This window comes from Equus asinus, chromosome 6, assembly GCF_041296235.1.
Source record: "Equus asinus isolate D_3611 breed Donkey chromosome 6, EquAss-T2T_v2, whole genome shotgun sequence".
Classification (NCBI taxonomy): domain Eukaryota; kingdom Metazoa; phylum Chordata; class Mammalia; order Perissodactyla; family Equidae; genus Equus; species Equus asinus.
Genome location: NC_091795.1, coordinates 15,464,341 through 15,693,302, shown reverse-complemented (window position 1 = coordinate 15,693,302; position 228,962 = coordinate 15,464,341). Strand labels below are relative to the sequence as shown.

Genomic DNA, 228,962 nt, shown 5'->3' with positions numbered 1-228,962 from the left:
GTTCATAAAATGTTAGCTGTTGTTACTTTCCCACGTCCGTAAATACGGGTCACGTCTTCTCCGCACCGTTGCCTGGTTGTCTGTTGTGTGACTTGTTAAATGTGGTTCCGTGAGTGATGAGTGACTGTTGTAACAGGACTGCATCCTGCACCTTTGCACCTTTTCTAGGCACTTGTACCCAATGATTTCCTTTGGATAAATTCTTGGCAGTAGAAATGTACAATTAAAGGATAATTTAAATGTTTTAAAATTTTTAAACTTTTACTATTACCAAAGTTCCCCCAGAAAGGGCACCGGTAGCATGCGCCTTTTCCCTTCATTCTCGTTGATGCTGGAAATGGCACCTTGTTTCAATTTCTGTTCATTTGATTCCTGTGAAAACTGAACATCTTTTATACTTTTACTGATATTTCTACTTTTGTGACCTCACTGGAATGTTGGTCTTTTCCATATGGATTGATTTTAATAGATAATATAATAACCCCTTTTCATATGTTGCAGGTTTTTTTAAAACCATTTGTCGGTTGTCTTTTTTTTTTATGGCAGGGGGTATAGAGAAGTTTTAAATTTTTATCTAGTTAAATACATTGGTCTTTTTCTTTTTGATGCTTGTTCTGAAATCATGTCCTGGCTTAACCACTGAAGGTGAAACAGCTGGGGCACCCCGTCCTTGCCCATGAAATGGGCCCACGTGGTGCTGTGAACTCGAGGAGGGACAGCACTAGCCTGTGCCAGCCTGGGTAGAACGCCCCCTCCCCATTCTGTGCTAGGATTTGGCAGATAGGTCATAACTTTGTCTTCTTTTTATTAGAGCTGTCACTACGCAGGCTATGACACAGATTGCTGAGGGTGGAGGAGCAGAATATCTACGCTTCAGATTCCCCCTGGGACCCTTCTGGCCTCAGCACTATTTGTAGTGATTCCTGCCTGCGCAAGGCTTGCAGTGGGCCTTTTCAGCCAGGCCAGGCAGTCAGCATTCAAATACAGACCGTTATGGTGCTATCACTCTCTGTTGTACCACTTAACAGACAAAGAAAAGCTGAGACAGGTTAGAGAGGATGGGAAACTTGCTTGTTTCCACAGCTAGGAAGAAGATACCTAGGTTAGAGAGATGGATGTGGAAAGACAGAGCACTTCATTGCTTCCTCCTCCTTGCCATTTGCCTCTCCCTTGGCTTCTGTGGATTCACTCACTGTCCTGGTTGTCCCACCTCGACCATCCCTCCTCACTCTGATTTGCTTGTCGTCCTCCACCCACCACTACATTGTGGTGTGCCGCAGGTTTCCGCCCATAACTTTCTTCTATCTCACTTTGGATGCTCTTCCTGAAAAGTCTTAGCCAGCCATTCCTATGGAATAAATTACCACTTATTTGCTAATGACTCCAAAATTTCTAGGTCCATCTCAGACTCTCTCTAGGTTCAGAACCATCTGCACATCCAACCACATCCTAGTCATTCTACTTGAGTGTCTGAGGGTATCTCAAATGCAGCATGTCAACACCAAACTCATGCAATCCCTCCTCCAAGCTGGCTGAGCCCTCTTCTGATAAGTGACCCTGGGGTCCACCCTGGGCTCATCTTCTCCCTTCCCCTCCATATCCCATCGGCCACTAAGATCTGTACCTCTTCAGAATCTCTTTAACACATCCCATGATTCCATCCACACACTCACAGCCTGGTCTGTGTCTCCTCTGATCTGGACCACCACCCCTCGGCCTTCTCGTTCCTCCTTCAAGGTCCGTCTCAGTCATGCCCTCCTCTATGGAAATTTCTCTCCACAGAGTGAGTTGGCCTTTTTAAAAAAATATTTTCCCACATTCAGTTTGGACTATATGACTGTTATGTGTATCCTGTCTATCATGTTACCTTTTACTCTATCCAGCATGTTGTTACTTTGTGTTCACAGCAGCAACTGTAATGCTTGTCACAAAGGAGCTACTCAGAAAAGTTTATTGAATGAAAAGATGAAGAAATGATTGTTTTTTGGTGTTCATTTGAAATCTTTCCTATTTCAGCACTAGACCTTGTTGCTTTTCTCTATATATAATCCTTTATTCTAAACACATCACAAGGAGCCAAATTCAAGAGGCTCAAGGGAGAAGGCAACTGTAGGAGCAGAGTGTGGCCAACACCAGGACAATGGTTTTCTCTCAGGGGCAAGCAGGAGGGTCTCTGAGGAAAATCAGGCATAGCAGGAGGTTTGTACAATGTTCTGTTGATCTGAATGCTAGTTACAGGATGATTTATAATTGTTTGTTAACATGATACAAACTTCCTATGTACTTTTCTGTACGTCTGCTACATTTAACCATAAAATGTTAACCTATCACTCAATGAACAATTTGAAAAGAAAATTAAGAAAACAATTCCATTTCCAATAGCATAAAAAAGAATAAGATACTTAGGAATAAACCTAACCAAGAAGGCAAAAGTCTTGTACGTTGAAAACTACAGAATGTTCCTGAAAGTAAAGACGAACAATTAACGGAAAGACATCCTGTGTAAATGAGTTGGAAGACTTCACATTATTAAGATACCAGTGTATCCAAAGTGATCTGCCAATTCAATATGTTCCCTATCAAAATCCCAATCGTGTTTTTTTGCATAAATAGAAAAATCCATCCTAAAATTCATATGGACTCTCAAGGGTCCCTGAATAGCCAACACAATCTTGAAAAAGAACAAAGTTGGAGGTCTCACACTTCCTGATTTCAAAACTTAGTACAAAGCTACAGTAATCAAAACAGTGTGGCACTGGCTTAAAGACCAACGCAATAGAATAAAGGGCCCAGAAATACACACCAGCACACATGGTTGAATGATTTTTGACAAGAGTGCCAAGGCCATTCAGTTGAGGAAAGGACAGTCTTTTCAACAAATGATTCTGGGAAAACTGGATATCCACATGCAAAAGAATGAACCTTTATCTTACACCACATACAAAATCCACTCAAACTACATCAAAGACCTAAATGTAAGAACTAAAACTATACAACTCCTAGAAGAAAGCTTAAGGGAAGAGCTGCATCGGCTTGGACAATGATGATCCAAAAGTACAGGTAACACAAGTAAAACAGATAAATTGGACTGCAGCAAAATGTAAAACTGCATCAAGGAACACAATCAACAGAGTGAAAAGAAATGGGAGAAAATATTGGCAAATCTTATTATCTGGTAGGGGCTTAATATCTAGAGTATACAAAGAAATCCTAGAACTCAACAACAAAAGAGCAAACAACCCTATTTAAAAATGGGCAAAGTACTTGAATAGACATTTCTCCAAAGAAGGTGTACAAATGGCCAGCAAATGCATGAAATGAGGAAATGATGCTCCACATCAGAAGAATGGTGGCTGCCAGGCGGTGGGGGGACAGGGTAACAGCGAGTTGTTTAAGAGAGTTATAGTTTTGTAGACTATCGTTTGTAGACTGTAGTTTGTTTAATAGAGCTATAGTTTTATAGAGTTCAGTTTTGCAAGATGGAGAGAGTTCTGGAGACCGGTTGCATAACAAGGTACTTAACACTACTGAACTATATACTTAAAAATGGTTAAGACAGTAAATTTTACATTATATTTTACAACTAAAAATTTTAAATATATAGTTACTAATAAAGGTATCAAGTTATTTTTTTAAATGGATCATAGACATACATGTAAGCTAACACTATAAAATTCTTACATGAAAACATAGGAATAAATTTCCAGAAGCTTGGATTAGGCAATGGTTTTCTTAGGTACATCAAAACAAAGAAAGAATAGATAAACTGGAATTCATCAAAATTAAAAATTGTGCTTCAAAAGGCAGCATCAAGAAAGTGAAGACGGGCTGGTCCCGTGGCTGAGTGGTTAAGTTCCCGTGCTCCGCTTCGGCGGCCCAAGGTTTCACCAGTTCGGATCCTGGGCGTGGACATGGCACCGCTCATCAGGCCACACTAAGGTGGCGTCCCACATGCCACAACTAGAAGGACCCACAACTGAAATATACAACTATGTACTGGGGGGGAATTTGGGGGGAAAAAAAGCAGAAAAACAAAAAATAAAGAACTAAACAGGACAGACTGAATAAAAGAAAGTTTTATTCTAAACTTTCCCAATAGACATTTTCTCCCCAGGCTCCAGGTTATTGATTTTAACAGTCCCATCAGTGGCCTTCATAATATTCACAAAGGATGTACAAACTGTGTCATTTGGTTGAGGAGTCAAGTTTGAAAATAACCATCTTTCCATTCTTTGTGCTTTACAACAATTCTTAAAACACATTATGCTCCTAGCTCATAAGTGTTCAATTAAGAATTTTTTCTAAAAATAACTTAGAGCAAGAAAATCACTTACTTTATACATATTCAAAAACAGAACCCATCGTTTTCTCCGGTGTTCCAGGGAGGGAAAAACTGGTCCAACCTAACAGATGTAGCAAAAAGTATGTTTCCTATTTTTGGCTTCTCTGTTTAAATGAAGAGAAAATCCTTTGTTGATTTCATCTTGGTTTGAACATAATAGCATCAATATCCTTTTCTTCCTCTGAATCTTGATCTGGCATCCAACTAAAAATAAATGAAGAATTGAATCAGATTTTGTTAACATAATTAAATAAACACAACTTTGGTAAGGGGTGTCACTACATGAGAGAAATAAAACAGTTTCCAGCACAATCAAAAAGTCAATTGTCAGAGCCAGCCCTGACGGCCTAGTGGTTAAAGTTCAGCACTCTCACTGCTTCAGAAGCCCAGGTTCACATTCCGGTCAGAGAACCACACTGCCTGTCTGTCAGCTGCCATGCTGTGGCAGTGGCTCACACAGAACTAGAATGACTTATAACTAGGATATACATGTACTGGGGCTTTAGGGAGACCAAAAAAAGGAGCTAACAGATGTCAGCTCAGGGTGAATCTTTCCCTGCAAAAAAAAAAAAAATCTAAAGCTCCTTGCCATTTGCCTTCAAGGGAGCTAGTAATTAAAAAAAAAAAGGCAATTGTCACAGCTACCAAAAACACCGAAAATAATAAAGATGGCATTAAAAACAAAAGTTCCATTAAGGTCACAATAAGGATTTTCTTCTCAAGTAGAATCCAACTTACATTTATCTTTTTCTCTGAACTACACTCAATGTACGTTCTTGCAAACAACTTTCTAATTAAGTTTTGTGTGGGTTAACATTTAAATGTATTTGAAATCCTTAAATAGCAACTGAAAAAAGAAGAGAGAGCCCTGAAAAATGTTAAGTGACACATAGCCATTTGGGAATTAAAAGTCCTTAAATTACCTACTTATAGGATGACAGCATGTTCTTTGACTTAAGCCTCACGGTGAGGCCGCCTCCTAAGGGTAGTGCCATAGGGTGGAGGGTCCTAATGTCAGTATATAAGGCAAAACTGCACAGAGTCAATATCACTCCCTAGAAATTCTACAGGAAGGAGATAGATTATTTGGATAGGTTATTAATAATAGATATTATATCTATTTATATATCATTATTAATAATAGAGTATTTTGGAGATAGACGCTATTAATGAGTCTAACACAGCCAGTGTAGGACAGACACCCATTTCTCCGATCACTACACGAAGTAGCTAAAAGTATATTTTCAAAAAATTAATAATCTTTAAACACAGGCATCATAATCAGGATGATGAGATGCTTATACTACGACGACACAGCTGACTCAAACTTCCTAGCTCACCATCATTCTGGGTTATATACTCATTGTTTGAAATATTAAGCAAAATTTCTAGCACGATTTAATTTGTTTTGGGTTTTTGCCAACCACATATAAGTGAAGTTGCGTTAGCTAAGTGTGACATGACTCCACCACCTTGGAGGACTAATTGTGAATCACAGTCTTGGTGAAAGGCTGTAAGAATGTATTACTCTGCTAGAAGGTTCCCTAGACGGCTCTCTCCAGCGTCAAAGTGTAAGTGGAGCTCTGCCTTATACTGATTGTTAGAAATGATCAGAGGCACTTTTATATTTTATTCAAGATTATTATAAATTTCTGCAGAAGGTAGATAAACTGTGAAAAATTTTTAAATGTTCTGATTTCTTATTAAAGTTTTTGGAGATCAAAGACAGCTTTCAGCAGGGAATTCCAGGGAGTTAATTTACAGTCACTGGATATGATTGGATCCATCCAACATGATTAAAACTCATCTCCTACACTATTCTTTATGACTTCTCAGTTATCTAAACATGATTTGAAATTCTTGAAAGATCTAAAGGCTTGCATTTTACATGTGGTATCAAAACTATGTGAGAGAAGACAAGAAAATCCCTCTTTTTTACGATAAATCATAGGAAAATATGGCAGAGAACTGTGTCATTTGAAAAAGGACAAGACAGCATGGCCACATTTAATCTAACTTCACACCTCCCTGGATCTGATGAGACAGCAAACATGCTCAAGTTCTTCGTGTGGCCTCCTGGGTCATGAATGTCCTGTACACTTGGCTTCTCCTGTCAACAAAGGGGAGGGATTTGCAGTGCAATTCCTAAACAAACAAAGCAGGTTTTAAGTTCAGATTATGGCTTTCCTTAAAGGGATGTTCCTTTTCTCATTTCATACTTTCTTTTTACAAAGAGAAGGCTCTCAGTTTCCATTCCAAACATCTCTGTTAGATCTCTGAAATCAAAGAATGTCAGAGCAGAAACTTTAAAATTCGTAATGTCCTCTTAGGCTCTCCTTCCACTATCCATCACTCTACCAATTCAAACACAGATACTAACGTTGTCTCCTAGTCACATCTACACATAAGGCACAGCGCCTACACCTCAGACCACATTATGGGTTTGTGTACAATTGCCAAATGACCTGAATTCACAGTGACCAACACCAACTTCTCCCCATTTAGACTTGCCAAGACTTGATTCTCATACTTTCAGAAATTCATAAAGATCAGCAGCTGCTGTTAGCATAGTGGCAGAATAACAGAACAATGAGCTCTGGTTTTTCATGAATGCTACCTAACCTTAACTCAGTGGAGGAAGAAATAGCATCTACATCCTTTCTTCCAAATGATGTCACTGCAACCTATTTATAATTACCAAGTCATGCACAAATTTAACTCCATACAGCTAATTTTTACCCTAAGCCTTTAAACATCTTAAACCACTTACCATTGACCTTTTACATTCAAAAAATGAGTATTTCAGAGCTTTGCAGTTTCCCTCCTTTAGACACTGCCGAGGGGACTTTCCTTCCTACAACACACAAAACAATATAAATACTTTGGAAATTTTCTCAGTACAAAATAAATGTCCTTCTAAAAATAGCTCTTTTAAAAATAAGTTAAACAAAAGAATAGTAAATTATATAAGAAATAGTTTTAATTCATTTTGACTGTTGGTGCTTACGGAGAAAAGGACAGAATAAAAAACAAGTAAAATAATTTGGGGGCCCTGAAAGGTGATCTTGGGTTCTTGAAAACACTGGTTTCCATGGGATACTTTTCTTTAAAATGTTATATAAAAATCTAGACACTATTATCTTCAGCTCCTTATGGGGAAGAAAGGGAAAGAGTAAAGGTGAAAGTAGTAACGGGGTTTCATCAGTGTTTTTAAAACTTTTACACTCAAGAACTCCTAAAGACAGAGAAGAAAGTAGTGTGTGTTGGAGGAGGAAGTGGGCAGAGCACAGCAGGGAGTAGGGGGGAGAGCCCGACAGCTCTGCAGCTGCTTGTATGAGAGGTCAGGCCGCTGTAGTGGTGATTGGGAGGGTTAGTTCTGGAAGGTAGTGTCAAGTGGCTTTAAAGTCTCCGTTATATCCTTTTAATGCAAGCAATTTAACTCCAGAACATCTCTGCATTTTCCCACCCCCTACCCCCAGAGTCAAGTTCTCTCTTCTGAGAAGCTCAACTGAGTAAGAACTGGAAGAGGAAAGGGAGATACGAAATGAACTTACATGCATTTGTGACAGGAGATCTGCTTGGGCCTGATGTGAAATGAACTCATCTTTGAGCAGTGAAAGCTCAAAAGGAGTTTAAGAAGAAAATTGGATTAAACCATTCCCTTTCTGCCATGAAGGCAGGATGCTGCCACAAGAGTGTTCACAGGAGAAATGCTTATTCTGACTCTTACCAAATAAGATTTCTTAAGAACTGTAACCATTAAAAATCAGGCTTCACAAAGTACAACTGTGAAACGAGGCAAGAGCTAAAATTTAGTCGTATTTTTTTTCAAGGTAAAATGAATGGAATGAAAATGCTAACACTACCTCTTCATTATTTTAAAATATTTTGAATATACTGCCATAAATTTAACTTACCACAACAGCACTTAAAATAACACTAGCCGCCTGGAAGCGCCGACACAGTCTAGTTCACAGTCCAAAGAGGCGAGACTAAAATTGAACTGCAGCGAAATTTGTTTGAACACCCTACTAATCTGTCTAGTAACTAAACCCTTACAAGGACTAATTTATATTAAAAATTCAGAACAGTCCTAGGTCAGTTTGTAGGAGGTTAAAAAATAGCTACTGGATATCCCTGCCTACACTGGGCTTTAACACCAGGGAGGAAAGGGGACGCGTGCAAATAGGAACTGGCAGCGTGAGCTCCTCACAGAGCAGGGGGACGTGCCAGAGGCGTCACAGGGAGAGGTGCTAAGGGGGCTCGGCTTCCGGGAATGTAAATATATAAAACAACATCTGGAAAAGTGGATAGAACTTGGATTTTTTGAATCACCTGAGGCTTAATGACATCAAACTATGATTTGCAATTCATGAGAAAACAAGGTCAAAATCTTACATTATTACTACTATTAAAGAAACTGCTTATAAACATTAGCCTTATGCAGTGCCTGACAATATAAAGGAAGATCATGAAGTCGTTCCACTCAAGGTGAGTTCCAATGTAAAAATCAGTTAAGCAATTCTGAGAATAAAAATGACCCTGTTCAGTGTTAACTTTAAAAGCTCAAACAGCCAGAATTAGGTGCCCTAAAATCAGAAGATTTTTAGTGCTGCTACTAAACACTTTAGATAGATGTTAATGACATAGGCTAGAGTACTACTTAAATAGAAAGATCTGGTGCGTTCATGCACCAGGAAAGATTTAACCCAAATTTCACCTGCTCTTCATCCTCAGGGACCTCCTCTCAAGCAGATTTTGCCACGTCGATCCCACCGCTGCAACTGCCTCCCAAACCTCTATTTTGCAAGTGCCAGTCACCCTCCTAGTTTTTACTGTGGAAGGAGCTGCAAGGTACCACATCTGGGACATTCCTGATCCCCGGGGATCTTGGCCCCTTTCTAGTCTTTATGTCTGCCTTGGTCCTAGATTTCAACTGCCATATGCATCAGTGAATCTCAAAAGTGAATCAGAACAGAGCAGTAAGCTGCCTTGCGCTATTGGGTTCCTCCCCCAAACTCTGGAACGAGGAGCTGCTGATGGGGTGTGTGTTGTGTTGCCCACATGAACAAGAGGAGGAAGATTTTAAAAGACTATAACTATACAAAAGATTATAAACTGATGCTTCCTCAAAATGTATCTAAGATGCCATCTTTTTCACACGCTTTAACCCATACTGCCAACTGCATAGTGGGAAGATCCATCTAGATACACTAAACCTAAGAGACAAATGTTAATTCATCTTCCTCTACCTCCACTCCAAATGGCAGACTGCTACTTGTTGCTTAATATCCACTCTTCCTTTTTAAAAACTGGGGCATGGCGCCGGCCCAGGGGCACAGCAGTTAAGTTCGCATGTTCTGCTTTGGCAGCCCGGGGTTTGCCCATTTGGATCCCAGGTGCGGACCTACACACCACTTGGCAAGCCATGCTGTGGCAGGCGTCCCACATAAAGTAGAGGAAGATGGGCATGGATGTTAGCTCAGGGCCAGTCTTCCTCAGCAAAAAGAGGAGGATTGGCAGCAGATGTTAGCTCAGGGCTAATCTTCCTCCAAAAACAAAAGGGGGGGGGCATATGGCTGGGTTAGACTTTCCAGCCACCCTTGCAGCTGGGTGTGGTCATGTGACTAAGTTCCAGCCAACGGAATATGTGGGGAACCAAAATGTAAAACTTCTGGTTTGGTCCTTAAAGAAAAGTGGCTTGACCCTCTTCCCCACTTTACTCCATCACGTTACTAGGCCCGATGATGTGGAAGCAAGGCAATCTCGGACGACGAGTGTGAGAGTAACATCCTATCTCCCATCACAGTGCCTGAAACCACAACATCCATGGTGTGTGGGTCCATGGAAGACGGAGAGGAGCTCCCCCAGGCCCTACTTATAGGCCCAAGAGCAAAAGAAAGAATTCCCTCTCTTGTTTAAGCCACTGTTACTCTGGGCCTCTGCAACATGTACCTGAACTTATAAGCTAACTAATACTCTCCCAAGCTTATTTGCCTTCTGAGGTCAAGATCAGTGATTCCCAAACACACCTGTGCCCAAGAATCAACCTGGGATACTCTTAAATTATTGGGGCGGGGGTGGGAGGTGGGGGGCAGTGGAGTCTGTACTTCTTAAGCTCTCCGCCCCCATCTCCAGGTGATTCTGATGAAGAGTCAGCAGGTCTGGAAGCTGTGAATAGTCACAAAGGAGATAACTTGTGACTGAGGTTCCCTGGGCAGAGTTTCAAGCTTTTTGACCCCCCAGGAGTTATAAAATCCTAAGAGGTCTGTCCAAGAGATGCCTTTTGAATCTCTTCCTTGCTTCTCCTCTCCAGCTGCACTGGAGTTTAGCCCCTTATCACCATTACCCTGAGTCTCTCTGAGCCCCTACACTTTCTTGACTACCTCCCATCCCAGCAGCTAGAACTAAGTATTCGTTTATGTTGAATTCCTCCCCAGAGTGAGGTCCAGCAGCTTTTGAGCTGAATTAAAAGACTGGCAAGGAGAGACTATAGCATCCACCTGCCAAAAGATCAGATTAACTTCTTTATTCAAGGAGCTAAGGAGTCAAAAATCTTATCAAAAATGAGGTTGTCACACAGAGCAGGCACAGATCTCAGCAGAACTTCCCTTGGTCTTCAGGGACCCTCTGGGGCACCGTGGGCTGTAGCTGCCAGTAACAGCATCTGAGGAGGTAGGATATTGTCCTGAATCTGCAAAACTCAATGTTTTGTCTCAGTACTGCCCTTTTACACTCCAGCTGAAGTCACAATCCAGGACGCACAAACAGTATGCACTTCCATTTAAGGGACTGTTCATAAACATAAGGTTCTGCTAGTGACCAAATTCAGCATCAATAGGGCCACCTACTCAATGAGGGAAAAGCAGAGTTTGTGCCATGTGTCCTGGGAACTCACTCTGCCTACAGCTTTCTGGCTCTTCAGAGAACCAATTTCTACACAGGAACGAATGTGTTCCATTCATCTGTATGTCCTCTAAATTAGGCTTAGCATTCAAATGTTTGCTAAACAAATGAATCAATTATTGCAAGACCAACTTGGTACTCTCCGTGCCACCAGCATCCTCCTCCACTCCCAGAGTTTCTCTCCTCAGTCCTACTCTGTGAACTTTATTCCCTTGATTGCTCACCTCCATGGCCTTCCTGATGCTGAAAGTCAGGATTATATCCAAGCTCCTCACTCTGACAAACAAGAGCCTTCACACATGGCAACCTTCCTCTCGAGCCTTCTGTCAGGTTCCCCTTCCTCCAGGCCCCCATGTCTCCCTCACTCTGCACATGCTCTTTCAGCTTCTCCCAAAACCACCACAGCCCCCACTCCTTTACTCAACCTTTAAGACTCAGATCAAATGTCACCTCCTCTGTAAGAAGTTTCCAAACACTCAAGCAAAATAAGTTGTCTCCACTGGGCTCCCCAGGCATTCTGCTCCTGCATCTACTCATTAAACAAATATTTACTAAATGCTTACACAGCCCTTATCACTCACAGGAATTTAGCCCCTGTTTACATCTATTCTTCCCATCAGACCAAGCTTATGCAGGCAGCGACTGTAACCGATACTTCTTTCTATCACCAGTGCCTGGCATCACGCCTGCCACGTAATAGGCATTAACTAGGAGCTGGCTGAATATGAAGCAGCAGACTGGAAACAGCCCTGGACAGGGCACCTCGGTGTCCGCATCTGTATAAAGAAGTTGGATGAGATAACCTCTTAAATTCATAACAACTCTGAAGTTTTACTAGACTTGGGAGGCCAGTCCGGCTGGCTGCTAATATCAGTGAACCAAACGTAAATCGTGAATTAGTAGAAACAGTGATATAGCCTCATGGTGGATGTCCACTTTGGGGTAGTTGTCTTTTCTTTGAAATAATAGCAACTTCCTGAAATTACATCTCCAAAAGCAAAAATAACTGCACACAATCGATGGCCCTCTCATCAGGCCTTTGCGATTGGAAACTTGTGCTTCAGTTGGGCTCCAGGACAGAACCCAGGGCTCCAGGCAACTCTGCACCTCAGCGCGTGCCTCAGGGCGTTCAGACGCGCTCCTGAGAAGTCCTGTGGCTGCAGTGAGGGAGGAGTGCAGGGGAAGCAAGAAACAAAATGGTGAAAATACGAGCTGCCTCATTTACACCTTACCCAAGAATGTACAGAACTGCAACTCAGAAACAAATTCAAACCAACACAGGGCAGAGTACACGTTTAGCCACAACTGAACAGGGAAAGGAGAAATTACTAGCCAAGAGTGTACCAGGTTTATGTAATTCTCTGGTAATTCACTCTACAGAGTCTCATTTTCTAGGGCGCAAGAAACCCATTATTCTCCTTTACATCTCCAGAACCGAGGAGAGCGGCAGCATTCAATAAACCGAAGTGATTGAGCCGGAGTGGTTTACTCCTTACAGAAAACCCTACGGGGCGGTATCGCTATCTCCAATCTAACACCGGAGGGAACGAAGGCTGCGACTGCAGATCTGCCCAAGTTCCTGAAGTTGGAGCTGTGGCCGACACCTAGGACGGCTAACTGGGTCACGCGTCTCGACGGCCCCCGCGGGCCGACCGCGAGCCCTCCGCCGGGCACCGCCTCCCCGTTTCAGGCCGCGCTACCTTGAGCACACAGTCGGACCGCAGCAGACAGGCGCCCAGATCCTCCTTCACGCCCGCGCACGCGCCGCCCTCGGGCTTGTCCTCGTAATACCGGGGCATGGCTGCGCCCCCCGCCCACGGCGTCCCGACTCGTTCACAGCCACGACAGCTGTGTCCCGAGCGGCTCGCGGCAGAAGGAAGCGGAAGCCGACAGCAACAACTTCCGGCGGCCCCGCGGCTGACTACCCGGCCCAAGAGGCCGCGCGCGCGGCGGAAGTGGGCGCACGGGGCGCGTCACTCCCCCCGCGCCGGCTACGTTGCGGGAAGGGAAGTTGGCCGGGCCGCTGCTGGGCTCGCTTGCTGGGCGGAGGCGGCGGGTTAGGCTGGCCCGGGGTGGGGGCCGCAGCGGGGTTCCAGGTGAGGCCTGACGACGGCTCCGTGTGCGCGCCGCCCTGGCTCGCCCGCTGCCGTTTCCTCCGGCGACTCGCGGTCCCACGTCACTGGGCCCTGGAGTGACCATGTCCGGGGCCTGCTGCTCGGCCTGCCGTAGGGTTGCCAGATGAAATCAAGGATGCCCGGTTACAGTTGAATTTCAGATAAACAACGACTAGTGTGTCAGTGAGAGTATGGCCCATGCAGTGTTTCTGACATGCTCAGACTGAAAGTTACTCTTGTATCTGAGATTCAAACGTAACCGGGCGTCCTTTGTTTTTATTTGCTAAATCTGGCAACCCTCCCCGCGGCCCCGGGCTGGCGGGGAGCAGCTGGGCCCGGCGAGGCGCTTGCTGGCGTCCCGGAGGCCTGGGCAGTGGAACCGGAGGCCGGGCTGGGCCGCCGGGGCAGGGGGGCCGGGCGGTGACCTGCGCTCGCTTGGCTTCCGACTGGTTCGGCGGCACTCCCCCGCTGTCCTTCCCACTGCTGGACTATTCGGGGAGTAAAACGCTGTGGATTTGAAATTTGCTTTGTTTTTAATATCACATTCTAGTAAACGAGTTGCTTGCTGGTCACGCGCTGATGGACCTGTAGCAATAGGCCATTTATTTTACCTCGTCGGTAGCATTGTTTCTAATTGGCTTAAACAGAGGCTTCCCCTTAAAGGCTTGATGGTTCAGAGCACGGAATTTTGAGTCAGGGTGCCTGAGTTTGAGTTTTGACTCCATCACTGTGTGCGCAAGAGGGGCTTTCTTCACCTCCCGGGGCCTCTGTTCCCTTCCTCCCTCTCCAACAGTAGCTACCTGGGAGGGCTGTCTGAGGACTGAGGGAGGTGAAGCGTGAATGTGTGATGATGGCTCAGAAGGGCGTGGGGCTGTCCTTGCCGGAAGTGCAGCTGGCAGTTCTCCAGCCCCCGGAACAAGCCTTAGAAACATCTCCATTCGCGTTTGACCCCTGGCTTTTCTCAAGTATTGGGGCGGAAATGTGAAGTGACCTCCCTCCTAAGTAACTCAGAAGCAGGGTAGTAGCAGCGATCGGTTTCTTCAGACTACTTGTAAGAGAAGTTTTTTCTTCTATCTAGGAAGATGTTACCGAGTACTTCAGTGAATTCCCCAGCGCATGGGAACGGAGCGCTGAGTTCCCGGGATGCAGCAAGACACACAGCTGGGGCGAAGCGCTACAAATACCTGAGAAGGCTTTTTCGCTTTCGGCAGATGGACTTTGAGTTCGCTGCCTGGCAGATGCTCTACCTGTTCACGTCCCCACAGAGGGTTTATAGAAACTTTCATTATCGAAAGCAGACAAAGGATCAGTGGGCCAGAGATGACCCTGCTTTCCTGGTCCTGTTAAGTATCTGGCTCTGTGGTAAGTGTTAGTTTATCTGCGATAGAGTTGAAGAACAAATTGAGTGTTTCAGGTTGGACTTGTTATTAGGAGACTTTCCTGATAAACGTATCATGGGTCAGAATTTGGGGATATTTGAAGCTATGTCTTCTTTTCTGAAGCCTCAGAAATCTTCTGACAGGAAAGAAGATTGTATTGTTTCTGGTTCTAAATATCCTAAGCAGACACCAGAGTAAACTGTTACCTCGGGACTTTGAAAAGCAGAGGACAGAGTTACTCTTTTGTTGTCCTTTTTTTTTATCTGTGGTGAGGAAGATTGGCCCTGAGCTAACATCTCTGCTGGTCTTCCTCTATTTTATGTGGGATGCCACCACAGCATAGCCTGATGAGCGGTGCTAGGTCTGCACCCAGGATCCAAACCTGCAAACCCCAGGCTCCTGAAGCAGGGCGCGTGAACCCAACCACTACACCACCATGCTGGGCCCAATCACTCTGTCTTTTAAGTACTATGATAAATAAATCAATACCCAAATGCAAACCTACTGTGAAAAGGAATATCACGATTGGAAACTGCGTGTCACAATCAGGCAAATCCAGAGTGAGGGTTGTAGAAGTACTGACATGAACTTGAGAAACTACTTGGTTTCTCCACTAGTGTAGTGAAAGGGTCCTAACCACCTTTAAGGTGTTAAAGTGTGTCAGATTTTTTTCATGATTAACTCGACTTAAAAAAATGTTAATGCTTTTTCAGGCTAGTGGTGTTCTGAATGCTGGGGCTGCCCTGGTGACCCACAGAGAGACAGGGGCCTCGTCAGTAAACCTCAGATATCCTGGTGGCCATTTTGTGTTCCAAGGTGGTCTGCATTTTTTTTTTTCTTTTTGGTGGGAAAGATTTGCCCTGAGCTAACATCTGTTGCCAGTCTTCTTTTTTTCCTCTCCAAAGCCCCAGGGCATAGTTGTATATTCTAGTTGTATGTCCTTCTAGTTCTTCTATGTGAGCCTCCACCACAGGATGGCTACTGACAGATGAGAGGTGTGGTTCTGCACCCGGGAACTCAACCCAGGCTGCTGAAGCAGAGCATGCTGAACTTGAACCACCAGGCCATCAGGGCTGGCTCTACGTTTCTTAATCAGTTACACAGAACACATCTTTGGGGTTTGGTTTACATGTCTGTGTCCCCCACTAGACTGTGGGCATCTGGAGGGCAGGGGCTGTGCCCCATATCCCCAGAACCCGGCAAAGTGCCTGAGCGAATCTCATAAATCTTTTTCAGTGTCCACTATAGGATTTGGCTTTGTGCTGGACATGGGCTTCTTTGAAACAATCAAGCTGCTTCTTTGGGTTGTATTCATAGATTGTGTAGGCGTGGGTCTTCTCATATCAACTTTAATGTGGTAAGTACCATAATGTGGTTTTTCAGATGCTGCTTTGAGCCTTCATTTGCTTGCTTCAGAAGTATAGTAGCTGATGGAAAGTGAAACAAGATAAATGAATGAAAACATGGGTTTTGACTGCCAAGATTATTATAACTTGTCCTGCTGTGTTGATGCTTGTATCAGAAAGTACTCTAAAGGATGGTCTGGATTGTCAAAGTGCAGCAAATAAGTAAATTGAAGTAATGACTATATCATAATAATAAAATCCCTGATTTTGCAGAAATATTATGCAGTTAGCCAATTCTGCTTCTGTTGTCTGGATCATGACATACTTTGCTGCTGCGTTTGTCAGTGGGTCACTTTTAGGTATGTAAAATCTAGGGGGTTATTTCGTGGAATCTTTGAATCTTTGGCTTTTAATGAAGTACACTTGAAAAAGGATTTTTTTTTTGTTAAACTTTTGGTGCCTTCCTGCTGAGACACACACACACACGCAGAGGTTTTACTGGAAGAGTTCTCAGCGGGACTTTGTCTGGGTTTGCTTTAACAACAGTGGTGTACTGAATACAAAGCTCATGTTTGTTTTTCAGTTTCTCGCAGGAACAGTGCTCCTGTGTGGTTGGCGTGCTGGGTGAGGGAATGGATGTGGGGAGTGAGCTCAGTCGGGAGCCCGTGCTTGAGTCGTTTTGGTGGTCATTATATATCAGAGAAAACACTATGGAGCATTTTAATCACAGAGAGACCTGGGTTTAGGTGCCAATTCTGTGGAATTCTCAGTCCCAGTCTCCTCCTTTGTAAAATGGAGTTAATTATCTATTTTGTAAGGTTTTTGAGCAGATTGTGCTATGAAAAGCACCTGGCAAATAGTAAGTCCTCAATAAATGGTAGCTATTAATATTTTAAACAAAATTCTGAGACTGTAGCCTCTGATAATACCATTTTATTTTCTTTTATGACTTCTGACTAGTACACTTACAGGTTTTGTATGTGCTAAGTAGTCAATAAATGCTATGCATCATTAATCTAAAATTCTGAAATCTGACCTAAAAATAATACTGCTAACTAATGTCACATATTTGTTATCAAAATATCCATGGAAAACATGGTATATGAAAAAATGTTGATAGATAACGTTTTCAGAGGAATAGTTTAGTTTGTATCAAGCTTTCTGCCATAAACGCTTTGACTGTGGAGAGCCACAGAAACCAAGTCATGCTAGGGTTTAGTAACTTTAGTATGAGTCTGTATCGTAGTTTGACTTAAGTAGAGAAGGACTCAGCGTATTTTTGAGAACGTGCATTGTGTTATGAATTGTGTGAGGACCTAGGAATAGAAATCACGACACACAGTTCTGGTCATCGCAGGGGCACCACAGGAACAACGTGAGGAGGTGTTCAGGGAGATGGGGTGTTTGATTCCTGGCACCAAGGGCGAGGGCACAGAAGTGCAGAACAGCCTGCTAGGTCTGGGAGTGCAGGGTGGCACTGAGTGGCTGGGAAAGAGATGTGGCTAGAGAAATTGGCCTTAAATGCAATTCAGAAAAAAGAATTGGGCTTTATCTCAGGCTGCATTCGTGGGGTGGGGGAGAGTTAGCCAGCTTAGAGGCTTTGAAGTAAGGAAATAGTGTAAAATTCACTTTAGGAAAAGTCTTTTCTATGGCAGTGGAGGAGGAGAAGCTGGAGAAGAGCGGCAAGGCTGGATACCATTGTGGTGGTCTGTGCAAGAGTAGAGAAGGCCCAGGCTGGCGTGGTGATCGTAGGAAGAGAGAGGAGAGAGAGAGATTAGAAGCTGTCTGTGATGACAGGATGTGACGAGGATAGGGACGAGGAGGAGGCCGAGGCCTCCTTTGGGATGGCCTGAAGGTTTTAGCTTAGGAGTAAGTGGCAGGTGCCGATGAAGCACTCAGTGTCAGACATGTTGAGTCCAGGTGGCTTGTTGAATATTTAGGGGCAGTAATGGTTCAGTAGACATTGGGGTAGATGACAGTGAATCTGCAGCAGTCTGGGCCAAGACGACTACATGCCTGGCATCATTACTGTGGAGGTCGGAGGTGAAAACCGCAGTTGTCTCGAACTCCCTCAGAAGAATGTCTCTGTTCTAGAGGCAAGACTCTGACTAAGGACAGAAGCCTGGAAAGTGGCTGTTTAAGCAAAGGGAGCCGCAGGAGGAGGACCACAGAATGAGAACTCTTGGGTAGTGAGCTAGATGCTTACTCCACTTCTGGTTTTTTGGTTAGTTTTTAATTGAAGTATAATTGGCATACAGTATTTCCTATTAGTTTCAGATGTACATCATAGTGATTTGATATTTATATACATTACAAAATGATCACCACAAGTCTAGTTACCATCTGTTACCATACAAAGTTATTATAATGTTATTGACCACGTTCCCTATGCTGTACATTACAGGCATACCTCAGAGATATCATGGGTTTAGTTCCAGACCAACGCAGTAAAGCGAGTATTGCAGTGAAGTAGTCACACGGATTTTTTTGGTTTCCCAGTGCATAAAAAAGTTATGTTTACACTATACTGTAGCCTGTTAAGTGTGCAATAGCATTATGTCTAAAAAGCAATGTAAGTACCTTAATTAAAAAATAATTTATTCCTGAAAAATGCTAACCATCATCTTAGCCTTCAGTGAGTCATAATATTTTTGATGGTGGAAAGTCTTGTAAAAAATGCAATATCTGCAAAGTGCAATAAAGTGAAGTGCAATAAAATGAGGTATGCCTGTATCCCCCAGCCTTATTTTATAACTGGAAATTTGTACTTTCAATCGCCTTCACTTATTTCACCTGCTCTCTAACCCCTCACCACCTTGGTAACCACCAGTTTGTTTCCTGTATTTATGAGTCTGTTTCTGTTTTGTTTAGTTCCTTCATTTGTTTTGTTTTTTAGATTCACATATAAGTGAAATCATCTGATATTTGTTTTTCTCTGACTTACTTCACTTAGCATAATACCCTCCAGGTCCATCCATGTTGTCACAAATGGCAAAATTTCATTCTTTTTTATGACTGAGTAATATTCCATGGTATATACATCTTTTTTATCCATTCATCCATTGATAGATGCTTAGGTTGCCTCCATATCTTGGCTATTGTAAATAATGCTGTGGTGAACATAGCAGGAATATCTCTCTTCGAATTAGAGGGATGGCTTTCAGTTTTTCCCTGTGAGTATGATGTTGGCTGTGGGTTTGTCATATATGGCCTTTATTATATTGAGATACTGTCCTTCTATACCCATTGTAAAGAGAGTTTTTATCATAAATGGAGATTAGATCTTGTCAAATGCTTTCTCTGCATCTATTCAGATGATCATGTGGTTTTTATTCCTCATTTTGTTAATGTGGTGTATCACATTGATTGATTTGCAGATGTTGAACCATCCCTGTGTCCCTGGTGTAAATCCCACTTGATCATGGTGTATGATCCTTTTAATGTATTGTTGTATTAAGTTTGCCAATATTTTGTTGAGGATTTTTGCATCTGTGTTCATCAGCGATATTGGCTTGTAATTTTCCTTCTTTGTGTTGTCCTTCTCTGGCTTTGGGATCAGGGTGATGTTGGCCTCATAAAATGTGTTAGGAAGTGTTCCATCTTCTTCAATTTTTTGGAATAGTTTGAGAAGGATAGGTACTAAATCTTTTTTGAATGTTTGCTAGAATTCTCCTGAGAAGCCATCTGGTCCTGGACTTTTATTTTTTGGGAGATTTTTGATAACTGTTTCAATCTCTTTACGTGTGATTGGTTTAGTGAGATTCTCTATTTCTTCTTGATTCAGTTTTGGGAGGTTGTATGAGTCTAAGAATTTATCCACTTCTTCTAGATTGTCCAATTTGTTGGCATGTAGCTTTTCATACTATTATAATCCTTTGTATTTCTGTGGTATCTGTTGTAATTTCTCCTTTTTCATTTCTAATTTTATGTATTTGAGCCTTCTCTCTTTTTTCTTAGTGAATCTGCCTAAGGGTTTGTCAATTTTATTTATATTCTCAAAGAATCAGCTCTTAGTTACCTCGATCTTTTCTACTGTTTTTTTGGTGTCAATTTCATTTACTTCTGCTCTAATTTTTATTATTCCTCTCCTTCTGCTGACTTTGGGCTTTGTTTGTTCTTCTTTTTCTAGTTCTGTTAGGTGTAGTCTAAGATTGCTTATTTGAGATTTTTCTTTTTTGTTAAGGTGGGCCTGTATTGCTGTGAATTTCCCTCTTAGGGCTGCTTTTGCTTCATCCCATGTGAGTTGGTATGGTTATTTTTCATTTGTCTCCAGATATTTTTTTATTTCTCCTTTAATTTCTTCACTGATCCATTGACTGTTCAGTAGCATGTTTAGTCTCCATGTGTTTGTTGCTTTCCCAGCTTTTTTCTTATAGTTGATTTCTAGTTTCATAATCTTATGGTCAGAAAAGATGCTTGATCTGATTTCAGTCTTCTTAAATTTATTGAGGCTTGTGTTGTTTCCCAGCATATGGTCTATCTTTGAGAATGTTCTAGGTGCACTGGAGAAGAATGTGTATTCTGCTGTTTTTGGATGGAATGTTCTATATATTTCTTTTAAGTCCATCTGGTTTAGTTTTTTGTTTAGTTCCACTATTTCCTTGTGGACTTTTTGTCTGGATGATCTATCCATTGATGTGAGTGGGGTGTTGAAGTCCCCTACTATTATAGTGTTGTTGTTAATTTCTCCTTTTAGGTTTGTTAATAGTTGCTTTATGCACTTTGGTGCTCCTGTGTTAGGTGCATATATATTTATAAGGGTTATGTCCTCTTGGTGGAGTGTCCCTTTTATCATTATAAACTGCCCCTCTTTGTCTCTCATTGCCTTTTTTATCTTGAAGTCTACTTTGTCTGATATAAGTATGGCAACACCTGCTTTCTTTTGTTTGTCATTGGCTTGGAGAATCGTCTTACATCCCTTCACTCTGGGCCTGTGTTTGTCTTTAGAGCTGAGATGTGTTTCCTGGAGGCAGCATATTGTTGGGACTTGTTTTGTAATCCATCCAGCTACTCTGAGTCTTTTGATTGGAGGATTCAATCCATTTACATTTAGAGTAATTAGTGATGTATGAGGGCTTAATGCTGCCATTTTATCACTTGTTTTCCAGTTGTTCTGTATTTCCCTCATTTCTCATCCCCTTTACTTTGGACTGCCAGTTCTGTTTGGTGGTTCTCTATGATGGCTTTTTCAGTTTCCTCTTTATCATTTGTGTCTCTGTTCTGATTTTTTCTTTAGTGGTTACCATGAGGTTTGTATAAAACATCTCATAGATGAGATAGTCCATATTCTGATAGCCTTTTATTTTCTTAGTCTAAGCAGGTTCCGTACCTATCCTCTTCCCCATCTAAGTTATTGTTATCACAACTAGTTCCGTTTTGTATTGTGAGTTTGTGGTTGAAATGAAGTGATTATATTTATTCTTGATGTCTTCCTTTCCTTTATCTTTAATGTTATAATTGTTTGCTAATCTGTTCTCATAGAGGGTTGCAATTTTCTGATTTTGACCACCTACTTATTTCCTTGCTCAAGACTTGTAAACCCTTCCTTTTTTTTTCAGATATGAAGGCCTTCTTGGTCATGTCTTACGGGGGTCGGTGGGGGTGATGGTCTTGTGGCAGTGAACTCCCTTAGCATTTTTCTATCTGGGAAAGTTTTTATTTCTCCATCATAGCTGAAGGATATTTTCGCTGGATAGAGTATTCTTGGCTGAAGGTTTTTGTCTTTCAGAATTTTGAATATATCTCTCCTAGCCTTTAAGGTTTCTGCTGAGAAATCTGCTGAAAGCCTAAATAGGGGTTTCTTTGTAGATTATTTTCTTCTGCCTTGCTGCCCTTAATATTTTTCTTTGCCATACACTTTTGCCAGTTTTACTGATATATGCCTTGTTCTTTGTACATTGATGTAGTTAGGAGTTCTATTAGCTTCTTTTACTTGTAATTCCAGTTCCTTCCCCAGGTTTGGGAAGTTCTCAGCTATTGTTTCTTTGAACAAGCCCTCTGCTCCTTTCTCTCTTCCTTCTCCCTCTGGAATACCTCTAATCCTTATGTTGCATTTCCTAATTGAGTCGGATATTTCTTGGAGAATTTCTTCATTTCTTTTTAGTCTTAGTTCTCTCTTCCTCTATCTGAAGCATTTCTATATTTTTCTCCTCTAAATTGCTAATTCTGTCCTCCAGAATATCAGCTCGTTATTTAAGGACTCCAGATTTTTCTTTTTTCTCATTCATTGTGTTTTTCATCTCCAACATTTCTGATTGGTTGTTTGTAGTTTCAGTCTCTTTTCTGAAGAATTCCCTCTGTTCATTCCTTTTCTCCCTGATTTCATTGAACTGTCTTTCTGAATTCTCTTGTAACTCATTGAGGTTTTTTCTTTTAGAGATTGACAATTGAGCTAAGATCTGTTGCCAATCTTCTTTTTTCCCCTTTCTTCTTTTTCTTCTCCTCAAAGCCCCCCAGTACATAGCTGTATATTCTACTTGTAGGTCCTTCTGGTTGTGCTATGTGAGACACCACATCAGCATGGCTTGATGAGTGGTGCCATGTCCAGTATCCGAACCAGTGAAATCCTGGGCTGCTGAAGTGGAGCAGGCAAACTTAACCACTCAGCCACAGGGCCAGCCCCTCGTTGAGTTTTTTTATGGTAGCTGTTTTGAATTCTCTGTCATTTAGGTTGTACATTTCTGTGCCTTCAGGATTGATTTCTGGGTGTTTGTTTTTTCCTCCTGGTCTGGAGTATTAATATACTTCCTCATAGTGTTTGATGGAGTGGATTTGTGCCTTTCCCTAGTGATAGTATCTGGTTGCAGATTCCACCTGCCACCACTAAGGGGGTGGAGGCAGAAGCTGTGAATTCTGTGCCCACTGTGATCCCAGTCAGCTGTGCCTGTCTGAGCCTGGGCTACTCCTTGGGACTGGAGCAGCCCTGTGGGCTTTCCCACTGAATGGGAGAGAGTCATGGCTGCTGCCACCTGTTCCCACAGTCCTGTCAAGATGCGCTCCTCCCTTTGGGGCTGCAGCAGTACTATGGGCATTCATGGCAGCCAGGAACTCGTTCACCTGGGTGTGCAGATCTGCCACCGTCTCCTCCTAGGTTGCACTGGCCATTGTGCTTGGTGGGCAGGGTCTCCCCATTGAGTCTGAGCATGGGCTGCTCCCCAGGGGCCATGGTGGCACTGCAGGCTCTCCCACCAGACGGGAAACCAATCCCCTGGGGGCTCAGGGCTGCTGTCACCTGTTCCTGCAGTCATGCAGAGGTGTGCTCCCACCCTTGGGGCTGCACCTGTGCTATGGGTGCTTCAGCCAGGAGAGCAATCACACAAGGGCACAGGGCTGCCGGGGGCACTGTAGAGTGCTTACCAATCTCCACCTCCTCCCTGGCAGTAGTCCATCCACCTTCAGATGTATAGCCACATGGGTCTCTCAGGAGTCCTGTTGTGCTGTTTGGGTATCCTCTGTTGATGCATGAATGTCCATTTAGTTGCAGTTCAAAGGGGAAGAGATAAAGGGAACAACCCACTCCGCCATGTTGCTGATGTCACCTCATCTCTTAAATTTAGTATTCTCATTTTCTTCAGATAAATACCCAGAAGTGGAATTGCTAGGTCACATGGTAGTTCTATTTTTAATTTTTTGAGTAATTTCCATACGGTTTTCCATTGTGGCTGCACCAGTTTACATTCCCACCAACAGTGTATGAGGGTTCCCTTTTCTCCACATCCTCTCCAACACTTATTTTTTGTCTTTTTTTTTATTAAGATTGGCACCTGCACTAACATCTGTTGCTGATCTTTCTTTTTTCTCCCTAAACCTCCCCAGTACATAGTTGTATATTCTAGTTGTGAGTGCCTATATCTAGTTGTGAGTTGTATTTTCTAGTTGTGGTTGTGCTGTATATGGAATGCCGCCTCAACATGACCTGATGAGCAGTGCCATGTCTGAGGCCAGGATCCCAACTGGCAAAACCCTGGGCTGCTGAAGTGGAGCGCGAAAACTTAACCACTCAGCCATGGGGCCAACCCCTGTCTTCTTGATAATAGCCATTCTGATAGGTTGGAGGTGGTATCTCATTGTGATTGATTTGCATTTCCCTGATGATTAGTGATATTAAGCATCTTTTAATGTGCCTGTTGCCTATCTGTATGTCTTCTTTAGAAAAATATCTAAGTCCTCTGCCCCTTGTTTAATCAGGTTGTTTGGTTTTTTGATAGGAAGTTGTGTAAGTTTTTTTAAGTATTTTGGAAATTAACCGCTTGTTGAATGTATGATTTGCAAGTATCTTTTCCCATTCAGTAGATTGCCTTTTCATTTTCTTGATAGTTTCCTTTGCTGTGCAAAAGATTTTTAGTTTGATGTACTCCCATTTGTTTATTTTTGCTTTTGTTGCCCTTGCCTGAGGAGACTGGTCCAGAAAAATAATGCTAGGAGTAATATGAAAGAGCTTACTGCCCTGTTTTCTTCTAGGAGTTTTATGGTATCAGATCTTACATTCAAGTCTTTAATACATTTTGAATTTATGTAAGATAGTAGTCCAGTTTCATTTTTTTGCATGTAACTGTCCAGATTTCCCAACACCGTTTGTTGAAGAGATTGTCTTTTCCCCATTGTACGTTCTTGCCTTCTTTGTCATGGATTAATTGACCATATATGCATGGGTTTATTTCTAGGCTCTCTATTCCACTGATCTATGTGTCTGTTTTTGTGCCAGTACCATACTGTTTTCATTACTAAGCTTTGTTGTATAGTTTGAAACCAGGGAGCATGATAACCCCAACTTTGTTCTTCTTTCCTAAGATTGCTTTGGATATTCAGGGTCTGTTGTGGTCCCATACAAATTTTAGGATCTTATGTTCTAGTTCTGTAAAGAATGCCATTGGTATTTTGGTGGGGATTGCCTTGAATCTGTAGGTTGCTTTGGGTGGCATTGACATTTTAACAATATTAATTCTTCCAATCCATGAGCATGATATATCTTCCCATTTATTTGTGTCTTCTTCAGTTTATTTCATCGGTGTCTTATAGTTTTCAGAGTGTGGGTCTTTCACCTCCTTGGTTAAATTTATTCCTAGGTATTTTATTCTTTTTGATGCAATTGTAAATGGGATTTTTTCATAATTTCTCTTTCTGATAGTTTGTTATTAGTGTATAGAACCACTGCCAATTTCTGCATATTAATTTTACAGTTGTATCTTGCAACTTTATTGAATTTGTTTACTAGTTCTAATAGTTTTTTGGTGGAGTCTTTAGAGTTTTCTCTATGTAATGTCATGTCATCTGCAAATAGTGACAGTTTTACTTCTTTCTTTCCAATTTGGATCCTTTTCTTTCTTTTTCTTGTTTAATTGCTCTGGCTAGGACTTCCAATACTATGTTGAATATATATGGCAAGAGTAGACATTTCTCTCTTGTTCCTGATCTTTGAGGAAATGCTTTAAGCTTTTCACCATTGAGTATGACGTTAGCTGTGGGTTTGTTATATATGGCCTTTATTATGTTGAGGTACATTCCTTCTGTACCCACTTTGTTGAGAGTGTTTATCGTAAATGGATGTTGAATTTTTTCAAATGCTTTTCCTGTGTCTATTGAGATGATCATTTGATTTTTATCCTTTTTGTTAATGTGCTGTATCACGTTAATTGATTTGTGGATGTTGAACCATGCTTACATCCCTGGATAAATCCCACTTGATCATGGTGTATCATCCTTTTAATATATTGTTGAATTCAGCTTGCTTATATCTTGTTGAGGATTTTTGCATCTATGTTCATCAGGGATATTGGCCTATAATTTTCTTTTTTTTGTGGTGCATTTGTCTGGTTTGGGTATCAGGGTAATGCTGGCCTTGTAAAATGAGTTTATATGCACTCCGTCCTCTTTAATTTTTTGGAATAAGTTGAGGAGGATAGGTATTAACTCTTCTTTAAATGTTTGGTAGAATTCACCTGTGGAACCTTCTGGTCCTGAACTTCTGTTTCTTGGGAGTTAAGTTTTTGTTTTTTAGCTGAGGAAGATTTTCCCTGAACTAACATCTGTTGCCAGTCTTTCTTTTTTTGTTTGTGAGCTACCGCCACAGCATGCCCACTGAGGAGTGGTATAGGCCCGCACCCAGGAACTCAACCCAGACCACCAAAGCAGAGTGCGTCAAACTTAACCACTTGGCCACCTGAGTTGGCCCTTGTTTTGGAGGAATTTTTAAATTACTGATTCAATTTCGTTCCTTTAATCAGTCTATTCAGAATTTTCATTTCTTCATGATTTAGTCTTGGCATGTTGTTTGTTTCTAGGAATTTATTCATTTCTTCTGGGTTTTCCAATTTGTTGGCGTATAATTGTTCATAGTAGTCTCTTATGGTCTTTTGTATTTTTGTGGTGTCAGTTGTAACTTCTCCTGTTTCATTTCTGGTTTTATTTATTTGGCTGCTCTTTTTTTCTTGATGAATCTGGCTAAAGGTGTATTGATTTTATTTATCTTTTCAAGGAACCAGCTTTTAGTTTCATGATCTTTTCTATTGTTGTCTTAGTCTCTATTTCATTTATTTCCACTCTGATCTTTATTATTTCCTTTTTTCTATTAACTTAGGACTTTGTTATTCTTTTTCCAGTTCCTTTAGGTGTAAAGTTAGATTACTTGGGATTTTTTTCTTGTTTTTGAGGTAAGCCTGTCTTGCTATGGACTTCCCTCTTAGAACTGCTTTTGCTATGTCCCAAAGATTTTGGAATGTTGTGTTTCCATTTGTCTCAAGGTGTTTTTTCATTTCCTCTTTGATCTCTTCATTGACTTGTTTAGTAGCATGTTGTTTGATCTTTGCATGTTTGTGTTTTTTTCCAGTTTTCTTCTTGTAATTGATTTCTAGTTTCATACTGTTGTGGTTGGAAAGATACTTGATATGATTTCAGTCTTCTTAAATTTATTGACTTATTTTGTGGCCTAACGTGGTCTGTCCTTGAGAATGTTCTATGTGCACTTGAAAAGAATGTGTATTCTGCCATTTTGGAATGAAATGTTCTGTATATATCTATTAAGTCCATCTGGTCTAATGCGTCATGTAAGGCCAATGTTTCCTATTGATTTTCTGTCTGAATGATCTATCCGTTGATGTAAGTGAGCTGTTAAGTCCCCTACTATTACTGTATTACTGTCAGTTTCTCCCTTTATGTCTGTTAATATTTGCTTTGTATATTTAGGTGCACCTATGTTGGATGTATAAATACTTATGAATGTTATATCCTCTTCTTTTATTGACCCCTTTATCATTATGTAATGCCCTTCTTTGTCTTTTGTTACAGTCTTTTTAAGTCTATTTTGTGTGACGTGCATATTGCTACCCCATCTTGCTTTTCATTTTTATTTGCATGGAATTTCTTTTTCCATCCCTTCACTTTCAGTCTTTGTGTGTCTTTAGACCTGAAGTGAGTCTCTCGTAGGCAACATATAGATGGGTCTTGTTTTTAAAAATCCATTCAGCCTCTCTGTGTCTTTTGATTGGAGCGTTTAGTCTCTTTATATTTCACGTATTTATTTATAGGTATGTACTAATTGCCATTTTGTTAGTTGTTTTCTGGTTGTTTTTGTAGTTTTCCTCTGTTCTTCTTGTCTTTTGGTCTCTTCCCTTATGGTTTGATGGTCTTCTTTAGCATTATGTTTGGATTCCTTTCTCTTAATTTTTTGTGTGTTTATTATAGATTTTTGGTTTATGGTTACCATGGGTTCATATATATCAACCTACACACATACATACATGTGTATATATATAGCAGTCTGTTTTAAGGAGATAATCACTGAAGTTCGAACTCATTCTAAAATCACTACGTTTACGCCCCTCCCCATGTTTTATGTTTTTGACATATTTTACATTTTTTTATCTTGTGTATCCTTAACTGCTTATTGTAGTTATAGGTAATTTTACTACTTTTGTCTTTTAACCTTCATACTAGCTTTTTAAGTGGTTTATCCACTGCTTTTACTAAATATTTCTTTCTTTAATATGTTTTCTCGTTTCTACTTATGGCTTTTTTTTCCTGCTTAAAGACAACCCTTTAACATTTCTTGTAAGACTTGTTTAGTGGTGATGAATTCTTTTAGTTTTTGCTTGTCTGGGAAGCTCTTTCTCTCTCCTTCAATTCTGAATGATAACCTTGCCAGGTCAAGTATTCTTGGTTGTAAGTTTTTTCCTTTCATCACCTTAAATATATCATGCCACACCCTTCCAGCTTGCAAAGTTTGTGCTAAAAAATCAGCTGACAGTCTTACAATGGTTCCCTGGTATGTGACTTCCTGTTTTTTTCTTGCTGCCTTTAAGATTGTCTCCTTCTCTTTAACTTTTGCCATTTTAATTGTAATATGTCTCGGTGTGGGTCTCTTTGAGTTCATCTTGTTTGGGACTTTCTGTGCTTTCTGGACCTGAACGTCTGTTTCCTTTCCCAGACTGGGGAAGTTTTCAGCCACTATTTCTTCAAGTAAGTTTCCTGCTGCTTTCTCTCGTCTCCTTCTGGAAGACCGATAATGTGGATGTTAGTATGCTTGATGTTGTCCCAGAGGCTCCTTAAACTATTTTCATTTTTCAGAATTCTTTTTTTTTTTTTGCTGTTCTCTTTGGGAGATTTCCATTATTCTGTCTTCTAGATCACTGATCTGTTCTTCTGTATCATCTAATCTGATGTTGATTCCCTTTAGTGTATATTTCATTTCAGTCACTGTATTCTTGAGCTCTGATTGGTTCTTTCTTATAATTTCTAACTCTTTGTTGAAGTTCTCATTGTGCTCCTCCACCACATCCAGGCCATCATGGTGAGAGAGCTGGAGCTGAAGTAGACACAGGCTGGGGGTGTCCTGGGGTGCTTCATGCCGGGGCCACCCTGACGGGATGGCAGGAGCTAGAGTGGGCACAGGCCAGAGGTCCTGGGGTGTGCTGTGCCAGGGCCACCTTGTCGAGACAGCTGGAGCTGGAGTGTGTCTGGGCTTGTGTGTATGGTGGGGGGAGTGTCCCAGGAGGGTGCCACACTGTGGCTACCCTTATTCTATTCATTTTAATGGCACACGTTCTTGGCTAAAATGGAAGATGTTTTGGTAAGTTCCAGTTTGTTCAAGCAAAGCTTTATTATTTTGACATTTTCAGATAACTGAGTACAGGACTGTTTTATTAGTACTATACCATGCTCTTCCTCGTTTATTTTTTCTATTTTTATTTCCACCATAGGCATAGCATTTTCTTAAGTGTATCCTTGAAATCATACATATAAGGGTCCATTGAACTCCCACAGCTGTGTCTATAATATAAATGACCCTTTTTGTTCTTTTCCTTTGAAGATCAATTTTCCTATTACCTGCATATTTTACTTTTCATTCATTCATCGTTAACTCAATGAACAGGCCATGCTGTGTAACAGTGACATGGGCTTGAATAATTGTTCTCATGGTAGATATGTCACTGCCATTCTTTACTGGTTCCTCCTGATTCCCTGACCTCTAATAGGGGCGTGACCCAGGTCTTAGGCCCTGAACATATCCTCTCTCTACGTTCTTTCATCGGGTGATTTCATTCAGGTCCAGGGATTTTGAGTATCATTTACACACTGATGAGTTTATATCTCCAGTTAGTATCTCTCCTTTAAACTGTAGACTTTATATATACTTCTTTCTCTATACAAATAGGCATCTTCAACATAGGTCCAAATCCAAACTCCTGTGCTCTCCGTCCTGCCCCAAAACTACTTTCTGCAGCCATCCCCACCTCAGTTAATGGCACCTCAGTTTTCCATTTGTTTAAGGCACAAATCTCCCAGTCGTCCTTGACTCTTCTTTTTTTCTCATACTCCACATCCAGTACTTAAATGAATCCTGTTGGCTCTGCCTTCCCACATGTCACCACCTCCACTCCTACCATCCTGGGCATCTCTTACTCACAGTAGCCTCCCAGCTTGCCTCTCCACTTCCACTTTTGTCCCTATAGTCTGTTCTCAGATCGGCTGCCAGAGGAACCCTGTCAAACTAGTAAGTCCAACACTTCTGGGAACTCCACGGTGACTTCTTATTTCACCAAGAATAAAAGCCAAAGGTCTTAAAATGGCCACAGGCTCTATAAGACCTAGCTTCCTGTTTGTTTTCTGATTTTGTTTCTTGCTGCTCTTCTCACTTGTTCCAGACACACTGGTCTCCTCACTCATTCCTCAAACATGCCAGGCCTCCTGCCACCTTCTTTGTACTCTACCACACCTCTCTGTCCATACACAGACTGTCCTCTGCCTAGAATGCTCTGCCCCCGGTAATTCCTATCACTGCCCTTTGGCCTTTACACACGTTACTTTCTTATGACCGTCATATTTAACATTGCTTTTCAACTTTGTATCTTTTTTCTTTTTTTGGTGAGGAGGACTGGCCCTGAGCCAACATCTGTGCCAGTCTTCCTCTGTTTTGTATGTGGGATGCCTCCAGAGCATGGCTTAACAAGCAGTGTGTAGGTCTGCACCTGGGATCTAACCCATGAACCCCAGGCCCCCAAAGCGCAGTGCATGAACTTAACCACTACACCACTGGGCTGGCCCCTCAACTTTGTATTCTTTATCCTTTTCTGCTTTATTTTTCTTCATAGTACCATCTGACATATATTTATATTATTGTCAGTCTACTCCCACTAGATTGAAGGCACAGATTTTTGTCTGTTTTGTTTACAGCTATATCTCTGGTATCTAGAATAGCGTTTGGTACCTAGAAGGTAGTCAGTAAATATTTATAGAATTAACTTTATTGTATTATGAAAGAAATTTTAACTTTTCTTCAGGTTTATCTCTAACAAGTATTTAGTGAAACGGCAAAGCAGAGACTACGATGTGGAGTGGGGCTATGCCTTCGATGTGCATCTGAATGCTTTTTATCCTCTCCTAGTCATTCTGCATTTTATCCAGCTTTTTTTCATTAACCGTAAGTAACAGTTACTTCCGAAGAGATTATCAAAAAGTCTTCATTGTACGCACTGAAGAGATTCATTGTATGCATCTCTTTCACAGATGTTATCCTAACAGACACATTTATTGGATATTTAGTTGGAAATACCTTATGGTTGGTTGCAGTTGGCTATTATATCTATGTAACCTTCCTAGGATACAGTGGTAAGTAATTACTTTTTTTGGTCGACTGAAAACGTTAACAGGGAGGTGAAAAGTTGTAGCACAATTGTAAAACAATTAGCTTCCTTTATTGGAGCGCTTTCAGGTACTGTCCCAAGTATTTTATATGAGTTATCTCATTTAATCTTCACAATTTTTTGATATAGGTTTACTTGTCCCCATTTTTCAAATGAGGGGACAGGCCCAGAGAGATTAAGTAATTTGCCAACGGTCACGCAGCTAGAAAGTGGCATGGCTGATATATAACAAATTTTATAATTTCAAGGAACCATGTTAACCCATATTGATCATCTCCAAGTTACTTGCAGGAACTCACCATCAGGTTCCTCTTTTTCTCCCAGGCTCTGGGGTCCTAGGTTACCAGCAGCAGGTTAGAGTGAGGAAAGGGTTGGGCCTCGTGTCTGGCACATAGGTATATGAACTTGAGTATATTTAAAACCCTTGCCTTGTTTTCTGTTTTTATGATCATTGTATGGTTCTGTAGATGATCACAGAAGATCAGGCCAGACTTCTCTTGACCTCAGGATATGTTTGCAAACTTATTGTTAAAACCTGCTCCCAGTTCATTTTTCTTAATACGAATGGGAAACATATTTACATTACTCTCCATTTATGTTGGGAAATGATCTCCATTAAATAGAGCTAAGTTAAATCTAGAGATCTGATGATGATTTGTGAGCGTTGTGTTGGTTTTAGCCCTTCCTTTCTCGTCACTCTGGGTAGCCAGGACCTCACGGTAAATACAGACCACTCGGTCTCAACATAGGACTGGCTCCTCTGGTCAGAGCCCTTGTTCCCACTCCACCTCCTTGCTGCTTTGCCAGGGACCACTGAGCCCCCCTCTCATTATAATACCTCATTTGGGGCATTGGGAGTCCTTTCTCTAGTTCAGGGGAGATGTTTGTGACATGTTATGTTCAGGTTTCTACTGAGTTTTCATGTGTTTTGAGAAAGTTTTAAATTGTGATCAGCACAGCGCACCATTGTGGTTTCTCTGAGTGGACTGTTGATCACCCTCCTGGTAACTCCCTGCAGTTAGAACAGTTTCTTTGCGTACAGCTCACGTTCAGTTTGGGGACTTGCTGGATGAGAAATATTTAGGTTAGAACGCATGAAGTAAGCAGTGAGCCGGAAAGAAACGTGGCTATCTGGGGACAGATTTTATATTTGATAGTTTTAGTGAGAGATCTCACCCCTCAAGGTAGAGGGATAACGCTGGCTACCCTGGGAAATCTCAAATCGCTGAGAGTTGCTTTTTCCTATAATATCCATCTCGGTTGCTACCTGTAGATGGACTCTTAGAGGCTTTTGAAGCAGTCACAGGTTTAAATTCACTGTTTTATTAATATTTGTGATGCTTGTCCCTCGCTCTTAATCTCTTAGTCCTGGATTTGCTTCTCACTCAGCCTTTGTGGTGAAATCATGCCTCTGCTCGGTTTCTTCACAGCTGTGAATGAGGAGGAAGCAACACAGAAGAGTAGCAAGAGTAGGATAGTTCTGGCTGGCTGTTGCATCATCTTACCCAAAATACACATTCCTTTTTGGCCCCACGTGTTGTAGTAAGAGCTGTCTTTCAGAATGTTCGTTTATTAGTCATATTTCCTTCTTTTAAAAATAATTTGGATTTCTTTTCCAGCATTGCCATTTTTGAAAAATACAGTCATTCTTCTCTACCCATTTGCACCTCTCATTCTCCTGTATGGACTGTCACTAGCGCTAGGATGGAACTTCACCCACACGCTGTGCTCCTTCTACAAGTACAGGGTGAAATGAAGAGAAGTGAGAGTATTCCATCGTGACCATGTCTGCAGTATTGGCGATGATGACGTCTTACGAAACTTGTAAATAAACTATCATTGTAGATATCTTAAAGGTGTAAAGTTTGCAAACTGGAGGAAATATATAGGTTAACACTCTTGTTGAGTACATTCCTTAAAACTAATTAAATGTACATTTCTATAATAAATATTTTTTAAACTAAAGGATGTATTTTATTCATTCTAATATTTGCTCACACAAGAATGACATCAAAAGTACTAAGGGCATGAGGAAAATAAAAAGGTAAGACTTTAATGTGAATTGACTGTTTTTGAAAGTGTCCATCTGGAGAACATGAGAATCATCATAAGCACCCCCCTTACTGACAAGGCACACAGCCTGCCCCCATTTCTAATGGGCTGTCGGTTAAACATCGATACAGGCCACACACTGCTAGTTTAACCTTCAAAAGCCTCCTCAGCCTGTAATGTAACTCAAATAGGCATCACTACAGGCCCTAAAATATCAACAGCATTTTCTATGCAAAAAAACCCCCCAACAAACCAACTACATGAGCCTCAAGAGGCCCGAGGTGGCTCCTCTTATCTTGGCAACTAGATAGTGTACGTAATACATGAAGGAGCACCTGTGTGACATTGACAATCACTGTCTACACAAAGGCTTTTATGTACAGACTTTCCAAAACCCACATAGAAGATCCACTCCTGTTTTCTAACTGAAAATAGTTCAAGAAACCATTGTATCAGTGTTAAAGAAAACTAATAAAAAACTTGCTACTCATTACGTTTTACCTCTTTTTATTAGAAGGAATCTTGAATTCAACATGGCTTTTTACACCTTTATTTCAAATACACATGAACGGCTGTGGCACAGAGAAACGGTGATGAAAGGCACAGTGAACGGGACCAGTTAGTAGGTTTCAATTATAGCAGCAAATTTGAAAATAAATAATCTTCCTTTAAAAATCCAACAGGGACCTAAACTATATTACTACGGCTATTACTCATTCAACCAGTGAAGCCATTGTGAGGAAAATATGTACAATACATTTAAGGAGAAAAAACAATCTGGTACAACCTGGAAAAGCAGTTCCTCGGGGAGCTTCTCCAAGGGGTGCTTCCAGAAACATCCCCAAATACAAGACAACCTCTCCAAACAGTGTTGTCGATGAGAAACACTGTAGTTTTTCATTCCATAAAAAAGTGAAACAATTGTTACCTTCCATCAGCTGATTCCTAAATCTTTCTTAGAAGACATTCCTCTCTGGCGAAATGAAAAGTATCAAATCTGCTGGCAGTGCACCTTAGAGTGCTGTCCATACACCTGTAGCAACCGTGTGTCAGGCTCGGAGAGGATGTCTGTGAAAGGCATTTTCCCCTAATTTCAGCAAACAGCACTTCAAATAACAGAATGCTAATCAAACTAAAGAACCAAACCTTTGATTCCAGAGCAGTTTGCTAATTACTAATACCAGGAAACAACTAGGAGCAACTGACACATGAAATAGCCTCCCTAAGGCCCGAGAGTATTAAATAGTCCCCACAACAAACAATCCTTATTTGAGAACAATTTTAGCACCACTGTTCTTGACATTTTTACTGCAAAGTTAACAGTGGGAATGATGCTTGGCACAAAGTGCTTTCCATTAAACACTCAGTTGACTTTCTTGAACAATGACTTCTAACTTTTCAACTCACACACACTCTGGAGTGCCAAGTCTTTCTTGTTGGTGCCTTTGAAAATGATCTAGTTAGTGCCGAAACCGGTGGCGGGAGTGTCTCAGGTAAGGAGAGGAAAGTTTATATAGAGGTATTGGTGATGCCTAACAAATCTTTTTAAAATAATACTGTGGCGGCCGTCTTTACAGCAGTGCATGTTCACATACATTAAAGAAATAAAGCACACCAGTTAGCATGGCATATATGTTAGGATTAATAATTATTAAAAAATTTTACAACTATCAAACAATTTCACACACTATACATACTGCTACATAGCTTGCAAAAGTTTCCTTTTCTATAAAGAAATTGGCTATCTAAGTTCCCTTAGAACACTAAGGTAGGATTATGAATCAAATTTCTGACCTTTTGACAGTGTTAGCCTCATTTTCTTTCCTTCAGCTCTACTTTTCTTACATAAATGCTATGGCAATATAGTAAAAATAAGCACAAAAATTTGGACAAACCAAAATAAAAAGCTTCATGAGCAATTTATGTTTTGGAAGCAGAGAGGTATTTTTGAAAGTCGCAAACTACAAAAATTTGGTTGGCACATAGAGGATCTGATCTGTGCTCAGACAATAAGTTTTGGTTTAGAAAAAATTAAGTCCAATACAGATTATATGATTTCTACATAAAGGCAGACTTCTTTTTTTCTCTTAATATTTCATCTATAAAAAACACTGTTCATTATTCTTAAATAATACACTGACAGGCTCAGAGCAGACTGAATCAGAATAAAGTAATACCTCTTCCAGAAAAAGATCCCATATCCACTGTTGGGATGCTACTCCTACGATCTCATTCTAGCAGTTCCTTTACGAGACACTAATAAGATGCTGCAGGTTTTTGCCAACTGACTTCCAATGAAGACTGTGAGATCTCCGGCAGAGAAATCCCAGATGAGGCCCAGGGATATGATTTGCTAGTGTAACACTTTATTCGTGTGTTTGTTTATCAAGAAATGTCCAACATATGAGAGGGAATCAAGTAGGAAGACTTTTCCTCTTCACCTCTTTTAAATATTGTATTCATTTTCTATTGCTGCATAACAAATCACCACAAATTTAGTAGCTGAAAACACCCCTTTATTATCTCACAACTCTGGGGGCCAGAAGTCCAGACAGGCTTGACGGAGTTCTCTGCTTAGGGTCTCACAAGGCTGGAATCAAGGTGTTGTGGGGGCTGGGCTCTTATCTGCTGGAGAGAGAGAACCCACCTGCAAGCTCATTCAGACTGTTGGCTGAATTCGGTTCCTGTGGCTGTGGGACTGGAGTTCCCTTTCCCTTGACTGTCGGCTGAGGCCTCTCTCCACTCCTTAAAGCCATCTGCACTTCTTCTCACGGGGCCTCCTCCATCTTAAACCGGCAGTGGTGCCTTGAGTCCTTCTGCTTTGAGTTACTGACTTCTGCCACCAGCCTGAGAAAATTCTCCTCTCAGGTCCTCACATGATTAGATTAGCAGCCCCCAGATAATCTCTGTTTGGGTCTATAACATAGTTAGAGGTCATATTCACAGGTTCCACCCACACGAGGATATCATAGAAGGTCACTGTGACTGGGAACCAGGCAAGGCAAGGGATACTGAGAATCTGATCAATAACTAACACGGTCTGTCAAATGTTTTCCAGAGAAGCAGAAAACTAAATGTGCTGTTTTTCAGAGGTTGATGTCCCTGTTTTGTTGATGTTGCCTTCTTACAGTGAAACTTACAAGGTTGTAAGAGCCCTGCAAATTGCTCCCGCTCCAAGTGTCCAAAAGTTACCATGGACACGTTTTGTAAAGCCATGTTCTCTGACTTCGTTATGTAATGGCATGTTGCACTGAACTCGTTATGTAATAGCCTGCACATGCGCCCTGCTTGAGCCCGGTGGTTTATACAGGTGTAACATATCCTCTGCACTCTTGTGTATAAAGTCTACACGGACACTAGGCTGGGCAGTAGGGGTTGCGGGGGCACAGACGGACACTGCTTTGGGAGCTATTCTGAGTGTTCTCCATTGCTTGTGCAAGCAATAAACTTTTTTCTTCACCCACTTCAGCCTTGGCTGTAGTTTTTGGCTCTGCACTCGCCGAGACAAACCCACTGAGTTTGGTTACAGTTTTTGGTGACCCAGATGGGACTTCTCTGAAGCCTGATACCCTTGTCACAGCCTCCACAGGGGAAGCAATGGGCAGCAGCAGCTGGCTCCGGCTAACTCTCTTATGCCACTAATGACTTGGAGAAGGGTGAAAGGAGGGGCTCCTCGGCGCCTGACTTGCTGGCCCTGCACTGCCACCCCCTTGGACAAACTCAGTGGCTGCACTGGACCACTGTGTTTGGGAGTGCTCCTGGAGTGGTGACTGGTGCCAGACCCACGCATCAGCTGTAAGAGTCTTGAACTGGGTGAAGAACGGTTTTGGGTACAAACTGTGCAGATTCTGGTTCCTGGGTTTGGTTTCTGTTCTGGCCAAAGCAGGTAAAAGTCTGGAAGACTGCAAGACATCTCTGTCCTAACTGGCAGGGCTGCAGCAGCTACAGGTCTGGGACATCTCCGTCCTGGCTGAAGGGGAGTTTGCTCAGGGACACCTGACCGAGGAAACCTCTGTAACCTAGGGAGAGATCTCCATGGGCAGCTCCGAGTTCAGGGCAGGGAGGCTCAGCAGTCCGTCCCTGAGCCCCCTGTGTGTGTGTGTGTGTGTGTGTGTATGATATTGCTAGAGAGCTCTGATACTGGTAGGAAAGTCTTTTAGGTACATCTAGGTTAGAAAGACAGGATTTGTGTGTCTACTAACTGTCCCTGAGGAACTAGAAACAAATCTGTAATGCCAGCATGGGCAATACAACAGCCATACCAAAGGAGAGCCCGCTAGGTGCCTCCTCCATCGCTGGCAGTTATTTGGACGTACTCCCATGACTAAACAGAGGAGGATATTCTTTTGTAATACTTGGCTTGGCCCAAATACAATTTAGGAAATCAGGAAAGGCAGCCGGAAAATGGGTCACTGAAATCTAATACCATCTTATAACTGGACTTTTCATGCAAAAGGTAAAAGAAAAGGGAAGAAATTCCCTATGTACAACGCTTCAAGGCTTTACATCAACATGAGGCACTACCGCAAACACACAAATTGACCAAATTTAAGACTAAACCTGCCCCAAAAGGGAATACCTTCCTGGTGCTAGAAAATCCTCCAAACTATGAGGACCTGTTTCCACTCACTAGGACACGGGGCAGGGAAGCAACGCCATCTGCTCCCCTCGCCCAGGCTCCACTGGGGCCCCCTTACCCTCCTAGTCAGAAGTCTGCTCCTAAGGAGACGCCCCATCCACTGCCACTCCTAAACCCTTCTTCCCTCCCTTGCCAACAGCACCGCCAGACACGGGACTTGTTACGATCCAAGGAAAAGTGGAATGTTCCCCCTACGCCAGGCCTCTGCTGGGGATGGGAACCTACAAACGTGTGTGTGCCACTCAGCACCTCGGACCTTTACAACTGGAAGGCACAGTCCCAGGGTCTGCAGGCGGACGCTGGAGAGCTCCTCAATTTAACGAGGGGGATAGTCTCCACTCACGGCCCCACTTGGGCTGATGTACAGACTCTCCTGTCAACCCCCATGAGGGGAAAAGAAAAAGCAGCAGTTTTGGCTGAAGCCAGAAAAGAGGCAGATAAACAACATGCTAATCAGCCCAGTCACCAGATTTGGCAACTGGCTGACCAGTCAGTGCTGACCACAGACCCAGACCAGGATCCCAATAGAGCGGGGGCAAGGCAGCCTTAGAACACTCTAGAAACACACTCTTGAAGAGGATGGAGGCAGCAGGAAAACCCCTGTTAACTGGAATAAATTAAGGGAAATTCAGCAAAGGCCAGATGCCTTTATGCAAAGACTGAGGGAATGCCTTCAAAATACTCCCCTGGAACCCTGACAGTGAAGGCAGCCCAACAGTGCTGGGAACCTCTTTCATGTCTCGGGTGCCCCTGGTATCCGGAGGAAACTCCAAAATTTGGCCATTGGTCCTGAGACCCACCATCCCAGTGGGTGCAGACTGCCTCTAAGGTCTTCAACAACCGGATGTGGCAGAAGAGGAAAAGGAAAGAAAGAAGATGAAGACGCAGGCAACCTTGCTAGAGGTCAAGCCGCAGTCTGCTCCAGCTGACCCGGGAGGAAGGAAGAACTCACCACAGTGAGTGCCCCGGCCCTAATGCGGGACCACAAAGGGGCCTGTAGGGCTGAGGCCTGATGGACATGGCTACTGCAGGCAGGAGGGACCCTGAAAGGGGAATGCCCGCACCCTCCCAGAGAGGGAAGAGGCCGGACAAGCCCAATTCCTTCCAGATACCCCCGACTGGAGAGGAAGACTGCCAAGGCCAAGGGGCTCCCCCTGCAGCTCTCAAACTTTCCTCCGAGGAGCCCCAGGTTACTTTACATACTGCAGGAGAGGACATCGAGTTCCTGCTTGATACGGGAGCCATGCACTCTGTTTTGATCACTAAAAATGGCACTTTATCCAAAAGGGAATGTATATAAAAAGGGTATCAGGAAAAGGAGAAACAAAGCATTTCCGAGAGCCTCTGACGTGTGAAATGGGTTCCAAAGTGTGAAAACCCCCTCTTAGATGTACCCAGAGTTCCAATTCCCCTGTTAGGGAGGGATCTGTTAGCAAAATCGGGGGCCACCAAAAGTCTGCAGCAGGACAAAATAAAAGCTCAGGTTCCCAGAAAAGAGTAGAATTTGTGGCCTTCCGCCATGAGCCAAACAACCTAACTGAGGACATTCCGGGAAATGCTTTAACTCAGGCTGACGCCAATGTTTGGGTGCAAGGGCAGGTGGGACGGGCTGTTAACGCCCAGCCTATTAGGGTAGACTTGACGCAGAGTGACCACCGGCCTCGGGTGAAACAATACCCTCTCAAACCTGAGGCTTCGGCTAGAACTCTGCATGAACTGAACAGGCTTTTGAGGGGAGGATTAATAAGGCCTTGCAGATCCCCCAGCAACACCCCCATCCCGCCTATTAAGAAAGCCGGAATGGGAGAACACCAGTTTGTACAAGACCTCGGAGCTGTGAAGGAGGCAGTCAGGGACATTCACCCAGCAGTCCCGAACCCATTTACCCTCCTGGCAAACTTGCCTGGAGATAGGAAGTACTACACTGTTCTGGACCTAAAGGATGCTTTCTTCTGCTCCCTTTGGACCCTGAGTGCCAGGAATTATTCGCTTTTGACTGGGGGGATCCTGGGACTCATGAAAAACAGCAATATTGTTGGACTGTGTTGCCACAAGGATTTAAAAATTCCCCAACCATTTTTGCAGAAATCCTGGGTAGAAACTTAAGACACTTAAAATTAAGTTGTGGGACTTTCTTGCAAGATGTGGATGACATCCTTATTGCCAGCCCCACAAAGGAGGACTCTGACAGGAACACGGTTGTGGTCCTGAACTTTTTAGCTGAAGGCGGTTATAAGGTCTCTAGAGAAAAGGCACAAGTATCTAAGGAAACTGTGAAATATCTGGGGTTCATAATTTCACAAGGCCAACGCAGCCTTCTCCAAAAAAAGGAAATCAGCCATTTACCAATTGCCCCTCTAACCACCAGGAAACAATTATGAGGGTTTCTGGGAATGACGAGTTTCTGCTGCATTTGGATTCTTAATTTTGGACTAATGGCAAATCCTCTATATGATAAGTTGTTGGGGCAAGAAACCAGTCCCTTTGAGTGGGACAGACAATGCGAACAGGCCCCCAAAGACTAAGGAGCTTCTCATGAGCGCTCCCACCTTGGCTTTACGTGATTTAACTAGATGTTTTGATTTATATGTGCACGAAAAACAAGGAGTGGCCTTCGGAGTATTCACTCAAATACTAAGACCTCTCAAGAGAGTGGTGGCCTATTTTGAAAACAAGTGAACACCATGTCCAGAGGCTGGTAGCTTCACCTGTGGGCTGTGGCAGCCACTCGCCTGTTAATTAAAGAGGCATCAAAACTTACTATGGGGCAGCCCCTAACTGTGTGGACCCCACAGCAGGTTTCAAGTGTTTTGGAAACGAGAGGACACCACTGCCTCAGGAGCGGCAGAACACTGCAGTATCAGGTGACGCTGCTAGACACTCCTCAGCTAGTCTTAAAGCCTCACCAGGTCCTAAATCCAGCCACCTGGCTTCCTGTGTCACAGGAGCCTCTGGTGCACGACTGCTCTGAGCTAGAGGATCAGGCACGTTCAAGCAGGAAAGCCCTCCGAAGTGACCCTTTGCAGAACGCAGAGGACGTGTGGTCTGCAGATGGAAGCAGTTCTGTTGTTACTGGTCCACGCCGAGCAGGCTGTGCCGTGGTTTCCCTCCGCCACCAGAGAAGCAAGGGCGCACTCCCCAGGAACATCAGCATGCAAGGCAGGACTTCCTGCCCTGACAAGAGCCTCAGAACTGGGAAAAGGGAAAACTGTGACCATCTAGACTGATTCCAAATACGCCTTCTCTGTTAGTCATGCTCACGGGGCCATGTGGAAAGAAACAGGTCTGTTGTCAGCCGACGGTAAAGAAATTAAACAAGGAAGGGAGGTTCTCAGGCTAATTCGGCAGTCAGTGAACCATGGAGGCCGCAGCTGTCGACTGCTGAGGACGTCAGAAGCGGGAGTCGGAGGCGGGTCTGGGAAATCACTCGGCTGATGCAGCGGCCACAGGAGCAGCCTTCACACAGCAGGTTCTCCAACCGGCCCTCATTTCCTCTCGACCCCTCTACGAATTCACCCCCAAAAACACCCCAGAAGAAACAGAGAAGCTGAGAGGGCAAGTTTCCAAACCTCTCCTCTCTCAAGGAAGCTGGTGATGGACAGCAAGGGAAAGGTCTGGCTACTCAGAGACACAGCCTGGACCATGAGAAAGGTCGCTCACAATTCCACTCACCATGGGAAAGAAACTGTGTAATTGGCTTCTGGCAGAATAAAAACTCTGGGCTTAAAGGAAATAGACGAGTTAACATAGCAATGGTACACAGCCGACAAAACAATGTACACACCAGGCCACCAATACCACCCCCGGCAAGAGCCGTACAGTCCAGGGGAACCTGGCCGGGGGCAGACAGGCTGGTGGACTTGACGGTTATGCCAACGGCACCCGGAGGGTTTAGGTATCTCTCGGGTTCTGTAGACACCGTTGCTGGATGGGTGGGAGCCTTTCCTTGCAGAACAGAAAAGGCAGGGGAAGTGATGAATGGCCTGATAAAAGAAATCATCCCAAGGTCTGGACTGTCTAGGTCAGTCCAAAGTGACAATGGCCCTGCTTTCATATCAAGAGAAGTTGCCAGAGTTTCTGGAACACTGGGAATACGATGCAAATTGCACACAGCCTGGAGACCTCAATCTTCGGGGAAAACTGAAAGAACCGACCACACCCTGAAGGTCACTTTGGCTGAGCTCTGCCAAGAGGCCCAGGACAACGGGCTGCAGCTCTTGCCCACTGCCCTGACGCATCAGGGCTGCTCCCAAAGGAAGGTTAAGCTAAGACCTTTTGAGGTGCTCTATGGAAGGGCTTTTCCAGGTGATACAGGCTCAATAACGCACCCTGACAAAGAGATCGAACCAGCTGTAAAGCGCATAATTAACCTGGGGCAGGTGATGTCGAACCTTCATAAACACATCCATCTGGACCTCCCTTCCCCTACAGGAATAAAGCTTCATCCCTGTGAGCCAGGGGAGTGGGTGTACCTGAAAACCTCAATGTCTGGGTCCCCCCAGCACCAGCTTAAACCCATTTGGACAGGACCTTATTTGGTCTTACTAACCACTCACTCTTCTCTTAAACTGCAAGGTACGGACCCTTGGATCCATCATACTCCGGTTAAACAAGCTCAAAAGTCAGAAACTGTCACCGTTCCCACCAACTCCTATCCTATGAGCCAACATCAGACCTGAAGTTCCTGTTCAAGAAGGGTGCCAAGGACCCGGAGGTAAGTAATGCCTGAGTCTACGGGTTGTTATTATTATAGCTTATCCTTATCTACCATTATTCACAAAGGGCATTAACACAGACCCTTTTAATTCCCTGGGAAACTAACCCAATAGTGCACCTTTCTAGAATCATAGCAAAGGGTAACGGATTGTCCCTATGCTGGCTATGCCATAGGCACCCCCAAACCAAAAGCTGATGGCCTGTCACTTACCGTATACAATCAGAACCCAGTATTAGGCTCATTGAAAGAACCCCAAAGGCTTTAGCAGACCCCCTTCTATTGTAGTAGATTGGGCTCCTCAGGCATAAACCTAAAATGTTTAAATCTTACCCTAGTAACATAGCTCACTGGCCCTGAGGGGGTGATGTATCTGAACTGCACTTCAATTAATGAAACCTGTCACCGATGTTTACCAGCAAAGGGCAACATAAACCAATCTTCTATGTACCCCATCGCTTTTAATATTACCCAATCCTGCAGCCCAAATGAAACTGACTGGTGCCCTAAAACTGAAAGGTATGTATAACGCCCAAGGGAAACCTTTCTAAACCAGCGCAAATTCTGGACAGGAATCCAAAGGCAAAGGCCACTCAGATCCTGGGATCTCACTTATCTGTCTCCACGGGTAGCTGGAACGGTACCCACAGGCCCCATAAAACACAACTTAACTCATGGGGGACCGTTATCTCTCAGGTGCACAGACAATGCCCCTGGTTGGGGCCTTACATTACTGAACTGGTTTAACAGTACCGTGCCCCGACAGGCCTACGCACCTCCAGGACACGTCTTCCTTTGCGGCTCCCCACAACACCTGGGACAATGTACAATGGGAATGATGGGTCCCACAGGTATAACAACGCACAACCACACCCAACACCATCCCAGAGAGAAAAGGGCTACTGGATTGATCTTGGCAGGAATTGGATTAACAGTGGGACTGGCCACTCCCTGGGGAGGATTCATATACCATGAAATGACCCTAAGGAACCTAACTAAATCTCTTGAAACATTGGCCAGGAATACAGGAAAAACACTGCAAAACTTAGGAGTATCCTTAGATTCACTAGCCAACATGGGGCTGGACAACAGAATGGCCTTGGGTTACCTGCTGACTGAACTAAAACTTCCTGCTGTACATGGGTAAATACCGCAGGGAAAGTTGAGGTGAATATTAAGGAAACATTTGACCAAGCTACGTGGCTACACAGCTTTAATCAGAAAGGTAGTACAGCCACAGAGGTATGGGAGGCTGTGAAAAAGGCCATTCCCTCTGCAACCTGGTTCTTGCCTTTGATCGGCCCCCTTGTACTTCTTCTGTTACTATTAATTTTTGGCCCATGGATCTTTAATGTTAGATTTGCTAGTTCTTGGTTGGAACAATTCAAGTTGCAAACGAAGGTTCTATGACGGTACCGACTATTGCAGAACTCCTCAGACAGCCCTGAAACTGATCTTGGCCTGGCAGTGCGAGAGTTTTACTCCTCTAACTCCCCTGACAACGACCCAGGTCAGCAGGAAGCAGTTATGGAAGACTGAACACCGTCCCGTATCCCTCCAGAATGAAGAGTAAAACATCTCAGGGAGAATTTGTGACTGGGAACCAGGCAAGGAAAGGCTTACTGAGAATCTGATCAATAACTGACATGGTCTGTCAAATACTTTCCAGACAAGGAGAAAACTAAATGTGCTGTTTTTCGGAGGTTGATGTCCCTGTTTTGCAGATGTTGCCTTCTTACAGTGAAACTTACTAAGTTGCAGCAAGACCCTTGCAAATTGCTCCTGCTCCAAGTGTCCAAAAGTTACCATGGACCTGTTATGTAATGCCATGTTCCCTGACCCTGTTATGTAGTGGCATGTTGCACTGAACCTGTTATGTCAGGGTACCCTGACCTCGTTCGTAATGACATGTTACACTGAACTCATTACATAATAGACTGCACATGCGCCCTGATGGAGCCCAGTTGTTATACAGGTGTAAGATATCCTCTGCACGCTTGTGTATGAAGTCTACACCAGCACTAGGCTTGGGGAGGCAGGGCACTGCTTCGGGAGCTGTCTCGGGTGTTCTCCATTGCTTGTGTAAGCAAGAAGCTGTTTTCTTCACCCACTTCAGCCTTGGCTGTGCTTTTCAGCTCCGTACTCACGAAGAGACAAACCCACTGAGTTTGGTTACAATTGGGAGTCATTCATAGAATTCTGGCTACTAAAAATATACACTGCTTTTAATTAGAGCAGTCTCTCCCAACATGCTGTTTCCATATAACCAAGCCTTTTTCTGAGGACAGCATTGCTGGGAGACAACTTTTTTCATCATTATGATGGACTTAAAAGAAGCCTTCAGAATTTTACTGAAGCTTTTTAAAATAACACCACCTTCTAATTATTTACTGGTACAACCACTGATTTGAAAAGCTATACCTTTGTTCAAAGACATTGCCAATGATTGAATTAATATACACATACGTGTCTATAGCCTGTATGCTAATAAGCCATTTGCATTCTCTTTTTCTAAAGCTCTTGAGTCACAGTACCTGCAATTGTTGCTCTTTTTTGACTAGATAGTATGGTACGGTGCATGCTATAAAGAAGGCATGAGACTTCAAGAACTGAGAAATTTTGGATCTTAGAATCCTAGAAATAGGTCCTCAACCTTTTCTTCTCACCCAAAATACTCATCATCATTTGCATTATAATATATTCTGCATGTCTGCTTTTAACCTCATAATCAGAGTTATCCTGGTTTCTAAAACGTTCATATTAGCACTGTTGCCTCAACTCTGTCAAACAGAACTTTCTGCAATGAGAGACGTTCTCTATCTGTGCTGTCTAATCCAGCAGCCACTAGCCACATGTGGCTACCGAGCACTTGAACTGTAGCTAGTGTGGCTGAGAAATGTGTGTGTCAGTGGCTACTGTATAGGACAGCACAGCTCTAGAGTCTAAACAGTTTATGTGAAATGCACACCAGAAGCTAAACCATGCCATATATACGTGTGTGTAAATAAATAATTAGTCCCACCATTTGACACTTTTTCCCACTCGCTCTTGGCAAAAGTGGTTCAGTGTCCTCTCAAGGTCAAGTATTTACTTTCTCTCAGTTCCAGGTACTCTTCACCTCCTCTAATTTGTCCCAATACTTCACTCTCTACCACTGCTCTTAAGGGCTACCATGAGAACTTCTTGCTTGAGGAAAACATGGCTGCTTCTAATTGTCTAGTGTAGAAGTGGGCGGGAAGGAGAGGGCAACTAACAATGAGAGCATAGGAGCACCTGCTGCGGCGGAGGACAGGTAAGAAGTACGAGTTACAGGCTTGCCCTCAGGAGCATGAAGTTTGGCAGATAGAGAACACACACATACATGTGCACACAGGCACACACACACTCCTGATAGACAATCAAAAACTAGAGAGCTGAGTGTGTGTGTAAGTGTGTGGCTATGGAAGTATGTAAAGGGAGTTAAGAAAAAGAAAGAGGAATGTGGGCTGGAACAGTTGGTCCCCTCATCCAGACACAGACTGGGCTCCTGCCATGTGACAGGCACTCTTCTTGGCACTACTAGGTACTGGAAACACATTCACGGGGAGGAGTGCACAACAGAGTCCTTGAAAGATGGATAAGATTTGGCTAAAAGTATTCTCAAGAACAGGAGGGATGAGCTAAGTCCGGGAGGGGAGACTGAGCATGAACACAGGAAAAAGCTGGCTAGATAAGCTCAGTCTAAAGACTGAGAAGCCCCAACAAATGGCACGGAGCTGCAGTAACCATCACCCCCTACATTTTCAGAGCATAGCCTTTCTTCCTGAAATGAGAGTTGGCTACTTAGGAAGCAAATCCACCTCCAGATACTTAGTGGTTATAACAGTAATTTAGTATGTTAAGCTGGTGCTAAAATTTTATATGGAAGGTTTTTCTTTTCCAATGAAATCTGCCTATAGGCACTAAGCCAAAGAATTTGAAAAGAAAATAAAAAGAAAATGAAAAGCAAATTTAAAAGCCTCAAAGAAAATTTTAACTGGACTTTGACATAAAAATCATTATTGACAATACACAACTTTCTAAGCAAGAAAAGTAACTAAAAATTATTCCAATATGGCGTAATGGAAATAATTGTAGCCTATTGGTGTTTCCAGACCTTTTAACTTCATAACACTGCAGGGAAAATGCTGCTGTTCGGAAGCTCTTTGTTCCGCATCACGGTAGCCAGGGGAAGCTCCTTCAGGCTAGCCAGCCAGCTGTAAGTTCCAGTCACCCAAGGCCTCACAACTGGCTACTCGGAAAGCTCAGGGATCAAGCTCTGTGCACACGTGAATCAGCAGCAACCCACGTGGGCACACCAGACTGGCTGGGCACTGAGGCTGATAATTCAGGATTTTTTAAAAGTGAAATACTTTTGCAAAGATCACTGACTGCTAAGGCTAATAATATTTTTGTTTATAATAGTAATATCATTTGGAATTGCATGTTTAAGACTAATAAATATTCTTTTTGGATACAAATTTACTTATAAGTTCATAAACACAATAGAATAAATCATTGTGGAAAAACATACAGCTGCTACAATGCCTTTAAACAAAAACCAGTATCACAATTTTGTTTTTCTTTAAACCAATTATGACTCATACAACAGCACTACCTAGAAAACATTTTGTCACAACTCATATAATGAGTGCAGATATAAAAGGATCAACAAGAAAAGAGATAATGCATCTAACTCATGAACTAAAGACAAAAATTAAAAACAGTCTGTCATCCTACAGATCAGAGGAAATGTCATCAGTTGCGTCTATGATAATTTGGGTTGAAAGCATCACCCTGCACATTAAAATTTATCAGACTTATTTTTTGGCTGTACATCATACACAGTTTAGTAAAATAACCCTCAAGAAGGACATTGGTCTTTAAAATCTTGGCTTTAAAGAATGGCAAATGCCTTTGAAAATATTTTGTTCACAATCACTGCAATTATAAAAGTACTTCAGTTAGGAAATCAGTCTAGAATCATTCTTAAATGGCAGTGCATTTGAAAAATGGCATTAATTTGTAACGTTCGCATTTCCAAAGAAAAATATAGAAAGAACTTAAAAAAGCAAGGTAACTGGTTTCCAAAAAAAGTATTGATTCAAAAATTTACCGCACAAAAATATGCACTTCTTAAGTGTTTCTAATAAATTAACTCCATAACATTTTTATGTATATTTATATATATATATATATATAATCCCTGATAATCTATAAAAGAGGGTCCATAATAGTAAAATAAATGAACTTCAAAAGTACCCCCTTCATAAAATGTATTTAACATTAATTTTTCTCAAATTTAAGGAATGTAACAATATGTACAACTCTTATGTATTAGTATAATACCAAAATAGTACAAGTCATATTAACAGCCTGTCGTAACTGTAAAATGTTTGAGTCAAGTTAAAACTGGAGGACAGCATAGGTTCGAATGAACACAATATCCATGGGAGACTCACTTTCTGAGTGGAAATGATAATCATCTCATCTACAGTAGATTTCACAAGAGGTAGTGTTCAAGTAAAAAAAAAAAAAAAAGGTACATGCTTAACTATCTTTAATTAACAAATTCACAGGAAAAAAATGTACTGGTTTCTTAGGAGATGATCAGTTGGAGGCTTTTTTAATATGAATCTGAAATACAAAATAGTGAAGAGTACGATAAGGCACTTAATTTTCAATTCCAGAAAGGCCTTACATATGAAATCAAATGTTATAAGAAATGAGGAATCTAAGTTGTTTCACTGATTTAATATATTGTCTTACCTCATTAAGAATGGCCCAAACAGCAGAATTCTGAACAACTGAAAGTCGAAAGGCTGAAATGGGGTTTAGATTGGGATCCACCATTCCTTCTGCAACACCATTCTCAAATTTTCCTTCAAAATAAAAATCAGCACTTGTTAGGTCGACTGACACAGCACACATAAAATATCACCGACTTAAAGCAGGAAAGGAAAACACCAAAATATTTCTAGTGGATATCTTTAGACAGGGCATGGGTGAATTTTTTTCCTTCTTTCTACTTTTATTCAACTTTTAAATTTTTCATGAAGTAGTGCATGCTTAAAAGCATTAGCAGCAACCCACTTAAAGAGGCAGAGCTACATTTTTCTTGTTGCAAATTAAAAAAAAATCAAAAATATATTTGTTCTTGTATCAACAATGTTTTAATATACAGAGTTTTAGGAAAATGTAACTTACCCAAATCTTACAAAATATAGTCTGTACCATCACTCAGTCTGCCCACTTTGAGGGTTAAGGCAATAATAACAAATTTCAATGCTTTAACTAGACATACATACAATGGTTGTCCTGGAGCAGGGGCTCAATCTATGTGTATGCTTCCCAAGGTCACATCTAGAAGGACTTAAGAAGTGACGCCTCCCACAGGCAGTTCTAACATTAAATTCCATTATAAACGACAAGCTAAAAAACCTCTCCTGTAAGGATAATGACCAAGAACTTCTAAAAGGTAACATGCTCTATACTCAATTTTCCTTGCTGCGAGAGATAGTACTCTTAAAACAAAACAAAAAAATGTTATTGAAAAAGACAGGAAAATGGTTTGCTCTGAGCCACACTTCTCTAAGCCAGGGATTAGAAAACTTTCTATAAAGAGCAGACAGGAAATATCCTGGGCTTCATGGGCCAAAAGGAAAATTGAGGATACTAGGCAGGTACTTATATATAGAAAGAGAGAAAACAAATTTCCAAAAAACGTTTATTGATGAAATTAAAACTATAATAACAATAACTTAGTACTTTTTTTTTGCTAATACAGGTGTGATGAAGAGAATGTAACTCCTTTTTTGGGGATAACTGGGATTCAAAGTTAGTGTTCCTTATCATCAAAATCAGTTGCAAATATCCACATCTGTTAATGTGGATCTATAATGAGCTTTTTTTTTTTTTTTAAAGATTTTATTTTTTCCTTTTTCTCCCCAAAGCCCCCCGGTACATAGTTGTATATTCTTCGTTGTGGGTCCTTCTAGTTGTGGCATGTGGGACGCTGCCTCAGCATGGTTTGATGAGCAGTGCCATGTCCGCACCCAGGATTCGAACCAACGAAACACTGGGCCGCCTGCAGCAGAGCGCGCGAACTTAACCAGTCAGCCACAGGGCCAGCCCCTATAATGAGCTTTTATATATTTTATCTTAACTATTTCCTTTCAACAGCCTAGACACTACCAAACACTGATACCAATCCACAACACATAATTTTAATGGAGCATATTCATCACTTGGAAGGTATTTACGGAATTCTATTAGATTCTGCCCATTGATATTTGCCTTATTGCGTATCACTACATTGCAGATGAATCACTTTCAATCACACGATAGGCGGACGCCCCTCAATGAGCTTGATATTACCTGTAGTTCAAATATTGTCATCAAAGTGATGAGTGCAATGTAAGTTTTGCATATAAGAGCTGTTTTGTCTTGTAATTTGAGTTTGAATTCATTAAGAAACATTAAGTCTGCAGCAAAAACTAATTTTCAAAGAGAAAACAGTGGTTGAGGGCAGTTCTTCTCACTTGGGAAAATTTCAATTTTGTTCCTGAGCTCAAAAAAAAAAAATTACAACAAAATTTTATCATTGCTAAGCTCCAGAAGTGCTGTGGGGTAGGACACGTCAGGATATTCAGTTCCTATTTCTGACAAAAATTCACAGAACTGATGGCAAAGTCCATGAGACCGAACAAAGTTCACTGTTGACACTACTGGTTCAGTAAAATAATGATACAGACAGATTCAAATATTTTCTGGTGATGAATAATAAAATAAATAACCATAGGCTTTAGAGACCTTACATTTTCACAAGCTTTGTAAATTTATCCATGAAGCCTTCTCCTCCACACATATTTTTACCATCATTCACTGTCACACATCTTAGGCAATTCCACTTCAGGTTGTACTGAATTTGTTTCTCCTCAACTTGTTTGAAAATGTTCTTGTCTGTACTTATTCCACACAGACTATTCGCAGAGGCCAAGTCTTTAGTCACTTTAAACTTGGCAAGGACTCCAAGTAACAGCTGGGTAGTATCAGTAACATCTGTCAACTCATCAAGAGCCAAGGAAAACTACTCAATTTGCTTTGCTTTTTGACTATTAATATCGTTCCCAGTGTCCTCAACCCTTCAAGCAATTGTTGTTGAAAGCCTAATGGTCTTAAATCATTCTATTTCTCTGGATATATACCTTTGGCTGCTGCAATTAAACATGATTTAATTAACTCCATCGGTAAATGGTTTTACTTGCTTGGCTAACACATGCGCCACTTTGAAACTCACTTTGGTTACAGCCTCATTTGAATTTTTTATTTTTGTGAAGAAATTCTGCTGTGATGAGATATTCTATCGTAAATTTTCTAATTTTTCTGACCATTGCTTTCCTGTGAGTTGGCAATATTGTTGTGAGTGCTTAGTACGGTAATGTATTCTTTAGCACAGCTATTACATCACTGCATAATAACCACAATGATCTGTCATCAAATTTTGTAAAATAATCCATATTCCACTGTGTTAAAAAGCATAACATTCAAAGTCCACTTTACTTTTCTTGTTTTGATATGATGAGTAAGCATTGGTAATTTTTTTAAATGTCACAGTATGGTGATGTGCGTGGCACTCAAGACTGTCAAATTATAGATGCATCACTGCTATGTGTAGTACACAAAGCAGCAATTTGAAGCAATGAGAGAACTACCTCCATCTCTACTGCAACTACTCACTCATCTCTGCTACCGTAGCAGAAAAGCACACAGACAAGACACAAACAAATGAGCATGACTGTGTTCCAATAAAACTTTATTTATGGGCACTGAAATTTGAATATTTTATAATTTTTACATGTCACAATATATTCTTCTTCGTCTTTTTCAACCGCTTAAAAGTGAAAAGAAGAAACAAAAAAAATTTTTAAACATTCTTAGCTCATGGTCCATGCAAAAACAGGCAGTAGGCCAGATGTGGCTCCTGGGTTGTAGTTTGCTGACCCTTGTGCTGATAACTTACACAGTCTATTCTAGAGCCTTACAATACATTGATTAGTATATATCTTATAGTAAGATAAGATACATTCAAATTGAAAATCCTATCAGAGAAGGCTTATATTCATTTGTATAGTAAATATTAAACTTATGAACTTCCAAAATAATGTTTTTATTCAAAAAATTATTAATAAACCTATTTCATAAAAGTATGTCCATACTTGGGGCTGGACTGGGGTAGAGAGTACATGCTACAAAAAATACTACTGAATATTGAGTTACATAGGGGATTCAGGGCTGAAAAACACTGTCAAGATTGAAACATTTTAATTAATGAAACATCTGATGCTGTCACCTGATGAGCTCATTTAATTAGAAAAATAATTACAAAATGATATAACTGGCCTCATTAAAACACTGTGACCCACCAATTTTATCCTGCAGATACACTGTCACATGTGCAAAAAGAGTATATATATTACAGCAAAAATTGCAAACAACCTAGCTGTCCATCACTAGAAGACTGGCTAATTGAATTATGAAATGCTAATAGAAGGGAATTCTAGGCAGCCAATTCAAAGAAGGGAGAAAGAATAAAAAGAATGAACTAAAGTTGAAGATAATGCACAAGACTTACTTCCATCCAAAGTATTTATTGTAGAGAAACTCTCATATGTGTGCGTAAGTGTTCAAATCAGCATTATTTATAAAAGCAAAAAGCAAACAGATAGAAACAAATTTTATGACGAAACAAGAGAATAGATAGTGATATACTCATCCACAGAAATCTACACGGCAGTGAAAATGAATGAGCCGTAGATACACGCATCTACATGGATCGGTCTCACAATGGGGACAGCAAAAAACTGTAGACTACAGAACAGTATCATTTATATCAAACTTTAAAACAAGCAAAATAGCACTTTGCATTGTTCAGGGACATACCACACATATGTAGTAAAAGCTTCCTGGAAATGGTAACCACAAAATTTAGGATAGTAGTTACCCTTGGGTGGAAGGGGAAAAGGAGATATTAGGGAAAAAGAACTGAATTGGCAGATGTTAAGCTGAAACGCAGATAGTCATTACATTATTATTTCTATCTTTTTACATCTGAATTATTTATAATTTTTTTAAATGTTCATCTTCCATAAGTACATATGTATTTTGTTCAGTGAAAAAAAGAAATAACAAGGTTGTAGAGTATGTTATCATTTGTGTGTGATTGTGTGTTTTTAAGTAACAGGTTCATATATTTTTACTTGTGAATAGAACACTTCTAGAAGGAAACAAATCATTATAGGAACTGCCTGTGGGAAACACTAGGTAGGAGGGAAAGAGGAGGGGAGGAGACTTAAGTTTACCCTTTTAAATTTGTATTTGGCACCATCTGCATGTATTAACCTTCCAAACAACAAATTTAACTTTTGTTCTTAACCCAATGGTCTGGCAGGGAAGCATTAAAAGATAGGAAAGAAGGTAAAAATGAAGGAGGAAATTACTAGTGACTAGAATCCCCAAATCCTGGCACTAAGAGGACTTCCAAGGTCATGACCTCTGTGGATCTCCAGCCACACACTTACAGTGGTCCATTCCTTCCTCCAGTGTTTCTGTGTGAAAGGTTCTTCTACCTTCTCATAACTTTAACCTACTAATAAATCTAGGATTTCTTTCACAAGACTGTCCTTAGCTATAAGCCACACTCCTCTAAGTTACCCCACCTTTGACCATCAGGGTTCCACTAATTGCCAGCTGGCTGACTGTTGTTTTCAACAAACCTTTCAGGGATAAATTGCTGCACAAGTCTGATCCAATTAAATTCAGCCCTTTTGTAAGGCCTGTCTTTATAGCTTGTTTCCACGCAAGACGGCTCTTATTAGCCATCTCTGTCCCTGGTTCTGTCAAACTTCCAGATGGGCTACAGTTTATCTTGAATGTAGTTACCAGTCTCCTCTTAACTGCTTACCACCAAAATCTTCATTGTATTCCACAGAGCCCTTAGGCTTGAACTTCCCCAAGTTCTGTTTGTAGTAAGTCAGCTCCCTAAGGGAGAGCTACAGAGCTCTCTGTTCTTATGGCCTGCCTCTCCCCAGGAGAAAATCTCTGCACCACTGCTCAGGATCTTTGGCAAGGACTGCATTCCACTTCCCTTGGACTGATTCCCCTGCTCTATGAGCAAAGTACTGGGTTGCAGCAGTAGCCCTTTGTTTTCTTGGCTTACCCTTCCCAGTGTGTGGAAGCAAGTGAGCTGGGGCAATGGTGAGTCACAGCCAAGTATTCTCACCCTACTGTGCCTGAAGTGGAGCTTCCACCCTATGAACGGAGGTTAGGTGGAGGAAGGGAGCCTCAGATCTCTTAGCTGCTTTTGTCTGGAACATGGAGCTGGGGATGATGACAGATATTGGCAGCCTGCCCTTCCTGGTGAGATACCACAGCCCTAGAATGAGAGCTGGTGGGAGAGCAAGTCAGCGTTTTTGGCTGTACCTGCAGAGAGCAGCACTTCTGTGTCAGAGCTTGGACAGTGTGAGTAACAGAGCAGGTCAGGGCTCAAATCCCAGACTCTTAATGTTCTTACTGAGATTTATATTTTTGTGAGTAAATGTTTCTCCATTTGCTGCAGTTTTTTTAAAAATAATTTTCATCAGTTATGGTTGTTTTGCTAGGGAGAAGGTCCATGAAGCCCCTCACACACCATTCCACTAAAGCATACTTCTTAAGGGAGCAGAATTTTTTACCTTCAGTTGAAAACAATCAGTTGCTCTCTGTTTCTAATGCATGATTTTGTTACACAAGGTCCTACGTTTGATGATCTGTAAGTTCTCTTCCGGTTGTAAATAGATGAGAGTTGATGCTTTAGATGGTCATTATCTTCAAATTACTGCTGAGATCCTTAATATAAATGTCTCTATCTCCTATGCTACTTTTCATAATCTAGAACCCAACATTCTCAGAAATTCAATAATTGACAGGTAATAGGGTTAATAAATGTCTTGTAAACTCAGCTAATTTTACATACATTTCTAGAAGTGAGCTAAGATATAACCCAAATATGAAAATAATTAAACTCATCTATCCTCCACAACTACATAGAAATTAGTCAGGGTTATCGTACAAGCCTTGTAGCAAAAACTGAATGACACTCACCAAATATAAAACTGCTCCAGAGAGTTATAAGAATGTGTCTGTCCCGTATACCTACAATGTTAATTTACCAGTATTCTCTTTCATCCACTACTAAGAAAAGCATTAATTTAAGTAAAGGAAAATATGTAATCATTCACTGAGTTGATATCCATCAAGTGACAGGCCCTCTGTAAACTGCAGGAGACACATGGAGACAAGAGCCCTCCCCTTCCATGGTGAGCACACAGGACTGAGCTATGAAACCATCTGATTATAGGGCAAAGGCACACATGGTGTGAGATGAAGAGCAGAGAAGAGGGGCAAATAAACCGGTAAATACAGGATGAGAAAGCATTCATTAGGAGGAGAAATATCAATTGATGGTTTCAGGTGGAGAAAATGGCCAGCGACTGGGCTGCACTAAGAGCATGGGGCATGAGAGGAAAAATAGTCTTAGGACTGGAGAAATAAAGAATAAGAGGGCAGGTGACATCAGCAACATGGTGGACTGAGCAGTTTTCTTTGTCTGTTCCCCTTCGAACTACAACTAAATGGGCATTCACTGATCAATGGAGGATACTCACACAGCACTGCAGGACACCTGAGAGACCTGCGCTGCTATCCATCAGAAGGTGGATGGACTACCCCAGGGGAGGAGGTGGAGATAGGTGAGAGCTCTCCAGCCACCAGACAGCCCAGTACCCGTGTGCGACTCTCTCCTGGCTGAAGTGCTCATGGCACTGCTGTGGCTCTGAGGGTAGGTGTGTGCATCGGCGCAACTGAGGAAACAGGTGACTACAGCTCTAAGCCCCCTGTGATTGCTCTTTGGACTAGTGGGAAAATCCACAGACCCACTGCAGCCCCAGGGAGTGACTCAGGCTCAGACTCAGTAGGGAGGCCCTGCCCACCGAGCACAAAGGCTGGGTGACCTGGGAGCAGACACAGCACGGGTGGGCAAGCTAACTGCCAGCTGCATTAAATGTGCATAGCTCTGCTGCAGCCCCGAGGGGGCAAGTGAGATCCAGCAAGACTGCACAAGTGGGCAGTGACAATCCAGAGCCCCAGCATGATCGCTGCTTGGTCCAGGGGGAAAATCCACGGTCCCAGTGCCCCAGGGAGAGTCTCGGCTAGGTCCTAGGGGAAAGACACCGCCTACCAAGCACAAAGGCTTGGTGACCGAGAAGCAGACCCAGCACAGCTGGGCAAGTTAACTGCTGGCTGCATTAAATGCGCATAGCTCTGCTACAGCCCCAAGGGGGCAAGTGAGATCCAGTGGGACTGCACAAAGGAGTGGTGACAATTCGAAGCCCCAGTGTGATCACTCCTTGGTTCAGGGGGAAAATCCACGGTCTCACAGGGGCCCTAGGGAGAGTCTCTGCTTGGCACTAGTGGAGAGGCCTCACCCACCAAGCACAAAGGCTGAGTGACCTTGGAGCAGAAGTGGCGTGGCTCAGTGAGGTACCTGTTGGCTGCATTAAACACCCACAGCTCTGCTGCAGCCCCAAGGGGGAAAGTGAGATCCAGCGGGACTGCACAAAAGAGTGGTGACAATTCGAAGCCCCAGTGTGATCACTGCTTGGTGCAGTGGGAAAATCCATGGTCTCACGGTGGCACCAGGGAGAGTCTCAGCTTGGCCCTAGGGAGATGTCCTGCCTACCAAACACAGAGGCTGGTGTGACCTAGCAGAAAATGTGGCACAGCTGGGCGAGAAAACTGCTGACTGACTTAAATGCCCATAGCTCTGCTGAGGCCCTGAAGGGGCAAGTGAGATCCAGTGGGACCAGATGGTGGTAGAGCTGCGAGTCTGGGCGAATAAGCTCCCAGCTGCCTCGAAAGCCCATAACACTGCTCCAGTCCCTAAGGAGGGAGTGCGTCTAGGTGGGGCTGTGGAAGCAGGCAGCAGCAACCTGGAACCCCTGTGTGATTGTTCCCACAGTTGAGAGGAGACCCCACAGGGCCACTGCGATCCCAAGGAATGGCCCAGGCTATGTCAGGAACAGCTGACAGGGATCCTGGTGGGTGCAGATTACACAGCTCCTGCCCCCTCCCCAGCGGCAGCAAGTGGAAGCAGTAACCAATTCTATCTCTATGCAGAGGCACAAATCCATGCCATCAAGCAGTATGAAAAAATATATTAAATCTCCAGAACAGAAGGAAAATGACAAATACCCAGAAAACAATCCTGAAGACACAGAAATCTATAAACTAAATGACAAAGAATTCAAAACAGCTATCATTAAAAAACTCAAAGAGTTAAAAGAAATACAGATAAACAACTCAAAAAGTTCAGGAGCTACATCACAAAAGAGCTTGATACCATAAAGAAGAACCAATCAGAAATGTTGGAGACGAAAAACACAATTGATGAGATAAAGAAAAATCAGGACTCTCTGAACAGTAGGGCTGATAACGTGGAGGACAGAATTAGTAGTCTGAAAGACAGGAATATAGAAATGCTTCAGATAGAGAAAGGTAGAGAACTAAGACTAAAAAGAAATGAAGAAATTCTCCGAGAAATATCCAACTCAATTAGGAAATGGAACATAAGGATTATAGGTATTCTAGAGGGAGAAGAGAAGGAGAATGGAGCAGAAACCTTGCTCAAAGAAATAATAGCTGAGAATTTTCCAAACCTGGAAATGGAACTGGAAATCCATGTGACAGAAGCCAATAGATCTCCAAACTTTATCTATGTAAAAAGACCAACTCCAAGGCATATAGTAGTGAAGCTGAAAAAAGTCAATGACAAAGAGAAAATATTAAGGGCAGCAAGGTGAAGAAAATAACCAACAAAGGAACCTCTATCAGGCTGTCATCAAATTTCTCAGCAGAAAGCTTACAGGCTAGAAGAGAGTGGAATGATACATTCAAAATTCTGAAAGACAAAAACTTTCAGCAAAGAATACTCTATCCAGCCAAAATATACTTCAGATATGATGGAGAAATCAAAACCTTCGAGAAATAAAAACTTTCCCAGATAAACAGAAGTTAAGGGAGGTCATCACCACAAGACCCACCCTACAAGAAATCCTCAGGAAGGCCCTCATACCTGAAAAAAAAAATGAAAGGGGTTACAAAACCCTGAGCAGGGAGATAAGTAGAAAGACAAAATCAGAAAATTGCAGTTCTCCATCAGAACAGGTTAGCAAATGCTTAAGGAGAACATTAAAGATAAAGGGAAGGGAAACATCAAGAATAAATATAATCTTGTCATTTTAACCACAAACTCACAACGCAAGAAGAAAAAAGATGTGACAGTAACAACCTAGAAGGGGAAGAGGAAAGGGATGGAACCGGCTTAGTCTAAGGAAATAAGAGGCTATCAGAAAATGGACTATCTCATCTATGAGATGTTTTATACAAACCACGTGGTGGTAACCACTAAACAAATAATTAGATTGGAGACACAAATTACAAATAAGGAGAAAACTAAGAAAACCAGCAAAGAAAACTACCTAACTGAATTGATAGAAATACATGGGACGAGAAACAAAGGAAATACAGGAGAACCAGAAAACGAGCGATAAACTGGCAGCATTAGGCCTCTACATTTCAATAATCACTCAATGTAAATGGATTGAATTCTCCAATCAAAAGACCCAAGAGTGGCAGGATAGATTGAAAAACCAGACCCAACAATATGCTGCCTCCAGGAAACACATCTCAGCCCCAAAGACAAACACAGACTCAGAGTGAAGGGATGGAAGACGATTCTCCAAGCTAATAGTGAACAAAAGAAAGCAGGTGTCACCATACTTATATCAGACAAAATAGACTTCAGAACAAAGCAGGTAAAGAGAGACAAAGAGGGGCAGTATATAATGGTAAAAGCAACACTCCACCAAGAAGACATAACACTTATAAATATATATGTACCTAACACAGGAGGACCAAAGTACATAAGGCAACTATTAACAAAACTAAAAGGAGATAACAACAATACAATAATAGTAGGGGACCTCAACACCCCACTAACACCAATAGACAGATCATCCAGACAGAAAGTCAACAAGGAAATATTGGACCTAAACGAAAAACCAGACCAGATGGACTTAATACATACATATAGAACACTCCATCCAAAAACAGCAGGTTATACATTCTTCTCGAGTGCATACGGAACATTCTCAAGAATAGACCATATATTGGGAAACAAAGCAAGCTTCAATAAATTTACGAGGACTGAAATAATATCAAGCATCTTTTCCGACCATAATGCTATGAAACTACAAATCAATTACAAGAAAAAAGCTTGGAAAGGGTCAAAGATGTGGAGATTAAACAACATGCTACTGAAAGACCAGTGGATCACTGGAGAAATCAAAGGAGAAATCAAACATTATCTGGAGGCAAATGAAAATGAAAACACACCATACCAATTCATTTGGGGTGCAGCAAAAGCAGTAGTAAGAGGAAAATTCATTGCAATACAGGCTCACTTCAACAAACAAGAAAAATCTCAAGCAATCTCAAACTACACCTAAAAGAACTAGAAGAAGAACAAACAAGCCCAAAGTCAAGAGAAGGAGGGAAATAATAAAAATTAGAGCAGAAATAAATGAAATTGAAACAAAAAAGACAGTAGAAAGGATCAATGAAACAAAGAGCTGGTTCTTTGAGAAAATAAACAAAATTGACAAACCCTTAGCCAGGTTCACTAAGAAAAAAAGAGAAAAGACTCAAATAAATAAAATCAGAAATGAAAGAGGAGAAATTACAATGGTTACCACAGAAATACAAAGGATTATAAGAGAATACTATAAAAACTATATGCCAACAAATTGGACAACGTAGAAGAAATGGATAAATTCTTAGACTTCTACAGCTGCCCAAAACAGAATCAAGAAGAAACAGAATCTGAATAGACCAATCATGAATAAAGAGATTGAAACAGTAATCAAAAACCTCCCCAAAAATAAAAGTCCAGGACCAGATGGCTTCTCTGGAGAATTCTACCAAACATTCAAAGAAGATTTAATACCTATCATTCTCAAACTATTCCAGAAAATTGAGGAAGATGGAGCACTTACTAACACATTCAACAAGGCCAACATCACCCTGATACCAAAACCCAACAAAGACAACACAAAGAAGGAAAATTACAGGCCTATATCACTGATGAACATAGATGCAAAAATCCTCAACAAAATATTGGCAAACCAAATACAGCAACACATTAAAAAGATCATACACCATGATCCAGGGACACAGGGATGGTTCAATATCTGCAAGTCAATCAACGTGATACACCACATTAACAAAATGAGGAACAAAAACCACATGATCATCTCAATAGACGCAGAGAAAGCATTCGACAAGATGTGACATTCATTTATGATAAAAACTCTCAATAAAATAGGTATAGAAGGAAAGTACCTTAACATAACAAAGGCCATATACGACAAACCCACAGCCAACATCACACTCAATGGGGAAAAACTGAAAGCCATCCCTCTGAGAACAGGAACAAGACAAGGATGCCCACTCTCATCATTCTTTTTTTGTTTGTTTTTTTTGAGGAAGATTAGCCCTGAGCTAACTACTGCCAATCCTCCTCTTTTTTTTTTTTTTTTAAAGATTTTATTTTTTCCTTTTTCTCCCCAAAGTCCCCCGGTACATAGTTGTATATTCTTCGTTGTGAGTCCTTCTAGTTGTGGCATGTGGGACGCTGCCTCAGCGTGATTTGATGAGCAGTGTCATGTCCACGCCCAGGATTCGAACCAACGAAACACTGGGCTGCCTGCAGCGGAGCGCGCGAACTCAACCGCTTGGCCACGGGGCCAGCCCCATCAATCCTCCTCTTTTTGCTGAGGAAGACAAGACTGGCCCTGAGCTAACATCCAGGCCCATCTTCCTGTACTTTACACACGGGACACCTACCACAGCATGGCTTTGGCCGAGCGGTGCCATGTCCACACCCGGGATCTGAACTGGCAAACCCCAGGCGGCTGAGAAGCAGAACATGTGAACTTAACTGCTGTGCCACCAGGCCGGCCCCTAATATCTGCATTTTAGAAAGGTAGTGGAGTGCTCTGTGGAAAGCCAACGAGAGGACACAGGTAGAGCAGTCTTTCTTTAGCTCAGAAACAGAGGCAGGGGCCTGTGGCATGGTGGCAGATAGGGTGACTATACATACAGAAACAACAGACATATTTCATGCTAATGGATAGTAGAGTGGGGGGTGTTCAGGGTGTCTCCCAAGGTTAGGCTTTAGGCAACTAAATGAATAGTGACAGCAACAACTGTGGTGACCAAAAAGAAAAGTCTGTATTACAGATGCTCAGAGTAGATGGCTTCCTGGCCTCCAGGTGGCTATGTCCATGGGCTCTCAATACAGATCTCAAGCTCAGGAGGGAGAGAGGGGCTAAAGGCACAGACTCTGGCATATGGATGTTGCTGAGACCAGTTGCTAAAGTTACCCAGCGAGAGACTGCAGAAGGCAGCTAAAGGCAGATTATCTCTCAGTGAATATCAACAACGGAATGGGAGATGGATAATGAAAGAGGAACCAGTAGATGAACCTTCAATCTGAAATCCTAGTTGGGTCAAGATAATAAAAGTACGTACTAAAATACAAGAACAAACAAACTTGGAGTACATCAGTAACGGTAATCCTAAAGCTACTTAACACCTGAAAGAATTCAAAATTACTTTAGGCGTAAGTCCAGAAAAGTAAAGGATATTTTACTGGTTTAAAGTAGGTATTACCTATTCTGAAATAACCATCTTCTAATCGTTTGTCTTTGGTTTCTTTGCTTATTTCCAAACCTTCACTCTAAAATAGAACAAAAATATTAATTTTAAAAATAATTACTTCCATTTAAATCAAAGCTAAGTTGTTAATATGTTTAATAAACATAAAAGTGATATTTGTGGCCAAGCTATCTCTAAAAAGAGAAAATGTCATCTCAGTCTTGAACCTTAAAGGCTTATCAATACAAATGTTCTTTTTTTAAGCATCATCTGAATCTGTATATAATATATTGATGAGCAGAAAACTTAAATTTTAATTAATTTTACATTTAAATCAATTTAATAGAACACTATTTTCTATTAAAAATATACAGAAGTAAAGAACTGAGTTAACTTCAAAGAAATCTAAGCATTCCTTAGAGACCAATAAATTAATTTTGTGTATTAATCAACAGGTATTAAAAACACATGGTATTTGGGGGCTCAAAATACAAACAGCAGGTAAACATTAAAGTAAAATAAGATTCATTTATTTTCCTAGTACAAACTTCTAGGTTATTTTCCAACAGGAAACAAAATGAAGGCTCTTTCTATGAAGAAGGCAAATGGGACAATATACTAGGTGTTCCATATTTCAAAAAATAATTAATATTACTCACCACTGAGGTCCTGCAATCATGAGAATTTTCTTTCACCTCATAAACAAGAACAGCCTCAAATCAAGTCTGCTGGCATTAGTTCTTAAGGAAAAGTAAGGGGAAAAAATAGTCATACCTTAAAAGGCAAAACTTCCACAGTTGTGTTTAGCAGGATATCTCCTGGATGTTCTTGGTTGCCACTATGGAACAAATAACTAAAAAGACACACATAAAAATAAAAGTATGAGTCAGACTAGACTTCACGAAGATTCAGGAAGATGGCCCTACCTCAAGGTAAGCTTTCTAAACAAGACTTCAGCTACAAAGCAGACAACATGAGAAGTTGCAGTAACTGCACATTATGTATTCTGAGTAGTTTGTGGGAACTTAAAAACTTAGGGGGTGCAGCCCTTAGGCGATGTGTTAATTTCTGCTGTCAGAAGGGGCATGTTTGGTGCTTAATATAATTATGCACTTATCAGATAAAAAAGTGATGAGTTTTACGTTGCTGTTTACACTGCTTTAAATATATAATCCTCTTAACAAGAATAATCACAATTGTAGCAGCTATATATTACTACTGTATCTTGCATCAGAGAAAATTCTCACCAGGATAGCCACAAGTCATGGCAAGTTCAAAGACTAGTTTTATTCAATACAATTTTAGTATTAGTAGACTGAATGTAAATTAATTGATTCCAAATATCTGAATAATTCCATTCATCAATATTAACAAATATTTGAATAATGGTGATTATGTGATATACTGTGATAAATCTAAAATACTCTGGGTATGGGTATGATGGTCTCGTACTCTGAAAACTAGTGTGTAAGTTACACAGGGGAGGGTGGAGACTAGATAGAGCATACAAAGTATATCTAAATCTAAACCTAAAACGTAAGTTTACTTAAGTTAAATGGTTAAAAGTTTATGCTTAGGAGTCAGAAAGAGCTGGATCCAAATCTTAGGTCTCTCATTTACTAGAATTTTCATCATTAGCAAGTTACATTAACTTTTGGAGCCTTAGTTTCTCTATACAATGTAGATATTGCCATCTACCTCACACAGCCGAATCAAGGAGTTTGGGAACTGACAAAAAAGCACCTTGCGTATTAATACTCAGCAAGTAACACTTACAGTATGATTATGATATAGTTATAGTATGGTATTTGTGGGAAAAAATCACCTGAGATGAGGAGTTGGTTTTCAAATGTTACACAGGTCAGCGGACCCTACTAAGAAGCTCCTTCTAAGCTATGCCAAAAATTACTTCCAGCATTTTAAGATGAGAGACACACTTATTTTTAAGGCTTCTTTGACTTGGAATGCTGCTACATACAACCATGAGGTATTCAATATCTCAGTTATAGATGCAAAAATACGGGACAGGGGAAGCCACTTTTAAGAAAAGAGCCCATGTTATGATATAATCTGGGATTTAGATTGATTCAGAGCTGTTCACTATGTGATTCCTTGGTGAAAAACTCAATACCACCTAAGAAGTTTAACATTAGAAGAAGTAAACAACGGCACAGTCATATGGGATACTGTGCAGCCATTAAAATTTTTATGAATCATTTAAGATAGAGTATAAAGGAAAATATAAGATACAAAATTACATACAGACCATGATCTCAAAGCAGAAAGTACACAGAATTATCAAGAAAAAAATGTGCCAATATGGTCACAATGGTGTCTTTGGAGTTGTCATTTTTTTTCCCTCGTTCTTCATACTCTTGAATTTTTGTATACTGAACACATATCATGCTATAGAGTCAGAAGATATTTTTCCTAACTCTCCATTTCTGTATTGATAAATACAACTTTTGCTTTTTTCCCTCTCAGCAAATAAGCTATTGTGGAAATCCAAAACTGATTCCTTTTCTCAGTCCTGGGAAGGGTGGGTCTATCCATGAACTCAAATATACTATGATTTTTGAACTGTGTTTTACTAGAAATGTGCCCTCAGTAGGGGCACATAAATATTACTTTATAGAGGTTTATTGTAAATGTATTTGTCGTCAAAAAATTTCATCTCCAATATATGAGTTCTTTAGCAGATTCTTTGATGGAATTATTTTCATTTACTAAAAATAAACCAACAGATATACTTTAAGGCTATTCTTGTTTATGACGTGAAAGAAAACCATTGTTTCTAATTCTATGATGATTTTGTGTGTTTGTGGTGAGGAAGATTGTCCCTGAGCTAATATCTGTCCCAATCTTCCTCCACTTTTTGTATATGGGGACAACACCACAGCATGGCTTGATGAGCGGTGTGTAGGTCTGCGCCCAGAATCCGAACCTGTGAACACCAGGCCACCAAAGGGGAGTGCGCGAACTTAACCACTATGCCACCAGACTGGCCCACTATGATGATTATTTAAGTATGGTAAACAATACCTCAAAGTGCAAGGTATTACTATATAGTATAAAAGCAAACATTAAATAACAATAAAAATATTATATACTCATAAATGTGCAAAATATTACTCAATAGTATTTTTCTATGTTTTCCAGTGATGTTCCCACTGCTTAAAACATTTTTACACTTAAATTCCTCTTTAGAATCAGTTTAGAGTCACAAAACAAAATTAATAACATCATGTTATAACTATACATTATTTCTGACTTCCTTAAACAGAATTATTCCAAATGATTTTTGGCGGATTCTAAAAACCAATGGCCCTCACACAAGAACACATAACGTAACATGCCACAGGCTAGAAAATTCTATTTTATTCTAGGGATTACATTTAAGTATGCCACAGACAGTATGGGGAACAAACCCAAAACTGAGGAAAAGTTGAAGGAATCATGATTGTTAAATGAAAAACGGGGAGAAAAAGTCCTAAATGTTAAAATGAATATAAATTCTCAAAAACATAAAAGGATTGTAAATTCCTCCATGGTGTACTAAAAATTATCCAGCATTTGCAAAGCCATTGACCACAAATAGTCTGTGAAATTTATCATATCAACCAAAGTGCTGGGTAACCAACTAGCTCTCAGTCAAATCTTAAGGGATATTCTAGAAAAGGAAACGAAAACTAACTTGAGATTTTGAGGGAGAGTTCTATATAAAAGTATTTAAAAAACTATACTAAATATATGTTCAGAAATACCAATAGAATTTATCAAACAGCTAAACACTGACATTATATCTGAAAACAACACACCCATTTTATTACTGAGTTGCAGGAAATGTAATTTATAACCCAACATTTGGGACCACTGTCTCCTTGTATCTATTACACACAAAAAAATTCCATCTTAAATCACATTATGAAATAAGCAGTCTGAATTGTAAGACCAAATATATTTCAATACCAACCTTTCTACATTGACCGGCTTATCAAATTTAAACAAGATATAGTCCCCAGCTACTGGAGTTATAGCCCAGAAGAAATCCTCCCCCATGTAAGTTTTCTCCAGTGTGTGTCCTTGGTAGACCTTCAGAGAAGTAGACACCTCTGCAGGTGGGTTTACGTGGATTTTAAGAAGTAACGGTTTCATGTAATCTTTATCCTAGGAGGAAAGACAAATGCTATTAAACAACATTTAGCTTACTCATAGTGAAGAAGAAGAGCAATGATTATACACTAAAAAACAAATTGTATGTGCATGAGAAAAATAAAATCACCAACCGTGAGTTTCTGAATTTTTCCTGTTAGTGAAGAATGCAGACCAACATGCTGGAAAAGGGAAGGCCTGAAGCGAATTCGCAGATTTGCTTTCTGTCTATCACAATGTTTCTAAATATTTAAAAAAAAAATCATGTTAGTATTACATTATAAAGTGAAATCTCGTCCTCATCTGAAAAAATGAGAAGACTACTGACAAGAAAACACTTCATCTCATAATTCCAAGTCACGTTTTTTTGGGAGCCCTCTTTGAGGCATTAATAGATTTGCTATGTACTTGATAAAGAAACATGATGTGAAAATTAAAAATAACCACATCTAAGGGAAGAGTTAAGAATTTAATTTCAATCCTCTTTCAAGATACATCAATATTGATTTGACTTTTAATACTAAAATGCACAAACTATAAACTAGAAGCTTGGTTCAAATATACAAAATATCTTTAATCGGGTAATACAATAAAGAATTTGTAAATAAGAAAAGGCACATTTTGTTGCATGAAAGCAATTTGAAAATGTGAGGCCATAACTTGATTACAAGCAAGTAAATGATATTAAATGTTCCACAGACAAATCTATCTCAGCACGGTTAAGGGACACCTATGTTTCAACTCAAAGTGGCCCATGGCCCAGACTTCAGATGACAAGCTCTCCTCACACTTGATCAGTGTGTGAAGCCACAGCGCCAGGAGGGCTCTCAATGTGCGGTAGTGCTTCACGACGGTCATGAGTATTTTGTCATGCTTTCACAAACCCTTTTCATTTTCAATGATTTTTAGACGTTTTGAGCTAAGAACATATTGAAAAAGACATTTATGACATTTCCACTTTGAAAGACCTCTAATAATTTACTGGGTGATAAAATGCCTAATTTTTCTCAAAAGGTTTTGCTTCACTAACATTGTTACTAATACTAGAATAGAGATGAAACAGTATATTTTATTTATACGAATTCAACTAGTCAAGTGTAAGGAGAGGGAGATGAAAGGGAAGGGAGGGAGACCAAAGGGGAAGAGCAAAGCGTGGGGAGAGGGGGAAGATCCAAGATGGCGCCGTGAGTAATCCTCTTTGTCTCTCCCCCTTCGAGTCTACAATTATTTGGACACTTATCGCTTGACAAAGGATATCCAGACAGCATCTCAGGACGTCTGAGATACCCACGCGACTATACATCGGAAGGCAGACGGACTTTCCTCCGGGAGGATGTGGAAATAGGTGAAAACTCTCCGACCCCGACGAGCAGCCTAGTACCTGCAAGCGGCTTTCTTCCAACGGACGCCCCCAGAGGATCTACACACATCTAGGGCAGGAGCGAGCACACAACAGAGGAGCGACGGTGGAAACAGGTGACCAGAACCCTACCTAAACCCCCCGCAATTACTCCTAAACGCAGAGGGAAACTTTGGAGTTGCACACCTGAGCCCGCGGGGAGAGTCTCTCCCCGCCATTGGCGGGGAGACCCCACCTGGTGTTCGCGGCGCCTGGAGGGTCCCAGAGAGAGTCGCGGAGGGTACGGAGGTCTCCCAGCTGCCGTTGCCCGCCCCGTGGGACTAGGGATTGCCGGAGATCTCGGAGAGGACCGGGGCTGGGGGAAGTTTCAAAGGCTGGCTCTGCGACCCGGAGGAGAAGCGTCAGAGTTCCGCCCGGGCAGCAGACAAAACTCTCTGTCTGCCATTAGCAGAGGGGCCACGCCGAGCATTCAAGGCTCCGGGAGAGGCCCGGAGAGAATCCCAGAGGGGGGGGCGACCCCCAGCTGCCGTTGCCCGCCCCGTGGGACTAGGGATTGCCGGAGATCTCGGAGAGGACCGGGTCTGGGGTAAGTTTCAAAGGCCGGCTCTGCGACCCGGAGGGGAAGTGCCGGAGTTCCGCCCGGGCAGCAGACAAAACTCTCTGTCTGCCATTAGCAGAGGGGCCACGCCGAGCATTCAAGGCTCCGGGAGAGGCCCGGAGAGAATCCCAGAGGGCGGGACGACCCCCAGCTGCCGTTGCCCGCCCCGTGGGACTAGGGATTGCCGGAGATCTCGGAGAGGACCGGGGCTGGGGGAAGTTTCAAAGGCCGGCTCTGCGACCCGGAAGGGAAGCGCCGGAGTTCTGCCTGGGCAGCAGACAAAACTCTCTGTCTGCCATTAGCAGAGGGGACACGCACAGCATTCACGGCTCCGGGAGAGGCCCGGAGAGAATCCCAGAGGGCGGGGCGACCCCCAGCTGCCGTTACCCGCCCCGTGGGGCTAGGGATAGCCGGAGATCTCGGAGAGGACTGGGGCTGGGGGGAGTTCCAGAGACCCAGCTTCGTAGCCTAGGGGGAAACCCTACAGGCTCACAGCAGCCTTAGGGAAAGCCTCTGCTCAGCACCAGTAGAAGGCACCCAGCCGCCAGCCACAAGGCTGGAAGACCCCAGGGCAAAAGCAGCATAGCTAGGTGAACTAACCACAGACTGTAGAAGATGCCAATAGCTCTCCTGTGACCCATAGAGGACAAGTGAGATTTTGTGGGTGCCGACAGCAACGAAGCGACAAATATAAGTGATCCCACCCCTGGCCGCTGGAAAAGCCCATAACACCGTTGCAGACCCCAAGGAGAGAGCACATCGAGGTGGGTTGCAACAGTAGGCACCAGCAGCCTGAAGCCCCCCTGTGACGGCCCCCACGGCAGAGGAGGGAATCCAAAGGGCCACTGTGGCTACGAGGAGGGGCCCAGGCCCAGTTAGCAACTGCGGACAGGGTACCTGGTTGGTGCAGTATAAACAGCTGCTCCCCTACCGCAGCAGCTGAAACAAGTGAAAGGAGCAACTAAACTCTATCTCTATGCGGAGGCACAAATCAACAACATCAAGCAATATGAAAAAATACGTTAAATCTCCAGAACAGAAAGAAAGTAACAAATACACAGAAAACAATCCCAAAGAAAATGAGATATATAACCTAAATGATGATGACTTCAAAACAGCCATGATTAAAATTCTCAATGAGTTAAGAGAGAATTCTGACCGACAACTCAACGAGTTCAGGAGCTATGTCACAAAAGAGTTTGATACGATAAAGAAGAACCAAACAGAAATATTGGAAATAAAGAACACAATAGAGGAGATTAAGAAAACTCTAGATGCTCTGAACAGTAGGGCCGATAATATGGAGGAAAGAATTAGCAATTTGGAAGATGTCAATATAGAATTGCTGCAGGCAGAGGAGGAGAGAGAAGCAAGACTAAAAAGAAATGAAGAAACTCTCCGAGAATTATCAGACACAATTAGGAGATGCAACGTAAGGATTATAGGTATACCAGAGGGAGAAGAGAAGGAGAAAGGGGCAGAAAGCCTATTCAAAGAAATAATGGCTGAGAACTTCCCAAATCTGGTGAGAGAGATGGATCTTCAGGTGACAGAAGCCAATAGATCTCCAAACTTTATCAATGCAAGAAGACCAACTCCACGGCATATAGTAGTGAAGCTAGCAAAAGTCAATGACAAGGAGAAAATACTAAGGACAGCCAGGCAAAAGAAACTAACCTACAAAGGAACCCCCATCAGGCTATCAGCAGATTTCTCAGCAAAAACTTAACAGGCTAGAAGAGAGTGGAATGATATATTCAAAAATCTGAAGGACAAAAATCTACAGCCGAGAATTCTCTACCCAGCGAAAATATCCTTCAAATACGATGGAGAAATAAAAACTTTCGCAGATAGACAAAAATTAAGGGAGTTCATTGCCACAAAACCTCCTCTTCAGGAAATCCTCAGGAAAACCCTCATTCCTGAAAAATCAAAAAAAGGAAAGGGGCTACAAAACCAAGAGCAGAGGAGATAAGTAGAAGGACAACAACAGAGAGTAGCAGCTCTACATCAGAACAGATTAAACCATGGGAGGAGAAACAAAGGAAACTGAAGAAAAGCGGAAAACAAGACACAAAATGGTAGTGGTAGGCCCCCACATCTCAATAATCACTCTAAATGTAAATGGATTGAACTCCCCAATCAAAAGACACAGAGTGGCAGGATGGATCAAAGAACAGGATCCAACAATATGCTGCCTCCAGGAAACACACCTCAGCCCCAAAGACAAACACAGACTCAGAGTGAAGGGATGGAGAACAATACTCCAAGCTAATAATGAACAAAAGAAAGCAGGTGTCGCTATACTAATATCAGACAAGGTAGATTTCAAAGCAAAACAGATAAAGAAAGATAAAGAGGGACAGTATATAATGATAAAAGGGACTCTCCACCAAGAAGACATAACACTTATAAATATATACGCACCCAACACAGGAGCACCAAAATTTGTAAAGCAACTCTTAACAGAACTAAAAGAAGACATCAACAACAATACAATAATAGTAGGGGACCTCAACACACCATTAACACCAATGGACAGAACATCCAGACAGAAAATCAACAAGGAAATAATAGAATTAAATGAAAAATTAGACCAGATGGACTTAATAGATAAATATAGAACACTTCATCCAAAAACAGCAGGTTACACATTCTTCTCAAGTGCACATGGAACATTCTCAAGGATTGACCATATTTTGGGAACCAAAGCAAACATCAATAAATACAAGAGAGTTGAAATAATATCAAGCATCTTTTCTGATCATAATGCTATGAAACTAGAAATCAACTACAAGAAAAAAGCAGAGAAAGGTGCAAAAATGTGGAGACTAAACAACACGCTTCTCAACAAACAATGGATCATTGAAGAAATTAAAGAAGACATCAAATTTTATCTGGAGACTAATGAAAATGAGAACACGACATACCAAATCATTTGGGATGCAGCAAAAGCAGTCCTAAGAGGGAAATTCATCGCAATACAGGCTCACCTCACTAAACAAGAAAAAGCTCACATAAGCAACCTCAAACGACGACTAACAGAACTAGAAAAAGAAGAACAAACAAAGCCCAGAGTCAGTAGAAGGAGGGAAATAATAAAAATAAGAGCAGAAATAAACGATATTGAAACAAAAAAGACAACAGAAAGGATCAATGAAACAAAGAGTTGGTTCTTCGAAAGAATTAACAAAATTGACAAACCCCTAGCCAGACTCACCAAGAAAAGAAGAGAGAAATCGCAAATTAATAAAATTAGGAATGACAGAGGAGAAATCACAACAGATACCAATGAAATACAAGAGATCATAAGAGAATACTATGAAAAACTATATGCCAACAAATTGAACAACCTGGAAGAAATGGACAAATTCCTGGACTCCTACAATCTCCCCAAACTGAATCAGGAAGAAATGGAGAATCTGAATAGGCCAATCACAAGTAAGGAAATAGAAACGGTAATCAAAAACCTCCCCAAAATAAGAGTCCAGGACCAGACGGCTTCTCTGGAGAATTCTACCAAACATTCAAAGAAGACTTAATACCTATTCTCCTCAAACTGTTCCAGAAAATTGAGAAAGATGGAGAACTCCCTAACACATTCTATGAAGCCAACATCACCCTGATCCCCAAACCTGACAAGGACAACACAAAGAAGGAGAACTACAGGCCGATATCACCGATGAACATAGATGCAAAAATCCTCAACAAAATTTTGGCAAACCGATTACAGCAATACATCAAAAAGATTATACACCATGATCAAGTGGGATTTATACCAGGGACACAGGGATGGTTCAACATCCGCAAGTCAATCAACGTGATACACTACATCAACAAAATGAAAAACAAAAACCACATGATCATCTCAATAGATGCAGAGAAAGCATTCGACAAGATCCAACACCCATTTATGATAAAAACCCTCAGTAAAATGGGTATAGAAGGAAAGGACCTCAACATAATAAAGGCCATATATGATAGACCCACAGCCAACATCATACTCAATGGACAAAAACTGAAAGCCATCCCCCTGAGGACAGGAACAAGACAAGGGTGCCCACTTTCACCACTCCTATTCAACATAGTACTGGAGGTGCTGGCCAGAGCAATTCGGCAGGAAAAAGAAATAAAAGGAATTCAAATAGGTAACGAAGAAGTAAAACTCTCGTTGTTTGCAGACGACATGATCTTATATATAGAAAACCCCAAAGAATCCACAGAAAAACTATTAGAAATAATCAACAACTACAGCAAAGTAGCAGGGTATAAAATTAACGTGCATAAATCAGTAGCATTTCCATACACTAACAATGAACCAACAGAAAAAGAACTCAAGAACTCAATCCCATTCACAATCGCAACGAAAAGAATAAAATACCTTGGGATAAACTTAACCAAGGAAGTGAAGGATCTATACAATGAAAACTACAAGACTTTCTTGAAAGAAATTGACGATGACATAAAGAGATGGAAAGACATTCCTTGCACATGGATTGGAAGAATAAACATAGTTAAAATGTCCATACTACCTAAAGCAATATACAGATTCAATGCTATCCCAATCAGAATCCCAAGAACATTCTTCACAGAAATTGAACAAACAATCCTAAAATTCATATGGGGCAACAAAAGACTGCGAATTGCTAAAGCAATCCTGAGCAAGAAAAACAAAGCCGGCGGAATCACAATCCCCGATTTCAAAACATACTACAAAGCTACAGTGATCAAAACAGCATGGTACTGGTACAAAAACAGGTCCACAGATCAATGGAACAGAATTGAAAGCCCAGAGATAAAACCACACATCTATGGACAGCTAATCTTCGACAAAGGAGCAGAGGGCCTACAATGGAGAAAAGAAAGTCTCTTCAACAAATGGTGCTGGGAAAACTGGACAGCCACATGCAAAAGATTGAAAATTGACCAGTCTTTTTCACCACACACCAAAATAAACTCAAAATGGATCAAAGACCTAAAGATTAGGCCTGAGACAATAAGTCTTTTGGAAGAGAATATAGGCAGTACACTCTTTGACATCAGTTTCAAAAGAATCTTTTCGGACACTGTAACTCCTCAGTTGAGGGAAACAATAGAAAGAATAAATAAATGGGACTTCATCAGACTAAAGAGCTTCTTCAAGGCAAGGGAAAACAGGATTGAAACAAAAAAACAGCTCACTAATTGGGAAAAAATATTTACAAGCCACTTATCCGACAAAGGGTTAATCTCCATAATAGACAAAGAACTCACACTACTTAACAACAAAAAAACAAACAACCCGATCAAAAAATGGGCAGAGGACATGAACAGACATTTCTCAAAAGAAGATATGAATATGGCCAATAGACACATGAAAAGATGTTCATCATCGCTAATCATCAGGGAAATGCAAATCAAAACTACACTAAGATATCACCTTACACCCGTTAGATTGGCAAAAACATCCAAAACCAAGAGTGACAAATGTTGGAGAGGTTGTGGAGAAAAAGGAACCCTCATACACTGTTGGTGGGAATGCAAACTGGTACAGCCACTATGGAAAACAGTATGGAGACTTCTCAAAAAGTTAAAAATAGAAATACCCTATGACCCAGCCAGCCCATTACTGGGTATCTATCCTAAGAACCTGATATCAGATATCTCAAGAGTCCGTTGCACCCCTATGTTCATCGCAGCATTATTTACAATAGCCAAGACGTGGAACCAGCCTACATGCCCAGAAACTGATGATTGGATAAAAAAGATGTGGTATATATACACAATGGAATACTACTCAGCCATAAAAAAAGACAAAATTGGCCCATTCACAACAACGTGGATGGACCTCGAGGGTATTATGTTAAGCGAAATAAGCCAGTCAGAGAAAGACGAACTCTATATGACTCCACTCATAGGTGGAAATTAGTATATTGATAAGGAGATCTGATCGGTGGTTACCAGGGAAAAGGGGGGGTGGGGGGATGGCACAGAGGGGGAAGTGGTGTACCCACAACATGACTAAAAAAAATGTACAACTGAAACCTCACAAGGTTGTAATCTATCATAACATTAATAAAAAAAAAAAAAAAAGCGTGGGGAGAGGGAAAGTGGAGGAGAGAGAGGGCAAGAAGAAAAGAAGAGTGCCTGAGATGGAGTCCATCACCCAATAGGCAATGGACACACTGGGGCCTGAAGAGTCAAAACAGGTCCAGAGCCTTTGGGAGAATGTACGAATGCTTTGAGGGATTCCCCAGACACTGTCAAAGAGATGCTGTTCTGGAGGCCAGCAAGTCTGTGGTGACAGCTCCCTCGACATCCTAGTGGAAGCAACTGAAGAATTATGTGCCACAGAAAAACATGGCCTGAGGAAGAGTGAAAGAACAGATAACACTGTCCAAAGGTTTATGTACTAAAAGATATGTATGATGTAAAGAGTTTTCATTTTTACTAGAGAGATTTTCACCTCACAGGCTCATTTTAGAACCTAACCATATATTAGACAAAACTGCACAGGACAATTAAATGCAAGTATATTGTAAGAGTGTAAAGATGACATTTTTTGTTTCCTACAATAAAAATTCCTGCAAATCACAAAGAAAATACAGGTAAGGGCTTATTACATCATAAAAATGAGTTGTTCAAATCAATTTATATGTGCAATCATTGTTGGAAAGTAGATACTCTGCTATTTCGCTAGATTCCAGGTTCTGGTCTAAAAAGTGGTTATTTTTTTAAAAAACAAAGAGAACGCAATAATAGCTTACAGACACCAGAAGACAGTGTCCTAAAAACTAACTGGCAAGTAGGATGATCAAACTATTCTAGAGAATATAAAGTCACAAAGTCAAATTAAATGTTTATTGGGCCAGCCCCATGGCATAGTGGTTAAGTTAGGCATGCACCACTTCAGCAGCCTGGGTTCATGGGTTGGGATCCCAGGCGCAGACCTACACCACTCATGAGCCATGCTGTGGTGGCCACCCACATAGAAAAGTGGAGGAGGACTGGTACAGATGTTAGCTCAGGGCTAATCTTCCTCAAAAAAAAAATTTAAATGTTTGTTTGTTAGAATGAATGTTGTCAACCCTATAATAACATACACTTATAATAAATATTTCCTTGTTATTACATGTCAAAATTTACATTCATTTTAAGAATGTGTACATTCATATTTTATTTACGCTTACCCCAAATAAATAAAAATTTACTTTTCTTTTCAGAGGTATAATTCAAATTGGACAAGGAAAACACAGCTAATTACGTTTTACAATAAGATTTCTAGGGAAATAACTTGATATTTGAATAATCAAAGCAAAAATCATCATTTACTTACTTGCCACCATCATCCCAAAGGTCAGCATATTAGTATGAACATTGGTTTCTTGCAAGTAACACAGTGAAAGGTACTTTTTTGACTTGCCACTGTTTTCGTATAAAATATTACTTCTATTTTATTCCCTATTTCCAGATGTGTTGGGAACTGATATTGTCCCCAAAGTATTTGAAAAAAGAAAGCTGACACAGAATATGAAGAAAACTGAAACAACACCCCACACAGGATATGATCAACATCTAGAGCCAACAGGAAGGACATACCAGAGCCTGAAGACACTATAAACATTTATCAGCAATTTAAAGAAAAGTGGCCTTCACTCATTTACAGGATTTTCCTCTGCTATTTAAGTCTCTCTAGCGTAGGAGTTTTGTCAGTTCATGAAAGAAGGCCAGCACTTGAAATGTTAAGTGAAACACTGTTTTCTTTCAGCTAGCTATTTAATTGTTCCTTTACAAAATCTGGCTCCCTGTAAGTCACTTTCACAAAATATAGAAAAGAAGCTTCTTCTACCTTCATAAGAAATTAACTTACTGCATCTTTTTCCGGGTTGCAGACTTTCACCCAGAGAATATGGTCCAAGAGCCAATCAATGGGTTTCTCCTTATAGAACATAAATATGAACTCTACAATCAGAGTGAGGTCTGGTGCTTGAAACATTTTACCTGAAAAGATATCCCCAGTCAATAGCTGTAATAAAGAAACCAAGCAACAAATGGCTTAAATAAGAGAAATCTATACAACAAATACATTAAAGCTGTGCTTCCGATCATAAATCATTGTGAATAATCCCCACTTGTCTTACCAAAACCAAAGAAACCTGCATTAGCTAAACACTCCAAGTTGTCACCTGGGTATAAAAGGAAGTACTGAACTCCTGACTTTCTCTGTTACAAAATCTATCCGACAATTACTGGCTCAAGGGAGTCAGGAAGCAGGCAGAGATTTTTCCTTTATGCTTATTAAGATTCTTCCCATAAAAAAAGAAACTTAAGAGGTGTAGGTAAAAATTTTTAACTAAATCAATTAATGCAAAAAACAAGGACTCCTAATTCTGTCTTCACTGAAACCTTCACAAGTAAAGATGTTTTTTGACTCTTAAATTAAGTTTTGAGACAAATGATCAACAAGGTCAAAGGCCCAGCCTCTAATACTTAAAGTTTTAAAGTACCACAGGAAGTGAAATGTTATCCTCTGGGTGTTTCTTAAAACCCGTAAATTCCCTTCAGTTCTTCAACTTTAAACATATTCTCTTTAATTGGATAATTTAGGAATTTTAGTGAAAAAAACTTGTAAAATGAGCACCCTGACTAGTCACTGAAAGCAACATATGAATACCAATTACTGAACAAGAACCTCATGTACTACATCAAATACCAGGAATTCATATTAGAAAACTGCTAGTGTTGCATTCTTTTCAAAAGAACCTCAACCTTGCAAAAGCACTGGGCTATACAGGAGGCACTGGGGGCGCCAGAGAAGAACTCTAGAGGAAGCATTACAATCTCTGAGGTCTCCAAACGCTACTTGGGATTGACTTTCATCATTTCATACATGGAAGTTTACCTAAGTTAAACTTCCTCAAAAGCACTCCATTTCTAGAGAAAAAAAGACAAATTTAAGGTAAAAAAACAATTAGTTTAAGACTCCAAGAGTCACAGCTATTTCTGAAAAGCAGAGAAATCTGACACTTTCCTTACCAATGAAGCCCAGCTGGGAGAACTCTAGTATCATCCATTCCTCAGAAGAAAGTTGAAGTGCAAAATTTTTTATAGTGTTAAAGTAATTCTGTTTGACAATAATATCGTCTTCAAGCTAAAGGAAGTTGAACAATCATATTAATAACTCAGAAAGAGAAGGACACATTCAAACAGAAGGACATTCTTTATTGTGGAAAAACCGAAGTACACTTTTATAATGAAAATCAAGAAAACAATGGTCAACAATGATGAAAATATAAAAAAAATGTATTAAAAGAAAATGAGGAAAATAAAATGGAAGATGCACATAGCAAGTCAACTAACCCACTCCCTCACTGTGGGAAATAACAATACCACTCCACGAATTACCCCTTTTGGTCCTTTCATAGTGCCCAACATGATTTTACACCATCTTTTTTATTCTTCAAAGGAAAAGAATTTCTGTTGGCCTTTTAAATTTTTTTGCTTTTTGCATAATACATGTACCAAGTCAAAAAGAAAGTCAAAGAAAAAGCTAGCAGCTTTCCTTCTCTGCACTCCACCCTGCTAGCTGAGGTGACCAATGTTAAAAGCTGGGTGTGCATCCATTTGACACCTTCTGTATGGACATACAGCACATACAGGCCCATACATACTTACGGTTCCCATCTACATTTACATTTTTATTAAAAAAGGATCATATTATGAAACTGGCTTTTTTCTCTTAATATATCATGAATATCCTTCCATGGTAATAAGGATATATTTAAATCACATGATCTTTTTAGTAGATGCATACTGTGCCACAGTATTGATGTATAACAATTCACTCAACTCTTCCCTGCTCATAGGCAGACATTCAGGTTGTTTCTCATTTTTTGTCAAAGCAAACAAATGCTGCAATAAATACGCTTATACTTACACATTAGTGTTTTTCATTTCTGTAGGATAGATTCCTAAAAGTTCCCTTTTTATAATTTATAAGATATCTTCAAAATACTTAAGATGCTGTGGCAATTCACAGAGTGCCAGTTAACCCCATGTACTCTGCCAGCACCATGTGTTATCTACCCTCAGAATTTTTACCAGCTCCATGGGGAGTTGACAGAGATCAGGGATCAGGAGTGTCTACAAAGACTTCCTCCACAGAATGTCCTTTCATAAAATTTTAAAGTCACAAGATGATTTTAATATCCTAAGAAACTTTTCCTCTTCTTAATTTCATGTTATCATTTCCAGTTACCCACTAAGTAATTTTCACTTATTTTAGTATTTAGATCTTTCACATCTTTAAGTCCCATACGTTTTCTTCTTCCCACCTGTGAAGAAACAGTAGTACTTGGAAAGATATGACACTGAATCACCAAATATTTATTGAGCTTCTATTATGTTCCAGACACTAGACTAAACACTGGGAATATTTCAGTGAACAAAAAGACATGTTTTATGCCCTCAGAGCTTTTAGGGAAGCTGAAGGGAAAACTAGACAAAGCATAGAGCTACACTGGCACCCACCCTTGCTTTCTGAAAGAGATGCCCATGCTCAAACCTAAACACTTCCTGTATATACCCAAAGGAAAGATGACCCCTATTATCAGGCAATTCCACGTTTTTCCAATAAGTAAGTTTAAAAACAAGTTTTGGACTAATTTAAAAATACAGAGATGTAGATGAAATAGTCAAATGTTTACTTAAAATTTAGTACACTAATTTTGGTTATCACACATAAATTCACATTTTTTATATTAAACTAGAAAAATTACTTTGTTCCACTCTCACATCTCATCCAACAACTTCACTTGTTAAAAAACTTTTTATTTTAAGATAATTATAGATTCATATGCAGCTCTAAGAAATAATAGAGAGATTCCCAAACACCCTTCACCCAGTTTCCCCCAGTATAACATTCTCCAATATAACTACAGTACAATATCAAAATCAGCAAACTGACTTTGATACAATTCATCGACCTTATTCAAATTTCACCAAGTTCTACATGTATTCAGTGGTGTGTGTTTATGTGTATTTGGTTCCGTGCAATTTTACCTGTGTAGATTTGTGTGACTACCACTACAGTTAGAAGACAGAACAGTTCCATCACAAGGATTCTCAAGCTACCCTTTGTATCCACAGCCACCTCTCTCTCTTTCACTCCCTTCCTAGCCTCTGGTAACAATAGTCTGTTCTCTAACTCTATACAGTCATGCGTCACATAACGATGGTGATACTCCTAAGAAATGTGTCATTAGGCAACTTTGTCGTTATGCGAACATCATAGCGTCCTTAGATGAATCTAGATGGTATAGACTACTACACACCTAGGTTATATGGTATTAATCTTATGGGACCTCCATCGTATATGTGGTTCATTGTTGACCAAAACGTCATTATGTGGTACATGAGTAATTTTGTCATTTCAAGAATGCTATATAAATGGAATCATACAGTATGTAACTTTTTAAGACTGGCTTTTTAAACTCGGCATAATACTCCTAAGATCCAAGATGTATGTTTCTTTTCATTATTAGTATTCCATGGTATGGATGTACCACAGTTTGTTTAACCATTCGCCTCCTTAAGAACGTTTAGGTTGCTTCCAGATTTTGGCAATTACGAATAAAGCTGCCATGAACCTTCATGTACAGGTATTTTAGTGAATATACGTGCTTCTCTGCCACCAGTGTTTCGTTATGGCAAGAGACACTCTTTGAAAAATCTAACCCATATCTCATTAGTGATCGCTAGTTTACAGAGGAAAGCTAAAAAACAAGATGTACAATATTGTTTTTACAGTATGCAAATGTAGAATCAGAAAGAGGTGGAATGTTATATTTACATTTTTGCTTAAATTTTTTAAAAGTATAAGGAGAAACCAAAAACTAATGGTGGTCACCCATGGGGGAGAGAAGAAACACAGTAAAGGGGACAGGCCTAAAAGTGAGACTTCTGTGAATGTATCTTGTTTTACACAAGTTCTTTTTTTCTTCTTCTCCCCAAAGCCCCCAGTTGCAATATCCTAGTTGCAGGTACTTCTAGTTTCTCTATGTGGGATGCTGCCTCAGCATGTCTTGATGAGCAGTGCTAAGTCCACGCCCAGGATCCATACCCGCAAAACCCTGGGCCGCTGAAGTGGAGCACATGAACTTAACCACTTGGCCATAGCACTGGCCCCTACATAAGTTTTGGTTTTGGAATGTTATGTTTTTTACAAGTAAAAAGGGAAAAAAAATCCTAAAAACTGAATACAAACTGAAACAAATGAACCTAGTTTCATATCAAGTTGACAGCATGGTAACACCATATAAAGAATCTCTAGAAGTGACTTTCAAACAGAATTTTGACTATATAGTCACAACAGGCTATAATCTAAGAGGAAAAAAAGGACAAAGAAAATTTAAATTGCATTCAGTAGTCTAACTGTTAGTAGTGATCTTGGTATTGTTATTTTGAAACTATTGTAGTCTATATTATAGAATAAAAGAAATATGTCATTAGGATAATTTTATTGAAAACCAAGAGAAAAGAAATACATGTATAAATTCAAAAAAGTTAAATAAAAACCCTATAATCTTACATTTCAACTGGGAATATCAATATAAACTTGTGATTTTTTTTTTCTCTGAAAAGTAAAATCTCTTTTCCTTGCTGAAAAGCCTAGAAGCAAGGACACCAAAATAGCAATAGCAATCTCAAGCACTCAGATTGTGTCCTAAATAGCATATGCTTCCAAAAGGCACAGGATCTTTACAGAAATGGCTGATTCTAGATCTGGAATAAGAAATACGCAAGATGTGTCAGTCAGCAAAGAAGTGATCAAAGATTACTGGACTTATATGTAAAGAACATAAGAGCCAGTTTGAAGAGATTTCCACTGGCTTATGATGTACCAATGTAAGCATCAACATAAATAATGATTGCAAAGATTGAGGCAAATCAAATATATCTTAAAAATCCATGAGTTCATAACGATACTTTAAAAATGGCCACAACTGGAGATTGCTAGGGTTCCAAATTTAACAACTGATGAAGAGAAAATCAAACATTTATCATGCCTTTCCTCTGTGAGCTATTTTTCAAGGTAACCAAGTAGTTAAGGAGGGAAAGTTCTCTATAGAAGAATTCAGCTTATAAGAGCATTAGAAATTACAGAATTAGAAAATTACCACTTGGCAACCTCTAAAGAAATAATTGGTCTGGGGGTAAATATTCAATGGATCCTGAAATCACAGGAGGAATGGCTGCTGGGGAGGTTTACAAAGGAGAGATGAAGCTGACACCACTAAATCCACTGATTAATCTCAGCATCAGTAAAAGTGGGACAACCAGACATACGGCGCCTCATTATGTGATACAGGAAGAATTACTCAGTACCACCCATGAAATGCCTGAATCATCGAACAGTTTTCCAGAAGACACTGTTTTCAATTCCAAGTTATTTGTGATACAGCACTTTATGAAATTGTGTATGATGCTGTCACTGGAAACTTCATTCCAAGCCATAAGCATAGCGCTAGGACAAGTGGCATTTTCTTCTTCCCTTGTTTATGTCTCTGAGGACCAGAGTCAGCCCTGGCTCTACTGCCTTTTTAAAGGCACTCTTCAGAAGTCTTGGGTAATACACCCCCAACATAGGCAACACATTCCTAGGACAATCATAAAGTCTAGGTTAAAATCCTTTGCTTCCTAACCCCTCACTATGATTTTCCCCAAATTTCCCAGGTGATTTCTATCCTTCACAAACACTCAAAACTAGCATTAAACTGAAGACTTTCCAGGCAAATATGTTTTTCCCACCAATACTTTATAAATCATAATAAACTCACTGAGAGAATTCTATATGAGATTATGTAAAGACTTGAATGTGAAGCAACTCCCTCTTTTTGAGGCATAATTTTTTGGCAAATAGGGTAATTTTAAGAATGTTCACTGAATTCATCCTTGAAACAGCTAAAAAGTTGGAAACAATCTAAACGACCAACAATAAAGTCATTATGATACGTGAATACTCTGAATCACGTCAAGAAGTGAGTAAAAATTGTACCAATCTATAATTACTGGCATATAAAGGTGTCTACACTATGTTAAGTGACATCAAAACAGGCTATATGACAGTACGTACAAAATGTTCTTGTAAAAAATGGTTGCATTAAATGAGTTAAGATGTGTAAAGCATAAATCGTAAAGAATAATGCCTGACACATGGTAAGCATGCAATAACTGTTAGTTCATAGCTGCTTCTGCTGTTATAATATCTTATATACTGACCCTGCTTGGGAAAAGTTCTCCTTAACATCCTCTCCTTCTTAACCCCATCTTTCCTTAATTTCCTAAATATTTACTTTTCCTATACTCCACCAAAAAGCTTTGAGGTTCCATTAATTCTTTCCTTGGAGGGAAATTTAAAACAAATTTTAAAAGTGATACAACTATACTTTTAAATTCTCTCTATAAAGTTCTTGATCATAATGTAAATAGTTATATATGGGCCCTAGAACAAAGAGCAAGATTCAACTATACTAATATTTGGGATATGTTAAAATAAAATGTTTTGAAATTATTATTATGAAATTAAAATAAGACTTTAAGGTATTTAAAGGAAATGTACCATCCAAATCTAGGATATTGTGTTTTTATATGCACAACTGTTGTTTACTGTTACAGTGTTATATTCTGACCCTATATCATTCACATTTCCCATCCTGTGAACCAAGGAAGGGCTCGTGCACATCTGAATGCAGCTGGTCCCAGGTAAAATGTCAAAGGAGACAAAGTCTCTCCTTAATAGGTCTGCCTTCCTACATGATGCCAGGCTTTTTTCCTTCTTTCCTCCCCGCCTCAACCCCTGCCAGCAGCTGCCCAACCATTTCCTTTCTGATTTGGGGACCCAGAGCCTCTTCTTGCCACTCTCATCAAAACATCCTCTCAGGAAAAGATCTAATAAACTTTTTATACTGAAAAAAATAACCGACAGGCTTACTGTGCTGTATCTCTCAGAAGTATCTGCAATTTGAACAAGGGATAAAGAACTTTGGTTAAAGAAATGAAATTCCAATTGTGAAATTCAAGCTTACATCATTAATGAAAATGAGATTTGGAAGAAACAAGAGCTTCCTAAAATTATTGAAGTTGTTGCCTATCTGACTACCTGACTAACTTAAAATCTGTATCATTAAAGACTTATTTTTTGAGCCATGCTGCTAAAAGTTGGACTATTAGAATGAAATGTCAGTTTTACTATCTTCAATATAAATGTAAATGTATGGTGGCATACAACAAACAAGCCTACCATAAGACCACTAAAAACTTATATGGAAATCCTTCTGTAAAATTTGCCAAATAATTAAATCTTAAGGTTCTTTTTAACCGAGGAGAGAGGGGGATGAGAGAGAAGATGGAGGGATGGGAGAAAAGGAAGGAGGAGATGAGTGCCCTGTGCAATGTCACACCACTAAGTGGAGAGCCCGAGTTTGTGCTAACCCAGAGGATGGAAGCGCAGAGACCATGTTTCCAATGATTATGACAGACTCTTCTCCTTTCTGATACACTGTTATGTCACAGATCTCAGAGGGTTTATGCTTTCAAAACTTCCTATTTTACTGAAAATATACCATTGATGTTACTTTTTCTTTAAAAACATGAAAAACATTAAATGAAAAACCACACTTACCTGAAGGTAATATACGCCCTTTTCTTGAGCATACATCATTAGAAAACAATAATCTAGGTTTTGCTTTGTTCTCCATCTGAAATAAAAATTTTCAAAAATAAGTCAGGAATCAGACTCAAATTTAACAAAATAAGATAAGATGTATAATATTTTATAATATATATTATATATACGCAATATATATTTTATACACACATGATGTATATGTATGATATATATACAGATATATGATATAGATAGATACACATACATGATATACCCACCTAAGAGAGAATGAAAGAGAATTCACTTTTCTCTAATGAAGCCTTTATCAAAATGTATTCCCTCAAAACACTAATCCTCAAGACGTCCTGAAGGAAAAAGAAGTCTAAGGTCAAGTAAGTTTGGGAAGCACATATATTCTCTTTCTGGTTACATATTAGTATATTAGAGGCACTGAAATATCCAGCAGTAAACATATTTGTTGAAAAAAGTTTTTAATCTAATATTTACCAAACTTCCTTGACCACAGGCCCTTTTTTCAGTAACATCTTAATGGAACTAGGGCTTCGAGAATTACACTTTGGGGAATCACTGCTCTGGTGCTTAGGACTATGTTTTGCATACAGGCAGAGATTAACAAATATGTACTAAATGCTTAAAAACCCCAAATATCATATTAAAATTGACAATATTAAGTCCTTTCAGCGAATTCTTGGTAGCCTACAGAAACACACTGACAGTTTATCATAGGGATAAACTGGCAACTGATGTTGAACAAGAGAAGTGGTTCCAAAAGCCAGGTTAAAAAATCACAATAAAATCGAAGCTTTGAATCATACTAAGTAAACTTCTCCAGAATATACCTCACAACCTGTTCTGAATTTAATGAGATTATCCAGAATTTTTTACCAAATTCAACCCAAAACATTTTTTAAATAAAAACATATTTATTGAGAGGCAATTAACGAACTGTGTGAACATATCTGTCTCTGGGACAAATTAACAACTCAAGAAATACAATAAATCTCTTCCCCAAATACTATTTTTTTCCTCTTTTCCGGTTATAGAAAATCCAAAACTAATACCAATATCTCTTAAATTATTTTGTTTTTAACAACAACACAATGAAAGTTAAGTCCTCTAATTTTAGAGATCCAGAGATGAATAAATCCAATTGACTAATTACACTACTGCAATATAATTTTGCAGAACAGTATTACTGTTTTTATTACTTTTATTGAACCAATTCTCATTTATGTTGCATGCAGACATCAGACTTCTATCTGGACTAAGTTTTGTGTTATACTGAATATACTCTTAAGAAAAGTTCTAACATCAGAGAGCAGCACAGTTACAAAAGTTGTTAAGTTTACCAAATTCAACCTGTCATCTGAGACTCCGTAAAATTTCCAATAAAATAACCAAAAGTTGTTAGCTCTCACTAATTAGCTCAATCCTGAAATGTATTAACCTTCGATAAACAAGAACTACATTTATTATCTATTACACTTACAAGGGTGGGGGATTTTAAACAACACAACCTCACCTTACTCTTTCTTTAGAGTCTCCAAACGTCTCCTTTAAGTTTGTCAGGTCAGGGTAATAGCTCTCAGGAGGTGATATTACTTCCACCAAGCCAGAACTGATTTCTTTAGAAAACCTATCATGAGAAAGGTTAGCTGAGTTATTTAAGTTCTGTGGGACTTTATTTATCTTAATGCTCAACTTACTGTGTTTAACATAATACACATCAGTAAGATATACTTTTATGGTCATAGTGTGTTCAGTAAGGTAGCTCATCACTGATTTTATTTGTCAGAAAATACAGGTTTTTCCAATAGCACAAGGTTTCTTTAAAAATAATGCCTAAAAAACAGTGTAAAATGGCACTATCCTTCGAGTAGCATAGAAATCCCAGGCCAACAGTAGGTATTACATTCCCAAATAGTATCAGAATTTTAAAAAATCAAATCAAGGGGTCACAGAAAATAGAGACATGAAGAAAAACAAACTAATACATGTGTGTGTACTTATATACATATATTCATGCAAAAGTCAAAGTTCTTCAATTTTCAGGAAGGTTTATTTGTGGGTTATAGACTATATGTCATTGTAAACTGGTGTTTCTCAACTGGGCGTGACCTTTTCACCTGAGGGTACACTGAGTAGTGTCTGGAGACATCTGACCATCATAAGTGGGGGCAGTGCTACTGACATCTAGTGGGCACACACCAGGGATGCTGCGTACACAGCCTACAAAGCATAGGACAGTCCTCACAATAAAGAGTTATCTAGCCCAAAATGTCACTAGTGCCAAGGTTCAGAAACTCTGTTCTAAAGTTTTTTTAATCAGTCTTTACTGACTCAAATGTAATTTCTTTCACATTTGCATTCTCCCTTATTTCATTTTTGCAAACCTCCACAAGATGTTCGTGCGACAACCTGCCTTCACACAAATGTTCTTAGTGATGAACTGCACTTTTTTCTGGGCTTGGTTTTCCTACACACTGAGGAAAAAGGGAATCAGGAGAATTACTGCATCAGCCCCACAGACCTGCCCACGTAGGAGCGATAATGATTGCCCTGTTCCTATATTTAAGGAGTCTATGCTAAACAGTGCTTATAGAAAAGGCTGCCAAGAAATTGAGCACTTGAAGGAAAATCTAACAAATGCACAATTTAATCCTGAACCATGCATATATTTTTAAAATCCTTGTTTTAGCTTTCTTGCCATCCTCCTCATGGCTGGGAATCTTTTTTTTTCCTTTTTGGTGAGGACGATTGTCCCTGAGCTAATATCTGTTGCCAATCTTCCTCTCCCCCCCCACCCCCTAAAAGCCCCAGTACATAGTTGTACAGCCTAGTTGTAAGTCTTTCTAGTTTTTCTATGTGGGATGCTGCGACAGCATGGCTTGACGAGTGGTGCGTAGGTCACCCCAGGATCTGAACCAGCGAACCTTGGGCCACCAAAGTGGAGCACACGAACTTGACCACTCAGCCATGGGGCTGGCCCCCTTGTTTTAGCTTTTTGATAGACAAAGATAGAGCCACATTATTTTAAATCCAGACTCGGCAAATAATTGTTATTTCTCTTTTAGTTTTCTTTGTAAGGAGAAGATATATCTTTTGGGGGCAAAAACAGATACAATTCAATGAAGAAACCCATATCAAGACTAATTTTTATGACATCACTATTAAAACTATGAAGGCAATATTAACTAATGCTACCCGAAACTTACTAAGCTTTCCATCTGTTACCTACAATGTGCCTTGCTCACAGTAAATTGTTACACAATCTTTGCAGAATAGAATAAAAGATTTAAACATAGTTTAGCCTTGAGGTTTGAAAGTGCTATGCAACTATCTGCCCTGACAGCAGAAATTTTTTTTCTTGTAAACAGAGAGTGAAGGATTTAAGTAATCTCATATGTCTCTCTATATCCACTGTCTCCAGGATTAAACACTGTTATGTGATGGTGCTACCTACATATGACATTCAAGTCTTTTCTTAATGAAATACACAAATTTATCCCATCAGATAACTGGATATATATGCATTCACTTTATGACAATGTAAAAGACCAATGATAGGTGGCCCTATCTGTGAACTCCACAGAGAAATGAACTATAAAAGAAGGCATTTTCTTTTGGCAAAATGCCAAAAGACAATAGTAACTAAAATATTTTCATTTCCATAATTAAGAAGAACTTACTCTTTCTCCAGGTTGGCTACAACACTGTGTACATAATCAGTATCTGTCTGGGAAATAAAAAAAACATTGTATCTACATTCATGCTTTTATATTTTTATTTAATTTTTAATACTGAACTCAAAATTAAATACATGATTAAAACATTCACTGAAAACATCACATTAAATTTTGAGACAATTTATGGGATGTACATTTCTGTATTTTTGCTGTACTAATATATATCATTGAGTACTTACTAAGGCAATAAGCAGATTTGCAAGTTTTTATTATTTTCAGTTGTCTATGTTCAATTCAATAGAAAAACTTGAGCACAAAAACTATTTCTACTTCCTCTGAAACATCCAAACTCTAATTCATGAATAAATAACAGATACAGAATGCCACAGGGAAAGATTTTTCCACTTGGAAATCATATAACCTAGGTTCAAGATTTGCCTCTGTAGCTACTGGCCTGTACAATCTAAAATAGGTCACTGCTCTGAGACTCAGTTTCCCATCCTATTTTTTTAAACAAGGTGGGAAAAAATAATACCTCAGAGCCTATGACATTAAATGACAAAACCATGTAATAAAAAGCTCTGTTATTATTCTATATTATTATTATTAGGCTGATAATGAGAACCCATGTCCAGAGCATTTTAACCACAGTTAGAAATAAACGTTGATCAGACTTCTGTACTTTTAAATTATACACAAGTGAAGATCAAATACTCCCTTTCAATTTTAAATACAATGACAGTTTATATCAAAATGCTCAATTGTTAAATGGAATCAATACATCAAATACGATCCATATTATAAAGACTGCCAAAACACTTAATACTTGAGGAAAACAAAGATAAAAAAGATAAAGCTTAAGCAAAATAAGTCAGAGGGAGGAAGTCAAATGCTGTATGATCTCACTCATAAGTAGAAGATAAAAATAATGACAAACAGTCACACAGAGACAGAGATTGGATTGGTGGTTACCAGAGGGGAAGAGAGGTGGGAAGAGGGCGAAAGGGGTGATTAGGCACATATGTGGTGATGGACTGTAATTAGTCTTTGAGTGGTGAACATGATGTAATCTACACAGGAATCGAAATATAATAACGTACACCTGAAATTTATATGTTATAAATCAATGTTACCACAATTTAAAAAAAGATAAAGCTTAAAAGCTGAGAAGATAAAACTTAACCCCAAAATTACAGAACTATTGAATTAGAAAAGTTGTTTTATAAGAGGTTTTCTGGAAAAGTATTTTAACTTTAATTTATGTTAATTGAAAGTAATTTCTACTTTTATTATTAAATTTAAAAGGCTTAGGAGTGAGACACCTTATTAAGACCACATCCTTCAAACTCTTAACAAAGAAGCATGGAGATACAACTGGCACACAACTCAAAACCCTCTACTTCCCCTACATAAACCCAAACGTTAGTGATCTCTTTCTAAATAAATTGCTATCCACAAGTTTAACCAATGAGTATCTTACCACTCACCAGGCTACAGTTTTGGAGAATATGATCAAGCCTGGTTTATATTATATAAACTTCAATGAGTTTAGCAACAACCTGAAATTCAATTTGATAAACATTTATTGAGGGCTAGCGATGTGCCTATCCAAGGAAACAGGAATACAAAGATGACCAAGACCAGCTCCCTATCCCCAGAAGGCTGTCCAAGAGGGGGGCCAGGAAGAAGCAGTTTATGTGAACGTAGATTACATAATCTGTAATAAAATTTATAAAACACAAGTGATCCATATCTAATACCACATATAATTCTTATGTTAAATGCTAACTGACATGACTAGCAAAGGATTCGCTTAAATGACTGGAATTGGTGTCACTCATACAACAGAATCAATCCTTTCTGGTATCTGCTAAGGGGATTGTTCTGGGACTCCTCTGAAGAAAGTTAAACGTGTAAAACTGGCCTTTCACAATCTTTGAGATTTCAAGCGTAATCTTTCAGTACTTGACAGAATGGGTAAACAGAAAATGAGTAAGGATAGAGAAGACTTGAACAATGTTATCAACTCAACGATATAAAGTCATAAGAGGTTATTTAGAAGGTAACCATCAGTGGGGGTGGCTACCATCTTTATTTTTATGGCCTCTTTCCAGAGACTACCTATGGGCTGTCTGGCTAATTCAACCTCTCTGTCTCATCAGGACTCGTCCAGGACAGCAGTGTGATCTAAGCTTTTCTGCTCAGCATCCCATTGATCATGTGTTCCCAATTTGTACATACATACTATATTTACAAATTACATGTGTACTATTGATAGCATATTATACACCCTAAAATAGATCAAAAGTAGAAAATTTTACAGTATCATATACTTCAGCGTATTATCTTAAACACACGCCATGTGTGGGCAGACAAAGCTCTAACATACCGATTAACTTACAATATTCCTTTTTAGTGTTTTATTTTTGTAGATTTAAATAGAAATACATATCAGATTTAGGCTTAAATGTCAAGTCTTCAGAGAGACTTTCTCTGACTATCCTATTTAAAAAGTCACCTCTGGGGGCCAGCCCTGGTGGCCTAGTGCTTAAGTTCAGTGTGCTCCGCTCCAGTGGCCCAGGTTCAGTCCTCAGGTGTGGACCTACACTGCTGGTTGGCGGCCATGCTGTGGTGGCAGCCCACATACAAAACAGAGGAAGATTTGCCACAGACGTTAGCTCAGTGTGCATCTTCCTTGGAGGGGAGGAGGGGGAGTCACCACTGTTTTTCTTTTTTATTGCATACTATTTTCATAGCACTTACTAAATATTCAGTTATTTATATCCATATTTTATATTCACTATTTTGGTTTTTTATGGACTGCATTTTACATTAGTTTTAAATTTCACAAGGGAGAGATCTTGTCTATTTTATTTATTAATCTATACTCAGAGCTTGACAATATGGACATTATATATATATATATATATATCTCCCAGCTTACAGTGTAGGCACCAAGTAAATATTTGTGGAATGAAATGACTAGAAAGAAGATAGTAAATGTACGTATAAGAGATATTTTTTAAAACCAATGTTTAACTTCCTTCAAGTTATTTGAAATTTAGTCCTTTTAATTTTATGTTCTCTTTTGATCTGGTGCTTAAAATTCCTTCTTTTCATCTGGGTAACTGTTTTACAGCAGCCTCAAGTCTCTGACATTTGCAACATTTATCTTTCATAGGAGTTTGCCTCAAACTTTCTGCTTTACTCTTTGGACCATTAGAAATAAATTTCTATTATCTATTTTAAAAAGTATTTTTTCGCTGAGATTTCTTTCACATATTTTGTCTTTGCAGTATTATAGAACACAAAAGAATATTCAAAAGTGACATGTTATTTCATGTGTTGACTGATTTTAATTAAACATTTCCCTGAAATCAACTAACTTTGTTGCAGTTTCCTGACTGCCATGACATTTCACAAAGATGTATTTCTTTTCAAATGGGACGTCAGAAATCATTAATTTATAATAAGAAGATTGGAATTTACTATTATCATTTCAATTAATTTATACACTACTGGTAAAACTGATTCTTAAGTATACATGTGGATGAATTGTTTATGTGTATATGGGTATATGTTGGTAAATTGTTGTCAATATTAGTGGCTTATTTGAATCCACTTTTATGCTTCTTAAACTTTCCTTATATATCCCTAAGAGAAGCTACATGACTTTGTACTCTCACAGTTCCGTATGCACAATGTGAAATGCTTAATTTTTACATTTAACTTTTTTCTCTCTCTTAGTTTGTGTGTGATTCACATAACATACAATTCACCTATCTAAAGTCAGAGTTGTGCAGCCATCATCTCATTCAATTTTAGATCATTTTCATCATTCCCAAAAGAAACTCTGCACCCCTTAGCCATCAGCCGTTAATATGTCTTTGCCCCCAGCCCTAGGCAACCGCTAATCTACTTTCTGTCTCTATAGAATTTTATATTTTCAACATTTTATATAACTGCAAACATATAATATGTGGTCCTTTGTGACTGGCTTCTTTCACTGAGCATAATGTCTTCAAGGTTCATCTATGTTGCAGTATGTATCAATAATATCTCTTAGTTTTAATATAAAAATATTTAATTTTACTTAACCATGACGAACACTCGATTCTCTGGGGAAAAAATGCTCTTTCTTCTTCTGCTATGTATGCTCACTTTCCTTCCCACCTATCCCAAGCACAACGTTCACACACCCCTAGAATATACATACCCCAGTTTTAGATTCACAGACACATTCTCAGAATGGGACAATATTACCTTTTAAAAAGTCTCCACATGCCTTTAAAAAAGATTTCAGGAAAAAGTACTCTCATAACTTAAAGCAAGCAAGCCCCAAGATCTCAGAGACTGCCTGACTTAATTGCCAACATTCAAGAGTCGGGGAGAGGCAGGTAGAGGCCATAGGTCTAATAAACCACTCTGATTAACCATCCCCTGGCAAACCCATACTCCCTTTCCTATTTACTCTGATTTATTCTCCACAGTACTCACTACCATCTAACATATTACATATTTGTTTTTTATCTGTCTTTCTCTATAATGTAAGTTTCATGGGCAGAAGCTTTATTTTATTCAAGGATATGCCTAGCACTTACCACTATTTCAGTAAAATTTGTTCAATTATAAGGAAATTTTACAGGATATTGTATATATACAATTTCTTCCCAATCGGTATTTGTATGATTTATAACCAATGTATAAGGAAACACCTAAAATCTAGCTGCTAAAAAATTACAGATGAAAAATACTACTGATGCACCAATACAGTAATCTGTGATTTAAAATCAAGAATAGAAATAACTATCAACTAGACAGATAATCAGCAAGTCTATAGAAGACTTGAACACCACTATCAACCAATCAGGCCTAACAGGCATCTACAAAACACGACTCTCGACAACAGCAGAATGCACACTTTTTAAGCACACACAGAACTTTGTCCAGGATAGACCATATGCTAGTCCAGGAACAAGTATTGATAAATTTAAAAGGTCAGAAATCACACAAAATCTGTTCTCTGACTACAATGGAGTTGAGTTAGAAATCAAACAGAAGGAAATTTGAAAAATCTACAAAAAGGTAAAAACTACAACATATTTCTAAATAAACCATGGGTGAAAGAATTACAAGGGGGTTTAGAAAGTATTGTGATCTGAATGAAAATAAAAACTTGACATATCAAAATTTATGGGATACAGCTAAAGTGGTGCTTAGAGGTAAATTTATAGCTTTAAATTACATACCTTAGAAAAGAAGCTCTCCAAGCAATAATCTAAACATTCACCTTAAAAATCTATAAAAAGAAGAGTTAACCAAACTAAAAGTGAGCAGAAGGAAGGAAATAATAAAGAGTAAAAATTAATGAAACAGAAAATAGAGAAATGATAGAGTCAATAAAACTAAAAGTGTGTTCTTTGAAAAGATCAAAGAACACCATCGACTGAATAGCATCACAGGGAGTTTTTCTGCTTGACCCAATGACCAGCACACTAGAGCTTAAAAGATCTAACAGGTCTCAGAGGGAGAGGAAACAAGGAAGGGAAAAGAAAAGGAAATAGGAGGGGAGAGTGGGAAGAATAAAGATAGGAGACTGCTGTTTAGTGCAACAAACTTCATAGAATTACTGGACTCTGTAGCCATGTGTGTGCATAACTAAAAAATATTTTTTTGAAAAGAAAAAAAAATTCCTGTGTAATGTTAGACTACAAGGTAAGGCACAATCTATTGTCTAGTGGATTTTTAAAATATTTTTAATCTCCTCCAGTATCTTCCTCATTTTAGTTTTACTTTTGCATTCTATTATTTTGCCTTTATTCAAAAAAGATGACTAACAGGTAATTATTAGAGCTTGAGAAAACATAAATACAGAGGGCTACTGTTTCTGAGGCTATTGTACTCCTCAGATGCTTTGGGTGGAAAAAAGTTCCAAAGCATTCAGGTAACTAAATCCTGGCTGAAAGCACACTAAACTATCTGACTAGAAAAGACTAAACCACTTATACAGAGTTCACCTCAGAATACAGCATTGATATTAAACAGAATTACCAATGAGAAAAAGATACAAAACCTGAAAACTCCGTTTTTGGTAAAACCAATATTAATAAGCAAATTCTCAAGCTCAAAAGGAATTCAGTTTGGTTCCCATAACCGGAGGTAATGTGAAGAATTGCACAGACTAGCTATATTTGCAGGAAACAGCTGGACTCTGTGGCAGCTATGAAGACATAGTCTTTGATTAAAAAACCAACTAGTCTGGAATACTCTCTATCCCCTCCTTCCTCTGTAAACCAGTGGCCTAAGGGAAAAAAGCCATTTCCTGCAATGATGATTCATAAAAAAGGCAAAAGCACAGCAACTATACAAAAATATATGAAAAAGGGAGAAATTCAGCAAAACCTATGAACCAAAACAAAATATCAGAAAGATATATTAGTACATCAACTATATATGTATCAAAACAATGAAAAATTGTGACCAAATATTTCCCTATTAATTTTAAAGAAAAAAAAACACCAAATTGAAGCAGCTGCCACTATGAAGCAATACCAGATATTAGAAATCATTATAATGATTCTAAAATGTATATGGAAATACAAGGACCTAAAATATCTAAAGCAATCTTGAAAATAAAATTGGAGAACTTAATCCTATTGACTTCAACACTTAATTCAAAGCTATAATAATCAAGATAGTGAGGTATTTGCATAAGGATCAACCCTATTATAGATCAATAGAACAGAATAGAAAAAAGATCCACACTTACATGGTCTCTGCATTTTCAACAAAAGCATCAAAGTAATTCAATGGGGAAACATGTTTTCAATAACTGGTACTGGAATAAATGGATATCCATATGAAAAACAATGAACTTTACACTATCTCACACCACAACAAAAATTAACTCAAGACAGAACATAGACCTAATTTAAAGTTAAAACATAAAGTTTTCAGAGGAGAAAATCTTAAAGATTTTGGGGTGAGCAAGGGTTTCTTATTTCCTAGGTCATGGAGAGCAATAATTATAAAAGAAAATATTGATAAATTAGACTTCATCAAAATTAAAAACTTCTGCTCACCCAGAAAATGTGAAAAAAATAAACAGACTTGCACAGGTGGAGAGAAAATATTCACAAAACACATACTTGACAAAGGAATAGTATCCAGCATACACAAAGAACTCTGATAACTGAAAACAATGACCACCTAATTTTTGAACGTGGGCAAGAGATTTGAAGACACTTCATGAAAGGAGCTACACCAATAAAATGGATTAATGATGGATAAAGGATGGATAGGTAAATAGAGATGTGATAAATGAAAATACTAAAACCTTAATAGTAGAATCTAGGTGGTATGTATACAGGTGTTTACTGTAAAACTCTTTCAACATTGTTGTATGTCTTAAAATTTTCACAATAAAGCAATAATCATTCAAAAGTTCTTTCATGAAACGAAGACAATCTATATACCTAAAGAACACATTATGAGCCAGGGAAAAATGACCCACAATGGTTTAAATCAAAACATATTATAGCAAAATTACTAGGCTTTAAAGACAGAAAAAGAATCATTTGGGCAACCAGGCAAAATGTGAATTCCTTAAAGCAAGAGGTGAGAAACATGAAAGGTCATCTGGCTAGCTTCAGCAACAGCACCACCAAACACACAAAAAAGAAAATGTGACTGAAGGTTTTAATACCCAAGCAAAGTATAAAGGCAGAAGATAACATTTTTGACTATACAGGACCTCAAGGAAAATTGTTCACATGGACCTTTCTTGAGGAAATTAAAAAATAAATTCTAATCAATAGGTTTAAATAGGTGAGCAATTTAGAAAGCACTTTATGTTCATTTATGATTAAGCAAGTAAGTAGATATACTGTGTATCATAAGAGCCAAGTTTCTCACTGTTGTAGAAAAAAGTTAAAACTAAGGAATGGATGAGGCTAGAATGAACAATGTGGTACTTGACTAAAATCAAAGGTATCACTATAAACTCATGATTTTTAATATATACAGATAAATGCACATAGGACTTACACAGGTGTACATATGTGTGTATGCATGTGTATATATGCATACATGTATTTCCTAGCTCTGTCCACTGAAAGGGCCAAAAGCAAAGATCCCCCAGGAGCAATGAGCACATCTAGAACCCAGGTCTTAAGTTTCTAGTACTATTCTCCAATAAAAGGAAGCAGGCTCCTTGGGGCATGGCTGATTTCATGGCTGGGGCAGGGAAAATACAAGCCTAGAACATCTTACACTGCTAGAAAACAAAGAAAAATGATGGGGGCATATTGAAAGGACAGAGTGGCCAACTTCAAAGAGCTCCCAATGGCCAAATTTGGGGTAATTTGAGCAAAAAAGTAAAAAAATTATGGTAATATCCACAACTCCACAATAATATAAATAACTGACAAAATAAATAAAGTTAGGGAAAAGGATAGCTCTTCCTTATAGTAGAATCCCAATTAATAAACGTAGAAGGAACTAGAAAACTATATTCAGCAAACACCACAATAATAATTGCTGCACACAAGAATCATCAAAGATGTTAAGTTAGTTGGCAAAAAGTTATGAGAAACAGGATATTTCCACGATCTCAGAGTATCACTCCACAAGACAGCTACTAAGTACATATGGAAAAAGAATATATTTACAGTGGAGAAACCTAGCAGACACTATGTTAATCAAGATATGAAAGCTAACATTGCTAGTAATGAGATATATCAACACCATCTTAATATAAAGGCTCTGGAAAAGACCACATCACTTCTATGGTGTTCTTGCTAAAAATGAATTTAATCATAAGGAAACATCAGACAAACCCAAACTGAGAGACGTTCCACAAAATAATCAGTGTTCTTCAAAAGTAGCAATGTTATGAAAGGACATTAGCAAGATGTTTAGAGAAATCTGAGTAAGGTTTATTGATTAGTTAATCATATAGTCTCACCATCAACTTCCTGCTGTTGATAATTACACTACAGTTATGTAAGACATTAACATCTGGGGACACTGGCTGAAGGTTATTTTGGAACTCTGCACATTTTTGGGAAGTCAAAAAATATTTCAAAATGGTTTTAAAAAATGAAATGCGGGGGCCAGGCTGGTGGTGTAGCAGTTAAGTTCATGTGCTCTGCTTCAGTGGCCCAGGGTTCGCAGGTTCGGATCCTGGGTGCAGACCTAGCACTGCTCATCAGTCCACGCAGCGGCAGCATCCCACACAAAACAGTGGAAGACTGGCACAGGTGTTTGCTCAGTGACAATCTTCCTCAAGAAAAAAGAACAATAGTCTACTGTGCTTCACTCTGTATAAAGCAAATTTTTAAACTTGGATGAAATGGATAATTTTCTAGGAATATATTTTATCAAAGTTGACAAGAAATCTAAATAGCTCTTTATGTTTTAATATGAAAAGTTAATATTATACCATCTATGTAGAAATGGGGAGGAAAAGAATATATCCACGCAGAGATCCAGTAAATATTCTGAATGGGTACAACCACCATTAACAGCTGTTGCGTGTGGAGAGGACAGCACCGGAAGGGAGACTTTTTTAAGGTATGCAATACACACACTTATAATTTGTAAACCATATAATCATATTACCTATCCAAAAAATTAATTTAAATGAATAGGAAATAATGTTTACTAGTAAAGAAAATATGTAACAAAAAATAAAGGCTCTACATCAATTTAATCAATTCTCTCTGGTTATTCAATCTCTGTATTCACTTACAAATTTATGAGCTTTGTAAATTTCTGTCCATAGGCCAGCTAACTAACTAGTACTGTTAACCTAATTTAAATCAAAGAGTTTAAAGAAGGCATAGTAAAGGCCTCAGATACTCTTATTGTAAAACACAAACTAGAATGTGCACAACAGGAAAACCAGAAAACTGAATAGAAAGCAAAACTGTTTTCATACAATATACTAAATACTCCATGAAGCTGGAAATTCTCTGAACACAGTTTTTTAGAGACTACCTTTAGGTGACTTTCTAACATGATGAATTTGCTATTTTATCATAGAATTTCAACTCAAACTCTAGTTTAGAAACTTAAAAATTAAACACGGCCTTCGGACTGTTTCTAGGCAAAGAGCAGAAACAAAGTGAATAAATAGAATGATAGAAAAGATGTGCCATTTAAAGTTCTCTTTCCAATTTCTCAGTAATCTTTATGGCCATCATCAACATAATCTGGTTGTTATGATGTAGATAATATTCTGTCTGAATCCCACCTCAAAAACTCATCTCACCTTTTTCTTTCACTCAGAATAGTGTTTAGCCATCTATACCTGAGCATTCATGTTGACTGCCTGTTCTGTTTAGGTGGTGGCTACACAAGCATACCTTGGAGACACTGGGTTCAGTTCCAGACCAACACAATACAGCGAACATTGCAATAAAGCGAGTGACATGAATTTTCTGGTTTCCCAGTGTGCATAAAAGCTATGTTTACCCTATACTGAAGTCTATCAGGTGCTCAATAGCATTATATCTAAAAAAACAACATACGTAACAATTAAAAAATACTTTATTGCTAAGAAAATGCTAACCATCCTTATGCTAACCAAAAAGTCATAATCTTTTTGCTGACAGAGGGTCTTGCCTCAATGTCGATTGCTGCTGACTTACTAGGGTGGTGGTTGCTGAAGGCTGGGGTGGCTGTGGAAATTTCTTGAAATAAAACAGCAATGAAGTTTGCTGCATCAATTAACTCCTCCTTTCACAAACGATTTCTCTGTAGCATGAGATGCTGTTTGATAGCATTTTACCCACAGTAGAACTTCTTTCCAAATTGGAGTTGATATCAGCTCAACACAAGGTTGACATAAGGGAAGCCATATTGTAGAAAGGAAACTATACTGTAACTTTGAATGACCTCTGACTAACTAACCCAGCTGGATATGCACCCTCCAGGAGATCCACCTGCTCTGTAGATTTTATGAACCCTGCTTGTGCATATATTGCTCCCGGCCACGATAAGATGATAACTTCGTTCTTTCAGTTCCTTAGAAATGTGACGACTCTCAAACAGAAAGCCTATGTTGATAACCATCATTAATGAAAACTGAAAGATCTGGTGTGGCAACTCCTCGGTCAACATTCCTAACCCCCTCCCCTATAACCCACTGGTCTATATAACTGCTTCAAGATTCTGTGCCTCTCTTAAGATGGTTCTTTTGGACATTAGTCAGCCATCTTCCCTCTTGCTAGCAAGCTGTAATAAAATGCCCTTTCTCCGCCACCATCCTGCCTCTTGACGATTAGCTTTTGTCTCGCAGCAAGCAGATTGTGCCTTGTGTGGTAAGAGTCAATCCTCTCAAACCTTGCCACTGCTTTATCAAGTAAGTTTATGTCATATTCTAAATCCTTTGTTGTCATTTCAACAATCTGTACAGCATCTTCACCAGGAGTAGATTCCATCTCAAGAAACCACTTTCTTTGCTCATCTGTAAGAAGCAACTCCTCATCGTTAAAGTTTGATCATGAGATTGCAGCAATTCAGTCACATCTTCAGCCACCACTTCTAATTCCAGTTCTCTTGCTATTTCTACATCTGCAGGTACTTCCTCCACTGAAGTCCTGAATCTCTCAGTTATCCATGAGGACTGGAATTAACTTCTTCCAAACTCTTGTTAATGTTGATATTTTGACCTCTTCCCATAAATCACTAATGTTCTTAATGGCATCTAGAATGGTGAATTCTTTCCAGAAGGTTTTCAATTTGCTTTGCCCAGATCCATCAAAGGAATCACTATCTATGGCATCTATAGCCTTACGAAATGTATTTCTTAAATACTAAGACTTGAAAGGGGAAATTACTGCTTGATCCATAGGCTGCAGAATGGATGTTATGTGAGTAGGCATGAAACCTATATTAATCTCATTGTACATCTCCATCAGAGCTCTTGGGTGACCAGGTGCATTGTCAATGAGCAGTAACATTTTGAAAGAAATCTTTTTTTCTGAGCAGTAGGTCTTAACAGTAGGCTTAAAATATTCAGTAAAATGTGTTATAACAGATGTGCTGTTATCCAGGCTTTGTTGTTCCATTTATAGAGCACTGACAGAGTAGATTTAGCATAATTCTTAAGGGTCCCAGGAATTTCAGAATGGTAAATGAGCACTGGTTTCAACTTTCAGTCACCAGCTGCATGAGCCCCTAACAAGAGAGTCAGCCTGTCCTTTGAAGCTCTGAAGGCAGGCACTGACTTCTCCTCTCTAGCTATGAAAGTCCTAGATGGCATCTTCTTCCAAAATAAGGATGTTTTGTCTACATTGAAAACCTCTTGTTTGGTGCAGCCACCTTCATGAATTATCTTAGCTAGATCTTCTGGATAATTTGCTGCAGCTTCTACAGCAGCACTTGCTCCTTCACCCTGTACTTTCATGTTATGGAGACAGCTTCTTTCCTTAAACCTCATGAACCAACCTCTGCTAGCTTCAAACTTTTCTTCTGCAGCTTCTTCATCTCTCTCAGTCTTCACAGAATTGAAAAGAGTTAGGGCCCTGCTCTGGATTAGGCTTTGGCTGAAGGGAATGTTGTGGCTGGTCTGATCTTCTATCCAGACGACTAAAACTTTCTCCGTGTCAGCAATAAGGCTGTTTCACTTTCTTATCATTTGTGCATTCACCAAAGTAGCACTTTTAATCTCCTTCAATAACTTTTCCTTTACATTCATGACTTGGCTAACTGTTTGGCACAAGAGGTCTAGCTTTCAGCCTATCTCAGCTTTTGACATGCCTCCTAAGTTTAATCTTTTCTAGCTTTTGATTTAAAGTGAGAGACATGAGACACTTCCTTTCACTTGAACACTTAAGAAGTCACTGTAGGGTTATTAATTGGCCTAATTTCAATATTGTTGTGTCTCAGGGAATAGGGAAGCCCACGAAGAGGGAGAGAGACGGGGGAACAGCCAGTCGGTGGAGCAATCAGAAGACATACATTTATTGATTCAGTTCACCATTTTACATGAGCATGGTTCATGGCACCCCAAAACAATTAAAACAGTGGCATCAAAGATCACTGATCACAGGTCACCATAACAAATACAATAATAAGGAAAAAGTTCGAAACTTTGTGAGAATCACCAAAATGACACAGAGACACGAAGTAAGGAAATGCTGTTAGAAAAATGGTACTGACAGACTTGCTCGACAGAGGATTACCACAAACCTTCAATTTGTAAAAAACACAACACCTGTGAAGCACAATGAAGTGAAATGCAATAAAACAAAGCATGCCTGTATAGCAATTCAGGTATTTCTGAACAAGATACAAGCTGTATCAGTCAGGATCTTAGTTGCAACCAACAGAAAGTGACTCTGGCAGAATAGTCAGAAAAACAATTTACTGAAAGATGATTGGTTAGAACTCATAGAACCTCCAGTTAAGCTGAGGAATCAGGCTAGAGAGCAGCAGAAACAAGGTTGGTCCGCACCAAAATTCACAGAATGCTCCCATTGCCACAGCTTTCAAAACCCTCACCATTAGCCCTTGATGTTTCTGGACTCTGCCCCTGTGTCCCCTGGAAAGACACCACTGCCACCAAAACTGTCTATCACCAGAATGGACAGTCCACAATCCCCGCTTCTTTAGAGAATAAATTTCTTCTAAATATATTTTCTTATTCTCTGTTACCGGCATATAGAAATATAAACTGATCCTATATCCAGTCATCTTGATAAATTCCCCTATTATTTCTAACAATTTGTCTGTTTGTTCTTTTGGGTTTTCTGTGTCATCTAAAAATAATGAAGCTCCACTCAGAGTCCAGGACAGGAGTATCCAAGCAGATGAGCCCAGGTCACACACCTGAACTAGTCGAGCAAATATCTGGCATTCTCAGTTTCCACAGTAGGAGGGAGGCACTTCCTCCTGCCAAGATTCATAAAATGGGGAATTCTCCAAATATAAGAATGGAGCAGAAAAAATTATTTTCGCTAAAATTCAGAGTACACTGTAGAAAAATGTTTTGTCAGAAATGATAATGAGAGATAGAAACAATAATAATTTGGCATAATAAGAAATATAATAAATAATAGCATAAAATATGTAACATAAAAAATAAAGAGGCATACAGACAACAAAGATTAGAATACAAAAATTATAACTAAATTCTAACTCAATGCAAACACAAGAACAACACAATCTTAAAATCTGAACACCACACTTGCACCATATCATGGATCTTTCAGAGCAACTCCTTCTGCAATTCCAGAATGCAGTCAGTGAACTTTCAAATAATGCATCAACATCAACTGTTCAAAACCTTGCATGTTCTGTAAATATCTCATCATGTATGCCCAATGGACCCCTAAGAGAGAAATCTCCAGAGAGCAGCAAAGAACAAAAATATAGCTAATAACTACTTTTCTGTCTCTCCTCTATTCCCCGAGGGGCATTTTATGGTCCCTCCTTTTAAGAAAAAAAGAATATGAAGAACAGAAAGCCAAACAGGGATGAAGAGATCATGATAGCCATTATTGTCTATGTGTATTCTTCCCCAGTTCTTTTTCATTCTTAATTTTCTCCTCACATGTTAAAGTGGACCAGAGATAATTCATACCTTTACAAAAACTGAAAATGCTTGCAAAAAATAGATTTACTTTTGCCTGTTTACTTCAGACTAATTCCAAATGGAAGACCGTGGATAGTTTCACAAAAGGGACAAGCTGGAACCTGAAGGATGAGCAAGAGAAGGGAAGAGGCAATGTTTCAGGCTAAGGAATAACACACACAGAACTGAGAATGCACAAGGTCCACATAATGAACTGGGAGTAGAATGACTAGATTAGACTAGAGCACAGACCTATTAGTACTCTGAGGTAATGAACCTTTAATAAACAGATTGGAAACCTGGAAGAGAAGCACTTTGGAGAAGCCAGATTAATTTAGTTCTGGACAGATTAAGAGTTGCCCACAAAACAATTCAAATAACGTTATCAAGTAGGCAGCTGGAAATATGGGCTCAGAAAGAGGTGAGAGATCTAGATCTGGGAACCATCCCATACGCAGATCTTGGTCAACGCCAGAGAATATGCTCATTACTAGTGTTGAATGAGCCCCAGGCTACCAGACAGTCAGGTTAAACTACAAATCAAGGTAGAACCAAATACAGTAATTAATAATTTTAAATATTCTAAAAGCAATTAAATGAACTGTGTACATTAATTCTTCCATTCAGAATAGATTTTCTTCCAAATATTGAAATTCTATATAGATACATATACAAATACTGCAATTAAGGAGAGGAGTCTTCAGAGATCAGAATACTGTGACACCCGTACTGCATTTTCAGTTTACAACACCTCTCCATATGTGATCTCACTGTATCTCCCTGCAACAATGTTGAGCTCAAAACACTCAATAGCATTATTCTCATTTTAGAGATGAAGAAACTGAGGCTGAAAGAAAAAATGACCTGCTCAAGTGGCAGTAAGTGGTAGAATCCAGACCCTGAACACAGGTCGTCTGACTCCAAACCCAGTGTTATTACATCTTGGTGATTAGAATGGCTATGGCAAGAGCGTCTTGAATCTTTACATACACTAATCTCTGTCAATAGACACAATACTATCCTTCAAGTGTATCAGGGTAGTTTTTGATTTTACAGTTTTAAGGCTTTTTTCTGTTAAAAATCAATACATGCTCATTGTAAAACAATTCTAATTTTACACAACTGTGTACAATTGAAAGTGGCATTTCCCCATAATCTCAACTCTCAAGATATCTGCTTCTAATAGTTTGGAGTATATTCCACAAGACCATTTTCTCTATTCATCTTATTAATGCACATGTAGGAACTGTATAAATGTGTGTATGTGCTTGAATATACTTCCATACTTGCAAATGTTTCTACTGGATCAATATTTAGATCAGAACGTTGGGTCACAGAGCAAACTTTAAATTTTAATAGCTATTGCTAAATTGTTTCCCAAAGAGGCTGTACCAATTTCTACTGATTTATAATAGATGAGTGACGAATTTGATTACTTAAAATGTAAAATTTCTATAAAAGACAAAAAACATCATAAACGAACTTCACACAAAAAACAAACTGAGCAAAATATGTCAAACAGTTAATTCCTCTCATACAAAAATTTCTTACAAATAAAAAATGAGCAAAGGCTATAAAAATAATTATAAATACAAATGGTCAAAAAACATATAAACCAACATTTAATCCCACTCAGTAAAGAAATCCCAATTAATCAAAAGCAATGTGTTATTTTTTACCCATCAAATTGGCAAAAAAAATCTAAAGACTCATATTATGGGGACAGGGAACCAAGCCCTCTCAGGGACTGTTGGAACGGCTCAGCTTCTGCAGGGCATTTTGGCCACGTATGAACATTTTAAGGTATATGATCCTGACCCCAGCAATTCCACATTTAGGAATTGATCCTATGTCAGTAACTATACAAGGGCACAACAATTTACTTACAGTAATGCTCAATGCAGTGTTGAAAATAATAGCAAAAACTTGGAAACAGTCTAAATGTCTATCAATCAGAAATTAAATAAACTATGTTAAAACCATACAATGGAATACTGTGTAGCCATAAAAAATGATGCTGTGATAATTATTCTTTTTTAGCATGGAGATCTATGATATTAAAAAATATACAGAACAATCCCATTTATATATATGTACACCAAAGGAAAAATTTATTAAGATATATTTCAAGTTATCAATAGTAGTTATACCTATATGGAGAAACTACAGATCATTTTTCATTATACATTTCTACAATTGAACAGTATACATGCATTTACTTTTATATTAAGGAAAACATTAAAAGCATTTCCACTTAAAAAGAGGCAGGAAACACTGAAAAGTTAAGAATCAGTGGGCCAGAACCAGATGATGTTCTAAAACCTTTTACATTCTGAAAATTCTATATAATAATTAAGGAAATGTTTACTCCAAGGCACTTTTTCCTCATTATTTATGAAAAACTTACTCAAGATTTCTTCTTTCCCTAGATCTTTTGAGGAGACTAAAATACAAGAAATATAATATTCTTCAGTCAAATGATATTTTGACTTTTTATAATACACTTTGACTTATAATAATAACGGTTGCATCTTGGGAGTACAGAGAAGGGATGGAGAGAATAAAGAGACGATAACATCCTAACCTAGGCTAAACTTTTCTCAGGTTTCAAAATTCCCAAAGAACATCAGTGCAAATCTCCAAAGTTAGGTCCTAGAGCTAGAAATGGGGACTCACTGTTGTTAAAGATCTATGTATATAATATTATCCTATTGACACAGGTTACTATTCCTGGATTGTAACTGTAGGAAAGAAGTTAAAGCAAACGTAGCAAGTTAGACTTACATTTAACTAACAGATGGAATATATTACCTAACATTTACTCATCACATTTTTTAAAAAATGCTTATAAAAGCATATTCAAATACGGTTCCAACCCTTATAGACTATACGTGGTGAAAAATAACAGTTAAATAATTACCTCTCCTATGAAGACTACTATAACACAGTCCAACTTCTCTTCAGGATACAGATTATCAATAAGGGAATGAAGAGTTTCTATGAGGTAAGATTTAACTTCTCTCTTCACTGTGGGAATTCCCATTACTATTGAAACTGAAACAAAATAATGATAGTAATTATACAAAAAGATTTTACAGAGACAACACAGAAAAACACTTACTATTTCAAAGTATATATACCCTCTCAAATTGATAAAAATAATTGGTGGATCAAAATATACTACATTTCAGAAAGAAAAATAATCAAAGGATATAAAAGCAACCCATAATCCTGTAATTCTTTTTCCCATGGTTTATCCGTAAGAAAAGAATGTCAAAGAACTGATAAAAATGAAAGACATTAAGCCTCACATTAAAAATGAATGACTGTAAAGTATAAAAAACAAATTTTATTATACAACTAAAACTTAGAAACACTCAACACAGCTTAAAAATTAACATTTCACATATCATGTATATGATGCACTGAGAAGAATACAATATCCCTTCTGTGGTTTTCTGGTCAAAAACGCATAACCTCAATCTAACCATGAAGAAACATCAGAGAAATCCAAATTAGGGGGATACTCCACAAAATAATTGGCGGTACTCTCTGAAGTGTCAAGACCAAGAAAGACAAAGAAAGAATGAGAAACTGTCCCAGATTGGAGAAGACTAACGAGACACGACAATTAAATGCAATATGGGATCCTGAGTTCGATCTTGGAACAAAAAAAAGAATAATGAAAAAACAACAAAATCTGAATAAGCTCTAAGGTTAATAGTATAACATCAATGTTAATTTCCTGGTTTTGATCACTGACTATAATTACATAAGATCTGAACATTTAGGGAAACTGGGTGAGGTATACAGAAACTGTGTGTACTATTCATGCAACTTTGCAACTTTTTGAAGTCTAAAATTACAGCGAGTTGTACTATAATGCTTATTTTGATTCATATATTAGGGAAGAATTTGAGCACAATGTGGAGTTCACATTTGCTTATGTGCAATTTCTCCTCTAAGACGCTCAATAGGTGAATACAAAAAATTGCACCCATTTGAACTGAGTTCAGTAAACTGAACTGAGCCATGCAGAAATACACAAAATTTACATACCTCCAACATTTACCAGCTGCCTCAGTTCACTGAATGCTAAGAACCACACCTATCCACATCTGGTATTACAACTTTCCGCCAGATTTCAGATAACCCGCCTTGCACCACTTCACAGAAGCTCCCCAGCTGCAGCCCTTCTGAAGCCCACTTTAACATGCAAACCTTAAGTTGTTTCCATGGTAGGTTATTGTAGCATTTATGTAATTCTCAATCATTTAAATGTGTAAAATTGCGCTACCATTTTTATTAGGCTCTTACCTTTTTTTTATGTTTAACTGACAAAATTTTTTAATGTTGTGATCCTAACCACATTCTTCTCATTTTACTGCACAATTTTGCACAGCACAGTAATTTTTAGGAACACATATACTGTGTTACAGTAGGACTGTAGTTCACAGTAAGTTTTTAACAATAACATCTTTGAAGAAGTCTTAGTATCCTAAGTGTTATATATCAGTAGAGAAGTATTTTGCAAATGCTAAAAACAATTGTCTTAATTATGTAACAATTTGTTGGAGATGCTACAAATACTTAGAATTCACAGACTTCCAAAGTTAGAAGGAAGCTTAAAGATCATGGATCAACAAGCATACCACCATGATTCTGCAGAAAGAAAACTAAGTTCCAAATAGTTTAAGGAATTTCCCCAAGGTTCCATGCCACATTCCTCTCTTCCATTTTGGGATGAAAAGTTTTCAAGGGTTCAAAAAGAGATTTTCTATATTTGTTCCAAACATATGCACTGGACATCTATTAAATGCAAGACATTATTCTAGGTGTCAGGGATATAATAGTGAACAACATAGACAAGATCCCTGCCTTCATGGAACTTACATTCTAGAAGAGGGGAAAAGATGAATAATATAATCTCAGAGGGTGATATGTACTATACAAATTAAAATGTGGCAATACTAGAAGGTAGGGGGAGAGGGGAAGGAGAGGACTTCTACAGATAAGTACAGTCATGGAAGGGCTCTTTGATATCAACTCAGCTGGTAATTGATAATGAGAAAGATCAGAGGAAGAACATTCCAGAAGAGGAAACAGCAAGGCCCTGAAGAGAGAATGATCTTACGATGGTCAAGAAATAGCAAGAACTATTTAGAATACATCTAAAGCAGAATGAGCCTAGATTCAGAGAATTAGTTAGGAATCAGATCACATATAACCTTAAATTTAGTTATAATTCTGAGGGCAAGAGAATGCCATTGTACAGTTGTAAGCAGATGAGTGACAACACCCAAATTGTAGTTTTAAAAGATTACCAAATTTTGTGAAGAACAGACACAAAAGTGTTAAGAGTAAAAGCATTTTGGGGAGATCAGTGAGGAAGTTACTGCAGTGATTAAAGGAAAAGATGGTGGTTTGAATTAGGGTATTTGAAGACCGAGATGAGTCGACGGATTTGGGATATATTTTGGAGGCCCAATGGGGCTTAAGACACAGAGACAAGCAAAGAGAGGAATGAGGATGACTTGAGTAAGTTAAAGGAGGATCTTTTAATGAAAACAACACATTTGAGGGGGAAAGTGCTCCAAATCAAGATTCTGTTTTGACTATGCTACTTTGAGATACCTAGAGACAGGATGAGCTACCCTGGAAGCAAATTTCCATATTCTACCTCAGAATTTAAATAAAAAATATTTTAAATATTTAGAGTACAGATTAAAAGTGTAACAACTATGATGTGAAGCATTCCTAAGAAATGTTAACTCATATGGAGTTCAAAGACTTTGTTTATGGAAAAAGCAAAATACATGCTGACCCAGAGTACACGAACAAAAATGGTATAAAGTAATAATTCAAATTCTCTATTCCCCACCACAGTCTTACGTTGTTTTATTTCTGTTTTAAGTTTACATGGCATGTTTAGAGAAGAAGTCATTTTTCCCAAACATACTGTTTTGGAGCTGAAATTTAAATTCTTTAGTTTAAACCAAGGCACTCAAAGACTCCAAAAGCACTAAAAATGGAAGTACTAATTTCAGCTAAATTTACAGAATTAGAGTATCCATGCTTGCGGTAATTCACAAAATATCACAAAAAAGACAGTTTTTCCTGCCTTCTGGGCGCATGGTAAGACTGCACTTCCTAGTCTCCTTAGGGCTGGGGAGAGCAGGGGGAGGGGAAAGACAGTGAGTCATCCCCATGGGTAACTCCCAGGCTGAGCACTTGTGACTACAGAGTGAAATCCTTCACAGCTCTTTCCTCCTCAGCAGAGCAGCCAGTAACATTCAAGATGGCGACTGCTCTGGCAGCCAGGATCTCCAAGTGATCAGTGATGCACAAAGCCCCCTCCGCTAGCCCGGATGAACATGTACTTTGAGCAAAAATAAGTAAATAAAACTTTGTTACTTACACTACTGAGATTTTGGGGTTGTAGTTACCACAGCATAACTCAGCTTGTCCTGTTTGATACAATGTTTTTCTATGGCTTGGAATTTAGAAAATGTATGTATTCTTTTTTTATTTTACTTTATTTTTTTTAATTTTTCCTTCTTCTCCCCAAAGCCCCCCAGGACACAGTTGCGTATTTTAGTTGTGGGTCCTTCTAGTTTTGGCATGTGGGATGCCGCCTCAGCATGGCCTGATGAGCGGTGCCATGTCCGTGCCCAGGATCCGGACCAGTGAAACCCTGGGCCGCCAAAGCAGAGCACCCAAACTTAACCACTCGGCCACGGGGCTGGCCCCCAAAAATGTATGTATTCTAAGAGGTTAGAGTTCAGAAGAAATATGTCAACAACTGAAACAATATAGCCATAGTATCCTTTTAGAAGGAGCACGATGGACCAAGGATCCAAAGAGAAATAGAGCCAAAGGGTTGGACTAAGTACTTTGTTCCAATGATTAATTGTCCAGTATTTCCTATTCAAGTATTAATCGTGCATCTATAAAACAACTATTATGTACTAGACAATCTAAAGTACAGTCATAAGATAGGTAAGGCCACTAACTCATGGTGTTTATAATTTGACAGAGCTATCAACTTATTATTTCAGCTTTCTTCAACTTTCCTAGGAAGTTTTCAAATTCTAATATTTATTTCCTTTAAAATCAAGAAAAATTTAGGGACAATCTCAATTTGATATTCTCAATCTTCAATTACTCAGTCTACCTTCAATTAAAACTAAATTATTTCTTTTTAAAATACTCATTGCTAATCAAATATTTTTAATCTATCACCCTTCCTTATACTTTTAGTTACTTATTCCTCATTTCTTCCCTTATATTCTACGACAATATATTTTCCTCTTTTACCGTCTAGTTGCATTTTCTCTGTCTCTGTCTTCCTTGGCTTCCCCTTTCTCTTTCTGGAAATGAACTGCTGGAGAACCTTCAAGGCTCAGTCCTAGGTCCTAGGTGACCTCATCCATTTCCATATCTTCAAAACCAGTTCACTCATAAACAATGACTCATAAAATTAAATCTAACTCGACTCTCTCCTTTGGGCCCAAGATCTAAATATCCAACTGCCTCTCTTCTACTATAATATCTCAAAATCACCTCCTAACTTAACATATCCAAATACAGTTTATGACCTTTTCTGCAAACCAATGCTGCAAAACATTTTCCATTGTCTTCTATCTCAGTGAATAGCACTTACCATCCGTCCAGTTACATAACCCAGAAATCTAGGACTTATCCTTGACCACTCCCTCTACCTCAGTCCACAAAACCGGTCCATCACTGTGTCCTCCCACATATGTCCCCATACATTCCATACAACTCTTAAATCCATCTTCTTTCCATCTCTACTACCATCACTACTACCTAGCCCAAGCTCATCCTCTCTCAAGTGGATCACTACAAGATCCTCTTATCGGGTCCTTTCACGTCTACTCTTCTTCTCATATCCTCAGTCATTCCTCCCATTGCAGCAAATGTGATCTTTGCAATATTTAAACCTTATAAAGTCATCCTTAATAAGTCCTGCTTAAAACCCTTCATTGGCTCTTTCTGCTCTTAGGATAAAAGTCCAAATCGTATAAATGGACTGAAAGGCCCTGCATTGTTTTGCCCCAACACAGCTCTAGCCTCATCTTATTCCATGATTCTCCTCACTCTACACTTCAGCTACAGTGGCTTTCTTTCATTTTCTAGAACATTCTATGCTCCCTCCATCACAAGGCTTTTGTGGTGCTTGTCTCAGTTTCTGAAATATTCTTTTCTAGTACGTGATAGACAGAATAATGACCCCTCAAAGATGTCCACGCCCTAGTTCCTGGAACGTGTGAATATATTACCTTACATGGCAAAAGGGACTTTTCAGATGTGATTAAGGATCTTGAGACAGGAAGACTATCCTGGATTACCCAGGTAAGCCTAATATACTCACAAACGTCCTTATGAGAGGAAGGTAGGAGAGTCAGAGTGAGAGGAGATGTGTCAACAGAAATGGGTCAGAGTCAGAGAGAGATTTGAAGATGCTATGAATGATGCCTGAAAGAAGGGGCCACAAACTAAAGAATGTTGGCAGCCTCTAGAAGCCAGAATAGGCAAGGAAATGGACTCTCCCCTCGAACGTCCAGAATGCACACCCCTGATGACACACTGATTTTAGGACTTCTGACTTCCAAAACTGTAAGATGATAAATCCGTACTGTCTTAAGTTTCTGGCTTTGTGGTAATTTGTTACAGCAGCAATAGGAAACTAATACACCCATCTTTACCAGTAAACTATACATTCTACTGATCTCAGGTCAGATGTATTTTTTTAAGACTTCCCTAAACTTCTTAATTAAGTCAAGCACCCCTTTTATTCATTCTCAAACCATCCTTTATATCACTAATTAAAGCTGTAACTGTACAATTATTTATAAAATTGATTGTTTGACTAATGCTTTTGCCTTTAATAAGACTGAAGCTCCACAAGACTAGGAACCATGTTTAATTTTGTGTACCAAACCACAAAGCACCTGGCACAGAGAGGGCGTTCATGGATTTTTTTACATCAGGAATTACTTAAAGAATTACCTGCTGTCCTCTACCAATCAGTGATGCCATCTTGGTAGGTAATCTGTACAGGGTCTTTCCTCAGCTCAGCACTGAATGGGCCCTTAATCTGAAGACCTGTGTGTTTCTTCAACTTAAAGAAATTTTCTTCTATTTTTCATTTGATTATTTCCTCCCTTCACTCTCTCTGTTCTCTCCTTCTGAAACTCCTATTAGGTGGATGTTAGAATTTTTGTCTCCCCCAAGTCTTTGTGCCCTTTATGCTGCATTCTGGAAGAACTACACAGCTAAGTCTTCCTGATCACTAATTTGATCTTCGGCTGTCTACTCTGCTTCTCAATCCATCTATATGGAAATTTTAAATATAATCACTAAAATAAAAAAGATTTCTAATTGATCCTTTTGCAATAGTCACTTAGGAGTTGTCCTCTCTCATCTCTCTAAACATATTTAATTATGTTTTATTTTTGAATTATATTCTGTTTGCTCTACAAATTCAATTTTCTTGAGCATTAAGTCATTCGTGATGGTGGTTTTCTTAAATATTTGATACCCTAGTTGTATGAGATGCCCTTCTACCCATCTATAGTTGCTGTGTCTATTTACTGCAGACAGCTTCTTTAAATTATGTGGGAGGATCTGGATGAGGTGTGGGTGGGGTGGGCTGGTACTTTTTTGTTCCGGAGGTGAGTATTCCAGCGCCTCTCTTAAGGATCAGTAGCTGCCTCAAGCACTGTTCTCCATTTTTAACCTCAGGAAGGTTTAGCGTGTCTGAGTGCTCTTCCTTAGTTAATTACCCTGACCACTGAAGAACAAAATTTTTAGCAAGAAGTAGTTTTCTCTGATCTAAAAAACAGATGTTCTTAATATAAAGTCCCCAGATGGTTTTAGAGTTCCACAAAATCCCAGAATGGATGTACAAAATTACTTTTTCTATGTGCATTTTTCTAAGTAGAAGGCTGATAGCATTCCTAGGATATTCAAAGGGTTCCATGACCCTAAAAATATTAAGAACCATTGCCTAAGGATTTAGGATGGAAGATTATTAATGTAAACCTGAGGGTTTTCTTGGCTTTTTTTCCCAAGCTGTCTGCTTTTTCTGCCTTTCAAAAACAGTGTCAGCTTAACAACGTTAACTACTGAAAAGCTGGCTGACCAAGATGTTATTATATTTATGATAGATAAAGTCATAAACAAATGGGATTGAATGAGTCTCTTCAAAAAGGAGAGAGAATGTCACATTCACAAAATAAGAACAGGCCATTAGAGACCTTTAAGTTTTAAATGACCTCTACTTTCTTTTCATTTGACTCTTATTAATGAAGATATAGTCTAAACCAACAAATGCACTAAATAGCTAAGGCATCTTACCCAAACAGTGATTATTAAAGGGGGAGAGCTACAATATCAACTTCAGAAATAAGTAATAAAATCAATGTTCTAAAGAAAATAATTTAGAGTATGCTACACATCTTGTTAGTCTTTGTACATTCAGCACCTGCTGGAAAAATAAATATCTCATTTTTTTTTGAAGATTGACCCTGAGCTAACATCTATTGCCAATCTTCTTTTTTTAATTTTTTTCTCCCCAAAGCCCCAGCACATAATTGTATATCCTAGTTGTAAGTCCTTCTAGTTCTTCTGTGTGGGATACTGCCACAGCATGGCTTGATGAGCTATGTGGAGGTCCGTGATCAGGATCTGAACCGGCAAACCCTAGGCCTCCAAAGTGGAATGTGTGAACTTAACCACTACCCCACTGGGCCAGCCCCAATATTTCTTGTTTAAATAAAGAAATGGAAGAATGCATTAGTCTGAACATGATAATTTAAGAGTTATCACCTTAGGAAGACAGTGTATAATTTTAAAGGATTCATAAAATAGAAAGATGGCAGAACTAAAAAAACATGAATGCAAAAGCTTAAAGTTATACATCAAATAATATAAAGGCAAAAGTATGACCAAAAAAACCCCCAGCAAAATACCTAAGAATCCTACTGAATCAAAAGCAGACTAAATCAGCTTTTCAAAAACATTAACACAAAGATGAATTTCAATACCTATGAAGTAATGATTTTATCATCTGTTAAAGACTTATAGAGGAGCAAACTACTATTTTGGTCTCTATATTTTAAAATCTACAAAGAAAAGATTAACAAACTCAAAATGGAGGGATAAAAAGGAAAGAAAATTTCGGACAAGGAAACTCAAGAGGTTCTGGTGGCTCTAACAAGATGAGAAAAAAATACTAAATCATCTTTTAGGTACATTAGGAAAAAAAGCAAACCAAAATATTTATGTTATTGCATGAAAGGTTAAACATAAGTGATTCTATACTTATATCTCTATAAGAAAAAGTAGGAGCAGACAAGAGAAACTTTCTTAAAATGACTATAAGAGCTATTAATGTTGAAAAAAGATACAAGGAAAAACAAGTCATCCACTATCTTCCACATTTTTTTTTTTTAAAGATTTTATTTTTTTCCTTTTTCTCCCCAAAGACCCCCGGTACATAGTTGTATATTCTTCGTTGTGGGTCCTTCTAGTTGTGGCATGTGGGATGCTGCCTCAGCGTGGTTTGATGAGCAGTGCCATGTCCGCGCCCAGGATTCAAACCAACGAAACACTGGGCCGCCTGCAGCGGAGCGCACGAACTTAACCACTCGGCCATGGGGCCAGCCCCAAAACAAGTCATCCTCTACCTTCCAAATTTTTTAAATAGAAAAATTACAAAAGTCTAAACATTTTTGCCTGGAGATGGCGTTTTAACTAGATGTCTCATGATCCTTTTCAGCTCTATTACTCTGGTCTATGGAGAAAAATGTCCAACTCCTTTCAATGTGGACTTTAGAATGAGTCCTAAGTTAACATGCAAAGACAAAGAATTTTTATTCTCAGACTGCCAGCTTCCAATGGTCAATATAATACTCCAAGACACAATTAAGACCAGCAGTACAACCACAGTAAGAAACAAAATAAACGTACCTCCTTTTCTTCCACTACCAATCTGAACAGCAGGTTGAAGGCTTTCTTCATTTTGCAACAAATGAGGCAAATGATAATAAAAACTTGGCACTTGAAGAGATTTTTTGCTTGTTAACTCTTTTAATAGCTTTAGGGTATTATCTGAAACACAGAAGTATAATCAATCCACAGGAACACCTCACTTAGAGAAACTGCTGATTTTCCAAATATAGCAGTAAAACTTCATGAGAACTAGAACTGAAGAATTTTCTTTCCTAATTTCATACTTTGGTGAACGAAACTTCCATTCAAAATGAAAAAGATACTTTTGCAACCAGTCTCACAGAGCCATTATGCTAGTAACAGTCTGAATGAAGCCAAAAATGTCAGCCAAAGTACCTTGGGAAGGTGGAATGTTAATTTCTCACCTTCATAATGTGTGAGAACTCAAGCCCTACGGAACAGACTCTAAACATGCTACCCATTTATGAAAATGTAATAATGAGTACATTGACCACCAATAACTTTCACTTTTTTATGCTATTACATTTGACCAAATTTCACATGGAAGATTTTTTTTAATTCAAGCACAATAATTTAAACAGCACAAGTTGAGAATGTTCAATACAGATCACAACTTTCAAATAGTTCTTCAGGAACCAATGAATCATTTAATATAATATGAAATAAAAACTTGGTAGGATAAGCAATATTGTTTTAAAATTCCATTAAACTAGAACCTAACCTTTTAAATAAGAAATCAGCAAGAATTTAAATCCTCAATAACAATTCCATACAGAACAATACAAAAACTCCATTAAAAATATGACAAGAGACAAAAATTCACAAAAGAAATGCAAATGACTGTTATACATGAAGTTAAAGTTTATCTCACGAGTAAAGAAAATTATAAATTACAAGACACCCATTTCCACCTATCAAATTAGCAGATTAAATAATATTAAAATTTTGGTGATAATGTGACAAATGTTTCAGCTGTTCAGAACAGCATCAAAAATCCTTCAACATTTCTGTCCTATTACTATTACTATTCAGTAATTCCCCTTTCAGGAATTTAACTTTGATGCATTCAGTAAATATTTACTGATTATTTTGTTCTAGTCACTGTGCTGTGTGTTTGGAAATCAACAATCATCAAAACATAGATCCTTGTTTTTAAGAAAGTCATCATCTAATGAAAATAACTTAAGGACTAACACAAATATAATTGATTTATACACGAAGATGTTCTTCATAGAGTTATAAACTGGGGGAAAAAAACCACCCAGAAAAATCCTATTTGCCTAATTGTAGAAAAACATTTAATACATTATGGTATATGATTAGCTGACATATTATACAAATGATAGTATCATTTCAAGAGTAAAAATAAGGCTATAACACAATAATTTTGAAAGAAAATATGCATGGAAAAAAGACTAGAAAGAAACAAAAAAATTAACAAATCACTTGGCAGCAGACTTATGGGTGATTTATTTTTTTATTATCTATACCATTCGATAATTTTAAATGTTACTGGGCCATAATACAAATTTTATAATCAGCAGGGGGAGTAATGAGCATGAAATTTTAAAAATAATGTAAGGTAGCGAGTCTCAAGATGAGAGTAATTAATGGTAGAGGATTAGAACAGGGAATGCTAAATAAAAATGAATATTAATCTTGAAAGATTATGCAAATTTGGAGGCAACTGATTATATACACATATGAATTTAATTATCAGAAAAAGAATAGCACTGGGGGCCAGCCTGGTGGTGCAGCGGTTAAGTTCACACACTCCACTTCAGCAGCCCAGGGTTTGTTGGTCCAGGTCCTGGGCACAGACCTATACACTGTTTATCAAGCCATGCTGTGGCAAGCATCCCACACATAAAATTGAGGAAGATGGGCACAGATGTTAGCTCAGAGCTAATCTTCCTCAAAAAAAAAAAGAAGAAGAATAGCAGAGAAACAGAGAGATGATGATTGGCATCCATCTTTCTGACGAGAAGTTCTCTGAGAAGTAACAGGTCAGATCCTCAAAAGTACCCATTATAAAACTATGCTATTTCTTTTCTTATAAATCAGATTTAAGAGCACTAAATTGCTCCAAATAGCTCAAAGATTCTCCAGAGTCCAACTGAAGTCCACACAAGTCAGGACATAAACATCTATAAACACAAAGTTAAATTTTAATCTCATTTTGAATGTTTTTAAAAGACGCTAGGTTCTTTACTATTCTCAATGAAATTTATACATCTGAAATTTAACTTAATACTAGTCTCTTTAAATCAAATTTAGTAATAAAATTATTTTATAATTTACCCTAGTAGAAAGTTTTGTGTGATGATTTTTCTTTCTCAAAAGGGTAACCAATGCTGACTGATAAGCTACTCTCTACAACTTTCAAATAAAATATTTCACATAACCCTCCGAAAATATAACCTTTTTATAAAACCAAAAATACACCTTGTACCTGAAAATTTATTCACTGCATCCTTACTCCCATTGGTTTCTGCTCCTACACGCCGAAACTGCTGGACAATGGCATTTAATTCAGAAGAACGCTGTGAGATTCTATGTTCAGCTATTCGAAGACGCTCTTTCAAAGCAAGAAATTCTCGCTGATAAGCAATCAGTTTTTCTAGAAGCAAAATCAAAAGTTATTAGTATATTTCTAAAGAAAAATAATAATCAAAACAGAACCATAAGATTAGACATTTTAAAGTCACGTTTTTCAGAAACAGATATTCATTTATATATTCACTGATACAGAACTGAAAATAAAAAAGAGCCCTGGCTAATTATATAACAAAGCCCCCACAACTCAGTGCTCTTAATATCTGTATGAATGTGAGCAATTTCTACTTAGCACTTCAGAAATTAAAAGACAGGGAGAAAAAGATGAAAGATTTTAGAATTAACACTTAAAGCATAATACTAACATCATTTCTCAAAAGGTACAAACAACTATAAAGACCATATTTGTATGAAGAAGATAGATGAGGCACTGAAACTGATGATAATATATCTAATAATATAAAGAATATAACATATTTTATAGCATAATCATTAATTTCCACAGGATAAAAGTTTCCTCTGTACTTCATATTCTGCAAAGATTTCCCTAGGCCAGACTTCGGTCAAATACTTGATCCCTAAAAACTCAAACAAGTAGATATAAGACAACTCCAGTTAAAAGTCAATTATTTTAATTTGGGGGATCACAGGTCAGGAAGACCTGCTCTGGGAAATAAAAGTGGATTTTATGAGGATCAATATAGGCATTGAGACAGCTCAGATACAAAGTGCACAGTGAGAAGAGGTCCAAGGACAGAACCGGACACCAAAATCTAAGCAATGGTAGAAGAAGAGAAACCATTCATTCATCTTGATCAGCAGCGCTGAAAGGTAGTTGAGGCTGTGGAGCAGTATGAGCAATTTCCACCATCCCATTAAACTACGAGAAATGAGAACAATCGTTTTCAACTTCTGATAAGCTAGATAATCTAAGGCTACTATTCCGACATCTAAACTAACTAAATCTTAGAAAGACTATTTTTTTACTTAATATTATAATCTCTGCTTTATTCAAAGACAGACTCAATAAGAAACAGACTTATGGAAAATAAATCAATGTTTCATAAAGCTGGTCTTAAACACAGTCAATTAAACTGTTTTTTGTCCCTTATATAAAGGCCCCACAGAGTAACTCTCTCTTAAGAATTCTGTGGCAGGGAAAAAAAGTCTCTCCTACTTAACTGTCATGCTTCCCTATATTAAATAATGTAAGCAGCTGCATGTCCCTTAATTTGCTGGCTTTAGGAGAGACGGACAGTGAAGGGGGTTGTGATTAGGACAGGGCACACAGGGAGCTTTGAGGTGCCAGCAAGGTTCTACTTATTGACCTGTGCAGTAGTTAAAAAAAATTCATTATTATACATTCATGGTTTAGGTACTTTTCTGTAAGTGTAAATTCACAATAAAAGAAATGTTAAAAAGATACTATTCACAAACACTAAACTATGAACAACTATACTATAACAAAAACTATAACAATTATAACAGACACAAGATTTATGTGATGAATAAATAAATTTCTGAAGCCTATAACAAAGAATAAATGAAGTCAACTCTTAATCCTAAGTGGGAAGACTCAATCTTGTAAAAAAAAAATAAATTCTACCCCAGGCTAAATAATAAATTCAACACACAGTGTTGAGACAGTGAGACAGTGCGCTCAACATCTGCTGCGAAAAAGAATTAGAACTTTTCGGACAAATAACTTTAAGATGAACCTGGAGCATTCTCATGTCAAGTAGGAAAATGCTATTTTTAAAAAGACAGGACATGTCAAAAGGACACAGGGAGCTACTTGAGGGGCTCTCACTGGGTGAATTCAGCCAACAGTTTAAATACCAAAACAAATACTGATGGTAATGCATTATAAGCTATTGAATAAGAATCCGTGAGTCCATCTCAATAATAAATAAAAATTAACAGGTGAGAGAAAAGTGTTTCTTACAGTGGAATGCCAACTTATAAATGTAGAAGGACTGATGAATGTTGGAAACTCATCATTTTGCAACTATCAGCAATAACTGATTCAGGTAAGAATAAAAAATGGAGGCTAAAACTAGTCAGTGAAAGTTTGACGAGGAACAGTCTATGTATATCATCTCAAAGTAGCTCTCCACAAAGTACTTATTAATTTACAAAGCGAAAAATGTTAATTTTACTGTGGAGAAACCTGGCAGATATCATCCTAACAAGCGATCAAAGTTCACATCAGCAATAATGGAACAGACATCACATGCCTCCTGATGTGGTGCACAGAGGACACACCTCATTTCTGTGGTATTTCTGCCAAAAATGCATAATCTGAATCTAATCTCAAGGAAACATCAGACACATCCAAATTAAGGGACAATGTACAAAACAAAGTGTACTGTAAAAAATGTCAAAGTCATCAAAGACAAAGGCTTAGGCACACCCCAGATTACGAGACTATCGGAGATACGACAACTAAATGCAAAGCACAATCCTGGGTTGGATCCTGGACCAGAACACATAGATGCTATAAAGAACATTCCCGGAAAAAAATAAAAGAACATAGGCTATAAAGTAGACAACACTGTGCCAATGTTAAACTTCCTAAATTTGACACTTATATTGTGATAATGCAAGAGTATTCCTTGTTCTTAGCAAATAAACATTAAATTATTTAGGGATAAAAAGGCATGGTTTCTGTAATTTACTCTCAAATGGTTCTGAAAAGAAACAAACATCTACAGATAGAAAGATGGTAGAGGCAAAATGTTCACAATAGGTGAAATGTATGGAGAAGTTATTTTTACTATCCTTGTAACTCTTCTTCTTTTGAAACTTTATAAAAAAGTAAGCAGGAGGACTGGATGGACACAGATTGAGTTTTTTACAGCTCTTGAGCGGTAGGGAAGCATATGGATCTAAGGCAGTCTCTGTCCCTACATGCATTTTCTTGGTACTTTTTGAAACCGCCTTCTCAGAGGCCAGCTTCACGGAGTAGGGAGAGTAACCAGTACCATGGAGAAATACCCTTACCTCTAACTCCAAAACACTCCTGTGCTTTGAGGTGAACTGGCCATGCTTTTGAAAAGATCCCATGGACTGCTCAATAAAGTCACAAGTATTTTCTTTCAGGCCCAGATGCTATTGCTGCTCTTAGTTCAAAGCCCACAGTTCTGCAAGGGCTCCAAATGGGTCACTTCCCATCTCTCTCACACTTGTCCTTTGTTTCTAACTCCATCCTTCTGTGTTAAAAGGGATCTCTCCATGACATCAGAGCAAGTCTATACTCCATCTAGAAAACCAAGTCAGTGACAAGACTATCTGTGGTAAAGCCCTCAGCTAGTCCTGCTAAGAATACCACAGAACACTGCTGGCTCTTCTAAGCAGAGGGGAGTTACATGTGATCTTCCCACAGCCCTTCCTTGCAGTCTATCCTCCATCACTCAATCACTCACCCAAACATAGGATTACTAGAGACTTCTGGAATTTTCCCCACCTATATTTCCCATAGTACTACACTGCTCTCTTGAGGAGAGTGGGTATCAGTTCCCAGAAGTTTAGTTCAAACTTTCACATAATAGACAAAAAACTCCTTCAAATTACTGATATATGTTTGACAATTTCCTATTTTCAGCATTAGTAGCAAAATTCTTATTTTGCTTTTCTTTGAACCACTTCACTCAGTTTCTACGGGGGGACATGGTAGGAAACTGTGAGGGAACTCTAACACTATCATCTTACTGGAAGTGCCTGGTTTATTATTTATTATTTTGTTTTTACTAGAGACAGAATCTAACTTATTTTAATTGTAGAAAACTATATACCCAGATTAGACAATGAAAGTACAAATCATGTTCTATGAACCTAAGATTCTGAAACATAAAAAATTTCCAAAGAAACCATTTTAAGTCCTTCAAATCAAATAATCAAGTAAGTTTTCAGTGAAAAGGGCACTTCAGGCTTTCAAAGACTTACTAGGTTGAACCATATGAAATTATGGGTTTTTGATCATTTTTGACAAAAATAACAATTTCATATGGTCCAACAATTTAAATAACAGCTTTGAATTCAACAATTTAATTTAAATTAAATTGTACAGTATGAAAAATTATATAGATGAAATATTAACACAAACAAAACAGCACTAATAACTAACACCCAATGTACAGCACATAAAAACACAACAGAAAAAGTAATTTTTAAAACAACAGTATCTTCTTTCTTATTAACAAGATGTGGGGAATACTACTGAATTCTATGAGCTAACAGTAAAAACTGGCTTTTTATGCTGAAATTAAAATTACCAAAAATTAAACCCTCTTTTAAATTTCTTAATTTAACATTTATCAAACAATGAAATTCCGGCACTGGAAAGAACATTGATAAGTCATCTGGTTCATCCCTCTGTCCTTTAGTACTACATTGAAATATTTTACACAGATAAAAAGTTTTTTTTAAATATGAATGAGGAACTTCCCCAGTAATAGATTCCAAAATTTAACAAGCTTTACTTTTCAGGAAATCATTGATTTTGAAAAACATTTTATTTGACATTCATCATTCTTATACAACCATTTTTAAACTGAAATAAGAATGCCTAGATGAAATTATGGGCAATTTCCCACTTATAAATCTCTTAAAGAAAAAATAAAAGAACTGGATTCAGAAGGTGGTTTAGGAGAACGGAATCCTAGAAAAGCTAAAAGACATAGTGAGCACAGGTCCAAATGAAATAGGTTGAAAGAATTTGAACAGACAATTCTAATTAGAATGAATAGCTAAAAATTACAAACAAGACTACCTATCTCATTGTTTCTCTAACTTTATGGTGCATAAGAACCACATCAGGGGCTGGTCCCATGGCCAAGTGGTTAAGTTAGTGTGCTCCGCTTTAGCAGCCCAGGGTTTCGCCGGTTCGGATCCTGAGTGCAGACATGGCACCGTTCATCAAGCCATGCTGAGGTGGCGTCCCACATGGCACAACCAGAGGCACTCACAACTAGAATATACAACTATGTACTGGGGGCTTTGGGGAGAAGAAGAAGAAAAGAAAAAAAAAAGATTGGCAACAGATGTTAGCTCAGGTGCCAATCTTTAGGAAAGAAAGAAAAAAGAAGAACCACCTGAAAGAGCTTCTTAAAACACAGAACTCTCGACCCCACTTGGAGAGATTCTGGTTCAGCAGGTCTGACATGGGGCCTGACAATTTCTAACAAGTCCCCCGGTGATTATGGACTACTCACTCAGTAGCGGTAAGGGAGCCAATATTGTCCTCAAAGTAGGCTGAGACTCTAAGAGCCTGGAACTTAAGCAGTTCTGCTCTACTAGCTCCTTCCCTTCTCCACTGGCCTACATGTTCAGGGATCCAGGGACAGGACGGGTTCATTAAAATGTTTAGGGCCATACTCCTAAAGATTTACACCTGGAGCAGAGAGCGGTTTCGAAATATCCAGTGGACACCTATTTCCAAAGTCTCTTTTAAAAGTTATGTAAAATTAACAAGATCATTCTCTGTTTTTGGAGCATTCCAATCAGAATCTACCACACAAGCATGGATTATGAAAAGACCTGAACCCTTCTCAAAAGGGAAAATAGGGCTCATAGATATACAGAATCATATACTTTAAACTAAAATAAAGAATATAATTCTATGTATTCCCTTACATGATGTTTTCACTATGCTTACAAAACAGGATCCTAACTAGTGAATACCAGAAATGCTATGGTTGAAAAGTTTTCTGGAACACGATCACCATGCGCAAGTTGCCCCCTAAGTAATATAATCATTAACAATGTCATTCAAAACAAACCTCCAGGAGGAGGTTTAATAAGTTAAAATCTATGCACTGACATTGTACAGCACATACTTTAAGATAATCAAATGCTGCATATCCCTATAACACACACTTTCTTAGAAATATTTTCGTAATCTAAATAGCTGCAATCACCTTCCTTGAGTTCCCTCGAGGACAGGGCAATCTCTTTTTACTAATCTTATCATAAAGTCCTGAATTCCATTATCATAGTGAAATGAGAAGAAAAAACAATAAATTGCATAACTTTGCGTAATGCTGATTAGAGTATACTTAGCCATATGTTTATAACAGTTCTTTACTTTTAAAAAACATTGACAAGGATTTTATTCAACCTAATTTTTTGAAATTCAACAAGTCAGGAGCTTAGAGTAAAAATTATCAGAGGGTTATATTTTCCATAAGTACTTAAACTTAGCAGACATTTTTCCATAAAAGTGTTGCTTCATTCCCAAAAGGAAAAAAAACATTTTGTATTCTAAAAGACATAATGGTATTTTCCTATGAAGAATCCCTCAAGACAGAGCATTTTATTCTACATTAGGATCATCTTTATTTAAAAAGCAGAATATTGATAATTAACCAATCCTACATTATGAACTAGCTCTACCAGCAAAGGTGGTGTCCTCTTATTCTATCTCCCTAGTTATCTATCTAGCTAGATCTGGTTATTCCTTTTATGACCTAGTTGATGCTTTCTTCTTCCCCCTCCTCACTTTCCTCTTGTTCCTTATCTTCTACCTTTCTGTCTTAACATTCTTCTGCAAAACCATTTTCAAATTCTTTGGTGTTTCTTTCTGGATTTTTCATTCTCAAGAACAAAGATCACATCTCTCACCTCTTTCTTCTTTCCTATTATTCACGTTCCCCGCAATCTACCCCACAATATTCCCACCTTCTCTGTTATCTTTGTTTCAAATTACTGAGGACTTTTTCCTCCAACTGATGTAAATAGTCCACTTGCCTGGATACACTTTCTAGTCTTTTGTAACTGTCAGTGAAAACAATTGAGAATTTAGGATTTTCCTTCTTGCACCCATAATGGCAAAGAGAAGCAAAGTGACAAAGGAAAATATCTCACAATTATCAGACAAATCAGAAAATGAATGTAGAAAGAAAGGCAGTATTGCTCTAAACTCTAATAATGTTGGTGAAATTGATCATAAAAGTGAAATTTCAGACTCTGAGTCTTTAGGACAAAATCCTAAATAAATTTTCTCGAGTTCAAAATCAGAACTTCCAGTTACAGACCAAAATGGAGTAGACACACTTTTCCCTATTCTTCCCACTAAGCACAATAAAAACCCTAGACATTACATTTCAAACAAACATATAAAAGATTCTGAAAGATGGAGAGAAGGCAGACAGAAGGGACCTTGGGACCCAAGGAATGACAAAACAGTGAGTTCCCTGAGTTTTCTTTTTTGCTTCATATATCCCAGACTGGGTACTGGAGGAATCCTGGAAACACCAACAGGTGCGCTCAGAATGCCCCAAGAAAAACCTGCTCTCTCTAGCCAAAGGACTAAGGAATGGGGTAACCTAGCAAGACAGAAAACTTTTAAGCAATAATCTCTCCTCTAGCCAAATACTATGAAAAAAAAATATGGTCCCATCCCCAGCCCACTGGTAAAAGCCAAGTAGGGAGTCTAGACTTCTACCCCTGCCCAAGTGAAACAAGCCCCCCCCCCCCCCCCCACACACACACACGGGTGGTATCAGAGAAGAGTGAATGAGGAGCCAGGACTTTCACCACCCTCCAGAAGTAATGAAGCTCCCCTAGTGAGGTGTGAGTGGAGGCTACATGGAAAGCAGTACAGGGTACCTCCCCTGCTACCAGCCAGGGTGGTATCCACGAGGCCTAATGGGGAACCAATCTCCTATCTCTGCACAGCAGTAAGGAGGTGCCCCTCCCTGCTAGGTATAAACAGAGGCCAAGTGAAGAGCCTGGACTTCTGTCCTCACCTGGCAGCAACAAGGTGGCACTCTCCCTTCCCTTGACAGAACAGTGTCAGAAAAGGCCAGCTAAGACTAACAACTTAAGTAAGACCCAGAGACTCATAACATAATAGCCAAAATGCTCTGGATACAAGTGAAAATCACTCATCATACTAAGACAATGAGAAAAGCCAATTAATATACGCCAACAACAAGATGATGCAGATGTTGGAATTATCTGATAAGGATTTTAAAGTAGCCATAATAAAAATGATTCGATGGGCAAATTAAATTCATGAAAAAAAAGAGAAACCTAAGCAAAGAAATGGAAGATACAAATTACGGAAACAAATGAAAATCTCAGAACAGAAAATGATTGAAACAAAAAACTTAACAGATGGGCTCCATAGTACAATGGAGAGGACAGAAGAAAATATCAGTGAATTTTGAGAAAGACAACCAAAATTACCCAATCTGAACAAGAGAGAGAAAACAGACTGGAAAAACAAATTTAACAGGGCCTCAGGTACTTTTGGAACTATAACAAAAGATCTAAAATCTAACATTTCTGTCATCAGAGTCCCAGAAGGAAAGGAGAAAGGGTGGGATGGAAAAAGTATTAGAAGAAATGACTAGAATTTCCCAAGTTTAGCAAAAGACATAAACCTATATAAAGATTCAACAAGCAGAGAAAATCCCAAACAGGATAAACCTAAAGAAACCCACGCTAAGAAACACTATAAATGAACTTCATAAAACTAGAGACAAAGAAAAGATTTTGAAAGCAGCCAGAGAGAAATGACATGTTACCTATTGAATGAGTGCAGATTTCTCAGAAACCATGGCAGCCATAAAGAAGTGGCAAGACATTTTTCAAGTACTGAAAAACAAAAAACTATCGGGGCCAGCCCAGTGGTCTAGTGCTTAAGTTTGCCGGCTCGCTTCAGGCCTGGGGTTCACAGGTCCGGATGCCAGATGCAGACCTAGCACCACTTGTCAAGCCTCGCTGTGGCAGCATCCCACATAAAGTAGAGGAAGATTAGCACAGATCTTAGCTCAGCAACAGTCTTCCTCAAGCAAAAAGAGGAAGATAGGCAACAGATGTTCGCTCAGGGCCAATCTTCCTCACAAAAAAAAACCTATCAACCCCAAATTCCATGTCTGGCAAAATCAGCCTTAAGGAATGAAGGGGAAAACAAGGTATTTTCAGACAAAGGAAAACGAATGGAATTTGTCATCAGCAAACCTACCCTGAAAGAATGGCTACTGGACTGCTTGAAATAGAAAGGAAATGATAAAAGAATCTTGGGACATCAGGAACGAAGAAAGAACTGAAAGAACAAAAAAATTGGTAAACACGAGACATTCCTTCTCTTTTTGAGTTTTCCAAATTGTGTTTGATGGTTGAAGCAAAAAGTGTTACATTGTCTGACATGGTTCTAAATGTAGAGGAAATATTTAAAACAATTATAAGCTGGGGAGGGTAAGAGACTTTAAAGGGGATAAGGTTTCTACATTTCAATCAACCTGATAAAATGTCAACAGCAGACGACTGATACAAGTATATTATACATGAATACATGTATATTATGGTATCTAGAGCAACCACTAAAATATCTATACAAAGGGGTACACTCAAAAACACTACAGATAAACAATAATGGAATTTTTTAAAATGTTCAAGTAACTCAAAAGAAGTCAGGAAAAAGAAAACAAAAACAAAAAGCAGAGGAAATAGTGCACAAAAGTAAAATGACAGACTTTATTCAGCCTAATATCACTAATCACATTAACTGTAAATAGTCTAAAAACAATTAAAAGAGAGATCGGTAGAGTGAATTAAAGCACATGATCCAATTATACACTGTCTACAAGGCTGACAACCACCCCATGGAATCTGACTCAGCCGTAAAGAGGAGAGAACTACTGAAACACCTAACAACTTGGAAACACCTCAATTATGCTGAGTGAAAAATGCCAATTTCAAAAGGTTACATACTGTATGATTCCATTTATCTCACATTTCCAAAATGATAAAGTTACAGTGATAGATAACAGATTAATGGTTTCCAGGAGTCAGGGATGGTGGGGGATGGAGTAGCAGGTGTGACTAGGAAGACCTTTGTGGTGATAAAATTGTTCTGTATCTTCTTAGGGGTGGTGGTTACAAGCATCTGCACAAGTGATAATATGGCACAGAATCACACACACCCATAGTACCAGTGTCAATTTCCTGATTTTGACATTGTACATTATACATATGTATCTTATCACAAGAAGTAACCAGAGGGAAGATGGGTGAAGGTTACACTGCATCGCTCTGTACTGTCTTTGTAGCTTCCTGTAATTCTATAATTATTTTATATAAATAGTTTTTTAAAGCAAAACAAAAAATATTGATTTCTAAGGACAAGGAAATATAGCATTTTCATCCAGTTAGTCATCCAACTAGAAGTACTTCATCACAATGTTTGCCATGACAACCCAGAATATCCTGTTTTGCTAAAAGAATGGTTAACAGTATTCCTTTGTCTACTGTGTATTTGTGCAACAGGATTTACTGGATAAGTTTATAAGGAGACAAATGATACAGCTCTTATGCACTGAAAAGTGATTAGAAAGAGATGATATAGAAATGAAAAAACATCACTGGATTGATCATTCTAATTGGTGTCTATAAATTTAGAAACAAAAATGTTTTGCAATTAAGGAGCAAAGAAAATGGACATTCTCTCTTCAACAAAATTACGAGCTGCAAAGTTTTCAAAAGTTTTGTGTTTTGATGCAAGTGCAGAACTAGAAGTAATAATGAGTAATAATGAGAACCTATGAGAGATATACCTGAAATCTGGAATTAGAATTTATACACAGGATGTGTCCCAGGTTCATGCATCACAAATAATAAGCAGTTACTTCTACTCAAAGAACACTGTCCATTTCAGTTTATATACCTACCAAACCAGAGATATGTGGAATAAAAATTTGGCTTTGCTATGTTTAAATTCTTATTAAAATTTACAATAAAGTTGTTTTTCACCATCCCTTCATTCTTTTTTGTTTTTTAAAAAGATTGGCTCCTGAGCTAACAACTGTTGCCAATCTTCTTTTTTTTCCTACTTTTTCTCCCCAAATCGCCCCAGTACATAGTTGCATATTTCAGTTGTGGGTCCTTCTAGTTGTGGCATGTGGGACACTGCCTCAGCATGGCCCAATGAGCGGTGCCGTGTCCACGCCCAGGATCCGAACCAGTGAAACCCTGGGCCGCCGAAGCAGAGCGCACAAACTTAACCACTCAGCCATGGGGCTGGCCCCCTCGCTTTATTCTTATTTTTGTATTATTTGTAAAATTACTTACAATAAAAATAAATAGAAGGCGTCCACTGGACCCAGATGGTAAACACTGATGTCTATTTTCCTGATATATTGAGGGCTTTTAGACTGAGTTTAGGGAAACTGCCACTTCCTTCCATCCATGATTCACCCCTTCTCACACTATCTAGAGCAAACCTCAACGTCTGGGGTTTCTAGTCTTTGGAACCATGCTGCATAAGGGTAGAAAGTATCAATGAGTTCAACAAGAAACTCATGGTTTAGTCTACTCTAATAGCTCTTAAAAGGTCATCCACCCTGTTAAGTCAACTCTACATCTCCTTCATCTTGTGAGGTAAGGGGGACAGAGAGGATGGCCCTACTCATAAAGATATCAGAGTGTGCAGTTGCTACAAAAAATACACACCCTGGAGTTCTCATTTGTAGGCTGAGTATACTTCTCAAAAATTCCTTAGGCCCCACACCCATCCACCTTTCTGAATGTTGAAGTTTTTCATACACTCTGAAATTTCATCACATTTGCTTACCTTGTAGTTCATCTATACTCTTCTTCACACAGATGCCACTGTGAGCCCTCACTTCATCCCTCACCTGGATTAGAACATAAGTGTCCTCTATGCCTTCTTGCATTCCCCTCCAACTATTCTCTGGACTACCACATAGCTTATTTTCTAAACTGGAAACCCTTAAGTGACTCCCTGTTAACTCTCCAATGTCACCTCTTCACGTTAAGCAGGATCATTTCTTGCTTCAATATTACCAAACTGCTGGAGCTCTCCAAACACACTCTGAGTTTCATCCCTCCCAGCTTATGCTGCTTACCAGACCCACCCTTACCTTTTTTCAACTCATGAAATTCCATTCGCCCTTCAAAAGACTCTTTTAGTTGTCTCCCCTATGAAGCTCTCTCTGACCTCTGTCCTCTGTTTAGCTCCTCTTTATTTTAATTACCTTCCTATTTTGTATCTACTACACTGTACTGTAATTAAATACGCATCTCTTTTCCACTACTAAATTAACTGTAGATTCTGTGATGCAGGTGTGTCAGGAATTCCCAAGACTACACCCAGGTTCCGTGATTCACCAGAAGGACTCACAGGACTCAGTGTATAGTTGTGTCAGCAAAGGGGAAAGGCACATGGGTTAAAGTCTGGAGGACACCAGGGACAAGCTTCCAAGTGTTCTCCCAGTGGAGTGGTACATGGTACAGGGCACACACAATTCCTCCAGCAATGAGTTTTGACAACACATGCAAAGTGTTGTCTACCAGGGAAGCTCATTAGAGACACAGTGCCCAAGGTTGTTACTTAAGGCTAGTCATGCAGGCAGCCTCTACCTAGCACATACCAAAATTCCTGACTCTAATAAGGAACGCAGGTGTTCGGCATAAATGAATCAGCTTGTACAAACAGTTTAGGCACAACGAGCCACTTTTATCATTCAGGGAAAGTTTTATATCAATGTTTACCAGCCAAGATCACAGATGCCAAGGGCCAACCTTGCAAGTAGGCCCTTCTAATGATAAGCGGTCTCAGATCTGTTGTTAACTTTTTCCCTTACAGCAAGAATCATATTTTAGGTTTTCTCCTAAATGCCAATGCCTTGTAAAATGCCAGGTAATTAGTAGTAATACCAATGAACTGAGGCAAATCCTCTTAAATTAAAAAAAAAAAATTATAAGAAATTCATCAATGATATGTGCAAAACTTGTCATAGCATTATTTATAAGGTTAAGCTAAGGATGGTAATTTTATAAGATGGAATAGGTACCCACTAAAAATCATGACACGGGAAACATTTGTGATATATTAAGCAAAAACGCACGTTATACAACATGTAAAATATCACGTCAGTTACATTTTATTTATATTTAGTACACTAGTGCTCAAACCTTTTGGTCTCAGAACATCTTTACATTCTTCAAAATTAGAGGTCCCCAAAGACCTTTTGTTTATGTGAATTCTATCTATCAATATTTACTATATTAAAAAGTAAAACCAATAAACATGTAAAATGTTTAAAATTCATTTAAAAACAATAAACCTGTTACATGTCAACACACTTTGTCAAAAACAACTTTAATTTCTAAAACAAAAAAATTTAGTAGATTCACATTTGCTCAAATCTCTTTAATGTCTGGGTTGATAAAATACAGCTTAAATCTCATATCTGCTTCCGCTGTATCTTATGCGTGAAAAACGCAAATAATCAAATAACATGTTCAGTATTATTATAAAAATAGACGTGGTATCATGAACCTCCTGAAAGGGTCTCAGGAATCCTCATGGGTCCTTGGCCCACACTTTGAGAACCATCAGTCCAGAAAAATTTAAGAAAATACATCAAAAACGTTAACATTGCTCTATCTGCTAGATTTCGTTGAATAGTACTTTATTTAATATTTCCATGTATTTACATTCTATTAAGTGAGACTGATCTATTACTCTCTTTTTTTATGCTCTTCTTGTCCACTACTGGTTTAAGGTCCAGTGTACCTTTATCCATGTACTTCATTAAACAATGGAGTCTAGAACTGGACAACTTACTCATATCCCCTGACGGGTAGTCCTTCTAAAGCAGCACAAAAAATTCAGTTAGCTAATGTTCTGTAATAACCCAATGTTCTCAGTTTAGTCTCCTCTAATAAATCAGCCGTGAATAATGTCCTTTCAGAGTTAAGAATACATGAAGCATAGACTCCAGACAACCTCTGAGCACAGTACGTGTACTGCTTAAGAAGCTTTCCAATCTGGAAAAATTAGATTAGGAAAGTGTTTTAGGAAATGGATGCCAGCCAACTAAGCTGAACATAAAATAATACCAGACCAAGTCCAAGGGCTAAATCTGCCAACTTTAATACATAAACAAGAAAGGCCACTGGCCAACTTGGCAGAATCTAAGTCTATATTCTAGCCCCTCTGTAGGTCCTGTTTTAAAATTAGGTCCTTATTTCTAATACTTCAGATATTAAGACTTTTTTTTAGAAATTCAAAATGACGAAACACTATGCCACGATTTTGTGTGTATGTATTTAGAGCTTGAAGAATCTTAGGTGTAGTGATTCTCAGCTCTGGCTGCATATCAGAATCGCCTGAGGGAAGACTTAAAAAACGCCCAGGGGACTTCTAACTCCTGGCATAACAAACTGAGGATGCCCACAAATCCTCTCCCCAAAAAGCAACTATAAAGCTGGACAAAGGAGTCAAAAACAACAATGTCAGCACTCTGGAAATCAACCAAAGACATACAACAAACTGAGAAGTGTTTATTCTTGAAAACTACTGTACTTCGGCTAAGAACAGTGTAAGTCTGTGACTCTCTGCCAGGAGCTCCCCTCATCCCTCCCAGCTCTATCACTTCAGAAGTTCAACAGGGTGGGGCTAGGCCTTGAAACCAGCAGTCACTGCCAGTGCCAGAGGCGACACTTGATTTGGAATGTTGGTCAAATTGGCAATCTCAGAGGCAAATGAATAGGGAGGGCCAGGAGCTCTGCTAGCCTGAGGCTGCTGTTCCATTTGGGACAAGCAATGGACTGGCAGACTGGCCAGAGACCTAACAGGGAGTGAGACAGCTATAGGGAGCTTAAAAAGCTCTTCACATATCCCAGGCTGACTGAAGGCTGTGAGGATGCACAGCAGAGGCTAGAGCGGGCCCAAGCCACCCACACATGCTTGCACCCATGCACGCACAGAGAGGAACTGAAAAAGGGGCCAGAGGAAGTAAAGCTGGGGCAGACTTAAGTACGACTGTGCTCCACAGTCCACACGTGCCCATCAGCAGAAAACAGAGCCTCACTGGCTCAAAGTCTTTGACTACAACCTCTGACCAATCTTGGGCTGAACATGATGCTATGCAGACACAGGTGCAACCTCTCTAGGAAATCAGGCTTGAAAATAAAAACAAATCAAAAGTGCAGAGACATCAGTAGTAACACAGTGCGAGAGAGACAGACTTTGGAGATTTAGTCCAGTCAAGTTACTAAACAAATGAGCAAACAAAACAACCGTCACCACCTTCAGGGGTAAAAAGTAAGAATCCAGAGTTACATCAATGCTATGTAAAATATATAGTAGTCAACGAAAATTTACAAGACATGCAAAGAAAAATGAAAGTGCAACCCATACTCGGGGGAAAAAAAGTAAAAAGCAGTCAAAAGAAATGGTCTCTTAGTGCTCCTAGATGTTGGATTTAGCGGATGAAGACTTCAAAACAGCTACTATAAAAGAACTAAATAAAACTACATTTAAAGAATTAAAGGAAAGTATGATAAACTGATGCAATGAATAGAGAAAATAAAGACAAAGAAATCATAAAACAAGATGGAAATTCTGGAGTTGAAAGTTACAATAACTAAAATGAAAAATTCACTGGAGAGGCTCAACAGCAGCTTTTTTTTTTTGAGGAAGATTAGCCCTTGCTGACATCCACCACCAATCCTCCTCTTTTTGCTGAGGAAGATTGGCCCTGAGCTAACATCCCATGCCCATCTTCCTCTACTTTATATGTGGGACGCCTACCACAGCATGGCTTGATAAGTGGTATGTAGGTCCGCGCCCAGGATCTGAACCAGCAAACCGGGCCACCAAATCAGAGCATGTGAACTTAACCAGTAAGCCACTGGGCCAGCCCCTCAACAGCAGATTTCTGATGGCAAAAGAAAGAATTAGTGAACTTGAAGTTGGATGGATAGAAATTATCCAGTCTGAAGAACAGAGAAAAAAAAAAGACTGAAGAAAACTGAACAGAGCCTCAGAGTATGAGCTATCATCAAGTATCCCCAGGAAAGGAGAGAGAAAAAGTGGTAGAAAAAATATACATAAAAAGTGATGACTTTCCACAGTCTAGGAATAGAGGGAAACTTCTTCAACTTGAGAAAGAACATCTACAAAAAATCTAAGCTAACATCACACTTAATGGTGAGAAACTAGATGCTTTCCCACAAGGCAAGGATGTCTGCTCTTACCACTCCTATTCAAATCACACTGGAAGTCCTAGATAAAGCAATAAAATAGGAAAAGGAAATAAAAAGTGTACAGACTAGGAAGAAAAAAATAAAACTGCCTTTGTTTGCAGATGACATAATTGTCTACCTAGAAAATCCTAAAGGTCAACAAAAAAGCTCCTGGAACTAATAAGCAATTATAACAAAGTTTCATCACTTGCTATCTTATACACCAGCAATAAACAATTGGGATTTGAAATTAAAACATAATACCCATCACATTAGCACTCCCAAAAATTAAACACTTACAGAATCTAACAAAATATGCACATAATCTACATGCAGAAAACTACAAAACTCTCTGAAAAAAATCAAAGAAAATCTAAATAAATAGATATTTCGTGATGCGAGTTCTTCCCAACTTAATGTATAGATTAAGATGTCATTTCTTCCCAACTTAATCTATAGAAAAAAACTCATAAAGCCAAAAGTTAGTTCTTTGTAAAAATCTTCCCAAAGAAAAAAATCCAGGTCAGATGGTAGTGAATGCATGGTTGGTTCAATATCTGACATCAATTATTATAATACACCATATTAATAGAATAAAGGACAAAAAAACATGATTTTCAATAGACGCATTAAAAGCATCTGACAAAATCTAACACTTGTTTACGATTTTAAAAAACCTGGGGCCAGTCCCGTGGCCGAGTAGTTACATTCGTGCACTCCACTTCAGCAGCCCAGGGTTTCGTCGGTTCAGATCCTGGGCGTGGACACGGTGCCCCTCATCAGGCCATGCTGAGGCGGTGTCCCACATGCCACAACTTGAAGGACCCACAACTAAAAAAGAAAAATATACAACTATGTACCGGGGGGCTTTGGGGAGAAAAAGGAAAAATAAAATCTTAAATAAAAAAACACAAAAACCCTGCAATTCACATCATACTTAATGGGAACAAGGCAGAGATGCCACTCATGTCACTTTTATTCAATGTTGCACTGGAGTTTCTAGCCAGTACAGTAAAGAAAAAGGTCGGGGGTGGGGGAGTGGAGAGAAAGAGGAGTATAAAGTAAATTTTAAAAATTTCTAAAAGGGTAGGGAAACAGGTAAGATACCAAAAATATGGGGCTCCTCTCAATAGCCACACTGGCTGCTAGAAGACAGTGAAGGCATGTCTTAAAAATTCAGAGGAAACATAATTTTCAACTTAAAATTTATATATTATTTATAAAAATGGAAACACCAAAAAGAACAGCTAAAAGAACTGAAAATAGCTCCTTCTGGGAAACGAGCCTGGGAGAGTACAGAGATGAAGGTGGACACTATTCTTTCAATATAACCTTTCAGTGTTAGATTTTTTTAAACTATGAGTATATTTTACCTTAATAACAATTTTATCTACTTTAAAAGTATATAACACACAAACAGGTTGCAATAATATGGCTCTAATTGGAGGACCTAGACAATAGCACAAGAAAATCCACTCTGCCTAACAGGGGTACCAGAAGAAACAAACATGAAAGCGCCATGATCGTAGAATTCAGGGGAAGTAAGTATATTAGGAAGAGGAGAGTGAAGAGGTACCAAGATGCCACACCCTGGCAGATACTGATAGAAGGCTGAGGGTACTTCTATACTGAGTTCCAAGGTCAGTTCTTGGCCATCATGGTGCACAGCTTACACACTAGCAGGGAAGTGCCATGAAGGAACAAAGGGACAGCTAGAGATCACGGGAGTGCTGAAGAATTTAAGCTACAAGCTATGGAACAGGTAAGGCTGTGGCAAAGAGGGTTAGGGGAGGAACATATGCAAGAGTAAAGGTCAACAATTTTGGGTTAAGTACTCAGGATGGTGATAACTTAAGACGATGAAGATGCTGGATCCCAGAGACCAGAGCGATGTCAAGATGAGAAACTCAAGAGTTGTACATAAAATTGGCCTGTTCTCATCTTAGACAACCTCTCAGCAGCTTTCTACATAACTGATCACTTTTCTCCTTTTTGAAACACTTCCCCCAGTTGATTTCCTTAGCATCACAATTTCCTAATATTCTTCCTACTTAACTGCTTCTCCTCCTCTACTTGACCCAAATGATGGAGCATGACACAGCTCAATCCTCTAAGTAATCTCATCCATTCCTGTGACTTTAAATTTCATCTATATGCCAATAATATCAAAATTTCTATCTCCAGCCTAAGCATCTCTAATTTATCACAGAACTCTTGATGCCCATCTCTACTATACACTCCCTATCTCTTACTATCCGCACTGACTTTCTTCATGTGCCTGCAACATGCCAAGCTCATTTGTGCCTCAGGACTTCTGTACTTGCTATTTCTACTGCTAGGACTCCTCTCTACTTTTCTGGCTTCGTATCATTTAGGCCTCAATTCAACAGTCACCTCCTTAGAGAGGCTGTCTCTGACTACTTCTAACTAAATAGCCCTCATTTCCACCTCTGTCATTCTTCATCACATTAGCTTGTTTTATTGTCAGCATTCATTGCTATCTGAAATAATCTACTCTGTTCAGCTGCTCAACTATTATTGTGTAACTCCTCCTCCCCTCTTAGCATCTCTATCAATAGGCTCTATGATAGCAAGCATGTCTTGCTATCATAGAGCTGATGTCACCTATCTTGTTTACCACTATATTTCCAATGCCTAGTGGAACAGTGCCTTGTACATGCTCAATAAACACTAGGTGAATGAATAAAATAACTGAGCTGAAGAGAGAAAAAGGAGCAATATGAAGAACGGTACTTACAAATCAAAGAGCACTATGCCAATAAACCACTAATATCCTATAAACAGGATTAGTAAATTTCCCTCAGGATCTAATTCATTACTCCAGTAGTTTAAGCACTAAAACTAATAAAGGCATTGTTCAATTACTCCACTATAGTTTAGCATATTAACTTCTGGAGAGTACACCAAAAGAACCCAAGAGGCACAATTCACAAGAAACTTCCCCTAAGAAAGGTGACAGAAGGACATCTGGAGTATCTTATTTCTACTTTATCTTTAATCTTAGTTTTCTGATAAGGAAACCCAAGTTATCTTTACTCCTGCATCCAATCAGGTCAGAGAGGGCAAAACTCATTTCTCTTGAGAATAGGGTTTATTAACCTAGATCTTAATCAGCACACTAAAAGGTAACTTCCTTTCAATAGTGGTTCAGCAAATGCTTGCCACCACCTCAGGAAACGTTCCCCGCCGCCCCCCGCCCCGCTTTGCTGTTTATACTTCCTTCTTAAAGCACTAACTGCAATCTTGTGCCAGTTTCACGTGTTTGATTAATGCACTGATCATGCACCCTCTCCATACATAGGTTCACAATGATTCAGAAGGACGGTTAGAGATCGCTGAGAGCTTCATTTCCCAGCTGTTCTGTCTGAACATGGCCAATCATTTTCTACTACTGTCCTTCACTTCATTAACAAGGTGACTGCATACTTGTCTCTGCTTAGGACAATTCCAATTTACAACTGTTATCCCAGCATAATCGTTAATAGTACTCTCTTTACTCTCAAGTGTCCCAGTTTGGACAATAAATTAAATGATCACCCTAACTGTAGAGGAAACAAATAACGTCCATTAAAAATATTACCTGTAGTCACACAACTGATTATGGGATCATGAAATAGTCTGAACTTAATGAAAATCAACTAACAATAAAACTCTTATCACTAGACATGAAGAACTAAATGTACTCAGACACTGAAAATGAGGAATACAATGTGATGTTGAAGAGACTGATAAAAACAATAAAACAGAAGTTTTGATATCATGTCCTAAACATTATCTACCACGTATGTAGGGACAAAAAGTCATGTCTACCATGCCACCACCTAAACCCTAAAAGACAAACTTTTGAATAAAGAAGGATGAAAATGTTATTAAACAGGCAGTTAAGAAGAACTTGGACCAGAATCTTGCTAGAAACTAGAGAACAGAATGGTGTAAAACGTGGCTATAAAGTGAGATCAGCGAAAATGGTGGATGGGGTAGGGACCTCCAGGGTGTATCCCTCCCCAGAAACACTGAAATGATATGAGTGAAAAAAAGCAAGATGTTTTTATACATATAGCATAAGACTTGAATAGTACTATTACACATAGCATACTACTACTTGTGTAAATGTTTTAAAATACACAAAATTACATATATGCACATATATACAGACATATAATTTATGGATATTTACACACATAAATCAATGTATTAAAAATGGACTAGAAGGGGGCTGGCCCGGTGGCAGAGTGGTTAGGTTCGCATGTTCCACTTTCGCAGCCCAGGGTTCGCCGGTTCAGATCCCAGGCGTGGACCTATGCAACATTTGTCAAGCCATGCTATGGAGGGCGTCCCACATATAAAGTGGAGGAAGAAGGGCACGGATATTAGCTCAGGGCCAGTCTTCCGCAGCAAAAAGAGGAGGAGCGGCAGCAGATGTTAGCTCTGGGCTAATCTTCCTCAAAAAAAAAAAAGGACAAGAAGAATACACAAATATGATGTGGCTTGCCTCCGTCAGGTAAGGGGGCAAAGGTAAAAAAAATGAGTGGGAGATTTTAGGTAGCTCTGCCATGCTTTATTTATTAAAAATGAAAAGATTAGAAGTAAATATGAAAATCTAGGAGGAATGCATCTATTATTCACTATATTTTTCTGTATACTTCTAAATTTTTAAAAATGGGATAGGGTTGGGTAGGGACATGCACTCCATCCATAAGACACTCATTGTCTAGACTCAATTCTAGGTCATTTTTGCTGGCCTCTAGCAATCACTGCTTCTTTCCATACGTATTCATGCTCATAAAGTACTTAATTAATGTCTGTCCCCAACTGTCAAGCTCTGTAATTTGCAGTATCCACCTTCTTGTCCTTTTAAAAGAAAAACAAACAATAACCCTGTTTACCTATATTTTGCCTCTAGCACTTCTCCCACTCTTTAAAATTCCTCTATGATTATTAATAGTGGAATGAGAGGCAAAAAAAACAAAAACATAATCCAAAAGAAAGACCCAGGCTCAAGAGAGCTAAAGTGACTTTCCCAAAATCAAAGCGCAAACTAAAAGAGAACCAAGGTCTTTAGACTCTTACTTCTCCCCAGTGATAACACTGCCATTACTGCTCATGAAAAGAAAACCCTGACCAGTATCTGAAGAATTTAATAACCCCATACCAACCCTGCCTTTCACTTCTGAAAAGGGATCAAATCCTACTATTCCAGAGCAAGGCTGGTCATTTGTAATCTCTGGAGTTCTTTCTCAATCTTCTATATGACTTAATCCAAATATTTGAAAATTTCTTAGAAGTCAAAACTTCTATACAGTCCATAATATACCTGGCCCTCAATATGACTCATTCACAAAAAATTGTTTCAAAGTAACTTAAATTCCAAACTGCAAACCTACATTTTCTAACTACCTATAAATTTTTTGCCATCTGCCTTATCGACTCTGTTATAGACCAAATATATAAGTCAAGCCCATGACATTCTCCTCTATGATTTATTCAATGGCAAGCTTATTTCAGTGAGCACAACTGACAACAGTCTGTTTTTCAGGTCCATAATAGAAGGGGAACACACTAAATTTAAAATAGTCATTGATAATGTGTTTTATTTTAATCAAAAGCCACCAGATTTTTTTTTTCTTTTGAGGAAGACTAGCCCTGAGCTAACTGCTGCCAATCCTCCTCTTTTTTTTGCTGAGGAAGACTGGCCCTGAGCTAACATCCATGCCCATCTTCCTCTACTTTATATATGGGACGCCTACCACAGCATGGCTTTTGCCAAGCGGTGCCATGTCCGCACCCGGGATCCAAACCGGTGAACCGGAATGTGCAAACTTAATCGCTGCGCCACTGGGCTGGCCCCAAAAGCCACCAGATTTATAAGTGTCCTCCTCTGCATCAAAGCAATAAACCTGAACTCCTAAAGTCTAATATTCTGTGTAATTATTTCTGGAAAGAAAAAAAAAGTTCTATCTGTCCAAAACCATGGCAAACATTTTGCTAGGAAGATACTATAAAGACTGTACTCAGTAACAAAACAAAAAATCCACATCATCGCTCAAGTTAACATACACAACTGAAACTTCATACTTTTAAAAAAAATTGCAACATAAACAAATTGGGCTAGAATATAATTAAATACTATAGTTCAAAGAAAATCCTGTTTTAGAAACAGCATACAAGGAAGTAACATTAGGTGATCAACAAAATGAGACTTTAGAAGCTCCTCTATGGAGAACCCGTTCAGGCAACACTGCTGTATTCACAGGAGGCAGTGGGCAGGGTCTGTCTCTAAGATCTGCTTCGGGTAGTACAAGCCACGGCATCAGACACACCTGTGTTCAGATCATGTCTCTATCACTCTCCAGTTTTATAACAGAGTGGGAGTAAGTAATTTACTAATTAGTCAAGTGTCTTCATGCCAAATAAGGATTTAATACTCATCTACTTCCCCAGAGCTATCGTGAGGACTAAATGAGACCATGGGTGCAAAGACAGTCAACAAATAGTATTCTTCATTGTTCCCAAATACCAACTCCATGCTTATTTTCAGTTTTGAAACTACAGGCTTATTTCTCCTGAAATGGCAGCAATGACAGCAGCATGTAGCAATAAAAGAGGTCTAATCAGTCTTATTATTTCTCTGTAAAATTGTTTGCAAACAAACAGGACCTTACCATTGATTAAAAGTAAAAAGAGGAAAAATAGGAATGGATAACATTTGGGGGAATGTTGCAGAATTGCAAAAGAGACAATATGGGATAAATGCAAATTATAAGAGGCAACAAAAATAAGAAACTTTACACCACAAAACTTGAAGGTCAAGTTTTTAAGCTTAACTTCCACTGACTTAGAGAAAGAACAACATGATAACAGGGAAAAATCTATCATAGCAGCAAGCCACTAGACATCCAGTTTAGGAACATTATATTTCCTGGAACGTTTACCTTCTTTTTCCATAACTCATACACAGAATTTGTGAAGAAATTTCTTCTAAAAAATTTTTTGGTACTTTGAAACAGCAGCCAAGGTGCCAAGAGAAGTTTCTCTACACAGAAGCTTGCCAGGACCAACAAAGTGGTAAATTTAAGGATCGAGTGGCCATTTGTCACTATATGAATAACGAGACAAACTAGGAGGCAAATTCTTCCTATCCAACACAACTTTCAACATTCTCCCTTAAGTAACAAGTTCCAGGCTCGCCCAGTTTCCATACAGAGAGCTCTCTTTAGAGAGCTGGAGTTCATAAACACAGAACAAAGTTTCAGCGATCAATGAAACCTCATACAGAAAGGAAAGTAGGGTATAGCAACGTGATCAGCTAAAGTGGAAAAACCAACCAATGACCATTTCCAAAGAACAACAGGGACTCTTTTGTCCATCACTAAGTCTCATGGGCACCCAAATTAGGGTCTCTAATATAATTCCTACTAAAAGGAACTAAGACTCTTAAGGCATAGCTAATTCCACGTCTTCTGACAGCGGGAAAAAAATCAGGATGTCTCTAGAAGCATGGAAACAGGATAAGAAAGCAAGGATGCTTTCAAAGATGTCAGGGAGAGTTCTAAAGAAATAAGGAAAACAGCCTAAAAGGGCCTGCAGTAGACAAGCTGTGACAATGTGGACATTTGAAGGAAAAAAAAAATTTGCTGGACATAAATTTATTCTGTAAATAGTACTAAAAAGAGAAAAATAAAATAATCAACAGAAGGCTGAAACGCAAAAAACAGGAAAAGAATAGGATATGGCTAATTTTTTGTTAATTTAAACAAGTTGAAGATGGTCAATATACTTGAGTATTTGTTTCCTCTAATAAGCACGTCTGCTTATAAAGTATAGACGAATTTGCTGTCTGTGATTTTCAAGAAATGGGGGGAAAGGGTAACTTCTGTGCAGGCCAACAGTTTTGGAACAAAGTAAGAAGTGCAATAAGAACAGGGAAAAAATGATCAGAAAAATGGTCACACAAAGAATTTTGGCAAAAAAAGAATATTCAGTGATCTGTCCTAAAATGATCAAGCTCCTAGACTAGATCCCTTATCTCAGAGGAAGAAAACTCTAGGTGGCCTCTAATCAGAAGATTCTACTAAGGCATGCTTAAGTTTGTAATATCTCTACCAGGTCAGGGTAATGACAAAAGTACAATTAAGAATCCCATTCCGGAGGGAAAATATCAGCATGGAAAAAACTAAAGTCTATATAAACAACATGAGTTTAAAAGGTCTTATTAACCTAACAAGTTAAGTTAAAGCATAAAATAAGACCCAAGTAGGTAACAACCAGCCCAGATTTAAATCATCTTGGTAGAAGCAATCATGTCCCCTGCCCCATGCAAAAGACTCTCTCAGTCAATAACCCTGATTGTGTTCAGCACGAGCGATCTCAGCAGACTCACTTTTTTCCCCAGCCTGGTGAGATTTCTAAAACCTCAGAAAAGTTAAAAAAAAAAAAAAAGAAAGAAAGAAAAAGAAAACCTCAGAAAGGTACAAAAAGCCAAAAAAAAAAGGAAGATTCAGAAATAAAGAAATGAATGAATCCATGGTATTGATAGCTTAGAAAAGTTTAAATATAAATATGGCAGTAAGTTTTGCAATATTTATAATCGTCTACTGATTGAGGTGTTTGAAATTTAAAAGAATCAGCTGTACTTTTAAGCAAAATTATGAGAAAAAAGAATGTGTGCATGCACATGAATAAGTATCATGTCATCCTAACCAAAAATGTACCCAAGTCTAAAGAGGCTATTTTACAGGAAGTAAAATGTAGGATAAAGTAATAAGACAATGACACTTCTTCACAAACTCCTCCCTAACAACCCAGATCTCTCACCTTTACTGCCATCATACCTGCTCTCATCATACCTGCTTCTGCTCTAACAGAAGCTTCCAGCGCCTAGACCCTTCTTCTTTCTCTTGTCTCTTCTGGCTTCCCTTCCATCCTTTATGCATCTGGATCCATGAAGTCAAATGCTACTGCCATTTAAGTCTTCTGCCACTTGCACGCACCTTGGTCAACCCAATATCCACCTTCTCCATTACTGCAGGGAATATCTTTCTCCTCCTATCAAATTCCTATTTACCTTTGAGACCAACTCAAATGTTACTTCTTGTGAGAAGCTTTTCCAGAACCCCTTATCAGAATAAACTGTTTTTACCTGGATGCTATCATAGCACTGTGTCCACACCTCCATGAAAGCATGAATAACCATGCTTATTCTAATTACTCGTCAGGCCCCTGAAAGCAACCTCTTTCAAAAAGCAGTTTTTGCATCTTAATCATCCTTGCCTTCCCATCACTTAGTACAAGACAGGCAAACACAGAGCATTCAGTAAATGATGGGAAAGGGCAGGCAGGAAGGCCAAATGCAAACTGCAATACAGGAAGGAAATCCAAAATCTGGTTCTTTCAGAGAAGTACTATTAGACAGACTCCTTTTTTTTTAGTTTGCTGAGGAAGATTTGCCCTAAGCTAACATCTGTGCCAATGTTCCTCCATCCTGTATATGAGTTGCTGCCACAGCATGGCTGACAAGTGGTGTAAGTCCACGTCCGGGATCCAAACCCGCGAACCGGGCCACTGAGTGGAGCACACTGAACCCAACCACTATGCCACAGGGCCAGCCCCCAAAAGATTCCTTTTTAAAAATAAGCTGCTGATGATTTCTCAGCAGAAACTTTACAGGCTAGAAGAGAGTGGAATGATATATTCAAAAATCTGAAGGACAAAAATCTACAGCCGAGAATTCTCTACCCAGCGAAAATATCCTTCAAATACGATGGAGAAATAAAAACTTTCGCAGATAGACAAAAATTAAGGGAGTTCATTGCCACAAAACCTCCTCTTCAGGAAATCCTCAGGAAAACCCTCATTCCTGAAAAATCAAAAAAAGGAAAGGGGCTACAGAACCAAGAGCAGAGGAGATAAGTAGAAGGACAACAACAGAGAATAGCAGCTCTACATCAGAACAGATTAAACCATGGGACGAGAAACAAAGGAAACTGAAGAAAAGCGGAAAACAAGACACAAAATGGTAGTGGTAGGCCCCCACATCTCAATAATCACTCTAAATGTAAATGGATTGAACTCCCCAGTCAAAAGACACAGAGTGGCAGGATGGATCAAAGAACAAGATCCAACAATATGCTGCCTCCAGGAAACACACCTCAGCCCCAAAGACAAACACAGACTCAGAGTGAAGGGATGGAGAACAATACTCCAAGCTAATAATGAACAAAAGAAAGCAGGTGTCGCTATACTAATATCAGACAAGGTAGATTTCAAAGCAAAACAGATAAAGAAAGATAAAGAGGGACAGTATATAATGATAAAAGGGACTCTCCACCAAGAAGACATAACACTTATAAATATATACGCACCCAACACAGGAGCACCAAAATTTGTAAAGCAACTCTTAATAGAACTAAAAGAAGACATCAACAACAATACAATAATAGTAGGGGACCTCAACACACCATTAACACCAATGGACAGAACATCCAGACAGAAAATCAACAAGGAAATAAAAGAATTAAATGAAAAATTAGACCAGATGGACTTAATAGATATATATAGAACACTTCAGCCAAAAACAGCAGGTTACACATTCTTCTCAAGTGCACATGGAACATTCTCAAGGATTGACCATATTTTGGGAAACAAAGCAAACATCAATAAATACAAGAGAGTTGAAATAATATCAAGCATCTTTTCTGATCATAATGCTATTAAACTAGAAATCAACTACAAGAAAAAAGCAGAGAAAGGTGCAAAAATGTGGAGACTAAACAACACGCTTCTCAACAAACAATGGATCATTGAAGAAATTAAAGAAGACATCAAATTTTATCTGGAGACTAATGAAAATGAGAACACGACATACCAAATCATTTGGGATGCAGCAAAAGCAGTCCTAAGAGGGAAATTCATCGCAATACAGGCCCACCTCACTAAACAAGAAAAAGCTCACATAAGCAACCTCAAACGACGACTAACAGAACTAGAAAAAGAAGAACAAACAAAGCCCAGAGTCAGTAGAAGGAGGGAAATAATAAAAATAAGAGCAGAAATAAACGATATTGAAACAAAAAAGACAACAGAAAGGATCAATGAAACAAAGAGTTGGTTCTTCGAAAGAATTAACAAAATTGACAAACCCCTAGCCAGACTCACCAAGAAAAGAAGAGAGAAATCGCAAATTAATAAAATTAGGAATGACAGAGGAGAAATCACAACAGATACCAATGAAATACAAGAGATCATAAGAGAATACTATGAAAAACTATATGCCAACAAATTGAACAACCTGGAAGAAATGGACAAATTCCTGGACTCCTACAATCTCCCCAAACTGAATCACGAAGAAATGGAGAATCTGAATAGGCCAATCACAAGTAAGGAAATAGAAACGGTAATCAAAAACCTCCCCAAAAATAAGAGTCCAGGACCAGACGGCTTCTCTGGAGAATTCTACCAAACATTCAAAGAAGACTTAATACCTACTCTCCTCAAACTGTTCCAGAAAATTGAGAAAGATGGAGAACTCCCTAACACATTCTATGAAGCCAACATCACCCTGATCCCCAAACCTGACAAGGACAACACAAAGAAGGAGAACTACAGGCCGATATCACTGATGAACATAGATGCAAAAATCCTCAACAAAATTTTGGCAAACCGATTACAGCAATACATCAAAAAGATTATACACCATGATCAAGTGGGATTTATACCAGGGACACAGGGATGGTTCAACATCCGCAAGTCAATCAACGTGATACACTACATCAACAAAATGAAAAACAAAAACCACATGATCATCTCAATAGATGCAGAGAAAGCATTCGACAAGATCCAACACCCATTTATGATAAAAACCCTCAGTAAAATGGGTATAGAAGGAAAGGACCTCAACATAATAAAGGCCATATATGATAGACCCACAGCCAACATCATACTCAATGGACAAAAACTGAAAGCCATCCCACTGAGGACAGGAACAAGACAAGGGTGCCCACTTTCACCTCTCCTATTCAACATAGTACTGGAGGTGCTGGCCAGAGCAATTCGGCAGGAAAAAGAAATAAAAGGAATCCAAATAGGTAACGAAGAAGTAAAACTCTCGTTGTTTGCAGACGACATGATCTTATATATAGAAAACCCCAAAGAATCCACAGAAAAACTATTAGAAATAATCAACAACTACAGCAAAGTAGCAGGGTATAAAATTAACGTGCATAAATCAGTAGCATTTCCATACACTAACAATGAACTAACAGAAAAAGAACTCAAGAACTCAATCCCATTCACAATAACAACGAAAAGAATAAAATACCTTGGGATAAACTTAACCAAGGAAGTGAAGGATCTATACAATGAAAACTACAAGACTTTCTTGAAAGAAATTGACGATGACATAAAGAGATGGAAAGACATTCCTTGCACATGGATTGGAAGAATAAACATAGTTAAAATGTCCATACTACCTAAAGCAATATACAGATTCAATGCTATCCCAATCAGAATCCCAAGAACATTCTTCACAGATATTGAACAAACAATCCTAAAATTCATATGGGGCAACAAAAGACTGCGAATTGCTAAAGCAATCCTGAGCAAGAAAAACAAAGCCGGCAGAATCACAATCCCCGATTTCAAAACATACTACAAAGCTACAGTGATCAAAACAGCATGGTACTGGTACAAAAACAGGTCCACAGATCAATGGAACAGAATTGAAAGCCCAGAGATAAAACCACACATCTATGGACAGCTAATCTTCGACAAAGGAGCAGAGGGCCTACAATGGAGAAAAGAAAGTCTCTTCAACAAATGGTGCTGGGAAAACTGGACAGCCACATGCAAAAGATTGAAAATTGACCAGTCTTTTTCACCACACACCAAAATAAACTCAAAATGGATCAAAGACCTAAAGATTAGGCCTGAGACAATAAGTCTTTTGGAAGAGAATATAGGCAGTACACTCTTTGACATCAGTTTCAAAAGAATCTTTTCGGACACTGTAACTCCTCAGTTGAGGGAAACAATAGAAAGAATAAATAAATGGGACTTCATCAGACTAAAGAGCTTCTTCAAGGCAAGGGAAAACAGGATTGAAACAAAAAAACAGCTCACTAATTGGGAAAAAATATTCACAAGCCACTTACCCGACAAAGGGTTAATCTCCATAATAGACAAGGAACTCACACTGCTTAACAACAAAAAAACAAACAACCCGATCAAAAAATGGGCAGAGGACATGAACAGACATTTCTCAAAAGAAGATATGAATATGGCCAATAGACACATGAAAGGATGTTCATCATCGCTAATCATCAGGGAAATGCAAATCAAAACTACACTAAGATATCACCTTACACCCGTTAGATTGGCAAAAACATCCAAAACCAAGAGTGACAAATGTTGGAGAGGTTGTGGAGAAAAAGGAACCCTCATACACTGTTGGTGGGAATGCAAACTGGTACAGCCACTATGGAAAACAGTATGGAGATTTCTCAAAAAGTTAAAAATAGAAATACCCTATGACCCAGCCATCCCATTACTGGGTATCTATCCTAAGAACCTGATATCAGAAATCTCAAGAGTCCGTTGCACCCCTATGTTCATCGCAGCATTATTTACAATAGCCAAGACGTGGAACCAGCCTACATGCTCAGAAACAGATGATTGGATAAAGAAGATGTGGTATATATACACAATGGAATACTACTCAGCCATAAAAAAAGACAAAATTGGCCCATTCACAACAACGTGGATGGACCTCGAGGGTATTATGTTAAGCGAAATAAGCCAGTCAGAGAAAGACGAACTCTATATGACTCCACTCATAGGTGGAATTTAGTATATTGATAAGGAGATCTGATCGGTGGTTACCAGGGAAAAGGGGGGGTGGGGGGATGGCACAGAGGGGGAAGTGGTGTACCCACAACATGACTAACAAAAATGTACAACTGAAATCTCACAAGGTTGTAATCTATCATAACATTAATAAAAAAAAAAAAATAATAAGCTGCTGATCCAGCAACTTCTAGGTAAAATGCCCAAAGACTTTTGTACCAACGTACACCAAAAGACATGTAGCACTGAGATGTTCTACTTTCAGCGTTTCTTACACAGGTTTGCCTACTTTGTGACAATTCAAAGAGCTATACACTTATGACTGTGCACTTTTTGTATGTATATTATACTTCAATTCAAAGATTTACTTGAAGAAAAGAAATTGCTCTGAAGATAATAAATATGGAAACCTGTTGAAATGAAGATGGATACACATGCCAACTCCCTGTCCCCTTGGCTAGAAAATCACATCACATGATCTCAACTGTGGAGACAAAAAGCCTGGCATGTGAATATTTACTACTTTTTAAATTGGCAAAATAATCTCTAAAAAATGGATACTGATTGCAATTTGCTTTAAGTTACTGTCTAGCTTCCTGTTGAAAAGATATAGAATAGAGCTTCTAAAAAATTGACTACATTTCATCCTTAGGTTTTGAAAACTAAATATTAAGTTTAATAGGAAAACAAAATACACTTTAGCAAAGAAGAGATAGAATCTACTTTTCCAGAATAAGTTACTTAAATCTAAATGTTAAACAAATCAACTCTATCTCCAGCTTCCATATTTACAATAGTTTGCAAGTACAGTTTTCTTCCAAAATATTAAGTTCTTCATTTCCCATGGTTTAGATAAAAAATTAAGGATAAAATTAAACTTAAAAAAAAACCCTGTAAACCAGATTTCCCTTACTCAAAGCCCAGCACAATGCTGCCAGAAAATATGCACTAAAAATATGGAATAAATGACTATACGCATAAAAACCTCAATGCCCCTAGAGAGGAGAGTGGTTGGATAAATTATGGTACATCCACAGAGTAGACTATTATGAAGTTGTAAAAAAGGAATGAGGAAGATCTCTATAAACTGATATGTACTTGTTTCCAGGAAACACCGCTAAGTGAAAAAAGCAACGTATAAAGGAGTATCTATAGTACATTACCCTCCACGTAAGAAAGAAGAGATATAGGAACCGTTCATGTTATCTGCTCAATATGTGCAACAAGAAACAGAGGAAGGGGGCTGGCCCCGTGGCCGAGTGGTTAAGTTCGCGCGCTCCGCTGCGGGCAGCCCAGTGCTTGGTTGGTTCGAATCCTGGGTGCGGACATGGCACTGCTCATCAAACCACGCTGAGGCAGCGTCCCACATGCCACAGCTAGAAGGACCCACAACAAAAAATATACAACTGTGTACCGGGGGGCTTTGGGGAGAAAAAGGAAAAAATAAAATCTTTAAAAAAAAAAAAATGGTCTGTTTTAAAAAAAAAAAAGAAACAGAGGAAGGATAAAACAGAAAATAATGAGACTACCTGCAAGATAGGAACTGGGTAGAAAGAAGGGAGAAATGGAAATGGGGTAGAAGGAATGAGAAGGGAGCTTTCTCTCAGGATACCTTTTTTTACACTTCTGAGTCTCAGAACCAAGATAATGTTTCTCATATCCAAAATATAACTGACTGCAATTAAACAGGACATAGGGAAACCCAAAATAGAATACCAACAGTAATAAATGGACCTAAGCGTATTTTAAATGAATACAGCATAACCACACTGAAGGGGAGATGACTAGGACAAGAAATAAGCTAAGTAACTCTCTGGAAAACAGCATTTGACCACACAATTATAAAACTAAATACAAAAGGAACTGCACAAATACTGTACCCTAATACATTTATTTTTCACTAGGGTATGGGTTAGCAATTCTGAAACTATTGTATGTATGTACTGGGATTAAGGAAACAACTATATTGGGATACTAGTAGCCACGTTTTTTACTGTTGGAGACAGAGGTTATAAATAAGGAAGGTGGAGACTAGAAGGAACACTACAGTATTGGATTAAAATCAGAGGGATCATTACACACTCATGGTGGATTATTTTTAGTATATACAAATGGGTATAGAAATAGATACAGACGTGTGTATACAAACATATACTTCCTTGCACTATCCACTAAGAGAGACAAGAAGCAGTGACAGACACCACAGTAGGAATAAGCACACCAAGACTCCATTCTCCAAAGGAACTAGAGGATCCTTGAAGAAATGATTACTTCACGGGCTGGGGCAAAGAAAAATACAAGAAGAACCTGGAGCATGGCACCAGAAAATAAAAAATTGCTCAATAAATGAATGGGGGCTAGATAAAGGTGGTGGTTGTACAACATTATGAACCTATTAAATGCCACTAAATCGTTCACACTAATGTGGTTAATTTTATGTTATGTGAATTTTGCCTCAATAAGTTTGAAAAAAAGATAGGGACATGTTGAAGGCACAAAAACCAACTTGAAGGAGCTCCCAAAGGCCACCCCTGGGACAATTAAAACAACAAAATAATTAATGATAATAAAGGATTATAACCCACAGAACAAAATAAATACCCATGAGTTCATACTCATATAAAGAAATAAGAAAGAAAGAAATGAGGGAGAAGAGACATCTCTTCCTTTCAGCAGAGTTCCAATTAATAATGTAGAAGGAATGATGGAAATAGAAAATCACATTTGGCAAACACCAAAGTAATAACTGTTGCAGACAAAAACTGTCAAAGGATGGAGGCCAGCCCTGTGGTATAGTGGTTAAGTTCAGGGCATACTGCTTCAGCAGCCCAGGTTCACAGGTTTGGATCCCGGGCACAGACCTACACCACTCATCAGCCATGCCATGGCAGGAACCTACATACAAAATAGAGGAAGACTGGCACAGATGTTAGCTCAGGGTGAATCTTCCTCAAGCAAAAAAAAAGAGGAAGACTGGCAACAGATATTAGCTCAGGGCAAATCTACCTCACCAAAAAAAAAAAAATTATCAATGGACATTAAAATTTGCAGGCAAAAGTATGATGAGAAACAGGATATCTGCTTAGTTTTAAAGATGCCCCCACAAAATCCTTATTAATTACAAAGAAAAAAATAGCAACTTTACAGTGGAGAAGCCTGGCAGACACCACTCTAACCAAGTGATCAAAGTTAACAAAACCAGCGATAAGACACATCAACATCACACACCTTTTGATATAATGCACTGAGAAGGACACAACGTCATTTCTGTGGTACTCTTGCCAAAAATGCATTACCTCAATCTAATCATGAGAAATCATCAGACAAAATCAAATTAAGGGACATTCTACAAAATAACTTGCCAACTATCCTCAAAAGTGCCAAGGACATAAAAGACAAAGAAAGATTAAGGAAATTTCCCATAAAAGAGGAGACTAGGACACATGACAACTAAACACAATGTGGGATCCTGGGATAGATCCTAAGACAGAAGAAGGATGTTAGTGGAACAACTGGTGAAATTCAAATAAGGTTTACAGATTAATAAATAGGACTGTATCAAAGTCAACTGAACTCTGTGGTTATATAAGCTGCTCATAGAAGGTATAAGGGAATTGTGTACTTTTTTTGAAAATTTATTGTAAATCTAAAATTATTTCAAAATAAAAAGTTTAAAAGCACATTACTTATTCTTCAGCTTACTGTTTAATTTACTTCTTGTTTTTTAGCTTTCTCCCACACTAGAGCAGGGATTTTGCTCTGACATGTTCACTAACGTAACCCAAACCTCTAATGGTGCCTAACACACAGAAGGCAATCCTTTCAATCCTGTTCGAAAGGAGCTTTGCTTATTCCATAAGTAAAAACTAAAAAACCTAAAAACTTTTGTTCACTGTTTTTGTTTACAAATAAGAGCCATAGTTTTAAATAAAATGCTTTATTTGCTGTCTACGTTTTTACACCTCACAGGATGTGACATCTGATCTTTTCACGCACCAAAGCTCTATTTTGGATGCAGCGTTGTGAGAATACTGCGGCCCCAATGGCCCTTCCACCAGCTAGTGAGGCAGTGGTTCCATGCCAGGAAAGAGAGAGCCAAGAGAACCTCAGGCTGCGGGCCCCTCCCCTCATCCAGCACTCAGCTCCTAGACTGGGGGTGCCACTCAGAGAGATGCCTGCCACCATCCCCACCCCTACCTCCAGAGCCCTGGCTCAGAAATTTTGCCTGGGGGAAAAGTGGGCCATAAAATGGATAACTCCTAATCTCTTCCCAAAGGAACTAGCTTCATTTGCAACAGAGCATGGAGGAGTTTAAACTAAGAGCCCTTTCAGAAACGGTGGAGGCTGCAGTGAAGGGAACTGGGAGAACTGCGGATCTAATGAAGATACAGCTAGACTGTGGGCGTTTGTGGCTAGTTTGCAAGAGAGAACAGGGAAAGGGACAGCTAGAAGGAGCCTTCTGGGGTCAGAACAAATATCAAACATCCAACTCAGAAACAATTTCTTCAAAGGAACCACAATTTTATTAAACTAGCAGAATTTATGCTCCAATGCACTGTTGTAAACAACAGAACAATCAGCCAGCAATTAGTGTAGTGGTCACTGAAAGAGTGGAAGAGAATCTACCAGTAACAACAGCCACCACTAGATGATTGTGGGCAGACCCAAAACCGTGCCTCCCTGAGGAGCACAACAGAGACTTAACACTGGGGGACGGGGGGTGGTGAGAGAAAGACAGACTTCACTAAAATAATCCAGCCAGTCACTAAACAAATAAACAAGCAAATAATAACAAGCCCCCTGTGGAGGGAGAAGTACCCGATGCTGCTAAAATATATTATCTAAAACGTCAATTTCCAACAAAAATTATGAAACATGCAAACAGGAAAGTATAACCCATACACCAGAAAAAAAAAAACCGGCAGCAGAAATTGCCTGTGAGTGTGACTAGATGTAGGATTTAACAGGTAAAGCAGCAATCATCAATACACTCTCTGAACTAAAGGAAAGCTTCACTAAAGAAGTAAAGGAAGGTATGACAAAGCTGTATCAAATAAAGAATATCAATAAAGAGACAGGAATTTTAAGAAAGAACCAAATGGAAATTCTGAAGTTGAAAAGTACGTAACAAAAATAAAAAATTCACTAGAGGGCCTCAACAATAGATTTGAACTAGCAAAAGAAAGAAGCAGCAAAAGTGAAAAGAGATCAAGAAATTATGTAAGCAGAAGAAAGAGAAAAAAGCATGAAGAAAAATGAACAAAGCCTCAGAGAAACTTGGGATACCATTAAGCATACCATTATATATATAATGGGAATACCAGAAGGAGAGGAGAGAAAGGTGGGAAAAAATCAAAGAAACAAAAACGAAATACTTCCCAAAGTTACTGAAAAATAATAACGTACACATCTAGGAAGCAAGACCCACAAACAGACATATCATGGTAAATATGATAAGAGTCAACACCAGAAAATCTTAAAGAAAACGAGAAAAATGGTGCATCACTTACAAGGGAACCCCAATAAGATTAACAGCTGACCTCTCATCAGAAATAACGGAGGGCAGAAGGCAGTGAGTAACACGAGGAGCTCAAAAAACAAAAACAAAAACAAAAACAGAAATCCTGTCAACCAGGAATCCTACCATCCAGCAGAGCTATCCTTCAAAAATGAAGGTAAAATACACATATTCCAAGATAAAGAAACATTGAGAGAATTCATTGCCAGCAGGCCTGCTCTACAAAAATACTAAAGGAAGTTCATCAGGCTGTAAGCAAGTGATCCTAGACAGTGATTCAAATCCACACAAAGAGAACCAGTAATTATATAATTATAACAGACAATATTAATGCATATGTTTTCTTTCTCTCAATTGATTTAAAAATTGTATAAAATATGTACAACGTATTATTGAATATTACACGTGGAAACATATTTGTCAATAACTACACGTGGAAACATATTTGTCAAGAACAGCACAAAGGAGGCAAGTGAGAATAAAGCTGTAATGTGCTAAGGAAATAGTAACAGAGGACGAAATAATAATTATAACAATGTATTGTTGGGTTTGTAACATCAACAGATACAATGTGTGCAATAATAATACCACAAAAAAGGGGGGAAAAGGAATTGAGTTAAATAGGAGCAACATTTCTATATATTACTGGAATTAACGTAGTATAAATCTGAAGCTGATTCTGATAAGTTGAGATGTACATGGTAAATGCTAGAACAATCACTAAAATATACTCAAAAAATAGTGAAAAAGGTTATTAATGAATTAAAATGCTACATTAGAAAATATTCAATCAATGCAAAAAAAACGTAAAGGAGGAAATGAGGAACAAAAAAAGACACGAGACATACAAAAAACAAAAAGTAACATGGCGGATGTTAAGTCACACTATACCAATAAAATCAAACGTGGATGGATAAACAGTCCAATCAAAAGACAGACATTGTCAGACTGGATTTAAAAAGCTGTATGTTGTTTATAGGAGACACACTGTAGATTTAAAGACACAAATAGATTGAAGTAAAAGAATAGAATAAGACATACCATATAAGCAGACACCACAGAAAAGCTGGAGTGGCTATACTAATATCAGATAAAATAGAGTTTAAAACAAAAAACATTACTAGAGTGGGGCTAGCCCCATGGTTGAGTGGTTAAGTTCACATGCTCTGCTTCAGCGGCCCAGGATTTCGCTGGTTTGGATCCTGGGCTCAGACATGGCACCACTCATCAGGCCATGCTGAGGCAGTGTCCCACACAGCACAACCAGCAGGACCACAACTAGAATATACAACTATGTACTGGGGGGCTTTGGGGAGAAGAAGAAGAAAAAAAAAAAGAAGATTGACCACAGATGTTAGCTCAGGTGCCAATCTTTAAAAAAAATGTTACTAGAGATAAAACAGGGAAGATTTAATAATTATAAACATATATGCATCCTATAACAGAACACCAAAAGACATGAAGCAAAAACAGATAGAAATGAAGAGAGAAACAGACAATTCTACAACAACAGTTGGAGACTTCAAGACTCCACTTTTAATAATGGATAAAACAATCAGACAGAAGGTCAACCAGGAAACAGAAGACCTGAATAGCACTATAAACCAGCTGGACCTGACAAACATCTATAGAACACTCCACCCAAAAACAACAGAATACACATTCTTCTCAAGTGCACCTGGAACATTCCACAGGATAGATCATACACTAGGTCATAAAACAAATTTAAATAACTTTAAAAGGATAAAAATGATATCAAGTATGTCTTCTGACTATGATGCAGTGCAATTAGGAATCAATAACAGGGAAAACCTTGGGAAACTCAAATATGTGGAAATTAAACACCACTCTCCTAAATAACCAATTGGCATAAGAAAAAAAATCAAAAAAGAAATCATAAAATACTTTGAAATGAATGAAAATCAACACAGAACATACCAAAACATACAGGATGCAGCTAAAGCAGTGCTTAGAGGGAAATTTATAGCTGTATACACCTATATTATGAAAGAAGAAAGACCTCAAATCCATAACCTTACCTTCTACCTTAAGACACTAGAAAAAGAAGAGCAAACTAAACCTAAAACAAGAGGAAGGAAGGAAATGATCAAGATTAGAGCAGAAAGTAATACAATAGAGAAGAGAAAAATAGAGAAAATCAAGGAACCAAAAGCTGGTTATTTGAAAGATCAACAAAAGTGACAAACTTTTAGCTAGTTTGACCAAGAAAAAAAAGAATCAAACTACTAGAATAGAAATGAAAGAGAGGACATAACTACTGATCTTACAAAAATAGAAAGGATTATAAAGGAATACTATGAACAACTGTACACCAACAAATTAGACAACTAGATGAAATGGACAAATTCCGAGAAAAATACAAACTACAGAAATTGACTGGAGAATAAACAATCTGAAAGGACCTGTAACAAGTGAAGTTGAATCAGTCATCAAAAAACTACCCAAAAGGACTGCCCAGGCCAGATGACTTCATTGCTAATTCTACCAACCATCCAAAGAAGAATACCAATTTTCCATAAACCCTTCCAAAAAACAGAAGAGGAACACTTCCCCTATCATTCTATGAGGCTAATACTACCTTGATATGAAAATCTGACAAATACATTAAAAGTACAGAGCAATAGCCCTTATAAATATGGATGCAAAATCTGCAAGAAATACTAGTAAACCAAATCTAGCAACATAATAAAAAGAATTATACACCACGACAAAGCATTATTTATCCTAAGGATGAAGGGTTGGTTGAGCATCTAAAAATCAGTTAATATATCTTATCAATAGAATACAAAAGAAAAATCACTCAATAGACGCAGGAAAAGAATTTGACCAAATCCAGCTCTTTCGTGATAAAAAACACTCGGCAAACTAGGAATACAAGGAAACTTCCTTCACTGGAAAATAGTAATCTATTTAAACACCACAGATAACATCAGACTTAAATGCAAAAGACTGGCTGCTTTCTCCTTAAGATTAGGAACAAGACAAGGACATTGACTCTCACCACTTCTATTCAGCATTGTAATGGAGGTTCTAGCCAGGAAAAAGGAAATACAAGGCATTCAAATTAGAAAGGAAGAAATAAAATTACTTCTATTCACAGATAGCGTGATCTTGTATACAGAAAATTCCAAGGAATCTACTGAAACTTGTTAGAACTAATATGTTCAGCAAGGTTGCAGGATAGACGATCAATACACAAAAATGAATTGTATTTCTACACACTTGCAATGAAAAACTGACAAAGGAAATTAAGAAAACAACTCCATTCAAAATACTATCAGAAAGTATAAAATACTTAGGGATAAATTTACTAAAAGAAGCATAAAACATACTATGTAAACATACAGAAAAACTGTTGAGAGAAATTAGAGATCTAAATAAATGGAAAAACATCCCACGTTCATGGATTGGAAGACCCAACACCGTTAAGATGGCAATTCTACTCAACCTGATCAATAGATTCAATGCAATCCCTATCATAATCCCAGTTGGCTTTTTTAAGCAAATTGACAAGCTGATTCTAAAATTCATATGGAATTGCAAAGGACCCAAAATAGCCAAAACAATCGTGAAAAAGAAGGATAAAGTAGCAAGATTTACACTTCCCAATTTCAAAATTTACTACACACAACAATAATCAAGACAGTGTGGTACTACCACAAGTAAGATCAATGGAATAGAACTGAGAGTTCAGAAATAAATCCATACATTTGTGATCAAGTAATTTTCAACAAGAATGCCAAGACCATTTAATGGGGAAAAAACAGTCATTTCAGCAAATGGTCTAAGGACAACTAACCACCTAGGTACATGCAAAAGAACGAAGCTGGACCTTTACTTCACACCACATACAAAAATGCACTTAAAACAGATCAAAGACCTAAATGTAAGAGCAAAAACTATAAAGAAGAAAACACAGGAGAATCTTCATGATCTGGCAATGGATTCTCGGATACAACAGCAAAAGCACAAGCAATAACAACAACAAAAAATAAACTGGACTTAATCAAAATTAAAAACTTTTGTGTTTCACAGGACATCATAAAGAATGTGAAAAGACAACCCACGGAATGGGAGAAAAAATTTTGAAATCATGTATCTGACAAGGAACTTGTATCCAGAATACATAAAGAATTCTTACAACTTAATAATAAAAAGACAAATAATACATTTTTAAAATAGGCAAAGGATCTGTTAATAGCCATTTTTCCAGAGAAGATATACAAACGGCAAATAAGTACATAAAAAGATGCTAGACATCACTGGTCATTAGAGAACTACAAATCAAAAGCACAATGAAATACTACTTCATTACCACTAGGATTAGTAGAATCAAAAAGCCAGATAACGTGTTGTCTGAATGGGAATGTGAAGAAATCAGAACCTTTGTAACCTGCTGGAGGGAATGCATAATGGTCCAGCTGCTTTGGAAAACAGTCTGGCAGCTCCTCAAATCATTAAACGCAGAGCAACCATACGACCCAGCAATTCCACTCCTAGGTTAATATTCAAGAGAAATGAAAATACATGTCCACACAGAAACATGTACACGAATGTTATATGTCCCTTAGGGAGAGATCTACGACTGCTTGCTCAGTCTTGCTGGACTGTGCCTAACCAAAGTAGGAGGTTCATTAGGAGAGCCCCACCTACAAATGAGACATGTAATTAATCTTGTCCCACTCTCACAACACTTGCTTACAACTTTCCCAACTTGTCCACTCCACATAACTGGAATTCTGCCTCATTTTTATGTGAGAATCCTGTATACTTTGCTGAAACTGGTACCCTGGCCCAAACTCTGGCTTCCCTGGCTGGTTTCCTGACACCCTCCCCAACTTATGCCAATCCCATGGACAACCCCATGTATTCTTTCAAGTGGTAGATGAAGACCTATGACAAATATGATAGGAGCTGCACTGTGACTACCAGTTAAACCTTGAGACAGTCTAGGACTCCTATGTGCCAGTCATAATGAGCAAGCCATAATCCCAAAGCACAAATACTCTACACCCTTTCAGCACTTTGTAGCTGAATACGCAGCTCCTTCTACCTGACATGCCCACTGTCCCCTACTCTGCCTGGCATTGCCTTCACATTTATTCTTCCTCTGTGAAGTGACTCAAGAGTTAACAGCCTCTGTCTCCACTCTGCCTTGGTTTCCTCATCTATACAAAGGGAGTAATAATAGTTCCCAGGGTTGTTATGAGGACTAAATGAGATAACATATAACATGCAACATGCTTATAACAGCACAAGTCCTGCACTCTGTTATTGCTTCTATCTCAATCTATCTGACAATATCATATTTGTTTACATGCATCTTCCCCTACCAGTCCCTGAGCTTCTCAAAGGTGTGAAGTTTCTTATTCCTTTTCATATTCATAGCATGTAATACAGTGCTAGGCACAGGGGAGGTATAGGAAAGGGACCAAAGAATGAATGAAAAATAAAAATTATTAGTCCAACAATGTCAATGATCACAGAAATCATGTTTCCAAAATAAAAATCAGAGCACAGGGTTTATGGGTTTACTAGAAGTGAATATCTGAAATCAGACCTGCTCTGGAAAATCCAAGTTGTCTGATTGTCAGAACGATCTGGAAAGAAACGAAATGCTCAGCAGTTAGAGCGGTTACATAAATGATAGCATTAAAACACAAAGGACTTTACATAACCATAACAGGGACCTCTGTTGATACCTCAAAGAGTGGACAAAATAGGAAGCAGAAAAAGAGAGCAGAAGAGTATGCATGAAAGGATTACAGAGCTGTTCAAAGAGAGCAGACTTTTTGTGTATGTATCTAATACCACGTGGTGAAAGAACCTTTATATTTTTTAACTTAATTTTAATTCTAAAGAAAGCTTAATACAAAATAATAATAATAATAATAATAATGCTTATAATGCCTTTACATAAGAAACAAGGTAAATGGAATGGAGATTCCAAAACTTTTCATCTCTTAAATAAGCTGCAGTGAGAAGAGTCAAGTTTCTCCATTAATATCTCTCTCTGAAAAGATAAGTTTCCTGATAAGAAAAAAACCCATCTACTCTTCTTATGGTCAATTCTCTTATTTCCTAAGCAGACTTCTAAGGCCAGTCATCTGTTTTGTTCACGCCGCAGACAATCAGTAGTTTAATTACATTAGTATCCAAAGTTCTTCCCGAGTAAGTCTTCTCCCTTTGGTACAACTAAAAAATGAAATCTAAAATGTATATCTTTGTCCACAAAGAAGAAAGGTCTTCATCAAGTTTTTCATTCATTTTTCCCCAGAGATCCCCCTAAAATTAGAGCCCAACTCAGAGAAAAAGAAAACCATACTTGCTCAAAGCATACAGCACGTTTTTCACTTATATCAGCTTATTTTACACATATACATACTCACACAGACATATGCATATCTCTATATATGTATCTATACACACACAGAGAAAAATTGAGTCATGAATCCATCTTTTCAGTTATCTTCATATGAGTCAATGAAATAATCCCAGCAATCGTATCTTCAAATAACCAGTTGATGATGACTAACGTGACTAACAAACCAAAGATGTGCTGCTCTCAACACCTCCATCCTTCTTGGCATCAACATTTCTTAGACTAGCATAAGTAAAGGAGACAGGTAAAAAGTGTGGGTAGGAATTTACCCCAAATATTTTCTCTCATTTCTTCAAATGAATTTCTTTCAAAAAAGGCAAAAAACTGCATTATCCCTGAATATTGTTCCAATCACTGAACGAATAATCTTCCTTAAAAACACAGTTGAACAGTCTAAACACAATTATTTTAAAAAATATAAATGTTCTAATCAGAATTTCTCCTTCCCTACTTCATAAATACTTTTGCTTAAAGAGCAATCTGTCAACACATGCAGTTTAAATGATTAACTACACAGCACCAAATCAGTACAATCAGCATGCAGATTTCATGAGGGCAATGATTATGCCCTTTCAGGCGTTTTATATAACATCCAGTATAAGGAAGCTTATTAAACATTTATGATGTTTAATAATAAAAATAAAATGCCAGGGGCTGGCCCCGTGGCCAAGTGGTTAAGTTCGCGTGCTCCGCTGCAGGCGGCCCAGTGTTTCGTCGGTTCGAATCCTGGGCGCGGACATGGCACTGCTCGTCAGACCACGCTGAGGCAGCGTTCCACATGCCACAACTAGAGGAACCCACAACGAAGAATACACAACTATGTACCAGGGGGCTTTGGGGAGAAAAAGGAAAAAATAAAATCTTAAAAAAATAAAAAATAAATAAAATGCCAAAACAAAAGTCTTTATTATTCAACTTGGCTGTCATGTATAACATAAACCCCTGATCAGGATCTGTTTCTCCAAGTGCAATTAGGAGAAACTGAAAACAAACTCCATTCAAATTAGAAATTCTCTATCTTCTCTGTCCAAGCATGGTTTCACTTTTGTCAGAAAGAAACTGCCAAGCCACCAGCAGACAGCATGCAACATGCAGATTGTCGGGATATTTATCCTAAGCATTCATGCACCATTTACAAAGCAAAAAGCCTACTACATTTCACGTACATTTTTGGAGATATTTTCCTTACCTTTCCCATTTTGCCATGTAGTATACCAAGATAAAGTAAGGAACGAAGTGATAAATGCTAAAAGAGTGGCTACAGTTCCATTTCGGAGCCTCATCTCATTTCACCATCACACTGGTTCATATGTTTATGATGATAAACAAGACTGTTCCCTTTTTATCCTGAAGTCAACTGAATCCAGTACTCTTGGCTCTGGGCCAATAAACACAATCAATAAGAGAGGTTCATTTCAGACACTCTGCAGAACAAGTCCAGCAGCAACACCATTCACACTTATTATTCAGAATCGTCTTCACAGGTTGATGTCTCAGGTTTTCATCCTATTCAAGAGGAAAAGAGAAAGAAAAATTTGTTCAGTAATACCTAATATTGGTTTCTTCATTTATCAGCTACCGTTATAAACAGACTTTTGGCTGGGCTAAACTGTATCTATAAACATTACCCCCATATCCAAACTAGTCATTTAATATACTAGAATGATATGGTTCTTCTCCTCCAGGCAAAAAGCTTTAAACTACATCCCCTCCTCATTGGTTCTGTTTTGCCTGTGAAAAGAAAGTTATGGTTACTTATTTAAAGGGGAAAGTTATGGGGCTCATTAAACATATAGAAAGCCACAGATTCCAAGCTGAGAACTCTAATGATCACACAATGGTTCCTGAGTAACATAATCTTCACTCTCCTGAGTTTCCCTATTGCACAATAATAGTGTTTCAAAAATTTTAAGAGAGGCCAGCCCAGTGGTTAAGTTTCCACACTTTGCTTTGGGGGCTCAGGGTTCGCAGATTCAGATCCTGGGCGTGGACCTACACACTGCTCATCAAGCCCTGTTGTTGCCGCATCCCACATACAAAATGGAGGAAGACTGGCACAGATGTCAGCTCAGCGACAATCTTCCACAGGCAAAAAGAGGAAGATTGGCAACAGATGTTAGCTCAGGGCCAATCTTCCTCACCAAAAAAAAAAAAAAGAGAAAAAGAAAAATTAAGAAAACTGACAGTCTACAATATATAAAGGTCAAAAGACCTGGGTCCTAGATCCAGCTCCATCATTACTTACATGACTTCGGGTACATCACTTATGTTGGTTTCATCTACAAAATGAGAAAACAACCTGTCCTGGCTCCTCTTTCACGTTATCTCATAAATAATAAAAAGGTTACAGTTATTACTGCTATTTATCATCATCAGAGAATGAACGCAGTTTTTCCAGTGATTAACCTACTCCCAGGGTATAAACTGGGAATATTCAGGCATTTAGAAAATGCAGGGTACTGTATGACCTAGGACTCATCACTTAGCATTGCTTTAACTCAGGATATCCAAGAGATCACCACCCATGTAATAAAGCTGTTGAGAAAATGGAATGAAGTAATTAGAAGTACTTAAGCATAGTCTCCTAGCATATAATAGATTCTCAATGAATGTTAACTGTATTAAAAAAATAAAACCGGGGGCCAGCCCCGTGGCCGAGTGGTTAAGTTCACGTGCTCCGCTTTGGCAGCCAAGGGTTTCACTGGTTCGGATCCTGGGCATGAACATGGCACAGCTTATTAGGCCATGCTGAGGCGGCGTCCCACGTAACACAACCAGAAGGCACTCACAACTAGCATATACAACTATGTACTGGGGGGGTTGGGGAAGAAAAAGCAAAAAACAAAAGAAGAAGACTGCCGATAGTTGTTAGCTCAGGTGCCAATCTTTAAAAAATTTAAAAATTAAAAAAATAAAACCAAACAAAAAAACTGCAGCCAGCCACTGGTTCAGTTTGCTCTACGTGGCAGGTCTCCTTCCCTGGGGGCATGTCAGGCACTCTGAGATGTGCAGTGATTCCTGGTGGCCTCAAAGGGACGAGATCTACTTGGCAATATACTAAACGACACTCTAGTGGGGTGAGTTAATGCACCTCCAGAAATGTCTAACAAGCCCAAGAGACAATTCCCTCAGTATAACATGGCTGATTAAAGGAGCCATTTGTAGGCATTCAGAAATGAGCGTCTCAGTACTTTGTAAAACTGAACATTACTAGAAATCTCCACTAGTGAAGAAAGGTCACTAGAACATAGAATTAGTAATAATAATGATAGACATACAACTCACTGACTGTTTCCTATATGCTAGGTCCATTAGATGCTTTAAACCTTCACAAAATCCTATGAGACAGGCATTATTAATCCTATTTCACACGCAAGGAAATGAACCCAGATAGAGAACCCTAATTTTAGGACTTCAAAGTCCGAGCTCCTACCTAGCACCCTTTGCCTCTCAAACTAGGCCACCTGCACCACGGCAGTATGAAGAGAAGGGCCAGGAATATTCCAAGTCTCAGGTGGCCTGGAGAATCTTCCTGGGGTGTTACTATACCCAACAGTTTAAATGTCAATTTTTAAAAATTTTATATTCTATAACGAACATGGATGTATTATGGAGTAAGCTGCAGAATTCACAGGAAATTTCAGTTTAAATTTAAAACTTTAAGCAAATTTCTCACTTCCTGTAGCCTTTGGCTAAGCCCTCCCCTTCCCCACACACAGCTCCATGCATGCCTGTCAACCCCCGAGCCAGCAGCTCTAACTGTGTTGTAATATTCTACGGGCACCGAACCCCTACTTCCTTGCTTCCTCTTACTATCCGAAAACAAGGAACACCAAAGATATTCTCACTTACAATTTATCATTGTTTTGTAAAACCAAAGTTATTCACCTTTTATAGTTAAGACAAGTTAATATCAAACATGCCATGTCTACAGCTTAGAATTTGAAACCTTCATGGTGAAATCCTATAATTTTAACTAAATTCCAGAAAGTGCCTAATATATTCTTATATCAATAAGCACCCAATGAGTTCTGATTATAAGAAGACAAGTGATAACTCAGTGAATTACATAACCTGGAATTTTAATCCTGGTGTGGCATTAGATAAAAATACATATAACTTTCTATTGCTATACCTAGCCCTACCTTACTTCAGGAAGGATTCTGTCCCAGAAAAAATCTAAAAGTATAACAAGTTATTAGAGTAAACATTCAATTCATAATCATGGGGAAGTAGAGAAGCAGATAATCATAAAATAAAGGATATTTTAAAATACAGTTTTATTAAATAGAAACAAAGCCCACATGATAAAATTCAGTATAAATGGATAGAGACAATTAAAAGCGAATGAACTCTAAAATCAGAGTAGACTACAGATATACTATTGATAATACATGAAGTTTTTAATAAGGAATATTAAGTGTTGGATCCAGGAAGTTATTAAGCTCTGGTTTGAAAAAGTACTTATAATGAATTCTACTAACAAATAGGACCTGAAAAATTCCTCAAGAGAAATATGAGAGCATTTTACTCAGTGAGAATGCAGTCATACATTTTTAAATAGGGTTTCCAACCTAACGAAGTTTAACTGCGAAGTACAAGTGAAGACTCAAGACAAGAGCAAAACTAATGATCTCCAGGCTCTTAAACCAGGAGAGGCAGTTCAAAGGCTGGACTGACTGACCACCTAAAGCAAGAGACGAAATGACACATATTTTCATCAGTGTCCACATTTGCAAAAATTTTAATCTAACACCTTAATACTTTCTGAGGCTATCACTTAGCACATCTGAATCTTTAACAACAAAAAAGGTAGTGGCTAAAATTACTAGTCACCTTTTCCATCCTGACAAAGACGAATGGAACTCTCAACTCTAGATCTCAGACTGAAAAAATCTGTGTTATTGACAGTCCTTTAAGGGCTGCAGTCCCACATTCATTCTTAGATACAAAACCTTTATTTTAAAGTGTTCTTTCAAATATTCAATATGTTCCCTGGATGAGAACACTTTGCTGAACATTTGGCATATTTCTTAATTACCATCCCACAGACAGGACAGAGGTGCCTGAAGAACGAAAGGCACGATCATGAAATCCAAGACGTAAGCTATATAACTTTATACACCACAATATATTAAAATTCATTTATTTTACATTTATAATAGGATTAATATTTTTCTTTAATACAGCTTACATAATTCCACCGTCCAGTGCGTTTTCTGATTTACACGTGTGGGCTGAAGAAAGCTATGCCACGATAACCTGCTCATAAAACTATTTTTTTAACCGTACAGAAAAAGAAACCACAAAACCCTTATCTGATTCTAAATTTAGGTCTAAATTCAAACGAACGACGTTGTCATTTTTTATCAGAATTCGTAACGACAGCAAAAGCATAAGAGCAAAATATATGGAAAGCATTAAAAACATACACTGTGCCTGCTTATATTTTGCAATTTGGATTGCAATCAATGAACGGGCTTCAGAAAAACACACGCTGCGAGAAATAAAAGCGGGCTCCGAGTGGTATGACTGCCAGCTCATAAAACACGCCTCCGAGATGTCACCTGGTTCATTTAGTGGAATCACCTAGACCCAACCCAAGGGTCCCGCTTGCAGCTTCCTCAACAAGCGGGAAACCGAGGCCTGGAGGGCTGGGCGTGCACTTTCACACCGGACCATCAGGTCTTCACTTAGCAAAATTTGCGACCACGACAGCACGCCTCCTCCGCCTCGGCAGGAGCCGCGGCTGCCTCTGCGCCCGGGACCGCCTCGCCCGGGCCCCACCTGCCCGCGGCCCCCTGGGGGCGCCGACTCGGCGGCAGGCGTGGGCCCTCGGGCCGCGGGCTCCGCGGGGAACTCTCCCTCCCCCTCCGCACTTTGCTCCACTTTGCCCCAAAGTCGACGAGCCCCGCTGCGCCCGGGAGCGCCGAGAACGCGGCAGGCGCCCGGCGGGCCACCGGGGTAGCGCGCGGCACCGAGGGGCTCGGCAGCGCCGGAGCCGGTCTGACGGCGGGGCCAGGGCACCCGGCCCGCGCCCCGCCCCGAGGCCCAGCCCGCGCCCCGAGCCGGCCCCGCAGCAGCCGGAGGCGCGTGAGCTCCCGGCCGGGCCGAGATGCTGGCGGCTCCGTTACCAGCAGGTGGATCTCCCGCGACCCCCGCGCCTCAGAGCCCTCAGCCGGCGCCGCCCCTCAGTCCCGCGCCCCTCCGCGCGGCCGCCCAGCGCCCCCACCTCGAGGCCGCCCGCGCGCCGCGCCGCGCCCCGAGCCCCTCACCCGCCGCCGGCGCTCCCTGTCCTGCCGCGGCCGCCGCCGAGGCTGCTGTGGCCGCCGCTGGCGCTGCCGCCGCTGCCGGGCGCCCCGCCTCCCCGCCGCGACTCCGCCCCCGCCACTGGAGCGCCGCGGCCGCCCCGCCCCCCCGGCCCCGCCCGCGACCCCGCCAGCCATTGGCCGCTGGGGCTGCGCGCCGTCCACTGGGCGCCCCCGTGCGGCCGAGCCGCCCGCGTCAGTGGCCCGCCCGGCTGTCATTTAGGGGCGCCGTCTCGCAGCCTATATAAGTCTCGTGAGATCTCCTCCCCTTGGTTTACTGTCACAGCCGGATCTGCCGCGGTGTCTCGCCCGGTCTCCGGTCCCAGGCTCGGGGAGCATGTCGTCTCTCTGCCGCCCTGCCGCCACATCTGGCTTTAATCCTCCCGGGCGTGTGCAGAGGCAGCTCAGACTGCCAACAAAAGGCCCCGGGAGCCCTCGGCCTCCGCCTTGGCGCGCGACCCGACCACCCCGGACTGCCCCAGCCCGGACCCTTCCCCCAGCTGCAGGTCCCGTGCCCTGGACATCCTGCCTGGGTAGCAGTCCTGGTGACAGGTCCCGGCAGCGGCTCCCGCCCTAATCCGACGGTGGAGTCCGAGGCCCAGCGGTTCCGGCCACCTCACTTTCTCTCACCGTCGCGACATCCCTAGCGATAGGCGTCGTTATCCCCAGTTTAATTTACCAATGAGGAGACCGGGACTCAGGGAGAAGGACTGGCTTAAGCAGCTAGAAAGAAGAGCTGTAACTAGGATTTAAATACAGTTTGAGTGCTAAAGACTCTGATTTTTCCACTACATCACGCTGTCCTGCCCCTTTCTCCTGAGCCCCATGTCCTTAATTATCACCATTTCATAAGGTTTGAGGTTAACTTCAGCACCAAATAGATAATCATCTAGAGAAAACCTGCGGTGTCTGCCCCTGTTTTTCTTAGTATCCATATGTACTATGACTTGCGTTAATAGAAACTACCATAGGGTACATCATTTTTGGGGTACTTACCATATGCCAGGCAAGGTGCTAAGATTTTAATTGCATCATCTCATTTAATTCCCATTTTTCATGAGGCAACTGGAGCTCAAAGAGGTTAGAGAATTTGCCGAAAGTCACACAGCAGGTAAGTGGTGGATCTGGATCCAAACACCAGAGATGTGTTGTTTTAACCGCTACAATAATTCTCACAACAACCTGCAGGTTAATATCTACAGGGAATTGGGGGCCAAAGATCAAGGAGACGCCCTTGTTCCCGCCCAGCTCCCCAAGTAATAAATAGGTTCCTTCGGGGAAAACAGTAATACAAAGATTCAAAACTCTTACAGACAAACATCAATCAGAATGGTTTTTTTCCCCTACAGAATTCCTTAATTTTTGTCTCAAGATAACAGCAATTAATAATCAGTTATGACATGAATGGGTTTCTCAGCTCTCCCATGGTGAGATTTCTCTCCATTACTGTTGAACTGTTTTAAAGGTCCAGGAAGAGATACATTATTCCCCTCCTCCCATGGTCCCCCACTGATTTAGGGGGAGCAGACAAAAAGAGGTCTGTCCACTATAGAGGAGCATGAACAGGACTTAGGCATGACAGCCAGGATAACTTTTCTCTCTGCTTTGAGGGCCTGAGAATCAGATTTCCCGTACTCTATGACAAAGACATTTCCTATTAGCCAGCTGGCAACAGATATCATGACCAGATGTAAGCAAAAAACACCGAGACCATTCCAGGATACCTCCTCTGATATGTTGTTTGATATATCTTGCCTAAAATATCTCTTGGGAATGGACAATCTTAGTCCTTGTTATACAGTGCTCTTAATGACAGACAAGCAAATTCCTTCTTGCAGGTGAAGAAAGCACTGTCATTGACAAATGATGGACAAAGCCGCCAAGCCTTGTCCACAAGATTGGCCAAAAGACCAAATAGCACAGCTATCCCTGTTTTACAGAGGAAGAAATTGAGGCCCTGAGAGATTAATTTGGCAGACACAAATAGTCATTTAGGCAGCTAGTAAATGATCAAACCAGAATTCAAATCCAGATTTCTTTGAGTCCAGAGCCGCTACACCATTCCACCACACTACCTCTCTGCTCATGCCTTTGGCAGTTGACAAAATTTTGTTGAATGGATGAATATTAGAAAAGATATGTTTCTCTCCACTTTTTTTTGTCTTGGCGAGGGAAAGAAATGAAAGCATTCACAAACACTCTGTAAGCAGAGGCATATGTCAGAGGAGAAAGGAAAGCCAGGAAGGATGAGCTTCAATTACAGACTCCCTGGGCTTATTCAGGAAGACAGCAGGAATTCCCCCTGGATGCTGGTTAGTGGGTAAACCCACAGTAGAAGACAAAGAGCAAGTAGAAAAAACACGACTGCCCTCCTTTTGGGGCCTTTCTGAGAGTTTGTTGCTACTCCATGTGGCAGCGGAAGGGCAGGTTTTAGAAAAAATCTGGTGATACAGTTAAACTTGTCACAAACCATTCACATTTCAGCTCAGGAAAGTCTGGATTTCGGTTCGTTGCCCTAAGAAATTGGAATGGCACGGAACACATACCTCCAAGGTATAGGTTAGAACTGGTTGATCATTCATCCTAACTTTGCAGAGTATATGATCCTGGATTTTCCAACTATCTCCATGGTATCTGTTCAATAAACAATCAAAGGCAGTCATTCCAAACCCTACTTACTGACTCCTATTTCTTTTTCTCTTTTTTATGTTTGCCTAGATGATTCTCCTTCTTTATCGTTCCTTTTTTGTTCCTTCTCTACTCTGCAGTGTCTTTCTTTTGCCTTCTCCAGGCCTTCAGCTCTCACAGTCAGTGGAAATGGGGGCAGTGCTTAGGCAAGAAGTTCTGCCTGTAACTTCACCATTCTATATTCTGTCCCCAACAAAACTGCTATGTCGTGGTTGTCCTTTCCACAAACATTTTCTGAGTGGTGATGATGTAGAGGCAGCTGGTGCCTCACCATGGGGTACTCGCAGACTAGTGAGAGAAGTGGGTAAGGAATTAAACCACAAGACAGTGCCACAAGCTCAAAGTACTAGGACAGAAGATAGAATGGGGCCGTCAATCAGATTCCCGGGGCAGGGAAGTCTTCCTGGAGATGACATCTCTCTGAGCTAAAAGCAGAGTACACACAGGAAGCTGATCTTTTCCTTTTATTGTTTTGAGAGTGAGTAGTTGTTGGTGGGGCCATGCCTACAGCAATCAACTTCTAAGAAATCAAGCACAAGGTCTTTAGTTCTTTTCTACTCCAGTCCCCTCCATGCATTAACAATCAAACTTGAGAGGCCAGGCCGGTGGTGTATTGGTTAAGTTTGCACACTCCACTTCAGTGGCCCAGGGTTCGTGGGCCCAGATTCCGGGCACGGACCTATGTTCAGCTCATCAAGCCATGCTGTGGCAGCACCTCATATACAAAATAGAGGAAGACGGACACAGCTGTTAGCTCAGGGCTAATCTTCCTCAGCAAAAAGAGGAAGATTGGCAATAGATGTTAGCTCAGGGCCAATCTTCTTCACACATACACAAAATTCAAACTTGCATCACCTATGAGTGTTTATAGATGTTGTGAGTCTCATTTCTTGGCTACTAGCTCAAATGGGATCTTTTTTCAGACATAAAGGCTTCAAGAGGAATCACGTCAGGAGTTTCCTCCTGGCTTTTTAAAATGGCTCCTGTAGAGATGTTAGGTTCCCTCTAATTTTACTTGCTAAGCATGCGCTCTATCGCTGTTGTTTAGAAGCTATAGCAGAACTAGGACCAGGACGGGCAATAAAAGCTTATTAACCCTTTGTTAACTGCAGAGTGCTTCAGACACAGTGTACACACTGTTACTGTTGTGTAAGCAGACAGGTGCATAAGGCCCAAGAAATTAATGAGAGAGAATTCAAATAGAACCACCGACCACATTTAATGTCTAACTCTAGGTGGACTAAGGTTCACCCAGATGAAGGTCAGCAGAGAGCTAAATTATTTTTATTTTTTATTTTTACACATCCTCCCCACACCTTTGCTCATCTCTATGTGAGAGAACCCTTGAACAATGCCTTTCCTTTTCATTCACATTCACACTGTTCAGGTAGATGTGCCTATCAGCTTACTCAGACAAAAGCCGGGCTGCTTGGCTACATAATTACGGAATTATAAGACCTTACCATACTTAAGTGTTGTGGCCAATGGTGTCTACATGTGTGTACAAGACATTGCTAAAATTCTTCAGGAAAACCTCCAAACAAAAAGAATCCGACCATCTTACTGGGAAATGGCGCCCTTCCAGGTATTGTTAGAAAATTCAGCAATGCCTCTTGGCAGCAAAAGTCTCTGCGTGATTGTTTAGGAGGTTTGGAGGCATCATTCTTCCCTTCTAAGTGACTTAGGCACACCATTAAAGCTGACTCACTGGTTTTATTGTGTTTGATGTATACTCAGAAGGCACCGTAGAAGAGAATTGTGTGCCAGAGAATTACAGAGCTTTGGGGATTTTTTTCTTTTTCCTTCCTCTGTGATTTTGGAACTTGTAAAAGATGCTGCATCAACAGCCCTTCATCTGAAATCCATCCATGCATAAAACCAATTGGCAGTTCAACTGTGCTAGTCTAGCACTACATTTCAGATAGGATAAAAACCTTTACTTGAGTAATATACCCAGGATCGTGACTGACAAACATTAGGCCATTTGGAGTTATGGGTATCTGGACAACTGAATTTATGTCACCTTCTTCATAGCCCCTGTGTTTCTTTACCATCTTTTACAGCAACTGAACATACCCCTACAAGTAGGCATCTGTATCAACCAGGGACCAGTCAGAAAAGAAAAAAGAAATTATTCTCAGTATTTTGGACAGAGGGAATATTATACAGAAGATTGGCTGCAAAGGTGTTGGAAGGGCTGAATGAAGAAGAAGTGGGGTGAAGAGCAAAGAGGAAGCAGGATGGATACCCAAGGATCAGAGGCTGCCAATGCCCCTGGGGTGGACACTGTGAGCTTGCACCTGCTGATGCACTATTGGAGAACTGCTGTTATTGGTTCTGGAACCCTGAAAAGGTGCTGCCTCACTCCAGGAGGTTGGAGAGAGGAATCACACAGCCCCACTGCTCTTGCAGCTCTTGCCAACAACCTCCAGCAACTGCTACACTGTTGGAGGCAGAAGCAGGAAGCTTTTCTACTTCTTCTGCCTTCTGATCTCCTACCAGTGTCTCCTACTTGCAGATGCTAACAGAAAGCCAGCTCCAGGAAGCCCAGGAACTGTAGCTACCTCACTCCCAGCTCCAGCATCAGAGAGCAGAGGAGAGAAAGGCAGCACATGTGAGGCTAGCGACAAGAGGTAAATAACCAACCCCATGTCAGGATAAAAAACCATGGTAGGCATTCTTTACAGCAAAACCAGAGGCTTGTCCTGGAAACATGAGGCAATGGAGAACTGTAAGCCTGTCAGATCTTTCCACTCCAGTGGCACTTATACAAACTCTAGAAAACACCTTTCACATTCACATCGCTCTTAAGAAAGACTGTTCACACACGGCAGCCATTCACAACACTGTCACTAGTAAAGAGAGACTTTTCTATCAAACAATGATGCTCTATTGAGCTGTTATGTAATTGGCAGTTTAGAAGACCCAGGATTGTAAAATGTGCTCTCAATTCAAGGAGTTCACAGTCTAGTTTTAGGAACACCCCAAATCCTCCTCATCTCCTGCCTGCTCACCACTAGAGCCACATTCTAGCCTCTGCCCCTCAAGCCAAGAGCCATGCCTTCCTGAACCACTCCCTCCCTTCCATGAAGGGGCACATGCAGTTGCTTCCGGCACCTCACTCCCCATCCTCACTCCACCACCCTCTTTGGGTGGCTATCATCCTTCAAGATTCAGCTTGATGCCTTTTACACAGGAAGGCTTCCCTCACCCCCAAGCCTGGAGAGGGACCCACTGCACTCTGTCTCTACTCCTTCCAGTGGATTTATCACACTGTAGCATTACTCTGAGTTTCTAAGCTGACGTTAGAGGAAGGGCAAGCTTCAGCGAAGGGTCAGAACTGGGGCTGCTGGAACCCTCCAGCTACAAGCAGCCTGGGATGTGTTTTATTAAGTGAAGAAAGCCGGCCTGCACGACTATAATTGCTGACTTATCTGCCTCATTCACTCAGCTGTTACACTGCTTGAGGGCAGGGACCGTCTTATTCATCAATGTATGGCAGGAACATGGGAGCCACTCTTCAAGCATTCATTGACAGCATGAAGAAGAACTTTGTGGAAGAGGACACACTTGCTCTGAGCCCTGAAGAATAGCTGTAGTATTTGGGCAAGTGTAGGGAAAAGGAAATAAGGATTACAAGAGAAGGAGCACACACACAAAGAGGGCAGTGCACATTCAGTGTTCATAGCACCTGGGTAGGAGGGGTGAAGAGAGGCATCACGGGAAATATGGCAGGTCATGGAAACTGTGCAGCAGAGTTTGGACCCCAGGCTCTGGCAAGAGGAAAGCACTGAAGATTTTTGAATAGAAAAGCAATGTTATAACAAAAATATTCAAAGGTAGAGGAGTCCTTATGTCATTGATACCAGCTAGAGAGTTGGGGTAATATTTTCATCTGAATGAAAAAAAGTGAGTCTTATGATCGTCAGAAAATTTTCACTGTGTCGCTACTATATGCCCCATCTACATACCTCTACTAGAAGTGCTTAGTAAATATTTGCTCATTGCTTTGGTTTCACTTCCTACTTTAAATTTTACATTGGTCTGGAATCAAAATCACAAGGCTAAAGATAAGATAAAGGAGAGCCTAGAAAGACAGTTCTCTTCACAAAATGAATGTTCTGATGTTAAATGTCTCAGAGGCAACCGGAAATGCCATATCACTTCAGAGATGAACTGTAGTGAGAACTAAGGTGTCTCTTCAGAGAAAAGAATCTTCCAGAATTCTGAATACGCCATTCAATAGAATTGTTCAAGTCAGACTTTATATAAGGAGTTTGAGAAGGAAGAAACAGCATAAGAAATCAAGACTGTCCTCTGAATATAAAACCTTGGTGCATGGAAGTATCAATAAAACATTCCAAGACAATCTCCACAGAGTGCTTTGTAAAATTAATTTTTTAAAAATTCTCTAAAAAGTTTTTAGACAGCAATTTGCTTTGTGTACTTAACAAATGCTTATTGAGGGTACACCCTGTGAGAGTGACCTGCCTCTGGAGTTCAAATCTTATCCTGGAGGCCAGGGGGATGTCAGCAAGTCCTTCCCAGGTTAGTGGGCAAGAGAACGATTTAAGAGAGGTGCAAAAAACCTGAACACAGTTAAGTGACAAACACAGAGCCTCATTCTAGAGGAACTCAAGTCTTGTGCCAGCTGGGTTCCTGCTCCTTTTCCCCTGGTTCCCCAGGCCTGGCTCATAGATGCGAGCCATCTTCTAGCCAGCCAGCCCACTTTCCTCAGACATGACTTCTTTCACTGACCCCGTCCTTTCATCACCAAGACTCTTTTGTTCCTGTTCGTTTTCCCCTTAAGGATTCCATGTTATCTAAAGCTTTTGCACACCAAACAAGCTAAATGTATTGGGTAATCATTTTCCTATTATTAATTAAATGATACATAAATATTCAGACAGACAGATAGAAGTACTGATTCACAAAAATGAGATGGCCGCTCAAGGATGGCAAGCCTTTTACAGACTAGCTGGTGTCCCAGGATACAGGGCCCTAACACTGGGACCCTGCCTTGTAGGGATGATTTCTTTATTTATTTTTCAAGTTTTTGGTGAGGAAGATTGGCCCTGAGCTAACAACATCTGTTGCAAACTTCCTCTTGTTTTTTTTCCTCCCCAGAGCCCCCATACATAGTTGTATATCCTAGGTGTAGGTGATTTCAGTTCTCCCATGTGGGATGCCACCTCAGCATGGTTTGATGAGCGGTGTGTATGTCCACGCCCAGGACATACACGCCCGAACCAGCAAACCCTGGGCCACTGAAGTGGAGCATGCGAACTGAACCACTACAGGTCCAGCCCCTGTAGGGGTGATTTAAACTGGACTGAGACCAACAGAACTCATCAAATCTCTTCTTTGAAGGCCTTTGAAACAAAGACATGCAGTCTCATCCAGTATCACGGCAGAAGCAGAAAGACAGAAGATGGAGCAAGCAGAAGCCATGAGCACAGAGGAAGCCAAAAGGTAGGGAGGAAAATAGAGAAGACAAGTGAGTCTACGAATGGGTAAGAAGCAGTAGACTGAGGGAGAAGCAGAGACTGAGTGGTTGAGGCTCCAGTGAGGCAGTTGCTGGAGCTGACCTTGGGGCTGAGCTGCTATGGGACGACGGGAGTGTCTGCTGCTGGGCGGATAGCGACAGACAGACCTGAACATGTCCATGAGCCTACGGGTTTGGATTCCTGCTCTTCTCAAAACTTAACCATCACATGACCCTGTATGAAGAGCAGAGCAGAGGGATCAAGGGTTCGAGGAAGGCTGCTGGGTCTTCATAAATAAGACTTGATTGTTTCTGTGAAGGGCCCTGAGCTCTTACAAGATCATATATGCAGATTCAAATGCAAAACCTAAAACATTGTGGAATCAAAGACATACCCATGCTTTTCGGATTATCCACGGTTTACATTATGTGCCCTATTATTCTATAAGCCTGTCACCCATTAGTTGAAAAAAGAAGTAGGTAATTACACTTATTTTCATTCTGAAACTTGAATTTAAGACAATTGGGCATGGATTGAAGGAGTAGAGAGGCCAAGCTTCCAAACCTGATCAAGGCAGCCAGAGACCCAGCAAAGCCAAGGTTTGATAAATGTGCGACATCGATATAGAGTCTGAAACCCTCATACAGAGGGCAAAAATGATCTATTTCTAACAGTGGTGATCATCATTTCCCCGTTCCATTCATTTTCCAAAAACACAAGATCACACAGATAAATCCTCTTGCATTCCAGCATTCATTGGAACTGCCTGTGTGATATTATTTTTTTATCAGTTTTCTAATTTTCCAACCTGAATCCTATCTCACTGGCCACATTTATGTTGTCATTTAGCACTAGAAGAGAGGGCGATATTCAGAAATACTGGGGAGTTAGACTCTGAAACTTCTAGCAAGATGTGGATTTGGCACTGCGGGCTTATAATGAAAAAATATAAGAACTGCTCCCAGCTAATGGCAAAATAAATTGGAATTGTATTGGAAAAGTACCCAAAAGAACTTGCCTCAAATGAGAATTGAGTTTTTATTAGAAAAATCTGATAAGAGTAAAAAAAAAAAAGAATTTTCCCTCCAGTCATCAAATGGTCCTTGTAATTTATTGTTTTATTGCCCTCCTATAAAGAAACACTACACTTTAGTGTCTGTCAAATGCTTTTGTAATTATGAAAGTAGTGTCAGCCCAGTAACCTGAAATAATTTCTCCTTTCGAGTGAAAGCTTCAAGCTTGCAGTGAAAGTACCTGCGCCAATTTCTTCACCTTCTAAGCACTAAAGGAAAAGTCATCATCTTGGCCTCCACAGAGAACAACAAATATTTATGGAACTTCTTCCTCATGGATTTTAGCATTTGCCTTGGTTGCTGTTTGACCATATATCCTCTTTCTTTCCTGTTCGACAAACGTTTACTGAGTACTTCCTGTTTTCTGGGCACCAAGCGGCATGCAGCACACACAACTGAACACGGCTCTTCCATTTTTCTGGAGCGCAGGGTAACGGCAGGAATATAGCAAGAAAAGAGGTTGCACAGAGAGATTGGGGTTTGGGGTCAGTTTTCTGGTGGGGGGATCTTGGGGGAGGCTTTGGTGTTAACATAAAGAGTTTGGACTTTATTCAGTAGCTAATGTGAAGTCATGGGATGATTCTGAGAGTGGCCAGTCAGACCCGTGGGTCAGGAGATGCTCCTGATGGAAGCCCACACAGTGTGTGGCAGGAGAGGGAGGATGGATCTTCTGAGCAAGAGCTAGACAGTCTTGACTTAGGCCTGCTGAGGGGACAGCGGAGAGGAGGACAAAAGTGGCATTGGGATTTTGAGCTCAGTGATGGGGCTGATAGGAGCCTTCCAACCCAAAGCAGAGATCACAGTGGAGGAGATGTCTAGGTGGAAGATGACTTCAATTTCGGCTCTGCTGAATTGGAGTTAAGAGACATGGAGATGTTGCTCTTTGGCAGGAGTGAGAAATAACCGTTAGAACTTAGGAGAATGATCAGGTGACACCAGCAAGATGAGGGGTAATAGAAGCCATGGGGTTTACCAGCTAGGTCACTGGCCACCATTGTGTGAGGGACACTTAAGTGGAGCAATGTCAGCAAAAGGCTACGTGGCTATTTGCCAAGGATGAGTGAGAGGTAAGGAAGGGAAGGTGGAGAGCCTGCCTATGCTTTGCAGGGTGGAGGGAAGACTTTCTGGTTTTGTTTCTAAGACCAGAAATATTTGAAGATTAAGAAAACGGGGAACTAATTGATGAATCACCATCTCCCCCATAACTGGCTACATCCTACTGAGAATTCCCTTTTGGACTTGCCAGCTTAGTATTCCCACCCATTCCCTGTGCGACTGCTATGTTTCTGTAATTGCAAATAAGAATGAAATAATAGTAAATAGAGCTAGCATTCCCAGAACAGTCACATTCTGCCAGGTTAAAAACTTTATACGTATTAATTAATTTCATCTTCACAACAGCCCTAAAAGATTGAGACTCTCATTTAGCCTGTTTTTTTGTTTTGTTTTGTTTTCTGAGGAAGCTTAGCCCTGAGCTAACTGCTGCCAATCCTCCTCTTTTTGCCAAGGAAGACTGGCCCTGAGCTAACATCCGTGCCCATCTTCCTCTACTTTATATGTGGGACACCTACCACAGCATGGCTTGCCAAGCCGTGGTGCCATGTCTGCACCCGGATCCGAACCGGCGAATCCCGGGCCACCGAAGCGGAACATGCGCACTTAACTGCTACGCCACTGAGCTGGCCCCTTGTTTAGCCTGTTTTACACATGAAGAAACTGAGGTAAGAAACATAAAATAACTTGCCTAAATTCACACAACTAGGAAATAGCTGAGCTGGGATTCAGCCCAGGCAACCTGCTGGAGTCTGTGCCCTTAATCCTGATGCTAGCCTCCCCCAACCACTGCGAAGGTATAAAAGCAGTCCTAGGAATTTTGCAGAAACTAAACACATCATAGAAAGCTTTCAGATATTCATTTTATTTATAGACTGGCTTATTTTTAGAGAGTGACACAGGCTAAGTCCAACATCACTTGTTTCAGTGCACACAGTTGTGTAGGAGAGCTGAAAAATCTGCCAACATCATATATAAGCCTAGAACTGAGGACTCCTGGAACTAGGAGGAACCCTAAAGCCCCTCTGGTCCGGTACGTTCTTTCACATGAAAAGAAACCACCATCCAGAGTGTCAGAGTAGCTTGGCCAAAGTCTCACATCACAGGCTAAGGTCCAGCTATGACTGGAACCCAATATCCTGAGTCTTTCTGCTGCACCCAGAGGAGCTGGAGGTGGAGGAGACAGGGGAGAGGGGGTGCAGTGAGAGAGCAAGGAAGCAGCAGGGTGAGGCTGCACCCCAGAACTTAGTTCAGGGTGAGGGTGAGTGGCACTGACCTGTGCACAGGCTGCAGCCCACCTCAGGCCATCTCCTGAGAAGTCGCCCTGAGTTTGCATATTCCTTTCAGCCATTCAGCATGACTCATATCCTTTCTCTTCCCTCTACCCCCACCCCACCCTTTCCACCCCTGGGTCTTATACTAACTATGCCCAGAAGAAAGTGTTGATGAGGCCTGGCACACAAGTGCTTAATGAATGTTTTAAAATTAATTGATTGATCCACACATGAGTGACAATTAAAAGGAGGAACATGCAAAAGAAAAGGAGCTCCATGGATGTCTCCTTGATCCACTAGGGAAGCAAGAAGATAACCTCAGGAAGATCCTCTTAGATCCTACAGAACAAGAACACGTGGCCTGCAGCAGTGTCTTGAACTGCGCAGCACTGGTACTGGTCCTTTTTAGGATTTAACACTGAAGCTCCTGGCATACGAGCTGTAGTTGGTAACTTTCACCTTTTAATGGCATTTCATCTTGCTGCCAACAGGGATGCAGCATGTGAAAACACTAAATGAGTGTCTCTTGCAAAAACAACTTTCCACAAAAAAACGTACTGTGCAAACACGGCTGCTCCCTAAAAGCCCCTACACATAGACCAAAGAACAGAAAGCACATTTTGCAAAATGATGGCCTCTCCCCAGACTGTTACAGCTTTCTGGGGGGTGGTAAATCTCATAGCAGAGAGAGAAGTTATTACTATCCGATGATCATCTTTTGCATTCGGCTTGGAGATGCAGCATATTTTGAGGCCATTCTATTTGGCTAATTAAATTAAATGACTTAAGGAAAAGACAAAAACACTTGCTTTTCACATAGAAAATATGACCAGTTTCCAGCTTGAATTTGAGAGTATGCAGAATAGGCAGTTATTTATATGGGTTTGATTTTAGGGAGACTGGGCGACTCCCAGCAAAAAATACTTTTCTTGGTGATTCCCTGCTGCCTGAACATTAGCAGTTGGTTACGGCTTACCAGGTTAAGGATTGTTCCTTTGTTAATTATCTTGATCTTGGTAATGGTTCTACTGTGTATACGTATATCAAATCATGTTGTACACTTTAAATATATACCATTATATTTGTCAATTATTCCTCAATAAAGTTAAAAAAAAAAAAGAGTGAATGCTCCTGGAAAGGACACTGTGTTACACCAAGGCTGCCACAGGACTGTAGGCCCAGATAGGTCATCAAAGTGGGTGACAAGAGCCAGGGGCAATAACATTTCTGGCTCAATCACAGTTATGAATAACGGCTGTGCTCCATCCCAGAGTCAGGGAGGCAATAGGAAGTGGTGGGGGCTGGGTGAACAGGAGACTACTCAGCTCGTCTGAAAGGGCAGCCACTACACAGCCCCGGCCAATTGCTGCCTGTTGCAGATGGAGGCCCAGAGCAGCCAGATCTGCTTTTTCAGAAGAAGCTAAAATTCTAATTCTAATGTTAATTACCCTGTTACAAAAGAACAGGAAGACCAAACAAAACACATTTTCTAGCCTATCTGGCTTGTGGACCTTGACTTCCAGCCTCTGTGAAAACTTCTTAGTTATCTCTGTCTTAATGTGAACCAGTGGATCTGATCCTTAGACTTAGCATGAATCCAGGATTTCCATTCACTATACGTGAATATGAATATGTGGTATGTATTTTAATAATGTATGGGTTGCATATTAGTATATATGTGATATATTATATTATACATTTATATTAATATATTAAGTAATTAGGCCATGGCCTAGTTATATGTGATACTTAGAAGCCCACTTTATTCTGTAAAGTAAATATGACATTGGCCACCTTGCAGGGATGTTGTAAGGGTTTATGCATACATTCTTTTCCATTCTGATTGAATGTCCTGGGGGAGCTACCTGACATCTGGAGCCTCCCAGGTTTGATATTCAGTGAAAAAGCTTGTCCATAGAGCCAGAGGAAGGCATATGGGACGGGGCTCAGGGGACTGGTGGGCATGGGAAAGTTGGAAGCAGCCGCAGAAGGGAATGCCAAAGACTGGACATGGTTTCTCATCTTCAGCTCTCATCTTTTCATGACTGGCTGAGCCGTTGAGAACTCGAGTGTAGCGCAATGTCCTCTCCAGGAGCATCCACCCTCTAAGATTGGATAAAGGATGAATAGAAAGAGTGCTTGGAGGCAGGGAGGGGCTGGGGAAACCACACCCCAGGGCAGGAAGTGGCCCCAGTGAGCTCTGAGGGTGCGTTCTCACACCATGCTTTGCAGCCTTGGGGCACCTGCAGCCCTGCTGCGTCCCTAAGGTCTGCCCTAGCCCAGACCTGTCCAGACGCTGTGGTGACCACATCATGATCAGTTTAACAAAAGCAGGGTATAGTCATTGTGTACAATATGATTCTAACTTCATAAAAAGAAAAGGTGTCTATACAGATGCAAGTATGGAAACCATCCTGTGTGGAGTACACCCAAATGTGGGTGGTGGGGAGTTTGCTGGGAGAGTTCTAGTTTTATCTCTATGCTTGCCAAATGGACAGTTTTTCCCATGACCCACAAACTCCCAAATCCAACAGTTAGTCTGAATTTCCTGCCTCTCTCAGCAGCATTCAGCTCTGCTGGGCCCTTTCTGAAACTCCCTCTGCTCATGCTGTGCACAGCACTTCACCGCTGTGTGCCCCTCCTAGTTTTGAGTAAATGAACCTGAGGTCCAGACCTCAGCCCAAGGCGCCTCCAACCTCTTCCTTCCTGAGTGCTGTCACCCTTTCTGCCAGTGCGGTCCTCCAATCCCACTTCTGCCCCCAGCAGACCTCTCAGTAAGCCAGCATTCCGAATCAGGGCCTAGGGATGCACCTTTATCTGGCTGTCCCACTGTTGTAGACCACCCAACACGGAACAGACCCAGCCTGGGCTCTCTCTCAGTAAATGTTAGGGAACAGTTCCCATCCTTTTTCCCTTTCTTAGACCAAACTCATCATCTTTCTCCAAAATACATCTTCTCCTCCCCGTGTCCCCATTTGAGGGATAGTATCCTCTTGCTTACAGCAACTGAGGCTGAAATCTCAGACTCAGCCTTGCTCCTCTCCCTTTCTCTCCCTGCACTTGGAGTCAGCTGCTGACTCCTACTTGTCTGCCTTTCATAAACTGTACAGGCATTTTATCTCACCTCTCCTGTCTCCTCATTAGGACAAGACCTCATGACCTCAGCCTTTGGGCAAAGTGTCACAGACACCCCGGCAATCTAGCTTCAACACAAAAAGGGGATACAGCTGGGCTTCGTGAGGGATTGAAGCCAAGAACTAGAACCAAAAACTGGGCGCGTTTGGCAGTAAGAAGTTAGTCTTTATCAGGGAGAAGGATTGGAGAATAGGGGGTGGGGAGCCCTCCATCCACTGTAAAGAAAGAGCCCCAGACTCCGCAGCTTGGCACTCAAAGCCCACCATGGGCAGTTTCCTGCCTCCCAACATTAGCTCGTGCATATTTTTCCTCAAAAACACCATGAACATTCCTGCTTCTCTTTCCTCATATTATTCAGAAAAATATGATTTTGAATCATAAGGGGCCTTATGCAATAAAAACGTCTGAGGAAAGAAATATGTTGCTTTAAGCTGAAGATCTCTTTGTCAATAAGACATATGTAAAAATGAGACTTAATAGGTCTTGATCATTTTGTTTTTAATTTTTAATTGTTTTGCTGAGGAAGATTCTGTGTCCATCTTCCTCTCCTTTTGTAGGATGCTGCCACAGCATGGCTTGATGAGCGGTGTGTAGGTCTGCACCCAGGATCCGAACCTGCAAACCCCAGGCCACGGAAGCAGAGTGCGTGAACTTAACCACTATGCTACTGGGCTGGCCCCAACATAAAACTTTTAAAAGCAAACATAGGAGAATAACTTCATGTCCTTGGGGCAAAGATTTCTCAAAAAAACATAAAAAGTACCAACCACAAAAGAAAAAAATTGAAGAGTTTTTCTTTTCATTTTATTTTCATTAAAATAAAAAATTCTGTTCACCAGAAGATACTGATAAGAGAATGAAAAAGAAGCCACACGTGGGAGAAGATATTTGCACTACATATATCCAATAAAGGACGCATATCCAGAACACATAATGAAACTCAATCAATCAAAACATAAGAGGCAGTCAACCCAATAGGAAAATGGACTAAAGACTTGAGCAGGCACGTCATCTATCCAAAAGGCCATAAACGTGAAAAGGTGCTCAATTCCTTAGTCATCAGGAAAATGCAAATTAAAACTATAACGTGATATCACTACATACCCACAAACTACATATGATATATTGGTGTGAAATGACTAAAGTGAAGAAGACTCACAATACCAAATGTTGTTGAAAATACAGCGTAACTAGAAATCTGCTATACTGCTGGTAGGAGGGTAATTAATACAACTAACTTTGGAAAACTGTTTACAGGATCTATAAAAACCAAATCTTAATTCTTTTGAAGTGAGGAATGTGGGAGAATTTTTGGGCGTCTTTTATAACCACCAAAAATCTCCCTTTCCACCTCCAAATTCTAAATACTAAAAAAAAAAAAAAAAAAAAAAGGAAGAAGAAGAAAAAGAAAAACAACCCTGCAAACTTTGACACAAGTCAAAGCTGGAAGAACAAGTAAATTGCACATTGTGTTTATAGTAATGGTACATGGCCGTGTCATCTGGGCTGGGAACAGAAATGTCATCCAGCATAAATTATCAAAAGTCTTTAGGACACACCCCTGACATTAAAATGCAATTTCTGTGTACTTGTTCATATTGGCAGCACATGATCAATATTTATTGTAATAATTAGGCAACTTTGGTTGCAGGTGGTAGAATCTAATTTGAACAAAACTTAGCAAAAAAGAGGATTCTATGGAAGATTGCTAGGTTAGAAGCTGTGGGAGAGTAGGGATGAAGATGAGCCTCAGGAACAGCTGGACCCGAACACTACAGAGATGGCCTCACCCCCTCAGCTCTGCATCTCCCCCTGTGTGGCTTTAATCTTCTTGCTAACTGCACACCTGCAGTTACACAGTCTACATAGGCCTATGTTACAATTTCATCCACTGGGAAGACACTCATTCTTTCTCATTTCCAGTTGTACAATTGCAGAGAAGAAGGGTGATTTAGCTCGATGTGGGTCAAGACCCCGCCCCTGGATCACTCTGTCGCTGGGGGTGGGGCTGGGCAAAGGCAATGTGAATGTCCAGCAGGAGACAGATTTTCAAAACGCCTCCTCCTGAATCATCATGAAGATGGGGTGGGCATTAGGGGAAACAATGCCAAGAAACATGGAGCACCAGGGGACGGGGACAGCACACTCGGTTTAGGGAAATTTAGATTTTACTATTAAACATGAAGTTACGTGACTGTGTTTTTCTGTATGACCCTTTCTCCAATGCAGCCTCTCTGAAGACAGGAGTTGGAAGAAAGTCAGCCACAGCCCCTAATCACTATACACTTGTATGTACCCACAGAGAGCCTGGGATGCCTAAAACCACAGACAGCCATACTCTGTAAGCTATAAACTCCTCAGATCACGGGATTGGGAAGTGATGTGTATCCAGAACACAAAATCTCATGCATCAAGATATGCTCCGCATCAGAAAACGCAGACCAGGTAGCATGCCCTAAAGCAGAACTCAAGGGGCGCTAGATGAAGCCGAGGTAAAAAGTGTGGGGCCACACAAGTATGCCCCAGTCTGCTAAAGCATGGGGAGAGCACAGCATGCTCAGAGCACAGAATCCGTGCTCTGAAGATAGGCAGCTTGGGAGATCCCAGACACCAAATGTAAGTCGGGGTGCGCTGACCAAAACAAAATTTGGAGGCAAAAACATGTGCCCTCAAATACAAAACACAGTCATACCCACATCCTCAAAGGTGGGGAACAGGCTGTTCCCCTGTTTCCTACAGAGATTCTGAAGTGTCTGTATTGATGTCATTAGCTGCAGAAATCTAAGGAAGTCCCACAAGCCCCAAGACTGAGAGAACAAAAGTCTTAAAAGAACGAATTCTGTGTGTGTGCCCGATCTCTCCAAACAGCTGTAAAACTCTGCACTTTGTATCACGTTTCATCTGCCAGGTTATAGCATCATACAGGAAGTTGCTCTTCCTGTATTTTTATGAGTAAAGTAGATATACTGTGGCAGAACCCAGTCTGATCCTTGCCACCATCAGCGTTCTGTCTACTCATGGTGTGGCCCATGAGTACACAAACACGGCAGACTTCCTGCTGTGTGTCTGGTTTCTGCACAGGTGGAAGTAAATGTTGCTTCACTGAGTGTTTCTCAATTTGTTTCCTGAAAAGACAGCTGTCTTCTTTCGATTCCTTAAAAAGAGCTTTAATGTCTTTTATAGTTATATTGTAGTTCTCAAAATTTTGACTCCAAGCATTAATAAAGAAATGGTCTGGATCTGCTTCTTATGGACAGAAGTCAATTTGTGACTTTCTCAATAGTAAAGAAACAAACACACACAAAAACCAAACAAACTGCCTGTTAGGCTCAAAATAGCCAGTTGCCTAACTGAATTCTACTGAAAAGTTTTGGTTACTTGTGCAGAAAGCCTAGGTTTCTTCAGGACCTTAGGGCATGTCATCAAAGATGAAGTATCTGGTTGAATGGGGGAGATCATTAGGAGGCAGTGGGCCCTCATCACAGAACAAGCTCCAAAAAAGGGAGAGTGTTCCCAAAGACGGTGGGTACTGGGAGAGCTGGGAGCAGGGCAGAGAGAAGGATGTATGGAGACGGGTCGGACATGTCTTTAACTGCTGTAGCACTGCCTTAAATCAAAGGAGAGGACTTCTGGATCTCAAACTGGAATTCCTCCCCTCTTCTCTCCTATGTCCCTGCCACCTTGGCCATATCCTGGGAATGCAAAATAAAACATAGAAAGGGGGCTTTCCCCACATTGTCTTACAGATGAGGGCATGTGGTCAGAAAAGAGCCGTTAATCACTCCAGTTCATGCTTGCTCTCCTCTCTTGCTGTCTGGAGAACTTCAAGAAACAAGAAGGACATAAAAAGGAATAACTAAGAAGAAGAATCTGGAATGAGTATTACAAAGTAAAGTGGTATCTGATTTTGAAAATCATAATTGATGTAAATGCTTTGCACTATGCAAGGAGTGGTGAGGGGTAGAGAGAACAAAAAAGAATATGGGAGAAATAGAAGATAGAGTCCCTTCCCATGAAAGCTTATCATTTACATCGGTAAACAAACAAGATCAGAGACTGTAAACAGCCTGGTTGAACTGGGCCAACAGAAGGGTTCATTCAGCCTAAAACTTAAAAAGTCAGGAGAATTCCACTTTAAAATCTGAAAAATCTAGCTTCTTGTGAAAAACCAGAGAATGTAACCACCCAAGATGGGCATCCCCGCAAGGCAAAACCTGCTTTAGTCACCAGGGGGTCACCTACAGATGGGGCAGCATTCTCCACTTTGGACCAGTCCACACCACTCCCTGTTGCCTTCTTCCTCATCGTTGTAACTGCTTGAGCCCTATAGCGTATGAATTTGTCATTCCCAACTGAAACATCTGAAACATGAAATTAGAGAACGATTTTGTAAATTCAACAAAAGACCACTTATATTATACAGCCACCATGAATTCTTGTGGAAAGAGGAGCAGCATAAATCAATTCCATAAATTATCTTGAGCTCTTCACTCAGGAGCACTGGGCTGGCTGCTGGATGAATTCATCCATCTTCTGGCGGCTGGACAAGGAAACTTAATTGTAGTGGCTGACCTCCCAGTCTCTGGGCTTGCTTGGAAGAGAGTCGATTCTAGGATGGGGTGTTGACCCTGTACACAGTGCTCAGCATGGGGGTCTGAGAGGGGAGTACGGGTCCTACCCTGACGTCAACCTTCAACATAAGGGTGCCACCGGGGCATCCATGAATAATTCATATCATAGCCAGATTGCTGCTCCAGGGAGCTTCAATAGCAATGAATTACCTCGTGTGCGTTTCCTGCCTCCATGCCGGTCTATCTTTCCCCAGCGTCTGTGGCGAGTTTATGAAAGCGTGCATTCTCTAATCCCTCTGCTTTGGGCAAGGCAGTTTCAGGATCTTGGCTCAAGTTTCCACTGTCTGACTTGCTATTTACACACTATACATCATAAGATTTCAAAAAACACATGACTAAAAAAATGTCTCTACTAAAGAGAAATCTGAACGGAAATAGAGGAATAATAGTTCTTTTAAAGTCTCTGGATATTCATGCACATGAAAGTCAGGAGACTTGGGTGTTCTGTTGAGAAAAAGTGGTGGGGGAGGAACACAAACATTTGTGGGACACTCACTGATTTGAGCACTTTACATGTGTTCTCAAAACTTCATTTTACAGATGAAGGAACAGGTTCCGCAACACTGTCCAAGAGAAATGTAATATAAACCGCATTTGTAATTTAAGATTTTCTATTAACCACATTTTAAAAAGGTTAAAATAAAAGGGTGGAATGAGTTTTAATAACATATCTTATTTAACTCAATATATCCAAAATAATCATTTAAATACATAATCACCATAAAAAATTTCAAATGAGATATTTTACATTTTCTTTTTCAGGCTAAGTCTTTGAAGGCCTGGGTAGACTTTACGCTTACAGCACATCTCAATTTGGACCAGCCGCATTTCAAGGGCTCACCAGCTGCACATGGCAGCGATGCACCCACAGGACAAGAGAGCTCTGAGCAGTTGTTGCACTCAAAGTTGCATGACCGTCAGCAAATCGCTGAACTTCTCTAGTTCCCCATTCCCTTACCGTAAAAGGTGTAGAGTAATAGTTGGGCTTTGCCCAACTCAGGCATGTCTGCTCATTTCCTCCTAGGTCTTACAACAACAGATTAACAGGACACGGCAGTCACTGTTACATGGTGGCAAGGTAAGAGCAGGTTCAGACAAATAGCAAAATGACACAAGTGACGTAATTACAAACTGTATGTCAAATCCAAGTGACATGGGTTGTTAATAGCAGTTTTCACAACCATACGGTCTTTGGGGTGACATGTAGGAGTATTCGAGTCTTGGTCAGCCCCCACCTGGGGTTTTCTGCAACCTGTCAGGCCTTCATGAGAATTCTAATGCCACCAGCTACCAGCATCTTCTATGAGGAACTGGGGAGATGACAACTTCTTCAACCTTACCACAATAAGCTATAATTTCTCTAAGATTTGTAGGTTGAACATTTGTTTACAATTATTACTGTACCAAAATAATAAGACACATACAGAAATGTGGTGTTCAGTTTGTTTCAACATTCTGCTGTTCAATTTTATTCAGACCAGTTAGGTTCTCTTTTTCCTATAATTATTAGAAGAATTGACACTTTTTAGGCAAAATCTTAGCTACAGAAAGTTAGCTAGAATGAGGATTTTATAGAAAGTAGAATATCTTTGTTACCAAAAGAAAGTCTATTCTGATAAAATCAGAAAGCTCAGGTACAGAATAAGACATAAACTAAAATATCACAAGTAGGTATGAAACCACAAAAGACCCTGAAAAGTCTTGAGAAAGAAGAATAAAGCTGGAGGCATCATGCTTCCTGATTTCAAACTGTATTACAAAGCTATAGTAATCAAAGCAGTATGGTTTGTGCATAAAAACAGACACGAGGATCAACAGAACAGACTAGAGAGCCCAGAAATAAACCCACACATATATGGTCAATTAATTTACGACAAAGGAGGCAAGAATATACAATAGGGAAAGGACAGTCTCTTCATGAAACGGTGTTGGGACCACTGGACAGCCACATGCAAAAGAATGAAACTGAACCATTATCTTATGCCATACACAAAAATTAACTCCAAATAGATTAAAGACTTGGAGCTAAGACCTGTAACCATAAAATCTCTAGAAGAGACATAGGCAGTAAGCTCTTTGACATAGGTCTTGGCCATGACTTTTTGGATTTGATGCTAAAAGCAAAGTCAACAAAAGTAAAAATAAACAAGTGGGACTACATCAAACTAAAAAGCTTCTGCACAGCAAAGGAAACCATCAACAAAATGAAAAGGCAACCTACTGAATGGGAGAAAATATTTGCAAATCATATATCTGAAAAGGGGTTAATATCCAAAATATATAAGAACTCATACAACTCAATAGCAAAAAAACAATCCATTTAAAAAATGGGTAGAGGATCTGAATAGATGTTTTTCCAAAGAAGACATATGGATGGCGAGCAGGTACATGAAAAGATGCTCAACATCACTAATCATCAGGGAAATGCAAATCAAAACTACAATGAGATACCACCTCACACCTGTTAGGATGGCTATTATCAAAAAGACAAGAAATAACAAGATGAGGATGTGGAGAAAAGAGAACCCTGATGCACTATTGGTAGGAATGTAAATTGCTGCCACCACTATGCAAAACAGTATGGAGCTTCCTCAAAAAATTAAAAATAGAACTACCATACAATCCAGTAATTCCACTTCTAGTTATTTATCTGAAGAAAATGAAAACACTAGCTCCAAAAGATATATGTACCCCCATGTTCATTTCAGCATTATTTACAATAGCCAAGATAAGGAAACAACCTAAGTGTCCATCAATAGATGAATGGATAAAGAAATGTGGCATATATACATATAATGGAATATTATTCAGCCATAAAAAAGAATGAAATCTTGCCATTTGCACTAACATGAATGGACCTTGAGGGCATTATGCTAAGTGAAATAAGTCAGAGAGTGAGAGACAAATACCACGTGATCTACTTATATGTGGAATCTAAAACAAAAAAACCCCAAAGGGAGCTCATAGGTACAGAGAACAAATGGGTGGTTGTCACAGGAGTGGGGTGGAGGGTGAGCAAAATAGGTGAAGGTGGTCAAAAGTTACAAATTTCCTATTATAAAATATATGTCATGGGATATAATGTATACCATGGTGACTGTAGTTAATAATATTGTATTATATATTTGAAAGTTGCTAAGAGAGCACATCTTAAAAGTTCTCATCACAAGAAAAAAAAATTTGTAACTATGTATGGTGATGAATGTTAACTAGACTTATTGTGGTGATCATTTTGCAATATATACAAATATTTAATCATTATATTGTACACATAAAACTAATACAATGTTATATGTCAGTTATATCTTTAAAAACATATATATCACAAGTAGGGATAGAATAGTAGTGAGAAGAACCAATGGAGCTGTGCTCACATCTTGGTTTTCCTACACTTTGTCATATGTTTCCTCACCTTTAAAATAAGAAAAATATGTACCTTCCAGAGATACAGGAAATAATGAGATTCTTAGCATTATAAATGTTAGTTCCCTTTTTTTCCTACACCAATGAGAAAGAATGGGGTGAATCAGTTATGAAAAAACAGACAAAGGCCTTTAGTATTTTTGTTTGTTTTGCCTTTTTCGTGGCATAACTTCTTTAACAAATAGAAATAATTGTTTCTCTGGTTAGGAACATAGCACATTCATATGATGTAGAAGATTTGGAAAATACAGAAAAATGCATTTTTAAAATCACCAGTAATTCTACCACCCAGAGATAAATATTATTAAAGTTTTTATGTTTGTCCTAAGCAAGCCTACATGCAAACATTTTTCTTCCTTTTTACAAAATTGGGGCAATATTATTACATAAAGTGTCATATCTCACCTTTCACTTATATACTCTTATTTTTAAAAGATTCTTGAAAAGTTTTGATGTTTCTTTTGTTTAAAAATATTGTTCAAAAACACAACTTAATGGTCATATAATATTTTGCTATATTGATGTACCATATTTTATTTAGTCCTATTTTTGAACAGTTAGATTGTTTCCAAGTTCTCTCAACATAGAAATTCTGCATGATATTCTTGCACACAAATTTTGGTGCACATCTGTTGATGTCTTTAGGACCAATTCCTAGGAGTGGAATGAGTAATTCTAAGCGTTTTTAAGTGGTCCTGACACATATTACTAAATCACCCTTCTGAAAGATTGTAGTCATTGACGATGATTCTACCATAGTGAATGATAATTTTTGTACCATCTGGCCTCAGAACCAAATGATCATCTACATTTTGAAAGTAATAGATTGAGAACGGATGGACAGGAAGTACACATGGGAGTTCTACTTTCCTTTCCATGAAGCTCTATATATGATTTTCCAATTTTTTTAAATTAGGATGCAGGGCTACAGAAAATTGGGTGTGGGCCAGATAGTTTCTGGAGCCGAGAACTGCACACAGGACAAGAAATACTCCTCAGCCCCAGGGGGTCAAACACAATAAAGTGCTAAGAATGAGGAAGGCCCACACAAATGGCAAGATGGGTCAGCCTGAAGTCTTAAAAGGGAAACTGCTCTAGACTTGACTTCCGCCCTTGGAGGATGCGGCCTCTGGCCGTCTGCCAGTTATAATCAGCTAGAAACAGAGCAGCAGTCGAGAAATAGTAAACCAAGGTGGGGGGTGGGAGATAATGGAACGGGGCTGGAGGAGCCAGGCAGGAGAGGAGCGAGAGGTGAGAAAAGCCACGGAGAAGGAAGGGCTGGGTCTGTGATGCTGGACCAGCTGGACATTCTGCTGCAGCCATAGCCGTAGCCTGCTGGAGAGTGATTACAAGCTTCCCAGAAAGGCAAGCGTTCTCAAGTGCAATCTGTGAGAACAGTTCCTCAGGGTTCTGATACTGTCAGGAGGATGTCAAGGACCATGTGGGAAGAACCCAGGAGGCAGAGCCACGCTGTGGACTTGGCCTGGGCCAGCAGCTGCTTCCACCAACAGCGGGCTCTAGGTTACATGAAAGTTCAACATCAGGATTAGGGTTATGGAGAAGACAATATGGAAGCAAAGAATTAATTTATATTTATTTTAACTAAAGATATGCACAAACCACCAGCCCTGGAGATTTAGAGTACCTCAACAATTGCCATTGATTTTAGTAATTTCAAGAGAATTAGCAAGGTGACTAACCATAAGAAATTGGTGCAAATAACTCTCAGAATCATCATAAAGGAAAATACCTAATCCTAGTAATTACGGATCCCTCCCTTCCTAACCCTCCCCAGGATTAAACACAAAATACTCTTCAACATAGCTTTGGGAATAACAAATCCTGTCAGACTGGTAAAACTTTAATGTTTGGTAAATCAAAGGCTCTTGTTTACATGATATATCTTAACTTAAGCAAGAGGTTAAACTCATCCCACACAAACAACTCAAAAAACCAGAAGAATGTGGTCAAAGTGTCCATATTAGAAAACATCCAGAGAGTGTTTTCAAGCGCTAGTCTCAGGCCAGTATATCTTAAATTTTCATCAGTGATGATAGAAGATGGTGCATGAATAAATGAATCTAAGAGATGACCCAGCATGGGGTTAGAACCCACTAACATGCTAACTAACCATCTGAGATAGGAGAGAGAAACTTAGAAATCAGTAGTCATACACATATGGAATGAAGTTTGGTAGTATCAAGTACCTTTAATGATAAAGAACAAGCTAAGCACAGTACCGTGTGACACACAGCATAGTACAACATCCACTATCTTGAGTTCCCAAGAACAAGTCACTCTAGAAAGCTAAGTTTCCAGCAGTTGAGAGACCTTTAAGCACTAACTTTATGTTTTTATCTATTTTCAATGGAAAATTTTCAAAAAGGTAACATTCATTTCTCTATTTTCTTAAAGAATGTGATGTGTATAATGTAGCCTTTTCTTGATGATTCAGGGCAATCATTGATGATCAATTTCAATTCAATAAGTACTTATTGAGCATCTCTACTTTATGCCAAATACTGTATATTGATCCTTAACCATTTTTTATTTACTCTACAACCAGGCCTTGAAAGCATTATGTTAAGTGAAACAAGCCAGTAACAAAGGACCTCATATTGTATGATTCCATTTATATGGAATGTCCAGAACAGGCAAATCTGGAAAGACAGAAAGTGGACTGGTGGCTGCCTAGGGCTTGGAGAGGGTGAGTGGGAGGATTGGGGTACAATGGCTAAGGGATGTGGGTTTCTTTCTGAGGCCATGACACTGTTCTAATGATTGTGGTGATGGATTCACAACTCTGAAAATATTGAAAGCCATTGCACCGAACACTTTAAATGGGTAAATTGTATGATACGTGTAGTAGAGCTTGATGAAGCCGCATTTTTAAAAACCAGGTTGGCAACGTTCAGAGAACAGACAGAGACACCTGAACAAAGATGAAGAGGGCAGGGTGGCACAGAGTGGCTTCGGAGGAGCTGGTCATGCTAAGCTCCTACTCGTCTCTGAAGGATTCTTTGCCTCTTGGAAACCTGCCTGGGACTACTGGGCAGTCTCCTCTCCCTTCTGTCCTTGTGCCTACCTATGACAGGTTCTATGGCATCAGCTGCTTCCAGTTGGCTCTGGTTCTGGAAACCACAGAGGTTGAAGGTCAGGTTCAGGAGTCAGAGAGATCTGGGTTTAGTGACTGGGCTGCAACACTGTGATCTGGGGCAAGTTCTTCACCCTCTCTAAGCCCCACTTTCCTCATCTGTTAGACTGTCTGACTCACAGGGAGTGTTCATAAGAACTTAGTGTCTGGGCAGGGGAGAGGCAGGCTCTGAGTGAGTGTCATAGGAATAAAGCAGAGTCCTCAGAGCTGACCTTGGTCACACTCATTTTGGCTACTCAGCAGCATTTAGATTGGTAGGGACATCGGTGTCAACGGATGTTCCCTCCAGGTGACGTGTTATTTAAGAAGGGGGAAAGGAGTAAACATTAGTTGAGCATCTACTGTGTGCCAGGTGCTTGGCATTCAGTGTCTCATTGAATGCTTATAATAATAGCTCAGCGCCATAGATGAGAACACCAAGGCTCACGCAGCTAATCCTGACGATGCTGCTGCTAAACACTCACAACGTGCTAAGATTGTGTGCCAACGCATTTAATCCTCACTGACCCTGTGACGGAGTGTGATATTGTGATTTATAACAAATATATAATTGGTCTTCATCCTCATTTCTGGCACAGAGCTCCCAAAACCCTTGGAATTTCCTAAGTGTTGAGAGTGATAAAGCTGTCTTTTGTTATGTTAATGAGGTGGCTTTTGGAAGCAGGGAAGGATGGGGGCTGGTTGCCAGGAGAACCAGTGATGTGATCAGAGGGTTGGAACTTTCAGTCCCGCTCCCTTGACTTCTGGGAGAGAAGGGCTGGAGGTTGGAACTTTCAGTCCCGCTCCCTTGACTTCTGGGAGAGAAGGGCTGGAGGTTGAATCTATCGCCAATGGCCAATGATTTAACCAATCGTGCCTATGTAATGAAACCTCCATAAAACACCAGAAGGACAGATTCAGAGAGCTTCCAGGTTGGAGAACACGCGGAGATTGGGGGAGAGTGGCACACCCGGAGATGGATGGAAGCTCTGCACCCTTTCCCCATACCTTGCCCTATGCATCTCTTCCATCTGGCTGTTCCTGAGTTGTATCCTTTTATAACAAACTGGTAATCTAGTAAGTAAAATGTTTATCTGAGTTCTGTGAGCTGCTCTAGCAAATTAATTGAACCCAAGGAAGGCGTCATGGAAACCTCCAGTCTGTAGCCAGTCAGTCAGAAGCCGGGATAACAACCTGGGCTTCCAACTGGTGTCTGAAGCAGGGTGGCAGTCTTGTAGGACTGAACCCTTAACCTGTGGAACCTGATGCTATCTCCGGGGAGAGGGTGTCAGAATCGGTTTGAACTGCAGGACGCCCAGCTGGTGTCAGAACGTTGCTTGTTGTCGGTTTGAGAGAAACCCTCCACACTCCCCCTCCACATTGAAATTGGTCTCAGGACACCAAAAGAAGTAGTTAGCATTATTATTTCATTTTAGATATGAGGAAACTGAGGTACAGAAAGACTAATTAACTCACCCAGGTTCACATATATTAAATTGCAGATCTGGGAAACAGAAACAAATCTGATTCCAAAGGCCGTGTCTCTTCCACATCTGTGATGTCCACTAAGAACATAGCAGAGGGTCCTCGTGGTCCCCATATTTAATAGGAAGACACCCTGCAAAAGGCACAGTGTTATGAGAGGCTGGAAAAATGAAAAGGAGTACAGTCCTAGGCTTCAATCAGGGAGTCGGCGCTTTTGGGGTGACTTGAGGGGCACTGAGAAGGCTTTACCAGCCTCTTCTAAACCTTCCTACCTGAGGATCATACTTAAAGTACCATTTTTCAGCTGAAGACTATTTGTGGTTTTGAGTTTGTCAAAATGGCTCATAACAGCTGTTAGCCATTGCAAGGCTGCTGAGTGGCTGAATTTCTTATCTTCCCTGGCATGTTTTTCTTTTTTCTCACATGGTCTTGATAGCAGAGAACAGAGGAAGAGCTCAAAGTCCCCCAGAGGTGAACTCTAGAGTCACAGGCCTCACCCATGATGAGGATCAAGGCTGTCCCAGGGAGAGAAGCCCAAGTCATCCCGGCCTACTGTAATGCTGATCTGTATCATCCTCCGGGGAGCAGAGGACGTCCTGACCTGATCCGATCTGATTCCTATCCAAAGTTATGCGACCACCCAATAACCAGACCTCATCTGCACTGATGCCATTTTAATGACTTTTTTACATGATCTTTCCTTTGTCCAGTAAGAAATAACTCACATACCTACACCTTATAAACTCGCCCTACCCTCAACCCATTGCAGCCCTTCACTGCCCAGGGGTCCTGTCCCCATGCCTGCAGTCCTTTACTGCCCATGGGGTCCTGTCCCCATGCCTGCAGCTCTTCACTGCCCAGGGGTCCTGCCCCCACGCCTGCAGCCCTTCACTGCCCAGGGGTCCTGTCCCCATGCCTGCAGCCCTTCACTGCCCAGGGGTCCTGTCCCCATGCCTGCAGCCCTTCACTGCCCAGGGGTCCTGTCCCCATGCCTGCAGTCCTTTACTGTCCATGGGGTCCTGTCCCCATGCTACTCCATGCTATTCTCTGAATAAAGGAGCACTACTGCCAGACCTTGAGAGTCCAAGAAATCTTTCTTTCGACTCCTCGACTCACTGAGCCCACATCAATCTAGCTCCCCATTCTGCACTGAAAACCCAGGTTAGTCTTCAAGGTTTGTGTGTAGAGTACGTGGAAGAAGGTCAGGACTGTCTTTGGCTAGATCCATTTGTCTCCTATTCTCCTAGGCTGCTCTGAATGGGGGAAGCAGCAGTCTCTCGTCTGCCGCCTCTCCTCTGTTTGGTTAATTCAATGCTGGCGATTTCTAGCGTCTGGATCAGGGACATTTTCTTAGTTGTAGGCATCGTGTGATAAGAAGGGTAGTGGCTAACTATTCTCAGTCTTCACAGAGCCAACAATTGGGCAATAGGTTAGTACCTCCTGCTGCTCCTTCAACCATCTGGACGCATCCCCCTCGCCCCTCCCCGCTCCTGGGACAGGCCCATTTGACAAGGCTGTCCGCAGCCTAATGACAACTGCATGTCATTGATTTTACTGTTAAGTGGAGGGGGTGATTCGGTGGAGTATGTTTAAAACTGCTTTTCATGGCTGATCTAACTAGATGAATACAATTATCATAATCAGAAACTTTCCCGAAATGTGTATTCTCTAGACTTGGGATTATTTGTCAGGTTCAGTGACCCTGGGTAGAGGAAGAAATTCCCACAAGACAAATAACTGTGACAGCTTCTTTGCCTGTGCTCTTTCCGGCCACAAATGAGTAATATTTTTAAAAAATCATGATACTTACACATGTGAAGAGAGTACCCCGGCCAATTGCAGGCGGGGTGGCAGGGGATGCAGGGGAGGGGTTCCCCTAAGCCTCTCTCTCATCCTCCATCAGAGGCACCCCCAGGTCCCCCATTGCCAGAAGAGACCCCAATCCCTTTAATTAGGATAGGGTGATCTAGGCTCCGGAAGCAGCTGGGGAGGCCTGAGGGGGCACATGGCAGTAGTTAATATTTGACTCCTTAATCCTAGGGCCAAAATTCAAAGGGCTTCCAGGGAGGATCAGTGTGCAGCCGGGGTGGGGACGGCTGTTGTAAACACGCCCTGAGAACAGGGCTGGGCGCAAGGCATGGCCTGGGGCGGATGAGTGGGGACAGGATGCAAGGTCTCCTCTGCTCCCCTTAGTCTATCCTCTGCTCAAAGGTGGCTGATGAGGTTGAAAGTACATCTCCACTCGGGTTCTCATTCCCTGGGCTGGTTGCTGCCACAATCAGGATAATATATTAAGCTACTCACAGTTTCTCACGCTTCAAGTTTCTCTGAAGCCCAGCTGCCCAGATTATGTTTTAAAAAGGAGAAAGGAGAGAGATCTACACAAGGGCAAGCCGGGGTTGGGCCTCTTTGGCAGCAGAGCTGGGCAGGGGGACACTTATGAGGATACCAGACCTGGGAGAAGGAATGGGGTACAGGTGCTGGATCAGTCAGCTTGGGCGGCCACAACGGATACCACAGGCTGGGGGTGGTGGGGGTGGGCTTAAATGACACAGGTTTATGTTCTCACAGTTCTGGAGGCTGGAAGTCCAAGATCAAGGGTTAGTAGGTGTGCTTTCTTCTGAGGCCTCTCTCCTTGGTGTGCAGATGGCCGCCCCCCGTCTGTGATTGTTTCCTAATCCCCTCTTACAAACACATCAGTCACACTGAATTAAGGCCCACCCTATGGACCCCATTTTACCTGAATTGCCTCTCTAAATGCCCTGTCTCCAAATACAGCCACATTCTGAGGTACTGAGGGTTAGGACTGCAACATAGGAATTTCAGGGGGATACAATTCAGCTGATAACAGGTGGTGAGGGGGACATCTGTTGGATGGTGTGGAGAACATGGAGGTCACATGTCCCTGCCAGGAATTCCCTGGGAGATGGGCTCGTCCATCCAACCAAGAAGACATCCTAGGCTTGGGGCGCCCCATCCTGGTGTACCCTGCAGAGCAGGGGCAGTAGCCATGGGCTCAGTGGCTAGCCCATCACTGGATGCCCAGGCGCCTGGACCTGCTTCAGCTTTGTCTGAGCAGCAGGCCCAGGAGGGGCAGAGGCCCTCTCCCTGCTCCAGGGTTATGACACATACTTACGGGAGAATCAAACTCCACATTCATTTAATAGTTATGAATAACTGATAACACCCATTCCTCAAGGGTTGTTTGCACAGTTCTCAGAGGCTCAAGAATTGGTGATGATAAAATTTTAGCATTAGGATAAAACTAGGTTAAGAGTTTTTCTGCCTCTGTTTTAAATGTTTCTCTATATAAAATATTCATTTTAAGTTATAAACTAATAAACAAAGATGTCCCCCTTAGGCTCCCATCTGTAAAAACCTAATGTGATCATGTAAATCAAGAAATAGTAATAAACAAATTATAAGAAAATGATCATTTGGAACACAATGAATAAATTATTAGAGGAATAGGTCAGCATGGAAACTGTGACCAGGACAGGAAGGGGGGGCGCTGGCATTTATGCCACTCGGGCACCCACGTGGATAGGTGACTTTCAGGTTTAGTCTTTATCCTTTCAGGACGTCCATTGGGCAGCTGTGACCTGACAGATGCTGGGCTAGTCTCACCAAACCCGGGGGATGTGTTCCACTTGTGGTCCTCACTCACCCACCTGCCCTTCTTTGCTCTTTTAAAGTGATTCCATGAATGCCAGAAGAGAAAAAGGTAAAATGCAGTGCTTTTCATCCTTAGACCTGCCGAGCCTTTCCTATTTCAAACCTCTGATGACAGTGGATGCCTGCTGTCTCTCGCCTCTCGCCTCTGGCTGCTCATTCTTTCTACCCAGTCTCTGAACATTAGTGTCCTTCAGGGTTTGTCCTAGAGCTTCTGCTCTCCTCTATCCACACCCTTTCCTAGCTGGGGTCTTCCATTCCCACAGCCTTAAGAACTGTTGATTTTGACACGTCCCGGTTTTTATCTCAAGCCAAGACCCTCCTCTGAGCACCAGGCTCACAGATCTATCTCCTTGACATCTCCATTTTGTGAAGCTCAGGCTCCTCACACTCTTCTCCTCCCTTCACTGCTCCTCCTTCCATCTCAGTAAATGGCAACACAGCCACTCACTTGCTTGAGACAAAACCCCAAGAGGCATCCTTGATTCCTCCCTTCCCTTCACTCCGCGTATCCAATCTGTTGTTGGGAGGTTCTTTCAGCTCCACCTTCAAAATGCATCTGGAGTCTGCTTCCTTCTATCCATCTTTTCGGTCACCACACTGGTCCAGTCACCATCATCTCCGGATGACATGTGTACAATGGCCTCTGGATGGGTCTCCCCACTGTCACTTTGCCTACCCAAACAGCAGCTAGAGCAATTTAGAAACAAAAATTAGATCATGTAGTGGCACTTCCATTCCTAGTCTGCATAAAATCCTTCAGCGGGTTCCTGTTACACTTAGAATAATATCCAAGCTTCTCATTGTACTCCATGCCCCGCCACCTCTCCAGCCCCATCTTGACCCATTTTCCTCTCTCTCATGACATTCTGGCCAGACTGGCCTCTAATGGTCCCCTAGGACTTTACTACTCTTAAGTGAAATCTCTGCATCAGCAGCCTCAGCATTACCTGGAGGTTATTAGAAATCTCAGGTCCCAGACATACTGAAACAGAATCAGGATTTCTACAAGATCGCCAGGTGATTTGTATGCACATTAAAGTTTGAGAAGCCCTACTGTAGATTAGAACACACGAAACTCTTTCTACCTCAGGACTGTTGCACATACTGGTCTTTACCCTGGCTCTTCAAATGGCTTGTTCCCAGAGTATTTCTGGAAATGGATGCAATAGACCATAGCTGCTTCTGGAGAGAGGAACTGGTGTCTGGCTTCAGGGATGGGAAGGAAGAGTTACTTTTTATTTCTATACTCTTATTCACCTTCAAACAAACAAAAAGACCATTCAAATGGATTTCTCCTTTCTAATCTTCAGTTCTGTTTCCGGCCATCACCCTATGAAAAGTAACCCCGTATTACTTGGTGTCACAGCATCCTTTTATTTCCTTCATAGTGCTTACCACAATTCTGTAATTGTTATCTTTCTTTACTTATTGCTTGTCTTCCTCACCAGAATGCTGGAAGATGAAGACTGTGCCTGTCTCAGTCACTAGTGTGTCCATTGTCTTCAGCTCGGTGCCTGCAAGTGGTCAGCTCTCAAAGACTTTCAAAATGGGCTGCTCTGAAATCTTCCATTCAAATACTTCTCCCTGCCCCTTGCATCTCTCCCATGCAGTTTACTACCTCACTTTCTCCCACCACTCCAATTTCACCCCTCCTGAGGGCGTGGGGCCCCTGCCTGCTCTGCTCTCTGTGTGCGAGCTCTTCCTCTTCTAGACCTTTTGGTTTGGACCTATGGTTCTGTGCTGCTTTCTTTTTTGGCTCCCTCACATTCAGCAGCTGACTTCACCCCCAGTTAACGGAGAAACATGGAAGTCATCAGAAAAAAATGTCCCCATTTCCCCACCACGCATCCCACAAACCTATCTGTGTTTGCAGCTATCTCTATCTCCTTCCTGCTTGTGAAAATGGCAGTATTACTCTCACTCTGTAAGTGTTCTGATCTCAGTCCTCCAGCGGTATGCTGGTAAATGTTTAACAACTGGCTCTCTGGGAATATACAAAGCTCTGATTTGCTGATTTCTGTGGTGTAAATACTCCCTTCACGGCCAATTTCAAGCTACCAGTGTGATGTCACTAAATGCAGAGCCAGAAGACATGCACAGAAGTGCATCATCGAGTATAATCTCCTCACCACACAGACACAACAGATGTAAACAACCTCAAGAGAATAGCTGTTAGTAAAATGTAGTAAAATAGGAAGGGGTGAGTTTTGAGTATTTATTACCTTTGTTTTCAATATAATCTATTTAAGTGTAAATTTATGTATTTTAATTTTTAATACTGGCTATGTTTGACAACTGGCTCACAAAATTCCTGAAAATTTAACAATCAGCTCTCTTGCTCCCAGTCACCCTCCCTGCGCACTTTTTCACCTCCCATTCAGTCCTCCAGCCACCGCAGTCTGGCTCTGCTACTTCCATTTACAGGTTTGTTATAAAGGAGCAATGTAGGAACAGCCTAATGGAAGAGATGTACCTCACCTCCTCGTTGCTGACTTCCATCTGACCATCCTGGATCCCCAGGGGCATAGATTCTCACGAACCCCTACTCCTCCAGCATTCACAGCCCTGCAGAGCCTGGACTGCCTCTGCCCGGCTGGCTATCTGCTCCTGCTCGCTCTCCTTCCCCAGTTCCTCTCCTCTATGCATCCCTCAGGGGCTCTGCCCTCAGCCTCTTCTCCCTTGCGCCCTGTCTGGGCGATTTGGTGCTCTCACGTCCTCCATCACCACCTTCTATATGTGGATGATTGACCCTGTTCCCTCTCTGCAGCCCCGTTCCCTCCTGGACCTCCGCCCACAGCAGGAGCTCACTGTGAATTCATGGCGTTAATGAACAAGTGAAGGAATGGACCACTGAAACGATCCTTGTATCTATTCTCACTGGCCTCCAGGCCATCCTCCACACCTATCTAGAAACCCATCTCTCTGAAATGCCAGTTTTAAACACTGCTTAGCACTCTTCAGGGAGGCTTCTGAAGTGGTCCAGTGAGGCCAGGGTTGGACCAGGATGAAGAGAATGAAGATGCACAAAACTGGAGGCATTCACAGCTGAGGAAGGTGGAATCTACAGACTCGGGCATTTGCCGGATGTGTGGGGTAGGAGAAGTAGAGAGGGCAGGGACGATTTACAGGTGTCTGGCAGAGGTCCTCAGGTGGAGAGCTGCCATTAACTGAAATAGAGACTCTGAATGGTTTCTACTCGCAACACTTCTGATACCAAATGTGTGAGTTTTTTTCTTCCACCAGCCAATTCTCCAACTTTCCGGATACAATTCAATCCTGACACTATCTACCTGGAATTAGGTCAGATCCCTCAAGTCAAGGGCTCAGTGCCACAAGACTGCCTCCACTTCAGATGCCAATTGCAAGTCTCAGGCCTCCCACACTTCTGCCTGACTGACTATAAATTAGGGGCTCCCACAACTTCCTCCTCAGGTTCAACAATCTGCTAGAATGGCTCACAGAACTCAGGAAAACAGTTTACTTCTATTTGCCAGCTTGTTATAAAGCATACAACTCAGAAACAGCCAAATGAAAGAGATACACCAGCAAGCTGTGGGGGGGAGGGGCAGAGGAGCCTCCACGCCTTTTGCAGGTGCGCCGCCCTCCCAGGACCTTGATGTGTTCGCCACCCAGAAGCTCTCCAGAAGCCGTTGTTTAGGGTTTTTATGGAAGTTCCATTATGTAGACATGATTGATTAAATCATTGCCCTTGATGATTGAACTCATCTCCAACCCCTCTCCCCTCCCTGGAGGTCTGGGAGTGGAGCTGAAGGTTCCAATCCCTAATCTCAAGCTTCATTCTTCTGGCAACCAGACCCCCTCTTCCAAGAATCAGCTTATTAGCATAGACTTAGGTACGGTTGAAAGGGGCTTATTATGAATAGCAAAAGATGCTCCTCTCCCCCTTATCAGGAAATTGCAAGGGCTTTGGGAGCTCTTGCGCCAGGAACCAAGACAAAGACCGAATATATATTTCTTATCGTATCACAGTATCACAGGGACTACGGCAGCAAGAGCAGATTTGCGCAACGGGAAGGTGTGTGGCTCTGCTGGACTTCTGGGGAGGCTGGGAAGGCAGATGGAGTTCAGAGCAGAGGTCTGGAACAGAGATGGAAAGCTGGGAGTTGACAGCATATGGACCACAGTAATGTCACACAGGTTAAAACAAAGACTTTCCAATGATTTTTTCACAGATTTTAGAACAAACTCTAAACTCCTGACTGTTCTCTCCTCCAGTGCCCTCTCCCCCCTCAGCTCTCTCCTACTCAAGCTTGGGTCTCAATGCAGGCATCACAGGCACAGCATCACTTCCTCTGCCCTGCCCGGAGTCAGGGTGGGCCACCCCTCCTGCCTGCCCCTGCAGAGTCCCGTCTCTCACAGCAGTTGTCGCACTGTGTCACTGCACAGGAGGGCCACACTGTCCCTGCCATGGGACCTGACTCTTTCCCCTGTGTATCTCCCACAGCATTTCCAGTACCCGGCTCATGGTGGATGGTCAGTAAATATTTGTCAAAAGTAGACATTATGAAACGAGTTTCTGAGGTTTGTGAGCCAGCCCCCAAAAATGCAAATCCCAGTGGTGTTGGTGTTGGAAGCGTCTGGTTGCTGGCATCCGGCCAGTCTCTCCCGGATGCTGTGAACGGTGTACCCAGGGAGGCGTGAGGACTGTCAGAGATGCCAGCTCCCAGGGATGCCAGAAACACGTGCCTATTTGTTCCCTCAGTGGCAGCCTTCCCTTTTCCGGCCACATTTCAAACCAGTCTCGAAAGCCTCACCACTCTGCGAAACTTTCCCCAGACCCGCCTTGGGTAAATACACAGCCACCACCACACGCCTCTCACTCGCTGCTCTCACAAGTATTTTCTTTGGATTGCAAGCTCTAATTTATTATTATTTTTGTGTTGTGCCTCCATTTACGGCTGTTCACATACAACAAGGTGCTGATCTGCCTCTGCATGGAAGTGTGGGAGCTCTGGGTTTGGGGACTGCTTTGGCGAGAAGGCAAGACAGCGACTTTGGGATTTAGCTGTTGGCATGAGGCCTCCTGGGGTAACTCAAGGATTCCTGGGGAGTTACAACAGTGGTGACAGGAAAGCATGTCCCTTCATTCCACATTTACTATCTGGGGTTCTGCTAGCTGCCGAGCAGAATAGAACATGTCAGGTTCCCGGAACCAGGTACCACATATTCAAATCAGTTAGGAAATATCTTTACCTATTCTTTTTAAAATTATTATTATCTGCCTTGTTTTATTTATTTATTTATTTATTTTACCTGTTCTTTATCAAGCTGGATTCCTTGCTCCACATCCAGGTGCCTGTGGAGTACCCTGGGATGAGAATGGCCTTGAGAGGCCACCCCAGGCCCACATTGAGTAGTCACTTGCAGGTGGCTCTGTGGCAACGGACTCCACTTCCCGGAGAGGCTGGCTCTCAGAGTAACCCTGCAGGGCTCTGGCTTGGTTGTAACAAAGATGTAAGACTCCAAAAGCTTGTCATAGGAAGGCCCGTGACGACCTGTGCTTTACAGACTTGGGTCACTTCAAAGGCTTTGAGACACAATCTCAGAGAGTAACAGTGAGCTGTGTGGGGGAGTGCGCTGGGGGAAGTGGACAGTTCCGATCCCCTCTTCCGCAGGCCTCCTTGAGCTGGAGGCCAAGCTCACACAGGCTGGGTGCGCGCTTCCCTCTCTCAGAGCTGGCTGAGAGCCAGGGCGAGTCCCAGGTCAAGCTAAACACTCAGCTCTGTTCCTGCCTCTGTTTTTTTTTTTTTTTTTAAGTTTATTTATTTTATTGAAGTAACATCGGTTTATAACGTTATATAAACTTCAGATGTACAGCATTATATTTTGATTTCTGTGTAAATTACATCATGTTCGCCATGCAAGACTAATTATAGTCTATCACCCCACACAGGTGCCTAATCACCCCTTTCGCCCTCCCCCCTCCCCCTTTCCCTTCTGGTAACCACCAATCCAGTCTCTGTTTCTCTGTGTTTGTTTGTCGTTTTTATCTTCTACTTATGAGTGAGATCATACGGTATTTGACTTTCTCCCTCTGACTTATTTCACTTGGCATAATACCCTCAAGGTCCAACCATGTGGTCACAAATGGCCAGATTTCATCATTTCTTATGGCTGAGTAGTATTCCATTGTGTATTTATACCACATCTTCTTTATCCATTCGTCCCTTGATGGGCACCTAGGTTGCTTCCAAGTCTTGGCTATTGTGTATAATGCTGCAGTGAACATAGGGGTGCATGTATCTTTACGCATTTGTGTTTTCAAGTTCTTTGGATAAATACCCAGCAGTGGAACAACTGGATCAAGATCTATTCTTAATTTTCTGAGGAAACTCCATACTGTTTTCCACAGTGTCTACATACAGTTTGCACTGCCACCAGCAGTGTATGAGAGTTCCCTTCTCTCCACATCCTTGAAAACACTTGTTTCCTCTTAATTATGGCCATTCTGACGGGAGTGAGGTTATCCCCCTTTGTAGCTTTGATTCACATTTCCCTGATAGTGATGAACACCTTTTCATGTGCCTGTTGGCCATCTGTATATCTTCTTTGGAGAAATGTCTGTTCATATCTTTTGCCCATTTCTTAATTGGGTTGTTAGTTTTTGTTGTTGAGATGTATGAGCTCTTTATATATTTTGGATATTAACACCTTATCTGATATATGGTTTGCAAATATCTTCTCCCAATTGTTAGGTTGTCTTTTCATCTTGTTGATGGTTTCCTTTGCTGTGCAGAAGCTTTCTAGTTTGATATAGTCTGATTTGTTTATTTTTTCTATTGTTTCCCTTACTGGTCAGAGATGGTACTTGAAAATATGTTGCTAAGACTGATGTCGAAGAGTGTACTATCTATATTTTCTTCTAGAAGTTTCATGGTTTCAGGTCATACATTCAAGGCTTTAATCCATTTTGGGTTAATTTTTGTGTATGGTGTAAGATAATGGTCTACTTTCATTCTTTTGCATGTGGCTGTCCAGTTTTCCCAACACAATTTATTGAAGAGACTCTCTCCATTGTATGTTCTTGGCTCCTTTGTTGAAAATTAGCTGTCTATATGCGTGTGTTTGTTTCCAGGCTCTCGATTCTATTCCATTGATCTGTGTGTCTGTTTTTGTGCCAGTACCATGCTGTTTTGGTTACTATAGCTTCGTAGTATATTTTGAAATCAGGGAGTATGATCCTCCAGCTTTGTTCTTTTTTCTCAGGATTCCTTTAGCTATTCAAGGTCGTTTGTTATTCCCTATAAATTTTAGGATTCTTTGTTCTATTTTTTTGTTTTTTTTTTGAGGAAGATTACCCCTGAGCTAACATCTGCCACCAATCCTCTTTCTGCTGAGGAAGACCGGCCCTGAGCTAATATCCATGACCATTTTCCTCTACTTTATATGTGGGAAGCCTACCACAGCATGGCTTGACAAGCAGTGCGTAATTCCCTGCCTGGGATCCGAATTGGTGAACTCTGGGCCACCGAAGCGGAATGTGTGAACTTAACTGCTGTGCCACTGGGCTGGCCCCTTCTTTATTCTATTTCTGTGAAAAATGTTGGTGGAACTTTAATAGGGATTGCATTGAGTCTGTAGATTGCTTTAGGAAGTATAGACATTTTAACGATGTTAATTATTCCAATGCAAGAGCACGGAATATCTTTCCGTTTCTTTGTGTCTTCCTCAATTTTTTTCAACAATGTTTTATGGTTTTCAGTGTACAGATCTTTCAGTTCTTTGGTTAAGTTTATTCCTAGGTATTTTATTTTTTTCTTGCAATTGTAAATGGGATTGTGTTCTTAATTTCTCTTTCTGCTACTTTGTTGTTAGTATATAGAAATGCAACTGATTTTTGCATGTTGATTTTGTATCCTGCAACTTTACAGTATTCACTTATTATTTCTAAAAGTTTTTGGTGGATTCTTTAGAGTTTTTTATATATAAAATCATGTCATCTGCAAATAGTGACAGTTTCATTTCTTCCTTTCCAATTTGGACCGCTTTTATTTCTTTTTCTTGCATGATTGCTTTGGCTAGGACTTCCAATACTATGTTAAATAAGAGTGGTGACAGTGGGCATCCTTGTCTGGTTCCTGTTCTTAGAGGGATAGCTTTCAGTTTTTCTCCATTGAGCATGATATTAGCTGCGGGTTTGTCATATATGCCCTCTATTATGTTGAAGTACTTTCCTTTTATACCCATTTTATTCAGGGTTTTTTTTATCATAAATGGATGCTGTGTCTTGTCAAATGCTTTCTCTGCATCTGCTGAGATGATCATGTGATTTTTATTCATTTTTTTAACGTGGTGTATCACGTTGATTGATTTGCAGATGTTAAACAATTCCTGCATCCCTGGGATAAATTCCACTTGATCATGGTGTATGATCTTTTTAATGTATTGTATTTGATTTGCTAGTGTTTTGTGGAGGATTTTTGCATCCATGTTCTTCAGTGATATTGGCCTGTAATTTTATTTTTTTGTGTTGTCGTTGTCTGGTTTTGGTATCAGGATAATGTTGGCTTCATAGAATGAGTTAGGAAGCCTCCCCTCCTCTTCAATTTTCTGGAAGAGTTTGACAAGGATAGGTATTAAGTCTTCTTTGAATCTTTGGTAGAATTCACCAGGGAAGCTGTCTGGCCCTGGACTTTTATTTTTTGGGGAGGTTTTGATTACTGTTTCAATCTCCTTACTGGTGGCTGGTCTATTCAAATTCTCTATTTCTTCTTGATTCAGTTTTGTAGGGTTATATGATTCTAAGAATTTATCCATTTCTTCTGGATTATCCAATTTGTTGGCGTATAGCTTTTCATAGTATTCTCTTATAATCTTTTGTATTTCTGAGGTGTCTGTTGTAATTTCTCCTCTTTCTTTCCTGCTTTTATTTATTTGAGCCTTCTCTCTTTTTTTCTTGGTGAGTCTAGCTAAAGGTTCATCAATTTTGTTTATCTTTTCAAAGAACCAGCTCTTCATTTCATTGATTCTTTCTATTGTTTTTTATGTCTCTATTTCATTTACTTCCACTCTGATTTTTACTTTTCCTTCCTTCTACTGATTTTTGGGCTTTGTTCTTCTTTTTACAGTTCCTTTAGGTGCACTGTTAGATCGTTTATTTGAGATTTTTCTTGTTTTGAAGTAGGTCTGTATTGCTATAAACTTCCCTCTTAGAATTGCTTTTGCTGTATCCCATAAGTTTTGGAATGTTGTGTTTTCATTTTCATTTGTCCCCAGGTATTTTTTGATTTCTTCTTTGATTTCTTCATTGACCCAATCGTTGTTCAGTAGCATTTTGTTTCATCCCCACATATTTGTGGCTTTTCTGACTTTCTTCCTATAGTTGATTTCTAGTTTTATACTGTTGTGGTCAGAAAAGATGGTTGGTACTATTTCAGTCTTTAAACTTATTGAGATTTGTTTTGTGCCCTAATACATAATCTACCCTGGAGAATGTTCCATGTGCATTTGAAAAGAATGTGTATTCTGTGGTTTTTGGATGGAATGTTCTGTATATATCTACTAAGTCCATCTGGTCTAATGTGTCATCTAAGGCCAATTTCCTTATTGATCTTCTGTTTGCATGATCTATCCATTGTTGTAAGTGGAGTGTTAAAGTCCTCAACTATTATTATGTTACTGTATATTTCTCCTTTTATGTCTGTTAATAATTGGTTTATATATTTAGGTGCTCCTGTGTTGAATGCATAGGAATTTACAAGTCTTATATCCTCTTATTGGATTATTCCCTTTACCATTATGTAGTGCCCTTCTTTGTCTCTTGTTACATTTTTGTTTTAAAATCTATTTTGTCTGATATAAATATTGTTACCCCCACTTTCTTTTCATTGCCACTTGTGTGGAGTATCTTTTTCCATGCCTTCACTTTCAGTTTGTGAGTGTCTTTAGGTCTGAAGTGTGTCCCCTGTATGCATCATGTATATGGGTCTTATTTTTTAATCCAGTCAGCCACCCTGTGCCTTTTTATTGGACAATTTAGTCCATTGACATTTAAAATAGCTATTGATAAGCATATATTTATTGCCATTTTGTTCCCTTTTTTCTGGATGTTTTAGTAGGTCTTTTCTGTTCCTTTCTTCTTCTCTTGCTCTCTCACCTTGTGGTTTGATGGCTTTCTTTAGTATTCTATTTGGGTTCTTTTCTCTTAATTTTTGTGTATTTATTGTAGGTTTCTGGCTTGTGATTATCATGAGGTTCATACATAATAACCTAGGTATATAGCAATCTATGTTAAGTTGATGGTCTCTTTAGTTTGACCTCTTTCTAAAAGCTTACTCTTTTACTACTTTCCTTCAACATTATATATTCATAGGTGGTTGATCTGCTACCTTTGCTGTATTTTTGCCATTCCCAGTGATTTTATTGCTTTTTTTTTTTGATAATTTTCTTACTTCTGTTTGTGGTTTTCTCTTTCCCACTTAAATAAATCCCTTTAACATTTCTTGTAAGACTGATTTCTTGTTGATAACCTCCTTTAATTTTTGCTTGTCTGGGGAACTCTTTATCTCTTCTTCCATTCTGAATGATAACCATGTAGAGTATTCTTGGCTGTAGGTTTTTTCCTTTCATCACTTTAAATATATTGTACCACTCCCTTTTACTCTGTAAGCTTTCTGCTAAGAAGTCAGCCGACAGCCTTCTGGGGTTTCCTTTGTATGTCACTTGTTGCCTTTCTCTTGTGGCTTTTAGGATTCTCTCTTTATCTTTAATTCTTGACATTTTAATTATTATGTGTCTTGGTGTGGGCTTCTTTGGGTTTATCTTGTTCGGTGCTTTCTGTGCTTCGTCTACCTGAATGTCTGTTTCCTTCCTTAAATTAGGAGAGTTTTCAGCTATTATTTCTTCATATACATTCTCTGCCCCTTTGTTTCTCTCTTCTCCTTCTGGAACACCTATAATACAGTTGTTAGTGCACTTGTTGTTGTCCAGAGGTCCCTTAGACTGTCCTCATTCTTTTTAATTCTCTTTTCTCTTATCTGTTCAGCTTGGGTGATTTCCTCTTGTCTTTCCTGCAGCTTGCTGATCCTTCCTTTCTTCTGTATCATCTACTCTGCTGTTAAGTCCCTCTAGTCAATTTTTCATTTCCACTACTATAGTCTTCATTTCTGATTGGCTCTTTTTTATATTTTCCACTTCTTTGCTGAACTTCTCACTGAGTTCGTCTGTTCTTTTCTTTTCTTTTTTTTAAAGATTGGAACCTGAGCTAACAACTGCTGTCTCTCTTCTTTTTTTTTAATTAGTAAAAACATATATACTTTATTTTACTTTTTTATTAAGATTATGATAGTTTACAACCTTGTGAAATTTCAGTTGTACATTATTGTTAGTCATGTTGTAGGTTCACCACTTCACCCTTAGTGTCCTCCCCCAACCCCCTTTCCCCTGGTAACCACCAATCAGTTCTCTTTGTCTATATGTTAACTACCACCTATGAGTGGAGTCATACAGAGTTCATCTTTCTCAGTCTGGCTTATTTCACTCAACATAATACCCTCAAGGTCTATTCGTGTTGTTGTGAATGGGACAACTTTGTCCTTTTTTATGGCTGAGTAGTATTCCATTGTGTATATATATATTATACCTTCTTTAGCCAATCATCAGTTGCTGGGCACTTAGGTTGGTTCCATGACTTGGCTATTGTGAATAATGCTGTGATGAACATAGGGGTGCATGGGACTTTTGGAATTGCTGCTTTCAGGTTCTTAGGATAGATACCCAGTAATGGGATGGCTGGGTCATAATGTATTTCTATTTTTAACTTTTTGAGAACTCTCCATACTGTTTTCCATAGTGGCTGCACCAGTTTGCATTCCCACCAACAGTGTATGAGGGTTCCTTTTTCTCCACAGCCTCTCCAACATTTGTTACTCTTGGTTTTGGATATTTTTGCCATTCTAACAGGTGTAAGGTGATATCTTAGTGTAGTTTTGATTTGCATTTCCCTGACGATTAGTGATGATGAGCATCTTTTCATGTGCCTATTGGCCATCCGTATATCTTCTTTGGAGAAATGTCTGTTCATGTCCCCTGCCCATTTTTTGATTGGGTTGTTTGATTTTTTGTTGTTGAGCTGTGTGAGTTCTTTATATATTATGGAGATTAACCCTTTGCCGGATAAATAACTTGTAAACATTTTTTCCCAATTAGTGGGCTGGTTTTTGTTTCAATCCTGTTTTCCCTTGCCTGGAAGAAGCTCTTTAGGCTGATGAAGTCCCATTTGTTTATTCTTTCTATTGTTTCGCTCGTCTGAGGAGTTATGGTGTCCAAAAAGATTCTTTTGAAACTGATGTCAAAGAGTGTACTGCCTATATTCTCTTCCAGAAGACTTATTGTTTCAGGCCTAATCTTTAGGTCTTTGATATATTTTGAGTTTATTTTAGTGAATGGTGAAAAAGAATAGTCAATTTTCATTCTTTTACATGTGTCTGTCCAGTTTTCCCAGCACCATTTGTTGAAAAGACTTTCTTTTCTCCATTGTAGGCCCTCAGCTCCTCAAAGATTAGCTGTCCATAGATGTGTCATTTTATTTCTGGGCTTTCAATTCTGTTCCATTGATCTGTGCATCTGTTTTTGTACCAGTACCATGCTGTTTTGATTACTGTTGCTTTGTAGTATGCTTTGAAGTCAGGGATTGTGATGCCTCCGGCTTCGTTTTTCTTCTCAGGATTGCTTTAGCAATTCGGGGTCTTTTCTTGCCCCATATGAATTTTAGGATTCTTTGTTCAATTTCTGTAAAGAATGTCATTGGGATTCTGATTGGGATAGTGTTGAATCTGTAGATTGCTTTAGGTAGTATGGACATTTTAACTATGTTTATTCTTCCAATCCATGTGCATGGAATGTCTTTCCATCTCTTTATGTCATCATCGATTTCTTTCAAGAAAGTCTTGTAGTTTTCATTGTATAGATCTTTCACTTCCTTGGTTAAATTTATCCCAAGGTATTTTATTCTTTTCGTTGTTATTGTGAATGGGATTGAGTTCTTGAGATCTTTTTCTGTTAGTTCATTGTTAGTGTATAGAAATGTTACTGAGTTATGTAAGTTGATTTTATATTCTGCAACTTTGCTGTAGCTGTTGATTGTTTCTAATAGTTTTCCTAGGGATTCTTTGGGGTTTTCTATATATAAGATCATGTTGTCTGCAAACAGTGAGAGTTTTACTTCTTCGTTGCCTATTTGGATTCCTTTTATTTCTTTTTCCTGCCAAATTGCTCTGGCCAACACCTCCAGCACTATGTTGAACAAGAGTGGTGAAAGTGGGCACCCTTGTCTTGTTCCTGTTCTGAGAGGGATAGGTTTCAGTTTTTGTCCATTGAGTATGATGTTGGCTGTGGGTTTGTCATATATGGCCTTTATTATGTTGAGGTACTTTCCTTCTATACCTATTTTATTGAGGGTTTTTTATCATAAATGGATGTTGGATCTTGTCAAATGCTTTCTCTGCATCTATTGAGATGATCATGTGGTTTTTGTTTCTCAATTTGTTAATGTAGTGAATCACATTGATTGACTTGCGGATGTTGAACCATCCCTGTGTCCCTGGTATAAATTCCACTTGATCATGGTGTATGATCTTTTTGATGTATTGCTGTATTTGGTTTGCCAAAATTTTGTTGAGGATTTTTGCATCTATGTTCATCAGCGATATTGGCCTGTAGTTCTCCTTCTTTGTGTTGTCCTTGTCAGGTTTGGGGATCAGGGTGATGTTGGCTTCATAGAATGTGTTAGGGAGTGTTCCATCTTCCTCAATTTTCTGGAATAGTTTGAGAAGGATAGGTATTAAATCTTCTTTGAATGTTTGGTAGAATTCTCCAGAGAAGCTGTCTGGTCCTGGACTTTTATTTTGGGGGAGGTTTTTGATTACTGTTTCTATTTCTTTACTTGTGATTGGTCTATTCAGATTCTCTATTTCTTCCTGGTTCACTTTGGGTAGGTTGTATGAGTCTAGGAATTTCTCCATTTCTTCTAGGTTGTTCAATTTGTTGGTATATAGTTTTTCATAGTATTCTCTTATGATCCTTTGTATTTTTCAGTATCTGTTGTGATTTCTCATCTCTCATTTCTAATTTTATTTATTTGAGACTTCTCTCTTTTTTTCTTAGTGAGTCTGGCTAAGGGTTTATCGATTTTGTTAATTTTTTCAAAGAACCAACTTTTTGTTTCATTGATCCTTTCTACTGTCTGTTTTGTTTCAATATCATTTATTTCTGCTCTAATTTTTATTATTTCCCTCCTTCTACTGATTTTGGGCTTTGTTTGTTCTGTCAATCTTTTTTTTTAATTTTCTCCCCAAAGCCCCTCTCCCCCTGTACATAGTTGTATATTCTAGTTCTGAGTGCCTCTGGTTGTGCTATGTGGAATGCTGCCTCAGCATGGCCTGATGAGCAGTGCCATGTCCGTGCCCAGGATCCAAACCAGCGAAACTGTGGGCCACCAAAGTGGAGCATGCAAACTTAACCACTTGGCCACGGGGCTGGCCCCCCATCCATTCTTCTCCCGACATCAGTGAGCATACTTATGACATTTGTTTGAACTCTTTGTCAGGTAGATTGTTTATTTCTGTTTTGTTTAGTTCTTTTTCTGGGGTTTTGTCCTCTTCCCTTACTTGGAATGTTTTCCTTTGTCTCCTCCTTTTCTCTCTTTCTCTGTGCTTATATCTATGTATTAGGTATATCAGCTACATCTCCTGATCTTGGAGCAGTGGCCTTTTGTAAGAAATGCCTTATGAGGCCCAGCAGTCTGCTTCCCTCTTGTCACCAGTTCCAAATGTTCTAGGAGTGATCCAGGTGCAGGCTACATGTGTCTTTCTCTTGTGGCAGGGTTGTTCTTGTTGCAGGTGCCCAGGGAGGCTAGGCTGTCCCCCTGGCCTGCTGGTTGTAATGCTCAGCTGAATGTGGCTGCTATGGACCCTTCAGTCTCTTCGTCAGACACAGGGAGCACCAGCATAGTTGGCTGCAAGGTCTAATAGCACATTCCTGTTGCAGTTTTTCTGTTAAGTGAGTAGGCGCCCAGCCTGCCTGGTTGCTAGGCTCAGGGGCTTACAATTGTTGTAGGCCTCTGTGTTACAAGAGTCTCGTCAGCTGTCTCAGGATTGCAACTGAGTGGGGCTGGCCCCTGGCATGGGAGCACCCAATTTTTTCAGGTTTTGAAAGGTGGGGCCAATCCCCTATGTGGCTGTTTGAAAAGCACAGGTCTTCTGAGGCTGATAAGCCTCACCGCCCACAGGGCCACACACATTTTCAACACAGTCCTGCCTCATGTGTGCACCTCAACCCCCTAAAGTGGACAAAATCACCCCACTGCAGAGGCCCCTGAACCCCACCCCCTCCTCCTACATGCCTTGCCCATCAGAGGTGGACCCACTCACCTGCCTGCTGAGGATCCAGGCACCCAGCCTATGTAGGCCCACAAGTTGCCTGAGGGCTTGCTGTTGGGTGAGCCCAATCCCTGTGGCAGCTGCCTGTTCTAGCTGAGCTGGATTAAATCAAAGCTTTAGTGAGTGGGGCAGACCCTGGGCTAACAGGCCAGGGGAAAAACTCCAATTGTGTCTGTCAGTATCTATGTCAGCATGCTTGCAGTATGTCACAATAATGACTGCTGCCAATGTCTCAGTCCCTGGAGAGGTCTCACCTCTCACCAAGATGCACCCAGAGCCTATCAGGTGAGTCTCTTTTCACCAAAGGACTGTGCACCTTTCCTTCTGTGGTTTTATGTGGCTTTCTGAAATGAGCAAATTTGTGTGTGGGCCCTTTAAGAGCTGGCTTTTTTCCCCTTATGTCTGATAGCTTTTCTAGGGGTATTCCCCACTGTTGTTAGTAGCCAGCAAAGCTAGATATTATGGTACTCGTTTCAGTTGTGCTGAGTCCAAAAGATGCTTCTAGTGGTAACACTCCCTTGCTCAGGTACCCTACTCTTCCAGGGAAGGCTGCGTTACCTAGGATTGCTTCTGGCCAGCCATGAAGTGTCACAGCTCAGGAAGGTGGTTTCTTTTCTCTCCAGAAAGATTTTCTGCCTCTTCTACCTCAGTCAGCACTCTCCCTTGTTGCAGTGTTCTTTTTATCCAGATTTCAGTTCTCTTTCAGGGGTAATTGTTCCGAGAGTAGTTGTAAACAGGTTTTGTCCATGGGAGGAGGTGAGCTCCGAGTCTGCCTACGTCATCATCTTGACCCCATCCTCCTGTCTCTGGTTTTTATGTGGAAGTCATCATAACATTCTTCCTGGACCTCTCCTGCCCCCACAGCCCCACCCCTAAACCTGAAGAGTAGGTGACTTCACCCCTCAGTGAACACACTGTCTTGCCCACTGTGTTTCACCAGCACGTTTCTGAAGTGGAGCAAATTATAGCAAGTAAGTTATCAGTCTGGGCAACCTCTTCCCAGTGTCATTCCAGAATAAAATGTGTGAGGACAGACAAGACAGTTATTATCCTTGAAATACAACATTAGAAGTCACTTGTAGGTGACTAATAGTTAGGGTTGTCCAGAGAGACAGAACCAACAGGAGATGTGTCAAAAGAGATTTAATACAAGGTGTTGGCTCACATGATTATGGAGGCTGAAAGTCCCACAATCTGCTACCTACGAGCTGGAGAATGAGGAAGGCTTGTGGTGTAGTTCATATGCCTGAGAGCTGCAGAGCAATGGTGTGGATTCCAGTCCAAGGCTAAAGGCCTGAGAACCAGATGTGCGTAGGACAGAAGACTGACATCTCAGCTCAACAGTCAGGTGGAGAGAGGACGATTCCAACACTTCCTCTGCCTTTTTGTTCTATTCAGGCCCTCAACAGATAGATGATGCCCTTATTGGGGAGGACCATCTGTTTTACTTAGTCCACCAATTCAAACGCTCAGCGCTTCCCAAAACACCTTCACAGACATACCCAGAAATAATGTTTAACCAGATATCCGGGCATCCCATGATCCAGGCAAGCTGACACATAAAATCAACTATCAGGGGTGGTCATGGTGGGTTTTTTTCCCTCAAAATGGCTGAAATAAAGATTGGACAGTGTCCATTTTACACTATTACAAAATGTAAACTAGCGAACGCCTACACTTGTTTTAGCATTTTCAAAACAAGGTTCCCAGCCTGATGTGTCCCTGTGTCAGTACTAGGAGTGGCTTTTCATTCCTCAGGGCCAACACTGTCAGAGAAGTGCAAGCTGAGCAGTTACAATTTGCAGATGATATTTAAGTAGTGCATTACAGAATAAAATGCCCTTTGTTTCTTTCCTATTTTAAGTAACATTCTCAGCAACATGTTTATGCTTTTTATACAGAGCACATAAGTCGATATTGTGGCGAACACATCTGTATACCTTCCAGGGCCTCAATAGTCATGGCAGTTATCAAAAGCCCAAAAAGGCATCAGCACTAAATCATGCGGCTTCAGAAACGCAATAATAACTCTGTAGTCATGTCTTTGCAGAAGAAATGTGAACTACAAATCAATTGGTTTCAGACAATTCATTTATTTAATTTGTCCTTTGGATCTATAAAGGGATCCAATTAATTTAAAGATACTTTTATTAGCATTGGCTGCTCTGGATGGTTCTTCATCAAGAATGTTAAATTCCTGGAACCAATGACTCACATCTTATATTTCTGTGCATCGTGATCAGCTCCTTGAACCCAGCTTTCTCCATCTCAGAAGGTCAAGGGATTAACTTCAGCACCTTAAAGGGGACTCGTCACCTGGATTGAGGTACTAAAAGGACTTTTCTTCCAATGCAGAATCCTTCAAGCTGACAGGTATGGCTTGGAAAATACCCACCCAATCACCAAGTGCTGACTGAGCCTTAAAGAGAGTTTCCAGAGCCTTTGCTGGGAACACCAGGCCCGGGATGCGGTGAGCCAGTGTGTGAGCTCAAAGGTCCTACGGGAGTGTGATTCAACTCACTCCTTACTTAGTGCAGCTTAGACTGTTGACCTCAGTTTTAGCTTGCCAGGCTGATCAATGATCAATAACATCAATACACAGGGAGGAAGGAGAAAATGGTTCTGCCTCATGGATCAATAATGTTCTTTTGAATACCCCTAGACTAGGAAGAAGTATAGCCAATAACTTACTCTTTGGAGAAGGGGAAATCCAGGTTAAAATTCTGTCTTGGAGAACTTTACACACTAGCAAATCTCTTTTTTAGAAGTACTATTCCTTATATTCAAACAGTGGAAAAATATAAGCAATCATTTTATGTGAAACTAAGATTACCCATATTATATATTCGTATGAATTATTTGGTTTAAGTTTTGCCAAAGGTAAATCTACCTTGTGTATTTCAACCAGTGGGCAAATTGTACCCTATAGCTCCAGGTTTTCTCAGTTGCCAGCTGATGGTTTGAAAAACAAAAGGAGGACAAGAGAGAAGATGGACACACACATTTACCTTGTCTCCTTCCCACAATCCCACTGAGAATACTGTAAAATGGACTATAAAATGGAGTAATTTCACAAGAGAGCTAAAGGTAGAAGAGGGTACCAGCAGCAGATCAGATTTTGATGTAATTCTGGAAGGTGGAAAGCACATGTGATGACATTGCTGAATTACCTATAACAGAGTAAGCCACAGCTCAGAAGGTGCAAAAGAGAAAACTGCCTGGAAACAGAGCCTTTGTTTTGGCTCCCAAAATCCTCTAGGCTCAGAATTTGCAGTTTTGTGCCTGGTCATAACTGACCCTACTAGTTGAACTTCCCTATCCATGAACTTAGTCTTCCTATTCTGGAAGGGGAATTTTCGGAGAAAAGGGCTACACAAATGCAGAGGAACCCACAACACACTCTCCAGATCTGCCAGTCTGGCTTTCATTCATAAACACAACAGATAATCAAGATAGCCTTGAGGAAAATCAGCAGCTTCAAAGAGAAGAACCAAGACAAGAAACTCAAGAGTGGTTCCCAGGAGAAAGAGAGAATTCAAGAAATGGAAGTCTCAGCTCTGTGTGAAGGCATTGCTTCCATGAAGCAAGAATAGGTTAATCTGAAAAAGGAGCAGAGAGTAAGAGTTCTTGAAGATTAACGATAGGATTTCAGGATAAGACTGCAAACTAAAATGTGATATGATTTTGAGTATTTGCTGGAGTATAAGAAAAACCAATCCACATGGCTTTGATGCTTAGAACACTCTCTGTGGAGAGACGGATTTAGTACCAGAGGATTGCATCTATTTCTCCAATCACATTACTTGGTTCTGAGGTGATTAATATTACATCATCAAAATATTGTAAATGCAGTTTCTTAGCTTGCAATTTTTAGAATCAACTTCTGGAAGAGTACCAAAGATCTGGGTAATCTACAAAATGGAATGCAAACATTATAACCTGGGTATTGTAAAAGTAACAGTGGAACTGACAATAGTTGGGTAAGGATGGGGAGGAGTGTAGGGTGATGAAGGGAAAACAAGACCCTCACATCATGCAGAGGAAGAGCAAAAGGAATGTGGTCCTGTTAGCGGAAAAAGAAACATCAAAGTTACAAAGATAAACAAAAAAACCTATAAATACACATGCTTATAAAAGACAAGTCTTGGGGAGTAGTGGAGGGAAGAGATAATGGGAGTCTGGCAATCTCAGATTTCATAGGGGGGACTCCGTAGATGCCATGTAAAATTAATAACTCAAGAAATAGAGTTATAAGCATATTATCTAGAATTATGGATGTAACTGCCCAAAGAACAGAAAACAGTTACTCTGGAGAGTGGAACTGCCTCCAGGAATGCAAGGCTTGGATTTTTCATATCATATTATTTTATATCTGTGGAGTCAGCAAAATATGGCCCACAGGCTGGCTGCCTGTTTTTGTAAATAAAGTTTTATTGGAACACAGTCACATTCATTTGTATTACCTGCAGCTGATTTTGTGTTAACAATAACCGAGTTGATTAATTGTGACAGAGATTATATGCCTACAAGCCTAAAATATTTACTATCTGGCATTTTACAGAAAAAGTTTGCTGACCTCTGCTATAGACTACTAGCTTTTTAACTGTGTGCATGCATTATCTTGATTTTTAAAAAGAAAACTAGGGTCTGGCCCGGTGGCATCGTGGTGAAGTTCGTGTGCTCTGCTTTGGCGGCCCAGGGTTTGCAGGGTCGGATCCCAGGCACAGACCTAGAACTGCTTGTCAAGCCACACTGTGGCAGCATCCCACATCAAACAGGGGAAGATTGGCACAGATGTCAGCTCAGCGGAAATCTTCCTCAGACATACACAAAAAAGAAAACCTAAAATGGATATTTCCTACTTTTCGATACCTATTTCCAAACTACTGTAAACTTAAACAGGTTATAAAAATCTCCATGTAACTTCTCTTTATTCTTTTATTTTTGAAAGGCAGACTGCCACACGCAGCACCTCATTTGGACATGTCTGGAGCTTTGGAAGTTTGGCTATCCTATGCTCTACAAATGGACCTTGAGAACTTATTTGGACATTCTAGCAAGAGAGCTCAGCTACTCATATACCCTACACTGAAGAATGGTCCTCCTCTATTGGGGAAAGTTGTCCTCTGATGGAGTGTGCAGCTTCAGGAGGGACACCCATGGAGTGTTGAGGGAGGAGGGGGACACCTCCCTCGCCAACCAGATCAGCCAAGGCAACCCTGACAATCAATGGGGTGACAGATGTCTCAGCCAGATTGTCCTCACATCCTCTTTTTATTCTTAAATTGTCTCTAACTGCAATGCTTTTGATCCTGGAAATGGATTATGTACTGTGAAAGCCATGAGAAGATGCTGAAACAGAGAGGAATTTGGTTTACTGTTTGCTTAATTTTTCCCCCAACAAAAAGCCCAGCTTTCCAGAAGGTCTTTAGAAAATCAGTTTTTGTTTTATTCCCCATGACAATCTTCTAAAAAGTCTTTTTAAATCAAAGGAAATAAAAGTGAGAGAAACCAAAGAAAATAGGAATTGTAAATAAGATGCTACTGCCTAATAACCAAATAGTAAATAACGTTACAACACAGAAGATTAAGGAGGTAAGAGCAGGAATGTTTCCAAGTGTAGCTGAGTGGAGCCCACAGCGTGACCAACTTACTCTGACACACTTGTTTGCTCTGAGAAAACAATTCACAGCACCACGATTTGAAGTCGTACTAAAGATGTAAAGGTAAAAACGACAGTCTCGGGGGCATTAACTCTACGTGGACGTGTCTTTTCTTGGACTGAAACATTTTTTTCAGTTTCTGGGTTTTGATACATGCAACAGAAAAACTGGAAATTTGATACAGATTTGTTTCTTTCCAAGGGCATTGTGTTAATTAAAATGCCAATGCAGATGTCCAATTTCTGCTCAGAGATGTAGAGAGCATGAAAGAGAGTCGTTCCCACACTTACAATAAGAAAATAGCAAGGCAAACTACAAATTAATGACTTATATTGGACCCATTAGAGAACTGAGGTTGCAAGACAAACAATTTACCTGCAATGTGGAGAGAGACAGACGCTCGTTGGGAGAAACAGGACCCAAGCATTTGCTTACCTAGAACAGAAGCCACTGAACGCTGCATAAGTTGATATGATGATTCAGCTAGAAATTTTTAACAAATTGCTAAAGGCTGAAAGAGGGCTAACAAGAAAGTGCTCTCTTGCAGGATTTTCTCCCAGCAATTGCAGGTGTTTGCAGACAGGTGTGGAAAAGAATTCTGAGAAAAACTTTCCTATGGTATTGGCTGGGAGAGGGGAAGAGCAACCACTGCCAAAATTGGCCAGACCCTATCCCCATCTTCTCTGCTAGCAAGTGTCTGGGAAGGTGATAGGTGGGTCAGTCTCTGATATTCTGATTAAGCCTCAGTCTCAGGCAACACTGTGGACCCTGGCCTCAGAGGTGCAAACTTCACAAGTATTCCTGCCCCTCCCCCATAGGTAGAGCTTTTTGTTTTCTCTTCTCCTTCCCCAGGTTTCCACCAGTGACCTCAGGCTACAGTTTCTGTTACCGTTCCCTCTGCAGATTAAGGCTACAATTACTGATTACAGCTTTTAGCTGTTTAACCCACCCCTTGTTAACTGTGCTGCTTAGGCAATAGGCTATCCGGCTCCCACTAGGCTCCTGTAGATAACCTCTCCCTGGAGCCTGGGTCACCATGGTAACAGGTGTGTGAGCCGTTTTTCAGGAATTAGAATTCCTTGTCCACTTCAGGCTGGTTGAGACCACCAACTCATCAACCAGACCAGTGCAGATGTCCCATAGGTGACCTTTTGACGTCAAGAGGCTAAAAACTCCACCCTCAGATTATGCTAACGTCGCCATTTTGTGAACATGGGTCCTATGAAGAAGCATGAAGTCTGACTTTGCTTGTGCAGATCATCAATTACCTTACCTCTCTTTATCTCCAGTCACCATCTCCACGTTTCAGACCACCTTGCCCCATCCCATAAATATCCCTGAGTCCCCGTTTTTGGGGAAGTGAATTTGAGGCTCATGCTTTCGCTTCCTTGCATGGCTGCCTTGTGAGTAAACCCTCTCTCTGCGGCAATCTCATCGTCTCAGTGTTTGGCTTTCTGGACGGCAGGCAAAAACAAACCTGGTTCGGTAACACTTGAAGCCTCTGGTGCACTTAAGGTAACTATACCAACAGGAAACTTCAAATCAGCCTAATTTCTGACTAGATTAATACACCTCACCATATTAAAGGCCTAGGAGAAGGAAAGGTAGGTTCATCTCCAATCATAAAAAACATTTACCTTAATATCTATTGTCTTTTTCAATATTTCCAACTTTTAATTAAAAAAATCTGTGCACACAAAAATGCAAGAAACACACAGTCTGGAGAGATGAAGAAATCATCAGAACCAGACTCACATATGACACAGACGTTGGAACTATCAATATTGACTGTGACTAATACGTTAAAGGATCTAAAGGAAAAAGTAGACAGCCTGGAAGACCCAATAGGTAATTTCAGTAGAGAAATGAAAACCATAAGAATCAAACAGAAGTGTTAGAAATTTTAAAAAAACCCACAGTAATAGATGAAAAGGGCTTTTGATGGGCTCATCAGTAGAACTGATAAGAGTTAAACAAAGAATGAACTTGAAGATAGGACAATAGAAATTACCTAAACTGAAATGTAAAGAGAAAAAAGCAGGGGAAAAAAGAACAAATCATTCAAAAGCACGGGACAATATCAAACAGTGTAATATAAGCATAATTAGAATCCCAGAAGAAGAATGAGAAAATGGGCAGAAGAAATATTTGAAAAAAATAGTAGTTGAGAATTTTCCAAAATTAGTGACAGACACAAAATCACAGATCCAAGAATATCAGAGAATGACAATAGGATAAATACCAAAGAAAAACAAACAAATGTATCTAGACATATCGTATTCAGACTGCTACAAACCAAAGACAAAGGGAAAATTTGAAGGCAGTCAAGAAAACAGACATGCAGTCATGTATTGCTTAACAACGGGGATACAGTCTGAGAAATGTGTCATTAGGCAAATTTGTCATCGTGTGATCGTCATAGACTGTCCTTACACAAACCTAGATGGTATAGCCTACCACACACCTAGGCCATACGGTACCAATTTCATGGGATCACTGTCATACATTATGCATGACTGTATTATCTATAGAGGAAAAAGGAGAGGAATTGCAATAGACCTCCTGTCAGAAACCACACAAGCCAGAAGATAATGAATTGACATCTTTACAGTGCTGGGGAAAACAAACAGCTGACAATCAGAAGTCTATACCTCATTAAAATGCCTTAAAAAGTGAAAGATATGAGAAGTCAAAACTTTCCCAGACAGAAAAGTTGAAGGAATTCATGGCCAGCAAACCCTCTCTGCCATAAATGTTAAGCAAGTTCTTTAGGCAGAAAGAATACGATAAAGTTGAGAAGAGCCTCATCCATGGAATGAATGAAATGAATGAGTGAAAGTAAAAACTTTTTTCCTTATTTTCATTTGCTTTAAAAGATAACCAACTGTTAACAGCAAATATAGTAACTTGGAATATGTGAATTGTATGACAACAATGGCACAGAGATGGGAGGGGAGATTTGAGAAGATACTGTTCTTAAGTCCTTACAATACCTGTGAAACAGTATATTCCCTGAAGACAGACTCAAATTATTTAAAAATGTATATTATAAACTCTAGGGCACCATTGAAAATATAGTTTTTTTAAAAAAGAGGTAAAAATAATAAATCAATAGAGAAGTCAAATCCAGAGAAGGCTGTAAAAGAGGAAAAAAGAACAAAAATCAAATGGAACAAATAGAGAATGGCCACTAAAATAGTAAATTTTAATTTAATCATATCAATAATCATTTAAAACATGAATAGTCTAAACATATCAGTTAAAAGACTGATATTGGACAAAAAAGTATGCCTCACCTATATGCTATCTACAATAAACCCACTTTATATAAAGACATACATACAAACGTAAAAAGATGGAGAAAGATATACCATGCAAACACTAGCCAAAAGAATGCTGGAGTAGATGTATTAGTTTTAAAGTAAACTTCAGAACAAGTAAGATTATCAGAGATAAAGAGAGACATTATGTAGTGATAAAGGTGTCAAGTCTCCAAGAAGACATACCAGTTCTACATGAATTTGCACCTAACAGAGCTTCAAAATATACAAGACAAAAACTAAGAGATTTGAAAGGAGACAGACAAATCCACGATCAGAGCTGGAGAGTTCAACACTTCTCTTTCAGGAAATGGTAGGGCAAGTGGGCAGAAAGTTGTAAGGATATAAATGACCCAGACAACACTGCCAAGCCACTTGATTTAACTGACATTTATAGAACATTCCACCCAACAACAGCACTTCCTGAGTGACCATGAACACTGACCGTGAACATTCACCGTATCTGGGGGCCACAAAATGCCAGTATAAAGGCTATATTCCATATACCAGGGAGTTTTGGGTTGACATGCACCAGAGAAGAGCAGGTTTGGGTAGTTTGCAAAAACCTCCTCAGGTATTTCTGATTCTTTTTCCTACCTCTTCCTTTCCATCTCCCCCTGCCCTTCCACTTCAATTAAGAACTTTTGGGCTGGACTCTGCCAAGCAGGGAATGAGTGAAGGTCAGGTGTGTATAACTGGAATGCTGTTTTCTTATAAGACTAACCCTGAATGGAAACATCCATGTTGCCAAATACTTGTTGTTGTTTTTTTTGAGGAAGATTAGCCCTGAGCTAACCGCTGCCAATCCTCCTCATTTTGCTGAGGAAGACTGGCTGTGAGCTAACATCATGCCCATCTTCCTCTACTTTATACGTGGGACACCTACCACAGCATGACTTTCGCCAAGTGGTGCCACGCCCGCACCCGGGATCTGAACCAGCGAATCTCGGGCCGCTGAGAATCAGAATGTGTGCACTTAACCACTGCACCACCGAGCCGGCCCCCCAAATACTTGTTTATTCATCCATTCCGAAGACATTACCCGAGTCTCTACTCTGCAGTACACCACTATGCTGACTACTGACGAGGGCGCAAAGCCACCAGTGAAAGATGACATCGCTAAGCTTGATGAGTGCTTTGCAAATGCAGCTGGCAGCCTTCTGCAGACTGAACCAAAAGAATGTCCTGAGAGTGAATGAGGGGGACAGAGATGGAAGCTATCAGAAATTAGGGAGAAAGAATTAAAAACTGGGGATTATTCCCTTTTTCTCAATAAGCAATCACCTGCCGGAAGTATTAAAGCTTTTGCTGAAGAAAATAAGCTGCCCTTGCTTGTGGCTTACCACAAAGGCTTAGAGATGGTGTGGCTCACAGGGTCACCTCTCCCAGCCCAGATCCAGAAAGCCAACCCCAGCTCTAAACATAGACCACAGTAAACTTGTGTCTTAGCTTGCTCGGGCTGCCATAACAAAGCACCGCAGGCTGGGTGGCTCAAACAACAGGAATTTATTTTCTCTTAACTCTGGAGGATAGACGTCCAGGGTGAAGGTGCCAGCAGGATTGGTTTCTTCTAAGGTCTTTCTCCTTGGCCTGCAGATGGCTGTCTTCTCCCCTGTCGTCACATCATCTTCCCTCTGTGTGTCTGCGCCCTAATCCCTTCTTCTTATTGGGACACTAGTCATATTGGATTAGGGTCCACTCTAGTGGCCTCATTTAACTTAATTATCTCTTTAAAGGCCTTATCTGCAAGTACAGTCACATTCTGAGGTACCAGGGGTGAGAACTTCAACTTGTGAATTTGGGGGTCACAATTAAGCCTACAACAGTTTGGAAGCCCAGCGTCCTGGGAGAAGAGATCATAAATAGAAGAGAGCTCTGGAAACCTGCTGCAGCCAGTGCAGAAGTGTCCAGCGGACGCACAGAGCCGCATCCTGTAAGGGCAGCAGCTGCTGGGACTTCTAGGGCCCCCCGGTGATCCAGCACATGTCTGGCTCCAGCCACTGCCAGGAAAGCTGACTCCCAATTTGGCCACTTTGAGTTTAGTGTCTAGCCCCACATTCTTTGTAAACTCTTCTTGTGCTCAGAGCTCGGAGAGGACAGTGCAACTTGAGGCAGGGGCTCCCGGGGGGCTGCCCTACGCTCCGCCTTCTGCTATGGCCTCGTGGGAGCGTGGGCACCTGGTGGAAGTGCCTGATGCTTACCGATGAGAGGGTAGATGATGTGGCGGGGTGTGCAATAACGAAACCAGTTTGATCATTTCCGTCATCCCTCTCCTTTGGGAGGAAAGATGGAGCATCTAAATTTAAGGGCTTCAGCTTCTGAAAGCTTGGGTTTACTTGGTCTAAAGGACTCCCTAGTGATTTGCCTCCAGTTTCCTTTGTCTCAGTAGCAATTTCGCATTTCCCTAAGTTTGATACCAGAATTCTTATCCTTGTGTGGAATCTTTCGGCCACAACTTGTTCTTTATTGGACAGTGGGCTTAATGTTGAATCTGGTTTTCTGCAAATGTACTATCAACTGTCAAACGAGGGGCTCAGCAAGGAGGGCTGCTCATGCTCAGAGGTGTACAAGTCTGGAGGCCGCTGGTCTTTCTGCAAACACGTGAGGGTGCTTTTAGAGGTTAATAAGCAAAGTCCTGGAGTGCACTCCAACAGCCAGCCTGACTGCTATTATTTTTAATAGTCTTCTTGGCATCACAAACACATCTTTCCTGTATTCCATGCTAATGAGGATAATTTCCCTACGGAGAAGGCAGGAAGGAAGCTAGACAATGCATATAAAGCAAATGTCAACCACTGCCTGAACACCTGTGCTATAACCCAGGACCATGCATTCGGCTTGCATTATTTCTGCTATTTTGTCCTAAAAAGCCTATTCACTAGAGATTATTTTCATCTACCAAGGAATAAATAAATGTTTCCCTCCACATAGGAGTTAAATGGAACTGACCAGAAGATTCAGGGGTGGGGTTGGGGAAGCAGATCTTCATCCCTCACCCCATCTTGTACGTCTGTAAAGAGGGACTGGGAAGGCCCCATCTTCTGACTGGCTGATCTGCATGGCTTCCTTCTCCTGGTAATAAAAAGCTTTAAATGCACTCTGGGCAACTACGTTCTGCATAAAAGCCCATTTGGATTATTTTCTGGATGACTACTTCTTGGTAATAATTAGTACTGAGAGCAATGTAATTACATTACATTACAAAACTAACGTAAAAGGCCCTGCCTCAGTCTACCACACGTTGCACACACAGAGTAGCTCCAGTCTGGGGAGACCACTCTGTCCAAACTCCTTTCCAGGGCAAAGATCTGTACAGCATCCCGGAGGGACAGCCATCCTCCCTGAACTTGCTCACTTTGAGTGTCAGAGAACTCACTCCAGACCGGGCATCCTGTCCCATGCTGGACAACTCTAATAGTTAACACATTTCTTCCTCTGTCTTTCTCTTGAACTTTCATTCCTGATCCTGGTTTGTTCCCTCTGGAGTTACACAGAATAAGTCAATTCTCTCTTCTTTCTTCAAACGTCCGAAGATACTTTTCCTGCCTCCCCTTGGTCTCTCTGAGCTAAACATCTCCTTTCCCTGAAGTCTCTTCCACAGGACACTTCCTCGCCACCTTGATTGTCCTCCCTGGACCCTCTTAAAGAAGTTAGGGCCTTTAAGTGGGATGCACATCACTTCTGCTCACAATGCCTTAGCCAGAACTCAGTGACAGCGTCCAAGGAGTGATAGGTGTGTGCATTGGGTGGGAGAGGGTGGCTGGAGTGTCATCTCTGGCTGGACAACTGCTTCCAGAAACAACTTCCCACCGTGAAAGGGGATCACAGGTCTTTGGTGTACCCTCTTAGCAATCTCTGCCATACAACCTAAGACAGACTGCAGTTCGGGAGGGGTTAAATCAAACTCTCATACAGCGCTTATGGATATTTTCTTAACTCCAAGTAAAATGTTAACTTTAAAACAAGTAGGAACTTTTCACTTTAGGACCCAGAAAAAGAATAAGAAACTGCTGTACTAGGTACTTGTTGCTATGTGACAAATCACTCCAAAACTTAATGGCTTAAAACAATAACAAACATTTAGTACCTAACGATTTCAGTGGGTCAGGATTGGGGAGCAGCCGAGCTGGACAGTGGGGCCTGGGACCCCTTATGAGGCTGCAGTCATCTGAGGCCTTGACTGGAGGGGCCAGTTCTCAGGCGGCTCATTCACAGGGCAGGTGGTGCTGGTGGCTGACAGGAAGTATGCTAGTTTGCTAGGACGGCCATAACGAAGCACTGCACACTGGGCAGCTTAAACAAAAGAAACGTATTTTCTCACAGTTCTGGAGGCTAGAAGCCTGAGATCAAGATGTTGGCAGGGTTGATGTCTTCGGAATCTCTCTCCTTGGCTGCAGAAGGCCATGTTCTCCCTGTGTGGTCACATGGTCTTCCCTTTGTGTGTACCTGTGCCCAAATGTCCTCTTCTTATAAGATCACCAAGCATATTGGATTAGGGCCCAAACTAATGACCTCATTTAACTTACTTACCTCTTTAAAGGTCCTTTCTCTAAATACAGTCACTTTCTGAGATACCGGGTGTTAGGACTTAAACATATAAATTTTGCAAGGACACAATTCAGCCCATAACAGGAAGTCTCTGTTTTTTCCACATGGGCTTCTCCACAGCCTGCTTGGTGTCCTCAAGACATGGTGACTGACTTCTCTTGGAGAGAAGAGTCCAAAAGGGTACAAGGTAAAGGCAGCAAGGTCTTTCATTACCTTGCTTCAGAAGTTGCACATGGTCACTTCTGCTACATTCTAGAGTTAGAAGTGAGCAATAAGTCCGTCTCACACTTGAGGGAAGGAGAATTAGGCTCCACTTTTTGAAGAGAAGATTGTCAAAGAATTTCTGGACATATTTTAAAACCGCCGCAGCTGTTGTAGAAATATTTCCCTGTTGTTTTCTCATAGGATCCAATATAAAGATGTCTGTCTTTCCATTTTTTTATTCCTCAGTCTTCCATTTAAAACAGTCACAAATCTAGAGCTCATCTCACCGATTGCATTCTTCTTAAAATTTCAGGGGCACATATATTTGCTTAATGCTTTTTCTTCTTGATGTCTTCTCTCCTGTGAAATAGATAAGCATCCTCTCCTCGGTGGATGAGGAGACCTTGCTTATCCTCCGGGTTGGCAGCCTTGCTCAAGCTAGACACCGTAAGTGTAGTCTTAGGCAGAGACTTATTCAAATCTGCATGAAGTAGGGAGGGAGGATATCGTCAGGGTTTTCCACTTGGTTCTATAAAATGGCTGCTTTGAGGAGAGGAGTGTGACAACTCAGGATGGATGGAGTCACAAGAACTTCCCGGGAGCCGTAGATGATGCTGCTGATGGTTTTCAACATTAATCAAAGGATAGGCTTGAATGAAGTGGAGAAAATCTCATTCATCAAAATTCCCCTCAGCAAGATGACTCCATTTGTTTTGAAGTTCTGTTAAGCTGCTTGCAGCAGTGAGTGAGTGTGAGGGGCCAAGACAGGCCTGATGTGCTTGAGACAACCAAGAGAAATTTGTCCTGCTGGTGGGAGTGGGGCTACGGGACTAGGAAGCTAGAAAGGGCTACATCCTCTAGGAACTGTCCTCTCCATGTGACCCCATCCCCAAATATTTAGCAGGCTTGACCAAGACAAAGAATGCCAGGTGTGCATGCAGTTCTTCTGCAGACTGCTGAAGGGGCCGAGTTCTGGAGAAAGAGCAACAACCAGCAAAACGCATGAGTTCCAAGTGTGAAGGGGGCTGTGGGAATGCAAGACCCAGGGCAAGCAAGGGAAGGACATGACCAGGACATTGCATCACAGTGGGGTCTCTGTTGGCAGCTGGATCAACCTGGGGCTCCTGTTTCCAGCAGCCCACAAGTGCAGGCATTTCATCCTTGTCAGAAGCTCTGGAAGGCGAGGTGTGCCTCAGAAAGACTGCCTCAGCAATTTCCCTTCTCTCCCACAAGTTTATTCCCATCCACATACAAATATGCTCTTGTATGTCCCTTCGAACAAACAACAAACATCTCTGTCCCCCCTCTAGTAATTGCCACCTCTTTGGCTCCCTTTCACAGTACAATTTCTTGAAAGTTGAGTACAGCTGATGTCTCCACAGGCTGGCTGGCCTCGACCCACTCTACCTAAGCTTCTGCCCCAATATTCCACATAAACTGCTCTCGTCAAGGTCACCTGTGACTTCCGTGTTCGCAGAGCCAGTGGTCACTCTTGTTCCCATCTGGCAGATCCCAGCCTACAAAGCTGATTCCTCCCACTTCCTTCCAGCACTTTCTTCTCTTGCCTGGCTTTCCTCCTCCTTCACAGACCATTCCTGTCTCCTTTGCTGGCCCCTTTCTCTAAATCCCTAAGTGTTGACATGTCCTAGGATCAATCCTGCCACCCTTCTCTTCCTCTTCCTGACCCTTGAATTCCTATCCCATCTACATGCTGATGATTTCCAAATGTACAACTTTCCACTTAGATGTTTAACGGGAATCTCAAATTTAAGATGTCCAGAATGGAACTTTTTGTGGCATGTCCTCCCCACACCCTACTGATGTAAATGATTTCAGTACTCACCCAGGAGCCCCAAACCAAAAACCTAGATGTCATCTCTACTTCCAGCCTTTCCTTCTCACACCAAATCAAATCCACCACCATGTTGTATTTTATGCTACCTTTAAAAAGTGTTTTGAATCCATCCACTTCTCTCCACCTCCATCATTTCCCTCGGCCAGACCACCATGATCCCACATGAACTGTGTCAACAGCCTCCCAGCTTCCTGCTTCCCCTTGCGTGCCCAAACAGTCCATTCTCACCCTTCAGCTACAGCTGGCTTCCTAAAATGCAAACCACATCACCTCCCATCACTCCCCTTCATTGACTTATCAAAGCACTCAGAACAAGATCTATCTCCTCCCGTGGCCTGCCAGGCCTCCCACACAGGCCTGGCCTGCTTCCTGACGTCTGCGCTTGCTTCTTTCTCTTGTCCCACACATGCCAGCTACACTGCTGCTTGAACATGCCAAATGTAAGGACCTGGGAACTTACAGAGCTGTTACCTCTGCCTGGAGTGGGATCTGGGATCACTCCCAGATCTCTGCATGGCTGGTTCATTTTATTATTAGGCCATCTCTTCAGCGAAGCCCCTCCTATCCACCCAGTCTCAAGTAGCCTTTCTGCCACAACCAAGTCCCTCTTTCTTAGGCTCACCATTGCACTTAGTGCTATTTTCCCATGTTTTTCTCATGTTTCATGTATATGTATTTGCTGTGTCCCCTTCCTGCCCCAGTAGAATGCAGGCTACTCATTTGCTCATCTGGGTGCCTCCAGGCCCTGGTAGAGTGTCCACAAGGATGTGTTGACTGAATGAAGTGAAGGAATGAAGGAAACACCCCATAGTCTGTGTAGGTACTCATGATTAAAAATTACAAAACAAAAAAACCCTCACACTTTCTCCAGTCCTTCTAAGGAGTTGAAGGATGAAGGTGAAAGTGGTCACCCAGGGAAGCATCATGAGGTACGTGCTTGTCTCCAGGACATATGTCTTAGTCCACTAGGGCTGCTGTGACAGGATATCATAGACAGGGTGGCTGAGAAACAACAGAAATTGACTTCTCACAGTTTTGGAGGCTGGGAAGTACAAGAAGAAGGCGCCGGCAGATCCAGTGTTGGGTGAGAGCCCGCTTCCTGGTTCATAGACTGCCATCTTCTCACTGCGTCCTCACATGGTGGAAGGGACAAAGGAGCTCTTTGGGGTCTCTTTCATAAGGGCACTAACTCATTCATGAGGGCTCCACTCTCATGGCCTAATCACCTCCCACAGGCCCTTCCTCCTAACACCATCACACTGGGCATTAGGATTTAACATGTGAATTTGGGGAGGACACAGACATTCAGTCTATAGCCACACAGGAGCTCTCGAGGTTAAGTTCAGTGCTGCCTTGTCTGTGTTATGTCTTTGAAGACACAGATTCACTTCCACACTAAAGCTTTTTAAAAATACGGACGTCAACCAAGGATGGTGTTTAAAAGCCTGGGGCCTGGAGTCCCTTACCAGGTGCTCACCTGCTGTGAGATCTTGGACAAGTGACTTTAACCTCAATGTTATCAGTTTCCTCATCTGCAAAGTGGAGATAAGTACTTACCCCCAGAGGACCGTGGAGAGGATTACAAATCATACACGTGAAGCACTCAGAGCAGTGCCTGGCACACAGGAAGGACTCAGTAACTGCTCACTGTGTTTCTTCTTAGGAAAACCAAGGCTGGCAACTCGTTGTAGATTTTTACCATCTCCACTGCCACTCTAGACTTCCTACATCATCTCCAAATTTTGGCCACTGTCTCAGTTCCTCTCGTTATGGCAGAAGGTCACAACCTCCATGCAGGAGGTGGCAGCTGCAAGACCACTCCTCTGAATTCTCCCAGTGTCCTAAAAATCTGCACCCTCCTAACTTTCCAGGTGCTAGAGAGAATTAAACCAAGTCCTGAAACACACAGAGAATATCAACATCTATTTGAACAAAACCGAAACAAGTACTTTTGATCTCACAGCGAAATCTACTGTCTTAGAATTGTTCATCTGAAACGTTCTGCTAATAGGAGAAATGATGGTTTGGGGTAATAACAGCCAACATAATTTTTTTCTAGTTAAAACTATTCATGTCTAAGCTTTTGGAGGCAGGCTAGATGGATGGAATTCTTGTTTAGAGCACTTTCACCAGGGAATTCAGTATTGATGTTCTCAAAGAGAATGCAATTAATACATCAGTTTGAGTGGGGAAAAAAACTATCCCAGGACCTTTTCAATTAAAGTAGACCTGATCCAGTTGTGTAGTTCTAACAGAAAAATAATTATTCATGAACATGGAAAATACAGTAAAAGTAGCAGAACTTAGGGTATACAAAATCATATTATAATATACATGAGGCCTGACTGATTCTGATGGCTAAATGTCCCCAGCCATATACACATTCCCACGGAGGTTAGCTTGTTCAAAGGAACAAATTGGAAATGTTTTTAAAAACAGAGGTATTATGTAACTGAGACACAATTCTGAGATCTCAAATATATGCTCCTCCTCTGCTGGCTTCTTCACATTCTGCATTCATGAGTCATCCTGGCTAATGCATTGATAACCCAGTTTTCAGTAGAAATGTGCAAGTTATGTGTATGGTGAAGGACGGTAATTAGTCTTTGGGTGGTGAACATGATGTAACCTACAAAGAAATTGAAATATAACGATGTACGCCTGAAATTTATACAATGTTATAAACCAATGTTACCTCAATAAAAAGAAGAGAAATGTGCAGGTTAGATTTATTAGATGCTAAAGAATTGCAACTTTTAAGGGAATT

At 40.2% G+C, this 228,962-nt stretch overlaps 3 protein-coding genes and 1 long non-coding RNA gene across 7 annotated transcripts; 2 read left to right on the top strand and 2 right to left on the bottom strand.

Moving 5' to 3' along the window:
- Positions 1 to 4,058: 4,058 nt before the first annotated feature.
- Positions 4,059 to 13,147, bottom strand: COA5 (cytochrome c oxidase assembly factor 5). Its single transcript, XM_014859182.3, has 3 exons — positions 12,949 to 13,147; positions 7,113 to 7,196; positions 4,059 to 4,546 (listed from the first exon to the last, which is right to left on the bottom strand). Exons 1-3 carry the CDS (start codon positions 13,045 to 13,047, stop codon positions 4,505 to 4,507), a joined length of 225 nt encoding a protein of 74 aa, XP_014714668.1. The 5' UTR covers positions 13,048 to 13,147; the 3' UTR covers positions 4,059 to 4,504.
- Positions 13,148 to 13,205: 58 nt separating this feature from the next.
- UNC50 (unc-50 inner nuclear membrane RNA binding protein) lies at positions 13,206 to 33,596 on the top strand. The gene is made up of 6 exons (XM_014859178.3): positions 13,206 to 13,344; positions 14,441 to 14,724; positions 15,978 to 16,098; positions 30,862 to 31,001; positions 31,088 to 31,189; positions 32,844 to 33,596. Exons 2-6 carry the CDS (start codon positions 14,445 to 14,447, stop codon positions 32,978 to 32,980), a joined length of 780 nt encoding a protein of 259 aa, XP_014714664.1. The 5' UTR covers positions 13,206 to 13,344; positions 14,441 to 14,444; the 3' UTR covers positions 32,981 to 33,596.
- Positions 33,597 to 48,117: 14,521 nt separating this feature from the next.
- MGAT4A (alpha-1,3-mannosyl-glycoprotein 4-beta-N-acetylglucosaminyltransferase A) lies at positions 48,118 to 164,223 on the bottom strand. Of its 4 annotated transcripts, none has more exons than XM_070511683.1 (16): positions 164,119 to 164,223; positions 159,033 to 159,349; positions 115,957 to 116,124; positions 113,502 to 113,642; positions 104,425 to 104,558; positions 86,927 to 86,973; positions 84,760 to 84,873; positions 83,232 to 83,307; positions 76,586 to 76,700; positions 75,420 to 75,550; positions 65,747 to 65,854; positions 65,434 to 65,627; positions 62,235 to 62,313; positions 61,476 to 61,542; positions 48,417 to 48,529; positions 48,118 to 48,284 (listed from the first exon to the last, which is right to left on the bottom strand). In XM_070511683.1, exons 2-16 carry the CDS (start codon positions 159,124 to 159,126, stop codon positions 48,258 to 48,260), a joined length of 1,608 nt encoding a protein of 535 aa, XP_070367784.1. In that variant the 5' UTR covers positions 159,127 to 159,349; positions 164,119 to 164,223; the 3' UTR covers positions 48,118 to 48,257. The 4 variants fall into 4 exon arrangements, with proteins under 4 accessions (XP_070367784.1, XP_070367785.1, XP_070367786.1 ...); XM_070511684.1 differs by having other exon boundaries at positions 164,076 to 164,188; XM_070511685.1 differs by lacking the exons at positions 75,420 to 75,550; positions 76,586 to 76,700.
- Positions 164,224 to 173,640: 9,417 nt separating this feature from the next.
- LOC139045585 (uncharacterized) lies at positions 173,641 to 180,160 on the top strand. Its single transcript, XR_011504276.1, has 3 exons — positions 173,641 to 174,465; positions 174,911 to 175,119; positions 179,418 to 180,160. It is a non-coding gene; the product is annotated as an uncharacterized lncRNA (long non-coding RNA).
- Positions 180,161 to 228,962: the final 48,802 nt, after the last annotated feature.

What these genes read in the sequence shown, in the direction of transcription:
- MGAT4A (XM_070511683.1), bottom strand. Translation starts at nt 159,126, where the DNA reads ATGAGGCTCCGAAATGGAACTGTAGCCACTCTTTTAGCATTTATCACT. An exon ending in TGCAGTGAATAAATTTTCAG is followed by an intron (nt 113,643 to 115,956) that starts GTACAAGGTGTA and finishes TCTGTGTTTCAG; the next exon opens with ATAATACCCTAAAGCTATTA. An exon ending in AGGGCGTATATTACCTTCAG is followed by an intron (nt 76,701 to 83,231) that starts GTAAGTGTGGTT and finishes AACTTCCTTTAG; the next exon opens with CTTGAAGACGATATTATTGT.
- COA5 (XM_014859182.3), bottom strand. Translation starts at nt 13,047, where the DNA reads ATGCCCCGGTATTACGAGGACAAGCCCGAGGGCGGCGCGTGCGCGGGC. An exon ending in GGTCCGACTGTGTGCTCAAG is followed by an intron (nt 7,197 to 12,948) that starts GTAGCGCGGCCT and finishes TGTGTGTTGTAG; the next exon opens with GAAGGAAAGTCCCCTCGGCA. An exon ending in TTGAATGTAAAAGGTCAATG is followed by an intron (nt 4,547 to 7,112) that starts GTAAGTGGTTTA and finishes ATTTATTTTTAG; the next exon opens with TTGGATGCCAGATCAAGATT.
- UNC50 (XM_014859178.3), top strand. Translation starts at nt 14,445, where the DNA reads ATGTTACCGAGTACTTCAGTGAATTCCCCAGCGCATGGGAACGGAGCG. An exon ending in CTCATATCAACTTTAATGTG is followed by an intron (nt 16,099 to 30,861) that starts GTAAGTACCATA and finishes ACTTTTCTTCAG; the next exon opens with GTTTATCTCTAACAAGTATT. An exon ending in CCAGCTTTTTTTCATTAACC is followed by an intron (nt 31,002 to 31,087) that starts GTAAGTAACAGT and finishes TCTCTTTCACAG; the next exon opens with ATGTTATCCTAACAGACACA.